This window comes from Pholcus phalangioides, unplaced genomic scaffold (genome assembly GCF_987345545.1).
Source record: "Pholcus phalangioides strain wild (caught in Gottingen) unplaced genomic scaffold, Ppha-v1.0 ptg000004l_1, whole genome shotgun sequence".
Taxonomy (NCBI): Eukaryota; Metazoa; Arthropoda; class Arachnida; order Araneae; family Pholcidae; genus Pholcus; species Pholcus phalangioides.
In genome coordinates this window covers 37843086-38131443 of record NW_028301597.1, presented here as the reverse complement: position 1 = coordinate 38131443, position 288358 = coordinate 37843086, and positions in this window count along the sequence as shown.

The window sequence follows — 288358 nt, the reverse complement described above, 5'->3', positions numbered from 1 at the left end:
GAATAACTGTGTCGATTCTTATTTAACTGTCTCTCGTACCCTTACGGTGTTACTTAATTTAATCGCATTCTTACGCGTTGCGTTCAATCCATCGGAGTAGTCTCGAAACCCGACAAGATCAGTGACATGGCCTTTACGAACTTTAATCGGATATTAAAACAACCGTACATGCAACCCGTGCGCATTTCTCTGCGGAATTTCTAACGAATCGCTAAATGTCAGAGAATGAGTGTTCTGAATGTATGCGTGGTCTTAACGTGTTTATGTTGTCAGAATTATGCATGTTCCTTGTTCTGCTGGAGCTGCCATATATATCTTCATATATCCCGTGCAACCATGATGCGTCAGTATGTTTAACTGCGCGGTGGTTTGTTTCTTATGTATTAATAAGTTCACATTAATTCCGTAATGGTGTGTTTTCTTCCATACAATGGTGTTGAGTGCTTCCTTATGAAAATATATCCGGTTTATGGTACACTACAAATGGCAAGTGCCTGAATTTTCATGTTATGTAATTGTTGAAGGTCCAACAACATAGCTTCTGCATGGGTCGAAGTAAGGACACTTAGCCCGGTATTACGCTATAAAAGTTTGATAACATTTCTTTCATGAAACTTAAAAAATGTAACCAATAGGCTAATTGAATATTTTCAGGTTTTCAAAAGATTTTTTAAGAAACTTTTATAGTGTTGTCTGGACCATAGACTATGATCTAACATATTTATGTTCTCTCATGTACCAACGACAGCTTAAGTGATCTGTAAATGTGCCGCTATAAGTGCATGTTTATAAAATTACGTTTGGAGTAGCTGGCCATATCAGATAACCTCGAGGGCCACATTTGGCACGCGGGTCATGGGTTGAGCATATTATGTTCTTAAAGAGAAATTTTTATTTCTTAGCCTTCAAATAGCATTGGAATTAACATAAATTTATTATAATGAAATATAAAGTTATTTTCTTCCGGTATTTTAATATTTTTAAATATTTTTCCAATAGCATTGGACCACCCACAGACAATAGCATCCAGTAATAGCGAACATCTCTTATGTTCGTTATGAGGTAGGGAGACAGAGATGACGAAATTTTGCTGATAGGGGGATCCAAATGGCTAAAAATCTTCTGACGTAATACTTAAATGGCCCCATTCGAGCCAATGTAATCAATAGCCCTATCGGGTGTTTTTTCCGAGTTTTCTTCTTTCAAGTGATCTTTCATCAAACTTTTGTAGGGTAATCCTAGCTCAATTAGCTACGTACAGGTATTTCTCTCTTTACACGATTTTGCTGTAGATTTATGATTAGTTTTTGAAAAGTTGATTTTTCAAATTTCAACTTGCGTTGTCTGACATGGAATTTTGTGTTAATCCTGAAAATGGGCTTGTAGTTTGAGGATATTACGTAGTTGATATGCCAGAATACTTTGTATTTCATGATTCAGATGAGAAAACTGTGGGACAAACGCCCAAATTCAATTCACCAGATCTCACTAATCAACATCTTTTGGTAGCATTGTCTATGCCATCAGAGTTTTAACATAAGAAAAAGACTAATGAAGTACTCTAATAAATGCAGTATTTGCGAGGGATATTCAAAATTTTCTGGACGTTTCCTTGGTACTGAAGTTTTCATAAAGGGAACAAAGAGAGTGCTGCTTGTCACCTGAATCTCGACTATTTGATTTATAAAAAAGGCATCAGCCAGTTATCACACCGGGAAAGAAAACATTCACACCCACTAGAATCAATCGAAAGTACTGAAGACAGAAGTAAAAACTATCAATTAAATTTAAGTTCCTTATCCCCATCTTACCCATGTTAAATGAATTTCACGTTGATCGATTATTTGACGAAATGAATTAATCCTGTGAAGTTAGGGCTATATCATGCAATAGGGCCGAATGCTCTCCGCAGAGAGATATTTTCTTCAAATGGTGAACCAGCTGGTATTCACCACTATGGAAAACCTGTTGTAGAAGGAATATGGCGGTTGAAGACGAACACTTCCTTCTACAATTCAAAGATATAATTAACATTTATTATACAATTAAATTTACAGAACCTACAAGAACGAGTGGACCGCGTGACTGTCTCATTTCAGCGGCACAACCCAAGTCCAGCCTCACCATCGCTCAGGTGCGCTCTCGCAGAAAACCAACTTAAGTCGATCACAGCTGTGTCACCAATGAAATTCGAACCTGCATCCTCACGATCAAAGTCCAGCATACAATATCCACACGACCGCACAGTGTCGGATACCAAGACGACTACTACTACATAGTGGTAGCAAGAATACACTGTGTAGATTATGAATACAATACAATAGAATTAGAATATTTAGACTGAATAAATATAAGACAGGGTTCTGTCAGTCTTTCAAATATTGCTAGCCCAATTCAAACTTTACATGAACATACCAGCTTTACAGGACAGGTGATCGGGACGAAAATGGTAGCGGGGCCAGTGGTGTCTTTACAATGTTGGGGCTCCCCTTCAGTCACGATATTATATGTTTAGTGGGTGCAGGGAAGGGTTGGTTTTAAAAAAAATCCATGCATTATTACAGAATATAAAAGAATGCTGAAAAATAGTTATACAAAAAATATGAACCCACTATTGAATGAAAAAAAATTTAAATGTAAAAAAATTGAGTATTTTTGAAACTTAGGAGCTCATGAAATTCTAGATTGTTAAAGGAGAAAAATTTAAAATTAATGAAAAAGAGAACCTATACTAATGAAAGAATTCCAGAATTGATGAAAATTCAGCACGTATGTAAATTCGCAATTAATCACCGAAATAGTTTGATGCAAGTGCAAAATTAATGCAATGAAATTCTCTGTAATTGATGAAATCACAAAATCAATGAAAGTAAATTCTCCGTAATTGATGAAAATGCAAAATTAAGTGTTTTTAGAAATCTCGGTGTGCTAAAATTTCCAATTATTGAAATGTAGATCCTGCTCTGTAAGGTCATTTGCAAAAAAAAATTATATTTTAAATGTAATATTTATCACGATATCAAATACATAAAATCACTATACGTTTGGCAAAGTTATCGCTGTATTGGAAATTTTTCAGTGTCTCAAATTTTGCTATATCAGAGTGCGGAGGCAGAGCAAAAATTCACCATCCATCTCCTACGCTGCACAGTTTGTGAACCATGCTTTCAATCATTGGCGATAAATACTAAAAAAACTTCCAAGTCGAATTTTCCATAAATATTGCCTTTCACAATATGGAATGTTCTAGAAATGACTTTTCGCAGCATGATAATGACTGATTGGATGTTCTAGCACATAGGGTCTACATACATGTTAGTTTTTTTTTTTTTCTTGTTTTTTATGTATACTACCCTTGAGAAATTTTGAAGGCATCAGGAGTAACAGCTACTCATTTAAAAACATTTTGTAATTGAAAGTACGTTTCAATTCTTCTAAAATCAAAGATTGTCTGCTGTGCTAACAATTTGGGAGCCTGTATAAACCGCCGCGTGCTTAACTTTTGACAGTTAGTGTATTTACTATTCAAGTTGTGAAAATTAGCATAGTATAGGTGTCAATCACTTTCAATGCGAAATAAAAAAACTTTAATAGGTATTTTCAATTAACTAATCTGAATTATAAATGTCCATTGTAGCAGAAAACATGTCCATTCCTGAGTTTTAGGCGTTAACTGACAGGGCAATTTAAACGTTGAATGGGAGGAAGTAATAAAAATTTTATACTTTGACACCGGCACCACTTGGCGTGACAGTTTCCTACTGCTTCTTACACGATACTTGGTACCAAATACGTGACAGAAAGAGAGAGCAAGAACACTCACTTTGCGCGGGGTATTTATTTGGCGCAGCTGATGCTTTGACACCGCCATTACTTCCAATCAATTCCACCTTTGAGCAGAATTCCGATTCTCACGAAACACTGACGGAAAATTGGTCCCAGGATAAAAGTGAATCTTTTGGTTGATAAGTGTCAAAAATGTATGGGATGTGGAATATTGTGTTCGATGAGTAAAAAAAAAATGCCCAAGGAAAATGATTAATGTGTATAGCAAAATGCTTTGAGCCGTAATTAATTCATTTTTTTGTCCTGTAGCACAAATTACTTTAAGGAGTGTCCGCAAAAATGAAATTGCTTCTAAAATTAAAATAAAATCGACAAAAAATGACCAGCAAGAAATAGAAAAATCGAGATCTGGTAGTCTAAGTAAACTTTTGGTTGATATGCTTATAAAAATTTAAATTAATCGAAAAATAATCCATATATTGGTAGCTTAATTATTCCAAAAATAAAAGAAAAAATTTCTCAGATATTTATGATCAAAAATGGTTTTTTGATACCTCTCCGTATTATAACAACGAAGTCTGAAAATTATAATGGAGAAAGTCGTAAAGTCGTGTGAGAAAATTCAAGAATTTATATCTAGGGGGAATATTTCTTAAACTAAAATCTAGATGGGGGAAAAAAATTCAATGCAATATAATGAAGTAACAATATTTTTTTACTGATCAAATTTTTTTATTGAAAGTCATACGAACATATCAATTTTTTAAAACGGAAATTTGTCTAAAACGGAATGTTATTTCAGTCTCTTGACTTTCCGTTTCATATAGGTTTCACTGTATAATGGAAGTATGCGTCTCAAACCCCTGATTAGTGGCCACCCGACTTTAATAGACGAATTTTTTTGTCCCGTCGGTGAACGCAGAAGAGAGGTTTTACTGCATAAATAAGAACAATGCCGAGAGGCAAATGTGAGCCGATCACTCCGTTAAAATGTCTTGGCACAGAGAGCAATAAGCCAACAGCGGTACAAATACTCCATTCAACTCACAATTTGCAATATCAATAAGTTCGTCCGCCCCGCCTTTACATACAGGCATACGGCAAGGTGGGTTTGGCGCAGCGATCACAATCACAGCGCTAAAAGCAAACAACTCTCTCTACAATGTACTGAGCTTAAAAGAAGTCTCACAACAACAAAAACATAAAAATGCTTCAAAGTAAACGTAAAAGTAATTGTGTCACAAACAAAAACATTAAGACTTAAAATTATCGTTGAAATAAATAAAAAGCTAAACATATAAAAGCAAAATGAAGGATATATATAAAAATATGCAAATTAAAACACAAAAACATCAGAATTTAGAAATTGAAAAATATAAAACCTTCTAAACATACAAAACTTTAACAACAACAATTTGCAATACAAACTTCAGCACTAAAAATTCACAAGTCCCGTTTAAATGTGCAATAAAATATCCCGGGAAGTTACCCGTAACAGTGATTTTCGCTACAACCCGTTTACATCTCGTTGTGGGGCCGGTATCCCCCCCCCCACCCATCTTCTTTCCGGAAGTCGTCACTGGTTACGTGGGTTGAACGGAAGTGGTTGGTTCAAGATGACTGACGAAGGAGCTTACGGTAGTTTTTCCGGCACAAAGGATTATGGGAGAGGAGGTCGGAGTCACCCACCATTATTTCATGCAGGTAATCTTCACATGTAAACGAGGTATCGCCTTTAATCAAATATTTAAGGGTGTAAAACTATCCTAACTGCTTTGCTCTTGTTCTATCCCTTATATTATTTTAACTTTAATTCGAAATCAACCGTCGAATGTTTATTGCTTTCGGGGCCAAATATTCATGGAATACCCTTAATATACTAAAAATATTCTAATTTATGGATCTGTATTATGGCGTTCTGTATGAGGTGCTGGAAAATATTTATGCAGCGAGATATTTGAGTATACGGATAGCAAAATGCATAAAAGCAGTATAAATAATGCTCTTCTTCGAAAATTTGATTATGTATATTTAACCACTCTTACTACAGCACGTGCTATTTTTTTTTATAAATTGGAAGTTTTCTCTTAGACTTTATTTTGGAGAAGTGTATTTACGTATTTATTTTGGAGAAGTGTTTCTCAGCCTATTGTCCACGTCAGAGTTCGTCCGTGCTCTGAATTGATAGTTTAATTCTCATGAAGTGGAAAACTATTCGATCGTGAAACTCTGATATCAATAATATCCTCTTAGGTTTCTAATGAAACAGTTGACTCTCTATTTTAGGTGACCATATTTCGGAATGAAATTGAGAAGAATTGTAGAAAATTCATATTTTTGATGAAAACATAATTTTAGAATTGGTGAAAACATAATTTTAGAATTGGTGAAAACATAATTTTAGAATTGATGAAAACATAATTTTAGAATTGGTGAAAACATAATTTTAGAATTGGTGAAAACATAATTTTAGAATTGATGAAAACATAATTTTAGAATTGATGAAAACATAATTGGGGAATCTAAGAAAATTTTCGTACTTTTTTTTAAATGAAAACAATAATAATTTTAAAATTGATGGAAATTCGAGTTTAATAACAAAATAGTTTAACAATTGGCGGAAATTCATGTTTAATGTGAAAACATTATTTCAAACTATTCTCAATAAAATAGCCTAACGTGGTTGAAACTATTGAAATCATGGGCTGATGCAAATCACATTAAAATAAATGTATTTATAACAGAAGAAAAAAACCTCGTAACCGAGTAATCACTATTTTTTTCGAATAAATACGGAAACTTGGGATGTTTAATACGGTGAAAAATAAAAAATATTGCCGTTTCTATATCCAAAAACGTTGCCATTAGCTGGCAAAATTACCGATTTATTGTGATTATTGCTGGAAAATCATCAATTGGAGATACATGAGTGATTACTGGAAATCACAGTGGATTGTAGTTCCCTTAAAAAAACTTGAACTAAAATTCTAGGGAGAGGGAGAGACAGAGAATTTTAAATATTTAAATTTAGAGTCATAATATATTGTCAAAACATAAGTGATGAAAATTTTCCTGTATTTACAATTTTAGTAGAGATAATAGATAAATGAAATGAGCCTCGTTTAAAAATCCAGACAGCTCTATAAAAAACAAGGTTCGGTTCTGCCAAAAATACGGAAACATCCCATAAAAATACGGGATATATAGTCACGCTACTCCTAGCGGTTCGTCGAAATGTTTCAGACATCTCACTGGCCCATGGATAGAGAAAGATTAAGAAACGCTATACTGCATACATGCTCAACCCATGGCTCAAGGGCCAAATGTGGCTCGCATTCTCAAACCAAAGTTTGTAAAAAATGAACTATATAAGCGACACAATTCCAGATCATTTTAGTGACGTGCGGCATATTTGCAGATCACTTAAGTGGTCCGTGGCAGCATCCCAGAACACTTACGTGGCCCGCGGCTAATTTATAGGTAATTTAAATGAGCTGTGGAGCTGCTTCAAATCACTTTAGTGTTTCGTTGATCATTTACAGATGATTTAAGTCAGTGGTTCTCAACGTTTGCAAGCCCGCGGCCCGATAAATCTCTTTTGCGTAAGAGAAAAACCTGATCATACACACAACTAACGAGAAATTAATGGGAAAAATAAAACTGCGAATCACTCACGTCCTGGTGTGGATGGTGTTGGGACCCGGTACTGGGTCAAGGCCCAGCGGTTGAGAAACATTGGTTTAAGCGACGTGCGGATGAGTGATGCCCGGCGCAGTTCCAGAGCACTTTCACGGCCCGCAGCACGATTTCAAATATACTAATTGCCACACGATCCTGTATTTACAGATAACTTAAATGACCTTTGATGCTTATTTAAAAGATTTGAGTTTATCGTTGCACATTTGCAGATCACTTAAGCATGGCCTCCGAACGGGTAGAGTTGACAGGACCTACAGAAAACACCACCTATAGAAGAAGGCTTCCGCACGAAGCATCAAACATCACTGAAGAAAGCCATTTCACCTAATGCCATAGGATGTAGTAGGCTGACGCATGCGCCATCTTTACCCCTTTTCGAACGTAGTATATCCAATAGCAACAGGTGAGATGTTCTTGTTCAGTGACGTCACGAGCTTCATGCGAAAGCCTTCGTGGAGATGTTGCTCCTGCCCATTATCCCAAGAGGATTCTCATCTTTTTTTTTTTGAGAAAACAATTGACTATTTGACCCGTGAAACATCAGATGGGCAAAAAATATCCCAGCCTAGAGACTCTGCTGCAGGATGTAGGGGGAACATGCACTTAAGTGGCCCATGACACATTCCTTGATCACTTAAGAGATTCGCGGCATATTTTCAGATTACTTGAGTGACCCGCGGTGCATTTACATACCTATTAAATGATCTGTGACGCTGCTTCACGTCACTTAAGTGTTTCGCGTCACATTTACAGATTACTTAAGTGAAACACGACAACGTTCCAAAACGTTGTGTGACCCACGGCACATACGCACATCACTTGAGTGAACCGCGACACAGTTGCAGAGCACTTGAGTGACAAGCGGCATATTTACAGATTACTCAAGTTGTCCACGGCACAGTTCAAGATCACTGAAGCTTCCCGCGGCACGTTTTCACATGAAACATCAATGAAACGTCCCACACACTCACCTAAAGATTGAAACACCCTTGCAATGCTGTATGATAGAATGTTTTTCAGGAACTGCACCAGTAAAATCGCGACACATACCAACACGACCTACAGAACAAGGCCTCCGCACGAAGCCTGTGACGTTACAGAAGAAGGTAATTTCTCCTATTGAAATTGGATGTACTGCAAAAAAAAGGGGAAGACAACGCATGCGTCGGCCTGCTACATCCAATAGCAATAGGTGAAATTACCTTCTTTAGCTTCGTGCGGAGGCCTTGTTCTGTAGGTGGTGTTGCACGTACCTGCTCTGTTTTTACCTTCAAAAAGAAAAAAAAACTGCGAAATAGAAAAGATCAAAAGATTTTTGTTTTCTTTTAAATCCAATCTGATTTATGCTTGAAGATTGCACCGTTATGTTCCAGAATTCAACAGATTTACAGAGAAATGGGGGGAAAAATTCGCTTTAATCTAAAACTCTTGGAATTGAATCTTTGATGCGAGAGTGTCATTTGATTTGATAGGAACGTCAGATACGACGAGCACCTTCATCCCCATGTCTAGATGGCGTCATTAACTTAATGAGCTCTGTTAACTCTGAAATGTCGCTGCGATAGATGTTATTTGGAAAGAACAGAAGACTCTCTCCATGTCCGTCTCGTTTCGTGGCAAAGCATATAAAGCAGCAGCAGTGAGTCCTCGTTTGGCGTCTTCTCATTATCCGAATAGCCGAGAAATCGACTCTGAATACAGAGGGATAGGATTCCTCCCACTTAAGCCCATGAAATGGGCTACTCGGATCGGCATAGATGGAATGCCTCGAAAATAGATCACCATATAATGGACAATACCAATTATATGAGGGCTAAACGAATGTTACATCATTTGTTGTCATTTTCGTTGATTATTCTTTCCGGTTTTCGAAATCATGATCATATTTATGCCTGAATAAAAGTTGTGGAATAAACTTGTCTTATGCAATCTTTATATTTTTATCATGTTTTTTTAGGCCACCCACAAGCTAGGCATTATCTAGAGCGTCTTCCTGCATCGGAGTTCTGTTTGGCTCTGATGGTCGACTTACATATAACTCTAAAATTTCAATTTCTATGTAATAAATAACCTGAAGAACAATTACTTTTTTATTAGTGAATGAAGTTTAGCGTTTCATGTGAAGGGTGCCCCATAAATTTGTAAATAATTTAAATGTTCATAAAAATTGAAGAAATTGTTATACTCGAATGGGGTTGTGAAGAAGTAATTCTCAGGAAAGGGGAATGTTTCGGTACATAAAAAAAAATTGGTTGAATTATTCGCCGTTAGCGGATACTGCATGAAAGCAAATCACTGGAAATATGCAAATCAAAATCCTATAAAATGCAGCGTGTACATTTAACAGTTCATTTCTCTGAATTTTCCTGTTACTGGCGCTTACATGAGATTCTCATTTCGATTGACATTAGTGGACAAAGCAATGTTAGTGTATTTGTTTCACGTCAGCTACGAATCACCTGCCAAAGTTTTATAGAAGTTTTGGACACAGAAGAGATTCAAGAAAGGTCCAGGTCTAGAGAGAGAGAGAGAGAGAGAATTCTGTCATTTTCTTTCCAATAATGCCATTTATTGACAAAAAATCAAACTATTTTTTTTCCTGTACCAAACAAGAAATTCCCCCCCCCTTTTTTTAAATTTCAGATTGATGTTTAACATACGTCATGAAATTACAATGTATAGCATACTATTAGTCGACAAGAGGCCGGGGCCTGTACAATCGACCGTAGACAATTGTTTATTTACAAAACGAATAATAAAATAGAATAGGTGCTAAATATATTAAAAATAAAATGTATTTATTATACATCAATCAGTATAAATAATAATTATAAATATATACACATTCGTAATTATATACAATTAGAAATACATTAAATATATTCAAATGCAATTCTCATATAATACATTCAAATAAATTTCATATCTAATGTTGAGTTAGAAAGAATTACGGCACACACTGGCAGACAGTAATAAGAATTTCAAGAATAACTTTTTAGCAAACCACATTCAAATATAACGCTTCTTTCAATTTTTATGGATATTTAAACTGATTTACGATTTTCCCTGTATATTAAACGGCTATATATATCCAGGAAGAAAAATGTCTTTATTCTGTTATTTTTCTTGCTAATCGTTGGTGCCGTGGGACTTCTATTTCTGTCTTAACCGTCGGCAGGACTGCGAATTACTTATTCCATTGATTTATTTTCCGCCGATATACTATTTCTGCCGGTCCGCAAAAATTTAATATCTCATTAGTTTATTTCGGTCCACAAATCATTTCACATACTTTTCGCCAGTTCGCAAATTTTTCCCTCTCTCTCTCTCTTCTACTATTTATTTTCCCCCCCACATTCATTAATTTTTAACCACTCAACAAAGTACGGCTATACTCTATTTTTTGCTGATCCGTAAATTATTTCTTTGATTTCTGGTGTTAGTTTGGTAGAATATCAGAAGATAACCTGTGCATAATTAATTTTCTTAACTAACATACTAGCGAAAACAAATATATATTTTTATGGAATCTTGATTATTTCTTTTAGTGAATGGATTTCTTATCAGCAAGTGGAATCAAATACTTCCGAACAAATGCTTCATCAAACATATTCCTTAATTAATGTACACTTCAATGCTCAGTTTCTTTTCCCCTCAGTTCTCACTTGTTAGTTGTTGCAGAAAATTATTTTTCTTTTTTAGGCATAAACACATAAAAAAAAAGAATCCTACTTAAAATTTCTCAAATTTTTCATGCGAAACTAAAATGAGTATGTGTAAATAATGTGTATGATCAGAGAGGTAGAAAAGTATATATATTATTTAAACGTTTCTTTCTTTTTCTTTTCAATTTATTAAGGAAAAGTAACTATTTTCTCATTTCATCTGCCTAATTTGCCTTTATTTTTCCCCCCTTAAGAGGATTGGTGCACGTAAATTTTCCACACACAAAACATATTTTCAAAATTTTCATTTTTCAAGTACCATGAAATTTTGTTCGTCTAACTGTGTTACAGTTTTAGTTAGATCTGTAATAGAACTATTTGTTAAATTTATTTTTTAATATAAACTACTGGCAGGCATTATATATACTAACGTTTTCCGCTAAAGTTTTTTGTTGGATAAGTGACATTTTTCTCAAGCACCACTCATATAATTGTCTTGAAACTTTGTGGGCCTCTCAATACTATGGTGTTACACGCTTTAACACGATGATTTTTTATTAAAATTATTTAAACGATTTTTATTGCACAAAATATGGGTAAATAAATCTCTATGATTTCTGAAAAAGGTTGTATGTTGTTGAAGTTAAAATTCGAAAAAAAAAATGAAATGATCAACGATTCATATCCTAAATGCTCGTATAATTGTATAAAAATATTCATAGTTATTTGAGATAAAAAACTTTAGTGCCTAAAGTGAATAAAATTTCTTTAAATGTTTTTAAAAGAAGGAAATTTTTCCCATCGGAAAGCATGGGAAGCCCAGATCGGTCAGTTGTGGAACATGCCATCTTGGGATTTCATATGGTATCTGAAAATGATGGCCATCATGTGGAATATGTTTTGTTGTAGTAACAATTGTATAAGTGTTTAACAATTGTTAAAATTGTAAACGTTTGCCTAAATGTGTCATTTCTTAATAAAACACCCTCTGGTGGTGACATGCGCAACTAATTTTTTTTTATCCCCATCACTTCATGAAGTCTTTCGCAAAATTTCACAATTTTCTGATGACTGGTTTCGACTGTAGTCTACTTTAAAATAGGGTCTTTTAATTATGGACGCCCTTTATATTTACTTTTTTTGAGTGACCCAGAACAATTTCGCCGGATTTTGTTTTCAAATTTTTGTACATATTTAAATAAGTACAATCAGATGCAATTTTTTCAAAACATTTTGAAGACGTCACTTTTCCTTGTAAGTCACTGTTAACGATAAGAACTGAAAATGATTTCAAAAAGATAAATGCAACACGTGGGCTTGAAAATATTCTAGTTGTCATTGAACGATTTCGAAAGAGCCAAAGCTCCAAGGAAAACTATTGATGGAGGGAAAAACCCGTAAATTTGGCTGCAGCCTCGCATACTTACAGAATCGCAGCCGGGTTCGACTGTATATTGGTTCCTTAGCATAATATCTCTGAAATGTTTTGTTATTAATCATCATATTTAACAACGATGCAAAATTTTAAATACGCCTCTGAAATGGGCTACGAGGTGATGTGATCCGGTCTCTAGAAGATCATCGCTATAAATATCTAGCTATACTTTCTGATATTTACCAAGGCGTATTTGCGGGGGGGGGGGGGGGGGGTGGAATTGATGGATCCTAATAACACTATTTTATAGAGTGTTAGCTATCCATTAGAGTATTCGAGAATGAAGTCTTGTCCCATCTTCCTAATTACACAAACAACCCATTCGCTGCCTGAAAACGAGTGTCATAACCATGTTGTACTTGGACGATATCCATCAGAAGAAGCACCACGAGTTAAAAGCACTAGGCCCATGGGCGGTATTCGCATGTTTATTATCTCATTTGGCTAGCGCTTATGTGAAGGAGTAAATGAGACCAGCGTTTCTCTCTCTCTCTCTCTCTCAACCAGCCAGATGAGCCATTAGTTAGACGACACAAACAACATTAATATCATCAGCATTGGAGAAAGCACATCATCCATTTCTCTGCTTATGAATGTTTAATAACAACGTGAATTGGCCATTCGTTGGAGTATATTTTGATTAACAGTCTATAGATTCGACTATATCAAGATATAATAAGTGTTATTAATAATTTTTTAAATAACTTTGTAACAATACATAAATTTTAAAAAAATAACAAGTTTTTTTATTCTATAAACATTAAAAAAATGAATTTAACCTCTCAAAAACTACAAAATTTATTCAAAATGTACTTTGAGCCTTTTCTGAATTTTTGCAGTTATTTTTGATCATAATTAAATTAATCCTATATACTGAAGATACCACTATTTACTGTTCTACATTTGGAGTATTATTATTATTCAACAATAGTAAGCGGGTTGTTCCATAAAAGACTCCCTAACTTTGAAATGTCATAAACTGGAAATAGTGATGGATGAAAAGATGGAACAAGTGATACGTTTGATAGGCAAGACTGGAATTTTGAATTTACCGGTTTTCAAATTTAGTTGCATTCTCTACATATAGACGGCGCCACATCTATTTTTACATGACTTCTTTCTGTGGGGCTGTCTGCAGGTCAATGTTTCTCTCGCAAGAGTTCGAAAATGCTATATCAAAGCATCCTTTAAGTTAAGGGATCCGACTACGTTCGAGAGCACCTTCTATAAAAATGATACTGGAATGAACTTTTTTATAACATTTTTTCATAAGAAGTGTCCCAAAATGATGAAAACAGTAATAAATTTTGGACTATCAAACATCATTTTCTATAAAAAGTCATTTTTGTGTCAGATTTTAAGCAGTGTTCATGTGCTATTCGAAACACGATTGAAAAAAGTTCTACGAGTGGGATAATTTTGTTGTTTTTACGGTACATTCAACTAGTAACGGTGCAGGCTGTGAACAAAATTTGAATGATTGTATAATATGCTCATTTACACTCGAGTCTGTTAATGTGCGTGTGAATTTTTCTGAAATTTCATTCTACACGTTGTCTATAAAACACTGCAATTAGACAAATATATGCGATAGACCTCAAATTTTAGTTCATAACCTTACCTCAAGAAAGTTGATCAATGGCTAACCAAATACTCATTTCAGCCTTTTGACAGCATGTCAAAGCTACTATTCCTTTCATACTGTAGGAATAGTAACGTGGAAGTATGTCTGGTTTTTCAGGTTCAGGTTCATAACCTTAACAATTATATAACAGAATATCATATTAAAATCCTGTAATTAATAAATTTTTAGAAATCATGTTTCAAACTCAAAATGAAATGTCAAAAATAACATTCTTCATAAAACACGTGTAAAGGTTTTAGTCATGGATTACTTGTATGTTCGAACGCATTACTAATGTGGACGTAACTTCTGTTCTAAGCTCCATGAAAAAATAAAAACAGGTTTGTTTTGTAATTACAGGCAATGGGGCTTTCATAAAATATTAAAAAAATAAATATCGATATTTTCTTCCAAAATGACGTTTTCAACGGAGTCGGATACTTTAATTGTATCTCTTGCACAATTTTTTTGTTTTAAAATATGACTGTGATAGCTACGGTACTATGTACTATGTACTAGCTGGAAGTATTAGAAATATACCAAAAACATTTCAATTCCAGACATGTATTTTTATGAAAATATTGAACCATCATGTCTCTATCAAGGATACAAAAAAAAACCAGCTCCGTGTATACCATTCTGTGCATTACATTTTTCACGATATTGAATATGTAAGTTCAAAAGAGAATTTTTATTGAAAAAATATCGCAGAGACGATACATCTTTTGTGCAAAAGAAGTATTGAAATAGGGAATTGCATTCTGTTTATCAAAAATAGCTATTTTTTCAGAATGCATTCAATCACCATTCATCATGTCCAATGTCGTATTTTACTCCCTCTTTCTCGTATGTAGTCGAAAGCAAAATACATACTATTGGCTAACATGGTGGATGGAACAACAGAAATAAATAAATAGAATGAAAGGTACTTTTCGATTCAGTTCCTGCCAAACTGATAATTCAAACTGACGTTTTTCAGGAGCAACAAGATGGAAAAAATCCTCCTCCATTTCTTTGAAGTCCCTGCAATTTTTACAGCTTTTCCGAGATTCTAACTTACTTCTTGCTGGAAGTATTTATGAGGCTTTTCTGCCTCTAAGAAAGCCTTTTTTTCCTTTCTCGCCTCCATTAACTAAGGCCCGCTACATAGCGCAGCAAGTTTGAAAAATAAATTCCTTCCAGAGACGTTCTTTGAAATTTATAGGGACAAGCGTCTTTCAATTCATTCATGAAAGAATTTTCATCGGATTTTAATCTTGAAACGCTGTACCTATGCTTAACTTTAGTTGCAGTATGTTCAGATTGTTTAATAATATACAAACAAGGGATCTTTGATGCATGGCTCACGTGTCATATGTTGCTCTCGAAGATTTTTGTCAATGGCTCGTCGACGAGAAGGTTTATAAGTTCCACAGTTCGTAGAAATGCTGAGGGAGGAGGAATTCAATGAAAAAATGCATTCTAGAATTGTTAAAAAAGGTAATTTCAAAATCATACCTTAGCCATTTGCGATCCAGAGGTTTTTCCAGACTTTGTTGTACAGTTCGTACTTTGTTGCACCCCCTCCCGCATTTAGGAAGGGTCTGGATTTTAACTCTTGCCTTTTTGGATAGCTTATAAATTTCACTATGAAACCGAATACACACAAAGATCATCCTGTAATCATGGGGAACCATTATAACAATGAAATATAATGTTTCTCTTGATGTCGAGTCCACTTCAACAAAGGGCAACAAAACATTTAAAAAAACATTTCAGAACTTTTTTGAGAGAAATAATTTCATAATTATTCAAATCATTTTTTTCCCCTGAATTAATGGAGATTCAGAAAATATGATAAACATGGTGATCCAAGAATTATAGTCAAAAATTTCAGTGATATATTTCAAAAAGTGTTATAGAAAGTGCCTCGTAAGCAGCAGAGACATTTTAAGTTTTTTTCCCACTATTTTATAACTTTATAAGTCTTCTGTGCATCCCCAATTTATCCCCGATACAGCACATCGGTATTGATGTTCGTAAAAGTGGTAGTGGTTTGGTTCTTGAGCTCATTCAAACTGGCTGGCTGAGAAGGCACGTATACAGCATCTTTAATAAATTCCCAAAGGAAAAAGTCACAAACAGTAAAAGATCAGTAGACCTTAGAGGCTCGCCTGATGGATCGGCGCGACTGTGCTCCATATTTTCTTTGATATACTCGTTGCACTGAAACAAGCGATGAAGATGTCGCATATTCCATAACACTTTTAAACTATTGAATGTGTAAGAATAAAAATCTATTATTTGCTTCTTCGTACCCTGTTTTCTATTAAACATTACAATTTGTATGTTTCAAGTTATAAATATATTTTTTAATACATATATATTTTCGAATCACCCTGTAAAATGATCAGATTACTATTCATTCAATGAAAAACTAATTTCAAAACTCCGATGGTAATTCATGTGTTCAATGGGAAAATAATTTCAGAATTGACAGAGAAATATATATTTAATGGAAAGAGAATTGGAAGAGGGCCCATGCCATCTGATCTGGTATCTTACACTTGTCATAAACAAACAACACGAAAATCGTATTGTGTATAATATAAAATATCCATCGGAGCGAGTCATCTCGCTTAACGCCTTATTGGTGAGCAAATGGGTTTGATAACTTGCGGACTAGAAGCCAGCATCAGTTTTATTGGGTTGAGTTCACTCGCTCCGATGGTTTTAATGAAAATATGCAAAATAGAAGTATTGTGTGAGGGAATATATACAATTAGGGATCACCCGTGCCATCTCACTTAGCACCTTATTCGGTGAGCAACATGAATACGACAACAGGAGAACGCACGTGTGTTGTGGACATGAAGTACATTCAGAACTTGAATAGAGGAAAGAGAAATATAAACATATACACACTCATTTATATGCATATATAAAACTGCCAGGTCGAGTCGTCTCGCTGTGCACAGATGCATTGATCTATGCAATTGCTATCTATCTATCTTGTTAATGTTATTACTTAATGACTATTATCTTATTAATATCCATCGATCTATCTTGTTAATGTTATTACTTAATGACTATTATCTTATTAATATCCATCGATCTATCTTGTTAATGTAATGGTAATGTGTTAGTAGTGATAGTCATGTGGATATGGTTTTTGTTGCTGTTTTTGTCTATTTCTATTTTTTCCTTTATTTTTGCAAAAGTTAAAAACATTATTTCGCAAATCTGGTGGACAGAATTTTTGTTTTTCGCTGGTGTATATATTTGACAAGGTTTGTAATGCTTGCTGTTGTGTTTTTGTTTTTGATTATTTGAGTGAACCATTGTTTTCTATTGTTTTCGGAATATTTGTACATTTGTAGATGTTTTGTAAATTTTCACACTGTAGCAAGTGGATTATATTGCCCGCAATGTCTGAACGATTAAGCATCCCTGGTGTAAGGTGAAATAGAGGAAGCACTAAACATTAGCAATGCTCTTCATTAAAATCATCCAGAAATTTTCTCCAATCCTTAACCTAAATTTCTTTAAAGCACTCCCTAAATATTCACAAAAATTCTTCTTTGGTTAACAACTTCTCCAGCACGCATCAGTTTTTCTTAGTATCTGATCTCAACACTTGATTGCCCATCTCTGCTTTTGATCACCGATACACTCCGTCTAACAATCGTAATCGTTTCACTTTCACTACTATCTCTTCCTTTGCTACCATCATCACTGATTCCGATCACGTGTTTTTTTAGTGAGTTACCTACGCTATGGGCTATATCCATTGACGAAGGGTCTAGATTAGCCTCAAAACAGCTGTCTGGTAGTCCATTTCTTGTATTTTGACCTAATTCTGTTGGTCTTCATCTTTCAATATCATACTTTGGTTCATTTACTATTTGAAAAAAAAATCATATGGAGAGAGGTATAGAAATATTGATTGATTATATATTTTATAATTCCACACTGGATGCCGTTAAATACATATTAAGTTCAACCTTATAGCTATCCTTAATATCCAGGAAATATTGTATGAATTTTCTGATACATTAATAAATGTCGTTATTTTGCCGCTTCTCTCAAGTTCTGTACTTTTCTTGAAACTTCGCTCCACCAACACAATCGGATTAAACTTTTCAGCGAAAGATTCCCCAAAAGTTTATGATTGATGGTCTCCCTCCCGTGACACTATGAGAGATTTCTTTGACGGCGTGAACTATTTTATACGATTCTCTGGAGAGCTGACCGACCGATGGTCAGAAGTTCCTAAAAATAGCAACGAAACATGTTTCGGTATCCATCATCCGCTAAAAGCTTTCGTTTCCTTCGTGTCCCCGAAGTTTGTTCTACAGTAAATTCTCCAAATTCGGGGCGTAATTTTGATTAGGGAAAAAAAAAATTTTTTTTTTTTGCTGTGAATCTTCTTGTTTTTAATTTTTAATTTGCAGTGAGATTAAAAATAGAATAAAAATTCAATGGTAATTATCAATTATCACGCATGAGCTTGTTATTAATGGTCAAGTAGGACTTGATTCCAGTTGACTCTACATTCTCGTTCTTGTAATGTCCTTATCCCAATGCTTTCATCATTTGGCTAGGTGACCATACATCACGCATTTTTCACATTTCTTGTCAGTCTTGTCACTTTTTGTCGTGCATTTCTAATAATGCGGACTTGAGAGAGTGCGTTATTTTTTATTGAAGTCGTAGATATATTTAGAAAACTTTCATAAATATATAAACTGTAAACACTCTTATATTTATCACGTTACACTCCTCTCCTTTTTTCCCGAGAAATGCATTTTAATACATTTTAGATTTGCTCTGGTGAAGACGTTTTCAAATTTTTTTCACCCTCGGTGCCCTTTTACCTAATCAACGCTTATCTGTGCTTCCGCGAAGCAAGTCTAACAAAGAATCGCTTCGAAGAACCTTTATCCGGGGCGTCGTGGTGCACAGTTTGAGAACCCTTGCTCTAGAGGGTTTAAACGAATTTTACCTGCAAAATCGAAGTGCAATTATTCAGCGACGTAACTATTTTCAGCAGTTTTAGCGTTTCTTCAAGCGGATTACTCAACTGGAAAATAAAAATGCCCCACAATATCTAGTTTTTCGGACATACTTAGTCCCGTTTTTCGGTATAGTCTCCAAAACTAAAGACGAACTAAGTCTCGCAAAAGCCAAAATATATATTTCTTGCACACCGTGAAGAGAAATATTCCCTTTTTGACCACCGCAGAGCAATGTTCAGAAAACTAAGTCGCTCGTCACCGATATTTCCTAAATCGGTGATAGACTAGTTGCATCCGGAATAATTTTACCAATCAACTCGTACGTGAAACGTGGGTAATTCGAACCAAAATGAGCGGAAACGCTCTTGTCAACGGTGAACGTCATGCTGCCTTCCTTTTCACATGCTGCAGTGATATTTAAGTTTATCTGAAACAGCTCCCTATCGCTTGGAATCCTGACTACAGCCATTAGTCCCACGTCATCTTCAAATTTGCCAACAATGTTCATCAACACCCTCATCGATATTATCGGTAAAAAATGAAAGGAGCATTTCACTAACACTTCCTTTTGAGAGTACTCACTCCACTTGCGACACCTGGCCAACCAAAATAGTCCCTGTTCACCATATTCGACTGTCACCTATTTCGTACTATCAGTATGTCGAACAATTTCCACATGAAAAAACTCAAAAATGTTCCTCATATTTCACGTGATAGGAACTTACCATACCTCGAAAACTTATGGATGTAAATATATGGGAATTTTGGAGTGATAAATATACATAAGTGGTACTAAACATTCTCCAACTGAAAATACTTTTGATGAGAGTGATGCACTACTCCAGGGAATTTTTTTTTACATTATACTGAAGGTCAAAACCTAGAAAAAGAGGATAAGGACACGCAAATTCTGATTTTGGGAAAAGAAATGTGCATATTTTCCTTGTTGGCGCAACAGCCGAGACTGTTTTGATCAGTCGTGCACTGTGAAATCAAAGGGGCCGTTCAAGTATTACGTCAGCAGATTTTTAGCCATTTTTAACCCCCCCCCCCTTTTCCTCCTTGTCAGCAAATGTCAGCAAAACTCGGACACGCCCGTTGTCAGAAAATTTTCGTCAGCACTTCCCCCACCTCCTAAAGCATATTGGGTTCAGATACGTAGGGGGATGGGTGACGGCACGAGCCCCACTATTCTCTCCCCCCCCCCATGATAATTTTTTTTTACGCAAAAAATATTTAAAAACAAATTAACATTTCGGGAGAATATACCTTTACATGTTATTATAACCAATTTCTGTTAACTTGAATGCTATCTGAAGGCTAAGAACACACAAAAAATTATCTTTAAGAAATTCGTTGCGACCCGTTGCCCTCTAAGCCCCAAATGCTAAACTTATGGCCCATGGGCCAAATGTGACCCTCGGGGTCATCGACGTGGTCCGTCATCTCAAAACCTAATTTTGTGAAAATGGACTATACGGCACATTTGCAGTAACCCGTCCAGAATATTTAAGTGGCCCGGGACACATTTTCAGATCACTTCAGTGACCTAAGGAACAATCGCTGAACACTTAAGCAGTCTGTGGTACGTTAAGAAATCAATGTGGAATGTGGCATAGTTTTGAAGCATTTAAGCGGCCTACGGTGCAGTTCCATATCACTCAAGTTACCCGAGGGACATTCCCAGATTATTTAAGTGATTAACGGCTTAGTTACAGATCATTTGAGTGACGCTTGACACAGTTCCAGAGCATCTTACGCGGCAAACTACACATTTCTAGAACATTTGAGCGGCCCGGAGACATTTCCAGTTCACTTGAAGGATCAGCGGGATATTTAGAGATCACTAAAGTGATCACTAAGTGATAAGTTCTATAGACAACTTATCAATAGGAAGAATGTTAGTTCAGGTGCCCACGAACTAGCGAAAGGTTCTTCTCGTTTTTTGGTACACCCAGTAAGATGTGATTAAAATCATCTCATATTTTTATAAAACGTGGTTGATGACGTAAACATTATTCAACCCCCCACCCCTTTGCCATCAAAAGTCGGCACACCTGAAACCCCCTCCCCCCTCCCAATCGATGCTGACGTAATACTTGAATGACACCTAAATTGTTTTCTGAATGTGTGAATATGGCTAAAGATAAAATATTGATTGGACATTGAAATGGAAAAATACTTATTGTCAGAGAAACTGCGATGCCTAGAAATAAAATTCTGTGAAGAATCAAAAGATTGAAGACTGCAGATGAAAGTTTCATAAATAGGTCTGATAATTATATAGACTGAATGATTACACAAGACGGCTTTTTTCTCTTACCCTCGTCAGAAATATACGATTATTTACGGATGGATTTTTACGTGAAAAAAGAATGTCTCTGTACAATTCAGAATAAATACAACTTACCTTGGATAGTTCAAACTGTGCATAATGTGATTAAAACAATTTAAAAGTCTGGAATGCAAAACCGAAGTACACAACCTAACGTTAAAAAACAGCACAGACGAAAGCGATGTGAATTGGTCAAAAAGCATGCATCTTTCGGTATCAAGTGGGATGAAGATGTTTGCCTTGATGAGAAGCAATTTAAATGGAATCGAGGTTTTTAAAATATAACTGAGACACATGCAATGACAGAGACACGGTTTGAATATTTAGGCATACAAGAGAGCTTCAGCACAGAATTTCTATTTTCTGAGGCATTCCTCATAACTTTTAGACAGTTTGTGTTCACACAGGACAATGCTCCAGCGCGTTTCAAAGTCTGAAATATGTTGGTTTGAAACCAGTTCAAATTAAGCCTCTCAAATGGGCCGGCTAGTAGTTCTTTTCTTTATCCTGTAAAGCACTCTGCGTTGAATTTTGACTCATGAAGGGTACAGAAATGGTGCACGCAGTACGCAAGCGAAAACAAAACCCTATTGTACTAACCAAACAAGCTTGGAAGGCGATTACACAGTTAGTTATTTATGGCTTATCTCAATCAATAACATCCTGAATGGTAAATATTATAATGAAAAAATTAGTTTTTCTTCATTAAAACTAAATTTTTGCACATAATTTTCAATTGCCTATATACTTTTTTTCAGATTTTGATCTTTACTATAATTTAAACGTAATTCATTTATTATAGTTCATAATTTATAAATTATAAATTATAATTTCATATTATAATTTAAACGTAATTCAATTCCACGTAAACATTGTTTTTGTCTGGAGCTGTGCAGCACTCAATCAAATGTTTACTTCTCTACTTTCAATTATCATTCTAAAATTTTCATATATTTACATCCACAGGTTTTCGAGACATGACGATTTTTCGGTTGCTCTCACAAACGTTTCTCCGCCACCTTATACAATTACTTGTCCCACGCATATTTTCTCACGGACGTTGATTCAAGTGACCAAGCCGAATACACAATGTACGTAAACAAGAAACCCATTGATTCGACTACATATTCCCCTTGACTTACACGAACTTGCATCAAATTATATCATGCCGAATGCAACTCCATTATTAATTACGAACATATACAAAGCAGTAAATTATGATTATCGATATCGCAGTTCGGTCATGGATATTCAGCATTAGTATGTATCAATTTCGCCCAATTAGCAACCGTTGAAAGCTATAAGCACCGATTCATTTCGCAAACGGTTTGTATAATTTCACGTAAAATACCACGATGCTCCCTACCTACATCAGAGTATATTGTGTGTGATACGAATCATGCTTTATTGCTTAGCATTAATTTAAAACGAAAGTTTAGAAATAGTGTTTCCTAATAGATCTATCTCTTTCCTTTTTCAAGCTGATGTTTTATTTATACCAGAGATAACGATCTAAAGTCTAGGAATATCCACGTATTGATTGATTCGCTAAATTGCATTAAGATTTTTTAAGAATTCAATTCGGGTGCACTATAATGATGTTTTCGTCGTGAATTTTATTCATTTGTTATTCATATTACGGAGAGCTTGATTTTACCCTCGTCTTGAGAAATTTGCATAATGTTGCAAAATTTATGTAGATTCTCTTAGTCATTTCCAGTTCCCTTCCAGGAATGGAATTCGTGAGGAAAGCTTTCGGTCGGATAGTGTGTTTTTGTAGATGGTGTGTTTCCTACCATAGAGGACGAATGAATGATGATGTTGTGAAGCCGCATGATTCTTTGAAGAGACAGAGAGAGAGAGAGAGCATGTAATTTTCTAAGACGAGCGACTTTCTACTTGGTTCTCTTCCCGAATATGATGTAGATGTTTTCCCTCTGAATAAATCCTTCGCCATTCACGCTCACAAAACAAAAAGACAAATATTTGCTGGAACTTAACATGGAAGTTACTTCGGGCGAAGTGCTTTATATGTTGGAAGTTCTCAAGGAAACGCATTCATTTTAATGTCTTGTACATACTTTCCATATGTATTATTAATCCCTCTCTCTTTCGGCAAAAGAATGGCATCGAAACGTGATTTCAATAAGAATCCTTCTGAAAGAAACCAAACAGGCACGTTAATATGCTTTGAAAAATGAAGAATTTCGGAGGTTCGGCAAATTATTTCAAATACGATATTTGTTTTTTCATTACTTAAAGATTTCGGCTTTAATATTTCATGAAATAATCATATTTCATAAAAACGTTCCAACAAATATAGTTAGAATTGATACCTCTTATCGTGTAGGATAACCATAAAAATGCCTTTGAAATCCTTTTGAAATTTCAACAAATCACAAAATATACACAGAATAACATGTGTATGACTAAAAATTGTAATTACAATTATATAATATACAAATGCAAACATATGATACACAAATTCACGCAGCATAAGCAATACTGTGCGAGTTTGAGAGACGGAAATGTTCTTAAATAAGGTATTAAAGAATTTCGTTATAAAATATTTTTTGTTTTGACTACAGTTTTTATGTACAGGGTGTCCCGTAAATAGTTTAAAACAATTGAATGAATTATTATATTCGAATGAAATCGGCGAAGAAGTTATTTTCATGAAGGGGGATTTGTTTTTGGCGCAGAAATAAAAACTAGTTCAAGTTATCATCGAAAGAAAATCACTGGAAAGTTACGAATCCTATAAAATGCAGGGTGTACGATTACCAGCTCATTTCTGAATGTCCCTGTTACTTGCGCTTCCATAACGTTTTCATTTTGATGTTAACATTGGTGGGTAAAACAGTATTGGTGAAGTTCTTTAGCCTCAGCCGCGAAACCATGGCTTACCTTACTTATCGATCACGGCCAGGTTCTGTCGCTTGCGCAATTTAGGCACATTGCGCCAGAGGGCGTGGAAGTGTTGGAAAAATTTTATGCATTAAAACCCCGTGCTGAAGCTTTACGAACGTTTCGGACACAAAATATATTAAAGATCTCCAGGTCTAATCATACTGCCAGGCTTCTGTGCAGCGTCCTCTGTCGACAGAAATATTTTAAATAATTTTTTTTCTTTTTCTGTACCAAAAAATATCTATAGATGGCTATTTTTACAAGATATACATATTGCAAAAATAGTCACATTCAAATACACCAATTACTTGAACTTTTATAAATATTTTAATTATTCACAGGGCATTCTGTTATATAATTTAAAATTTATTATATCATTAATTTTATCTCTGATCATTTAAATGTAACTAAAACTATTGAACTAAAATAATATTTCGTTCGATTTGGGTATTTTGATAAATATTCCTCTATCTATTAGATCAGGAGTTCTCAAATTGTGCACCGCGACTCCCTGGTGCGCCTCCAAGCTTTACAAAGGTTTTCCGAAAATATTCTTTGTCAAAGACTTCTGGGGAGCTCTCAGATAAGCGTTGAAGAGGAGAAAGGGGCGCCGTTGGTGGAAAAAGTTTCAGAACCCCCTATATATTATTAGATGCTCTATTTTCGTTATTTGTCAGTCATTCACTATTTTTAATAATGAATTTATAAATGCAATGCATGATGCAATGTAGTTCTGTCTCAATATTATACGTGGCATAAAATATTTTCCACTACACATGTTTCCACATTTGATAATGGTCTTAATTTATTGTAAAGATTGTCTAGATTGCGTGTATTTTCGAAATACGTTCCACCCCAGACACATACAGTGCCATTTTGGTTCACGAGCATTATCGTGAACGTGCTCGTTATCCGAATCACTCGTATATCGAAACAAACTTCCATAATGCGAATGATATAAATTGCATGAATCGTTCCGGAATCATTCATCCACATAAACGGCTGCTAAAAATGTCATTTTAACTAACAATTATTCGCTGGTATCTACTGGCTCACCGCGACCCTTTTCTTTTTGTGTAACTTTCAAAAGGATATCATCCAATGACACATGCTTTTGCCTTCTTTTGAGGATTTCGCGGAAATGAGAAATTCCAATGTCGTTGCTCGCTCTGCTACAGCTTAATTTTGGTTGATTTCTACAGAGTTTTAGACGGCTTGTCACATTTTACATATGTTTCTAATTTCATTTGAAAATACATTCAAGAGAAATGAAGAACTCTTTCTCATTTCTCTCTTCCTTAGACCAGCGGTTCTCAACCGGTGCTCCGAGGAGCCTTTGGGGCTCCGTGTGCACTTCCCAGGGGCTCCGCGGTGACTTAAGGAAAATAAAATAACTAAGTAAATTTGACAGATAAATGAAAAAAAGTGCCCTACGGGGTTCCGCCGTACAAATTATATACAAAAAGGGCTCGTCGAGTCAAATAAGGCTCCGATATAAAAATTATGTACTGAAAAGGGCTCCGCGAGTCAAAAAAGGTTGAGAACTGCTGCCTTAGACGATATCCAGTCCACAAGATGTTGCTGTGGAGATCCATCAGTTCGTCTGCGGTCAACTCCTAGCTGTTATCCCCTCCACTAATTCTTGAATGTCTTCCTCATTTAAATTCAATGTATGATGCAATGTAGATGATGATACCATGATCCCATGATTTTTCCCAAGGACACAGTCACTGACAACTGGCCATTGTACACGAGACAAACCCCGAAAATCACATTAAGTAATGCAATCAGCCCAGTTTTTTTCAAGCAGAATTGAAGGTTCTCTTGATGACATCCACTCCAGGATTTCTCGATGATTTCAAGACAATGCACGATGTGGAAATGGTTTTCCCAGAACTCTAGGAAAGTTTGCTTTGTCGTGCTGACTGAAGACTGCGCGGAAGATGATTATCCTACAGTACTAGTGTTGGCAAAAACGAAGAACCATCGGTTCAGTTCTGATTACGTATAACTGAGTAAACAAATCTCAAATTTTTGGTCGTAATGCGAATCTTCGTTCATAAATCGAGATAAAATTCGTTCAAAATGTTTGCTCGTTACGTGAATCACTCGTAAGTTGAAGTTCCACTGTATTCCATGGTAGGGTTTATGTTTGAATAAACCCATGCATAGGACGCATGCTAGTAGTGCGGAAGCTAGGTAGAGAGATTTGTTTCTTCATTTTGCCACTTTATTAACTCAGAAACTTAAAATATTTATACATCAGAACTTGGTTAATTCGAATTTTGGATAAATTCCAACTTTCACAAACTCCCATTGAGTTTCCTATCTATTTGATGTTAAAATTTCTTGTTTTATTCGAATTCTTTGGATAATGTAAAGTTGGAGGGAAAAAAATCATGATTTTTGCATGAGCAAATTTAGTCAGGATTTAGGCTTTGAACATGGTGAAGAAATTGTATTGTGTTTAATTTTTTAGTCATTTTTTATACCAATCCAGGATAGATAAATTGGATATAATTCGAGTTTTTTTTCCCCTATGACTTTGGACTTAACCAAGGAGTTAACCAAGTTCGACTGTATTCTAGGAAATAGAAAAGTGTCAAGATGATAAAATTAATAAAATTTCAATATTCCGAAACTAAAAGTTTGGGTGTAATTGCATTTCAAAGAAGCTCTGCGGTCAAAATAACACCCCATCCCCCGTTCTAAAAATAGAAACATAACTTTTTCTTGATGTTTCTCACTCAAATTTCTTCACGACCTTCAAAAGTATCCATTGAAGGAAATAATACGGAAGTTCGTTCGCGAAAATGTGAAATAGTTATTTCGGAGCATGTGAAATACCATCCTTCATCATAGGTTCAAACATACGTAGGGAAAATAAGAGACGGAAAAGATTTCTAATTCACTAGGAACGGAACTTGTTAAGAGCTTATCCTACGCGTTTCGGCTCTTTTCCACATGACTTTGATAAGCAAAAAAAAAAAAAAGTGGAGGCTTTCACTTTAGCGAAAAGACGGGAATGAGTTATGGCTTAGCTTGTCTTTTAATATTTCCTGTCGACGAAGAAAAAAAAAATGTCTTGGAGGTTTATGTATTGAACCTGGGTATACAAACAGGAAAGAAAATCGCGTTATAAGGCAAGCAAACACACGGGAAAAAAATGGAATATGCCTTCAACTTCTCATTACAGAATTCCAACAAGGTTATCGCGCCTCGAATGTCTTACACGTTGTAAAGATGGTGAGTCTGAGAAGTCGAACGGTTGCCAGGTGAGGTCTCGTGATCTTTTTTACTTCCAATTTTCGCCATATATCATCTTAGATTAGGTCTTTTTTCCCCTCCGGAGAAATTTCTCTTCTATTCATAACGTAAAAATTCATTTCTTGAGTTTTTCATTTCCTATATACACACAATGAGGAAACACGTATTAAATTTTGATTTTTCTCTAGATTTTTCGGAGTCCGTTTTTGTTGTATATTTTCTGTGTTGTTGAAACTTTTTGTAGTTTTCTGTAGTCACAGAATTTGCATGAATAAGAATCACGTTAGCCAAGTTACTTGTATTTATAAGCATACCGTAAGCACCGAATGGTTCCACGATGAAATTTTATTATTTGAATTAAGTTTCAGAATATTTCGAAATCGTTTCTAAAAGTTTAGTAAGCATAAGCTCTGATTGTACTAAATATTTATCAGCGCAATCATCTATTTTTTTTTCAAAAATAATGAAAAACATTAAATAAATTAAAGAATTAAAACACACTTACGAACTTGAGAGTTCATCAGGCAACATAAAATTTATTTCTAAAAACTTGAGTTTCTTAAGCTTCAAAAGTCTAAAATGGTTTCTTAAAGATGTAAGCGCTACAATTTTCTGAAATTGTCTCAAGAAACGTAAGTGCCATAAGATTTTGAAACAGTTTCTAAAAAAATATAACAGAAACCAGGGTCTAAATTGTGTAGAAAAACGTAACAAATACAATAGTTTTCAAAAATAATAATAATAATTATCTCTTCAAGTTTCTTTTGTTTGCAAAAAAACTTGAATATTTCAATTACCTGTGATCTTCTTAATCATCTTTAACTGTTTTGAAAAACGTTAGTTCTTCAATCGTGTTTCATTTTTTTCAAAAACTTTAGTTCCTTAATCTTATTTAATTGCTTCAGAAAACTTAGGTATTTCGATTACCTATGAGCTTCTCGGTCTACTTTAATTGTTTCCAAGAACTTGAGCTTTTCGATCTCCGAATACTTGAGCGCTCTCCTGGATCTTCTTTGTTTCCAAAAAGTTTAAGCTTCGCGATCTTCTTTAATTGTTTTCAAAAACTTGAGTTCCTCAAAGTTTTTAATTATTTTAAAACTCGAGCTACTCATGCCTTCGAATTGTATCTAAAAATTTGGCTGCTCGAGATTCCTAAATTGTTTTCAAAAACTTGATGTTCTCAAGCTTCCAAAATTGTCTCAGATATCACAACAAAGCTTTTAAATAGGTTTCTAAAAATGTAAGCTGAACAAGTTTCTAATATCATCATCGAGATTGTGAGCATCACTAAAATCTAAATAATTTCCTGAATTATAAGTAGAACAAGCATCTAAAATTATTTTAAAGAATGTAAAAACCACAAGAGCAACCAAAATAACGCAGATTTAGTTTCTTCAATTTTTTCGAGAAACGTTAGCATAACAAGCTTCTAAAACTCTTTCGTAAAATGAAACACCTTCACGTTAATTTCGAATTACTGTGAAATCTCGCCGCAACTATACACGATATAACGATAAACTCCTCTAAAACGATATATTTTTAAAAATTTTGTTTGGAATTCCCTATAGTCTAATGTTGAACTCCCCTTGATATAACGATATCCTCTACTACAATAAACCCCCTCTATAGCGATATTCTTTGGGAGATTTTTTGAAACCGCTAAAACGATATTTTTTTGTTTTGCTCAAAAGTATTTCGAATTTAATTTTAATTTCGTCATTTGTTTTAACATACATATTTAGCACTAAATCATCAATAAAAGCTGAAGGAAGTTATTGGAATCACTACTTTCTGTGTAAGACACAAAAGTGCAACGTAGTAAACATCTTTAAAGGAACAATACATTTAATGATTTTTTTAATAAACTAATCAATTACAATTTTTACGGCGAATAAATACATAAAAGTCTATTTTCTGTGGTATTAACAATTCCCGTGTAGAAAAGATGACAACAACATAAATTTGATCTGATGTAAGGATAACGTTGTCTTTTAATAAAACGTTAATCCCTCTATACGATATTTTTTTCTTGGACCTCAGAATGTCGTTATATCGAGGTTTCACCATATATGGTGAATTGATTACCATTTTAATTATCACAACTTCTTTTATAAAGAATTTATCGCACAACTGAGTATATAATCGTCTTCATGTAGAATTGATTTTTACGATATAATGCACTTTATACAGGGTGTCCTGTAAGTGGGGCTTTTATCTCATCAACCGGTCCGTCGTATAGGTACGATTACAATTTTGAAAATTATCAAAAAACGTTTAAAGCTTATGCTGTATCAGTTTTAAGAGTGAAAATACAGTGTGTCACAAAAAAAAATCTAAATTTTTATACGGTTTTATTGTTCTCTAACTTCCATTAGAAAGTTGTTGCTCGCTGTCTCCCGAAGCCCACAGAAGACATTACATGTCTCCAAGTGCAATATTGCCTGAGATATTTGAGTTCAAAATCGGAGAAAAGCTATGAAAGATTAGCATAAACTAACGGACACAACGCACATTTTCCTCATTTATGCTGTCCTTTCCTAACTTGTTTCGATTTTTGAATCTGAATATCTCAGCGAATATTGCACTTGGAAACATGTAGCTTTTTCTGCTGTCCTAGTGAGAGACAAGAGAAACAACTTTCTAATTGAGGCGTTCCATTCCAAAACTCACTCAGCGATATTTTTTTAGAATTTGTATTATTAACACTACTTGTCTCTAACGAAATAGCCACACAATTTTTCTAGGTTTAATCCTTTCCAAAAAGCGTCCTCTTTCCTATTTTAACTTAATATTAATAATTAGGAGGACACATACATGGGAACTACAATAAAAAAACATTTTATTAAGTTCCTAAAGTTTAAATGTAAAATTGACCGAAACACGATGAATAAGTTTAGGAATGGAAAGCCTCAATATTGAAAGCCTCAACAGGGCAGGGAGACCGTATGAAAATCTAGATTTTATTTTATTTTGTTACACACTGTATTTACACTCTCAAAAATGTTACAGGGGGAATTTTGAACGAATTTTGAGCATTTTTTGAGCTGAAACTACATCTATGACGGACGGTTGATGAGATGCAGGCTGCATTAGCACTTACGCGGCCCCCTATATAGCTTCAATGTTCTATAGAACTTGTCAACTTTAAATTGTGTAAATTTTATATGAAATAAAACACAATAAATTTATTCATAAGCAAACTTACATATAGAATAAAAACCTCGAGCGATTTCAGTAAACCGATGAATAAGAAACAGTTTGAACTAATATTTAAATCCTTACAAAGAACAGTATTATACGGTTTCGTTATCCCAAAGCACTCAAGGGAGTTACTCGAGTTTTTATTCCGTATTCAATTTATTTCATGCCTTTTCAAGTAAGAAAACTATGTTTTTTGGTTTTTTTTTTTTTTGCTCAAAGTTGTTTCGATTGGTGCTCAGTGAAGTTTTGATTTTCCAAACGTGTATTTGTCTGTATTTATTGGATTCCTTGAAATTGAATAGTTCTGAAAAAAATGTCTGAAATGTTTGTAATAAGTCTTATACGAGGGAACTATTACTCTAAAGCTCCCTTCCCTACATTACTTCTTATTTAGTTAACTTATTCCTTTGTTCCCCTTGGAAAGTTACATTTCATACATTACATTAGTTCAAGAAAACCGAAAGATTTCATTTTACGGTCTTCTATATTTTCTCCTTTTAATTCAATATAAATTTAAGCTATTTAATTGTTAATATGATCAAATTATTAACATTATTTTATTTACAATGATAATAATATTTTTACAATTATCTTAAGGGGTCTCATATCTTTTAACATGATGAAACAATAATTGAAATATCATTAAAAATACTATTTAACCATCGATTCATTCCAACGTTTTTTTACACATGTTCTTGAATATATGTGCTATCCTATGGTGGTATAAAGTTATACATATCTTAGTTACTTAATTTTTTGTAAATTTTCAAAAAAATTCTTTAAAAACAGCTTGTGCGCATGATAAAATACCATGACATCAATGTAATTAAATAAAAATTGATTAAAAGTAAAGGAAACTGTTCAATTCATGAAGTTAAGCAAATGGTTGAGATTTCATTGACTCAATCTTATTTGAAATTAAATTTTAAAATTTAAATTTTAAATTCCAAAAGAAATTTAGTACGATAAACTGACCCAGAGCTGCCCTTAGAAGAATGAGATAGCTAAGACCGCAATATACTAAATGATTTGAGAAGAACCCGTAATTGTTGTTATAGAAATGAAAAATATTATGTTATGGACGTTTTCTGGTAATAAAATAAAACAAGTCGGGGTTCTTCGATCTTGTTAAAATATTTATGAATATTTTAAATTAAAAGTAATTACTGAAGATTATTCGATCCGCAGAGGGGCCCGCTTTCATTTGAGCACCCCGTGGTTGTAATAGATTTCACCTTTATTTCATTTTTGCCTCTGCTAATTCGTTGAAGTGCGTTCGTTATTCCAAAAAATACGAACTTTCCAAAATAATAACTCAATTTTTATTCAGCCATTATTTATTCATTCACATCCAAATAAGGTTTTTATTGCAGTGTGAAAAAAAAAGTAGCCTACAGGCGAAACCAGTGATCGGAAAATTGTGAAATTTTGTGGATTACTTCATGAAGTGATGATAATTTGTTTCAGGGGGGAAATTAGTTGCACATGTTTCCACCAGAGGACGTTTCACTTTGAATACCGGTAGTAAACATGTAAATTTATGTGATGTCACGCAGCAGCTGTTATAAAACCTCGAAATATTCGCGGAGATATTGTTTCTCAATGTGTTTGCTGCTCACAATAACGACAAGTTTACGAGATCGCGCTTTATTGGTCCAATTGTTTTACCAAAACAGCAATCCGGCAGTAACAGCTCTACGGAAATATCGGACTTGGAAGAGTATTCGAAAAGGTCCAATGAAAATGTTAAAAACCTTCGGGGTATGATAACGAAACTTTACTCCTTCTACGAGGAATTACGTTCTACAGGTCCAGTGACATGTTCGATCACAGGAAAGCGATATGCATTGCTGTTACAGAACGAAATTGTTTCGGCTCTGAAAGCGCATCATTGCCTTGCAGACACAATCTTTATGCAAGACGGAGCTCCTGCACACATTGCAGTGTGTGTTAAGAATGTTCTTAAAACACATTTTACAGAAGAATGTGTCGTCAACCAGCACTTCCCTAACCTATGGCCTCCCCGATCCCCGGGTCTTAATGCATGCGATTTTCGTCTTTGGGGGCATTTGAAACGTTTGGTAAGTCGTGACAATCCCAGAACTTTATCTGGCCTTAAAGGCAACATTTGACGCCACGTTCTGAACATTTCTCCGCACGCACTTCGGTCAGATGTGAAACATGCCATCTTGCGATTGCACATGGTATCTGAAAATGATGGCCATCATGTGGAATATGTTTTGTTGCAGTAACAATTGTAAAAGTGCTTAATATTTGTTAAAATTGTAAACCTTTGCCTAAGTCTGTCATTTCTTAATAAAACACACTCTGGTGGTGACGTGTGCAACTTATTTTTTTCATCCCTGAAACAAATTCCCATCACTTCCTCCTTCACAAAATTTCACGATTTTCTAATGACTGGTTTAGCCTGTAGGCTACTTTAAAATAGGGTCCTTTAATTATGGACGCCCTGTATATAATTTCCCGTATTATTCGACTTCCGAGTACAGTATATTTGGATATTTTCCGTATTAAACAAGTCTTTCACTTTTTACTTATTACTCTGACGGGATTTAGTCACACAGTATTATGCTTTTATTAAAGGAAATACCACATACGATTCTTTTCCAAAACAATGCAATTCTGTTTATCTTTAATTAAGCCGATTAATTTGTCAAAAAGTGTCATTCGAATGGAAAAAGGGTAGCACGAAGAATAACACCGGCTGAATTCCCAGAATGCTCTAAATTACGTCGCGTATTTGGCAACATAGAATACACATATCATTTGTGAATTTTTTTCTGTTCTACCATTTTCTCGGAACTTTCTGTTCTACCATTGGTTTACTGAATCGAATAGATTCTTTTATTCAGTATGTTTTTCTTATCGTTATAAAACAAACTGGAGTTTCTCCAAATGCTTTTTCGTGTGGTTTTTTTGCTGTCAATAAATTGTACCGAAAAATTTCAGGCATTACTGAATTCTTTTTTCCTTCTCGATTATTTGTTTCTCAGTGGAATCGATCTTTATTTTGTTTCTCTTATGTATAGTAACTGAGTATGAGTATTAATTTTGTTCCGTAATACAACGAATATTGGATCCATGCAGAGTTATATACAGGGTGCATAGCAAACAGGGCATTTTACTGGCGAACCGAAATTAAAAAAAATTAACTTTTTTATACGGTTCCAGTATGCCCCAAAACCCAGTTACAAAGTTGTTATCCTGTCTTTCATGATTCCGACAAAAAAATTCCATAGTTCTAAGTACAACATTAACTGAGATATTCGAATTCGAAAAATGAAGGAAAGTCGGGGGGAAACAGCTCTAAATGCGGAAAAACCGTTTTAACCCCGATTTAACACTGTTTTTTCCCAAAATTTCCTCCGTTTTTCGAATTCGAACATCTCAGTGAATATTGCACTAAGGCCGGCATTACACTGTAAAGAATTGGTAAAAGTCCTTTCATAAAACTTGAAAAATATAACCAATAGGCTGATCGGTTGCATTTGCTCGAATATAACCGATCAGTTCATTGGTTGTATTTTTAAAGTTTTATGAAAGGACTTTTACCAAACTTTTACAGTGTAATGCCGGCTTTAGAAACGTGGAATGTTTTTGTTGGCATCGGGGGGCACACGGGAACATAAAAAAAGTACAAAAAAGTCTTGTATATATATATATATATATAAGGTATCCCATCAAGACCACCCAAACTCTGCACAACCAGGTTCTTCGCTTGGAATACATAAAAAATGTATAAAGAACTGTACATGTACGACCCACAGTTTTCGAGAAAAAGGTGAAAGAAAAGTATGACGTCACGTATCCGGTGCAAGAAAAAAAATCATTATTGGAAACATAAACATCGGTATTGCATATGTTTGTATAGGAAACTGTTCCAAATGTCCACCGCGCATATCAAGGCGCGATCAGTGGAATGGCCGACTCTGCACGCGTTTTTCTTACACATATTTGTGTTCTGTATTTTTTTAATCTACATAATATTATGCCTCTATGCACATTGGTGAAGTTTCTATATATTTGTTTTGTTTTTCTGTGTACATTAATTTTTTTTTTTTTTTCTATGTAACTTTCTTTCAACCTGAGCACAACCAACGCCATCTATACCAGAAGACCTCAGCGCGAAGCTCATGACGTCACTGAAGAAGGTCATCTCCTATAGCCATTGGATATAGCAGGCCGACGCACACACATCTTTTTTTGTAGTATATCCGATGATGTGAGGTAAGATGACCTCCTTCAGTTGTATTCATGAGTTTCGCGCGGAAGCCTTCTGCTATAGATGGTGTTGGCGCAGCTCAGGTCTATCGCCATGGGCGATTCGCTAGCTAGTGAGTTGTGCCAGAAGTGTAGGTGTGTGTACCTAACAGTCTGAGTGCGCATCTAGTGTTGCGTCCCATTTTGCAGTGCTGCCATCTATATTTCATAAGTGACGTGTAATGATTGAAAATTCGTAGCGTTTTTAGGCCTGTTGCTCTCTGTGGCAAGACTTTTTAACGGGGATATCGGCTCGCATTCGCGCCTCGAAGTTTGGAATCACGGAAAATCAACTTCAGCCGACCACCACTGTGGTGCCAGTAGGGTTCGAACCCGAGACCTCACGATGCGAGTCCGGCACTATGGCCACTCGACCAGTACATTGGCGTTATATTTACCGTAAACCGGACCGGGGTAACTTTAGGAAAACAATTATATCTGAGGATGAAGAGTAACTCTGATATGCATACGAAGGTATTTAATTAACAGCTGGCTGATGCGAAATGAATTTTTGGGAAGAAAGAAAATTCAACGAGTCTTGTGGGGGAATCGAACCCACGTTCTCCCACTTGCCGAGTTGCATAATTACAATCCCTACTTTCTTAGTAACACAGGAATCATTAACACACCTCTGATTGGTTACTGCGAGCAAAAAAGCTAACAAGACGTCACGGGAAGCGAAGTTTTGGGCGAAACTAAATTTCGAAGTTCATTAACGAAAAATGAAATCATATTTTATTGAATCAGTAAATGATAGCTTGGCCCAGCTTCGCGTGCCGTTATTATTATCTTCTCGATGCCCGTGACCCGCATTTGATTAAATCATAAACAAAAACGGAAACATTTTTTAGTAAATCAGTAAATGATAGCAAATATGGAAAAAAAACTGGATGGGTTTCAGACCGAATCGAACACACAATTTTTGGTACGGAGTCTCGTACTATAACCATTACTTCGACGGTAGATGTCGGTTTCAAGCACAATTAAATGTATCTATTGTTAAACGTCGCCAGTAAAAATTTCACAATGAGTGACAATTGTTCATCACTCATTTCGGCCAATAACGACGCGCTAAATTTCTACAATGTAGCTAGAAATGTAGAGATTGTTTATAAGCTGCCGATTGTGTGAGCGCTCTAGACCACTAGACTGCAAAGGCAACAGCCAAGAGTTAAAAACCTTCTTAACAATTATATGTTGCTATTTTTTTTTTCTAATTTCAAATAATCGGGCATGGTAAGGAAGTTTGGGGCTGTAGCTATATTTTCCGCAGAGAAATCATAATAACTCTCACAGTGGAGATATCATATTAAAAAATTTGCAATTCTTGTCCTAAAATTTCTTCGGTTTACGGTATTTATGTTGTGTTCCAATGCATTGTATTGCGTTATTATATGCGTATTAAATGCGCAATATCAGAGAGAACGGTAGCTCATTCAGCTTTTTTATGGTTAAACTCGTGTTCAACACACCTGCTTACATTATAAAATACTATTTTTGTTTCGGACGCAGAAACTTCGTCAGAAAATTTGTCGTTAAGTGTAATTAGTTAATATGAAGACAATGAACATTGTCTTGGAATGTTTCAATAACACGTTTCAGAAAATGATGTATCTACTATCCAGTTGTTCGGCACACATTATAAGCAATGGTACCTTGTGGTATCGATAGGTACATCCGTTTTGTGGAATATAAATAGCTGTGGCACATGCGTGTGAATGACTAACGAGGTTTCGCCGGAACTCCGTGATTCCTAATTAGAAGACTGCATGATCACAACGTGTAATCCCGGTAGCGACATCATCCTCATAATCCCATCGTCACCTTTCCCCTGAACCGTCTGTTGAACATCGGAATCTTCATCGAATGCAACTCGTGAGAATCCTACAATTATGAACTTATAACTTCCAGCAACATGCAGTCGGATATCCTTGGAGTAACCGAATCGTCACGGAACAGCACTAAGCCACACAGTTGGTTTTACACATTTTCTTAGGTGTAAAGATTTATATCCACTTCAAAATTTCTCCGCTCGCGGTAAAGAGAACGTCCTTGTATTAAATTATACTTTGATATAATATTATAAGATCATCTTCACTCTTCTTATTTTGTACAGGGTGTCCTGTAAGTGCTAGAACTGCCTTTATCTAATCAACCGTCTGTCGAAGAGGTATGATTCCAATTAAAAAAATGTTCAAAAGACGTTCAAAAATTACCCTGTAACAGTTTTTTTTTTACCCTGTAACAGCCATTCCCTCAGCTTACTAATTTTTTTTCCAATCCGCATGGATATGATACAGAGACAATCAGCTGAGCTTACACTCAGCGATGACCCTCGTTTCACCATTGAACGTTTGAAGATAATTAAACATAATTTGAAATTCTAATTATTTCCGATGAAGCAGTCGGTATGAATAGCATATTATTCTACGAATGATTGAATATACAAGCGAAAATTTTTCATAACTACACTTGACGAGTTAATTAATATGACACTGTCTGTAAGAGGAATTTTAAAGATGATTCACTTATATCCGGCACTTTTTGTGATGTACGAAACATCTCTCAAGTGATCTTTCTCTCTCCTCTAAAGGGATCATAAGAGGATTAAAATTTAACATGAAAAAATCACGTCGACCCCAAATTTGAAGTTCATGAAATTTGGTCAGAAGTTTTTTGGTCTCGAAAAAGCCCTGAAATGGCAATCGCAAAAGTAAATGAATACCTAAATCAAAGTTTCAACAACAATAGTTACACTATATCAGTTCTTATTGATTTGTAAAGAGCCTTTGATAATGTAGATTTAACTCTGCTATTGAATAAATTAGAGAAAATTAGAATTCGTGGTGAGTTTTTGCAATGGTTCGAGATGTATTGCTATGGACGAACACAGACAGTTAGTACAATGAACAAAAATAGCAATTATCTTGAAATAAAAAAATTAATACCTCGGGGAACAGTACTGGGGTTCACTCTTTTTCTAATCTACATTAATGATTGATGCCGTTTAAAATTGCATGGCAAGATAGTGTCTGCCGATGATAATGTTTTGTATGTCGAAGATAAAAATATTTCCCATTTGATTACCAAAGTTGAAGATTTTAAACAGATTAACATTTAGATAACAAAAAGCAAATTTCTTCCAAACATTGAAAAAACAAAATGCAGGTGTCTAAAAAACTAGAGATAAAACCTGAAACCCCAATATCAATAAAATTACACACTTGTGAATATTCTCCCGACAGCTGTTCTTACAATTACATAGAAAGACTAAGAGAATATTGAAGAGAGTAAGAGAATATACCTATTATACAAGACGATTTGAAATGGAATAGTCACACAAACAATGTTTGTAGTAAAATTAGAAAACATCCTAAGTCCGGAACTCTTTAAGACAGTCTTCCATGCATGGTTCCAATCAAGAGTAACTTACGCAATGACTGTATGGGGAGGTGCTTACTACGACAGTATCAAAAATTTAAATAGCAATCGCATAAAACGCTATATTTTAAAGTTTAATAATTCAAACCTGCCTAATTCAGATGCTTTAATACTTGAACTGAGGCAAGTCTACGTGTATAAATAAATAATTTTCATGGTAAAGGATCATAATTTTTTTTTCTTAAAAATAACAACGACAGAACTTCAATTAGGTACAGTTTCTTCTATTTAACACCAAAAACACATAAATACCTTATACAAAAAAAAACATGAATTACAAATTCGGAAAAAAAATTGTCTGAAGTAATACTTCGTAAACATGTCAAGGAAGAAATTTTTACATTTGCAAATTCTATCTCAAATTTCGAAACATTCACTGAAAGTATAAAATGAGTGCTTAAGACAAGCTTTGAATGAAACTAAAAAATAATAATAAATAAAAAGGAAAAAAGAAAATCTGAAATTTATTCAGTGTTACACATAATATAATTATTGTTGCTTTCTGATCATAGAAAAAATTTATTGAGCTCTGGGGACGCACCGTTTGGGTGATTAAGAACTGCAGAGTGTACGGTTTCTTTTGTTCTGTTCTATTGTCTTATTTTGTATATTATTTGTGTTTGTGTGTGTTATTTTGCAATTAAAACAAAACTTTATTTCATGACTAAGAAAGTTATGGCCCCCCTATTTCGAAATACGAATCATAAGGGGCCATAACGAGGCTCAAAATTAATAGAGAAATAACTCCGAGTCGAAACCACTGAAGATATATATATATATATATATAATTATAATCATGAAATTTGGACAGAAGTTTTACTCCATGACGTATAAAGACTAACTAAGAAGGTTATTTTTTCAAAATTCGATCCCTAAAGGGGTCATAAGGTAGTTCAAATGTAACATATAGCAAAATCACGCTGAGCTGAAACTGCTGAAATTCATGAAATTTTGTCAGAAGTTGTATTTCATGACGTAGAAACTAACTAAGAAGGGATTTTTCCTTCGAAATTCGACCTCCCCCCCCCCTCCTTAAGAGGGTTCAAAGATTGAATCATGAAATTTTTTCTGCAATCTTATTTCATGGCGTAAAGACCAACTAAGAAAAGGTTTTCAAAATTTGACGACTAAGGTGATGATAAGGAGGTTTCAATAAGGGGTGGGGGCTCATAGAGAAATCACGCCGAGCCGTAACCACTGAAACTGTAAATATGAAATTTGGGTAGCATTTTTATAATGTAATATAGAGACTCACTGTGATAAGGGATTTTTCAAAGTTCAACACCCTTGTCTGAGTTTTAACTCACATAGCATGAGCTAACAACTCTGATAATTGTTATTTTCACTCCAAAATGTAGAAGAGAGATGGCAGCAGCAACAAGAACACGAAGCAGGAACAACTCTGACAACATAAATACGTTTGGCTCACGTATACGCGCATAACACGTTGCGGCCTGTGTCAACTCGTTAGAAATTGCCTAGAGTAATGTTCATGAGGTGAAATGTCTAGTCTGCAAAAAAATATCGGAAAAAATTATTCGTCAAAAAATTTTGAATATCCTGCTGCCATCTGTCAAATAAAGGCTAAACTATCTGTTGTAGTTTTTTAAGTAAAATTTTACTTATATCACTTTACTTATATCAGACCTTGCAGACATACACAAACGTGATGATTGCTTTCCTCACTGTAGATATTTTCTTTTTAACCTCACAGAGTTTAGCCATTACATAAAAGATTATGTATGTTTTTGGTAAGAAATATTGTGAATATGAACTTGGGGAAACTTTCATCAGACGGTAGCACTCAAAAGTTGAACTTCATGTATTTTTAAGATGGCTTCCAGGAGAAAGTGTCTCCGAGAAAAGTGCGACGTACAGTGAAGCCTCGACATAACGAGCGATAGAAAAAAAATATCGTTGTAGAGAAGAGGTTATCGTTATATCGAGGGGAATCAGTACCATCAGTCACCACTAAATGTATGCAATTCTTGGCATCTCTTCTAGATTTCCATTGTTAGTCAACACACATTAAATTAATTTTTTCTTCCTTTTCTTGTATTTATTATCATTAAAATTCAGTTGGTTGTTTTTACACGGTAAAGTGGTTTACCGTACAACACTATTATGTACAACACAGAAACTTGTTTCACGGTATCTTTACCTTCACTTTCGGATGGTACATAGCGTAAAATATCCATGTTTTTAAACATCCTCGAAACAGAAAAAACTGGTAAAATATTTTGAAAACATATTGAAGGTGATTTTCAGTGAAATATATGAAATATCGTTATAGCAGTTTTTCGAAAAAACTCTCAAGAAAATATCATTATAGAGGGATTTATCACAGTAAAGGATGTAATTGTATCGAAAGGAGTTTAACATTAGATTATATGCAACTATAAAAAATTTGAAGAAATATCGTAGTTGAAAGATTTATCGTTATATCGAGCATAGGTCTCAGTTTATTACATAAAATTTCGAAATAAAATTCCTGAAAAAAATTGTACAGGAATAAAAATATACTGTGCATCAGCTTGGCTGAAAAAAAATTAAATTTTTTTCACTCATAAAGTTTCAAAATCTGTCAAAAAAATTTAAAAATTCAAAAAAATTAATATTTGCTAATATACTGGTGTTTTTAATGTATTTTTGGGGTATAAAAATTTAAAAAAAAATCTTAAAAATTACTAAAAATGAATGCTCAAGTCTGAAAGGGTCGGAAAAAAAAATAACTTGTCATTAATTCCAGTACAGCTTGTGTTTTGCGGTGAATAAACGCCTGTTTAATTATATCTCAAATTTAAAGTGAAAATTCATTTTCTAAACATGACGGTTCTTGTCACCAGAAAATTTTGTTCCGAAGTTAACAAGTAAAAATAAAAAATAACACACGCGTCACACACAAGTAAAGAGAAAAAAAATCATAAATTTTAAGCCTTACATTGAAAGAAAACATAGTAATGAGTACACTTCTCACAAACACTTGCTCACGAACAATAATAAACTTTCAAGCAAAGTAGTTGAAATTATCTTCCGTTTTTTTACCGTGAAGAAAATAAAGTCAAGGGGACGAAAGCGAAAAAAAAAAAAAGTATATATATATATATATATATATATATAAACTAAACTTGCTTCTGTATCTTTTTGCTCAAAAAATAGAGAGAAAAAATACTATAGTTATTTCTAGAAATTTCTGTTCCCGAGATAAGTCAAGAGAAAACTAAAGAAATTGCGAGAGTGTTTTTCTCCGGGATTTCTTTCCATTGTTCCTCTCGACACACAAGAAGAAGAAGAAATTCATTTCAAAAAGGTCTTTATTTGACTTGGAAAACAGTTTCCATGGATGCTATAATGTATCTGTTGGGAAGGAATTCCTAAAACCTTCATTAAAAGCTGGATTGTGTACGAGCTGTTGATTCAATGAGATTCTGTGAACGGCAGCGGCCGGTTTCCACACGTCGTTATAACAGAAATGACTTCCATAAATAGTAAGCTTGTTGCTTACTTTCTTCGAAGCCTTCATTTTGGGAGAAACATTCAGTCTTATACTTCTGCCGTAAGAAATAGCTTTATTGTAAAGACTAGCGTTTAGCAGATTTATTGCGTTTGAAATATTACAATAATATACCACAATACAGGGGCGTCTTAGAATTTTACCGCTGAAACGAGAGGGATGTTTAAGGCAAATAATTTTCGTTGTGGAAACCAGGGGGTCGTAAATGACTTTCATGCTCGAAGCACAGTGGCGTGGAGTTCGGCCTACTGGCGCCAAAAAAATCACCAACGGTTACGTGAAAACATGGAACTTTTTTGTTTAGGTCAGGAGAGACAAGGTAACGACTTTCTAATTGGGTTTTTAGGATGGGGTAACTGATAAGTCCAGATGCGTTCCGCTTCACGCCTTTTACAGATTTCAAAGAGTTCATTTATAAATTAAATTTTTGTATACAATGAATTTGATGTAAATATCTAAGCATGTGGCCGTCCTCAAACACTTACAAGTTCCTCTTAGTGCCTCAGAACGTCCTTTGTGCTACACTAAGTCAACCGTTGTGATCTTCGACATAGTTCTATCAATGTTTCACGGTCTTGTCTTTGTTTGGACAGGGTGATGCAATAAAATGTTGTTTTTTTTTGTAATTTTAATAACTGTAATAACCATGCAATCCCTTATAAAATGAATGCCGCACGTGCGTGCGTGTGTGTGTGATTGCCACACACATCTTTCTTATTTTCATCTCTGTGATGAAGAGGAAAAAACTATTCTAAGATGAAATAGGTTGTACGATACATAAGAGTAGAAATAAAACAGGTAGGCGAGGGTGAAAAGAGAAATACGATATTATAAGAGGGATCCCGTGACTTCAGTGCTGAAGTGCCAAAAGTCGTGTGGGAACTCCTTTTTACCCGGCGAAGTGCAGCAGTATTGAGAGGTATCCCATAACTTTTGTCACTTCAGTGTGTATCTGATTTCTTCACGTTATTTTAATTCTTTTTCCTAATCGGAATTATGCCTGTAGTATCAACGGACGTTTCGCCATTTAAAAGCGGCACAGTGTCCTGGAAGTGCTAATGCGGCCCTTAGGTCAGCTACCGTTCTTCATAGAGTTGTGATCTAAATTTAAAAAATTCTCAAATGTATAAAAAAATTACCCTGCGCCAGATTTGAGAGTGAAAATAGTGTGTCACAAAATAACTGACTGTCCCACTGTCTTCCAACTTACAAATAAAGAATTATTGCTTTGTCTCTCCTGAAGATGAAAACAAAAATCAGAATTTTAAAGTGCAAAATCCGCTGATATATTCGAATTCAAAAACGGAGAAAAATTGAGAAAGGACAGCATAAATGAAGAAAACGAAAGAACGTTGTCGGTTAGTTTTTTTACTGTTTTTTCATAACTTTCCTCCAATTTTTGAATTCGAATATCTTAGCGAATATTGCAGTTAGAAACATGGAATTTTTTTATCTGTTGGCCTCAGCAGATGGAGGGTTGAAACTTTCTAATTCAAAGTTAAAGGACAGGGTGGCCGTATAAAAATTCAGATTTTTTGTACTTTGTTACACACTGTATTTTCACTCTCAAAACTGGTATAGGGTTATTTTTCAACGCCTTTTCAGAATTTTTAAAATTAGGCAGCATTAGCATTTACAGGACACCCTGTATATGCAATATAGTCATAATAAGATGTTTATTAGCAGATTAAATGCAAGTAACTTAAAGTTATTATCTCTACGAGTTCTTAGAATTGAATAAATTCTTCTTCTATTCACAAAAATATTCAAAATTCCTCTGTGATTGTGAAAAGTATATTTATATTTTTCTCATTACTGTGTCGAGTTTCAAAAACTTCATTTCATTGGCTTGAGTGGAATATACGATATTTTCCATAGAAATACTAGATGAACATCGGGAATAAAATCTCTATAGGTTTAATTAATATTTTTTATTTAATTCTAATTATAAGAATAGTTGAAATGATTGAAATTTATTGATCGAAAACCTATTTTTAGTATTCTTCAAGCTGCTTTTCTTATAATGAGCGTCTGCTTTTATATTGATTCCTCAGTCGAATGGGTGAGTGAGGAGTTTTAAACCGGCTCATTAAGTTAATGACGGTGTCTGGGATAACGATTCCGAATATATAAGTTTTGTTTCGCTCAAGAAGAATGAGATAATGATCTCCTGTCTCTCATACTTGTGGAATAGAGGAATTAATGAATGAGATACGCACACCGCGTATTTTCCTGCGTATAGTCCGTGGATCATACGTTAAAAACATTGGAATTTCCCAGTGCTCAATACAGCTCAAATGAAACTGTGCGTGCGTGTGCGAGAGAGAGAGAGAGATAGAGCATACTCTCGTTTCTAATTGGGTTGCTGTATTTTTGAAATATATGACATCCATATTTGTTATGGGCATCTTTTTCTCAGCCACCTCGTTGAGCATTCTGCCTGTTGTAGCGTTGTATTTGTATTTGTATACTTCAGGTCAAAAAAGTATCCAAATAACGTGCAGACCTCAGATAAGTCATTCATGTTGCAAGGGGTCGTATAGTTATTAAAATAAGAATTAACTTTCTTAAACGGACACCCTGTACTCAGAAAACCTTATTAGAAAGTTGTTGCCCTGTCTCTCTCGCAAAACAAGGAAAATCGCTCGTTTGAGTTATTTGCATTCGAAAATCGCTGGTAACAAGGAAAATAACAGCATAATGAGCTCGTCCGTTAGTTTATGAAATTTTTTGTTCTTTCTTTCTTCTTTTCCTCTTTTCTTCAGCGGTTTTGAATTAAAATATCATAGCGACTATTGCATTTAGAAACCTTAATTGTTTTGTTAACCTCGGGAGAGACAGGGAAACAACTTTCAAAGTGCTTTTCTTTTAGTGTAACAATTTTTTATTTTATTTTAATAACTAAACAACCCTGTGCGTCCGTGCGTGCGTGTGTGTGTGTGTGTTGGAATAGAAATGAACATTCTCAAAATTATAATTTGTAAAAATTATCATTTAAAGATTTATAAATAGTGCATATGTGTATGTGTCGGCAGAAAGATTTACATCTTTTCTACAAAAACGTGACAAACATCGCATTCAAATTTCCCAGATTTAATTATTAACGACTGAAATTTTCACATGCGGATTATTCGCCGCGGGAGGGAATGGAGTTACGATAGATATGGTCTTTCTTGCAAATATAGTTCCAGAACATATCCAAAAGCATTTTTTTATCCCTTAAGGGAATCGTTGTATTTGGAATTTAACATTTCATAGCATTAATGTGTATTGTGCATTGATATGTAGGTCGTGTACTAATTGTCTAGTATATGCCGTGATTTATTATATTAGAATTATATTAGAATTTTTTGTGAGACTGTGTGTGTAGAGGCCTTTTTAATCTTTACAGCGTCGCGGCAGGACTGCAGACAAGCTAAACTGGCCTTGGTGAACTCAACCGAATATTGTCAAAAAACTTATATAGGAAACAGATTCGACAGATTATACAGATAATTACTGGTCATGCTTACCCTATCGAAACATCTGTACAGCTGTGGCTAACGTAGATTCGTCTGTGTGTGGAGAAGAAGACGAAACTATACTTCACAATGTAGGACATTGCCCTTCATTCTCTATCCCGAGAAGGATCTCTTTTGGTGATCTTCAGCTGATGCTAAGTGAGGTAGTAAACGCAGCCAACATTTACAACTTGGTAAATTTTCTTCAATTATACTAAACATTTGAACTCATGGGGAGTATCAGTTCTCTGCTGTGATTCAAGTGATTCCCCCAGTCTTAATGCGGATTTTCAAAACCGCTTAAGAGGTTTTCTCACATTTTTCTGCATTAAGTTTGCAAAGTCATCTAAAGAAAACGAATTTCAACCGTTATTGCCCTAAAACCCATTACAAAAGTCTCATGGATTGCAATGAATGGTAATAAGCCTAAAATGAAAATAACCCATCATAATGTTAAGAAATCCGAGTATGTATGAGACATTTCGTGAATTTTAACTTCCAAGCTCACCTGCAAAAATCCTGATAAAATTCAAAACTAATGTATGCCCTACTTATATATGTATTCCTAAGTTGACCATCCGAGGGTGTCAAAAAGAAAAATCGTTCGCACTTGGCGATGATGTGAACAATTTGTTATACGTCGTGTGGTGGTTTCCTCGAAATTTTTTGCATGGAGGTTGAGTAAATCCATCATGTGGAGATTGTGACGGTATCGCGCAACAGGCAGTGCGTATTATGTCATCAGTAAGATATACATGATGAATATGAAATGAGTTGGACAATATTCAGAACTTTCTGCCGGGGTTGTGAGCGGTTCTATCGGATCGATAGCGAAATTTTTTTCACGTATTATTCAAAGTATGAGTCTAAATAACGTTTTAGTGAAAAACAAATTAGTTGAAAAATCGTTCTATTGGGAGCGTATTTAGCTAGTTCACGAAGTGTTCAAAAAGTTCCCGTCATAAAGAATAGTTTGACTAAGCAACTTTTCCATCCAATTCTATATACAGTACATGTTACGGTAAATGTGATAAATCCGGTTATTGTACATAATAAAGCGGTTATCATTCATAGTTCCTAAACGTCATTAGTAAATATGATACATCTCTCTACATTAATCAATTTACCGGTGATTATGCATAATACCCAAGCGTGGCGTCGTTGGTAAACATGATAAATCGTACTGTATGATATACTATAGACTATGATAAATCACACATGTATTGTATCATTATATCAGGATATGATTGGGAAATTTATCATTGTATTGTTGTCCGATTAATTTCATCACACAGACTAGACACATTTGAATTTTTTTTGTCATATTTATCAAATTCGTCTATTATGCTATGATATTATGCATAATCACGGATAAAAGAAATAAATTTCAAGTATTTATCAAACTTATCAAACACACTTGGATATTATGCATAACCGCATAACCGCTGGTAAAAGTTCCTAATTTAGAAGAATTCATCATATTTACTAACGACGCTTGGAAACTATGCATAATAACCACTAAAACTGATAATTTTTAGTACTTATCAAATTTATCAACGACGTTTGGGGGGTATTATCATATTCTCAGGAAAAAATGATAAACATATCAAAATTACTAGGTGATTAGTAGGTACGCATTACAACCGGTAATTATGTGTAATAACCGATTCATCACATTATGTATATACGAAATACCTCCACGTTACAGCTTCCCAGCACTCAAAGATGCGATAACATGCATAACACAGTATCGGACCGATTACCAATGTGTCGTATTATACATATTTCCATGGAGATTCATGTTATACACATTATAAATACGAAAACACAAAAAAATTCGCATGATGTGATGGGATAAAAAGAACTATAGGGAATATATTTTTTCCATGAATATATTTATATATATCAGCATGTAAATCCAACAGGATTTCTGGAAGAACGAGAAAAACAGGATTAGGGGAATTCTTGCATCAAAATTGTGAAAAGTGTGAATTAATCCGTATTAGGGAAATAAATGAACAGGGAAATTGAGTTCACGGAAATTTCGCTCCTGGAATTTCGTGTTTCGTCCCCGAACATATCGCCTGTTCTGACCGTATGAGAATGCCAAGTGATTGTGGTCACTAACTTGATGACTCATATGGTCACTCACTTGCTCTCTCATGCGGTATGGTATGGGTTAAATAACTTGATCGCTAAAATAGTCACTCACTTGATCATTCATTTTTCATGCGGTCATTCACTCACCCACTCACTTGGCTACTCCTACAGTCGCCCATACACTCACTTGGTTACTCATATGGTTACTCACTCACCCATACAGTCAATCACACTCATTTAACTGCCCGGTCACTCACCGACTCACTTGGCTACTCGCACAATCGGTTACTCACTTGATCACTTATATATGGTCGTTCACTCACGTATAAAGCTACTAAGCCATTCATGCAAATCGTCCGTATTCCTCTGTGGTACTTCTAACGAATAGGTATATGTTGGAATGTGTGTATGAGTGTTGTGAACGTAACGTGAAGTTTGTGTCTGTGCAATGCCGCCATCTAGCATCAGTTTTTCTAACTGCGAGAGAAGTGTAACGATTGCATAATTGTATCGTTTTAGGCCTGTTGCTCTTTGTGGCGAGACTTTCTAATAGAGGGATCGGCTCGTAATGCTGCCTCGATGTTGGGAACTACAGAAAACCAACTTCAGCCGACCGCCACTGTGCCAACGGTGGATTCGAACTTGGTTCCTCGCCATGCGATTCCGTCACTATGACCACTCGACCACCACAGCGGCAGTCTCACCCATACAGTCATTCCCTATCATATACTTCCCCAGTCACTCACTTGGTCACTCATGTAGTCATTCACTCACTCATACAGTCAATATCTTACTCACTTGGTCACTCATACGGTCACTAACCCACTTTTATAGTCACTCATACAGTCACTCATCCAGTTATATGGTCACTCACTCACCCACTTATATAGTCACTCATACAGTGACTCGTGAACTTGTCACACATATGGTCACTCATACAGTCACTCACCCACTTATATGGTCACTCATACAGTGACTCGTGAACTTGTCACACATATGGTCACTCATACAGTCACTCACCCACTTATATGGTCACTCACTCACCCACTTATATAGTCGCTCATACAGTGACTCGTGAACTTGTCACACATATGGTCACTCATGCAGTCACCCACCCACTTATATGGTCACACACTCAAGCACTTGGTCACTCATGCGGTCGGGGTCGGCGAAATTTCCCGATCCCAGAAAACACGACCTTTCCTTTGGCTGAGGAACGAAGCGAAATTTCTGCATGCTTAGCAGTAAAACCGAGTATCAGGAATAATAAAAAGTAATTTAAAAACAGCTTTAATGAATTTTCAAACGTTTATCATTCATTAAAAATTATTCGAAAATAATCCTCCTACGTATCCATAAAGTTATATTCAAATTTTTATATTTATAATTATCTCTTCATATACGTACGTAGTATATCGAGAATATTCCAGGCACTAAGCAATTATTTGGTATTTTCCTCCATGTCTCGCAACTTCTTCCTCCTTTTTCTCTTCCACATTGTACATATACGTAGTAATATATAACACTAAATAATTCTCAAAAACTGTACCAAACAAGAACAAATATCGTTAAAAAGCTAACATTTCCGAGCGCAAACATTTCCCTAAATGTTTACATACTTGGGAGACGCGGAAATAAAATTTTATAGTGGAAATAAAAGAGCCAGAGCCTAGTGTGTAAATGATGGAAATTCCGAAGTAACCAAAATATTACTTCGGTTTAATCGGGAAGGAAAATATTTGAAATTCGAATATTTTGCGTGTGTATACTCGTTCTGTATACTTACGTAAAAGTACAGTGTGTTTACCTATGTGTTATTTTGTATATATATATATATATATAAATGAATACATGTTGTATCAGGTTTTTCATGAATAATAAGTGTTGTTTCGCCTATCTTGAATATAAACTTCAAGCGGGTTTAGATTCCAACGAGAGCTTGTTCAGTTTACCGAGTTTTACACGATCCGTTGCTTCTTGATAAAACTTCCAACATTCTGAATAGTATTCATTTTGTTCGTCATCGATTGAAGAATCATCCTCAGCTAAGAATAAGAGTTTAGGGTTTCACCGTTAGGAAAAATTCAACGAACAACACATCATTGAGAAAATATTCACCGACAATTCACAGCAAGGAAAAGTTAACGTTAGACAAAATCAACGAACAACAAATTATGGACAGAAAACTCACCGATAAAAATTCACCACTGGGAAAATTCTTTCTCCGACAACAATCCACTGCAAGGAAAATTCAACAAACAAATCGTCGACAGAAAATTCACTGAAAAGTTAATTTAATGAACAACAAATCATCGGCAGAAAACTCACGGTTGGAAAAATTCACTGACAACAATTCATCGCAAGGAAAATTCACCGCATGGATAATTCAACGAACAACAAATCATCGACAGAAAAATCATCGCTGGGAAAATTCACCGACAGCAGTTCAACACAAGTGAATGAGATATTCATTGAGCAACCGATTGATTAGTAAGTGAGCGACTAATGACCGATTGAATGAGGCAGTGGGTGATGGAATGGTTAGTGACTGAATGAATCCCAGAGTGTTAGGTGAGTGAATGAGTTGAGTGAGTGGTTAGAGAGTAGGAGTGATATAAGTGGATGAATGATAGATTGAGTGATCTAATCCCACATTTGGGATGTCGACCGAGTTGATTTGATAACGCTCATCTGACTCCACTCTAATTAAAAGACGACTTGTCACAATCACCAAATTAATTTATTTACAAAAAATGCACACACACGAAAAAACATCAACATGTCATTTACACTCACTCGCAACCACTGAATATTTTTTCTTCTTTTTGTCGCTTGGCGCGCGTAACCTGCGTAGTCACTTTTTACGCCAAGCGTTGGCGAAACTCCGCCACACAACTCCCCCGCCAGTCTCACACTTCATTTGTGAGACGAAACCGAACTTTACGACCATATCGGGAGATGTAAGTTTTGTTCTTATCACTGAAACTGTCACTGGAACGTGATGAGTCATCCTGAACGGCTTTATCCAACAGCAAAAATGCCGGCTTTAATCTGTCGATGTTGACCACCTTTTCTTCGTCGTTTACTTCCACCACGAAGTCCTTGGTCAATCTGCGCACAACACGGAATGGACCTTCGTACGGGCACTGGAGAGACTTCTTGAAGGGACCACGGCGGATGAAGACATGAGTGCAGGTGGTGAGCTCCTTCGGGACGTAGATCTTTGGAAGTCCATGCCGCACAGGATTCGTTGGTTTCAGACAGCTGATGATCCTTTGCAATCGGGCAATGTAGTCGGGAGGGTTAGACAATGGCTGATCGTCGTACAGCTGACCAGGAAGACGAAGTGAGGAACCATAAGTCAGCTGGGCTGTCGAGGCATCAAGGTCACTCCTATATGCTGACCTTAACCCAAGAAGAACCAATGGGAGAGCTTCATACCAGTCTGAGTCGAGGCCTTCCAGGACCTGTTTTATCATATGACACATCAATGCTTGCTTGAGTGGCCTATGGAACCTTTCCACCATTGCATTGCACTGTGGCGTATATGCAGCGGTCCTTGCAATTTGGATGCCAAGCATTCGGGAAAGAACCTGAAAAAGACCAGATTCAAATTGTCCACCCCTGTCGCATGTTACCCTCTGAGGTGTACCAAATCGTGCAATCCACCCATGTACCAACGCTCTGGCGACACTTTCAGCCGTCATGTCGGATAGTGGCACTACCTCGGGCCATCTCGTGAATCTATCTACCATCGTTAGACAGTAACGGAAACCATGACACGGAGGAAGTGGTCCTATCAAGTCTATATGAACATGTGAAAAACGTTCATCGGGGACTAAAAATTTTGTCAAAGGCGACTTTGTATGCTTATGCACCTTGGTTTTCTGACATAGCACACATGCTCTACACCAAACAGTTATGTCCTTGTTTTGATTAGGCCAAAAATAACGGCTATTGATTAATTGTTTAGTGGCCTTGATGCCAGCATGAGATAAGCCATGCACCTGTTCGAACACTTTTTTTCTTAAGGTTTGAGGGACATAAAATCTATTTTCCCCAGTAGAACTATCACAATAGAGGTGAATATCAGATGCAGGCATCCCCAGTTTCGTTAATTCTACACTACAATCAATATTACCATCCAGGATATTTTTCATTTCCTCATCTTCAGATTGCATTTTGCTCCATAACTGCATGTCTGCTAACGAGGAAAATTGGATTTCACAAATGCGGGATAAACTATCCGCTACAATATTACTTTTACCTGGTAAATACTGAATATCTGTGGTAAACTGCGAAATGAAGTCAAGCTGCCTAAGCCTACGAGGTGAGCATTTATCCTGTTTTTGCTGAAATGCAAATATGAGGGGTTTATGGTCCACAAATAAAGTAAAGGGCCTAGCCTCTAACAAATACCTAAAATACTGAATTGCTGAATATGCAGCAAGCAATTCCCTATCATAAGCTGAATAATTGCATTGTGCAGGTGACAGCTTTTTTGAAAAATATCCAAGAGGTTTTGGGCCATCAGGTGTTACTTCATGTAATACAGCACCCATCGCAAAACCACTACAATCAGTGACCAAAGCCATTTTAGCATTTGCTGAAGGATGGTACAATAAAGTTGCCTCAGCCATGGCATTTTTTGCTTTTTCGAAAGCTGTGTCCAAGTCCGAATTCCATTCGATTTTCCGCTTGTCATTCTTTTTTGCCCCAACCACTAACTTATTTAAGGGTGCAAGAATGACCGCACTGTCTGGAATGAAACGGTGATAGAAATTTATCATCCCCAAAAATCGTCTCAGTTGGCTAATATCACTAGGTTTGGGAAAATTCAAGATTGCATCAACTTTTTCTTTAGTAGGACAACAACCATTTTGATTGATTGTGTGACCTAAAAATTCAATTTTCTCTTTGCCAAATTCACATTTAGATTCGTTAATGACAATGCCATATTCCAAAAAACGTTTAAAAATTTCTTCCAAATGCTGCCTATGCTGCTCCGGATTCTCACTAGCAACCAAAATATCGTCAATGTATGAAAAAACATAGTCCAAACCACGCATAACCTCATTGATAAATCTTTGGAAAGTTTGTGCTGCTGAACAGAGGCCAAAATTTAGAAATGGAAATTCAAATAACCCAAATGGTGTTATGATGGCAGTCTTGGGTATATCAGGTGGATTAACTGGAATTTGGTGGTAGGCGCGAACCAAATCAATTTTAGAAAATATGCACTTCCCATTGAGCATATGCGAGAAATCGTGAATGTGTGGTACAGGGTACTTATCTGGTACAGTAATGCGGTTCAGAGCTCTGTAGTCACCCGTGGGTCGCCAGTCAGACGAACCCTTGGGAACCATGTGTAAAGGGCTGGCCCAATTACTTTTCGAAGGCCTGCAAATACCCTTATCTAGCATATAATCGAATTCTCGCTTGGCTATATTCAACTGCGCAGGATTTAATCTGCGTGCTTTGGCTGAAACAGGAGGGCCTACGGTAGGTATAAAATGTAACGTGTTATGCTTTACAGTATTTTGAGGTGCAGTATTTAACTGCGTGATCTCTTTATACTTGAGCAAAAGATCGGCATACCCAGATTTGTCCGAAACTGTTTTTACTGCCTGAATGTCACATAAACCAGCACGACCATGAGACACAAGATTTGTTAAGGGGTCAATTAAGTTTCGTTTTTTAATGTCAACAAGCAAACCAAAATGCTGTAAAAAATCAGCTCCTATAATGGGTTTGCTGACATCAGCAACGATAAATGGCCACTGCAATGTACGGCGTAATCCTAAATCTAAAGTGAGCAATTTGACACCATATGTTTTTATACATGTCCCATTCGCAGCATAGAGATTAAATGTGCTAACAGCAGTTTCTTTACTCATAAAAGATCTGGGATAACATGAAACATCGCTACCTGTATCTACCAAATATTCAGACTTATTTAAGCGATCTTTCACATACAGCCTGCGACTTAAAACCAAATTCCCAGAAGCCGCAGCTACTTCTGATGGCTTGACTCGTTTTTTGACCCATAGGAACAGGGCGAAACGCACTTAGTTGCCTTTTCTCCAAATCGAAAATGGTACCAACAAAGCCAATTTTCTTTTTTTACCGCGTTACGATTTCTAGAATTAGAGCGATACCGACCTCGATTATTGTTTGTTCGACGGTGACTCAAATTCTCTACTTGTTTTGTTAATTCATTTACCTGATGTTTGAGATCAACTAGTGTTGCGCTTTCATCACTTTTACCAGCAATCAAATGAGAGGCATTTACGGAAGCAACAGAGACAGCAGTGCATTCGCAAATTTTATCTGCCATCTGTGCCAATTTGTCCAAATTTTCGGAACTAATGGCCAGGACGGTTTGCACTGTGATCGGCAATCTACGCAACCATAAATTTTTCAAAAAATTATCATCAACGTGACCTTCGCTGAGATCTCTCATTTGCCTTAACAACATTGAGGGTGAGCGATCCCCTAACTCAACATCCTCAAGTAATGTTTGAATTTTTTTCGTGTGAGAAATTTCAAATTCTGAAAGCAAACGGGCTTTTAGCTGAGAATAAGGCCGATCTGACGGGGGGTCGCAAACTACGTCAGTAACATGTGACAGTGTTTCAGGGTCTAACGAAGCAACTAATGTGTCAAATTTTGTCTGCTCAACAGTAATACCAGACACCCTGAAACTGGACTCTAATTGAACAAAAAATAGTTTCACATTGTTTGGCCAAAAATTTGGTACTTTGACAGACACACGACCACATTGTGATTCAACTTTCTCATCTCCTGAATTTCCAGGTTTCGGATCCGGCATCATGAGCGTGTAAACTTCAATACCAATGCGAACGGAATTGCACTTTTAACACCCCAGAGGACACGAGAAAGTGAACATACGAATCCGGCCTACCTTTATTCAGCCACGTGCCAATTAATGTTCTTGCGTCATTCCACACCGGGTCACCACATTTGGGATGTCGACCGAGTTGATTTGATAACGCTCATCTGACTCCACTCTAATTAAAAGACGACTTGTCACAATCACCAAATTAATTTATTTACAAAAAATGCACACACACGAAAAAACATCAACATGTCATTTACACTCACTCGCAACCACTGAATATTTTTTCTTCTTTTTGTCGCTTGGCGCGCGTAACCTGCGTAGTCACTTTTTACGCCAAGCGTTGGCGAAACTCCGCCACATAAGTGGATGAATGATAGATTGAGTGATCTAAGTGGATGAATGATAGATTGAGTGATCTAAGTGGATGAATGATAGATTGAGTGATCTAAGTGGATGAATGATAGATTGAGTGATCTAAGTGGATGAATGATAGATTGAGTGATCTAAGTGGATGAATGATAGATTGAGTGATCTAAGTGGATGAATGATAGATTGAGTGATCTAAGTGGATGAATGATAGATTGAGTGATCTAAGTGGATGAATGATAGATTGAGTGATCTAAGTGGATGAATGATAGATTGAGTGATCTAAGTGGATGAATGATAGATTGAGTGATCTAAGTGGATGAATGATGTGTAAGTGAATGCCGGAGTGAGCAACCTAGGAATAAGCGAGTGACAAAGTGAGCAACCTAGTAAGATGATCATAGAATGAACAATCTAGTAAGTGGAATAACAGTGAGTAACTTAGTAAACTTGATCGACGGAGCTGAAAATTTGAGGGCGAGATCGCTCTATTTAGTATAACTTATTGGATATAAAATTAAAGGAGACGGCTTGTCACAAGAGTTAACTACTCTCGCTCACTCAATCACTATATGACTCATTGTGTCAATCACTCACTAAGTCGTGAGGATCACTCACTCGGATTCTATCACTCTCTCAGGATCACTAATTCACTCACTAGGTAGATCAGTCTATTCTTAGCTTATTCACTAGGTCACTCATTGACTCACACACTCAATTGCTCACTCACTTGCTTGCTCAATCATTCGTATCGAACTGTTGTCAGTGGATTTTCCCAGCAGTGAATTTTCTGTCGATGAATTTCTGCAATTGTTATTTTTTCTGAAGGTGAATTGTTGTCGGTTAATTTTTGGTGGTGAACTCGGAAGCTGTATAAAAAGTTAATTTCTTTATTTTTTTGTATATGACCCCTCAAACAAATAGTAAACTGCTCGTCATCTGAAAGCTTTTTCTAACTGAAAGTATGTTTCTAAAGTCAACGGTTACAGAGATATGTTGTACAGGGTGTCCTCTAAGTGCTAATGCTTTTTCCCTTCAACCATCCGTCACAGAATGGTGTAGATTCAATTTAAAAAGTGCTCAAAAGACGTTCAAAGATTACCCTGCACCAGTTTTGCGAGTGAAAATACAGTGTGTCACAAAATAAAAAAAATCTGAATTTTTAAACGATCCCCCGTCCTCTAACTTCCGTCTAGAAAGTTTTTGCTCTGTATCTCCTGAGCACAACGGAAAAAGTCCCATGTTTCTAAGTTCAATAGTCACTAAGATATTTGAATTAAAAAATTGAAGAAAAATTATGAAAGAACAGAAAAAACTAACGGATAACCTCTCCTTCCCATCATTTATGCTATCTTTTCCAAACTTCCCTCCGATTTTTAAATTAAAATATCTCAGGGAATATTATACTTGGGAATTCGAATTTTTTTGGTAAGCCTCAGGAGAGAAAGGGCAATAACTTTATACTTGGAAGCTAGGATATAGAGAGGGCCACATAAAAATTTAGGTTTCTTACACACTGTATTTTCACTCTAAAAATTGGTGCAGGGTAATTTTTAAACGCTTTTTTTTTAAATTGAAACTATTCCTCTTGTTTCTCAAAGTGGGCAATATCGACCCCTGGTGGGTGATGGAATTGTGAAAGCTATGGGTATAACATAGGATCCTAGGGGTTCGATTGAGCTGGGGGCGATAAGAGGGGGGAAATTTTAAAGAAGGGGGCGATGGAACAAAAAGTTTGGTAAAACTATGGTTTGAGATGAGGCCGCATTAGCACTTGAAGCAGGCATCTTCAACCCATTGCTCGCGAGCACCACGGTGCCCCTTGAAGCACTCAGAGTGTTCAATGCTCGTGTCCGATTTCATGCTCGCAAGCACTTGATCAACGTTCCAAATAAACACCTTCTGCGAATTCCATTCAAGAATGCCAAACTTGCCGTGAAGGGTGCTCCCCCTTTTAATGATGGGTATAGATGGACGCTCGTGACTGGAGAAAGAGGTTGAAGACCTCTTACAGGATACCTTATATAAATCTTCAACCGTATGAATATTAAATTATTCACCAATTGCGTAGAATGAAACAGAAAAATTATACGAGTCTCTTCATTAATTAAAGAAATATACTAGAATAATTTATTAAAAAGATATTTCTCCGAAGATTAGGAAGAAACAGTTTCAGCGTAGCAAATGGTTTGCTTCTAGCATTTTGTTGTTGTTGTTACTATTTTTAGTTTCACTAATTGAGTAAGACTTGAGCCGGCACAAACTCCTATGAAGCAGTAATAAGTGAATTAGGAGCCACATTAACGTTAGATGCCTGACTGTGTTTTAGAAGCGAAGGCAAACAAAAAAAAAAATGTTCTCTTCTCCTTCAACTCGTTAAGCCTTCAAATTTCATAAACGGAAGTGAAGTGGATAATTATTCATCGTTCGCTCCTGCAGATTCAGTACACGCTGATCATAACCGGCAAAAATTAGATATTCTAAAGATAATGTTTTACGTACTACGTGGAATAACAATTCGTGTCAGAAATATTCGCGTTCCATTATCTTTGGATTATTCTTTATAGACGAATGGCTCCTATGAAATGCAGTGAGTTCCCCACGAATACACGAAGAAAGGTGAGGACTGGCTATTGTACAACCATTTAACACAGACAGACAGAATTTAATTTTTCTCCTCGCTGCCCAGTCCGAAGGGGCTGCCTGGCGACTTACAGACTGCTCTTGCTAGCTATGAAGGGGGTTATAGACAAGTTTGTGTAGATGTTAAGTGCTTGTAACCACATTTAACCACAATGTTACTCTATGCAATAAAGTTGATTGATAATGGCATATCCACCAATGCAAACATCACAATGAAAACCTCATATAAATGCCGGGAACAGGAAGCATTTAAAAATGAGTTTTTAATCGTCCACCCCGCATTTTTCATAGGAATTTTTTGAATATTTTCATTTCATCATTTGAAAATCATATAGTATCATTTGAATATTTTGATGATTCGTTTTTCTGCAGCGTCTTCTGTCAACGAAATTTGAACTAAATTTTTTGCTTAACCAAAAAAAAAATCTATCGTTTGAAATTTATATATACAGTATATACAGGATGGGCAAAAAGTCCGTAAAAACTTTAAAAATTCATAAAACCGGAAAAATAACCGAAATAGCAAACGGTTTGCAGGGTTAGCATTGCTAGGTCACGGAAATTGTTTTAAGACAGGAGAAAATAACTCAAGAAACAGCCGATAGGTGACGCTGACGTACACAAGTCGAAGAAAAGTTGCGCAAATAACGAACAGAAAGACTCCAAATCGTTTATCACAGCAGTATGTGTTCCACATGACTACTACCACAGGGGATAACACATTGCAGGCGAGTCACATATCCAGCAACGGCGGAGTGCAGTAGGCCCACATACACGGTTTGCAATGGTGAACTATTTGTGGATTAAGAGCGCTTCTTATAATCATCTCATTTGCATATTTCCACCTAAGCCGCTCATACCAACGTCACCTATTAGCTCCTTTTTTGAGTAATTTATTTTTTTCCTGTGAAAAAAATTCCTGTGACCTAACGATGTTAACCCTGCAAACCGTTTTTTATTTCGGTTATTTTTCCGGATTATACTCATTTTTAAAGTTTCTATGGACTTTTTTGCCCATCCTGTATTTCTCATGGCTGCTTGCTGATAAGTAAGATTTCCCCCCCCCCCCGTACCATCTTTGACATAAAATACTCCATTAAGTGGAGTGCCTATGACGAAGGAAATTAGAACGCAGAGTACTCGTTACTTCGAATAACGGTGCGTAAGTTCCCTAAGCATTTCTAAAAAAAATAAAGATTAACAGACAAACCTTCCAATCATTTCACGGAATAATGCTTTTTTTACCACTAGTACATCTTCTGCGTATTTCTGTAAGAAGGGGCAAGAATGAATGCAACACATTCTCACTCACCATTTCGGGAACGAAACGATAATAAAATTTGAGCAAATACAAATCCACCACAAACGAAATGGCCAACGAGGAGTTTGAAGAAAGATATCTATTAAAAATACGCACGTCATTTATACCAAAATTCACCAGCGCAAAATAACAGCAATTATCGCGAGAAATTAATTACTATGATAAAATATAAAACAATGCCGACGAAAAAAAAATATGTTTGTCTTATATCTGATTATATAGATAGCTTCTCAATTCATCCCAATATGAACATCATATTTCATTTTAATCGAATTCACAAATAGTAGAATTCACAACTCCGAGGGTAAGCTATTCCATTCATTCACAACTCTATAAGAAAAATGCTGCCTACGACACCACCTGGAATTGTTCCTTTCCAAATGATATTGATAGCGCTCGATTGAAGGTGTATAAATAACTCATGTTCCATCCTATCCATCCCGTTGAAAATTTTAAACACTTAACCAAGTCAATGTCTCTCTGTAGGTATGGTCTCCAAAACCTTACGGCGAACTCCAATCCAGTGCAAACTAAGCCCCAGAAAAGTGGAAGGATAACTTTAGGAGAACGCGAAGAGAACCTTTTAAGAATGGAACCGAGCATTCTATTCGATTTTTTCACCACTGCTGAACAATATTCAGAAAAACTAAGCCGTTCGTCAATCAGAATCCCCAAATCGTTGCGTAATAATAAACCAAATATAACCATTCAACCATGAACTTCGAATGGATGATTATACCATTCAACTCGTAAATGAAACATTGGTTGTTCAATGAGCAACAATGCTTTGGACTATACTAAAGGTCGTATTCCATTCATTACCCATGCTACAATCATATTCAAATCTGTCTGAAGCCTCCCCACTTAAGCTTCACGTCATGTGTGAATTTGCTCACAATCTCATCGAAACCCTGATCTAGCTTATCGATGAAAAGTGAGTAAAAAATTGGACCAGGGACACTTTCTTAAGGGAAACCACTTTCGACAGTGATCGGACTACTACTGTCCGATCAGAAAACGCCCCGTTCACCATAACCCGCGATGACGTATTTCGCAACCACGATTCTATCCAACTCAAGCAGTTGCCCCTAATCCCAATCACATGTAAACGCTTCAAGAGTTATCCTTACTAAATCATACACGCACCTCGTCCACATTCTTCTGCGGAACTTCTAACGAATTGGCACATGTTGAAATGTGCGTGTACATGTAGTGAACCTCAAGTGAAGTTTGTTTTTGTTTAATGCTTGTTATGTGTAGTTTAGCCATCTGCCATCAGTTACTAAATTATACTACTATTACTTAACCGTGCATATACCTCGTACACATTCCTCTTCGCAATTTCTAACGAATCGGTACATGTCGCAGCGTGTTGTGCGAGTGTATGTACATGCATGGTCCTAGCGTATTTATGTTGTTAGAGTTGTGCTTGTTTCGTGTTCTTCCTCGTGCTTTTACCCGTGTTCCAGATTTTGAAGTAAAGATGGTAAATGTGCTTGAACTTTCATGTTATAAGTAATGAACATGAAAGTTATAATTTCATGTCATAACTTGGAAGTAACATTTCATGTTGTAACTTGAACCGATGAACTACTAATGCATGGTCGATCCCGTTGAAAATTTTGAGCACTTCGTTTCATATCGCCCATCCCCCTCGTTGCCCACTTGCGTTCTTCCAATGTAAACATATTCAGGAAATGAAGTATCTCTTCATAGCTCAAACCTCGCGTGCCAACGAGAGCACGCGTAGCTCTTCTCTGCACACGTTGCTGAAAATAAACCGAAATAAATGCATGTGCCATCTCTTAATGCAATCTTTTGTTTTCATCCCCGATTGAGACGCACACCAGAGAAAAGTCGAGATACCTTTGAATTCCCCGAAGAAACGTACAGAAAAAAGTAGATGTCGGATATACATATCCAAATTCAACAGGGAATAAATCTGTATATAAGCTCAAGATCCAAGAATACATCTCAATAAATGTTTTTTCTCCCTTGGATGTTTCCGAATGAAGATGAACATGAGTTTCCATGTTACAATTTCTAAATGTTTTCGTCGGGTATTTGTTAAGCCTCGCTGGAAATTAATCAGAACTACGATGCGTTTTCTTTTTCTTTTTTACTTCAAAAATAAGGCTTTGCTTATCATCTCGAATGCATTTCTCTCTTGATCTTGGCTCCTGCAGATTTTCCTATTTCAAACTTTACTCTTTTTTTAATGCTCAGTTGGTAAAGAATGAAAAAAAAAAACGAGAGAATTCTATTGTGAGGTCTCAGGTGTTTTCCAAGTCAAATAAGAAAGAGGCAGCAGAGGCAGGCCATTGTGAATAGCTCTTTTGTGTGATCCTCGTACGTCTTGAAGATGATTGCGAGCGGGCGTAGGTTTTGTATTATGATATCCAATGTTTATTTTGTCCCCAGTCGCGGCTGATGAATCTAAACACATAGCCGCTCACCATTTTCTTGTGAAACATTGTTCTCGAACAATATATATACTAGGTTCATCAAGAAATCTCAACTGAAAATTTCATTTCATTGTGTAGTGTTCGTAATAATTTTCTTTCCATTAAAATAGGTAGGATATTATTTCTTTGAACTATATTTTTAAAAAAAAATTCCTTGCTTTAAGTAATTTTTAACATTTTCAAACGCAAAATTTTCTTTAAGTTTTATTCAAATAAGTTTTAAATGGTATTCAAATAAGTTTTAAATGTCCTTAAAAGACAAGACTATTTTTGTACGTCTTTAGAGACTAGAGTATTTTTTTTTTCTTTTGGTTTAAGTAGTAACTTTTGCCTTTGGCTGTAATTGGCAACAATACTTGCTTTTGAAAATTATTGAGAAAAATAACTTGCTTTTGACAAACTAGTATTGGCAACTTTACGTGCCCTTCACCATACTTTTTGGCTTTAAACTTGCCTTTGACAATTCTTTTTGGCTGTAATTGACAACTTTACTCTCCTTAAGTACATTTGTTTTGGCTATATCTGACAATTTTACTTGCCTTTGACAGTGTTACTGGTGATGTTTTGCGATGCATCATATGGATCTCGATTTCCTGTATTTTTATGGAAGAAATTTGATCAGCCCATGTATAGCTACATCACATCGTTACTTTGCTACCGAAACAGCTTTCACACATTGGATGGAACCCATTGCGAGTCTTATTTGCACGCGGGCCGGAGGTTGGGCAACACTGCTTTACGCCATAACTAGAGAATTTTCACCGGAGACCCACTTTTTTTTATGTCCATTGGTTGAATGATTACTAATTTTTTAAAATAATTAATAAAATTACTATTTTCTTTTTTAAATTTGTCATGAACTTTCCACCCAACCTGTATATCCAGATTGAAATCTATAAAACGTGATAGCATCATAATATCATTCAACGACATCTCTGAAAGATCTGACGCGACAAATTGAGCGGAGACACAAAGGAGATACTTATCAATGTAAGACCAATTTAATTCATTCCTCGCAGGGAAAATACGAATTTCAATGCGTTATATTTCATTCGCATTAAACTTTGGAAATTGAGACGAGGAGTAGTCAGTCCATCACTGGCTCCGAAAACGCTTGTTTAAATTCACTCTCTCTCTCCCTCAATCATGGATTAATTTCAAAGTGCAATTATCCTACAAAAGCAGTTGCGCGTTAATCGAAATCTGTTCTTCGGAACGGAGAATGGAATTCGTAAACATTTTCGACATTCTGTTGAAAGCGTGAGTAGAGTTTCGGAAAGAGTTATTTGAAGCCCATGTGAGATTACCTCCATTTCAATCTCTCCCTCTCTGTCTCTCCATCGAGAAGTACGCCTGTTCTCGATACAGAAGTGAAACTGTTGCAAATGTATATATAGAATCTTTCCGCTGCTTCAAACGGCACAGTTTCGTGATTAGTTCCTTCAGTTTCCGCACACACACACACACCACACACAATTTTCTGCTACCCACATTATTTTTTGAATGGGTCTTCGATTCCAATTCAAACGCATAATTACGAGCATATGAAGGACTTTCGACGACGTTACGAATATATTGATTCGGGGCAGTTAGTCATTGATTGACGCTATTAATATCTTTGAACTGTTCCTAATAAATTAATTGCGAAGTTTGTGGTGACAATAGCTCAGGCCAATGCAGCATTAGCCTGATGCAACTTTGCCTTCATAAATTTCAAGCTTCAAGCAATCTCTGGAATTCCTCACTTATGCGTACTCCTAGAAAAGCGTAGAAGTAGTAAGTACTCCATGAAATGAGTAGGAGGTTTGCTTACTCATAGAAATGTCGATGAGGAATGAATTCATGCGTAGAACTTGAAATTTCTTGGAAGCTTGCGTTCCACACTTTTAGAATAGTGTATGTACTTCTAGAAATGAGTAGTAGGAAATATGTCACATCAAAGGCACCTTACATAGTACTCCTTGAAATTTCTGGGCGTTTTGTGTACCCTTTTCAATTTCTAGGAGCTTTGTTTATAAAACCTTGAAATTTCTTGACGCCACGTGTACCGCTTGAAATTACTAGAAAGCGTGCGCACCCCTTGAAGGACATTTATTTTCCGTACTTTTAAAATAGCGCCTGTACTCTTCCAAATGAGTAGGAGGACATAAAATGCATGTAGGATTCCTTACATCATACCCCTCAAAATTTCTAGGAGTTTTGTGTATCCCCCCTCTTGAAACTTCTAGGATTTCTAGAATTATCTTCTTTTGAGACTTTTTTAATTTCTTGGGGGCTTGCGTGTCCCTAGAAACGAAAAGGACGCTTGTTTATCGGCATTATTGGATGCGTGCTCAATTCCACTTCAGACACATCTAAATCTATAATTTAGAATATGGAGGATTTTCGCCAACGTTACGAGTATATTGATTCAAGGTAGTCATTCATTACACTTATATACAAATACAAATACAACGCCACAACAGACAAAATGCCCAATGAGGTGGCAAATGTCCAACGAGGTGGCTATTAGCGTCTTCGAACTCTTCGTAATGAATGAATTTTGAAGCTTGTGCTGACGATAGCCCAGATTAATACAGCATTTGCCTGATGCAGTGCTGCCTACCATACCTTCCAAGCTTCAAGCAATTTCTGGAAATTTTTTGGAAATTTCCATGTAGTTCTTCAGTAGTTCATCTGTTCATAGGCTTGTTCCTAAAAATGCGTAAAAAGTGTACGCATTCCTGAAATTGGTAAGATACTTTCGTGTCCTTAGAAATAAGTGGGAGGATTGCATATAACAGACTCTAAACACACTTATGAGCATTGCATATCTTCGAAAATATGTGTGTTAGGCTTGTCTATCTCTGAAAATGTGTATGAGGATTCATGCAGGAACTCATGCAGGCCATCGCAGGAGTTCCCCCACTGAGTCTTCAGACGGAGTATGTCGCCAAAGCAGCCATGGTGACAAGACTCAAGAGGAACATTAGTCTGGGGGAGGCCCAATACCAGTGGAGTGAGCTAGAGCAGAGAAGGATAGGCTGGGATGTGCACCCCGCCACCGACATACAGGAGAGCCAGATCATCACCCTGGAAGAAACGGGCCCTATCTCATACGAAGGAACCACCATATTCACAGACGGTTCTAAAACCCAGGATGGAACGGGTGCTGCCTTTGTGAGATACGAGGATGACGTAGTAACCCAGAAGTGGAAGCAGAGGATATTGACAGGGTGCACGATTTTCCAGGCGGAGCTCTTCGCTCTAAGAGAAGCGGTAAGCAGCTTGGAAAACACAACGACCCAGTCCAAAGTATACACAGACAGCCGATCCAGCCTGGAAGCCATAAGAGACCCCCTCACGAGACACGAGGACGCCAGGACCGTCCGCAGGGCTCTATTAAAAAATCCAAACATCCAATTGAACTGGGTTCGTGGCCATGTCGGAGAAAAAGGGAACGAGGAGGCGGACCGATTGGCCAAGGCAGCAACCTTGAGCCGTACGGTCCTCCTGGAAAAGAAGATTCCAGCAGCGACTGCAAAAAGTATAATAAAGATTCACATCCTTGGAGAGTGGCAGAAATTCTGGGACCACCCCGCCACACATGGGAAGTTAATCCATAGGGTCCTGCCCAAAATACAGTGGAGAGAGAGATCTTGGAGCAGAGAGAAGACGATATTCTTCTCGGGCCACGGGCCGTTCCCCACCCACTTCCTCCGCTTCGGGATCTCAAACAATGACAAGTGCCTGTGTGGAGGAGTCGGAAGCCCATTGCATTACGCAACAGAGTGCGAAAAGACCTCAGATTTCCACCTGGTTAAGCCGCTCCCTCAGTTGGAGCATGAATGGTTCAAAAGGATGGAGAGAGATGGAAAAGCAATGGAAACCATCAAGGACCTGGTTAAATTCCTAGAGGCCAACCAGGAACATCTCCACACCAAGAGGGATGAGACCATCCAGACTCCACATGAAACGCAACAACTGAGGAGGAGCGAAAGACTGAGAGCAAGGGCAGAAGCCGAAGACAGCGTCGATAGGGTACTCTCCCAGGAAATAGAAGAATTAGAAGACGAAGAATACGACAAAGAGGGAGAGCAATCGGAGAGAGAAGAAGCGGTCGAAATATGGGAAGACTCTGACTCTGACTTCAAATAGAATGATCCAGTGAAAGAGTAATCAAGAAACAAAATCCCAATGATCAGTGTTTAAACTGTGAAGCACCCAACCAAAAGCTGAGGAGCTTTTGAATAATCGAACAACCCCCTCCCCTCATGCTGAAGGACCTGGCACCTGGTTGGACCAATGTGACACGAAGGGCTCACACTAGCCAACAAGCCAACGAGGGAAGACATGGGTCCAGGACCTGGCGCTTGGCCACAGAGAGGAACAGGGGGCTCGGGCTCAATAAAGCTGGAAAGGACATCAGAACAGCTCATCGGAATAAATTGTATAATAGAAATATTTAAATCTGTATATACTTTTTTTTTTTTTAATAATGTGTTTTTATATTCAATGTTCATGTATTTTATATTTTATATGCATAATAAAGCACCCGACATCGCCCAGCCCCTCATCCGGGCACTGGCTAAAATTGACAATGGTCGATAGAGCCTGGGCGGTGCACGGAATGAAATGAAATGATGCACCCCGCCCACCTTTTAACGAATCGGTACATGCGGGAATGTGCGTGTACGTGTAGTGAAACCTGACGTGAAGCTTTTTTTTGTTTCTCTGTAACGCTTGTTATGTGTAGTGCTGCTATCTGCCACCAGTTTTTTTCTAACTATGAGTGAAGTGTTATGATTGAATGATTTATCGTTGTAGGACTGTTGCTCTCTGTGGCGAGACTTTTTAACGGGGAGATCGGCTCGCATTTGCGCCTTGAAGTTGGGAACCACAGAAAACCAACTTCAGCCGACCACCACTGTGGGGTTCGAACCCGGATCCTCGCATCGCGAGTCCGTCACTATAACCACTCGACCACCACAGTGGTAAGGGAGGCCCGAGCCAAACTAGTCCTGACATGCATGGGAAAATCGTGGTCCAACGGATGCCCCCCCCCAATCCAAAGTTTTTAGTGTTCCTAATTTCAGGTCATCTTGGGCCCAAATCTTCTTAACGTATAACACGTAACAGGAATTCTACACATTTTTCGTTTAAAAAATATTCATAGTCAAGCAAAAAAATTGTGACTATTCGCACAATATCAAATGTTTGCTGCCATATAGTCTAGCATATGCCTGCCATATAGGTCAATAACGAATTGAATGGAATACTGGTGGTTTCTCCCAGAGCCAAAAATTTCAAGGAATAGGTAACCTCGCACATATAAATAAACACGGAAACGGCAGTAGATGTCACTTGAGAATAATTTTATTCACTTTGTTATAAAACGCAGCTTCAGTCCGATCCTAAGGATTTTGAACAAAATCTTACCTCGGTATTCCAAGATCTACAGCAGAGGGATCAATCTCGATGCATTTGACTTCTAAAACTAGATAAAAAGAGTACTCTCCTATTGAAAATGTCTTCTTCTCATGGACATCTTCGCCACTTGATTTCTCTCCCGTCTGATGGAATTTGAAACGTTCCTCTTTTTCAGGATAAAAGGATTATGAAGTGTCTTTACAAAAGAACATCGAACACTCTTTAACATTTCAATCGCATTACATTCGCGTTTTCTTGAAAATTTTCTAAGATAATTTAGTGCATCAAAAAGCAAAATAATAATAATTTTCATGTGCGATAAATGAAGAGCAATCAATATGATTAAACAGCGTTGTTACGAGGCGCGAGGTAAATTTGATGATTATGTATTGATTATTAAGAAGTCACTAACGAATGAGGCAAATATGTAAAGACGTATATTTTCCTTATTCTTTGGTGACTTCTTAATATTTTTGGACAAAGTTGATCTACTCTTCCATATATTATTATGATGGAAGGAAAAAGTATAAAATTGTGTGCAACTGATATTAGTGATATCCTTGAGGGTTCAAACACAAATTAGACCTCATACTTGGGTAGGGGTGACCACGTTTCATCGAAAAAAATGCAGAAAACTGAGATTCTAATTAAACTACAAATAAAAATGTCACAACAAGAAAAAAACAATGACGTGGTTGGAAAAATGCCCATAAAAATAACATGGTTGCGAAAATATCTAAAATACGGAAACCTAAAAGAGAGTTACCACTTATAATTATGAAAAATATTCATTCATCAAAAGAATCATTCCAACACCAGTATCATAACTTTTGGATAATATTGATGATACTAATAATGTCAGTTGTGGTAGAATTTATGACACATGGAGGTAAGTTATTCCATTCATTGACAACCTTATTAGGGAAATGCTACCTGCGAATTCACCCGGAATTGTCTCTTTCCTAATGGCATTGATGTCCCTTTGTTGAAGCGCTCGATTGATGATGAGTAAATAACTCATGTTCCATCCTATCCATCACGTTGAAAATTTTAAACACTCGAATCATATCCTCTCGACACATGCGTTCTTCCAATGTGTAAACATATTCAAAACTCAATCTTATCTCCCTTCATCGCTCCAGACCAGTGTGCCGCAAAAACACCTGTAGCTCTTCTCTGCACCACTTCAACCAGTTCTATATCCCTCTGTAGGCATGTGATCTTCAAAAACTTACAATATATGACAATCCAGGATGAACTGAACCCCTGAAAAGTGGAGAGATATTTTTGACAATATATATCACACAAGATATATATACATACGCATAATCTGATCATGAGTATCCAGACTCCCTGAAATTTATGGTATCTGATAGGTGAAATTGTTCGTTTAATCTATTATGGGCTTGGTCCTTTGATTCTTGTGCCTTGTAGTTCGATCGTAGCGTCAGCCTTGTTCGTCCCATACTGTGGCAACAGTTCGGCTGCCCATTTCAGTTTCAACAACATTAAGCACTAGCCCGCACTGCTCTTGCAGTATGCAGCCGGTTTCTTGAATGGACCGTTTCTTTTTTACTGGACTTGAAATGGGTGTATAGGAAACGGACTAGTTTGCTCAGAGACTTGAAATATCGAGGTGTCCAAATATCGTATTACCAAACCTTACATTGGTACAAGTGGGGGATAGTATAATAGTCGGAATGCACACACGGGATATGAATGGGTGTAAGTGAAACATCGAAAAAAATGTTTACGTACTGGTTACCATTCCGAGTCTTCTGTAGCTTTATCAGGTTTCCATATCATGCCAGCTACACACGTCCCACACCATGACAGAGCCTCTACCAGCTTGAACAGTCTTCTGTTGACATGAGGGGTCCGTCGTTTTATGGGGTTATCCTCTCCATATTCGTACACGTCCATCAGTCAGATACACCTGAAAACACGACTCCTCAGACCAGGCAACGTATCTCCAGTCATCAGCAGTCCGAAGTCGGTGCTGGCGATTGCTTTGTGCCTTGCATGGCTTTGCCCACTCGAGTACCACCAAAGGTACTCGAGTGGGCCTACCCCATATCAAGAAAGGACCGTTCTACAGTTCGCATGTTGACAAATGTTGATGCCCCAACATTGAAATGGTTTGAGGCAGTGTTGCACGTCTTTCTCGTGAAATAATTTTTGCCAACCATAGGTGGTCCCGTTACTTCTGGATCTTTCCCCCGCCCGCACCTTTGTCGGAGATTTAATGTTTTTCCGGATTCTCCATATTCACGGTACGTTATGCAATTGTTGTGAACAAAAATCTCTGTCTTTATATAAATTTCATCTCTACCTCAGGAATTTCGGGATCCATCTCACGAACGCTGACTACTAAGTCACACTCAAAGTCACTCTTAAATCGTGAAAACCTGCCATTGTAGTAGCTTCCCTAGCTACTTATGTCTTATATAGACGCTGCTGACCGAATCTAGAGTTACGTTGATTAGTTACATTTCTCTTTTATTAAACGCTCGTCCGTACCAGTTTTTCTGGCACTTCAGTGCAAAAAGGTGTTATCATCAAAGACTTCATTCAAGAAGTATCACTCACATAAAATACTTATTATTTTCTCGACGTTTCAAAATCATTAGTACAATTTGACCATCCCTCATACCGATAAAAATAATATGAAGATGACTAACAAATACGTTCTTGTCCTAAATCTGTAAAATTCCATGTATCTCGACATTGCATGCATCATCATAGTTTTATATACAAAGTTTAACAGAAAAGCCCTTGCTGTAACAAAAAAAACCTACTATCTTTCCTAAAAATCCTTTTTCCCCCAGAATTCCTTTAAAAAAAATCTTTAGGAATTTGTGTTATCCAATTTCACACCTAAAATATAATCCATACGCTGGAAGATGGAGGGGAAAAAAAGTGAAGTTGAATCGCTTGAGGACGTGGAAGTTTTAAGAGAAAGAGCTTCTGGTAAGAGTCAAATCCTCTTGGCATGTACCACCTGTCTTTACGGACTCCAATAGTGCGGGTTCTGACATTTACTTAGGTATAGGGTACGTCAAGAACAAAAATTCCTTTGAGAAGAAAATCCTGAACATTTTCTTTTTCTTTACTGCCCTTAAGGAATTCCAATAGGAGGAAAAAAATATATAAAAGCGGAGCGATTTTCGATTTCCGCCGCGTTGGCTATTCAAAATGCCTGGGCACGATTCACAACAATTTAACCATACTTTGGAAGGGAGCATTTTCGGATATTCATATCGATTTTGTGATCAATACCGCTATTGAACAGTTACATCCTTTCTCAAACTATGATGGGATCATTCTAATTTGTGAAATCGACCGATAATTCAATGTTTAAACTTGACATTCGTTTCTTTATTGTACGAAGACAGTTAGGACTGTTTGAGAATAGCTTTTTAACTCTTACAGCGGAAATAGCGAGATATATCTCGCCTAACTTGATGTCCTGGACACGGGCGTGTTTCCAGTGGTGTAGATGGTAGCGCACTTGGGTAGCATACTCGGTATGCAAGAATACTTAGGTTAGAGTCCATACGGAGATTAGATGACTTTTCTTCACGAGTTTCCCTCGGCATAATATAAAGAAAATATCAGTTTTTCCTTGATGCCCATCATTTTGGCGATTTTGAGATATCCCGTGCCATTAAAAGCCTCTCATTTCGGAAATGTCCGCCCTCAGTTTTTTAGCTCTGTTCAAAAAATATTCTTTGCCTAATAAAATGTTTTCAATCTTCTCTCAACCTGTAAGACAAATTGTCAATGAATGATTGAACATGAGATTTCTGCTACCAGACTTACCCTGTTTACGAGATCTCTTCCAGCCCAGCTTATTGGCAGATTCCGGAAAATATATAAGCTGTGAGTGGGTGGAGTCAGCTTTTGCTCAAAGTTTCATAATAGAAGTTTAGACTGCGTTTTACCCCCTTAGGAGTAGTATAGAAGTATATTTTCGGAGTAGTATAGAAATAATCGCGCAGTATATAAACAATACCGCCCGAATGCTGCAGTGGTATGATATTCGTCTCTCACCGTTGTGGCTGCGGATCAGATCCAAGGGTTCGACCCCACGGAAGGGCACACAGATAAAAAATTCTTACCCTACCGAACCTATGGCAAACGCCAATGGATGGTGAATTCATTTCCTATCCAACTCGATCGGTAATAGATTGTTTTATGGTGATATGACCGGAGTTGATGTGCGGTAAAGTAGTAGTATAAATAACAAAAAAAGATGGAAGAGAGTAGTTCTCAAACCTCTGTCACTTGCGGCTCCCTTTGTCCAATCATGATTCATCTGCGGAAAAATCCTACTAAAGTTTAGTAGATATTATGCGCATTCATGTAAAAGAACCACTTCAAAGCAATAACAGACACACACACAATATTTCCAGCTCGTTTTTACGCCCCTAGGAACCACGACGCACGTTTTGAAATACACTGCGACAGAGTATTTGTCTTCCACCTGTTTTTAATAATTATTCTCGGTTTAGTGGGCGGGAGGGCGCAATACCATCCCACAAAATCGGAAGAAAAATATATTCTCGAAACTATGTGCGATAATTTCTAGAAAGAGTTTAGTGATTCACTCTGTGGCAGTTATAATACGGATCAGGGGAATTTAAAAAACCCCTTAAATGGGTTAGAACACGTGCTCTCGTAATTTCGCACATGCGCAGTATCTACTGACTTACTTTCACACAGAGACAGCATTTCGAATCCTTCGGTAGTCAGGCCCGTAGCCAGAAATTTCGTTTGAGGGGACCACTTTCATTTCGAGGAGGAGACCAAAGTGATAGAACAATAGATCTGGCCATCTTTTCCCCTTTTTTCAGTCATTTTCTCACATTTCACATTGTCTGGGGGGGGGGTGACCAGCTCATAAGTCCTCCCCCCCCCCCCGCTACGGCCTTGGGTAGTAGCATGGAAATATGTGAGAATATCGAGTAGCTACTAATATGTAAAATGATGTCCGTTGTTGTTTTTCATATGACCCTGATCTCAAGAAATGTGACTGCAGACGTTAGTCACGTGATCAATGGAAAGTAGGGTTTCACCGAAAGGATTATAAATGGGTGAGAATGTTCGAAGTCGTTAGTGTTCAACACACGCAAAACAGCGCCGCCATTGATTTATAGATGACCGACACAGTGGCGTGGTTTATTACACACGTTTTTTCCCGGTTTCGTTCACAAATCTCACCCATTTACGAACTTTGTCATGGCTCATGGCATCTTGACCTCACACTCCACTGATCCAAACATGAATTATTGCTGTTGTCACATTATTTCCAATCAAAAATCGGGTAATGGATATTATTTTACAAACAATGTGCTGTTTGGTACATATTGCTCATGTACAAAATTATCAGCGCACATTTTACAAAAGTTTATGTAAAACGATTTTTACAAAGATTTTTAACAATTGGCTGATGCGAAGATATACAGGGTGTTTCAAAATGAATCACCCGATTTGAAATGCGTGTATTACGAAAAATATTGAACGCATAGACATTGCTTTGTTGCTTGAACATAGAGACGTTGCTTTTAAAACAATAATAAGATTTATTTAGCTAAGGAAGATAGAGAAATTACCAGACGTACCGATCACATCGCCTACAATTTTATACAATAAAACCTGTCAACAATGGCCACTGACGGGACCAAAATTATAAGCCGTTCTGTAATTCACACACATTACGAATATTTTTAAATTAACTAAATACTTTAATAACTTTTAAATTTAGTTAAAATTTTTCTTTTTTTTCTGTTTTCAAATTTTAAAAATTATTTAAAAATATAAATATTTATTTTTTTATTTTTAAATATTTATTTTTTTATTTTTAAATATTTATTTTTCTATTTTTAAATATTTATTTTTTTATTTTTAAATATTTATTTTTTTATTTTTAAATATTTAATCATTTAATTTTTTTAAACTTAAAAAAATAGTTTTATTAAACAACGTTATCCACGTACGGCGTTCATTCACCGCCGGATTAAGACGTTTGAAGTTCCCAAGCACTGAAAAAGAAATGAAATTTTATATTTCAGAGTGACTAATCTAATGATGGGGAATTTCACTCTAAAAGGTTTATGAAAAGGTCACTCTAAAGGTTCTCAGTTCTATTGATTATTTCACTTTGGAATTACATGTGATGATTTTTTATTTACTTTTCTTTGTTTTTTTTAAATATATATATATATATACATGTATTTTATTCTGATTTATATATTGAATTTTATTGTGTAAACATGTTTATTTTATTGTTGTTTTGTGTTCGGGGATTTTTTATTTTTTTTTATTTATTTTTTTTTTTTATTGGCGTCATCTTTTATGCATTTTTCTCTTTGTATATATTCGTGTGTATGAATGTGTACTGATGTTCCCTGCCGTCTCTTTCCAATTTTATTGATTGTTTGAATAGTGCACCTGTGGAGTTAGAGCCTACTGGCCTTGCACAGGTTTGTATATAATAAATAAATAAATAAATAAAAGTAATTTTGAACTTGAAAAACGCAACCAATAAATGTATCCTATTTAGCCTATTGGTTGCATTTGTAAAAGAATTATTATAAAATTTTTATAGTGTAATCCGGGCTTAAGGCCGGGATTACACTATAAAATTTTATGAAAGATCTTTTATAAAAGTTGAAAAATTCAACCAATTGGCGCATCGGTTACATTCAAGCAAATGCAACCAGTGAACTTGGTTGAATTTTTCACGTTTTATCAAAGAGCATTTACAAAACTTTTATAGTGTAATCCCGGCTTAAGACAGAATTGTGATGGGAATATTTTTAAACACAGACATTTTGAAAGTCTCCACCCCTCCCCTTTTTTCTACTTGCAAAGTCTGATATCTTCTGAATTTTTTTTTTTTGGAACATCATTGGATGTTTTTTGGAATTTTTCTTTCATATTTTCTATATATATATACACACACACACATACATACCCATATATTCTATGGGGCTCTAGATTAAACCACCTAAGAATGGCTCTAGGCTGCTTATGGGCACTGTGAATCAGGGATGAAGGGGAAAAATAAATACAAAAATTGCGAAAAAATAGTTTTTATGCACGAATTTCAACCGCATCCTTTCGTGCTCGTGTGAAAGGGCATGCGGACCCGCATCCGTTCCGTGTGAAAGGGGCCTAACTGAATCGTCATCTCCCGTACGGCCGATCCATCGTTAAGGAAAGCGATTGTTCAAAAATTCTCGAGAACGTCCAAGCTCCAGCGTGGTGGTGCCCCGTCCTGCAGGGAAATGAAGTGATCCGAATCGGTTTCTAACTTACAGAAAAGCTAATATTGACAAACACTGAAGTGGCGGCGGAAGAAAGAGCGTTAGCGCTACCTATCGTTCAACTGCCTGAAACTTCCCTTTTTCTACCCATACATTACGATCAAAGCAGATTAAAAGCTGAATAGTTATGGTTTTTTTTAATCACATGGCTCTTTTCGAAACACCCCATATTTAAGAAAGAGAGAAAATTCTACTAACCCTTGCTGGGATCGATGAGCGTACATTGACGATCCCTTTCAGTGCACATGTGGTCCAAGGAAAGATTGAAGTATTCGTTGCCTATGTAGTCTAGTGAGCTCTCCCGGCAAGATAGAGGAAGTGGGTTCGATTTCCCGCAAGTGGGCAGTAGAATTTTCTTTCTTTCCTAAATATATCTTCGCATCAGCCATCTTTTAAAAACTCCATATGGATAGCGGAGAGTGACGTCATCCTCGGAAACGATTTTTACTCAAGCAAGTCTAAGACTCAAAAAACTGAATTGCTCTCGTAAATTTATACTTTCAGATTGAATTCCCTTCCCATAATAAATCAACTCTAATTACAGTCCACGCCACTTATTGTGATCACATTGGGACACAGGGTTTTTGATAACAATAAAAAAATTATAACTATATCAGAAAAAGTCCCGTTTGAGAGTACCGTCACCATACATACCATTAAGTCGAACGGGACGTATGGTAAAACACATTCGTAAAACCGAACAACTCTGCCTTTCTTTTTCACATAGTGGGTTGCCAAATGCTGAATCTCGCCATCTGCTCCATTTTTTTTGTTTCTTATTTTATTTCTAAAACGGGACTTCTTTTTCAGTGTCAGTCAATATTCTGCATTTTTGTTATTCAGCCATTGTGAGGCGATGGGAGGGAGCAGTCTAACTTGCATCACGAATTACGATGTATTTTTTTAAATTTACAAAACACTTTAGAGATTCTTTGAGAATCTATTTGGAGAAATAAATTTAATCTGGTCAACTGAAACAAACCGATCAAGAACTGAATCGAAGGGCTTCTTTCCTCGTACATTTGTCTTCACTATAGGAAGGTCATTGTAAAAGCAGCTCCACACGTTCATGGATCACAGCGAATACTACGAACTGATTATGACATTTAGTACGGAAATGTTTGTCAGCAAAGAAGGAAGAAGGAACTCCTTCTAGAGCTTCCTACAAGAATGAGCATTCGCTATATTAACTGATTTGCCAGCGGGAAGAGAAACATGTTTTTGAACTTCAATTCAAAGTTTCAAGATTTAATCAGTTTTTCAAACTTTCAAGATTTAATCAGTTTTTCAAACTTTCAATATGCACAAAATTCCAACAAATAGCTGATCTTATTTTAAAAAGATGTTCATTTCCCGAAATCCCATAATAGCGGAAATGGTCAAAATGCAGAACATGGTCCACCTTCATTTCTTGTCAATTATGGCGCACAATGGTATGATTGTTACGGTAACCCTACCATACAGAGACTTTTCAGATTTACGTCATTTCATCAAAATTTATCAATGATGACATCAAGAACTATAATTTAATTTAAATATGCATTACTGAAATAGTTTTTTGGTAAATAATTCTCAATGAATGATTAATAAAATAAAAATGATTGTAAAAATAAAATTTATTTCATAATTTCATCAATAAAAAATAGTAAATCAGTATAACATAAAATAAGAATATAATATAATGACTTCCGAAATTAATGGAAACAAACCCCCAGGGTATCCCAGCACACTCTTTATACAAATACAAATTCAAGGCCACAACAGGCAAAATGCCCAACGAGGTGACTGAGAAAAAGATGCCCATTACAAATTTGGATGTCATATATTACTAAAATATAGCAACCCAATTAAAAATGCAATCAAAAAAATTATAAACAATATATACATACATGACAAAATATTATACAATGCCCATAATGTATGTATGGTTTCTATCATTCTAAGTATATATGGATAGCTTCTTGAGTTACCCCACAACATGTTTATCATATTTCTTTTTTAAACGTGTCAATTGTGTGAGAATTTACCACCCCCGGGGTAAATTTACTACCCCCAAAATGCAGCAACCCAATATAAAAGCATATATCACGAAAGAAAAAATGATAAGTATTCTATATATATATAAAATTGATTTTCTGTGTGTGTGTGTGTATGTTCTCTATACAAATCTACAATTTTAGATCGATCGTTGCCAAATTTTGCATATATACCAAATGGGACCCGACTTAAACGATAGGCTACTTTAAATTTTTGTCAGAGCAGGGTAAGTGCCCCAAATGGGCAAAAAACTGTAGGGCAACAATGGATTTCGGGCCTCAACAATCACTTTCCGAACGTTTACTTTGGTTACCGTGGTTCCCTAGCAATGCGTTTCAGACGTGTATATGCCTTTACAACGGTTTGTCACTTCTCTAATCCTGTTACTATATGTATAATAGTTTATGCCTTTATAATGGTTTGCCACATTTTCAATATACTCTCAGTAATGAGGCTTTTTGAATAGACGTCATAATCATCATCAGCATCTGTTTGAGAGTCAGGAAAAGGGTGATCCTCATAGAAATCAGTGCTAAAATTGTCGATTTTACTGTAGAAATGTGGAAATTAGTGGGATTTTCCGCCCCATCAATAATTTTAAAAATTGTATTGAATTCTCGATTTTTGAAATATTCAGTTCGCTTAGAGATATACGAAGCCCAGGAGATTAAATACGAAGTAATTAGCCAAACCTATACTTTTGAGTTGGATATTCGAGCAATATCATTGATTTCATTTATATCTTCTCAAGTATGAAAATGAATGTCTCCATATTGTCTCTCTTGATATTTATTTGCATAAATTCATGTGGGTTAGGATATTTTAAAATTAGTTATGAGCCCGTGAAAAGTGCATCGAAAAAATTCCACAGCTTTAACTAAGGATTTTTGGAAACTGGAACAGACAGATGAATAACTTGAAGTTCAGGGGGGGAGGATCGAAATACCTAGCGCCCCTTAAAAAAAGAAAAATATATATTCATTTCTACGTTTCTGTGTAAATCTATATTTGTTTATTTCGCGCAGGTCGCCATATTGGTTAACTTGGACACGGTTTGTATGTCCCTCAAGAAAAAGAGAGGGAGATATCACGTGATCCAAAAAAGCCTCATTGAAGAAAACCCGGACAGCGCCGGGTATTATGGCTAGTACTATATAATACACTGCCCGTAAAAATATTGTGGTTGTCTCGTCCAAATGTGGGTAGCTTCTCGATTTATCTCACTATGTATATCGCACTTCTTTTTCTGTCAATTCTGTTAGAATCCACGACCTCTGGAGGTAAGCTATTCCACTAGAAACTGGTTTATCAACGGTAAGACATTAACAACCCTATTGGAGAAAAATTCCCTTCGACACCATAGCCTATAATTGTCCCTTACCAATTGATACTGGTGTCCCCTTGTAAAAGCAGTCTCTGGATAATAACGAATTTATTATCAGTTTCTGTATACAGTTCTTATACAGTTCAATTGATTGAACTGAATTTATTTATGAAATTTTATATAGGGGGAAAAAACTTTATAAGAAAAAAAGCGTGAACAATTACGTTCCAAGGTAATAACAGTCTATTATAACAAACTACTTGCACTAAACCAAACGTCACAAAGATTGACGTTTGGTGATTTATATTATACTAACTTAAAAAAAAATTAAAATCGGAACTTTCAAAATCTCCCCTATTTAGAGTAGCACTTGCGAGTTGATACGAGCCTCCGGTTTGGCATCAATCAATATTGCTATGCTATGGATGACGAACGCGGTACCTGAACGGGCTAGAGATCAATTGGAGAGAAGATTATCACAGCTGACACACGCACACGCGATCACTAAGATGATATGCTCGCTTGAAAGCGGATGACGGCGTTCGTAGGAATCTCCATTTCCTGCATCACTGAAATCGACGTGATCCCCACGTATAAGAGGACGATAACGCTATGCAATATTCAACGCTCTCGGCGTTTAGTGTAGGTAGAGTAGCACTGCATCGTTAACGCCTCATTAAAACGAATATGATGCCATCGAAGTTTCTAAAGTTTGTAGATTAGGTGATACCCCGAGAAGTGATGAGGAAAACCAGAATGAAACATATTTTTACCGCAAGCTATATATATATAGTTTAACTACCGTAATTATCTCGGAGATGTCAGAATGTTTTAGTAGTTGCAGCCATGTAAGTGCATCTAGAACGAGAGAGATGCGGTGCTGTATATATAATATACGCTTTCATATAAGCGATGAGACATGTTGAAAATAATGTATTTTTCAATGTATTTAAATAATACATTTTATAGTGTTTTTTGGAATATAATGGGCCCGATTTTGATTAAAACGCAGAACACGGTCCACGTTAGCGTCGCCAAAAAAAATTCGCCAACGAAATTCACCATTGTGCTATATTGCTACCATTGCACCATTGTGCAAAATGCTATTTTCGGATATTCACAATTTTTTAAGGCTTCATTGATCATTATGATGAATCATTAAATGGAAATTAATCATTATCAACTCAAAAAGAACATACTGAGAATAGATGCTTAACATTTCAATCATGTGATAAATTTAAATAATTTTTGTGTCTTACTGTTATCATGAAATAGGGATTTGTAGAGAAGGCTAAAATTTTTCGAGGTATAATTGATAATAATAATATTAAAAAAAATTAGAAAAAGAATAAAAGTGGGGGGGGGGGAAATCGAAATTTGTAAAACCATATCAAGATTTATAGCAGAGGTCTTCAACATTTTTCTAGTTGCGAGCACTGCATGTACTCATAATCAGAAGAACAGCACCCTTACGACAAGTTTGGTATATGAATGCATAAAGAATTAGGATGATTTTAATTCTTAAACGCAATTTTTATAAGATATTTAATTCGAAACTTTTTCAAGTGCTCGCGAGCACGAAATCGGACACGAACATAGAGCACCGTGGTGCTCGCGAGCAACGGGTTGAAGATGCCTGATTTATAGTATTCCTAGGTACACGATCTCTTTTGCTTCAAGAAACAAAATGTTTCACCATTTGCAAAAAATAAATAAACTTACTATTTTTAATTCACGCACACACACACAAACAATATGTTTCCTTTTTCAATTTAATTAGTTCTAATTAATATAACTTGGAAAAATATTTTAATAAAATATTTAATAATTACGACTGTTAAATCCTCATGTGTCATACAAAACAAAAATCCAGATTAAAATATTTTTCTTCAATTTATTTCTTTTGATGTGAGAAAATAAAAGAAATTCAGATCAAAAAGCAAGAATGTTTTTCAAAATTTATTTTAAATTAAAACATAAAATTAACTTTTTTAATGGATTTTTTAAATAAATAGAAAGATACTCTTTAGACCTTTAAATTCTGGAAAAAAAATTAGTTGCTTAGAAAAATATGAGTGAAAATTACTTGGAAAAAAAAAACTTAATTGAAGCGTGGCGAGAAAAAGGCAAAGCCCAAGTATTTTGGTCTTAATTTGCTCTCAGAAAAAATGTATAAATTAATGATAAAAATCATTAAACATCGAGAAATTTTTTTCTCTGAATTATATTGATCAAAACTAATGATATCATTAATTATAACAGAGAAAGCATATCGAAGGTATTAAGAGAAAAAAATGAACGAAAAAATGTTATTTCTCTTTTTATCAAGGAGGAAAACAATTCTCATCTTATTCCCGAATCGGAGAAAGCACGTAATAAAGTGAATATAGTTAGTTAGTTATTTATGGCGCGTCGTTTGTATGAGAATATACTGCTTCGAGTAGAAGTTTTGATTACAACCAAGGAAAAAATGGTTTCCCACGAGAGAAAAATCACTAATATTACTCTTGATGTTTAATTAAGTAACCAATAAAGAATGTTACTCTTCCTCTCTCGAGTTGGTTATAGTCAAAATGGGTGGCTGATGGTAAAAGCAAATTTGACGAAGTAATTATCCAATTAGGTGTAAGTTCCCTTTATGTTCATTATTATAATTGTGATTTAGTGAATGAAAAACGAATTCATTGACTAAATTGGCGTTTTTATATACAAACACAAACATAATGTTATAGATTTATTGAGAGAAGCGTAATCGAATGATTTCGTGTTTTTGATATTCGAAAGATTGAAAGAAATGCTAGTGACTTCTAATCAAAGAAAACCATCAAAGCTTTACTAATAAATCATTTTTAGATCCTTTGAAGTGACTTATATGCATGGTATGAAAAACTGCATGAACACTCATCGATATTGTATTTTTTTCAATTACAGTCAGCCCTGCTTAATCCTTAGGCTACGGTAATAGTCAAGGCAATGCTTCTCTTACAGCGGCAGCGTAAAAAAAAATTCCGGTTGTTTTTTGTGAAAGATAGATACACTCACAAACTCATACGTTGCAAATATTATGCAGTCGAAAAAGGTATGATATAAGCAGAGAAACTGGGTTCGAACCCACAATCACTGACACAATAGCAGGCAGGCACTCCACCACTACTCAGCAACCTACACCCACCCCAGATAGTACAAGCAAACCTATTTGTAAACCAGAGAGAGATAATAAAAAAACTAGAATATGTATGCATACGCCATCTCTGCGTCATTTTAAGAACTTTATGTTAAAAAGAATAAGAAAAAATTCAGATCATCACAGGAGATGATTGAGCAGGCTACAACGCTCACCATTTGTGTATGATGGGAGTATTCTGACGGTTAAACGGATATCAACGATTCCACCACATTATATCCGATTAACAGGGCCTTTAATTATGAAGGGGGGGGGGTAATTTAATTGCCATTTCGCACCGTTAGTATAGTTTGTAAAATGTCTTGTATATTTCGCAATATCCTGAAAATCGAATTGTTCTTTTGCTGCCGTCTGTGCATTAATCCTTTCGAAGCAGAACAGTTTTCAGTTTTCAAAATCTTCTGCGATTTCCTCGGTTTTTTTTGTCCAATCATGGCAACCGTTGATTAATTAATTTTTGATTCTTTCTACATGCAACCATTACAATACAGCTTGGTCGACGACGTTGAAATCGGATTAATATTTTCTCTGGCGTTCTCTGATGAAGCTTCCGATATTTCGCCAATCTTCTTCAATTTGATCATAATTTATGTTATTGCTTGACATTGGAGCTTGAGGAAATTCCATACTTTTCGGCAATTTAAATTTCAGTTGTTTTTTTTCTCTTGTATCCGAAACTTTAATAATCGAATATCAAATCTGTTTATATAAACATAAATCATAAAATGATCGTGATCATTTTCCTTTTGTGATCATTTTTTTCTAATTTCAAGACATTGCACGAAGCCATAGCATTTGTGCAGATTTTATGAGATACCTACTTTTATCGAAAATGTTAGCGTTCTCTATTACGGCTCAATAAAGAACAAAAATAAAATTGAATAATAATTTTCAACCGGTAACATATTTGCTATAGTTTACAAATGTTTTACCTATTAAAATGATCATGTACATAGTAATTAATATAGATTTACAGTATTTGTGTTGATGCATCTTCACGATTAATCATTATCGCTTGTAAATGCAGACATATAGCATTAATCGCAATTCATCTTCAGCAGCATCTACTCCTCATATGGTAACTTTATCATTATTAACTCATGCAGCATCATTTTGACATCAATGTATGTTTTCTATTAGTTCCTGTGGAAGTGGCTGGTAACTCCCGAGGTAGAGAAGTACTTCCCCACAGTCACATTTTTTTTTTAATTTTTCACCATCTTAGAAATGTTGTGAGATGATTCAAATTGTAACAATCCATATTCCCTTGCACCGACCATGGCTTTAATGCACTACTGCATTTAATTGGTGGAACGATTATGGAAGTGGGGGGGGGGGGGGGTTGCATGAGCTGTTATAGTTTCATCTACGGCACCCGATATATGCTAAGGGAGATTCAAAGAAAGGTTGTTGAAATTATTCTATCAATTGGTAGGGTGGTAGTACGTCAACAATTCTGTGGGGAACTTTAACAGTGTCTCTGTGGGAGAAATTTCTGTTCCAGAGGTTTTTATCTGTTCAAGCGGGGCATCCACTGATTAGCGGACCCGACTGTACTTGTTCTATGCCACATGATCTTGAAAGTTTTTGAAAAAGGGGTTATTCAAGTTTTACGTCAGCATCGACAGCGGGGGGGGGGGGAGAGTTAATAGGTTTGCTGACTTTTACTGACGGGGGGGGGGTGGATGATGCTTACGTCATCAACTACCCTTTACAATAACATTCTTAATGACATCTTATTTGGTGTGCCAAAAACGAAAGAAAACTTTTTCTAGTTTGAGGGCACCTGAACTAACATTCTCCCTATTGATAAGTTCCCCCACAGAGACACTTTAGTGATCTCTAAACGTTTCGCGAATCTAAGTGATCTGGAAATGTGTCCGGGCAGCTTAAGTGCTCTGAAACAGTCCACGCATCATTCAAGTGATCCGTAATTATGCTGCGAATCACTAAAATAATCTAAAAACGTCCCGCGAGTAAATTTAGTGATGTAGAACCGCACTTGCGGCCTTTTAAGTGCTGTAACTGTGCCACATCCCAACCAAAGGATCTCTGAATGTGTTACGGATCGCTTAAGTGTTCTGAAACTGTGTCGTAAGTGATCTGTGAATGTGCCACGAGCCTACTTGAGTAGTCTGAAAATGTCCCACAGGCAGCTAAAATGCTTTGAAATTGTGAAATTTTTCTTCTCCATACTAGAGAAGAGCTATCGGTGATACCATAATGGAAAAGAGATATCGGTGATTCCATAATGAAAATAAGATATCACTATCGGTGATTCCATATTGAACAGGAGATATCGGTGATTCAATAATGGAGAAGAGATATCGGTGATTCCATAATGGAGAAGAGATATCGTGATTCCATAATCGAGAAGAGATATCGTGATTCCATAATCGAGAAGAGATATTGGTGATTCCATATTGAACAGGAGATATCGGTGATTCCATAATGAAGCAGAGATATCGGTGATTCCATAATGAAGCAGAGATATCGATGATTTCATAATGGAAAAGATATATCGGTGATTACATAATGGAGAAGACATATCGATAATTCCATAATGGAGAAGACATATCGATGATTCCATAATGGAGAAGAGATATCGGTGATTCCACAATCGAGAAGAGATATCGGTGATTCCATATTGAACAGGAGATATTGATGATTCCATAATGGAGGACAGATAACTGTGATTCCATAATAGAGAAGAGATATCGGTGATTCCATAGTGGAGAGAACATATCGATGATTCCATAATGGAGAAGAGATATCGGTGATTCCACAATGGAGAAGAGATATCGTGATTCCATAATCGAGAAGAAATATCGGTGATTCCATATTGAACAGGAGATATCGGTGATTCCATAATCGAGAAGAGATATCGTGATTCCATAATCGAGAAGAGATATTGGTGATTCCATATTGAACAGGAGATATCGGTGATTCCATAATGAAGCAGAGATATCGATGATTTCATAATGGAAAAGAGATATCGGTGATTACATAATGGAGAAGACATATCGATAATTCCATAATGGAGAAGACATATCGATGATTCCATAATGGAGAAGAGATATCGGTGATTCCATAATCGAGAAGAGATATCGGTGATTCTATATTGAACAGGAGATATTGATGATTCCATAATGGAGGACAGATAACTGTGATTCCATAATAGAGAAGAGATATCGGTGATTCCATAGTGGAGAGAACATATCGATGATTCCATAATGGAGAAGAGATATCGGTGATTCCACAATGGAGAAGAGATATCGTGATTCCATAATCGAGAAGAAATATCGGTGATTCCATATTGAACAGGAGATATCGGTGATTCCATAATGGAGAAGTTCGAGACGACATACCGATGATTCCAGAATGGAGAAGAGATATCGGTGATTCCATAATGGAGAAGAGAAATCGGTGATTCCACAATGGAGAAGACATATCTATGATTCCATAATGGAGAAGAGATATCGGTGATCCCACAATGAAGGAGAGATAATTAAGATTCCATAATCGAGAAGAGGTATCGCTGATTCCATAATGGAGAAGAGGTATCGGTGATTCCATAATCGAGAAGAGATATCCGTGATTCCATATTGAACAAGAAAGATCGGTGATTCCATAACGGAGGAGACATGTCGCTGATTCCATAATGGAGAGGAGATATCGATGATTCCATAATAGAGAAGAGATATCGATTATTCCATGATGGAGAAGAGATATCGGTGATTCCATAATGCAAAAGAGATATCGGTGATTCCATAATGGAACAGACATATGGATGATTCCATAATGGAGAAGAGATATCGGTGATTCCATAATGCAAAAGAGATATCGGTGATTCCATAATGGAACAGACATATGGATGATTCCATAATGGAGAAGACATATCGATGATTCCATAATGGAGAAGAGATATCGGTGATTCCATAATGAACAAGAGATATCGGTGATTCCATAATAAAGGAGAGATATCGATGATTCCATAATGGAGGAGAGACAAATGTGATTCCATAATGGAGAAGAGATATCAGTGATGCCGTTATGAAGACGAGATATTGATGATTCCATAATGAAGGAGAGATAACTGTTATTCCATAACGAAAAGAGATATCGGTGATTCCATAATAAAGCAGAGATATCGATGATTCCATATTAGAGAAGAGATATCGATGATTCCATAATGGAGAAGAGATATCGGTGATTCCATAATGGAGAAGAGATATCGGTGATTCCATAATGGAGAAGAGATATCGGTGATTCCATAATGGAGAAGACATATCGATGATTCCATAATGGAGAAGACATATCGATAATTTTATAATGGAGAAGAGATATCGGTGATTCCATAATCGAGAAGAGCTCTCGGTGATTCCATATTGAACAGGAGATATCGGTGGTTCCATAATGAACAAGAGATATCGGTGATTCCATAATGAACAAGAGATATCGGTGATTCCATAATGGAGGAGAGACAAATGTGATTCCATAATGGAGAAGAGATATCGGTGATTCCATTATGAAGACGAGATATTGATGATTCCATAATGGAGGACAGATAACTGTGATTCCATAATGGAGAAGAGATATCGGTGATTCCATAATGAAGCAGAGATAACGCGTGATTCCATAATGAAGCAGAGATATCGATGATTCAATAACACAGAAGAGGTATCGGTGATTCCATAATGGAGAAGAGATATCGGTGATTCCAAAATGGAGAAGAGATATCCGAGATTCCATAACGGAGAAGACATATCGATGGTTCCATAATGGCGAAGACATACCGATGATTCCAGAATGGAGAAGAGATATTGGTGATTCCGTAATGACGCAGAGACATCGGTGATTCCATAATGAAGCAGAGATATCGATGATTCCGTAATAGAGAAGAGATATCGATGATTCCATAATGGAGAAGAGATATCGGTGATTCCATAATGGAGAAGAGATATCGGTGATTCCATAATGGAGAAGACATATCGGTGATTCCATAATGGAGAAGACATATCGATGATTCCATAATGGAGAAGACATACCGATAATTTTATAATGGAGAAGAGATATCGGTGATTCCATAATCGAGAAGAGCTCTCGGTGATTCCATATTGAACAGGAGATATCGGTGGTTCCATAATGAACAAGAGATATCGGTGATTCCATAATGAACAAGAGATATCGGTGATTCCATAATGGAGGAGAGACAAATGTGATTCCATAATGGAGAAGAGATATCGGTGATTCCATTATGAAGACGAGATATTGATGATTCCATAATGGAGGACAGATAACTGTGATTCCATAATGGAGAAGAGATATCGGTGATTCCATAATGGAGAAGAGATATCGGTGACTCCATAATGAAGCAGAGATAACGCGTGATTCCATAATGAAGCAGAGATATCGATGATTCCATAATGAAGCAGAGATATCGATGATTCCGTAATAGAGAAGACATACCGATGATTCCAGAATGGAGAAGAGATATTGGTGATTCCGTAACGAAGAAGAGATACCGGTGATTCCATAATGACGCAGAGACATCGGTGATTCCATAATGAAGCAGAGATATCGATGATTCCGTAATAGAGAAGAGATATCGGTGATTCCATAATGGAGAAGAGATATCGGTGATTCCATAATGGAGAAGAGATATCGGTGATTCCATAATGGAGAAGAGATATCGGTGATTCCGTAACGAAGAAGAGATACCGGTGATTCCATAATGACGCAGAGACATCGTTGATTCCATAATGAAGCAGAGATATCGATGATTCCGTAATAGAGAAGAGATATCGGTGATTCCATAATGGAGAAGAGATATCGGTGATTCCATAATGGAGAAGAGATATCGGTGATTCCATAATGGAGAAGAGATATCGGTGATTCCACAATGGAGAAGAGATATCGTGATTCCATAATCGAGAAGAAATATCGGTGATTCCATATTGAACAGGAGATATCGGTGATTCCATAATGGAGAAGTTCGAGACGACATACCGATGATTCCAGAATGGAGAAGAGATATCGGTGATTCCATAATGGAGAAGAGAAATCGGTGATTCCACAACGGAGAAGACATATCTATGATTCCATAATGGAGAAGAGATATCGGTGACCCCATAATGAAGGAGAGATAATTAAGATTCCATAATCGAGAAGAGGTATCGCTGATTACATAATGGAGAAGAGGTATCGGTGATTCCATAATCGAGAAGAGATATCCGTGATTCCATATTGAACAAGAGAGATCGGTGATTCCATAACGGAGGAGAAATGTCGCTGATTCCATAATGGAGAGGAGATATCGATGATTCCATAATGCAAAAGAGATATCGGTGATTCCATAATGGAACAGACATATGGATGATTCCATAATGGAGAAGACATATCGATGATTCCATAATGGAGAAGAGATATCGGTGATTCCATAATGGAGAAGAGATACCGGTGATTTCATAACGGAAAGCCATATCGATGATTGCATAATGGAGAAGAGATATCGGTGATTCCATAATGAACAAGAGATATCGGTGATTCCATAATAAAGGAGAGATATCGATGATTCCATAATGGAGGAGAGACAAATGTGATTCCATAATGGAGAAGAGATATCAGTGATTCCGTTATGAAGACGAGATATTGATGATTCCATAATGAAGGAGAGATAACTGTTATTCCATAACGAAAAGAGATATCGGTGATTCCATAATAAAGCAGAGATATCGATGATTCCATATTAGAGAAGAGATATCGATGATTCCATAATGGAGAAGAGATATCGGTGATTCCATAATGGAGAAGAGATATCGGTGATTCCATAATGGTGAAGAGATATCGGTGATTCCATAATGGAGAAGAGATATCGGTGATTCCATAATGGAGAAGACATATCGATGATTCCATAATGGAGAAGACATATCGATGATTCCATAATGGAGAAGAGATATCGGTGATTCCATGATCGATAAGAGATATTTGCGATTTCATATTGAACAGGAGATATCGGTGATTCCATATTGGAGAAGAGATATCGGTTATTCCATTATGAAGACGAAATATTGATGATTCCATAATGCAGGACAGACAACTGTGATTCCATAATAGAGAAGAGATATCAGTGATTCCATAATGGAGAAGAGATATCAGTGATTCCATAGTGGAGAGGACATATCGATGATTATATAATGGAGGAGAGATATCGGTGATTCCATAATGGAGAAGAGATATCGTGATTCCATAATCGAGAAGAAATATCGGTGATTCCATATTGAACAGGAGATATCGGTGATTCCATGATGGAGAACACATATCGGTGATTCCATGATGGAGAACACATATCGGTGATTCCAGAATGGAGAAAAGATATCGATGATTCCATAATCGAGAAGAGATATCGGTGATTCCATATTGAACAGGAGATATCGGTCATTCCATAATGGAAAAGAGGTATCGGCGATTCCACAACGGAGAAGACATATCGCTGATTCCATAATGGAGAAGAGATATGGATGATTCCATAATAGAGAAGAGAAATCGATTATTCCATGCTGGAGAAGAGATATCGGTGATTCCATAATCGAGAAGAGATATCGGTGATTCCATATTGAACAGGAGATATCGGTGATTCCATAATGGAGAAGAGATACCGGTGATTCCATAACGGAAATCCATATCGATGATTGCATAATGGAGAAGAGATATCGGTGATTCCATAATGAACAAGAGATATCGGTGATTCCATAATAAAGGAGAGATATCGATGATTCCATAATGGAGGAGAGACAAATGTGATTCCATAATGGAGAAGAGATATCAGTGATTCCGTTATGAAGACGAGATATTGATGATTCCATAATGAAGGAGAGATAACTGTTATTCCATAACGAAAAGAGATATCGGTGATTCCATAATAAAGCAGAGATATCGATGATTCCATATTAGAGAAGAGATATCGATGATTCCATAATGGAGAAGAGATATCGGTGATTCCATAATGGAGAAGAGATATCGGTGATTCCATAATGGTGAAGAGATATCGGTGATTCCATAATGGAGAAGAGATATCGGTGATTCCATAATGGAGAAGACATATCGATGATTCCATAATGGAGAAGACATATCGATGATTCCATAATGGAGAAGAGATATCGGTGATTCCATGATCGATAAGAGATATTTGCGATTTCATATTGAACAGGAGATATCGGTGATTCCATATTGGAGAAGAGATATCGGTTATTCCATTATGAAGACGAAATATTGATGATTCCATAATGCAGGACAGACAACTGTGATTCCATAATAGAGAAGAGATATCAGTGATTCCATAATGGAGAAGAGATATCAGTGATTCCATAGTGGAGAGGACATATCGATGATTATATAATGGAGGAGAGATATCGGTGATTCCATAATGGAGAAGAGATATCGTGATTCCATAATCGAGAAGAAATATCGGTGATTCCATATTGAACAGGAGATATCGGTGATTCCATGATGGAGAACACATATCGGTGATTCCATGATGGAGAACACATATCGGTGATTCCAGAATGGAGAAAAGATATCGATGATTCCATAATCGAGAAGAGATATCGGTGATTCCATATTGAACAGGAGATATCGGTCATTCCATAATGGAAAAGAGGTATCGGCGATTCCACAACGGAGAAGACATATCGCTGATTCCATAATGGAGAAGAGATATGGATGATTCCATAATAGAGAAGAGAAATCGATTATTCCATGCTGGAGAAGAGATATCGGTGATTCCATAATCGAGAAGAGATATCGGTGATTCCATATTGAACAGGAGATATCGGTGATTCCATAATGGAGAAGAGATACCGGTGATTCCATAACGGAAATCCATATCGATGATTGCATAATGGAGAAGACATATCGGTGATTCCTTAATGGAGAAGAGATATCGGTGATTCCATAATGGAGAAGACATATCGATGATTCCATAACGGAGGATAGACAAATGTGACTCCATAATGGAGAAGAGATATCGGTGATTCCTTTATGAAGACGAGATATTGATGATTCCATAATAGACAAGAGATACCGATGATTCGATAATGGAGAAGAGATATCAATGATTCCATAATGGAGAAGAGATATCGGTGATTCCATAGTGGAGAAGACATATCGATGATTCCATAACGAAGAAGAGATATCGGTGATTCCATAATAAAGTAGAGATATCGGTTGATTCCTTAATGGAGAAGAGATATCGGTGATTCCATAATCGATAAGAGATATCGGTGATTCCATAATCGATAAGAGATATGTGCGATTCCATATTGAACAGGAGATATCGGTGATTCGATTATGAAGACGAGATATTGATGATTCCATAATGGAGGACAGACAACTGTGATTCCATAATAGAGAAAAGAGATCGGTGATTCCATAATAGAAAAGAGATACCGGTGATTCCTTAGTGGAGAGGACATATCGATGATTCCATAATGGAGGAGAGATAGCGGTGATTCCATAATGAAGAAGAGATATCGTGATTCCATAATCGAGAAGAAATTTCGAAGATTCCATATTGAACAGGAGATATCGGTGATTCCATAATGGAGAAGAGATATCGGTGATTCCATAAAGGAGAAGAGATATTGGTGATTCCATAATAGAGAAGAGATATCGGTGATTCCGTAATGGAGAAGAGGTATCGGTGATTCCATAATCGAGAAGAGATACCGGTGATTCCATAATGGAGAAGAAATTTCGGTGATTATATAATGGAGAGGAGTTATCGGCGATTCCATAATGAAGTAGAGATATCGGTGATTCCATATTGAACAGGAGATATCGGCGATTCCACAACGGAGAAGACATATCGCTGATTCTATAATGGAGAAGAGATATCGATGATTCCATAATGGAGAAGAGATATCGATGATTCCATAATAGAGAACAAAAATCGATTATTCCACGATGGAGAAGAGATATCGGTGGTTCCATAATGGAGAAGAGATATCGGTGATTCCATGATGGAGCAGACATATCCATAATTCCATAATGGAGAAGAGATATCGATGATTCCATAATGGAGAAGAGATATCGGTGATTCCATAATCGAGAAGAGATATCGGTGATTCCATATTGAACAGGAGATATCGGTGATTCCATAATAGAGATATCTGTGATTCCATATTGAACAGGAGATCGGTGATTTCATAATGGAGAAGAGATACAGGTGATTCCATAACGGAAATCCATATCGATGATTGCATATTGAACAGGAGATATCGGTGATTCTATAATAGGGAAGAGATATCGCTGATTACATTGTGAAAACGAGATATTGATGATTCCATAATGGAGGACAGATAACGGTGATTCCATAATAGAGAAGAGATATCGGTGATTCCATAGTGGAGAGGACATATCGGTGATTCCATAATGGAGGAGAGATAAGTGTGAGAAGACATATCTTTGATTCCATAATGGAGAAGACATACGGATGATTCCATAATGGAGAAGAGATATCGGAGATTCCATAATGGAGAAGACATATCGATGATTCCATAATACAGAAGAGATATCGAAGATTCCATAATGGAGAAGAGATATCGGTGATTCCATAATCTAGAAGAGATATCGGTGATTCCATAATCGAGAAGAGATGTCGGTGATTCCATATTGAACAGGAGATGTCGGTGATTCCATATTGAACAGGAGATATCGATGATTCCATAATGGAGAAGAGATATCGGTGATTCCATATTGAACAAGAGATATCGGTGATTGCATAATGGGGAAGAGATATCGGTAATTCCATTATGGGGAAGAGATATCGGTAATTCTATTATGGGGAAGAGATATCAGTAATTCCATTATGAAAACGAGATATTGATGATTCCATAATGGAGGACAGATAACTGTGATTCCATAATAGAGAAGAGATAAAGGTGATTCCATAGCGGAGAGGACATACCGATGATTCCATAATGGAGATGTGATATCGGTGATTCCATAATGGAGAAGAGATATCGTGATTCCATAATCGAGAAGAAATATCGGTGATTCCATATTGAACATGAGATATCGGTGATTCCATAATGGAGAAGAGATATCGGTGATTCCATAATCGTGACGACATACCGATGGTTCCAGAATGGAGAAGAGATATCGGTGATTCCATAATGGAGAGGAGATATCGGTGATTCCATAACGGAGAAGACATATCGATGATTCTATAATGGAGAAGAGATATCGGTGATTCCATAATCGAGACGACATACCGATGGTTCCAGAATGGAGAACAGATATCGGTGATCCCATAATGGAGAGGAGATATCGGTGATTCCATAACGGAGAAGACATATCGATGATTCCATAATGGAGAAGACGTATCGGGGATTCCATAATGGCGAAGAGGTATATGTGATTCCATAATGAACAAGAGATATCGGTGATTCCATAATGAAAAAGAGATATCGATGATTCCATAATGGAGGAGAGATAACTGTGATTCCATAATGGAGAAGAGATATTGGTGATTCCATAATAGAGAAGAGATATCGGTGATTCCGTAATGGAGAAGAGGTATCGGCGATTCCATAATGAAGAAGACATATCGATGATTCCATAATGAAGGAGAGATATCGGTGATTCCATAATGATGAAGAGGTATCGGTGATTCCATAATCGAGAAGAGATACCGGTGATTCCATAATGGAGAAGAAATTTCGGTCATTATATAATGGAGAGGAGTTATCGGCGATTCCATAATGAAGTAGAGATATCGGTGATTCCATATTGAACAGGAGATATCGGCGATTCCACAACGGAGAAGACATATCGCTGATTCCATAATGGAGAAGAGATATCGATGATTCCATAATAGAGAACAAAAATCGATTATTCCACGATGGAGAAGAGATATCGGTGGTTCCATAATGGAGAAGAGATATCGGTGATTCCATGATGGAGCAGACATATCCATAATTCCATAATGGAGAAGAGATATCGATGATTCCATAATGGAGAAGAGATATCGGTGATTCCATAATCGAGAAGAGATATCGGTGATTCCATATTGAACAGGAGATATCGGTGATTCCATAATAGAGATATCTGTGATTCCATATTGAACAGGAGATCGGTGATTTCATAATGGAGAAGAGATACAGGTGATTCCATAACGGAAATCCATATCGATGATTGCATATTGAACAGGAGATATCGGTGATTCTATAATAGGGAAGAGAGATCGCTGATTACATTGTGAAAATGAGATATTGATGATTCCATAATGGAGGACAGATAACGGTGATTCCATAATCGAGAAGAGATATCGGTGATTCCATAGTGGAGAGGACATATCGGTGATTCCATAATGGAGGAGAGATAAGTGTGAGAAGACATATCTTTGATTCCATAATGGAGAAGACATATGAATGATTCCATAATGGAGAAGAGATATCGGTGATTCCATAATGGAGAAGAGATATCGTGATTCCATAATCGAGAAGAAATATCGGTGATTCCATAATGGAGAAAAGATATCGGTGATTCCATAACGGAGAAGACAAATCGATGATTCCATAATGGAGAAGTGATATCGGTGATTCCATAATGAAGGAGAGATAATCAAGATTCCTTAATGGAGAAGAGGTATCGGTGATTCCCTAATCGAGAAGAGACACCGGTTATTCCATAATGGAGAAGAAATTTCGGTGAGTATATAATGGAGAGGAGTTATCGGTGATTCCATGATGAAGAAGAGATATCGGTGATTCCATAATGGAAGAGAGATAAGTGTGATTCTATAATGGAGAAGAGATATTGGTGATTCCATAACGAAGAAGAGATATCGGTGATTCCATAATGGAGAAGACATATCGATGATTCCATAATGGAGAAGACATATCGATGATTCCATAATGGAGAAGAGATATCGGTGATTCAATAATGGAGAAGAGATATCGGTGATTCCATAATGGAGAAGACATATCCATCATTCCATAATGGAGAAGACATATCGGACATATCGATGATTACATAATGGAGAAGAGATATCGGTGATTCCATAATGGAGAAGAGATGTCGGTGATTCCATAATGAAGAAGACATACCGATGATTCCAGAATGAAGAAGAGATATCGGTGATTTCATAACGAAAAAGAGATATCGGTGATTCCATAATGAAGCAGAAATAATGCGTGATTCCATAATGAAGCAGAGATATTGATGATTCCATAATGAAGGACAGATATCGTGATTCCATAATAGAGAAGAGATATCGGTGATTCCATAATGGAGAAGAGATATCGGAGATTCCATAACGGAGAAGACATATATATGATTCCATAATGAAGCAGAGATATTCCAGATATTCCATAGATACCGTTATTCCATAAAGAACAGGAGATATCGCTGATTCCATAATGGAGGAGAGACAATTGTGATTCCACTAGGGAGAAGAGATATCTGTTATTCCATAATGAAGAAGAGATATCTGTTATTCCACAATCAAGAAGACATATCGATGATTCCATAATGAAGGAGAGATATCGGTGATTCCATAATGATGAGGAGGTATGGATGATTCCATAATGGAGAAGAGATACCGGTGATTCCATAATGGAGAAGAAATTTCGGTGATTATATAATGGAGAAGAGTTAACGGCTATTCCATAATGAAGAAGAGATATCGGTTATTCCATAATGAACAAGAGATATCGGTGATTCCATAATAAACAAGAGATATCGGTGATTCCATAATAAAGGAGAGATATCGATGATTCCATAATGGAGGAGAGATAACTGTGATTCCATAATGGAGAAGAGATATTGGTGATTCCATAATGAAGAAGAGATATCGGCGATTCCATAATAGAAAAGAGATATCGGTGATTCCATAATGGAGAAGAGGTATCGGTGATTCCATAATGGAGAAGACATATCGGTGATTCCTTAATGGAGAAGAGATATCGGTGATTCCATAATGGAGAAGACATATCGATGATTCCATAACGGAGGATAGACGAATGTGACTCCATAATGGAGAAGAGATATCGGTGATTCCTTTATGAAGACGAGATATTGATGATTCCATAATAGACAAGAGATACCGATGATTCGATAATGGAGAAGAGATATCAATGATTCCATAATGGAGAAGAGATATCGGTGATTCCATAGTGGAGAAGACATATCGATGATTCCATAACGAAGAAGAGATATCGGTGATTCCATAATAAAGTAGAGATATCGGTGATTCCATAATCGATAAGAGATATCGGTGATTCCATAATCGATAAGAGATATGTGCGATTCCATATTGAACAGGAGATATCGGTGATTCGATTATGAAGACGAGATATTGATGATTCCATAATGGAGGACAGACAACTGTGATTCCATAATAGAGAAAAGAGATCGGTGATTCCATAATAGAGAAGAGATATCGGTGATTCCTTAGTGGAGAGGACATATCGATGATTCCATAATGGAGGAGAGATAGCGGTGATTCCATAATGAAGAAGAGATATCGTGATTCCATAATCGAGAAGAAATTTCGAAGTTTTCATATTGAACAGGAGATATCGGTGATTCCATAATGGAGAAGAGATATCGGTGATTCCATAATGGAGAAGAGATATTGGTGATTCCATAATAGAGAAGAGATATCGGTGATTCCGTAATGGAGAAGAGGTATCGGCGATTCCATAATGAAGAAGACATATCGATGATTCCATAATGAAGGAGAGATATCGGTGATTCCATAATGATGAAGAGGTATCGGTGATTCCATAATCGAGAAGAGATACCGGTGATTCCATAATGGAGAGGAGTTATCGGCGATTCCATAATGAAGTAGAGATATCGGTGATTCCATATTGAACAGGAGATATCGGCGATTCCACAACGGAGAAGACATATCGCTGATTCCATAATGGAGAAGAGATATCGATGATTCCATAATGGAGAAGAGATATCGATGATTCCATAATAGAGAACAAAAATCGATTATTCCACGATGGAGAAGAGATATCGGTGGTTCCATAATGGAGAAGAGATATCGGTGATTCCATGATGGAGCAGACATATCCATAATTCCATAATGGAGAAGAGATATCGATGATTCCATAATGGAGAAGAGATATCGGTGATTCCATAATCGAGAAGAGATATCGGTGATTCCATATTGAACAGGAGATATCGGTGATTCCATAATAGAGATATCTGTGATTCCATATTGAACAGGAGATCGGTGATTTCATAATGGAGAAGAGATACAGGTGATTCCATAACGGAAATCCATATCGATGATTGCATATTGAACAGGAGATATCGGTTATTCTATAATAGGGAAGAGAGATCGCTGATTACATTGTGAAAACGAGATATTGATGATTCCATAATGGAGGACAGATAACGGTGATTCCATAATAGAGAAGAGATATCGGTGATTCCATAGTGGAGAGGACATATCGGTGATTCCATAATGGAGGAGAGATAAGTGTGAGAAGACATATGGATGATTCCATAATGGAGAAGAGATATCGGTGATTCCATAATGGAGAAGAGATATCGTGATTCCATAATCGAGAAGAAATATCGGTGATTCCATAATGGAGAAAAGATATCGGTGATTCCATAACGGAGAAGACAAATCGATGATTCCATAATGGAGAAGTGATATCGGTGATTCCATAATGAAGGAGAGATAATCAAGATTCCTTAATGGAGAAGAGGTATCGGTGATTCCCTAATCGAGAAGAGACACCGGTTATTCCATAATGGAGAAGAAATTTCGGTGAGTATATAATGGAGAGGAGTTATCGGTGATTCCATGATGAAGGAGAGATATCGGTGATTCCATAATGGAAGAGAGATAAGTGTGATTCTATAATGGAGAAGAGATATTGGTGATTCCATAACGAAGAAGAGATATCGGTGATTCCATAATGGAGAAGACATATCCGTCATTCCATAATGGAGAAGACATATCGGACATATCGATGATTACATAATGGAGAAGAGATATCGGTGATTCCATAATGAAGAAGACATACCGATGATTCCAGAATGAAGAAGAGATATCGGTGATTTCATAACGAAAAAGAGATATCGGTGATTCCATAATGAAGCAGAAATAATGCGTGATTCCATAATGAAGCAGAGATATTGATGATTCCATAATGAAGGACAGATATCGTGATTCCATAATAGAGAAGAGATATCGGTGATTCCATAATGGAGAAGAGATATCGGAGATTCCATAACGGAGAAGACATATATATGATTCCATAATGAAGCAGAGATATTCCAGATATTCCATAGATACCGTTATTCCATAAAGAACAGGAGATATCGCTGATTCCATAATGGAGGAGAGACAATTGTGATTCCACTAGGGAGAAGAGATATCTGTTATTCCATAATGAAGAAGAGATATCTGTGATTCCACAATCAAGAAGACATATCGATGATTCACCGACCGAGAGATATCGGTGATTTCATAATAAACAAGAGATATTGGTGATTCCATAATGAAGAAGAGATATAGGCGATTCCATAATAGAGAAGAGATATCGGTGATTCCATAATCGAGAAGAGATCTCGGTAATTCCATAATCGAGAAGAGATATCGGTGATTTCATAACGGAGAAGACATATCGATGATTCTATAACGAAGAAGAGATATCGGTGATTCCATAATGAAGCAGAGATAATTAAGATTCCATAATGGAGAAGAGGTATCGGTGATTCCATAATCGAGAAGAGATTTCGGCGATTCCATAATCGAGAAGAAATTTCGGTGATTATATAATGCAGAGGAGTTATCGGTGATTCCATAATGAAGAAGTGGTATCGGTGATTCCATAATGAACAAGAGATATCGGTGATTTCATAACGAAGAAGAGATATCGGTGATTCCATAATCCAGAAGAAATATCAGTGATTCCATACTTAACAGGAGATATCGGTGATTCCATAATAGAGAAGAGATATCGGTGATTCCATAATGGAGAAGAGATACCGGTGATTCCATAATGGAGGAGAGACAAATTTGTTTTCATAATGGAGAAGAGATATCGGTGATTCCTTTATGAAGACGAGATATTGATGATTCCATAATGGAGGACAGATAACTGTGATTCCATAATAGAGAAGAGATATCGTGATTCCATAATCGAGAAGAGATATCGGAGATTCCATAACGGAGAAGTCATATCGATGACTCCATAATGGAGAAGACATACCGATGATTCCAGAATTGAAAAGAGATATCGGTGATTCCATAACGAAGAAGAGATATCGGTGATTCCATAATGGAGAAGACATATCGATGATTCCATAATGGAGAAGACATATCGATGATCCATAATGGAGAAGAGATATCGGTGATTCCATTATGAAGACGAGATATTGATGATTCCATAATGGAGGACAGATAACTGTGATTCCATAATAGAGAAGAGATATCGTGATTCCATAATCGAGAAGAGATATCGGAGATTCCATAACGGAGAAGTCATATCGATGACTCCATAATGGAGAAGACATACCGATGATTCCAGAATGGAAAAGAGATATCGGTGATTCCATAACGAAGAAGAGATATCGGTGATTCCATAATGGAGAAGACATATCGATGATTCCATAATGGAGAAGACATATCGATGATCCATAATGGAGAAGAGATATCGGTGATTCCATTATGAATACGAGATATTGATGATTCCATAATGGAGGACAGATAACTGTGATTCCATAATAGAGAAGAAATTTCGGTGATTATATAATGGAGAGGAGTTATCGGTGATTCCATAATGAAGAAGAGATATTGACGATTCCATAATGAACAAGAGATATCGGTGATTCCATAATCGAAGAGAGATATCGACGATTCCATAATGGAGAAGAGATATCGGTGATTCCATAATGGAGAAGACATATCGATGATTCCATAATGCAGAAGACATATCGATGACTCCATAATGCAGGAGAGATATCGCTGATTCTATAATGGAGAAGAGATATCGGTGATTCCATATTGAACGGGAGATTCCGGTGATTCCATAATGGAGAAGAGATATCTTTGATTCCATAATAGAGAGGAGTTATCGGTGATTCCATAATCAAGAAGAGATATCGGTGATTCCATAATGAACAAGAGATATCGGTGATTCCATAATGAAGGAGAGATAGCGATGATTCCATAACGGAGGAGAGATAACTGTGATTCCATAATGGAGAAGAGAAATTGGTGATTCCATAATGAAGAAGACATATCGTTGATTCCATAATGGAGAATAGATATCGCTGATTACATAATCGAGAAGAGATGTCGGTGATTCCATAATAGAGAAGTGATATCGATGATTCCATAATGAAGATGAGATATCGGTGATTCCATAATGAACAAGAGATATCGGTGATTCCATAATGAACAAGACATATCGGTGATTCCATTATGAAGGAGAGATATCGATGATTCCATAATGGAGAAGAGATATTGATGATTCCATAATAAAGAAGAGATATCGGTGATTCAATAACAGAGAAGAGATATCGATGATTCCATAATGGAGAAGCGATATCGGTGATTCCATAATAAACAAGAGATATCGGTGATTCCATAATGAACAAGAGATATCGGTGATTCCATAATGAACAAGAGATATCGGTGATTCCATAATGGAGAAGATATATCGATGATTCCATAATGGAGAAGACATATCGATGACTCCATAATGGAGAAGAGATATCGGTGATTCCATAGTGGAGAAGACATATCGATGATTCCATAACCCAGAAAAAATATCGGTGATTCCATACTTAACAGGAGATATCGGTGATTCCATAATGGAGGAGAGACAAATGTGATTCCATAATGGAGAAGAGATATCGGTGATTCCATTATGAAGACGAGATATTGATGATTCCGTAATGGAGCACAGATAACTGTGATTCCATAATGGAGAAAAGGTATCGGTAATTCCATAATGAACAAGAGATATCGGTGATTTCATAACGAAGAAGAGATATCGGTGATTTCATAATGATGAAGAGATATCGGTGATTCCATAATGGAGAAGAGATATCGGTGATTCCATAATGGAGAAGACATATCGATGATTCCATAACGGAGAAGAGATATCGCTGATTCCATAATCGAGAAGAGATATCGGTGATTCCGTATTGAACAGGAGATATCGGTGATTCCATAATGGAGAAGAGATATCGATGATTCCAAGATAGAGAAGAGATATCGATGATTCCTTAATGGAGAAGAGATATCGGTGATTCCATATTAGAGAAGAGATGACGGTGATTCCATAATGGAGAAGACATATCCATCACGCCAAAATGGAGAAGACATATTGATGATTCTATAATGGAGAAGACATATCGATGATTCCATAATGGAGAAGAGATATCGGTGATTTCATAATAAACAAGAGATATCGGTGATTCCATAATGGAGGAGAGATTTCGATGATTCCATAATGTAGGAGAGATAACTGTGATTCCATAATGGAGAAGAGATATTGGTGATTCCATAATGAAGAAGAGATATAGGCGATTCCATAATAGAGAAGAGATATCGGTGATTCCATAATCGAGAAGAGATCTCGGTAATTCCATAATCGAGAAGAGATATCGGTGATTTCATAACGGAGAAGACATATCGATGATTCTATAACGAAGAAGAGATATCGGTGATTCCATAATGAAGCAGAGATAATTAAGATTCCATAATGGAGAAGAGGTATCGGTGATTCCATAATCGAGAAGAGATTTCGGCGATTCCATAATCGAGAAGAAATTTCGGTGATTATATAATGCAGAGGAGTTATCGGTGATTCCATAATGAAGAAGTGGTATCGGTGATTCCATAATGAACAAGAGATATCGGTGATTTCATAACGAAGAAGAGATATCGGTGATTCCATAATCCAGAAGAAATATCAGTGATTCCATACTTAACAGGAGATATCGGTGATTCCATAATAGAGAAGAGATATCGGTGATTCCATAATGGAGAAGAGATACCGGTGATTCCATAATGGAGGAGAGACAAATTTGTTTTCATAATGGAGAAGAGATATCGGTGATTCCTTTATGAAGACGAGATATCGGTGATTCCATAATGGAGAAGGCATATCGATGATTCCATAATGGAGAAGACATATCGATGATCCATAATGGAGAAGAGATATCGGTGATTCCATTATGAAGACGAGATATTGATGATTCCATAATGGAGGACAGATAACTGTGATTCCATAATAGAGAAGAAATATCGTGATTCCATAATCGAGAAGAGATATCGGAGATTCCATAACGGAGAAGTCATATCGATGACTCCATAATGGAGAAGACACACCGATGATTCCAGAATGGAAAAGAGATATCGGTGATTCCATAACGAAGAAGAGATATCGGTGATTCCATAATGGAGAAGACATATCGATGATTCCATAATGGAGAAGACATATCGATGATCCATAATGGAGAAGAGATATCGGTGATTCCATTATGAAGACGAGATATTGATGATTCCATAATGGAGGACAGATAACTGTGATTCCATAATAGAGAAGAAATTTCGGTGATTATATAATGGAGAGGAGTTATCGGTGATTCCATAATGAAGAAGAGATATTGACGATTCCATAATGAACAAGAGATATCGGTGATTCCATAATCGAAGAGAGATATCGACGATTCCATAATGGAGAAGAGATATCGGTGATTCCATAATGGAGAAGACATATCGATGATTCCATAATGCAGAAGACATATCGATGACTCCATAATGCAGGAGAGATATCGCTGATTCTATAATGGAAAAGAGATATCGGTGATTCCATATTGAACGGGAGATTCCGGTGATTCCATAATGGAGAAGAGATATCTTTGATTCCTTAATAGAGAGGAGTTATCGGTGATTCCATAATCAAGAAGAGATATCGGTGATTCCATAATGAACAAGAGATATCGGTGATTCCATAATGAAGGAGAGATATCGATGATTCCATAACGGAGGAGAGATAACTGTGATTCCATAATGGAGAAGAGAAATTGGTGATTCCATAATGAAGAAGACATATCGTTGATTCCATAATGGAGAATAGATATCGCTGATTACATAATCGAGAAGAGATGTCGGTGATTCCATAATAGAGAAGTGATATCGATGATTCCATAATGAAGATGAGATATCGGTGATTCCATAATGAACAAGAGATATCGGTGATTCCATAATGAACAAGACATATCGGTGATTCCATTATGAAGGAGAGATATCGATGATTCCATAATGGAGAAGAGATATTGATGATTCCATAATAAAGAAGAGATATCGGTGATTCAATAACAGAGAAGAGATATCGATGATTCCATAATGGAGAAGCGATATCGGTGATTCCATAATAAACAAGAGATATCGGTGATTCCATAATAAACAAGAGATATCGGTGATTCCATAATGAACAAGAGATATCGGTGATTCCATAATGAACAAGAGATATCGGTTATTCCATTATCAAGGAGAGATATCGATGATTCCATATTGGAGGAGAGATAACTGTGATTCCATAATAGAGAAGAGATATTGGTGATTCCGTAACGAAGAAGAGATACCGGTGATTCCATAATGACGCAGAGACATCGGTGATTCCATAATGAAGCAGAGATATCGATGATTCCGTAATAGAGAAGAAATATCGTGATTCCATAATCAAGAAGAGATATCGGAGATTCCATAACGGAGAAGTCATATCGATGATTCCATAATGGAGAAGACATACCGATGATTCCAGAATGGAGAAGAGAATTCGGTGATTCCATAACGAAGAAGAGATATCGGTGATTCCATAATGGAGAAGACATATCGATGATTCCATAATGGAGAAGACATATCGATGATCCATAATGGAGAAGAGATATCGGTGATTCCATTATGAAGACGAGATATTGATGATTCCATAATGGAGGACAGATAACTGTGATTCCATAATAGAGAAGAAATTTCGGTGATTATATAATGGAGAGGAGTTATCGGTGATTCCATAATGAAGAAGAGATATTGACGATTCCATAATGAACAAGAGATATCGGTGATTTCATAATCGAAGAGAGATATCGACGATTCCATAATGGAGAAGAGATATCGGTGATTCCATAATGGAGAAGACATATCGATGATTCCATAATGCAGAAGACATATCGATGACTCCATAATGCAGGAGAGATATCGCTGATTCTATAATGGAGAAGAGATATCGGTGATTCCATATTGAACGGGAGATATCGGTGATTCCATAATGGAGAAGATATATCTTTGATTCCATAATAGAGAGGAGTTTTCGGTGATTCCATAATAGAGAGGAGTTATCGGTGATTCCATAATCAAGAAGAGATATCGGTGATTCCATAATGAACAAGAGATATCGGTGATTCCATAATGAAGGAGAGATATCGATGATTCCATAACGGAGGAGAGATAACTGTGATTCCATAATGGAGAAGAGAAATTGGTGATTCCATAATGAAGAAGACATATCGTTGATTCCATAACTCTTTACCTACCAGAGGGGTGCAAATCTATGGACCCTAGAATTTCGGAGAGCTTCTTCGAGACAAATTTCTTTCCCCCCATATTTATTTCGTCTATTCTTCTGCTGAACATTGGAGGACCTTTCGCAACAATGACTGGATTACTCGTAGAAAGCAATGTATTTCACCGCTCTCTTCTCCGTCCAAACAAAGCGAACGGGTATGAAAAGAAGATTCGTCTTTCTTCACACAGTAAATTTCCCGTGATGCAAAGTTTTGGCTACTTATGCTATTTGACATAACCAACTTCGCCAATTGTCCTCATCAATGGCATTTTGTGACAGCAGAAATCGGATTAAACTTATTAATCGATAAAGATTTAAGAGGCTGAGTGACAAAATATTTTACGACCTACTGTTTTAAACAGAATATGTATCAAGACAAGATGACGAAAACTAGAGAAATGTAAAGCTTAAAAATAATCCCTAAACTAATCACATTACAGAATTGTGTGGACCATTGGCGTACGCAAGGGGAGGGGGGGGGGAGTTGAGCCAAGATTATAGTGCAGGATATTTTGCAGGAAAAAAAGTAAAAACCCCTCCCCAGAAGGCAAAAAAATCTGAAAACCCCCCTCGAGAAAATTCTGCGTACGCCTATGTTGTGGACATTATCTATTCAAGAAGATTGCTCATAACTAGTAGCATGTCTGTTAGTAGAAGACAGAGTTTAGACTATATAAACATCCCACAAACTTTTAATCCTTATTTATCACACAATGGAACCCAATACCAGACGCATTGGTGGTCAAAAAAAGGTGCCCTGGGAAATACACGAGAATAAAGGTAGATTTTCTCTAATACAACACCTTTGCATTTCCCAGCAAAGTACTTATAGAGATCTCTGAATTACACGCCACTTGGGGTCAGCTAGCTTTTCAGTCCAAGGAGCCTCAAAGCTGTCTTTCACAATAACTCAAAACTTATTCACGAGACAAAAAGTTTTTCTTTTTTTTGCTAGTAAACTACACTGTATTATGCTTTTCTTAGTTTTACTAAAGAGCCACGTGTACGTACCCACAGAGCCGTAGTTCTCCACTCCCAATCTATGAATCGATAAAAAAAATCCTCTTTTTTGAAAAGAATTTTAAATACCGTGTTTTCAGATAAGTAAGGACCTCCCAAACTCCAATCGCAGTAGGAAATCATTCAAATCATTTGAAGCCCCGAATCTTTTCACCACAAGTCTTTCTGTTTTCAAGAAGTCTTTCTTTTGCAGTGCCCTGCCCGTGGGCGAATATTTTCCTTAATCCAGCCGTTGTTTTGATACAAACAAAACGAGAGCTAAAAATGAAAAGAGATGTCCAAACACGAAAAAGCAGCAGGATAACAAACAGCACAACAAACCGATGGTGAGAGCCACAACCCAAATTCTGCTATTGTTACAAGCATATATGTATTGAGTATAGGCCAGGCCAATTTTTCTTGGAACTCGCCTGTATAACAGCCCTTACTTATCTTCTCATACATGTATTGTCCACTTTGCGATAGTGAATTCTTCAAGCATCTCAACCTTCTGTCAAGTGGATTAGAAGCTGAAAATGTTGGAGACAAGGAGTGGTGCTTATCAAAATCTATTCTAGTTTTGTTATCACCAATTTTAAGCCGGCAAGGCAGTGTTTCTCAAAGTATGCGTTGTGGCTCCTAGGGGGTGTTCCCACTTTTTTGTGAGGGGCGTCACGACGAGCTGGAAATACTGATGTGTATGTGTGTGCCTATTTATGCTTTGAAGTGGTTGTTTTATGGATGTACAATATCTATATTAAATTATTTTGCGAGCCACAGATGAACTATGAACAGGGCAAGGGAGGCACGAGCATGACCAACACCCACTAGAAAACACAATAAACCCACTAGAAAATATTAATTTAAAAAAAAACTTCCACTTTCTGTTGATTTTTTTTTCTCTGTAGGTGTGTGATATGAAACTTAATTGAGAAAAATTTCATTTCAGTTATAAATTTATTTTCCTAAACCCATTTTCAAGGAGGAAAAGGATAATTTTTTTCTGTGGCTCATATTTTCAATGGTTCTGTGAACCTAGACAAGTACAGTGAATTTTTTGTATTTTTGTCTGAACTTGGGGGGGGGAGGGGGTGCGAGTAAAATAAAAAAATATAAATATATATAATCTAAATTCCTCTAGTAAAACGTTAAGGCAGAAGTATTTCATAACACCAATTTTACTCGCGGAATAATAAATGAGTACGGTACATATATCAAGTCGATTCCACAGTGCGTAGCGCAAGCAGTCGCCTAAGTTTAGTGACGTCACGAGCTCGTGTTGCGGCCTTGAAAATTCTCTAGTAGATGTTGGCATGACCCGCACAAGGGTAGAGCTGACAGGGCTCCAGCCCCGGGGTCCGGGATGATTCTTAATTCCCCCCTCCCGCATAAGAAGTCCCGTGATGCAGGAGATCCGAGCCAATCTGATTCAATATGTGGGGGGGGGGGGGGGCATGGCCACGAGTGACGAAAGGTTGAGAACCACTGCAGTTGGATGTGGAAGATGGAATTCGCACTAAATCCAAAACAAATAAAAAATAAAAATTTCCCTTTCAGTTTTACCGATATTTAATTACTTTTTTGACGGAAACATCTTATTTTCTTGATGAGCGTATGTTTTGCTAGAAAAACACAAACAGCTAGAAAAAATAGGGAAAGATCGAACTTCGGTAATCTTAGTTCTAGAAATCATTTGAAATTGTACGTAAGTAAATTAACAATAACGACAGTGATATGCAAATACAATAATATTTAGTTGTCTTTTCCGACATTGATTCCTTCAAAATTTAATGGGTCCGATGTACAGTGCATCTGAACTTTTTGAGTGTTTCATAAAAAATGTCAAAAATAAAATTTTCGTAAGTTTTTAATTAGAAAAAGAAATTAAGATATTCTGATGTACTTAAATTAATGTTCTTTTTTTTCTATTGTATTACGGAAAAAATTCTTCGACTACTAATTAAACCTATAGCTAGCTGGCGCATCTTTTACTGGTTTCAAAGAAAACGAAATAAACTTTCAATGAAAATCAGAATGTTGGCGAAATTTCAAAAGATAGTAACCACGCGTCTTTCTCAAAGCTCATCCGAGGTATTGTCATTGTCAATAGTCATTCTTTCATAGGTAACTAGCTTTAAAATAATCCTCTTTCTCCGACAAGAACACCACTCAGCAGCCGTCAACAATCCGTCACTGCGTCCCGCCCACGGAATAAAAGAATGTGAAATGCCTATCCCCCCTACCTCGGCCGGCTGGGCCGGATCTGGTAGTCTGCATGACGGGCCGGATCGGCCGGATATAGTAGGGAAAGAGTGAGGTGATTCCATAATGGAGAAGATATATCTTTGATTCCATAATAGAGAGGAGTTATCGGTGATTCCATAATCAAGAAGAGATATCGGTGATTCCATAATGAACAAGAGATATCGGTGATTCCATAATGAAGGAGAGATATCGATGATTCCATAACGGAGGAGAGATAACTGTGATTCCATAATGGAGAAGAGAAATTGGTGATTCCATAATGAAGAAGACATATCGTTGATTCCATAATGGAGAATAGATATCGCTGATTACATAATCGAGAAGAGATATCGGTGATTCCATAAAAGAGAAGTGATATCGATGATTCCATAATGAAGATGAGATATCGGTGATTCCATAATGAACAAGAGATATCGGTGATTCCATAATGAACAAGAGATATCGGTGATTCCATTATGAAGGAGAGATATCGATGATTCCATAATGGAGAAGAGATATTGATGATTCCATAATGAAGAAGAGATATCGGTGATTCAATAACAGAGAAGAGATATCGATGATTCCATAATGGAGAAGCGATATCGGTGATTCCATAATAAACCAGAGATATCGGTGATTCCATAATGAACAAGAGATATCGGTGATTCCATAATAAACAAGAGATATCGGTTATTCCATTATCAAGGAGAGATATCGATGATTCCATATTGGAGGAGAGATAACTGTGATTCCATAATAGAGAAGAGATATTGGTGATTCCGTAACGAAGAAGAGATACCGGTGATTCCATAATGACGCAGAGACATCGGTGATTCCATAATGAAGCAGAGATATCGATGATTCCGTAATAGAGAAGAGATATCGATGATTCCATAATGGAGAAGAGATATCGGTGATTCCATAATGGAGAAGATATATCGATGATTCCATAATGGAGAAGACATATCGATGACTCCATAATGGAGAAGAGATATCGGTGATTCCATAGTGGAGAAGACATATCGATGATTCCATAATGGAGAAGAGATATCGTGATTCCATAATCCAGAAGAAATATCGGTGATTCCATACTTAACAGGAGATATCGGTGATTCCATAATGGAGGAGAGACAAATGTGATTCCATAATGGAGAAGAGATATCGGTGATTCCATTATGAAGACGAGATATTGATGATTCCATAATGGAGGACAGATAACTGTGATTCCATAATGGAGAAAAGGTATCGGTAATTCCATAATGAACAAGAGATATCGGTGATTTCATAACGAAGAAGAGATATCGGTGATTCCATAATGATGAAGAGATATCGGTGATTCCATAATGGAGAAGAGATATCGGTGATTCCATAATGGAGAAGACATATCGATGATTCCATAACGGAGAAGAGATATCGCTGATTCCATAATCGAGAAGAGATATCGGTGATTCCGTATTGAACAGGAGATATCGGTGATTCCATAATGGAGAAGAGATATCGATGATTCCATAATAGAGAAGAGATATCGATGATTCCTTAATGGAGAAGAGATATCGGTGATTCCATATTAGAGAAGAGATGACGGTGATTCCATAATGGAGAAGACATATCCATCATGCCAAAATGGAGAAGACATATCGATGATTCCATAATGGAGAATAGATATCGGTGATTCCATAACGGAGGAGACATATTGATGATTCTATAATGGAGAAGACATATCGATGATTCCATAATGGAGAAGAGATATCGGTGATTTCATAATAAACAAGAGATATCGGTGATTCCATAATGGAGGAGAGATTTCGATGATTCCATAATGTAGGAGAGATAACTGTGATTCCATAATGTAGGAGAGATAACTGTGATTCCATAATGTAGGAGAGATAACTGTGATTCCATAATGGAGAAGAGATATTGGTGATTCCATAATGAAGAAGAGATATAGGCGATTCCATAATAGAGAAGAGATATCGGTGATTCCATAATCGAGAAGAGATATCGGTAATTCCATAATCGAGAAGAGATATCGGTGATTTCATAACGGAGAAGACATATCGATGATTCTATAACGAAGAAGAGATATCCGTGATTCCATAATGAAGCAGAGATAATTAAGATTCCATAATGGAGAAGAGGTATCGGTGATTCCATAATCGAGAAGAGATTTCGGCGATTCCATAATCGAGAAGAAATTTCGGTGATTATATAATGCAGAGGAGTTATCGGTGATTCCATAATGAAGAAGTGGTATCGGTGATTCCATAATGAACAAGAGATATCGATGATTTCATAACGAAGAAGAGATATCGGTGATTCCATAATGATGAAGAGATATCGGTGATCCCATAATGTAGAAGAGATATCGGTGATTCCCTAATCGAGAAGAGATACCGGTTATTCCATAATGGAGAAGAGATATCGTGATTCCATAATCCAGAAGAAATATCAGTGATTCCATACTTAACAGGAGATATCGGTGATTCCATAATAGAGAAGAGATATCGGTGATTCCATAATGGAGAAGAGATACCGGTGATTCCATAATGGAGGAGAGAAAAATTTGTTTTCATAATGGAGAAGAGATATCGGTGATTCCTTTATGAAGACGAGATATCGGTGATTCCATAATGGAGAAGACATATCGATGATTCCATAATGGAGAAGACATATCGATGATCCATAATGGAGAAGAGATATCGGTGATTCCATTATGAAGACGAGATATTGATGATTCCATAATGGAGGACAGATAACTGTGATTCCATAATAGAGAAGAAATATCGTGATTCCATAATCGAGAAGAGATATCGGAGATTCCATAACGGAGAAGTCATATCGATGATTCCATAATGGAGAAGACATACCGATGATTCCAGAATGGAGAAGAGATATCGGTGATTCCATAACGAAGAAGAGATATCGGTGATTCCATCATGGAGAAGACATATCGATGATTCCATAATGGAGAAGACATATCGATGATCCATAATGGAGAAGAGATATCGGTGATTCCATTATGAAGACGAGATATTGATGATTCCATAATGGAGGACAGATAACTGTGATTCCATAATAGAGAAGAACTTTCGGTGATTATATAATGGAGAGGAGTTATCGGTGATTCCATAATGAAGAAGAGATATTGACGATTCCATAATGAACAAGAGATATCGGTGATTCCATAATCGAAGAGAGATATCGACGATTCCATAATGGAGAAGAGATATCGGTGATTCCATAATGGAGAAGACATATCGATGATTCCATAATGCAGAAGACATATCGATGACTCCATAATGCAGGAGAGATATCGCTGATTCTATAATGGAGAAGAGATATCGGTGATTCCATATTGAACGGGAGATATCGGTGATTCCATAATGGAGAAGAGATATCTTTGATTCCATATTAGAGCGGAGTTATCGGTGATTCCATAATCAAGAAGAGATATCGACGATTCCATAATGGAGAAGAGATATCGGTGATTCTATAATGGAGAAGACATATCGATGATTCCATAATGCAGAAGACATATCGATGATTCCATAATGCAGGAGAGATATCGCTGATTCTATAATGGAGAAGAGATATCGGTGATTCCATATTGAACGGGAGATTCCGGTGATTCCATAATGGAGAAGAGATATCTTTGATTCCATAATAGAGAGGAGTTATCGGTGATTCCATAATCAAGAAGAGATATCGGTGATTCCATAATGAACAAGAGATATCGGTGATTCCATAATGAAGGAGAGATATCGATGATTCCATAACGGAGGAGAGATAACTGTGATTCCATAATGGAGAAGAGAAATTGGTGATTCCATAATGAAGAAGACATATCGTTGATTCCATAATGGAGAATAGATATCGCTGATTACATAATCGAGAAGAGATATCGGTGATTCCATAATAGAGAAGTGATATCGATGATTCCATAATGAAGATGAGATTTCGGTGATTCCATAATGAACAAGAGATATCGGTGATTCCATAATGAACAAGAGATATCGGTGATTCCAATATGAAGGAGAGATATCGATGATTCCATAATGGAGAAGAGATATTGATGATTCCATAATGAAGAAGAGATATCGGTGATTCAATAACAGAGAAGAGATGTCGATGATTCCATAATGGAGAAGCGATATCGGTGATTCCATAATAAACAAGAGATATCGGTGATTCCATAACGAACAAGAGATATCGGTGATTCCATAATGAACAAGAGATATCGGTTATTCCATTATCAAGGAGAGATATCGATGATTCCATATTGGAGGAGAGATAACTGTGATTCCATAATAGAGAAGAGATATTGGTGATTCCATAATGAAGTAGAGATATCGGTGATTCCATAACAGAGAAGAGATATCGATGATTCCATGATGGAGTAGAGATATCTGTGATTCCATAATGGAGAAGAGATATCTGTTATTCCATAATGAAGAAGACATATCGATGATTCCATAATGAAGGAGAGATATCAGTGATTCCATAATGATGAAGAGGTATCGGTGATTCCATAATGGAGAAGAGATACCGGTGATTCCATAATGCAGAAGAAATTTCGTTGATTATATAATGGAGAGGAGTTATCGGTGATTCCATAATGAAGAAGAGATATCGGTGATTCCATAATGAATAAGAGGTATCGGTGATTCCATAATGAACAAGAGAAATCGGTGATTCCATAATGAAGGAGAGATATCGGTGATTCCATAATGAAGGAGAGATATCGATGATTCCATAATGAAGGAGAGATAACTGTGATTCCTTAATGAATATGAGATATCTGTGATTCCATAATGAAGGAGAGATATCGATGATTCCATAATGGAGGAGAGATAACTATGATTCCATAATGGAGAAGAGATATCGGTGATTCCATGGTGGAGGAGAGATATCGGTGATTCCATAATGGAGAAGAGATATCGGTGATTCCATAAAGGAGAAGAGATATCGGTGATTCCATAATAGAGAAGACATATCGATGATTCCATAATGGAGAAGAGATATCGCTGATTCCATAACCGAGAAGAGATATCGGTGATTCCATATTCGACAGGAGATATCGGTGATTCCATGATGGACAAGAGATATCGGTGATTCCATAATGAAGGAGAGATATCGATGATTCCTTAATGGAGGAGAGATAACTGTGATTCCATAATAGAGAAGAGATATCGGTGATTCCATAATCGAGAAGAGCTATCGGTGATTCCATATTGAACAGGAGATATCGGTAATTCCATAATTGAGAAGAGATATCGCTGATTCCATAATGTAGAAGAGATATCGGTGATTCCATAATGAACAAGAGATATCGGTGATTCCATAATGAAGGAGAGATATCGATGATTCCATAATGGAGGAGAGATATTGGTGATTCCAAAATGGAGAAGACATATCGATGATTCCATACTGGAGAAGAGATATCGCTAATTCCATAATCGAGAAGAGATGTCAGTGATTCCATAATGGAGAAGAGATATCGGTGATTCCATAATGGAGAAGAGATATCGCTGATTCCATATTCGAGAAGAGATATCGGTGATTCTATAATGAACAAGAGATATCGGTGATTCCATAATGAAGGAGAGATATCGATGATTCCATAATGAAGGAGAGATATCGATGATTCTATAATGGAGGAGAGATATCGGTGATTCAATAACAGAGAAGAGATATCGATGATTCCATAATGAACAAGAGATATCGGTGATTCCATAATGAACAAGAGATATCGGTGATTCCATTATGAAGGAGAGATATCGATGATTCCATAATGGAGAAGAGATATTGATGATTCCATAATGAAGAAGAGATATCGGTGATTCAATAACAGAGAAGAGATATCGATGATTCCATAATGGAGAAGCGATATCGGTGATTCCATAATAAACAAGAGATATCGGTGATTCTATAACGAACAAGAGATATCGGTGATTCCATAATGAACAAGAGATATCGGTGATTCCATAATGAAGGAGAGATATCGATGATTCCATAATGGAGGAGAGATAACTGTGATTCCATAATAGAGAAGAGATATCGGTGATTCCATAATCGAGAAGAGCTATCGGTGATTCCATATTGAGCAGGAGATATCGGTAATTCCATAATTGAGAAGAGATATCGGTGATTCCATAATGTAGAAGAGATATCGGTGATTCCATAATGAAGGAGAGATATCGATGATTCCATAATGGAGGAGAGATATTGGTGATTCCATAATGAAGAAGAGATATCGGTGATTCCATAATAGAGAAGAGATATCGGTGATTCCAAAATGGAGAAGACATATCGATGATTCCATAATGGAGAAGACATATCGATGATTCCATACTGGAGAAGAGATATCGCTAATTCCATAATCAAGAAGAGATGTCAGTGATTCCATAATGGAGAAGAGATATCGGTGATTCCATAATGGAGAAGAGATATCGCTGATTCCATATTCGAGAAGAGATATCGATGATTCCATGATGAAGAAGAGATATCGGTGATTCCAAAATGGAGAAGACATATCGATGATTCCATACGGGAGAAGAGATATCGCTAATTCCATAATCGAGAAGAGATGTCAGTGATTCCATAATGAAGGAGAGATATCGATGATTCTATAATGGAGGAGAGATAACTGTGTTTCCATGATGGAGAAGAGATATCGGTGATTCCATAATGGAGAAGAGATATCGGTGATTCCATAAAGGAGAAGACATATCGGTGATTCCATAATGGGTAAGAGATATCGGTGATTCCATATTGGAGAAGAGATATCGGTGATTCCAAAATGGAGAAGACATATCGATGATTCCATAATGGAGAAGAGATATCGGTGATTCCATAATCGAGAAGAGATATCGATGATTCCATAACGAAGAAGAGATATCGGTGATTCCATAATAGAGAAGAGATATCGATGATTCCATGATCGAGAAGAGATATCGGTGATTCCATAATGGGGAAGAGATATCGGTGATTCCATAATGGAGAAGAGATATCGGTGATCCCAAAATGGAGAAGACATATCGATGATTCCATAATGGAGAAGAGATATCGGTGATTCCATAATCGAGAAGAGATATCAATGATTCCATGATGGAGAAGAGATATCGGTGATTCCATAATAGAGAAGAGATATCGATGATTCCATGATGGAGAAGAGATATCGATGATTCCATTATGGAGAAGAGATATCGGTTATTCCATAACGAAGAAGAGATATCGGTGATTCCATAATGAACATGAGATATCGGTGATTCCATAATGGAGAAGAGATATTGGTGATTCCATAATGGAGAAGAGATATTGGTGATTCCATAATGAAGAAGGAATATCGGTGATTCCATAATAGAGAAGACATATCGATGATTCCATAATGGACAAGAGATATCGCTGATTCCATAATCGAGAAGAGATATGGGTGATTCCATATTGAACAGGAGATATCGGTGATTCCATAACAGAGAAGAGATATCGATGATTCCATGAAGGAGAAGAGATATCGGTGATTCCATAATGGAGAAGAGATATCGATGATTCCATAATGGAGAAGAGATATCGTGATTCCTTAATGAACAAGAGATATCGGTGATTCCATTTTCAAGGAGAGATATCGATGATTCCATAATGGAGGAGATATAACTTTGATTCCATAAAAGAGAAGAGATATTGGTGATTCCATAATGAAGTAGAGATATCGGTGATTCCATAACAGAGAAGAGATATCGATGATTCCATAATGGAGAAGAGATATCGGTGATTCCATAATCGAGAAGACATATAGATGATTCCATAATGGAGAAGAGATATCGCTGATTCCATAATCGAGAAGAGATATCAGTGATTCCATATTGGACAGGAGATATCGGTGATTCCATGATGGACAAGAGATATCGGTGATTCCATAATGGAGAAGAGCTATCGGTGATTCCATAATGGAGAAGTGATATCGGTGATTTCATAATGGAGAAGACATATCGATGATTCCATAATGGAGAAGAGATATCGCTGATTCTATAATGGAGAAGAGATATCGGTGATTCCATATTGAACGGGAGATTCCGGTGATTCCATAATGGAGAAGAGATATCTTTGATTCCATAATAGAGAGGAGTTATCGGTGATTCCATAATCAAGAAGAGATATCGGTGATTCCATAATGAACAAGAGATATCGGTGATTCCATAATGAAGGAGAGATATCGATGATTCCATAACGGAGGAGAGATAACTATGATTCCATAATGGAGAAGAGAAATTGGTGATTCCATAATGAAGAAGACATATCGTTGATTCCATAATCGAGAAGTGATATCGATGATTCCATAATGAAGATGAGATATCGGTGATTCCATAATGAACAAGAGATATCGGTGATTCCATAATGAACAAGAGATATCGGTGATTCCATAATGAAGAAGAGATATCGATGATTCCATAATGGAGAAGAGATATTGATGATTCCATAATGAAGAAGAGATATCGGTGATTCAATAACAGAGAAGAGATATCGATGATTCCATGATGGAGTAGAGATATCTGTGATTCCATAATGGAGAAGAGATATCTGTTATTCCATAATGAAGAAGACATATCGATGATTCCATAATGAAGGAGAGATATCAGTGATTCCATAATGATGAAGAGGTGTCGGTGATTCCAAAATGGAGAAGAGATACCGGTGATTCCATAATGCAGAAGAAATTTCGGTGATTATATAATGGAGAGGAGTTATCGGTGATTCCATAATGAAGAAGAGATATCGGTGATTCCATAATGAATAAGAGGTATCGGTGATTCCATAATGAACAAGAGAAATCGGTGATTCCATAATGAAGGAGAGATATCGGTGATTCCATAATGAAGAAGAGATATCGATGATTCCATAATGAAGGAGAGATAACTGTGATTCCATAATGGAGAAGAGATATCGGTGATTCCATAAAGGAGAAGAGATATCGGTGATTCCATGATGGAGGAGAGATATCGGTGATTCCATAATGGAGAAGAGATATCGGTGATTCCATAAAGGAGAAGAGATATCGGTCATTCCATAATGGAGAAGACATATCGATGATTCCATAATGGAGAAGAGATATCGCTGATTCCATAACCGAGAAGAGATATCGGTGATTCCATATTAGACAGGAGATATCGGTGATTCCATGATGGACAAGAGATATCGGTGATTCCATAATGAAGGAGAGATATCGATGATTCCATAATGGAGGAGAGATAACTGTGATTCCATAATAGAGAAGAGATATCGGTGATTCCATAATCGAGAAGAGCTATCGGTGATTCCATATTGAACAGGAGATATCGGTAATTCCATAATTGAGAAGAGATATCGGTGATTCCATAATGTAGAAGAGATATCGGTGATTCCATAATGAACAAGAGATATCGGTGATTCCATAATGAACAAGAGATATCGATGATTCCATAATGGAGGAGAGATATTGGTGATTCCATAATGAAGAAGAGATATCGGTGATTCCATAATAGAGAAGAGATATCGGCGATTCAACGATGGAGAATTGATATCGATGATTCCAAAATGGAGAAGACATATCGATGATTCCATAATGGAGAAGACATATCGATGATTCCATACTGGAGAAGAGATATCGCTAATTCCATAATCGAGAAGAGATGTCAGTGATTCCATAATGGAGAAGAGATATCGGTGATTCCATAATGGAGAAGAGATATCGCTGATTCCATATTCGAGAAGAGATATCGGTGATTCTATAATGAACAAGAGATATCGGTGATTCCATAATGAAGGAGAGATATCGATGATTCCATAATGAAGGAGAGATATCGATGATTCTATAATGGAGGAGAGATAACTGTGTTTCCATGATGGAGAAGAGATATCGATGATTCCATAATGAAGACGAGATATCGGTGATTCCATAATGAACAAGAGATATCGGTGATTCCATAATGAACAAGAGATATCGGTGATTCCATTATGAAGGAGAGATATCGATGATTCCATAATGGAGAAGAGATATTGATGATTCCATAATGAAGAAGAGGTATCGGTGATTCAATAACAGAGAAGAGATATCGATGATTCCATAATGGAGAAGCGATATCGGTGATTCCATAATAAACAAGAGATATCGGTGATTCCATAATGAACAAGAGATATCGGTGATTCCATAATGAACAAGAGATATCGGTTATTCCATTATCAAGGAGAGATATCGATGATTCCATATTGGAGGAGAGATAACTGTGATTCCATAATAGAGAAGAGATATTGGTGATTCCATAATGAAGTAGAGATATCGGTGATTCCATAACAGAGAAGAGATATCGATGATTCCATGATGGAGTAGAGATATCTGTGATTCCATAATGGAGAAGAGATATCTGTTATTCCATAATGAAGAAGACATATCGATGATTCCATAATGAAGGAGAGATATCAGTGATTCCATAATGATGAAGAGGTATCGGTGATTCCAAAATGGAGAAGAGATACCGGTGATTCCATAATGCAGAAGAAATTTCGGTGATTATAGAATGGAGAGGAGTTATCGGTGATTCCATAATGAAGAAGAGATATCGGTGATTCCATAATGAATAAGAGGTATCGGTGATTCCATAATGAACAAGAGAAATCGGTGATTCCATAATGAAGGAGAGATATCGGTGATTCCATAATGAAGGAGAGATATCGATGATTCCATAATGAAGGAGAGATAACTATGATTCCATAATGGAGAAGAGATATCGGTGATTCCATGATGGAGGAGAGATATCGGTGATTCCGTAATGGAGAAGAGATATCGGTGATTCCATAAAGGAGAAGAGATATCGGTGATTCCATAATGGAGAAGACATATCGATGATTCCATAATGGAGAAGAGATATCGCTGATTCCATAACCGAGAAGAGATATCGGTGATTCCATATTCGACAGGAGATATCGGTGATTCCATGATGGACAAGAGATATCGGTGATTCCATAATGAAGGAGAGATATCGATGATTCCATAATGGAGGAGAGATAACTGTGATTCCATAATAGAGAAGAGATATCGGTGATTCCATAATCGAGAAGAGCTATCGGTGATTCCATATTGAACAAGAGATATCGGTAATTCCATAATTGAGAAGAGATATCGGTGATTCCATAATGTAGAAGAGATATCGGTGATTCCATAATGAACAAGAGATATCGGTGATTCCATAATGAAGGAGAGATATCGATGATTCCATAATGGAGGAGAGATATTGGTGATTCCATAATGAAGAAGAGATATCGGTGATTCCATAATAGAGAAGAGATATCGGTGATTCCAAAATGGAGAAGACATATCGATGATTCCATAATGGAGAAGACATATCGATGATTCCATACTGGAGAAGAGATATCGCTAATTCCATAATCGAGAAGAGATGTCAGTGATTCCATAATGGAGAAGAGATATCGGTGATTCCATAATGGAGAAGAGATATCGCTGATTCCATATTCGAGAAGAGATATCGGTGATTCTATAATGAACAAGAGATATCGGTCATTCTATAATGAACAAGAGATATCGGTGATTCCTTAATGAAGGAGAGATATCGATGATTCCATAATGAAGGAGAGATATCGATGATTCTATAATGGAGGAGAGATAACTGTGTTTCCATGATGGAGAAGAGATATCGGTGATTCCATAATGGAGAAGAGATATCGGTGATTCCATAAAGGAGAAGACATATCGGTGATTCCATAATGGAGAAGACATATCGGTGATTCCATAATGGGTAAGAGATATCGGTGATTCCATATTGGAGAAGAGATATCGGTTATTCCAAAATGGAGAAGACATATCGATGATTCCATAATGGAGAAGAGATATCAGTGATTCCATAATCGAGAGGAGATATCGATGATTCCATGATGAAGAAGAGATATCGGTGATTCCATAACGAAGAAGAGATATCGGTGATTCCATAATAGAGAAGAGATATCGATGATTCCATGATCGAGAAGAGATATCGGTGATTCCATAATGGGGAAGAGATATCGGTGATTCCATAATGGAGAAGAGATATCTGTGATCCCAAAATGGAGAAGACATATCGATGATTCCATAATGGAGAAGAGATATCGGTGATTCCATAATCGAGAAGAGATATCGATGATTCCATGATGGAGAAGAGATATCGGTGATTCCATAATAGAGAAGAGATATCGATGATTCCATGATGGAGAAGAGATATCGATGATTCCATTATGGAGAAGAGATATCGGTTATTCCATAACGAAGAAGAGATATCGGTGATTCCATAATGAACATGAGATATCGGTGATTCCATAATGGAGAAGAGATATTGGTGATTCCATAATGGAGAAGAGATATTGGTGATTCCATAATGAAGAAGGAATATCGGTGATTCCATAATAGAGAAGACATATCGATGATTCCATAATGGAGAAGAGATATCGCTGATTCCATAATCGAGAAGAGATATGGGTGATTCCATATTGAACAGGAGATAGCGGTGATTCCATAACAGAGAAGAGATATCGATGATTCCATGAAGGAGAAGAGATATCGGTGATTCCATAATGGAGAAGAGATATCGGTGATTCCATAATGAACAAGAGATATCGTGATTCCATAATGAACAAGAGATATCGGTGATTCCATAATGAACAAGAGATATCGTGATTCCATAATGAACAAGAGATATCGGTGATTCCATTTTCAAGGAGAGATATCGATGATTCCATAATGGAGGAGATATAACTTTGATTCCATAAAAGAGAAGAGATATTGGTGATTCCATAATGAAGTAGAGATATCGGTGATTCCATAACAGAGAAGAGATATCGATGATTCCATAATGGAGAAGAGATATCGGTGATTCCATAATCGAGAAGACATATAGATGATTCCATAATGGAGAAGAGATATCGCTGATTCCATAATCGAGAAGAGATATCAGTGATTCCATATTGGACAGGAGATATCGGTGATTCCATATTGGACAGGAGATATCGGTGATTCCATGATGGACAAGAGATATCGGTGATTCCATAATGGAGAAGAGCTATCGGTGATTCCATAATGGAGAAGTGATATCGGTGATTTCATAATGGAGAAGACATATCGATGATTCCATAATGGAGAAGAGATATCGCTGATTCCATAATCGAGAAGAGATATCGGTGATTCCATAATAGAGAAGAGATATCGATGATTCCATAATGAAGTAGAGATATCGGTGATTCCATAACAGAGAGGAGATATCGATGATTCCATGATGGAGGAGAGATATCGGTGATTCCATAATGGAGAAGAGATGTCGGTGATTCCATAAAGGAGAAGACATATCGATGATTCCATAATGGAGGAGAGATAACTGTGATTCCATAATGGAGGAGAGATAACTGTGATTCCATAATGGAGAAGAGATATTGGTGATTCCATAATCGAGAAGAGATATCGGTGATTCCATAATAGAGAAGAGATATCGATGATTCCATAATGAAGTAGAGATATCGGTGATTCCATAACAGAGAGGAGATATCGATGATTCCATGATGCAGAAGAGATATCGATGATTCCATAATGAAGATGAGATATCGGTGATTCCATAATGAACAAGAGATATCGGTGATTCCATAATGAACAAGAGATATTGGTGATTCCATTATGAAGGAGAGATATCGATGATTCCATAATGGAGAAGAGATATTGATGATTCCATAATGAAGAAGAGATATCGGTGATTCAATAACAGAGAAGAGATATCGATGATTCCATAATGGAGAAGCGATATCGGTGATTCCATAATAAACAAGAGATATCGGTGATTCCATAATGAACAAGAGATATCGGTTATTCCATTATCAAGGAGAGATATCGATGATTCCATATTGGAGGAGAGATAACTGTGATTCCGTAATAGAGAAGAGATATTGGTGATTCCATAATGAAGTAGAGATATCGGTGATTCCATAACAGAGAAGAGATATCGATGATTCCATGATGGAGTAGAGATATCTGTGATTCCATAATGTAGAAGAGATATCTGTTATTCCATAATGAAGAAGACATATCGATGAATCCATAATGAAGGAGAGATATCAGTGATTCCATAATGATGAAGAGGTATCGGTGATTCCAAAATGGAGAAGAGATACCGGTGATTCCATAATGCAGAAGAAATTTCGGTGATTATATAATGGAGAGGAGTTATCGGTGATTCCATAATGAAGAAGAGATATCGGTGATTCCATAATGAATAAGAGGTATCGGTGATTCCATAATGAACAAGAGATATCGGTGATTCCATAATGAAGGAGAGATATCGATGATTCCATAATGGAGGAGAGATAACTGTGATTCCATAATAGAGAAGAGATATCGGTGATTCCATAATCGAGAAGAGCTATCGGTGATTCCATATTGAGCAGGAGATATCGGTAATTCCATAATTGAGAAGAGATATCGGTGATTCCATAATGTAGAAGAGATATCGGTGATTCCATAATGAACAAGAGATATCGGTGATTCCATAATGAAGGAGAGATATCGATGATTCAATAATGGAGGAGAGATATTGGTGATTCCATAATGAAGAAGAGATATCGGTGATTCCATAATAGAGAAGAGATATCGGTGATTCCAAAATGGAGAAGACATATCGATGATTCCATAATGGAGAAGACATATCGATGATTCCATACTGGAGAAGAGATATCGCTAATTCCATAATCGAGAAGAGATGTCAGTGATTCCATAATGGGGAAGAGATATCGGTGATTCCATAATGGAGAAGAGATATCGCTGATTCCATATTCGAGAAGAGATATCGATGATTCCATGATGAAGAAGAGATATCGGTGATTCCAAAATGGAGAAGACATATCGATGATTCCATAATGGAGAAGACATATCGATGATTCCATACGGGAGAAGAGATATCGCTAATTCCATAATCGAGAAGAGATGTCAGTGATTCCATAATGAAGGAGAGATATCGATGATTCTATAATGGAGGAGAGATAACTGTGTTTCCATGATGGAGAAGAGATATCGGTGATTCCATAATGGAGAAGAGATATCGGTGATTCCATAAAGGAGAAGACATATCGGTGATTCCATAATGGGTAAGAGATATCGGTGATTCCATATTGGAGAAGAGATATCGGTGATTCCAAAATGGAGAAGACATATCGATGATTCCATAATGGAGAAGAGATATCGGTGATTCCATAATCGAGAAGAGATATCGATGATTCCATAACGAAGAAGAGATATCGGTGATTCCATAATAGAGAAGAGATATCGATGATTCCATGATCGAGAAGAGATATCGGTGATTCCATAATGGGGAAGAGATATCGGTGATTCCATAATGGAGAAGAGATATCGGTGATCCCAAAATGGAGAAGACATATCGATGATTCCATAATGGAGAAGAGATATCGGTGATTCCATAAGCGAGAAGAGATATCAATGATTCCATGATGGAGAAGAGATATCGGTGATTCCATAATAGAGAAGAGATATCGATGATTCCATGATGGAGAAGAGATATCGATGATTCCGTTATGGAGAAGAGATATCGGTTATTCCATAACGAAGAAGAGATATCGGTGATTCCATAATGAACATGAGATATCGATGATTCCATAATGGAGAAGAGATATCGCTGATTCCATAATCGAGAAGAGATATGGGTGATTCCATATTGAACAGGAATATCGGGGATTCCATAATAGAGAAGAGATATCGATGATTCCATGAAGGAGAAGAGATATCGGTGATTCCATAATGGAGAAGAGATATCGATGATTCCATAATGGAGAAGAGATATCGTGATTCCTTAATGAACAAGAGATATCGGTGATTCCATTTTCAAGGAGAGATATCGATGATTCCATAATGGAGGAGATATAACTTTGATTCCATAAAAGAGAAGAGATATTGGTGATTCCATAATGAAGTAGAGATATCGGTGATTCCATAACAGAGAAGAGATATCGATGATTCCATAATGGAGAAGAGATATCGGTGATTCCATAATCGAGAAGACATATAGATGATTCCATAATGGAGAAGAGATATCGCTGATTCCATAATCGAGAAGAGATATCAGTGATTCCATATTGGACAGGAGATATCGGTGATTCCATGATGGACAAGAGATATCGGTGATTCCATAATGGAGAAGAGCTATCGGTGATTCCATAATGGAGAAGTGATATCGGTGATTTCATAATGGAGAAGACATATCGATGATTCCATAATGGAGAAGAGATATCGCTGATTCTATAATGGAGAAGAGATATCGGTGATTCCATATTGAACGGGAGATTCCGGTGATTCCATAATGGAGAAGAGATATCTTTGATTCCATAATAGAGAGGAGTTATCGGTGATTCCATAATCAAGAAGAGATATCGGTGATTCCATAATGAACAAGAGATATCGGTGATTCCATAATGAAGGAGAGATATCGATGATTCCATAACGGAGGAGAGATAACTGTGATTCCATAATGGAGAAGAGAAATTGGTGATTCCATAATGAACAAGAGATATCGGTGATTCCATAATGAACAAGAGATATCGGTTATTCCATTATCAAGGAGAGATATCGATGATTCCATATTGGAGGAGAGATAACTGTGATTCCATAATAGAGAAGAGATATTGGTGATTCCATAATGAAGTAGAGATATCGGTGATTCCATAACAGAGAAGAGATATCGATGATTCCATGATGGAGTAGAGTTATCTGTGATTCCATAATGGAGAAGTGATATCTGTTATTCCATAATGAAGAAGGCATATCGATGATTCCATAATGAAGGAGAGATATCAGTGATTCCATAATGATGAAGAGGTATCGGTGATTCCAAAATGGAGAAGAGATACCGGTGATTCCATAATGCAGAAGAAATTTCGGTGATTATAGAATGGAGAGGAGTTATCGGTGATTCCATAATGAAGAAGAGATATCGGTGATTCCATAATGAATAAGAGGTATCGGTGATTCCATAATGAACAAGAGAAATCGGTGATTCCATAATGAAGGAGAGATATCGGTGATTCCATAATGAAGGAGAGATATCGATGATTCCATAATGAAGGAGAGATAACTATGATTCCATAATGGAGAAGAGATATCGGTGATTCCATGATGGAGGAGAGATATCGGTGATTCCGTAATGGAGAAGAGATATCGGTGATTCCATAAAGGAGAAGAGATATCGGTGATTCCATAATGGAGAAGACATATCGATGATTCCATAATGGAGAAGAGATATCGCTGATTCCATAACCGAGAAGAGATATCGGTGATTCCATATTCGACAGGAGATATCGGTGATTCCATGATGGACAACAGATATCGGTGATTCCATAATGAAGGAGAGATATCGATGATTCCATAATGGAGGAGAGATAACTGTGATTCCATAATAGAGAAGAGATATCGGTGATTCCATAATCGAGAAGAGCTATCGGTGATTCCATATTGAACAAGAGATATCGGTAATTCCATAATTGAGAAGAGATATCGGTGATTCCATAATGTAGAAGAGATATCGGTGATTCCATAATGAACAAGAGATATCGGTGATTCCATAATGAAGGAGAGATATCGATGATTCCATAATGGAGGAGAGATATTGGTGATTCCATAATGAAGAAGAGATATCGGTGATTCCATAATAGAGAAGAGATATCGGTGATTCCAAAATGGAGAAGACATATCGATGATTCCATAATGGAGAAGACATATCGATGATTCCATACTGGAGAAGAGATATCGCTAATTCCATAATCGAGAAGAGATGTCAGTGATTCCATAATGGAGAAGAGATATCGGTGATTCCATAATGGAGAAGAGATATCGCTGATTCCATATTCGAGAAGAGATATCGGTGATTCTATAATGAACAAGAGATATCGGTGATTCTATAATGAACAAGAGATATCGGTGATTCCTTAATGAAGGAGAGATATCGATGATTCCATAATGAAGGAGAGATATCGATGATTCTATAATGGAGGAGAGATAACTGTGTTTCCATGATGGAGAAGAGATATCGGTGATTCCATAAAGGAGAAGACATATCGGTGATTCCATAATGGAGAAGACATATCGGTGATTCCATAATGGGTAAGAGATATCGGTGATTCCATATTGGAGAAGAGATATCGGTTATTCCAAAATGGAGAAGACATATCGATGATTCCATAATGGAGAAGAGATATCAGTGATTCCATAATCGAGAAGAGATATCGATGATTCCATGATGAAGAAGAGATATCGGTGATTCCATAACGAAGAAGAGATATCGGTGATTCCATAATAGAGAAGAGATATCGATGATTCCGTGATCGAGAAGAGATATCGGTGATTCCATAATGGGGAAGAGATATCGGTGATTCCATAATGGAGAAGAGATATCGGTGATCCCAAAATGGAGAAGACATATCGATGATTCCATAATGGAGAAGAGATATCGGTGATTCCATAATCGAGAAGAGATATCGATGATTCCATGATGGAGAAGAGATATCGGTGATTCCATAATAGAGAAGAGATATCGATGATTCCATGATGGAGAAGAGATATCGATGATTCCATTATGGAGAAGAGATATCGGTTATTCCATAACGAAGAAGAGATATCGGTGATTCCATAATGAACATGAGATATCGGTGATTCCATAATGGAGAAGAGATATTGGTGATTCCATAATGGAGAAGAGATATTGGTGATTCCATAATGAAGAAGGAATATCGGTGATTCCATAATAGAGAAGACATATCGATGATTCCATAATGGAGAAGAGATATCGCTGATTCCATAATCGAGAAGAGATATGGGTGATTCCATATTGAACAGGAGATAGCGGTGATTCCATAACAGAGAAGAGATATCGATGATTCCATGAAGGAGAAGAGATATCGGTGATTCCATAATGGAGAAGAGATATCGGTGATTCCATAATGAACAAGAGATAACGTGATTCCATAATGAACAAGAGATATCGGTGATTCCATTTTCAAGGAGAGATATCGATGATTCCATAATGGAGGAGATATAACTTTGATTCCATAAAAGAGAAGAGATATTGGTGATTCCATAATGAAGTAGAGATATCGGTGATTCCATAACAGAGAAGAGATATCGATGATTCCATAATGGAGAAGAGATATCGGTGATTCCATAATCGAGAAGACATATAGATGATTCCATAATGGAGAAGAGATATCGCTGATTCCATAATCGAGAAGAGATATCAGTGATTCCATATTGGACAGGAGATATCGGTGATTCCATGATGGACAAGAGATATCGGTGATTTCATAATGGAGAAGAGCTATCGGTGATTCCGTAATGGAGAAGTGATATCGGTGATTTCATAATGGAGAAGACATATCGATGATTCCATAATGGAGAAGAGATATCGCTGATTCCATAATCGAGAAGAGATATCGGTGATTCCATAATAGAGAAGAGATATCGATGATTCCATAATGAAGTAGAGATATCGGTGATTCCATAACAGAGAGGAGATATCGATGATTCCATGATGGAGGAGAGATATCGGTGATTCCATAATGAAGAAGAGATGTCGGTGATTCCATAAAGGAGAAGACATATCGATGATTCCATAATGGAGGAGAGATAACTGTGATTCCATAATGGAGGAGAGATAACTGTGATTCCATAATGGAGAAGAGATATTGGTGATTCCATAATCGAGAAGAGATATCGGTGATTCCATAATAGAGAAGAGATATCGATGATTCCATAATGAAGTAGAGATATCGGTGATTCCATAACAGAGAGGAGATATCGATGATTCCATGATGCAGAAGAGATATCGATGATTCCATAATGAAGATGAGATATCGGTGATTCCATAATGAACAAGAGATATCGGTGATTCCATAATGAACAAGAGATATCGGTGATTCCATTATGAAGGAGAGATATCGATGATTCCATAATGGAGAAGAGATATTGATGATTCCATAATGAAGAAGAGATATCGGTGATTCAATAACAGAGAAGAGATATCGATGATTCCATAATGGAGAAGCGATATCGGTGATTCCATAATAAACAAGAGATATCGGTGATTCCATAATGAACAAGAGATATCGGTGATTCCATAATGAACAAGAGATATCGGTTATTCCATTATCAAGGAGAGATATCGATGATTCCATATTGGAGGAGAGATAACTGTGATTCCATAATAGAGAAGAGATATTGGTGATTCCATAATGAAGTAGAGATATCGGTGATTCCATAACAGAGAAGAGATATCGATGATTCCATGATGGAGTAGAGATATCTGTGATTCCATAATGTAGAAGAGATATCTGTTATTCCATAATGAAGAAGACATATCGATGAATCCATAATGAAGGAGAGATATCAGTGATTCCATAATGATGAAGAGGTATCGGTGATTCCAAAATGGAGAAGAGATACCGGTGATTCCATAATGCAGAAGAAATTTCGGTGATTATATAATGGAGAGGAGTTATCGGTGATTCCATAATGAAGAAGAGATATCGGTGATTCCATAATGAATAAGAGGTATCGGTGATTCCATAATGAACAAGAGATATCGGTGATTCCATAATGAAGGAGAGATATCGATGATCCCATAATGGAGGAGAGATAACTGTGATTCCATAATAGAGAAGAGATATCGGTGATTCCATAATCGAGAAGAGCTATCGGTGATTCCATATTGAGCAGGAGATATCGGTAATTCCATAATTGAGAAGAGATATCGGTGATTCCATAATGTAGAAGAGATATCGGTGATTCCATAATGAACAAGAGATATCGGTGATTCCATAATGAAGGAGAGATATCGATGATTCCATAATGGAGGAGAGATATTGGTGATTCCATAATGAAGAAGAGATATCGGTGATTCCATAATAGAGAAGAGATATCGGTGATTCCAAAATGGAGAAGACATATCGATGATTCCATAATGGAGAAGACATATCGATGATTCCATACTGGAGAAGAGATATCGCTAATTCCATAATCGAGAAGAGATGTCAGTGATTCCATAATGGAGAAGAGATATCGGTGATTCCATAATGGAGAAGAGATATCGCTGATTCCATATTCGAGAAGAGATATCGATGATTCCATGATGAAGAAGAGATATCGGTGATTCCAAAATGGAGAAGACATATCGATGATTCCATAATGGAGAAGACATATCGATGATTCCATACGGGAGAAGAGATATCGCTAATTCCATAATCGAGAAGAGATGTCAGTGATTCCATAATGAAGGAGAGATATCGATGATTCTATAATGGAGGAGAGATAACTGTGTTTCCATGATGGAGAAGAGATATCGGTGATTCCATAATGGAGAAGAGATATCGGTGATTCCATAAAGGAGAAGACATATCGGTGATTCCATAATGGGTAAGAGATATCGGTGATTCCATATTGGAGAAGAGATATCGGTGATTCCAAAATGGAGAAGACATATCGATGATTCCATAATGGAGAAGAGACATCGGTGATTCCATAATCGAGAAGAGATATCGATGATTCCATAACGAAGAAGAGATATCGGTGATTCCATAATAGAGAAGAGATATCGATGATTCCATGATCGAGAAGAGATATCGGTGATTCCATAATGGGGAAGAGATATCGGTGATTCCATAATGGAGAAGAGATATCGGTGATCCCAAAATGGAGAAGACATATCGATGATTCCATAATGGAGAAGAGATATCGGTGATTCCATAATCGAGAAGAGATATCAATGATTCCATGATGGAGAAGAGATATCGGTGATTCCATAATAGAGAAGAGATATCGATGATTCCATGATGGAGAAGAGATATCGATGATTCCATTATGGAGAAGAGATATCGGTTATTCCATAACGAAGAAGAGATATCGGTGATTCCATAATGAACATGAGATATCGGTGATTCCATAATGGAGAAGAGATATTGGTGATTCCATAATGAAGAAGGAATATCGGTGATTCCATAATAGAGAAGACAAATCGGTGATTCCATAATGGAGAAGAGATATCGCTGATTCCATAATCGAGAAGAGATATGGGTGATTCCATATTGAACAGGAGATATCGGTGATTCCATAACAGAGAAGAGATATCGATGATTCCATGAAGGAGAAGAGATATCGGTGATTCCATAATGGAGAAGAGATATCGATGATTCCATAATGGAGAAGAGATATCGTGATTCCTTAATGAACAAGAGATATCGGTGATTCCATTTTCAAGGAGAGATATCGATGATTCCATAATGGAGGAGATATAACTTTGATTCCATAAAAGAGAAGAGATATTGGTGATTCCATAATGAAGTAGAGATATCGGTGATTCCATAACAGAGAAGAGATATCGATGATTCCATAATGGAGAAGAGATATCGGTGATTCCATAATCGAGAAGACATATAGATGATTCCATAATGGAGAAGAGATATCGCTGATTCCATAATCGAGAAGAGATATCAGTGATTCCATATTGGACAGGAGATATCGGTGATTCCATGATGGACAAGAGATATCGGTGATTCCATAATGGAGAAGAGCTATCGGTGATTCCATAATGGAGAAGTGATATCGGTGATTTCATAATGGAGAAGACATAGCGATGATTCCATAATGGAGAAGAGATATCGCTGATTCTATAATGGAGAAGAGATATCGGTGATTCCATATTGAACGGGAGATTCCGGTGATTCCATAATGGAGAAGAGATATCTTTGATTCCATAATAGAGAGGAGTTATCGGTGATTCCATAATCAAGAAGAGATATCGGTGATTCCATAATGAACAAGAGATATCGGTGATTCCATAATGAAGGAGAGATATCGATGATTCCATAACGGAGGAGAGATAACTGTGATTCCATAATGGAGAAGAGAAATTGGTGATTCCATAATGAAGAAGACATATCGTTGATTCCATAATGGAGAATAGATATTGCTGATTACATAATCGAGAAGAGATATCGGTGATTCCATAATAGAGAAGTGATATCGATGATTCCATAATGAAGATGAGATATCGGTGATTCCATAATGAACAAGAGATATCGGTGATTCCATAATGAACAAGAGATATCGGTGATTCCATAATGAAGAAGAGATATCGATGATTCCATAATGGAGAAGAGATATTGATGATTCCATAATGAAGAAGAGATATCGGTGATTCAATAACAGAGAAGAGATATCGATGATTCCATAATGGAGAAGCGATATCGGTGATTCCATAATAAACAAGAGATATCGGTGATTCCATAATGAACAAGAGATATCGGTGATTCCATAATGAACAAGAGATATCGGTTATTCCATTATCAAGGAGAGATATCGATGATTCCATATTGGAGGAGAGATAACTGTGATTCCATAATAGAGAAGAGATATTGGTGATTCCATAATGAAGTAGAGATATCGGTGATTCCATAACAGAGAAGAGATATCGATGATTCCATGATGGAGTAGAGATATCTGTGATTCCATAATGGAGAAGAGATATCTGTTATTCCATAATGAAGAAGACATATCGATGATTCCATAATGAAGGAGAGATATCAGTGATTCCATAATGATGAAGAGGTGTCGGTGATTCCAAAATGGAGAAGAGATACCGGTGATTCCATAATGCAGAAGAAATTTCGGTGATTATATAATGGAGAGGAGTTATCGGTGATTCCATAATGAAGAAGAGATATCGGTGATTCCATAATGAATAAGAGGTATCGGTGATTCCATAATGAACAAGAGAAATCGGTGATTCCATAATGAAGGAGAGATATCGGTGATTCCATAATGAAGGAGAGATATCGATGATTCCATAATAAAGGAGAGATAACTGTGATTCCTTAATGAATAAGAGATATCGGTGATTCCATGATGGAGGAGAGATATCGGTGATTCCATAATGGAGAAGAGATATCGGTGATTCCATAAAGGAGAAGAGATATCGGTGATTCCATAATGGAGAAGACATATCGATGATTCCATAATGGAGAAGAGATATCGCTGATTCCATAACCGAGAAGAGATATCGGTGATTCCATATTAGACAGGAGATATCGGTGATTCCATGATGGACAAGAGATATCGGTGATTCCATAATGAAGGAGAGATATCGATGATTCCATAATGGAGGAGAGATAACTGTGATTCCATAATAGAGAAGAGATATCGGTGATTCCATAATCGAGAAGAGCTATCGGTGATTCCATATTGAACAGGAGATATCGGTAATTCCATAATTGAGAAGAGATATCGGTGATTCTATAATGTAGAAGAGATATCGGTGATTCCATAATGAACAAGAGATATCGGTGATTCCATAATGAAGGAGAGATATCGATGATTCCATAATGGAGGAGAGATATTGGTGATTCCATAATGAAGAAGAGATATCGGTGATTCCATAATAGAGAAGAGATATCGGCGATTCAACGATGGAGAATTGATATCGATGATTCCAAAATGGAGAAGACATATCGATGATTCCATAATGGAGAAGACATATCGATGATTCCATACTGGAGAAGAGATATCGCTAATTCCATAATCGAGAAGAGATGTCAGTGATTCCATAATGGAGAAGAGATATCGGTGATTCCATAATGGAGAAGAGATATCGCTGATTCCATATTCGAGAAGAGATATCGGTGATTCTATAATGAACAAGAGATATCGGTGATTCCATAATGAAGGAGAGATATCGATGATTCCATAATGAAGGAGAGATATCGATGATTCTATAATGGAGGAGAGATAACTGTGTTTCCATGATGGAGAAGAGATATCGATGATTCCATAATGAAGACGAGATATCGGTGATTCCATAATGAACAAGAGATATCGGTGATTCCATAATGAACAAGAGATATCGGTGATTCCATTATGAAGGAGAGATATCGATGATTCCATAATGGAGAAGAGATATTGATGATTCCATAATGAAGAAGAGGTATCGGTGATTCAATAACAGAGAAGAGATATCGATGATTCCATAATGGAGAAGCGATATCGGTGATTCCATAATAAACAAGAGATATCGGTGATTCCATAATGAACAAGAGATATCGGTGATTCCATAATGAACAAGAGATATCGGTTATTCCATTATCAAGGAGAGATATCGATGATTCCATATTGGAGGAGAGATAACTGTGATTCCATAATAGAGAAGAGATATTGGTGATTCCATAATGAAGTAGAGATATCGGTGATTCCATAACAGAGAAGAGATATCGATGATTCCATGATGGAGTAGAGATATCTGTGATTCCATAATGGAGAAGAGATATCTGTTATTCCATAATGAAGAAGACATATCGATGATTCCATAATGAAGGAGAGATATCAGTGATTCCATAATGATGAAGAGGTATCGGTGATTCCAAAATGGAGAAGAGATACCGGTGATTCCATAATGCAGAAGAAATTTCGGTGATTATAGAATGGAGAGGAGTTATCGGTGATTCCATAATGAAGAAGAGATATCGGTGATTCCATAATGAATAAGAGGTATCGGTGATTCCATAATGAACAAGAGAAATCGGTGATTCCATAATGAAGGAGAGATATCGATGATTCCATAATGAATGAGAGATAACTATGATTCCATAATGGAGAAGAGATATCGGTGATTCCATGATGGAGGAGAGATATCGGTGATTCCATAATGGAGAAGAGATATCGGTGATTCCATAAAGGAGAAGAGATATCGGTGATTCCATAATGGAGAAGACATATCAATGATTCCATAATGGAGAAGAGATATCGCTGATTCCATAACCGAGAAGAGATATCGGTGATTCCATATTCGACAGGAGATATCGGTGATTCCATGATGGACAAGAGATATCGGTGATTTCATAATGAAGGAGAGATATCGATGATTTCATAATGGAGGAGAGATAACTGTGATTCCATAATAGAGAAGAGATATCGGTGATTCCATAATCGAGAAGAGATATCGTTGATTCCATAATCGAGAAGAGCTATCGGTGATTCCATATTGAACAGGAGATATCGGTAATTCCATAATTGAGAAGAGATATCGGTGATTCCATAATGTAGAAGAGATATCGGTGATTCCATAATGAACAAGAGATATCGGTGATTCCATAATGAAGGAGAGATATCGATGATTCCATAATGGAGGAGAGATATGGGTGATTCCATAATGAAGAAGAGATATCGGTGATTCCATAATAGAGAAGAGATATCGGTGATTCCAAAACGGAGAAGACATATCGATGATTCCATAATGGAGAAGACATATCGATGATTCCATACTGGAGAAGAGATATCGCTAATTCCATAATCGAGAAGAGATGTCAGTGATTCCATAATGGAGAAGAGATATCGGTGATTCTATATTGAACAAGAGATATCGGTGATTCCTTAATGAAGGAGAGATATCGATGATTCCTTAATGAAGGAGAGATATCGATGATTCTATAATGGAGGAGAGATAACTGTGTTTCCATGATGGAGAAGAGATATCGGTGATTCCATAATGGAGAAGAGATATCGGTGATTCCATAAAGGAGAAGACATATCGGTGATTCCATAATGGAGAAGACATATCGGTGATTCCATAATGGGTAAGAGATATCGGTGATTCCATATTGGAGAAGAGATATCGGTGATTCCAAAATGGAGAAGACATATCGATGATTCCATAATGGAGAAGAGATATCGGTGATTCCATAATCGAGAAAAGATATCGATGATTCCATGATGAAGAAGAGATATCGGTGATTCCATAACGAAGAAGAGATATCGGTGATTCCATAATAGAGAAGAGATATCGATGATTCCATGATCGAGAAGAGATATCGGTGATTCCATAATGGGGAAGAGATATCGGTGATTCCATAATGGAGAAGAGATATCGGTGATCCCAAAATGGAGAAGACATATCGATGATTCCATAATGGAGAAGAGATATCGGTGATTCCATAATCGAGAAGAGATATCGATGATTCCATGATGGAGAAGAGATATCGGTGATTCCATAATAGAGAAGAGATATCGATGATTCCATGATGGAGAAGAGATATCGCTGATTCCATAATCGAGAAGAGATATCGGTGATTCCATAATAGAGAAGAGATATCGATGATTCCATAATGAAGTAGAGATATCGGTGATTCCATAACAGAGAGGAGATATCGATGATTCCATGATGGAGGAGAGATATCGGTGATTCCATAATCGAGAAGAGATATCGATGATTCCATGATGGAGAAGAGATATCGGTGATTCCATAATAGAGAAGAGATATCGATGATTCCATGATGGAGAAGAGATATCGATGATTCCATTATGGAGAAGAGATATCGGTTATTCCATAACGAAGAAGAGATATCGGTGATTCCATAATGAACATGAGATATCGGTGATTCCATAATGGAGAAGAGATATTGGTGATTCCATAATGGAGAAGAGATATTGGTGATTCCATAATGAAGAAGGAATATCGGTGATTCCATAATAGAGAAGACATATCGATGATTCCATAATGGAGAAGAGATATCGCTGATTCCATAATCGAGAAGAGATATGGGTGATTCCATATTGAACAGGAGATAGCGGTGATTCCATAACAGAGAAGAGATATCGATGATTCCATGAAGGAGAAGAGATATCGGTGATTCCATAATGGAGAAGAGATATCGGTGATTCCATAATGAACAAGAGATAACGTGATTCCATAATGAACAAGAGATATCGGTGATTCCATTTTCAAGGAGAGATATCGATGATTCCATAATGGAGGAGATATAACTTTGATTCCATAAAAGAGAAGAGATATTGGTGATTCCATAATGAAGTAGAGATATCGGTGATTCCATAACAGAGAAGAGATATCGATGATTCCATAATGGAGAAGAGATATCGGTGATTCCATAATCGAGAAGACATATAGATGATTCCATAATGGAGAAGAGATATCGCTGATTCCATAATCGAGAAGAGATATCAGTGATTCCATATTGGACAGGAGATATCGGTGATTCCATGATGGACAAGAGATATCGGTGATTTCATAATGGAGAAGAGCTATCGGTGATTCCATAATGGAGAAGTGATATCGGTGATTTCATAATGGAGAAGACATATCGATGATTCCATAATGGAGAAGAGATATCGCTGATTCCATAATCGAGAAGAGATATCGGTGATTCCATAATAGAGAAGAGATATCGATGATTCCATAATGAAGTAGAGATATCGGTGATTCCATAACAGAGAGGAGATATCGATGATTCCATGATGGAGGAGAGATATCGGTGATTCCATAATGGAGAAGAGATGTCGGTGATTCCATAAAGGAGAAGACATATCGATGATTCCATAATGGAGGAGAGATAACTGTGATTCCATAATGGAGGAGAGATAACTGTGATTCCATAATGGAGAAGAGATATTGGTGATTCCATAATCGAGAAGAGATATCGGTGATTCCATAATAGAGAAGAGATATCGATGATTCCATAATGAAGTAGAGATATCGGTGATTCCATAACAGAGAGGAGATATCGATGATTCCATGATGCAGAAGAGATATCGATGATTCCATAATGAAGATGAGATATCGGTGATTCCATAATGAACAAGAGATATCGGTGATTCCATAATGAACAAGAGATATCGGTGATTCCATTATGAAGGAGAGATATCGATGATTCCATAATGGAGAAGAGATATTGATGATTCCATAATGAAGAAGAGATATCGGTGATTCAATAACAGAGAAGAGATATCGATGATTCCATAATGGAGAAGCGATATCGGTGATTCCATAATAAACAAGAGATATCGGTGATTCCATAATGAACAAGAGATATCGGTGATTCCATAATGAACAAGAGATATCGGTTATTCCATTATCAAGGAGAGATATCGATGATTCCATATTGGAGGAGAGATAACTGTGATTCCATAATAGAGAAGAGATATTGGTGATTCCATAATGAAGTAGAGATATCGGTGATTCCATAACAGAGAAGAGATATCGATGATTCCATGATGGAGTAGAGATATCTGTGATTCCATAATGTAGAAGAGATATCTGTTATTCCATAATGAAGAAGACATATCGATGAATCCATAATGAAGGAGAGATATCAGTGATTCCATAATGATGAAGAGGTATCGGTGATTCCAAAATGGAGAAGAGATACCGGTGATTCCATAATGCAGAAGAAATTTCGGTGATTATATAATGGAGAGGAGTTATCGGTGATTCCATAATGAAGAAGAGATATCGGTGATTCCATAATGAATAAGAGGTATCGGTGATTCCATAATGAACAAGAGATATCGGTGATTCCATAATGAAGGAGAGATATCGATGATCCCATAATGGAGGAGAGATAACTGTGATTCCATAATAGAGAAGAGATATCGGTGATTCCATAATCGAGAAGAGCTATCGGTGATTCCATATTGAGCAGGAGATATCGGTAATTCCATAATTGAGAAGAGATATCGGTGATTCCATAATGTAGAAGAGATATCGGTGATTCCATAATGAACAAGAGATATCGGTGATTCCATAATGAAGGAGAGATATCGATGATTCCATAATGGAGGAGAGATATTGGTGATTCCATAATGAAGAAGAGATATCGGTGATTCCATAATAGAGAAGAGATATCGGTGATTCCAAAATGGAGAAGACATATCGATGATTCCATAATGGAGAAGACATATCGATGATTCCATACTGGAGAAGAGATATCGCTAATTCCATAATCGAGAAGAGATGTCAGTGATTCCATAATGGAGAAGAGATATCGGTGATTCCATAATGGAGAAGAGATATCGCTGATTCCATATTCGAGAAGAGATATCGATGATTCCATGATGAAGAAGAGATATCGGTGATTCCAAAATGGAGAAGACATATCGATGATTCCATAATGGAGAAGACATATCGATGATTCCATACGGGAGAAGAGATATCGCTAATTCCATAACGAAGAAGAGATATCGGTGATTCCATAATAGAGAAGAGATATCGATGATTCCATGATCGAGAAGAGATATCGGTGATTCCATAATGGGGAAGAGATATCGGTGATTCCATAATGGAGAAGAGATATCGGTGATCCCAAAATGGAGAAGACATATCGATGATTCCATAATGGAGAAGAGATATCGGTGATTCCATAATCGAGAAGAGATATCAATGATTCCATGATGGAGAAGAGATATCGGTGATTCCATAATAGAGAAGAGATATCGATGATTCCATGATGGAGAAGAGATATCGATGATTCCATTATGGAGAAGAGATATCGGTTATTCCATAACGAAGAAGAGATATCGGTGATTCCATAATGAACATGAGATATCGGTGATTCCATAATGGAGAAGAGATATTGGTGATTCCATAATGAAGAAGGAATATCGGTGATTCCATAATAGAGAAGACAAATCGGTGATTCCATAATGGAGAAGAGATATCGCTGATTCCATAATCGAGAAGAGATATGGGTGATTCCATATTGAACAGGAGATATCGGTGATTCCATAACAGAGAAGAGATATCGATGATTCCATGAAGGAGAAGAGATATCGGTGATTCCATAATGGAGAAGAGATATCGATGATTCCATAATGGAGAAGAGATATCGTGATTCCTTAATGAACAAGAGATATCGGTGATTCCATTTTCAAGGAGAGATATCGATGATTCCATAATGGAGGAGATATAACTTTGATTCCATAAAAGAGAAGAGATATTGGTGATTCCATAATGAAGTAGAGATATCGGTGATTCCATAACAGAGAAGAGATATCGATGATTCCATAATGGAGAAGAGATATCGGTGATTCCATAATCGAGAAGACATATAGATGATTCCATAATGGAGAAGAGATATCGCTGATTCCATAATCGAGAAGAGATATCAGTGATTCCATATTGGACAGGAGATATCGGTGATTCCATGATGGACAAGAGATATCGGTGATTCCATAATGGAGAAGAGCTATCGGTGATTCCATAATGGAGAAGTGATATCGGTGATTTCATAATGGAGAAGACATAGCGATGATTCCATAATGGAGAAGAGATATCGCTGATTCTATAATGGAGAAGAGATATCGGTGATTCCATATTGAACGGGAGATTCCGGTGATTCCATAATGGAGAAGAGATATCTTTGATTCCATAATAGAGAGGAGTTATCGGTGATTCCATAATCAAGAAGAGATATCGGTGATTCCATAATGAACAAGAGATATCGGTGATTCCATAATGAAGGAGAGATATCGATGATTCCATAACGGAGGAGAGATAACTGTGATTCCATAATGGAGAAGAGAAATTGGTGATTCCATAATGAAGAAGACATATCGTTGATTCCATAATGGAGAATAGATATTGCTGATTACATAATCGAGAAGAGATATCGGTGATTCCATAATAGAGAAGTGATATCGATGATTCCATAATGAAGATGAGATATCGGTGATTCCATAATGAACAAGAGATATCGGTGATTCCATAATGAACAAGAGATATCGGTGATTCCATAATGAAGAAGAGATATCGATGATTCCATAATGGAGAAGAGATATTGATGATTCCATAATGAAGAAGAGATATCGGTGATTCAATAACAGAGAAGAGATATCGATGATTCCATAATGGAGAAGCGATATCGGTGATTCCATAATAAACAAGAGATATCGGTGATTCCATAATGAACAAGAGATATCGGTGATTCCATAATGAACAAGAGATATCGGTTATTCCATTATCAAGGAGAGATATCGATGATTCCATATTGGAGGAGAGATAACTGTGATTCCATAATAGAGAAGAGATATTGGTGATTCCATAATGAAGTAGAGATATCGGTGATTCCATAACAGAGAAGAGATATCGATGATTCCATGATGGAGTAGAGATATCTGTGATTCCATAATGGAGAAGAGATATCTGTTATTCCATAATGAAGAAGACATATCGATGATTCCATAATGAAGGAGAGATATCAGTGATTCCATAATGATGAAGAGGTGTCGGTGATTCCAAAATGGAGAAGAGATACCGGTGATTCCATAATGCAGAAGAAATTTCGGTGATTATATAATGGAGAGGAGTTATCGGTGATTCCATAATGAAGAAGAGATATCGGTGATTCCATAATGAATAAGAGGTATCGGTGATTCCATAATGAACAAGAGAAATCGGTGATTCCATAATGAAGGAGAGATATCGGTGATTCCATAATGAAGGAGAGATATCGATGATTCCATAATAAAGGAGAGATAACTGTGATTCCTTAATGAATAAGAGATATCGGTGATTCCATGATGGAGGAGAGATATCGGTGATTCCATAATGGAGAAGAGATATCGGTGATTCCATAAAGGAGAAGAGATATCGGTGATTCCATAATGGAGAAGACATATCGATGATTCCATAATGGAGAAGAGATATCGCTGATTCCATAACCGAGAAGAGATATCGGTGATTCCATATTAGACAGGAGATATCGGTGATTCCATGATGGACAAGAGATATCGGTGATTCCATAATGAAGGAGAGATATCGATGATTCCATAATGGAGGAGAGATAACTGTGATTCCATAATAGAGAAGAGATATCGGTGATTCCATAATCGAGAAGAGCTATCGGTGATTCCATATTGAACAGGAGATATCGGTAATTCCATAATTGAGAAGAGATATCGGTGATTCTATAATGTAGAAGAGATATCGGTGATTCCATAATGAACAAGAGATATCGGTGATTCCATAATGAAGGAGAGATATCGATGATTCCATAATGGAGGAGAGATATTGGTGATTCCATAATGAAGAAGAGATATCGGTGATTCCATAATAGAGAAGAGATATCGGCGATTCAACGATGGAGAATTGATATCGATGATTCCAAAATGGAGAAGACATATCGATGATTCCATAATGGAGAAGACATATCGATGATTCCATACTGGAGAAGAGATATCGCTAATTCCATAATCGAGAAGAGATGTCAGTGATTCCATAATGGAGAAGAGATATCGGTGATTCCATAATGGAGAAGAGATATCGCTGATTCCATATTCGAGAAGAGATATCGGTGATTCTATAATGAACAAGAGATATCGGTGATTCCATAATGAAGGAGAGATATCGATGATTCCATAATGAAGGAGAGATATCGATGATTCTATAATGGAGGAGAGATAACTGTGTTTCCATGATGGAGAAGAGATATCGATGATTCCATAATGAAGACGAGATATCGGTGATTCCATAATGAACAAGAGATATCGGTGATTCCATAATGAACAAGAGATATCGGTGATTCCATTATGAAGGAGAGATATCGATGATTCCATAATGGAGAAGAGATATTGATGATTCCATAATGAAGAAGAGGTATCGGTGATTCAATAACAGAGAAGAGATATCGATGATTCCATAATGGAGAAGCGATATCGGTGATTCCATAATAAACAAGAGATATCGGTGATTCCATAATGAACAAGAGATATCGGTGATTCCATAATGAACAAGAGATATCGGTTATTCCATTATCAAGGAGAGATATCGATGATTCCATATTGGAGGAGAGATAACTGTGATTCCATAATAGAGAAGAGATATTGGTGATTCCATAATGAAGTAGAGATATCGGTGATTCCATAACAGAGAAGAGATATCGATGATTCCATGATGGAGTAGAGATATCTGTGATTCCATAATGGAGAAGAGATATCTGTTATTCCATAATGAAGAAGACATATCGATGATTCCATAATGAAGGAGAGATATCAGTGATTCCATAATGATGAAGAGGTATCGGTGATTCCAAAATGGAGAAGAGATACCGGTGATTCCATAATGCAGAAGAAATTTCGGTGATTATAGAATGGAGAGGAGTTATCGGTGATTCCATAATGAAGAAGAGATATCGGTGATTCCATAATGAATAAGAGGTATCGGTGATTCCATAATGAACAAGAGAAATCGGTGATTCCATAATGAAGGAGAGATATCGGTGATTCCATAATGAAGGAGAGATATCGATGATTCCATAATGAAGGAGAGATAACTATGATTCCATAATGGAGAAGAGATATCGGTGATTCCATGATGGAGGAGAGATATCGGTGATTCCATAATGGAGAAGAGATATCGGTGATTCCATAAAGGAGAAGAGATATCGGTGATTCCATAATGGAGAAGACATATCAATGATTCCATAATGGAGAAGAGATATCGCTGATTCCATAACCGAGAAGAGATATCGGTGATTCCATATTCGACAGGAGATATCGGTGATTCCATGATGGACAAGAGATATCGGTGATTTCATAATGAAGGAGAGATATCGATGATTTCATAATGGAGGAGAGATAACTGTGATTCCATAATAGAGAAGAGATATCGGTGATTCCATAATCGAGAAGAGATATCGTTGATTCCATAATCGAGAAGAGCTATCGGTGATTCCATATTGAACAGGAGATATCGGTAATTCCATAATTGAGAAGAGATATCGGTGATTCCATAATGTAGAAGAGATATCGGTGATTCCATAATGAACAAGAGATATCGGTGATTCCATAATGAAGGAGAGATATCGATGATTCCATAATGGAGGAGAGATATGGGTGATTCCATAATGAAGAAGAGATATCGGTGATTCCATAATAGAGAAGAGATATCGGTGATTCCAAAACGGAGAAGACATATCGATGATTCCATAATGGAGAAGACATATCGATGATTCCATACTGGAGAAGAGATATCGCTAATTCCATAATCGAGAAGAGATGTCAGTGATTCCATAATGGAGAAGAGATATCGGTGATTCTATATTGAACAAGAGATATCGGTGATTCCTTAATGAAGGAGAGATATCGATGATTCCTTAATGAAGGAGAGATATCGATGATTCTATAATGGAGGAGAGATAACTGTGTTTCCATGATGGAGAAGAGATATCGGTGATTCCATAATGGAGAAGAGATATCGGTGATTCCATAAAGGAGAAGACATATCGGTGATTCCATAATGGAGAAGACATATCGGTGATTCCATAATGGGTAAGAGATATCGGTGATTCCATATTGGAGAAGAGATATCGGTGATTCCAAAATGGAGAAGACATATCGATGATTCCATAATGGAGAAGAGATATCGGTGATTCCATAATCGAGAAAAGATATCGATGATTCCATGATGAAGAAGAGATATCGGTGATTCCATAACGAAGAAGAGATATCGGTGATTCCATAATAGAGAAGAGATATCGATGATTCCATGATCGAGAAGAGATATCGGTGATTCCATAATGGGGAAGAGATATCGGTGATTCCATAATGGAGAAGAGATATCGGTGATCCCAAAATGGAGAAGACATATCGATGATTCCATAATGGAGAAGAGATATCGGTGATTCCATAATCGAGAAGAGATATCGATGATTCCATGATGGAGAAGAGATATCGGTGATTCCATAATAGAGAAGAGATATCGATGATTCCATGATGGAGAAGAGATATCGCTGATTCCATAATCGAGAAGAGATATCGGTGATTCCATAATAGAGAAGAGATATCGATGATTCCATAATGAAGTAGAGATATCGGTGATTCCATAACAGAGAGGAGATATCGATGATTCCATGATGGAGGAGAGATATCGGTGATTCCATAATGGAGAAGAGATGTCGGTGATTCCATAAAGGAGAAGAGATATCGGTGATTCCATAATGGAGAAGACATATCGATGATTCCATAATGGAGGAGAGATAACTGTGATTCCATAATGGAGAAGAGATATTGATGATTCCATAATGAAGAAGAGATATCGGTGATTCAATAACAGAGAAGAGATATCGATGATTCCATAATGGAGAAGCGATATCGGTGATTCCATAATAAACAAGAGATATCGGTGATTCCATAATGAACAAGAGATATCGGTGATTCCATAATGAACAAGAGATATCGGTGATTCCATAATGAACAAGAGATATCGGTGATTACATTATGAAGGAGAGATATCGATGATTCCATAATGGAGAAGAGATATTGATGATTCCATAATGAAGAAGAGATATCGGTGATTCAATAACAGAGAAGAGATATCGATGATTCCATAATGGAGAAGCGATATCGGTGATTCCATAATAAACAAGAGATATCGGTGATTCCATAATGAACAAGAGATATCGGTGATTCCATAATGAACAAGAGATATCGGTGATTCCATAATGAACAAGAGATATCGGTTATTCCATTATCAAGGAGAGATATCGATGATTCCATATTGGAGGAGAGATAACTGTGATTCCATAATAGAGAAGAGATATTGGTGATTCCATAATGAAGTAGAGATATCGGTGATTCCATAACAGAGAAGAGATATCGATGATTCCATGATGGAGTAGAGATATCTGTGATTCCATAATGTAGAAGAGATATCTGTTATTCCATAATGAAGAAGACATATCGATGATTCCATAATGAAGAAGAGATATCGGTGATTCCATAATGAATAAGAGGTATCGGTGATTCCATAATGAACAAGAGAAATCGGTGATTCCATAATGAAGGAGACATATCGGTGATTCCATAATGAAGGAGAGATATCGATGATTCCATAATGAAGGAGAGATAACTATGATTCCATAATGGAGAAGAGATATCGGTGATTCCATGATGGAGGAGAGATATCGGTGATTCCATAATGGAGAAGAGATATCGGTGATTCCATAAAGGAGAAGAGATATCGGTGATTCCATAATGGAGAAGACATATCGATGATTCCATAATGGAGAAGAGATATCGCTGATTCCATAACCGAGAAGAGATATCGGTGATTCCATATTCGACAGGAGATATCGGTGATTCCATGATGGACAAGAGATATCGGTGATTCCATAATGAAGGAGAGATATCGATGATTCCATAATGGAGGAGAGATAACTGTGATTCCATAATAGAGAAGAGATATCGGTGATTCCATAATCGAGAAGAGCTATCGGTGATATCATATTGAACAGGAGATATCGGTAATTCCATAATTGAGAAGAGATATCGGTGATTCCATAATGAACAAGAGATATCGGTGATTCCATAATGAAGGAGAGATATCGATGATTCCATAATGGAGGAGAGATATTGGTGATTCCATAATGAAGAAGAGATATCGGTGATTCCATAATAGAGAAGAGATATCGGTGATTCCAAGATGGAGAAGACATATCGATGATTCCATAATGGAGAAGATATATCGATGATTCCATACTGGAGAAGAGATATCGCTAATTCCATAATCGAGAAGAGATGTCAGTGATTCCATAATGGAGAAGAGATATCGGTGATTCCATAATGGAGAAGAGATATCGCTGATTCCATATTCGAGAAGAGATATCGGTGATTCTATAATGAACAAGAGATATCGGTGATTCCTAAATGAAGGAGAGATATCGATGATTCTATAATGGAGGAGAGATAACTGTGTTTCCATGATGGAGAAGAGATATCGGTGATTCCATAATGGAGAAGAGATATCGGTGATTCCATAAAGGAGAAGACATATCGGTGATTCCATAATGGAGAAGACATATCGGTGATTCCATAATGGGTAAGAGATATCGGTGATTCCATATTGGAGAAGAGATATCGGTGATTCCAAAATGGAGAAGACATATCGATGATTCCATAATGGAGAAGAGATATCGGTGATTCCATAATCGAGAAAAGATATCGATGGTTCCATGATGAAGAAGAGATATCGGTGATTCCATAACGAAGAAGAGATATCGGTGATTCCATAATAGAGAAGAGATATCGATGATTCCATGATCGAGAAGAGATATCGGTGATTCCATAATGGGGAAGAGATATCGGTGATCCCAAAATGGAGAAGACATATCGATGATTCCATAATGGAGAAGAGATATCGGTGATTCCATAATCGAGAAGAGATATCGATGATTCCATGATGGAGAAGAGATATCGGTGATTCCATAATAGAGAAGAGATATCGATGATTCCATGATGGAGAAGAGATATCGATGATTCCATTATGGAGAAGAGATATCGGTTATTCCATAAGGAAGAAGAGATATCGGTGATTCCATAATGAACATGAGATATCGGTGATTCCATAATGGAGAAGAGATATTGGTGATTCCATAATGGAGAAGAGATATTGGTGATTCCATAATGAAGAAGGAATATCGGTGATTCCATAATAGAGAAGACATATCGATGGTTCCATAATGGAGAAGAGATATCGATGATTCCATGAAGGAGAAGAGATATCGGTGATTCCATAATCGAGAAAAGATATCGATGATTCCATGATGAAGAAGAGATATCGGTGATTCCATAACGAAGAAGAGATATCGGTGATTCCATAATAGAGAAGAGATATCGATGATTCCATGATCGAGAAGAGATATCGGTGATTCCATAATGGGGAAGAGATATCGGTGATTCCATAATGGAGAAGAGATATCGGTGATCCCAAAATGGAGAAGACATATCGATGATTCCATAATGGAGAAGAGATATCGGTGATTCCATAATCGAGAAGAGATATCGATGATTCCATGATGGAGAAGAGATATCGGTGATTCCATAATAGAGAAGAGATATCGATGATTCCATGATGGAGAAGAGATATCGCTGATTCCATAATCGAGAAGAGATATCGGTGATTCCATAATAGAGAAGAGATATCGATGATTCCATAATGAAGTAGAGATATCGGTGATTCCATAACAGAGAGGAGATATCGATGATTCCATGATGGAGGAGAGATATCGGTGATTCCATAATGGAGAAGAGATGTCGGTGATTCCATAAAGGAGAAGAGATATCGGTGATTCCATAATGGAGAAGACATATCGATGATTCCATAATGGAGGAGAGATAACTGTGATTCCATAATGGAGAAGAGATATTGGTGATTCCATAATCGAGAAGAGATATCGGTGATTCCATAATAGAGAAGAGATATTGGTGATTCCATAATGAAGTAGAGATATCGGTGATTCCATAACAGAGAAGAGATATCGATGATTCCATGATGGAGTAGAGATATCTGTGATTCCATAATGTAGAAGAGATATCGGTGATTCCATAATGAATAAGAGGTATCGGTGATTCCATAATGAACAAGAGAAATCGGTGATTCCATAATGAAGGAGAGATATCGGTGATTCCATAATGAAGGAGAGATATCGATGATTCCATAATGAAGGAGAGATAACTATGATTCCATAATGGAGAAGAGATATCGGTGATTCCATGATGGAGGAGAGATATCGGTGATTCCATAATGGAGAAGAGATATCGGTGATTCCATAAAGGAGAAGAGATATCGGTGATTCCATAATGGAGAAGACATATCGATGATTCCATAATGGAGAAGAGATATCGCTGATTCCATAACCGAGAAGAGATATCGGTGATTCCATATTCGACAGGAGATATCGGTGATTCCATGATGGACAAGAGATATCGGTGATTCCATAATGAAGGAGAGATATCGATGATTCCATAATGGAGGAGAGATAACTGTGATATCATATTGAACAGGAGATATCGGTAATTCCATAATTGAGAAGAGATATCGGTGATTCCATAATGAACAAGAGATATCGGTGATTCCATAATGAAGGAGAGATATCGATGATTCCATAATGGAGGAGAGATATTGGTGATTCCATAATGAAGAAGAGATATCGGTGATTCCATAATAGAGAAGAGATATCGGTGATTCCAAGATGGAGAAGACATATCGATGATTCCATAATGGAGAAGACATATCGATGATTCCATACTGGAGAAGAGATATCGCTAATTCCATAATCGAGAAGAGATGTCAGTGATTCCATAATGGAGAAGAGATATCGGTGATTCCATAATGGAGAAGAGATATCGCTGATTCCATATTCGAGAAGAGATATCGGTGATTCTATAATGAACAAGAGATATCGGTGATTCCTTAATGAAGGAGAGATATCGATGATTCCTTAATGAAGGAGAGATATCGATGATTCTATAATGGAGGAGAGATAACTGTGTTTCCATGATGGAGAAGAGATATCGGTGATTCCATAATGGAGAAGAGATATCGGTGATTCCATAAAGGAGAAGACATATCAGTGATTCCATAATGGAGAAGACATATCGGTGATTCCATAATGGGTAAGAGATATCGGTGATTCCAAAATGGAGAAGACATATCGATGATTCCATAATGGAGAAGAGATATCGGTGATTCCATAATCGATAAGAGATATCGATGATTCCATGATGGAGAAGAGATATCGGTGATTCCATAATAGAGAAGAGATATCGATGATTCCATGATGGAGAAGAGATATCGATGATTCCATTATGGAGAAGAGATATCGGTTATTCCATAAGGAAGAAGAGATATCGGTGATTCCATAATGAACATGAGATATCGGTGATTCCATAATGGAGAAGAGATATTGGTGATTCCATAATGGAGAAGAGATATTGGTGATTCCATAATGAAGAAGGAATATCGGTGATTCCATAATAGAGAAGACATATCGATGGTTCCATAATGGAGAAGAGATATCGATGATTCCATGAAGGAGAAGAGATATCGGTGATTCCATAATCGAGAAAAGATATCGATGATTCCATGATGAAGAAGAGATATCGGTGATTCCATAACGAAGAAGAGATATCGGTGATTCCATAATAGAGAAGAGATATCGATGATTCCATGATCGAGAAGAGATATCGGTGATTCCATAATGGGGAAGAGATATCGGTGATTCCATAATGGAGAAGAGATATCGGTGATCCCAAAATGGAGAAGACATATCGATGATTCCATAATGGAGAAGAGATATCGGTGATTCCATAATCGAGAAGAGATATCGATGATTCCATGATGGAGAAGAGATATCGGTGATTCCATAATAGAGAAGAGATATCGATGATTCCATGATGGAGAAGAGATATCGCTGATTCCATAATCGAGAAGAGATATCGGTGATTCCATAATAGAGAAGAGATATCGATGATTCCATAATGAAGTAGAGATATCGGTGATTCCATAACAGAGAGGAGATATCGATGATTCCATGATGGAGGAGAGATATCGGTGATTCCATAATGGAGAAGAGATGTCGGTGATTCCATAAAGGAGAAGAGATATCGGTGATTCCATAATGGAGAAGACATATCGATGATTCCATAATGGAGGAGAGATAACTGTGATTCCATAATGGAGAAGAGATATTGGTGATTCCATAATCGAGAAGAGATATCGGTGATTCCATAATAGAGAAGAGATATTGGTGATTCCATAATGAAGTAGAGATATCGGTGATTCCATAACAGAGAAGAGATATCGATGATTCCATGATGGAGTAGAGATATCTGTGATTCCATAATGTAGAAGAGATATCGGTGATTCCATAATGAATAAGAGGTATCGGTGATTCCATAATGAACAAGAGAAATCGGTGATTCCATAATGAAGGAGAGATATCGGTGATTCCATAATGAAGGAGAGATATCGATGATTCCATAATGAAGGAGAGATAACTATGATTCCATAATGGAGAAGAGATATCGGTGATTCCATGATGGAGGAGAGATATCGGTGATTCCATAATGGAGAAGAGATATCGGTGATTCCATAAAGGAGAAGAGATATCGGTGATTCCATAATGGAGAAGACATATCGATGATTCCATAATGGAGAAGAGATATCGCTGATTCCATAACCGAGAAGAGATATCGGTGATTCCATATTCGACAGGAGATATCGGTGATTCCATGATGGACAAGAGATATCGGTGATTCCATAATGAAGGAGAGATATCGATGATTCCATAATGGAGGAGAGATAACTGTGATATCATATTGAACAGGAGATATCGGTAATTCCATAATTGAGAAGAGATATCGGTGATTCCATAATGAACAAGAGATATCGGTGATTCCATAATGAAGGAGAGATATCGATGATTCCATAATGGAGGAGAGATATTGGTGATTCCATAATGAAGAAGAGATATCGGTGATTCCATAATAGAGAAGAGATATCGGTGATTCCAAGATGGAGAAGACATATCGATGATTCCATAATGGAGAAGACATATCGATGATTCCATACTGGAGAAGAGATATCGCTAATTCCATAATCGAGAAGAGATGTCAGTGATTCCATAATGGAGAAGAGATATCGGTGATTCCATAATGGAGAAGAGATATCGCTGATTCCATATTCGAGAAGAGATATCGGTGATTCTATAATGAACAAGAGATATCGGTGATTCCTTAATGAAGGAGAGATATCGATGATTCCTTAATGAAGGAGAGATATCGATGATTCTATAATGGAGGAGAGATAACTGTGTTTCCATGATGGAGAAGAGATATCGGTGATTCCATAATGGAGAAGAGATATCGGTGATTCCATAAAGGAGAAGACATATCAGTGATTCCATAATGGAGAAGACATATCGGTGATTCCATAATGGGTAAGAGATATCGGTGATTCCAAAATGGAGAAGACATATCGATGATTCCATAATGGAGAAGAGATATCGGTGATTCCATAATCGATAAGAGATATCGATGATTCCATGATGAAGAAGAGATATCGGTGATTCCATAACGAAGAAGAGATATCGGTGATTCCATAATAGAGAAGAGATATCGATGATTCCATGATCGAGAAGAGATATCGGTGATTCCATAATGGGGAAGAGATATCGGTGATTCCATAATGGAGAAGAGATATCGGTGATCCCAAAATGGAGAAGACATATCGATGATTCCATAATGGAGAAGAGATATCGGTGATTCCATAATCAAGAAGAGATATCGATGATTCCATGATGGAGAAGAGATATCGGTGATTCCATATTAGAGAAGAGATATCGATGATTCCATGATGGAGAAGAGATATCGATGATTCCATTATGGAGAAGAGATATCGGTTATTCCATAAGGAAGAAGAGATATCGGTGATTCCATAATGAACATGAGATATCGGTGATTCCATAATGGAGAAGAGATATTGGTGATTCCATAATGGAGAAGAGATATTGGTGATTCCATAATGAAGAAGGAATATCGGTGATTCCATAATAGAGAAGACATATCGATGGTTCCATAATGGAGAAGAGATATCGATGATTCCATGAAGGAGAAGAGATATCGGTGATTCCATAATGGAGAAGAGATATCGGTGATTCCATAATGAACAAGAGATATCGTGATTCCATAATGAACAAGAGATATCGGTGATTCCATTTTCAAGGAGAGATATCGATGATTCCATAATGGAGGAGATATAACTTTGATTCCATAAAAGAGAAGAGATATTGGTGATTCCATAATGAAGTAGAGATATCGGTGATTCAATAACAGAGAAGAGATATCGATGATTCCATAATGGAGAAGAGATATCGGTGGTTCCATAATCGAGAAGACATATAGATGATTCCATAATGGAGAAGAGATATCGCTGATTCCATAATCGAGAAGAGGTATCAGTGATTCCATATTGGACAGGAGATATTGGTGATTCCATGATGGACAAGAGATATCGGTGATTCCATAATGGAGAAGAGCTATCGGTGATTCCATAATGGAGAAGTGATATCGGTGATTTCATAATGGAGAAGAGATATCGCTGATTCCATAATCGAGAAGAGATATCGGTGATTCCTTAATAGAGAAGAGATATCGATGATTCCATAATGAAGTAGAGATATCGGTGATTCCATAACAGAGAGGAGATATCGATGATTCCATGATGGAGGAGAGATATCGGTGATTCCATAATGGAGAAGAGATGTCGGTGATTCCATAAAGGAGAAGAGATATCGGTGATTCCATAATGGAGAAGACATATCGATGATTCCATAATGGAGGAGAGATAACTGTGATTCCATAATGGAGAAGAGATATTGGTGATTCCATAATCGAGAAGAGATATCGGTGATTCCATAATAGAGAAGAGATATCGATGATTCCATAATGAAGTAGAGATATCGGTGATTCCATAACAGAGAGGAGATATCGATGATTCCATGATGGAGGAGAGATATCGATGATTCCATAATGAAGGAGAGATATCGATGATTCCATGATGGAGAAAAGATATCGGTGATTCCATAATGGAGAAGACATATCGATGATTCCATAATGGAGGAGAGATAACTGTGATTCCATAATGGAGAAGAGATATTGGTGATTCCATGATGGAGAAGAGATATCGATGATTCCATGATGGAAAAGAGATATCGGTGATTCCATAATGGAGAAGAGATATCGGTGATTCTATAATGGAGAAGAGATATCGCTGATTCTTCCATAATCGAGAAGAGATATCGGTGATTCTATAATGAACAAGAGATATCGGTGATTCCATAATGAAGGAGAGATATCGATGATTCCATAATGAAGGAGAGATATCGATGATTCCATGATGGAGAAGAGATATCGGTTATTCCATAACGAAAAAGAGATATCGTTTATTCCATAATGAACAAGAGATATCGGTGATTCCATAATGGAGAAGAGATATTGGTGATTCCATAATGGAGAAGAGATATTGGTGATTCCATAATGAAGAAGGAATATCGGTGATTCCATAATAGAGAAGACATATCGATGATTCCATAATGGAGAAGAGATATCGCTGATTCCATAATCGAGAAGAGATATGGGTGATTCCATATTGAACAGGAGATATCGGTGATTCCATATTGAACAGGAGATATCGGTGATTCCATAACAGAGAAGAGATATCGATGATTCCATAATGAAGTAGAGATATCGGTGATTCCATAACAGAGAGGAGATATCGATGATTCCATGATGGAGGAGAGATATCGGTGATTCCATAATGGAGAAGAGATGTCGGTGATTCCATAAAGGAGAAGAGATATCGGTGATTCCATAATGGAGAAGACATATCGATGATTCCATAATGGAGGAGAGATAACTGTGATTCCATAATGGAGAAGAGATATTGGTGATTCCATAATGGAGAAGAGATATTGGTGATTCCATGATGGAGAAGAGATATCGATGATTCCATAATGGAGAAGAGATATCGGTGATTCTATAATGGAGAAGAGATATCGCTGATTCCATAATCGAGAAGAGATATCGGTGATTCTATAATGAACAAGAGATATCGGTGATTCCATAATGAAAGAGAGATATCGATGATTCCATAATGAAGGAGAGATATCGATGATTCCATGATGGAGAAGAGATATCGATGATTCCATGATGGAGAAGAGATATCGGTGATTCCATAATGGAGAAGACATATCGATGATTCCATAATGGAGGAGAGATAACTGTGATTCCATAATGGAGAAGAGATATTGGTGATTCCATAATGGAGAAGAGATATCGTGATTCCATAATCCAGAAGAAATATCGGTGATTCCATACTTAACAGGAGATATCGGTGATTCCATAATGGAGAAGAGACATCGGTGATTCCATAAAGGAGAAGAGACATCGGTGATTCCATAAAGGAGAAAAGGTATCGGTAATTCCATAATGAACAAGAGATATCGGTGATTTCATAACGAAGAAGAGATATCGGTGATTTCATAACGAAGAAGAGATATCGGTGATTCCATAATGATGAAGAGATATCGGTGATTCCATAATGGAGAAGAGATATCGGTGATTCCATAATGGAGAAGACATATCGATGATTCCATAACGGAGAAGAGATATCGCTGATTCCATAATCGAGAAGAGATATCGGTGATTCCGTATTGAACAGGAGATATCGGTGATTCCATAATGGAGAAGAGATATCGATGATTCCATAATGGAGAAGAGATATCGGTGATTCCATAATCGAGAAGACATATAGATGATTCCATAATGGAGAAGAGATATCGCTGATTCCATAATCGAGAAGAGATATCAGTGATTCCATATTGGACAGGAGATATCGGTGATTCCATAATGGACAAGAGATATCGGTGATTCCATAATGGAGAAGAGCTATCGTAGATTCCATAATGGAGAAGTGATATCGGTGATTTCATAATGGAGAAGACATATCGATGATTCCATAATGGAGAAGAGATATCGCTGATTCCATAATCGAGAAGAGATATCGGTGATTCCATAATGGAGAAGACATATCGATGATTCCATAATGGAGAAGACATATCGCTGATTCCATAATCGAGAAGAGATATCGGTGATTCCATAATGGAGAAGACATATCGGTGATTCCATAATGGAGAAGACATATCGGTGATTCCATAATGGAGAAGAGATATCGGTGATTCCATAATAGAGAAGAGATATCGATGATTCCCTGATGGAGAAGAGATATCGGTGATTCCACAATGGGTAAGAGATATCGGTGATTCCATATTGGAGAAGAGATATCGGTGATTCCAAAATGGAGAAGACATATCGATGATTCCATAATGCAGAAGAGATATCGGTGATTCCATAATCGAGAAGAGATATCGATGATTCCATAATGGAGAAGACATATCGGTGATTCCATAATGGAGAAGACATATCGGTGATTCCATAATGGAGAAGACATATCGGTGATTCCATAATGGAGAAGAGATATTGGAGATTCCATAATGAAGAAGGGATATCGGTGATTCCATAATAGAGAAGAGATATCGATGATTCCATGAAGGAGAAGAGATATCGGTGATTCCACAATGGGTAAGAGATATCGGTGATTCCAAAATGGAGAAGACATATCGATGATTCCATAATGGAGAAGAGATATCGGTGATTCCATAATCGAGAAGAGATATCGATGATTCCATGATGGAGAAGAGATATCGGTGATTTCATAACGAAGAAGAGATATCGGTGATTCCATAATAGAGAAGAGATATCGATGATTCCATGATGGAGAAGAGATATCGGTGATCCCCTAATGGAGAAGAGATATCGGTGATTCCATAATGGAGAAGACATATCGATGATTCCATAATGGAGAAGAGATGTCGGTGATTCCATAATCGAGAAGAGATATCGATGATTCCATGATGGAGAAGAGATATTGGTGATTCCATAACGAAGAAGAGATGTCGGTGATTCCATAATAGAGAAGAGATATCGATAATTCCATGATGGAGAAGAGATATCGGTGATTCCATAATGGGGAAGAGATATCGGTGATTCCATAATGGAGAAGAGATATCGGTGATTCCAAAATGGAGAAGACATATCGATGATTCCATAATAGAGAAGAGATATCGCTGATTCCATATTCGAGAAGAGATATCGATGATTCCATGATGGAGAAGAGATATCGGTGATTCCATAACGAAGAAGAGATATCGGTGATTCCATTATAGAGAAGAGATATCGATGATTCCATGATGGAGAAGAGATATCGGTGATTCCATAATGGAGAAGAGATATCGGTGATTACATAATGGAGAAGACATATCGATGATTCCATAATGGAGAAGAGATATCGGTGATTCCATAATCGAGAAGAGATATCGATGATTCTGTGATGGAGAAGAGATATCGGTGATTCCATAACGAAGAAGAGATATCGGTGATTCCATAATAGAGAAGAGATATTGGTGATTCCATAATGAAGAAGGAATATCGGTGATTCCATAATAGAGAAGAGATATCGATGATTCCACGATGGAGAAGAGATATCGGTGATTCCATAATGGAGAAGACATATCGATGATTCCATAATGGAGAAGACATATCGATGATTCCATAATGGAGAAGAGATATTGGTGATTCCATAATGGAGAAGACATATCGATGATTCCATAATGGAGAAGACATATCGGTGATTCCATAATGGAGAAGACATATCGGTGATTCCATAATGAAGAAGAGATATCGGTGATTCCATAATAGAGAAGAGATATCGATGATTCCATGATGGAGAAGAGATATCGGTGATTCCACAATGGGTAAGAGATATCGGTGATTCCATATTGGAGAAGAGATATCGGTGATTCCAAAATGGAGAAGACATATCGATGATCCCATAATGGAGAAGAGATATCGGTGATTCCATAATCGAGAAGAGATATCGATGATTCCATAATGGAGAAGTGATATCGGTGATTCCATAACGAAGAAGAGATATCGGTGATTCCATAATAGAGAAGAGATATCGATGATTCCATGATGGAGAAGAGATATCGGTGATTCCATAATGGAGAAGACATATCGATGATTCCATAATGGAGAAGAGATGTCGGTGATTCCATTATCCTGAAGAGATATCGATGATTCCATGATGGAGAAGAGATATTGGTGATTCCATAACGAAGAAGAGATATCGGTGATTCCATAATAGAGAAGACATATCGATGATTCCATGATGGAGAAGAGATATCGGTGATTCCATAATGGGGAAGAGATATCGGTGATTCCATAATGGAGAAGAGGTATCGGTGATTCCAAAATGGAGAAGACATATCGATGATTCCATAATGGAGAAGAGATATCGCTGATTCCATATTCGAGAAGAGATATCGATGATTCCATGATGGAGAAGAGATATCGGTGATTCCATAACGAAGAAGAGATATCGGTGATTCCATAATAGAGAAGAGATATCGATGATTCCATGATGGAGAAGAGATATCGGTGATTCCATAATAGAGAAGAGATATCGATGATTCCATGATGGAGAAGAGATATCGGTGATTCCATAATGGAGAAGACATATCGATGATTCCATAATGGAGAAGACATATCGATGATTCCATAATGGAGAAGAGATATCGCTGATTCCATAATCGAGAAGAGATATGGGTGATTCCATATTGAACAAGAGATATCGGTGATTCCATAACAGAGAAGAGATATCGATGATTCCATGATGAAGAAGAGATATCGGTGATTCCATAATGGAGAAGAGATATCGGTGATTCCATAATGAACAAGAGATATCGGTGATTCCATTTTCAAGGAGAGATATCGATGATTCCATAATGGAGGAGAGATAACTTTGATTCCATAATAGAGAAGAGATATTGGTGATTCCATAATGAAGTAGAGATATCGGTGATTCCATAACAGAGAAGAGATATCGATGATTCCATAATGGAGAAGAGATATCGGTGATTCCATAATGGAGAAGACATATCGATGATTCCATAATGGAGAAGAGATGTCGGTGATTCCATAATCGAGAAGAGATATCGATGATTCCATGATGGAGAAGAGATATTGGTGATTCCATAACGAAGAAGAGATGTCGGTGATTCCATAATAGAGAAGAGATATCGATAATTCCATGATGGAGAAGAGATATCGGTGATTCCATAATGGGGAAGAGATATCGGTGATTCCATAATGGAGAAGAGATATCGGTGATTCCAAAATGGAGAAGACATATCGATGATTCCATAATAGAGAAGAGATATCGCTGATTCCATATTCGAGAAGAGATATCGATGATTCCATGATGGAGAAGAGATATCGGTGATTCCATAACGAAGAAGAGATATCGGTGATTCCATTATAGAGAAGAGATATCGATGATTCCATGATGGAGAAGAGATATCGGTGATTCCATAATAGAGAAGAGATATTGGTGATTCCATAATGAAGAAGGAATATCGGTGATTCCATAATAGAGAAGAGATATCGATGATTCCACGATGGAGAAGAGATATCGGTGATTCCATAATGGAGAAGACATATCGATGATTCCATAATGGAGAAGACATATCGATGATTCCATAATGGAGAAGAGATATCGCTGATTCCATAATCGAGAAGAGATATTGGTGATTCCATAATGGAGAAGACATATCGATGATTCCATAATGGAGAAGACATATCGGTGATTCCATAATGGAGAAGACATATCGGTGATTCCATAATGAAGAAGAGATATCGGTGATTCCATAATAGAGAAGAGATATCGATGATTCCATGATGGAGAAGAGATATCGGTGATTCCACAATGGGTAAGAGATATCGGTGATTCCATATTGGAGAAGAGATATCGGTGATTCCAAAATGGAGAAGACATATCGATGATCCCATAATGGAGAAGAGATATCGGTGATTCCATAATCGAGAAGAGATATCGATGATTCCATAATGGAGAAGTGATATCGGTGATTCCATAACGAAGAAGAGATATCGGTGATTCCATAATAGAGAAGAGATATCGATGATTCCATGATGGAGAAGAGATATCGGTGATTCCATAATGGAGAAGACATATCGATGATTCCATAATGGAGAAGAGATGTCGGTGATTCCATTATCCTGAAGAGATATCGATGATTCCATGATGGAGAAGAGATATTGGTGATTCCATAACGAAGAAGAGATATCGGTGATTCCATAATAGAGAAGACATATCGATGATTCCATGATGGAGAAGAGATATCGGTGATTCCATAATGGGGAAGAGATATCGGTGATTCCATAATGGAGAAGAGGTATCGGTGATTCCAAAATGGAGAAGACATATCGATGATTCCATAATGGAGAAGAGATATCGCTGATTCCATATTCGAGAAGAGATATCGATGATTCCATGATGGAGAAGAGATATCGGTGATTCCATAACGAAGAAGAGATATCGGTGATTCCATAATAGAGAAGAGATATCGATGATTCCATGATGGAGAAGAGATATCGGTGATTCCATAATAGAGAAGAGATATCGATGATTCCATGATGGAGAAGAGATATCGGTGATTCCATAATGGAGAAGACATATCGATGATTCCATAATGGAGAAGACATATCGATGATTCCATAATGGAGAAGAGATATCGCTGATTCCATAATCGAGAAGAGATATGGGTGATTCCATATTGAACAAGAGATATCGGTGATTCCATAACAGAGAAGAGATATCGATGATTCCATGATGAAGAAGAGATATCGGTGATTCCATAATGGAGAAGAGATATCGGTGATTCCATAATGAACAAGAGATATCGGTGATTCCATTTTCAAGGAGAGATATCGATGATTCCATAATGGAGGAGAGATAACTTTGATTCCATAATAGAGAAGAGATATTGGTGATTCCATAATGAAGTAGAGATATCGGTGATTCCATAACAGAGAAGAGATATCGATGATTCCATAATGGAGAAGAGATATCGGTGATTCCATAATGGAGAAGACATATCGATGATTCCATAATGGAGAAGAGATATTGCTGATTCCATAATCGAGAAGAGATATCAGTGATTTCATATTGGACAGGAGATATCGGTGATTCCATGATGGACAAGAGATATCGGTGATTCCATAATGGAGAAGAGCTATCGGTGATTCCATAATGGAGAAGAGATATTGGTGATTCCATAATGGAGAAGAGATATTGGTGATTCCATAATGAAGAAGGAATATCGGTGATTCCATAATAGAGAAGACATATCGATGGTTCCATAATGGAGAAGAGATATCGATGATTCCATGAAGGAGAAGAGATATCGGTGATTCCATAATGGAGAAGAGATATCGGTGATTCCATAATGAACAAGAGATATCGTGATTCCATAATGAACAAGAGATATCGGTGATTCCATTTTCAAGGAGAGATATCGATGATTCCATAATGGAGGAGATATAACTTTGATTCCATAAAAGAGAAGAGATATTGGTGATTCCATAATGAAGTAGAGATATCGGTGATTCAATAACAGAAAAGAGATATCGATGATTCCATAATGGAGAAGAGATATCGGTGGTTCCATAATCGAGAAGACATATAGATGATTCCATAATGGAGAAGAGATATCGCTGATTCCATAATCGAGAAGAGGTATCAGTGATTCCATATTGGACAGGAGATATTGGTGATTCCATGATGGACAAGAGATATCGGTGATTCCATAATGGAGAAGTGATATCGGTGATTTCATAATGGAGAAGAGATATCGCTGATTCCATAATCGAGAAGAGATATCGGTGATTCCTTAATAGAGAAGAGATATCGATGATTCCATAATGAAGTAGAGATATCGGTGATTCCATAACAGAGAGGAGATATCGATGATTCCATGATGGAGGAGAGATATCGGTGATTCCATAATGGAGAAGAGATGTCGGTGATTCCATAAAGGAGAAGAGATATCGGTGATTCCATAATGGAGAAGACATATCGATGATTCCATAATGGAGGAGAGATAACTGTGATTCCATAATGGAGAAGAGATATTGGTGATTCCATAATCGAGAAGAGATATCGGTGATTCCATAATAGAGAAGAGATATCGATGATTCCATAATGAAGTAGAGATATCGGTGATTCCATAACAGAGAGGAGATATCGATGATTCCATGATGGAGGAGAGATATCGATGATTCCATAATGAAGGAGAGATATCGATGATTCCATGATGGAGAAAAGATATCGGTGATTCCATAATGGAGAAGACATATCGATGATTCCATAATGGAGGAGAGATAACTGTGATTCCATAATGGAGAAGAGATATTGGTGATTCCATGATGGAGAAGAGATATCGATGATTCCATGATGGAGAAGAGATATCGATGATTCCATGATGGAAAAGAGATATCGGTGATTCCATAATGGAGAAGAGATATCGGTGATTCTATAATGGAGAAGAGATATCGCTGATTCTTCCATAATCGAGAAGAGATATCGGTGATTCTATAATGAACAAGAGATATCGGTGATTCCATAATGAAGGAGAGATATCGATGATTCCATAATGAAGGAGAGATATCGATGATTCCATGATGGAGAAGAGATATCGGTTATTCCATAACGAAAAAGAGATATCGTTTATTCCATAATGAACAAGAGATATCGGTGATTCCATAATGGAGAAGAGATATTGGTGATTCCATAATGGAGAAGAGATATTGGTGATTCCATAATGAAGAAGGAATATCGGTGATTCCATAATAGAGAAGACATATCGATGATTCCATAATGGAGAAGAGATATCGCTGATTCCATAATCGAGAAGAGATATGGGTGATTCCATATTGAACAGGAGATATCGGTGATTCCATAACAGAGAAGAGATATCGATGATTCCATAATGAAGTAGAGATATCGGTGATTCCATAACAGAGAGGAGATATCGATGATTCCATGATGGAGGAGAGATATCGGTGATTCCATAATGGAGAAGAGATGTCGGTGATTCCATAAAGGAGAAGAGATATCGGTGATTCCATAATGGAGAAGACATATCGATGATTCCATAATGGAGGAGAGATAACTGTGATTCCATAATGGAGAAGAGATATTGGTGATTCCATAATGGAGAAGAGATATTGGTGATTCCATGATGGAGAAGAGATATCGATGATTCCATAATGGAGAAGAGATATCGGTGATTCTATAATGGAGAAGAGATATCGCTGATTCCATAATCGAGAAGAGATATCGGTGATTCTATAATGAACAAGAGATATCGGTGATTCCATAATGAAAGAGAGATATCGATGATTCCATAATGAAGGAGAGATATCGATGATTCCATGATGGAGAAGAGATATCGATGATTCCATGATGGAGAAGAGATATCGGTGATTCCATAATGGAGAAGACATATCGATGATTCCATAATGGAGGAGAGATAACTGTGATTCCATAATGGAGAAGAGATATTGGTGATTCCATAATGGAGAAGAGATATCGTGATTCCATAATCCAGAAGAAATATCGGTGATTCCATACTTAACAGGAGATATCGGTGATTCCATAATGGAGAAGAGACATCGGTGATTCCATAAAGGAGAAGAGACATCGGTGATTCCATAAAGGAGAAAAGGTATCGGTAATTCCATAATGAACAAGAGATATCGGTGATTTCATAACGAAGAAGAGATATCGGTGATTTCATAACGAAGAAGAGATATCGGTGATTCCATAATGATGAAGAGATATCGGTGATTCCATAATGGAGAAGAGATATCGGTGATTCCATAATGGAGAAGACATATCGATGATTCCATAACGGAGAAGAGATATCGCTGATTCCATGATCGAGAAGAGATATCGGTGATTCCGTATTGAACAGGAGATATCGGTGATTCCATAATGGAGAAGAGATATCGATGATTCCATAATGGAGAAGAGATATCGGTGATTCCATAATCGAGAAGACATATAGATGATTCCATAATGGAGAAGAGATATCGCTGATTCCATAATCGAGAAGAGATATCGGTGATTCCATACTTAACAGGAGATATCGGTGATTCCATATTGAACAAGAGATATCGGTGATTCCATAACAGAGAAGAGATATCGATGATTCCATGATGAAGAAGAGATATCGGTGATTCCATAATGGAGAAGAGATATCGGTGATTCCATAATGAACAAGAGATATCGGTGATTCCATTTTCAAGGAGAGATATCGATGATTCCATAATGGAGGATAGATAACTTTGATTCCATAATAGAGAAGAGATATTGGTGATTCCATAATGAAGTAGAGATATCGGTGATTCCATAACAGAGAAGAGATATCGATGATTCCATAATGGAGAAGAGATATCGGTGATTCCATAATGGAGAAGACATATCGATGATTCCATAATGGAGAAGAGATATTGCTGATTCCATAATCGAGAAGAGATATCAGTGATTTCATATTGGACAGGAGATATCGGTGATTCCATGATGGACAAGAGATATCGGTGATTCCATAATGGAGAAGAGCTATCGGTGATTCCATAATGGAGAAGAGATATTGGTGATTCCATAATGGAGAAGAGATATTGGTGATTCCATAATGAAGAAGGAATATCGGTGATTCCATAATAGAGAAGACATATCGATGGTTCCATAATGGAGAAGAGATATCGATGATTCCATGAAGGAGAAGAGATATCGGTGATTCCATAATGGAGAAGAGATATCGGTGATTCCATAATGAACAAGAGATATCGTGATTCCATAATGAACAAGAGATATCGGTGATTCCATTTTCAAGGAGAGATATCGATGATTCCATAATGGAGGAGATATAACTTTGATTCCATAAAAGAGAAGAGATATTGGTGATTCCATAATGAAGTAGAGATATCGGTGATTCAATAACAGAAAAGAGATATCGATGATTCCATAATGGAGAAGAGATATCGGTGGTTCCATAATCGAGAAGACATATAGATGATTCCATAATGGAGAAGAGATATCGCTGATTCCATAATCGAGAAGAGGTATCAGTGATTCCATATTGGACAGGAGATATTGGTGATTCCATGATGGACAAGAGATATCGGTGATTCCATAATGGAGAAGTGATATCGGTGATTTCATAATGGAGAAGAGATATCGCTGATTCCATAATCGAGAAGAGATATCGGTGATTCCTTAATAGAGAAGAGATATCGATGATTCCATAATGAAGTAGAGATATCGGTGATTCCATAACAGAGAGGAGATATCGATGATTCCATGATGGAGGAGAGATATCGGTGATTCCATAATGGAGAAGAGATGTCGGTGATTCCATAAAGGAGAAGAGATATCGGTGATTCCATAATGGAGAAGACATATCGATGATTCCATAATGGAGGAGAGATAACTGTGATTCCATAATGGAGAAGAGATATTGGTGATTCCATAATCGAGAAGAGATATCGGTGATTCCATAATAGAGAAGAGATATCGATGATTCCATAATGAAGTAGAGATATCGGTGATTCCATAACAGAGAGGAGATATCGATGATTCCATGATGGAGGAGAGATATCGATGATTCCATAATGAAGGAGAGATATCGATGATTCCATGATGGAGAAAAGATATCGGTGATTCCATAATGGAGAAGACATATCGATGATTCCATAATGGAGGAGAGATAACTGTGATTCCATAATGGAGAAGAGATATTGGTGATTCCATGATGGAGAAGAGATATCGATGATTCCATGATGGAGAAGAGATATCGATGATTCCATGATGGAAAAGAGATATCGGTGATTCCATAATGGAGAAGAGATATCGGTGATTCTATAATGGAGAAGAGATATCGCTGATTCTATAATGAACAAGAGATATCGGTGATTCCATAATGAAGGAGAGATATCGATGATTCCATAATGAAGGAGAGATATCGATGATTCCATGATGGAGAAGAGATATCGGTTATTCCATAACGAAAAAGAGATATCGTTTATTCCATAATGAACAAGAGATATCGGTGATTCCATAATGGAGAAGAGATATTGGTGATTCCATAATGGAGAAGAGATATTGGTGATTCCATAATGAAGAAGGAATATCGGTGATTCCATAATAGAGAAGACATATCGATGATTCCATAATGGAGAAGAGATATCGCTGATTCCATAATCGAGAAGAGATATGGGTGATTCCATATTGAACAGGAGATATCGGTGATTCCATAACAGAGAAGAGATATCGATGATTCCATAATGAAGTAGAGATATCGGTGATTCCATAACAGAGAGGAGATATCGATGATTCCATGATGGAGGAGAGATATCGGTGATTCCATAATGGAGAAGAGATGTCGGTGATTCCATAAAGGAGAAGAGATATCGGTGATTCCATAATGGAGAAGACATATCGATGATTCCATAATGGAGGAGAGATAACTGTGATTCCATAATGGAGAAGAGATATTGGTGATTCCATAATGGAGAAGAGATATTGGTGATTCCATGATGGAGAAGAGATATCGATGATTCCATAATGGAGAAGAGATATCGGTGATTCTATAATGGAGAAGAGATATCGCTGATTCCATAATCGAGAAGAGATATCGGTGATTCTATAATGAACAAGAGATATCGGTGATTCCATAATGAAAGAGAGATATCGATGATTCCATAATGAAGGAGAGATATCGATGATTCCATGATGGAGAAGAGATATCGATGATTCCATGATGGAGAAGAGATATCGGTGATTCCATAATGGAGAAGACATATCGATGATTCCATAATGGAGGAGAGATAACTGTGATTCCATAATGGAGAAGAGATATTGGTGATTCCATAATGGAGAAGAGATATCGTGATTCCATAATCCAGAAGAAATATCGGTGATTCCATACTTAACAGGAGATATCGGTGATTCCATAATGGAGAAGAGACATCGGTGATTCCATAAAGGAGAAGAGACATCGGTGATTCCATAAAGGAGAAAAGGTATCGGTAATTCCATAATGAACAAGAAATATCGGTGATTTCATAACGAAGAAGAGATATCGGTGATTTCATAACGAAGAAGAGATATCGGTGATTCCATAATGATGAAGAGATATCGGTGATTCCATAATGGAGAAGAGATATCGGTGATTCCATAATGGAGAAGACATATCGATGATTCCATAACGGAGAAGAGATATCGCTGATTCCATAATCGAGAAGAGATATCGGTGATTCCGTATTGAACAGGAGATATCGGTGATTCCATAATGGAGAAGAGATATCGATGATTCCATAATGGAGAAGAGATATCGGTGATTCCATAATCGAGAAGACATATAGATGATTCCATAATGGAGAAGAGATATCGCTGATTCCATAATCGAGAAGAGATATCAGTGATTCCATATTGGACAGGAGATATCGGTGATTCCATAATGGACAAGAGATATCGGTGATTCCATAATGGAGAAGAGCTATCGTAGATTCCATAATGGAGAAGTGATATCGGTGATTTCATAATGGAGAAGACATATCGATGATTCCATAATGGAGAAGAGATATCGCTGATTCCATAATCGAGAAGAGATATCGGTGATTCCATAATGGAGAAGACATATCGATGATTCCATAATGGAGAAGACATATCGCTGATTCCATAATCGAGAAGAGATATCGGTGATTCCATAATGGAGAAGACATATCGGTGATTCCATAATGGAGAAGACATATCGGTGATTCCATAATGGAGAAGAGATATCGGTGATTCCATAATAGAGAAGAGATATCGATGATTCCCTGATGGAGAAGAGATATCGGTGATTCCACAATGGGTAAGAGATATCGGTGATTCCATATTGCAGAAGAGATATCGGTGATTCCAAAATGGAGAAGACATATCGATGATTCCATAATGCAGAAGAGATATCGGTGATTCCATAATCGAGAAGAGATATCGATGATTCCATAATGGAGAAGACATATCGGTGATTCCATAATGGAGAAGACATATCGGTGATTCCATAATGGAGAAGAGATATTGGAGATTCCATAATGAAGAAGGGATATCGGTGATTCCATAATAGAGAAGAGATATCGATGATTCCATGAAGGAGAAGAGATATCGGTGATTCCACAATGGGTAAGAGATATCGGTGATTCCAAAATGGAGTAGACATATCGATGATTCCATAATGGAGAAGAGATATCGGTGATTCCATAATCGAGAAGAGATATCGATGATTCCATGATGGAGAAGAGATATCGGTGATTCCATAACGAAGAAGAGATATCGGTGATTCCATAATAGAGAAGAGATATCGATGATTCCATGATGGAGAAGAGATATCGGTGATCCCCTAATGGAGAAGAGATATCGGTGATTCCATAATGGAGAAGACATATCGATGATTCCATAATGGAGAAGAGATGTCGGTGATTCCATAATCGAGAAGAGATATCGATGATTCCATGATGGAGAAGAGATATTGGTGATTCCATAACGAAGAAGAGATGTCGGTGATTCCATAATAGAGAAGAGATATCGATAATTCCATGATGGAGAAGAGATATCGGTGATTCCATAATGGGGAAGAGATATCGGTGATTCCATAATGGAGAAGAGATATCGGTGATTCCAAAATGGAGAAGACATATCGATGATTCCATAATAGAGAAGAGATATCGCTGATTCCATATTCGAGAAGAGATATCGATGATTCCATGATGGAGAAGAGATATCGGTGATTCCATAACGAAGAAGAGATATCGGTGATTCCATTATAGAGAAGAGATATCGATGATTCCATGATGGAGAAGAGATATCGGTGATTCCATAATGGAGAAGAGATATCGGTGATTACATAATGGAGAAGACATATCGATGATTCCATAATGGAGAAGAGATATCGGTGATTCCATAATCGAGAAGAGATATCGATGATTCTGTGATGGAGAAGAGATATCGGTGATTCCATAACGAAGAAGAGATATCGGTGATTCCATAATAGAGAAGAGATATTGGTGATTCCATAATGAAGAAGGAATATCGGTGATTCCATAATAGAGAAGAGATATCGATGATTCCACGATGGAGAAGAGATATCGGTGATTCCATAATGGAGAAGACATATCGATGATTCCATAATGGAGAAGACATATCGATGATTACATAATGGAGAAGAGATATCGCTGATTCCATAATCGAGAAGAGATATTGGTGATTCCATAATGGAGAAGACATATCGATGATTCCATAATGGAGAAGACATATCGGTGATTCCATAATGGAGAAGACATATCGGTGATTCCATAATGAAGAAGAGATATCGGTGATTCCATAATAGAGAAGAGATATCGATGATTCCATGATGGAGAAGAGATATCGGTGATTCCACAATGGGTAAGAGATATCGGTGATTCCATATTGGAGAAGAGATATCGGTGATTCCAAAATGGAGAAGACATATCGATGATCCCATAATGGAGAAGAGATATCGGTGATTCCATAATCGAGAAGAGATATCGATGATTCCATAATGGAGAAGTGATATCGGTGATTCCATAACGAAGAAGAGATATCGGTGATTCCATAATAGAGAAGAGATATCGATGATTCCATGATGGAGAAGAGATATCGGTGATTCCATAATGGAGAAGACATATCGATGATTCCATAATGGAGAAGAGATGTCGGTGATTCCATTATCCTGAAGAGATATCGATGATTCCATGATGGAGAAGAGATATTGGTGATTCCATAACGAAGAAGAGATATCGGTGATTCCATAATAGAGAAGACATATCGATGATTCCATGATGGAGAAGAGATATCGGTGATTCCATAATGGGGAAGAGATATCGGTGATTCCATAATGGAGAAGAGGTATCGGTGATTCCAAAATGGAGAAGACATATCGATGATTCCATAATGGAGAAGAGATATCGCTGATTCCATATTCGAGAAGAGATATCGATGATTCCATGATGGAGAAGAGATATCGGTGATTCCATAACGAAGAAGAGATATCGGTGATTCCATAATAGAGAAGAGATATCGATGATTCCATGATGGAGAAGAGATATCGGTGATTCCATAATAGAGAAGAGATATCGATGATTCCATGATGGAGAAGAGATATCGGTGATTCCATAATGGAGAAGACATATCGATGATTCCATAATGGAGAAGACATATCGATGATTCCATAATGGAGAAGAGATATCGCTGATTCCATAATCGAGAAGAGATATGGGTGATTCCATATTGAACAAGAGATATCGGTGATTCCATAACAGAGAAGAGATATCGATGATTCCATGATGAAGAAGAGATATCGGTGATTCCATAATGGAGAAGAGATATCGGTGATTCCATAATGAACAAGAGATATCGGTGATTCCATTTTCAAGGAGAGATATCGATGATTCCATAATGGAGGAGAGATAACTTTGATTCCATAATAGAGAAGAGATATTGGTGATTCCATAATGAAGTAGAGATATCGGTGATTCCATAACAGAGAAGAGATATCGATGATTCCATAATGGAGAAGAGATATCGGTGATTCCATAATGGAGAAGACATATCGATGATTCCATAATGGAGAAGAGATGTCGGTGATTCCATAATCGAGAAGAGATATCGATGATTCCATGATGGAGAAGAGATATTGGTGATTCCATAACGAAGAAGAGATGTCGGTGATTCCATAATAGAGAAGAGATATCGATAATTCCATGATGGAGAAGAGATATCGGTGATTCCATAATGGGGAAGAGATATCGGTGATTCCATAATGGAGAAGAGATATCGGTGATTCCAAAATGGAGAAGACATATCGATGATTCCATAATAGAGAAGAGATATCGCTGATTCCATATTCGAGAAGAGATATCGATGATTCCATGATGGAGAAGAGATATCGGTGATTCCATAACGAAGAAGAGATATCGGTGATTCCATTATAGAGAAGAGATATCGATGATTCCATGATGGAGAAGAGATATCGGTGATTCCATAATAGAGAAGAGATATTGGTGATTCCATAATGAAGAAGGAATATCGGTGATTCCATAATAGAGAAGAGATATCGATGATTCCACGATGGAGAAGAGATATCGGTGATTCCATAATGGAGAAGACATATCGATGATTCCATAATGGAGAAGACATATCGATGATTCCATAATGGAGAAGAGATATCGCTGATTCCATAATCGAGAAGAGATATTGGTGATTCCATAATGGAGAAGACATATCGATGATTCCATAATGGAGAAGACATATCGGTGATTCCATAATGGAGAAGACATATCGGTGATTCCATAATGAAGAAGAGATATCGGTGATTCCATAATAGAGAAGAGATATCGATGATTCCATGATGGAGAAGAGATATCGGTGATTCCACAATGGGTAAGAGATATCGGTGATTCCATATTGGAGAAGAGATATCGGTGATTCCAAAATGGAGAAGACATATCGATGATCCCATAATGGAGAAGAGATATCGGTGATTCCATAATCGAGAAGAGATATCGATGATTCCATAATGGAGAAGTGATATCGGTGATTCCATAACGAAGAAGAGATATCGGTGATTCCATAATAGAGAAGAGATATCGATGATTCCATGATGGAGAAGAGATATCGGTGATTCCATAATGGAGAAGACATATCGATGATTCCATAATGGAGAAGAGATGTCGGTGATTCCATTATCCTGAAGAGATATCGATGATTCCATGATGGAGAAGAGATATTGGTGATTCCATAACGAAGAAGAGATATCGGTGATTCCATAATAGAGAAGACATATCGATGATTCCATGATGGAGAAGAGATATCGGTGATTCCATAATGGGGAAGAGATATCGGTGATTCCATAATGGAGAAGAGGTATCGGTGATTCCAAAATGGAGAAGACATATCGATGATTCCATAATGGAGAAGAGATATCGCTGATTCCATATTCGAGAAGAGATATCGATGATTCCATGATGGAGAAGAGATATCGGTGATTCCATAACGAAGAAGAGATATCGGTGATTCCATAATAGAGAAGAGATATCGATGATTCCATGATGGAGAAGAGATATCGGTGATTCCATAATAGAGAAGAGATATCGATGATTCCATGATGGAGAAGAGATATCGGTGATTCCATAATGGAGAAGACATATCGATGATTCCATAATGGAGAAGACATATCGATGATTCCATAATGGAGAAGAGATATCGCTGATTCCATAATCGAGAAGAGATATGGGTGATTCCATATTGAACAAGAGATATCGGTGATTCCATAACAGAGAAGAGATATCGATGATTCCATGATGAAGAAGAGATATCGGTGATTCCATAATGGAGAAGAGATATCGGTGATTCCATAATGAACAAGAGATATCGGTGATTCCATTTTCAAGGAGAGATATCGATGATTCCATAATGGAGGAGAGATAACTTTGATTCCATAATAGAGAAGAGATATTGGTGATTCCATAATGAAGTAGAGATATCGGTGATTCCATAACAGAGAAGAGATATCGATGATTCCATAATGGAGAAGAGATATCGGTGATTCCATAATGGAGAAGACATATCGATGATTCCATAATGGAGAAGAGATATTGCTGATTCCATAATCGAGAAGAGATATCAGTGATTCCATATTGGACAGGAGATATCGGTGATTCCATGATGGACAAGAGATATCGGTGATTCCATAATGGAGAAGAGCTATCGGTGATTCCATAATGGAGAAGACATATCGATGATTCCATAATGGAGAAGAGATAGCGCTGATTCCATCATCGAGAAGAGATATCGGTGATTCCATAATAGGGAAGAGATATCGATGATTCCATAACGAAGAAGAGATATCGGTGATTCCTTAATGAACAAGAGATATCTGTGATTCCATAATGAAGGAGAGATACCGATGATTCCATAATGGAGGAGAGATAACTATGATTCCATAATGGAGAAGAGATATCGATTATTCCATGATGGAGAAGAGATATCGGTGATTCCATGATGGAGAAGAGATATCGGTGATTCCATAATGGAGAAGAGATGTCGGTGATTCCATTATCCTGAAGAGATATCGATGATTCCATGATGGAGAAGAGATATTGGTGATTCCATAACGAAGAAGAGATATCGGTGATTCCATAATAGAGAAGACATATCGATGATTCCATGATGGAGAAGAGATATCGGTGATTCCATAATGGGGAAGAGATATCGGTGATTCCATAATGGAGAAGAGGTATCGGTGATTCCAAAATGGAGAAGACATATCGATGATTCCATGATGGAGAAGAGATATCGCTGATTCCATATTCGAGAAGAGATATCGATGATTCCATGATGGAGAAGAGATATCGGTGATTCCATAACGAAGAAGAGATATCGGTGATTCCATAATAGAGAAGAGATATCGATGATTCCATGATGGAGAAGAGATATCGGTGATTCCATAATAGAGAAGAGATATCGATGATTCCATGATGGAGAAGAGATATCGGTGATTCCATAATGGAGAAGACATATCGATGATTCCATAATGGAGAAGACATATCGATGATTCCATAATGGAGAAGAGATATCGCTGATTCCATAATCGAGAAGAGATATGGGTGATTCCATATTGAACAAGAGATATCGGTGATTCCATAACAGAGAAGAGATATCGATGATTCCATGATGAAGAAGAGATATCGGTGATTCCATAATGGAGAAGAGATATCGGTGATTCCATAATGAACAAGAGATATCGGTGATTCCATTTTCAAGGAGAGATATCGATGATTCCATAATGGAGGAGAGATAACTTTGATTCCATAATAGAGAAGAGATATTGGTGATTCCATAATGAAGTAGAGATATCGGTGATTCCATAACAGAGAAGAGATATCGATGATTCCATAATGGAGAAGAGATATCGGTGATTCCATAATGGAGAAGACATATCGATGATTCCATAATGGAGAAGAGATATTGCTGATTCCATAATCGAGAAGAGATATCAGTGATTCCATATTGGACAGGAGATATCGGTGATTCCATGATGGACAAGAGATATCGGTGATTCCATAATGGAGAAGAGCTATCGGTGATTCCATAATGGAGAAGACATATCGATGATTCCATAATGGAGAAGAGATAGCGCTGATTCCATCATCGAGAAGAGATATCGGTGATTCCATAATAGGGAAGAGATATCGATGATTCCATAACGAAGAAGAGATATCGGTGATTCCTTAATGAACAAGAGATATCTGTGATTCCATAATGAAGGAGAGATACCGATGATTCCATAATGGAGGAGAGATAACTATGATTCCATAATGGAGAAGAGATATCGATTATTCCATGATGGAGAAGAGATATCGGTGATTCCATGATGGAGAAGAGATATCGGTGATTCCATAATGGAGAAGAGCTATCGGTGATTCCATAATGGAGAAGACATATCGATGATTCCATAAAGGAGAAGAGATATCGCTGATTCCATCATCGAGAAGAGATATCGGTGATTCCATAATAGGCAAGAGATATCGATGATTCCATAACGAAGAAGAGATATCGGTGATTCCATAATGAACAAGAGATATCGGTGATTCCATAATGAAGGAGAGATATCGATGATTCCATAATGGAGCAGAGATAACTGTGATTCCATAATCGAGAAGACATATCGATGATTCGATAATGGAGAAGAGATATCGCTGATTCCAGAATCGAGAAGAGATATCGGTGATTCCATAATAGAGAAGAGATATCGATGATTCCATAATGAAGTAGAGATATCGGTGATTCCATAACAGAGAGGAGATATCGGTGATTCCATGATGGAGGAGAGATATCGGTGATTCCATGATGGAGAAGAGATATCGGTGGGGAAGAGATATCGGTGATTCCATGGAGAAGACATATCGATTATTCCATAATGGAGAAGAGATATCGCTGATTCCATAATCGAGAAGAGATATCGGTGATTCCATGGAGAAGACATATCGATGATTTTATAATGGAGAAGATATATCGCTGATTCCATAATCGAGAAGAGATATCGGTGATTCCATATTCGACAGGAGATATCGGTGATTCCATGATGGACAAGAGATATCGGTGATTCCATAATGAAGGAGAGATATCGATGATTCCATAATGGAGGAGAGATAACTATGATTCCATAATGGAGAAGAGATATTGGTGATTCCATAATGAAGAAGAGATATCGCTGATTCCATAACGAAGAAGAGATATCGATGATTCCATAATGAACAAGAGATATCGGTGATTCCATAATGAAGGAGAGATATCGGTGATTCCATAATGAAGGAGAGATATCGATGATTCCATAATGGAGCAGAGATAACTGTGATTCCATAATGGAGAAGAGATATCGATGATTCGATAATGGAGAAGAGATATCGCTGATTCCATAATCGAGAAGAGATATCGATGATTTCATGATGGAGAAGAGATATCGGTGATTCCATAATGCAGAAGAGATATTGGTGATTCCATAATAGAGAAGAGATATCGATGATTCCATAACGTAGAAAAGATATCGGTGATTCCATAATAAACAAGAGATATCGGTGATTCCATAATGGAGAAGAGATATCGATGATTCCATAATGGAGAAGACATATCGGTGATTCCACAATGGGCAAGAGATATCGGTGATTCCATATTGGAGAAGAGATATCGGTGATTCCAAAATGGCGAAGACATATCGATGATTCCATAATGGAGAAGAGATATCGGTGATTCCATAATCGAGAAGAGATATCGATGATTCCATGATGGAGAAGAGATATCGGTGATTCCATAACGAAGAAGAGATATCGGTGATTCCATAATAGAGAAGAGATATCGATGATTCCATAATAGAGAAGAGATATCGATGATTCCATGATGGAGAAGAGATATCGGTGATTCCATAATGGAGAAGAGATATCGGTGATTCCAAAATGGAGAAGACATATCGATGATTCCATAATGGAGAAGAGATATCGCTGATTCCATATTCGAGAAGAGATATCGATGATTCCATGATGGAGAAGAGATATCGGTGATTCCATAACGAAGAAGAGATATCGGTGATTCCATAATAGAGAAGAGATATTGGTGATTCCATAATGAAGAAGTAATATCGGTGATTCCATATTAGAGAAGAGATATCGATGATTCCATGATGGAGAAGAGATATCGGTGATTCCATAATGGAGAAGACATATCGATGATTCCATAATGGAGAAGACATATCGATGATTCCATGATGGAGATGAGATATCGCTGATTCCATAATCGAGAAGAGATATCGGTGATTCCATAATGGAGAAGACATATCGGTGATTCCATAATGGAGAAGACATATCGGTGATTCCATAATGGAGAAGAGATATCGGTGATTCCATAATAGAGAAGAGATATCGATGATTCCATGATGGAGAAGAGATATCGGTGATTCCACAATGGGTAAGAGATATCGGTGATTCCATATTGGAGAAGAGATATCGGTGATTCCAAAATGGAGAAGACATATCGATGATTCCATAATGCAGAAGAGATATCGATGATTCCATAATCGAGAAGAGATGTCGATGATTCCATGATGGAGAAGAGATATCGGTGATTCCATAATCGAGAAGAGATATCGATGATTCCATGATGGAGAAGAGATATCGGTGATTCCATAACGAAGAAGAGATATCGGTGATTCCATAATAGAGAAGAGATATCGATGATTCCATGATGGAGAAGAGATATCAGTGATTCCATAATGGAGAAGAGATATCGGTGATTCCATAATGGAGAAGACATATCGATGATTCCATAATGGAGAAGAGATATCGGTGATTCCAAAATGGCGAAGACATATCGATGATTCCATAATGGAGAAGAGATATCGATGATTCCATAATCGAGAAGAGATATCGATGATTCCATGATGGAGAAGAGATATCGATGATTCCATGATGGAGAAGAGATATCGGTGATTCCATAACGAAGAAGAGATATCGGTGATCCATAATAGAGAAGACATATCGATGATTCCATGATGGAGAAGAGATATCGGTGATGCCATAATGGGGAAGAGATGTCGGTGATTCCATAATGGAGAAGAGATATCGGTGATTTCAAAATGGAGAAGACATATCGATGATTCCATAATGGAGAAGAGATATCGCTGATTCCATATTCGAGAAGAGATATCGATGATTCCATGATGGAGAAGAGATATCGATGATTCCATGATGGAGAAGAGATATCGGTGATTCCATAACGAACAAGAGATATCGGTGATTCCATAATAGAGAAGAGAAATCGATGATTCCATGATGGAGAAGAGATATTGGTGATTCCATTACGAAGAAGAGATATCGGTGATTCCATAATCGAGAAGAGATATTGATGATTCCATGATGGAGAAGAGATATCGGTGATTCCATAATGGGGAAGAGATATCGGTGATTCCATAATGGAGAAGAGATATCGGTGATTCCATAATAGAGAAGAGATATTGGTGATTCCATAATGAAGAAGGAATATCGGTGATTCCATAATAGAGAAGAGATATCGATGATTCCCTGATGGAGAAGAGATATCGGTGATTCCATAATGGAGAAGACATATCGATGATTCCATAATGGAGAAGAGATAGCGCTGATTACATCATCGAGAACAGATATCGGTGATTCCATAATAGGGAAGAGATATCGATGATTCCATAACGAAGAAGAGATATCGATGATTCCTTAATGAACAAGAGATATCTGTGATTCCATAATGAAGGAGAGATACCGATGATTCCATAATGGAGGAGAGATAACTATGATTCCATAATGGAGAAGAGATATCGATTATTCCATGATGGAGAAGAGATATCGGTGATTCCATAATGGAGAAGAGCTATCGGTGATTCCATAATGGAGAAGACATATCGATGATTCCATCATCGAGAAGAGATATCGGTGATTCCATAATAGGCAAGAGATATCGATGATTCCATAACGAAGAAGAGATATCGGTGATTCCATAATGAACAAGAGATATCGGTGATTCCATAATGAAGGAGAGATATCGATGATTCCATAATGGAGCAGAGATAACTGTGATTCCATAATGGAGAAGACATATCGATGATTCGATAATGGAGAAGAGATATCGGTGATTCCATAATAGAGAAGAGATATCGATGATTCCATAATGAAGTAGAGATATCGGTGATTCCATGATGGAGGAGAGATATCGGTGATTCCATGATGGAGAAGAGATATCAGTGATTCCATAAAGGAGAAGAGATATCGGTGATTCCATGGAGAAGACATATCGATTATTCCATAATGGAGAAGAGATATCGCTGATTCCATAATCGAGAAGAGATATCGGTGATTCCATGGAGAAGACATATCGATGATTTTATAATGGAGAAGAGATATCGCTGATTCCATAATCGAGAAGAGATATCGGTGATTCCATATTCGACAGGAGATATCGGTGATTCCATAATGAAGGAGAGATATCGATGATTCCATAATGGAGGAGAGATAACTATGATTCCATAATGGAGAAGAGATATTGGTGATTCCGTAACGAAGAAGAGATATCGGTGATTCCATAATGAACAAGAGATATCGGTGATTCCATAATGAAGGAGAGATATCGATGATTCCATAATGGAGCAGAGATAACTGTGATTCCATAATGGTGAAGAGATATCGCTGATTCCATAATCGAGAAGAGATATCGATGATTTCATGATGAAGAAGAGATATCGGTGATTCCATAATGCAGAAGAGATATCGGTGGTTCCATAATGGAGAAGAGATATCGATGATTCCATAATGGAGAAGAGATATTGGTGATTCCATAATAGAGAAGAGATATCGATCATTCCATAACGAAGAAAAGATATCGGTGATTCCATAATAAACAAGAGATATCGGTGATTCCATAATGGAGAAGAGATATCGATGATTCCATAATGGAGAAGACATATCGGTGATTCCATAATGGAGAAGACATATCGTTGATTCCATAATGGAGAAGAGATATTGGTGATTCCATAATGAAGAAGAGATATCGGTGATTCCATAATAGAGAAGAGATATCGATGATTCCATGATGGAGAAGAGATATCGGTGATTCCATAATGGAGAAGAGATATCGGTGATTCCATAATGGAGAAGACATATCGATGATTCCATAATGGAGAAGAGATATCGGTGATTCCAAAATGGCGAAGACATATCGATGATTCCATAATGGAGAAGAGATATCGGTGATTCCATAATCGAGAAGAGATATCGATGATTCCATGATGGAGAAGAGATATCGGTGATTCCATAACGAAGAAGAGATATCGGTGATTCCATAATGGAGAAGACATATCGGTGATTCCATAATGGAGAAGAGATATCGCTGATTCCATAATCGAGAAGACATATCGGTGATTCCATAATGGAGAAGACATATCGATGATTCCATAATGGAGAAGACATATCGATGATTCCATAATGGAGAAGAGATATCGCTGATTCCATAATCGAGAAGAGATATGGGTGATTCCATATTGAACAAGAGATATCGGTGATTCCATAACAGAGAAGAGATATCGATGATTCCATGATGAAGAAGAGATATCGGTGATTCCATAATGGAGAAGAGATATCGGTGATTCCATAACGAAGAAGAGATATCGGTGATTCCATAATAGAGAAGAGATATTGGTGATTCCATAATGAAGAAGAGATATCGGTGATCCATAATAGAGAAGACATATCGATGATTCCATGATGGAGAAGAGATATCGGTGATGCCATAATGGGGAAGAGATGTCGGTGATTCCATAATGGAGAAGAGATATCGGTGATTCCAAAATGGAGAAGACATATCGATGATTCCATAATGGAGAAGAGATATCGATGATTCCATAATCGAGAAGAGATATCGATGATTCCATGATGGAGAAGAGATATCGGTGATTCCATGATGGAGAAGAGATATCGGTGATTCCATAACGAAGAAGAGATATCGGTGATCCATAATAGAGAAGACATATCGATGATTCCATGATGGAGAAGAGATATCGGTGATGCCATAATGGGGAAGAGATGTCGGTGATTCCATAATGGAGAAGAGATATCGGTGATTCCAAAATGGAGAAGACATATCGATGATTCCATAATGGAGAAGAGATATCGCTGATTCCATGATGGAGAAGAGATATCGATGATTCCATGATGGAGAAGAGATATCGATGATTCCATGATGGAGAAGAGATATCGATGATTCCATGATGGAGAAGAGATATCGGTGATTCCATAACGAACAAGAGATATCGGTGATTCCATAATAGAGAAGAGAAATCGATGATTCCATGATGGAGAAGAGATATCGGTGATTCCATAATGGAGAAGACATATCGATGATTCCATAATGGAGAAGAGATGTCGGTGATTCCATAATCGAGAAGAGATATCGATGATTCCATGATGGAGAAGAGATATTGGTGATTCCATTACGAAGAAGAGATATCGGTGATTCCATAATCGAGAAGAGATATCGATGATTCCATGATGGAGAAGAGATATCGGTGATTCCATAATGGGGAAGAGATATCGGTGATTCCATAATGGAGAAGAGATATCGGTGATTCCATAATAGAGAAGAGATATTGGTGATTCCATAATGAAGAAGGAATATCGGTGATTCCATAATAGAGAAGAGATATCGATGATTCCATGATGGAGAAGAGATATCGGTGATTCCATAATGGAGAAGACATATCGATGATTCCATAATGGAGAAGAGATAGCGCTGATTCCATCATCGAGAACAGATATCGGTGATTCCATAATAGGGAAGAGATATCGATGATTCCATAACGAAGAAGAGATATCGGTGATTCCTTAATGAACAAGAGATATCTGTGATTCCATAATGAAGGAGAGATACCGATGATTCCATAATGGAGGAGAGATAACTATGATTCCATAATGGAGAAGAGATATCGATTATTCCATGATGGAGAAGAGATATCGGTGATTCCATAATGGAGAAGAGATATCGGTGATTCCATAATGGAGAAGAGCTATCGGTGATTCCATAATGGAGAAGACATATCGATGATTCCATAATGGAGAAGAGATTTCGCTGATTCCATCATCGAGAAGAGATATCGGTGATTCCATAATAGGCAAGAGATATCGATGATTCCATAACGAAGAAGAGATATCGGTGATTCCATAATGAACAAGAGATATCGGTGATTCCATAATGAAGGAGAGATATCGATGATTCCATAATGGAGCAGAGATAACTGTGATTCCATAATGGAGAAGACATATCGATGATTCGATAATGGAGAAGAGATATCGGTGATTCCATAATAGAGAAGAGATATCGATGATTCCATAATGAAGTAGAGATATCGGTGATTCCATAACAGAGAGGAGATATCGGTGATTCCATGATGGAGGAGAGATATCGGTGATTCCATGATGGAGAAGAGATATCGGTGATTCCATAAAGGAGAAGAGATATCGGTGATTCCATGGAGAAGACATATCGATTATTCCATAATGGAGAAGAGATATCGCTGATTCCATAATCGAGAAGAGATATCGGTGATTCCATGGAGAAGACATATCGATGATTTTATAATGGAGAAGATATATCGCTGATTCCATAATCGAGAAGAGATATCGGTGATTCCATATTCGACAGGAGATATCGGTGATTCCATAATGAAGGAGAGATATCGATGATTCTATAATGGAGGAGAGATAACTATGATTCCATAATGGAGAAGAGATATTGGTGATTCCGTAACGAAGAAGAGATATCGGTGATTCCATAATGAACAAGAGATATCGGTGATTCCATAATGAAGGAGAGATATCGATGATTCCATAATGGAGCAGAGATAACTGTGATTCCATAATGGTGAAGAGATATCGCTGATTCCATAATCGAGAAGAGATATCGATGATTTCATGATGGAGAAGAGATATCGGTGATTCCATAATGCAGAAGAGATATCGGTGGTTCCATAATGGAGAAGAGATATCGATGATTCCATAACGAAGAAAAGATATCGGTGATTCCATAATAAACAAGAGATATCGGTGATTCCATAATGGAGAAGAGATATCGATGATTCCATAATGGAGAAGACATATCGGTGATTCCATAATGGAGAAGACATATCGTTGATTCCATAATGGAGAAGAGATATTGGTGATTCCATAATGAAGAAGAGATATCGGTGATTCCATAATAGAGAAGAGATATCGATGATTCCATGATGGAGAAGAGATATCGGTGATTCCATAATGGAGAAGAGATATCGGTGATTCCATAATGGAGAAGACATATCGATGATTCCATAATGGAGAAGAGATATCGGTGATTCCAAAATGGCGAAGACATATCGATGATTCCATAATGGAGAAGAGATATCGGTGATTCCATAATCGAGAAGAGATATCGATGATTCCATGATGGAGAAGAGATATCGGTGATTCCATAACGAAGAAGAGATATCGGTAATTCCATAATAGAGAAGAGATATTGGTGATTCCATAATGAAGAAGGAATATCGGTGATTCTATAATAGAGAAGAGATATCGATGATTCCATGATGGAGAAGAGATATCGGTGATTCCATAATGGAGAAGACATATCGGTGATTCCATAATGGAGAAGACATATCGGTGATTCCATAATGGAGAAGAGATATCGCTGATTCCATAATCGAGAAGAGATATCGGTGATTCCATAATGGAGAAGACATATCGGTGATTCCATAATGGAGAAGACATATCGATGATTCCATAATGGAGAAGACATATCGATGATTCCATAATGGAGAAGAGATATCGCTGATTCCATAATCGAGAAGAGATATGGGTGATTCCATATTGAACAAGAGATATCGGTGATTCCATAGCAGAGAAGAGATATCGATGATTCCATGATGAAGAAGAGATATCGGTGATTCCATAATGGAGAAGAGATATCGGTGATTCCATAACGAAGAAGAGATATCGGTGATTCCATAATAGAGAAGAGATATTGGTGATTCCATAATGAAGAAGTAATATCGGTGATTCCATAATAGAGAAGAGATATCGATGATTCCATGATGGAGAAGAGATATCGGTGATTCCATAATGGAGAAGACATATCGATCATTCCATAATGGAGAAGACATATCGATGATTCCATGATGGAGATGAGATATCGCTGATTCCATAATCGAGAAGAGATATCGGTGATTCCATAATGGAGAAGACATATCGGTGATTCCATAATGGAGAAGAGATATCGGTGATTCCATAATAGAGAAGAGATATCGATGATTCCATGATGGAGAAGAGATATCGGTGATTCCACAATGGGTAAGAGATATCGGTGATTCCATATTGGAGAAGAGATATCGGTGATTCCAAAATGGAGAAGACATATCGATGATTCCATAATGCAGAAGAGATATCGATGATTCCATAATCGAGAAGAGATATCGATGATTCCATGATGGAGAAGAGATATCGGTGATTCCATAATCGAGAAGAGATATCGATGATTCCATGATGGAGAAGAGATATCAGTGATTCCATAACGAAGAAGAGATATCGGTGATTCCATAATAGAGAAGAGATATCGATGATTCCATGATGGAGAAGAGATATCAGTGATTCCATAATGGAGAAGAGATATCGGTGATTCCATAATGGAGAAGACATATCGATGATTCCATAATGGAGAAGAGATATCGGTGATTCCAAAATGGCGAAGACATATCGATGATTCCATAATGGAGAAGAGATATCGATGATTCCATAATCGAGAAGAGATATCGATGATTCCATGATGGAGAAGAGATATCGATGATTCCATGATGGAGAAGAGATATCGGTGATTCCATAACGAAGAAGAGATATCGGTGATCCATAATAGAGAAGACATATCGATGATTCCATGATGGAGAAGAGATATCGGTGATGCCATAATGGGGAAGAGATGTCGGTGATTCCATAATGGAGAAGAGATATCGGTGATTCCAAAATGGAGAAGACATATCGATGATTCCATAATGGAGAAGAGATATCGCTGATTCCATATTCGAGAAGAGATATCGATGATTCCATGATGGAGAAGAGATATCGATGATTCCATGATGGAGAAGAGATATCGGTGATTCCATAACGAACAGGAGATATCGGTGATTCCATAATAGAGAAGAGAAATCGATGATTCCATGATGGAGAAGAGATATCGGTGATTCCATAATGGAGAAGACATATCGATGATTCCATAATGGAGAAGAGATGTCGGTGATTCCATAATCGAGAAGAGATATCGATGATTCCATGATGGAGAAGAGATATTGGTGATTCCATTACGAAGAAGAGATATCGGTGATTCCATAATGGGGAAGAGATATCGGTGATTCCATAATGGAGAAGAGATATCGGTGATTCCATAATAGAGAAGAGATATTGGTGATTCCATAATGAAGAAGGAATATCGGTGATTCCATAATAGAGAAAAGATATCGATGATTCCATGATGGAGAAGAGATATCGGTGATTCCATAATGGAGGAGACATATCGATGATTCCATAATGGAGAAGAGATAGCGCTGATTCCATCATCGAGAACAGATATCGGTGATTCTATAATAGGGAAGAGATATCGATGATTCCATAACGAAGAAGAGATATCGGTGATTCCTTAATGAACAAGAGATATCTGTGATTCCATAATGAAGGAGAGATACCGATGATTCCATAATGGAGGAGAGATAACTATGATTCCATAATGGAGAAGAGATATCGATTATTCCATGATGGAGAAGAGATATCGGTGATTCCATAATGGAGAAGAGATATCGGTGATTCCATAATGGAGAAGAGCTATCGGTGATTCCATAATGGAGAAGACATATCGATGATTCCATAATGGAGAAGAGATTTCGCTGATTCCATCATCGAGAAGAGATATCGGTGATTCCATGATAGGCAAGAGATATCGATGATTCCATAACGAAGAAGAGATATCGGTGATTCCACAATGAACAAGAGATATCGGTGATTCCATAATGAAGGAGAGATATCGATGATTCCATAATGGAGCAGAGATAACTGTGATTCCATAATGGAGAAGACATATCGATGATTCGATAATGGAGAAGAGATATCGGTGATTCCATAATAGAGAAGAGATATCGATGATTCCATAATGAAGTAGAGATATCGGTGATTCCATAACAGAGAGGAGATATCGGTGATTCCATGATGGAGGAGAGATATCGGTGATTCCATGATGGAGAAGAGATATCGGTGATTCCATAAAGGAGAAGAGATATCGGTGATTCCATGGAGAAGACATATCGATGATTTTATAATGGAGAAGATATATCGCTGATTCCATAATCGAGAAGAGATATCGGTGATTCCATATTCGACAGGAGATATCGGTGATTCCATAATGAAGGAGAGATATCGATGATTCCATAATGGAGGAGAGATAACTATGATTCCATAATGGAGAAGAGATATTGGTGATTCCGTAACGAAGAAGAGATATCGGTGATTCCATAATGAAGGAGAGATATCGATGATTCCATAATGGAGCAGAGATAACTGTGATTCCATAATGGTGAAGAGATGTCGCTGATTCCATAATCGAGAAGAGATATCGATGATTTCATGATGGAGAAGAGATATCGGTGATTCCATAATGCAGAAGAGATATCGGTGGTTCCATAATGGAGAAGAGATATCGATGATTCCATAATGGAGAAGAGATATTGGTGATTCCATAACAGAGAAGAGATATCGATCATTCCATAACGAAGAAAAGATATCGGTGATTCCATAATAAACAAGAGATATCGGTGATTCCATAATGGAGAAGAGATATCGATGATTCCATAATGGAGAAGACATATCGGTGATTCCATAATGGAGAAGACATATCGTTGATTCCATAATGGAGAAGAGATATTGGTGATTCCATAATGAAGAAGAGATATCGGTGATTCCATAATAGAGAAGAGATATCGATGATTCCATGATGCAGAAGAGATATCGGTGATTCCATAATGGAGAAGAGATATCGGTGATTCCATAATGGAGAAGACATATCGATGATTCCATAATGGAGAAGAGATATCGGTGATTCCAAAATGGCGAAGACATATCGATGATTCCATAATGGAGAAGAGATATCGGTGATTCCATAATCGAGAAGAGATATCGATGATTCCATGATGGAGAAGAGATATCGGTGATTCCATAACGAAGAAGAGATATCGGTGATTCCATAATAGAGAAGAGATATTGGTGATTCCATAATGAAGAAGGAATATCGGTGATTCCATAATAGAGAAGAGATATCGATGATTCCATAATGGAGAAGACATATCGGTGATTCCATAATGGAGAAGACATATCGTTGATTCCATAATGGAGAAGAGATATTGGTGATTCCATAATGAAGAAGAGATATCGGTGATTCCATAATAGAGAAGAGATATCGATGATTCCATGATGGAGAAGAGATATCGGTGATTCCATAATGGAGAAGAGATATCGGTGATTCCATAATGGAGAAGACATATCGATGATTCCATAATGGAGAAGAGATATCGGTGATTCCAAAATGGCGAAGACATATCGATGATTCCATAATGGAGAAGAGATATCGGTGATTCCATAATCGAGAAGAGATATCGATGATTCCATGATGGAGAAGAGATATCGGTGATTCCATAACGAAGAAGAGATATCGGTGATTCCATAATAGAGAAGAGATATCGGTGATTCCATAATAGAGAAGAGATATTGGTGATTCCATAATGAAGAAGGAATATCGGTGATTCCATAATAGAGAAGAGATATCGATGATTCCATGATGGAGAAGAGATATCGGTGATTCCATAATGGAGAAGACATATCGATGATTCCATAATGGAGAAGAGATATCGCTGATTCCATAATCGAGAAGAGATATCGGTGATTCCATAATGGAGAAGACATATCGGTGATTCCATAATGGAGAAGAGATATCGCTGATTCCATAATCGAGAAGACATATCGGTGATTCCATAATGGAGAAGACATATCGATGATTCCATAATGGAGAAGACATATCGATGATTCCATAATGGAGAAGAGATATCGCTGATTCCATAATCGAGAAGAGATATGGGTGATTCCATATTGAACAAGAGATATCGGTGATTCCATAACAGAGAAGAGATATCGATGATTCCATGATGAAGAAGAGATATCGGTGATTCCATAATGGAGAAGAGATATCGGTGATTCCATAACGAAGAAGAGATATCGGTGATTCCATAATAGAGAAGAGATATTGGTGATTCCATAATGAAGAAGAGATATCGGTGATCCATAATAGAGAAGACATATCGATGATTCCATGATGGAGAAGAGATATCGGTGATGCCATAATGGGGAAGAGATGTCGGTGATTCCATAATGGAGAAGAGATATCGGTGATTCCAAAATGGAGAAGACATATCGATGATTCCATAATGGAGAAGAGATATCGATGATTCCATAATCGAGAAGAGATATCGATGATTCCATGATGGAGAAGAGATATCGGTGATTCCATGATGGAGAAGAGATATCGGTGATTCCATAACGAAGAAGAGATATCGGTGATCCATAATAGAGAAGACATATCGATGATTCCATGATGGAGAAGAGATATCGGTGATGCCATAATGGGGAAGAGATGTCGGTGATTCCATAATGGAGAAGAGATATCGGTGATTCCAAAATGGAGGAGAGATAACTATGATTCCATAATGGAGAAGAGATATTGGTGATTCCGTAACGAAGAAGAGATATCGGTGATTCCATAATGAACAAGAGATATCGGTGATTCCATAATGAAGGAGAGATATCGATGATTCCATAATGGAGCAGAGATAACTGTGATTCCATAATGGTGAAGAGATATCGCTGATTCCATAATCGAGAAGAGATATGGATGATTTCATGATGGAGAAGAGATATCGGTGATTCCATAATGCAGAAGAGATATCGGTGGTTCCATAATGGAGAAGAGATATCGATGATTCCATAACGAAGAAAAGATATCGGTGATTCCATAATAAACAAGAGATATCGGTGATTCCATAATGGAGAAGAGATATCGATGATTCCATAATGGAGAAGACATATCGGTGATTCCATAATGGAGAAGACATATCGTTGATTCCATAATGGAGAAGAGATATTGGTGATTCCATAATGAAGAAGAGATATCGGTGATTCCATAATAGAGAAGAGATATCGATGATTCCATGATGGAGAAGAGATATCGGTGATTCCATAATGGAGAAGAGATATCGGTGATTCCATAATGGAGAAGACATATCGATGATTCCATAATGGAGAAGAGATATCGGTGATTCCAAAATGGCGAAGAGATATCGATGATTCCATGATGGAGAAGAGATATCGGTGATTCCATAATGGAGAAGAGATATCGGTGATTCCATAATGGAGAAGACATATCGATGATTCCATAATGGAGAAGAGATATCGGTGATTCCAAAATGGCGAAGACATATCGATGATTCCATAATGGAGAAGAGATATCGGTGATTCCATAATCGAGAAGAGATATCGATGATTCCATGATGGAGAAGAGATATCGGTGATTCCATAACGAAGAAGAGATATCGGTGATTCCATAATAGAGAAGAGATATTGGTGATTCCATAATGAAGAAGGAATATCGGTGATTCCATAATAGAGAAGAGATATCGATGATTCCATGATGGAGAAGAGATATCGGTGATTCCATAATGGAGAAGACATATCGATGATTCCATAATGGAGAAGAGATATCGCTGATTCCATAATCGAGAAGAGATATCGGTGATTCCATAATGGAGAAGACATATCGGTGATTCCATAATGGAGAAGAGATATCGCTGATTCCATAATCGAGAAGACATATCGGTGATTCCATAATGGAGAAGACATATCGATGATTCCATAATGGAGAAGACATATCGATGATTCCATAATGGAGAAGAGATATCGCTGATTCCATAATCGAGAAGAGATATGGGTGATTCCATATTGAACAAGAGATATCGGTGATTCCATAACAGAGAAGAGATATCGATGATTCCATGATGAAGAAGAGATATCGGTGATTCCATAATGGAGAAGAGATATCGGTGATTCCATAATAGAGAAGAGATATTGGTGATTCCATAATGAAGAAGAGATATCGGTGATCCATAATAGAGAAGACATATCGATGATTCCATGATGGAGAAGAGATATCGGTGATGCCATAATGGGGAAGAGATGTCGGTGATTCCATAATGGAGAAGAGATATCGGTGATTCCAAAATGGAGAAGACATATCGATGATTCCATAATGGAGAAGAGATATCGATGATTCCATAATGGAGAAGAGATATCGCTGATTCCATATTCGAGAAGAGATATCGATGATTCCATGATGGAGAAGAGATATCGATGATTCCATGATGGAGAAGAGATATCGATGATTCCATGATGGAGAAGAGATATCGGTGATTCCATAACGAACAAGAGATATCGGTGATTCCATAATAGAGAAGAGAAATCGATGATTCCATGATGGAGAAGAGATATCGGTGATTCCATAATGGAGAAGACATATCGATGATTCCATAATGGAGAAGAGATGTCGGTGATTCCATAATCGAGAAGAGATATCGATGATTCCATGATGGAGAAGAGATATTGGTGATTCCATTACGAAGAAGAGATATCGGTGATTCCATAATCGAGAAGAGATATCGATGATTCCATGATGGAGAAGAGATATCGGTGATTCCATAATGGGGAAGAGATATCGGTGATTCCATAATGGAGAAGAGATATCGGTGATTCCATAATAGAGAAGAGATATTGGTGATTCCATAATGAAGAAGGAATATCGGTGATTCCATAATAGAGAAGAGATATCGATGATTCCATGATGGAGAAGAGATATCGGTGATTCCATAATGGATAAGACATATCGATGATTCCATAATGGAGAAGAGATAGCGCTGATTCCATCATCGAGAACAGATATCGGTGATTCCATAATAGGGAAGAGATATCGATGATTCCATAACGAAGAAGAGATATCGGTGATTCCTTAATGAACAAGAGATATCTGTGATTCCATAATGAAGGAGAGATACCGATGATTCCATAATGGAGGAGAGATAACTATGATTCCATAATGGAGAAGAGATATCGATTATTCCATGATGGAGAAGAGATATCGGTGATTCCATAATGGAGAAGAGATATCGGTGATTCCATAATGGAGAAGAGCTATCGGTGATTCCATAATGGAGAAGACATATCGATGATTCCATAATGGAGAAGAGATTTCGCTGATTCCATCATCGAGAAGAGATATCGGTGATTCCATAATAGGCAAGAGATATCGATGATTCCATAACGAAGAAGAGATATCGGTGATTCCCTAATGAACAAGAGATATCGATGATTCCATAATGGAGCAGAGATAACTGTGATTCCATAATGGAGAAGACATATCGATGATTCGATAATGGAGAAGAGATATCGGTGATTCCATAATAGAGAAGAGATATCGATGATTCCATAATGAAGTAGAGATATCGGTGATTCCATAACAGAGAGGAGATATCGGTGATTCCATGATGGAGGAGAGATATCGGTGATTCCATGATGGAGAAGAGATATCGGTGATTCCATAAAGGAGAAGAGATATCGGTGATTCCATGGAGAAGACATATCGATTATTCCATAATGGAGAAGAGATATCGCTGATTCCATAATCGAGAAGAGATATCGGTGATTCCATGGAGAAGACATATCGATGATTTTATAATGGAGAAGATATATCGCTGATTCCATAATCGAGAAGAGATATCGGTGATTCCATATTCGACAGGAGATATCGGTGATTCCATAATGAAGGAGAGATATCGATGATTCCATAATGGAGGAGAGATAACTATGATTCCATAATGGAGAAGAGATATTGGTGATTCCGTAACGAAGAAGAGATATCGGTGATTCCATAATGAACAAGAGATATCGGTGATTCCATAATGAAGGAGAGATATCGATGATTCCATAATGGAGCAGAGATAACTGTGATTCCATAATGGTGAAGAGATATCGCTGATTCCATAATCGAGAAGAGATATCGATGATTTCATGATGGAGAAGAGATATCGGTGATTCCATAATGCAGAAGAGATATCGGTGGTTCCATAATGGAGAAGAGATATCGATGATTCCATAACGAAGAAAAGATATCGGTGATTCCATAATAAACAAGAGATATCGGTGATTCCATAATGGAGAAGAGATATCGATGATTCCATAATGGAGAAGACATATCGTTGATTCCATAATGGAGAAGAGATATTGGTGATTCCATAATGAAGAAGAGATATCGGTGATTCTATAATAGAGAAGAGATATCGATGATTCCATGATGGAGAAGAGATATCGGTGATTCCATAATGGAGAAGAGATATCGGTGATTCCATAATGGAGAAGACATATCGATGATTCCATAATGGAGAAGAGATATCGGTGATTCCAAAATGGCGAAGAGATATCGATGATTCCATGATGGAGAAGAGATATCGGTGATTCCATAATGGAGAAGAGATATCGGTGATTCCATAATGGAGAAGACATATCGATGATTCCATAATGGAGAAGAGATATCGGTGATTCCAAAATGGCGAAGACATATCGATGATTCCATAATGGAGAAGAGATATCGGTGATTCCATAATCGAGAAGAGATATCGATGATTCCATGATGGAGAAGAGATATCGGTGATTCCATAACGAAGAAGAGATATCGGTGATTCCATAATAGAGAAGAGATATTGGTGATTCCATAATGAAGAAGGAATATCGGTGATTCCATAATAGAGAAGAGATATCGATGATTCCATGATGGAGAAGAGATATCGGTGATTCCATAATGGAGAAGACATATCGATGATTCCATAATGGAGAAGAGATATCGCTGATTCCATAATCGAGAAGAGATATCGGTGATTCCATAATGGAGAAGACATATCGGTGATTCCATAATGGAGAAGAGATATCGCTGATTCCATAATCGAGAAGACATATCGGTGATTCCATAATGAAGAAGACATATCGATGATTCCATAATGGAGAAGACATATCGATGATTCCATAATGGAGAAGAGATATCGCTGATTCCATAATCGAGAAGAGATATGGGTGATTCCATATTGAACAAGAGATATCGGTGATTCCATAACAGAGAAGAGATATCGATGATTCCATGATGAAGAAGAGATATCGGTGATTCCATAATGGAGAAGAGATATCGGTGATTCCATAACGAAGAAGAGATATCGGTGATTCCATAATAGAGAAGAGATATTGGTGATTCCATAATGAAGAAGAGATATCGGTGATCCATAATAGAGAAGACATATCGATGATTCCATGATGGAGAAGAGATATCGGTGATGCCATAATGGGGAAGAGATGTCGGTGATTCCATAATGGAGAAGAGATATCGGTGATTCCAAAATGGAGAAGACATATCGATGATTCCATAATGGAGAAGAGATATCGATGATTCCATAATGGAGAAGAGATATCGCTGATTCCATATTCGAGAAGAGATATCGATGATTCCATGATGGAGAAGAGATATCGATGATTCCATGATGGAGAAGAGATATCGATGATTCCATGATGGAGAAGAGATATCGGTGATTCCATAACGAACAAGAGATATCGGTGATTCCATAATAGAGAAGAGAAATCGATGATTCCATGATGGAGAAGAGATATCGGTGATTCCATAATGGAGAAGACATATCGATGATTCCATAATGGAGAAGAGATGTCGGTGATTCCATAATCGAGAAGAGATATCGATGATTCCATGATGGAGAAGAGATATTGGTGATTCCATTACGAAGAAGAGATATCGGTGATTCCATAATCGAGAAGAGATATCGATGATTCCATGATGGAGAAGAGATATCGGTGATTCCATAATGGGGAAGAGATATCGGTGATTCCATAATGGAGAAGAGATATCGGTGATTCCATAATAGAGAAGAGATATTGGTGATTCCATAATGAAGAAGGAATATCGGTGATTCCATAATAGAGAAGAGATATCGATGATTCCATGGTGGAGAAGAGATATCGGTGATTCCATAATGGAGAAGACATATCGATGATTCCATAATGGAGAAGAGATAGCGCTGATTCCATCATCGAGAACAGATATCGGTGATTCCATAATAGGGAAGAGATATCGATGATTCCATAACGAAGAAGAGATATCGGTGATTCCTTAATGAACAAGAGATATCTGTGATTCCATAATGAAGGAGAGATACCGATGATTCCATAATGGAGGAGAGATAACTGTGATTCCATAATGGAGAAGACATATCGATGATTCGATAATGGAGAAGAGATATCGGTGATTCCATAATAGAGAAGAGATATCGATGATTCCATAATGAAGTAGAGATATCGGTGATTCCATAACAGAGAGGAGATATCGGTGATTCCATGATGGAGGAGAGATATCGGTGATTCCATGATGGAGAAGAGATATCGGTGATTCCATAAAGGAGAAGAGATATCGGTGATTCCATGGAGAAGACATATCGATTATTCCATAATGGAGAAGAGATATCGCTGATTCCATAATCGAGAAGAGATATCGGTGATTCCATGGAGAAGACATATCGATGATTTTATAATGGAGAAGATATATCGCTGATTCCATAATCGAGAAGAGATATCGGTGATTCCATATTCGACAGGAGATATCGGTGATTCCATAATGAAGGAGAGATATCGATGATTCCATAATGGAGGAGAGATAACTATGATTCCATAATGGAGAAGAGATATTGGTGATTCCGTAACGAAGAAGAGATATCGGTGATTCCATAATGAACAAGAGATATCGGTGATTCCATAATGAAGGAGAGATATCGATGATTCCATAATGGAGCAGAGATAACTGTGATTCCATAATGGTGAAGAGATATCGCTGATTCCATAATCGAGAAGAGATATCGATGATTTCATGATGGAGAAGAGATATCGGTGATTCCATAACGAAGAAGAGATATCGGTGATTCCATAATGAACAAGAGATATCGGTGATTCCATAATAAACAAGAGATATCGGTGATTCCATAATGGAGAAGAGATATCGATGATTCCATAATGGAGAAGACATATCGGTGATTCCATAATGGAGAAGACATATCGTTGATTCCATAATGGAGAAGAGATATTGGTGATTCCATAATGAAGAAGAGATATCGGTGATTCCATAATAGAGAAGAGATATCGATGATTCCATGATGGAGAAGAGATATCGGTGATTCCATAATGGAGAAGAGATATCGGTGATTCCATAATGGAGAAGACATATCGATGATTCCATAATGGAGAAGAGATATCGGTGATTCCAAAATGGCGAAGACATATCGATGATTCCATAATGGAGAAGAGATATCGGTGATTCCATAATCGAGAAGAGATATCGATGATTCCATGATGGAGAAGAGATATCGGTGATTCCATAACGAAGAAGAGATATCGGTAATTCCATAATAGAGAAGAGATATTGGTGATTCCATAATGAAGAAGGAATATCGGTGATTCCATAATAGAGAAGAGATATCGATGATTCCATGATGGAGAAGAGATATCGGTGATTCCATAATGGAGAAGACATATCGATGATTCCATAATGGAGAAGAGATATCGCTGATTCCATAATCGAGAAGAGATATCGGTGATTCCATAATGGAGAAGACATATCGGTGATTCCATAATGGAGAAGAGATATCGCTGATTCCATAATCGAGAAGAGATATCGGTGATTCCATAATGGAGAAGACATATCGATGATTCCATAATGGAGAAGACATATCGATGATTCCATAATGGAGAAGAGATATCGCTGATTCCATAATCGAGAAGAGATATGGGTGATTCCATATTGAACAAGAGATATCGGTGATTCCATAACAGAGAAGAGATATCGATGATTCCATGATGAAGAAGAGATATCGGTGATTCCATAATGGAGAAGAGATATCGGTGATTCCATAACGAAGAAGAGATATCGGTGATTCCATAATAGAGAAGAGATATTGGTGATTCCATAATGAAGAAGTAATATCGGTGATTCCATAATAGAGAAGAGATATCGATGATTCCATGATGGAGAAGAGATATCGGTGATTCCATAATGGAGAAGACATATCGATCATTCCATAATGGAGAAGACATATCGATGATTCCATGATGGAGATGAGATATCGCTGATTCCATAATCGAGAAGAGATATCGGTGATTCGATAATGGAGAAGACATATCGGTGATTCCATAATGGAGAAGAGATATCGGTGATTCCATAATAGAGAAGAGATATCGATGATTCCATGATGGAGAAGAGATATCGGTGATTCCACAATGGGTAAGAGATATCGGTGATTCCATATTGGAGAAGAGATATCGGTGATTCCAAAATGGAGAAGACATATCGATGATTCCATAATGCAGAAGAGATATCGATGATTCCATAATCGAGAAGAGATATCGATGATTCCATGATGGAGAAGAGATATCGGTGATTCCATAATCGAGAAGAGATATCGATGATTCCATGATGGAGAAGAGATATCGGTGATTCCATAACGAAGAAGAGATATCGGTGATTCCATAATAGAGAAGAGATATCGATGATTCCATGATGGAGAAGAGATATCAGTGATTCCATAATGGAGAAGAGATATCGGTGATTCCATAATGGAGAAGACATATCGATGATTCCATAATGGAGAAGAGATATCGGTGATTCCAAAATGGCGAAGACATATCGATGATTCCATAATGGAGAAGAGATATCGATGATTCCATAATCGAGAAGAGATATCGATGATTCCATGATGGAGAAGAGATATCGATGATTCCATGATGGAGAAGAGATATCGGTGATTCCATAACGAAGAAGAGATATCGGTGATCCATAATAGAGAAGACATATCGATGATTCCATGATGGAGAAGAGATATCGGTGATGCCATAATGGGGAAGAGATGTCGGTGATTCCATAATGGAGAAGAGATATCGGTGATTCCAAAATGGAGAAGACATATCGATGATTCCATAATGGAGAAGAGATATCGCTGATTCCATATTCGAGAAGAGATATCGATGATTCCATGATGGAGAAGAGATATCGATGATTCCATGATGGAGAAGAGATATCGGTGATTCCATAACGAACAAGAGATATCGGTGATTCCATAATAGAGAAGAGAAATCGATGATTCCATGATGGAGAAGAGATATCGGTGATTCCATAATGGAGAAGACATATCGATGATTCCATAATGGAGAAGAGATGTCGGTGATTCCATAATCGAGAAGAGATATCGATGATTCCATGATGGAGAAGAGATATTGGTGATTCCATTACGAAGAAGAGATATCGGTGATTCCATAATCGAGAAGAGATATCGATGATTCCATGATGGAGAAGAGATATCGGTGATACCATAATGGAGAAGAGATATCGGTGATTCCATAATAGAGAAGAGATATTGGTGATTCCATAATGAAGAAGGAATATCGGTGATTCCATAATAGAGAAAAGATATCGATGATTCCATGATGGAGAAGAGATATCGGTGATTCCATAATGGAGAAGACATATCGATGATTCCATAATGGAGAAGAGATAGCGCTGATTCCATCATCGAGAACAGATATCGGTGATTCTATAATAGGGAAGAGATATCGATGATTCCATAACGAAGAAGAGATATCGGTGATTCCTTAATGAACAAGAGATATCTGTGATTCCATAATGAAGGAGAGATACCGATGATTCCATAATGGAGGAGAGATAACTATGATTCCATAATGGAGAAGAGATATCGATTATTCCATGATGGAGAAGAGATATCGGTGATTCCATAATGGAGAAGAGATATCGGTGATTCCATAATGGAGAAGAGCTATCGGTGATTTCATAATGGAGAAGACATATCGATGATTCCATAATGGAGAAGAGATTTCGCTGATTCCATCATCGAGAAGAGATATCGGTGATTCCATAATAGGCAAGAGATATCGATGATTCCATAACGAAGAAGAGATATCGGTGATTCCATAATGAACAAGAGATATCGGTGATTCCATAATGAAGGAGAGATATCGATGATTCCATAATGGAGCAGAGATAACTGTGATTCCATAATGGAGAAGACATATCGATGATTCGATAATGGAGAAGAGATATCGGTGATTCCATAATAGAGAAGAGATATCGATGATTCCATAATGAAGTAGAGATATCGGTGATTCCATAACAGAGAGGAGATATCGGTGATTCCATGATGGAGGAGAGATATCGGTGATTCCATGATGGAGAAGAGATATCGGTGATTCCATAAAGGAGAAGAGATATCGGTGATTCCATGGAGAAGACATATCGATTATTCCATAATGGAGAAGAGATATCGCTGATTCCATAATCGAGAAGAGATATCGGTGATTCCATGGAGAAGACATATCGATGATTTTATAATGGAGAAGATATATCGCTGATTCCAAAATCGAGAAGAGATATCGGTGATTCCATATTCGACAGGAGATATCGGTGATTCCATAATGAAGGAGAGATATCGATGATTCCATAATGGAGGAGAGATAACTATGATTCCATAATGGAGAAGAGATATTGGTGATTCCGTAACGAAGAAGAGATATCGGTGATTCCATAATGAACAAGAGATATCGGTGATTCCATAATGAAGGAGAGATATCGATGATTCCATAATGGAGCAGAGATAACTGTGATTCCATAATGGTGAAGAGATGTCGCTGATTCCATAATCGAGAAGAGATATCGATGATTTCATGATGGAGAAGAGATATCGGTGATTCCATAATGCAGAAGAGATATCGGTGGTTCCATAATGGAGAAGAGATATCGATGATTCCATAATGGAGAAGAGATATTGGTGATTCCATAACAGAGAACAGATATCGATCATTCCATAACGAAGAAAAGATATCGGTGATTCCATAATAAACAAGAGATATCGGTGATTCCATAATGGAGAAGAGATATCGATGATTCCATAATGGAGAAGACATATCGGTGATTCCATAATGGAGAAGACATATCGTTGATTCCATAATGGAGAAGAGATATTGGTGATTCCATAATGAAGAAGAGATATCGGTGATTCCATAATAGAGAAGAGATATCGATGATTCCATGATGGAGAAGAGATATCGGTGATTCCATAATGGAGAAGAGATATCGGTGATTCCATAATAAACAAGAGATATCGGTGATTCCATAATGGAGAAGAGATATCGATGATTCCATAATGGAGAAGACATATCGGTGATTCCATAATGCAGAAGAGATATCGGTGATTCCAAAATGGCGAAGACATATCGATGATTCCATAATGGAGAAGAGATATCGGTGATTCCATAATCGAGAAGAGATATCGATGATTCCATGATGGAGAAGAGATATCGGTGATTCCATAACGAAGAAGAGATATCGGTGATTCCATAATAGAGAAGAGATATTGGTGATTCCATAATGAAGAAGGAATATCGGTGATTCCATAATAGAGAAGACATATCGATGATTCCATAATGGAGAAGAGATATCGCTGATTCCATAATCGAGAAGAGATATCGGTGATTCCATAATGGAGAAGACATATCGGTGATTCCATAATGGAGAAGAGATATCGCTGATTCCATAATCGAGAAGAGATATCGGTGATTCCATAATGGAGAAGACATATCGGTGATTCCATAATGGAGAAGACATATCGATGATTCCATAATGGAGAAGACATATCGATGATTCCATAATTGAGAAGAGATATCGCTGATTCCATAATCGAGAAGAGATATGGGTGTTTCCATATTGAACAAGAGATATCGGTGATTCCATAACAGAGAAGAGATATCGATGATTCCATGATGAAGAAGAGATATCGGTGATTCCATAATGGAGAAGAGATATCGGTGATTCCATAATGAACAAGAGATATCGGTGATTCCATTTTCAAGGAGAGATATCGATGATTCCATAATGGAGGAGAGATAACTTTGATTCCATAATAGAGAAGAGATATTGGTGATTCCATAATGAAGTAGAGATATCGGTGATTCCATAACAGAGAAGAGATATCGATGATTCCATAATGGAGAAGAGATATCGGTGATTCCATAATGGAGAAGACATATCGATGATTCCATAATGGAGAAGAGATAGTGCTGATTCCATAATCGAGAAGAGATATCAGTGATTCCATATTGGACAGGAGATATCGGTGATTCCATGATGGACAAGAGATATCGGTGATTCCATAATGGAGAAGAGCTATCGGTGATTCCATAATGGAGAAAACATATCGATGATTCCATGATGGAGATGAGATATCGCTGATTCCATAATCGAGAAGAGATATCGGTGATTCCATAATGGAGAAGACATATCGGTGATTCCATAATGGAGAAGAGATATCGGTGATTCCATAATAGAGAAGAGATATCGATGATTCCATGATGGAGAAGAGATATCGGTGATTCCACAATGGGTAAGAGATATCGGTGATTCCATATTGGAGAAGAGATATCGGTGATTCCAAAATGGAGAAGACATATCGATGATTCCATAATGCAGAAGAGATATCGATGATTCCATAATCGAGAAGAGATATCGATGATTCCATGATGGAGAAGAGATATCGGTGATTCCATAATCGAGAAGAGATATCGATGATTCCATGATGGAGAAGAGATATCGGTGATTCCATAACGAAGAAGAGATATCGGTGATTCCATAATAGAGAAGAGATATCGATGATTCCATGATGGAGAAGAGATATCAGTGATTCCATAATGGAGAAGAGATATCGGTGATTCCATAATGGAGAAGACATATCGATGATTCCATAATGGAGAAGAGATATCGGTGATTCCAAAATGGCGAAGACATATCGATGATTCCATAATGGAGAAGAGATATCGATGATTCCATGATGGAGAAGAGATATCGATGATTCCATGATGGAGAAGAGATATCGGTGATTCCATAACGAAGAAGAGATATCGGTGATCCATAATAGAGAAGACATATCGATGATTCCATGATGGAGAAGAGATATCGGTGATGCCATAATGGGGAAGAGATGTCGGTGATTCCATAATGGAGAAGAGATATCGGTGATTCCAAAATGGAGAAGACATATCGATGATTCCATAATGGAGAAGAGATATCGCTGATTCCATATTCGAGAAGAGATATCGATGATTCCATGATGGAGAAGAGATATCGATGATTCCATGATGGAGAAGAGATATCGGTGATTCCATAACGAACAAGAGATATCGGTGATTCCATAATAGAGAAGAGAAATCGATGATTCCATGATGGAGAAGAGATATCGGTGATTCCATAATGGAGAAGACATATCGATGATTCCATAATGGAGAAGAGATGTCGGTGATTCCATAATCGAGAAGAGATATCGATGATTCCATGATGGAGAAGAGATATTGGTGATTCCATTACGAAGAAGAGATATCGGTGATTCCATAATCGAGAAGAGATATCGATGATTCCATAATGGGGAAGAGATATCGGTGATTCCATAATGGAGAAGAGATATCGGTGATTCCATAATAGAGAAGAGATATTGGTGATTCCATAATGAAGAAGGAATATCGGTGATTCCATAATAGAGAAAAGATATCGATGATTCCATGATGGAGAAGAGATATCGGTGATTCCATAATGGAGAAGACATATCGATGATTCCATAATGGAGAAGAGATAGCGCTGATTCCATCATCGAGAACAGATATCGGTGATTCTATAATAGGGAAGAGATATCGATGATTCCATAACGAAGAAGAGATATCGGTGATTCCTTAATGAACAAGAGATATCTGTGATTCCATAATGGAGGAGAGATAACTATGATTCCATAATGGAGAAGAGATATCGATTATTCCATGATGGAGAAGAGATATCGGTGATTCCATAATGGAGAAGAGCTATCGGTGATTCCATAATGGAGAAGACATATCGATGATTCCATAATGGAGAAGAGATTTCGCTGATTCCATCATCGAGAAGAGATATCGGTGATTCCATAATAGGCAAGAGATATCGATGATTCCATAACGAAGAAGAGATATCGGTGATTCCATAATGAACAAGAGATATCGGTGATTCCATAATGAAGGAGAGATAACTGTGATTCCATAATGGAGAAGACATATCGATGATTCGATAATGGAGAAGAGATATCGGTGATTCCATAATAGAGAAGAGATATCGATGATTCCATAATGAAGTAGAGATATCGGTGATTCCATAACAGAGAGGAGATATCGGTGATTCCATGATGGAGGAGAGATATCGGTGATTCCATGATGGAGAAGAGATATCGGTGATTCCATAAAGGAGAAGAGATATCGGTGATTCCATGGAGAAGACATATCGATTATTCCATAATGGAGAAGAGATATCGCTGATTCCATAATCGAGAAGAGATATCGGTGATTCCATGGAGAAGACATATCGATGATTTTATAATGGAGAAGATATATCGCTGATTCCATAATCGAGAAGAGATATCGGTGATTCCATATTCGACAGGAGATATCGGTGATTCCATAATGAAGGAGAGATATCGATGATTCCATAATGAAGGAGAGATATCGATGATTCCATAATGGAGGAGAGATAACTATGATTCCATAATGGAGAAGAGATATTGGTGATTCCGTAACGAAGAAGAGATATCGGTGATTCCATAATGAACAAGAGATATCGGTGATTCCATAATGAAGGAGAGATATCGATGATTCCATAATGGAGCAGAGATAACTGTGATTCCATAATGGTGAAGAGATGTCGCTGATTCCATAATCGAGAAGAGATATCGATGATTTCATGATGGAGAAGAGATATCGGTGATTCCATAATGCAGAAGAGATATCGGTGGTTCCATAATGGAGAAGAGATATCGATGATTCCATAATGGAGAAGAGATATTGGTGATTCCATAACAGAGAAGAGATATCGATCATTCCATAACGAAGAAAAGATATCGGTGATTCCATAATAAACAAGAGATATCGGTGATTCCATAATGGAGAAGAGATATCGATGATTCCATAATGGAGAAGACATATCGGTGATTCCATAATGGAGAAGACATATCGTTGATTCCATAATGGAGAAGAGATATTGGTGATTCCATAATGAAGAAGAGATATCGGTGATTCCATAATAGAGAAGAGATATCGATGATTCCATGATGGAGAAGAGATATCGGTGATTCCATAATGGAGAAGAGATATCGGTGATTCCATAATGGAGAAGACATATCGATGATTCCATAATGGAGAAGAGATATCGGTGATTCCAAAATGGCGAAGACATATCGATGATTCCATAATGGAGAAGAGATATCGGTGATTCCATAATCGAGAAGAGATATCGATGATTCCATGATGGAGAAGAGATATCGGTGATTCCATAACGAAGAAGAGATATCGGTGATTCCATAATAGAGAAGAGATATTGGTGATTCCATAATGAAGTAGAGATATCGGTGATTCCATAACAGAGAAGAGATATCGATGATTCCATAATGGAGAAGAGATATCGGTGATTCCATAATGGAGAAGACATATCGATGATTCCATAATGGAGAAGAGATATTGCTGATTCCATAATCGAGAAGAGATATCAGTGATTCCATATTGGACAGGAGATATCGGTGATTCCATGATGGACAAGAGATATCGGTGATTCCATAATGGAGAAGAGCTATCGGTGATTCCATAATGGAGAAGACATATCGATGATTCCATAATGGAGAAGAGATAGCGCTGATTCCATCATCGAGAAGAGATATCGGTGATTCCATAATAGGGAAGAGATATCGATGATTCCATAACGAAGAAGAGATATCGGTGATTCCTTAATGAACAAGAGATATCTGTGATTCCATAATGAAGGAGAGATACCGATGATTCCATAATGGAGGAGAGATAACTATGATTCCATAATGGAGAAGAGATATCGATTATTCCATGATGGAGAAGAGATATCGTTGATTCCATGATGGAGAAGAGATATCGGTGATTCCATAATGGAGAAGAGCTATCGGTGATTCCATAATGGAGAAGACATATCGATGATTCCATAATGGAGAAGAGATATCGCTGATTCCATCATCGAGAAGAGATATCGGTGATTCCATAATAGGCAAGAGATATCGATGATTCCATAACGAAGAAGAGATATCGGTGATTCCATAATGAACAAGAGATATCGGTGATTCCATAATGAACAAGAGATATCGGTGATTCCATAATGAAGGAGAGATATCGATGATTCCATAATGGAGCAGAGATAACTGTGATTCCATAATCGAGAAGACATATCGATGATTCGATAATGGAGAAGAGATATCGCTGATTCCATAATCGAGAAGAGATATCGGTGATTCCATAATAGAGAAGAGATATCGATGATTCCATAATGAAGTAGAGATATCGGTGATTCCATAACAGAGAGGAGATATCGGTGATTCCATGATGGAGGAGAGATATCGGTGATTCCATGATGGAGAAGAGATATCGGTGGAGAAGAGATATCGGTGATTCCATGGAGAAGACATATCGATTATTCCATAATGGAGAAGAGATATCGCTGATTCCATAATCGAGAAGAGATATCGGTGATTCCATGGAGAAGACATATCGATGATTTTATAATGGAGAAGATATATCGCTGATTCCATAATCGGGAAGAGATATCGGTGATTCCATATTCGACAGGAGATATCGGTGATTCCATGATGGACAAGAGATATCGCTGATTCCATAACGAAGAAGAGATATCGATGATTCCATAATGAACAAGAGATATCGGTGATTCCATAATGAAGGAGAGATATCGATTATTCCATAATGGAAAAGAGATAACTGTGATTCCATAATGGAGAAGAGATATTGATGATTCCATAATGAAGAAGGAATATCGGTGATTCCATAATGGAGAAGAGATATCGGTGATTCCATAATGGAGAAGAGATATCGCTGATTCCATAACGAAGAAGAGATATCGATGATTCCGTAACGAAGAAGAGATATCGGTGATTCCATAATGAACAAGAGATATCGGTGATTCCATAATGAAGGAGAGATATCGATGATTCCATAATGGAGCAGAGATAACTGTGATTCCATAATGGAGAAGAGATATCGATGATTCGATAATGGAGAAGAGATATCGCTGATTCCATAATCGAGAAGAGATATCGATGATTTCATGATGGAGAAGAGATATCGGTGATTCCATAATGCAGAAGAGATATTGGTGATTCCATAATAGAGAAGAGATATCGATGATTCCATAACGTAGAAAAGATATCGGTGATTCCATAATAAACAAGAGATATCGGTGATTCCATAATGCAGAAGAGATATCGATGATTCCATAATGGAGAAGACATATCGGTGATTCCATAATGGAGAAGACATATCGGTGATTCCATAATGGAGAAGAGATATTGGTGATTCCATAATGAAGAAGAGATATCGGTGATTCCATAATAGAGAAGAGATATCGATGATTCCATAATGGAGAAGAGATATCGGTGATTCCAAAATGGCGAAGACATATCGATGATTCCATAATGGAGAAGAGATATCGGTCATTCCACAATGGGTAAGAGATATCGGTGATTCCATATTGGAGAAGAGATATCGGTGATTCCAAAATGGCGAAGACATATCGATGATTCCATAATGGAGAAGAGATATCGGTGATTCCATAATCGAGAAGAGATATCGATGATTCCATGATGGAGAAGAGATATCGGTGATTCCATAACGAAGAAGAGATATCGGTGATTCCATAATAGAGAAGACATATCGATGATTCCATGATGGAGAAGAGATATCGGTGATGCCATAATGGGGAAGAGATATCGGTGATTCCATAATGGAGAAGAGATATCGGTGATTCCAAAATGGAGAAGACATATCGATGATTCCATAATGGAGAAGAGATATCGCTGATTCCATATTCGAGAAGAGATATCGATGATTCCATGATGGAGAAGAGATATCGGTGATTCCATAACGAAGAAGAGATATCGGTGATTCCATAATAGAGAAGAGATATTGGTGATTCCATAATGAAGAAGTAATATCGGTGATTCCATAATAGAGAAGAGATATCGATGATTCCATGATGGAGAAGAGATATCGGTGATTCCATAATGGAGAAGACATATCGATGATTCCATGATGGAGAAGAGATATCGCTGATTCCATAATCGAGAAGAGATATCGGTGATTCCATAATGGAGAAGACATATCGGTGATTCCATAATGGAGAAGACATATCGGTGATTCCATAATGGAGAAGAGATATCGGTGATTCCATAATAGAGAAGAGATATCGATGATTCCATGATGGAGAAGAGATATCGGTGATTCCACAATGGGTAAGAGATATCGGTGATTCCATATTGGAGAAGAGATATCGGTGATTCCAAAATGGAGAAGACATATCGATGATTCCATAATGCAGAAGAGATATCGATGATTCCATAATCGAGAAGAGATATCGATGATTCCATGATGGAGAAGAGATATCGGTGATTCCATAATCGAGAAGAGATATCGATGATTCCATGATGGAGAAGAGATATCGGTGATTCCATAACGAAGAAAAGATATCGGTGATTCCATAATAGAGAAGAGATATCGATGATTCCATGATGGAGAAGAGATATCAGTGATTCCATAATGGAGAAGAGATATCGGTGATTCCATAATGGAGAAGACATATCGATGATTCCATAATGGAGAAGAGATATCGGTGATTCCAAAATGGCGAAGACATATCGATGATTCCATAATGGAGAAGAGATATCGGTGATTCCATAATCGAGAAGAGATATCGATGATTCCATGATGGAGAAGAGATATCGATGATTCCATGATGGAGAAGAGATATCGGTGATTCCATAACGAAGAAGAGATATCGGTGATCCATAATAGAGAAGACATATCGATGATTCCATGATGGAGAAGAGATATCGGTGATGCCATAATGGGGAAGAGATATCGGTGATTCCATAATGGAGAAGAGATATCGGTGATTCCAAAATGGAGAAGAGATATCGCTGATTCCATATTCGAGAAGAGATATCGATGATTCCATGATGGAGAAGAGATATCGATGATTCCATGATGGAGAAGAGATATCGGTGATTCCATAACAAAGAAGAGATATCGGTGATTCCATAATAGAGAAGAGAAATCGATGATTCCATGATGGAGAAGAGATATCGGTGATTCCATAATGGAGAAGAGATATCGGTGATTCCATAATGGAGAAGACATATCGATGATTCCATAATGGAGAAGAGATGTCGGTGATTCCATAATCGAGAAGAGATATCGATGATTCCATGATGGAGAAGAGATATTGGTGATTCCATTACGAAGAAGAGATATCGGTGATTCCATAATCGAGAAGAGATATCGATGATTCCGTGATGGAGAAGAGATATCGGTGATTCCATAATGGGGAAGAGATATCGGTGATTCCATAATGGAGAAGAGATATCGGTGATTCCATAATAGAGAAGAGATATTGGTGATTCCATAATGAAGAAGGAATATCGGTGATTCCATAATAGAGAAGAGATATCGATGATTCCATGATGGAGAAGAGATATCGGTGATTCCATAATGGAGAAGAGATAGCGCTGATTCCATCATCGAGAACAGATATCGGTGATTCCATAATAGGGAAGAGATATCGATGATTCCATAACGAAGAAGAGGTATCGGTGATTCCTTAATGAACAAGAGATATCTGTGATTCCATAATGAAGGAGAGATACCGATGATTCCATAATGGAGGAGAGATAACTATGATTCCATAATGGAGAAGAGATATCGATTATTCCATGATGGAGAAGAGATATCGGTTATTCCATAATGGAGAAGAGATATCGGTGATTCCATAATGGAGAAGAGCTATCGGTGATTCCATAATGGAGAAGACATATCGATGATTCCATAATGGAGAAGAGATTTCGCTGATTCCATCATCGAGAAGAGATATCGGTGATTCCATAATAGGCAAGAGATATCGATGATTCCATAACGAAGAAGAGATATCGGTGATTCCATAATGAACAAGAGATATCGGTGATTCCATAATGAAGGAGAGATATCGATGATTCCATAATGGAGCAGAGATAACTGTGATTCCATAATGGAGAAGACATATCGATGATTCGATAATGGAAAAGAGATATCGCTGATTCCATAATCGAGAAGAGATATCGGTGATTCCATAATAGAGAAGAGATATCGATGATTCCATAATGAAGTAGAGATATCGGTGATTCCATAACAGAGAGGAGATATCGGTGATTCCATAAAGGAGAAGAGATATCGGTGATTCCATGGAGAAGACATATCGATTATTCCATAATGGAGAAGAGATATCGATGATTCCATAATCGAGAAGAGATATCGATGATTCCATGATGGAGAAGAGATATCGGTGATTCCATAATCGAGAAGAGATATCGATGATTCCATGATGGAGAAGAGATATCGGTGATTCCATAACGAAGAAAAGATATCGGTGATTCCATAATAGAGAAGAGATATCGATGATTCCATGATGGAGAAGAGATATCAGTGATTCCATAATGGAGAAGAGATATCGGTGATTCCATAATGGAGAAGACATATCGATGATTCCATAATGGAGAAGAGATATCGGTGATTCCAAAATGGCGAAGACATATCGATGATTCCATAATGGAGAAGAGATATCGGTGATTCCATAATCGAGAAGAGATATCGATGATTCCATGATGGAGAAGAGATATCGATGATTCCATGATGGAGAAGAGATATCGGTGATTCCATAACGAAGAAGAGATATCGGTGATCCATAATAGAGAAGACATATCGATGATTCCATGATGGAGAAGAGATATCGGTGATGCCATAATGGGGAAGAGATATCGGTGATTCCATAATGGAGAAGAGATATCGGTGATTCCAAAATGGAGAAGACATATCGATGATTCCATAATGGAGAAGAGATATCGCTGATTCCATATTCGAGAAGAGATATCGATGATTCCATGATGGAGAAGAGATATCGATGATTCCATGATGGAGAAGAGATATCGATGATTCCATGATGGAGAAGAGATATCGGTGATTCCATAACAAAGAAGAGATATCGGTGATTCCATAATAGAGAAGAGAAATCGATGATTCCATGATGGAGAAGAGATATCGGTGATTCCATAATGGAGAAGAGATATCGGTGATTCCATAATGGAGAAGACATATCGATGATTCCATAATGGAGAAGAGATGTCGGTGATTCCATAATCGAGAAGAGATATCGATGATTCCATGATGGAGAAGAGATATTGGTGATTCCATTACGAAGAAGAGATATCGGTGATTCCATAATCGAGAAGAGATATCGATGATTCCGTGATGGAGAAGAGATATCGGTGATTCCATAATGGGGAAGAGATATCGGTGATTCCATAATGGAGAAGAGATATCGGTGATTCCATAATAGAGAAGAGATATTGGTGATTCCATAATGAAGAAGGAATATCGGTGATTCCATAATAGAGAAGAGATATCGATGATTCCATGATGGAGAAGAGATATCGGTGATTCCATAATGGAGAAGACATATCGATGATTCCATAATGGAGAAGAGATAGCGCTGATTCCATCATCGAGAACAGATATCGGTGATTCCATAATAGGGAAGAGATATCGATGATTCCATAACGAAGAAGAGGTATCGGTGATTCCTTAATGAACAAGAGATATCTGTGATTCCATAATGAAGGAGAGATACCGATGATTCCATAATGGAGGAGAGATAACTATGATTCCATAATGGAGAAGAGATATCGATTATTCCATGATGGAGAAGAGATATCGGTTATTCCATAATGGAGAAGAGATATCGGTGATTCCATAATGGAGAAGAGCTATCGGTGATTCCATAATGGAGAAGACATATCGATGATTCCATAATGGAGAAGAGATTTCGCTGATTCCATCATCGAGAAGAGATATCGGTGATTCCATAATAGGCAAGAGATATCGATGATTCCATAACGAAGAAGAGATATCGGTGATTCCATAATGAACAAGAGATATCGGTGATTCCATAATGAAGGAGAGATATCGATGATTCCATAATGGAGCAGAGATAACTGTGATTCCATAATAGAGAAGACATATCGATGATTCGATAATGGAAAAGAGATATCGCTGATTCCATAATCGAGAAGAGATATCGGTGATTCCATAATAGAGAAGAGATATCGATGATTCCATAATGAAGTAGAGATATCGGTGATTCCATAACAGAGAGGAGATATCGGTGATTCCATAAAGGAGAAGAGATATCGGTGATTCCATGGAGAAGACATATCGATTATTCCATAATGGAGAAGAGATATCGCTGATTCCATAATCGAGAAGAGATATCGGTGATTCCATGGAGAAGACATATCGATGATTTTATAATGGAAAAGATATATCGCTGATTCCATAATCGAGAAGAGATATCGGTGATTCCATATTCGACAGGAGATATCGGTGATTCCATAATGAAGGAGAGATATCGATGATTCCATAATGGAGGAGAGATAACTATGATTCCATAATGGAGAAGAGATATTGGTGATTCCGTAACGAAGAAGAGATATCGGTGATTCCATAATGAACAAGAGATATCGGTGATTCCATAATGAAGGAGAGATATCGATGATTCCATAATGGAGCAGAGATAACTGTGATTCCATAATGGTGAAGAGATATCGCTGATTCCATAATCGAGAAGAGATATCGATGATTTCATGATGGAGAAGAGATATCGGTGATTCCATAATGCAGAAGAGATATCGGTGGTTCCATAATGGAGAAGAGATATCGATGATTCCATAATGGAGAAGAGATATTGGTGATTCCATAATAGAGAAGAGATATCGATCATTCCATAACGAAGAAAAGATATCGGTGATTCCATAATAAACAAGAGATATCGGTGATTGCATAATGGAGAAGAGATATCGATGATTCCATAATGGAGAAGACATATCGGTGATTCCATAATGGAGAAGACATATCGTTGATTCCATAATGGAGAAGAGATATTGGTGATTCCATAATGAAGAAGAGATATCGGTGATTCCATAATAGAGAAGAGATATCGATGATTCCATGATGGAGAAGAGATATCGGTGATTCCATATTGGAGAAGAGATATCGGTGATTCCATAATGGAGAAGACATATCGATGATTCCATAATGGAGAAGAGATATCGGTGATTCCAAAATGGCGAAGACATATCGATGATTCCATAATGGAGAAGAGATATCGGTGATTCCATAATCGAGAAGAGATATCGATGATTCCATGATGGAGAAGAGATATCGGTGATTCCATAACGAAGAAGAGATATCGGTGATTCCATAATAGAGAAGAGATATTGGTGATTCCATAATGAAGAAGGAATATCGGTGATTCCATAATAGAGAAGAGATATCGATGATTCCATGATGGAGAAGAGATATCGGTGATTCCATAATGGAGAAGACATATCGATGATTCCATAATGGAGAAGAGATATCGCTGATTCCATAATCGAGAAGAGATATCGGTGATTCCATAATGGAGAAGACATATCGGTGATTCCATAATGGAGAAGACATATCGGTGATTCCATAATGGAGAAGAGATATCGGTGATTCCATAATAGAGAAGAGATATCGATGATTCCATGATGGAGAAGAGATATCGGTGATTCCACAATGGGTAAGAGATATCGGTGATTCCATATTGGAGAAGAGATATCGGTGATTCCAAAATGGAGAAGACATATCGATGATTCCATAATGCAGAAGAGATATCGATGATTCCATAATCGAGAAGAGATATCGATGATTCCATGATGGAGAAGAGATATCGGTGATTCCATAATCGAGAAGAGATATCGATGATTCCATGATGGAGAAGAGATATCGGTGATTCCATAACGAAGAAGAGATATCGGTGATTCCATAATAGAGAAGAGATATCGGTGATTCCATAATGGAGAAGACATATCGATGATTCCATAATGGAGAAGAGATATCGGTGATTCCAAAATGGCGAAGACATATCGATGATTCCATAATGGAGAAGAGATATCGGTGATTCCATAATCGAGAAGAGATATCGATGATTCCATGATGGAGAAGAGATATCGGTGATTCCATAATGGAGAAGAGATATCGGTGATTCCATAATGGAGAAGACATATCGATGATTCCATAATGGAGATGAGATTTCGGTGATTCCATAATCGAGAAGAGATATCGATGATTCCATAATCGAGAAGAGATATCGATGATTCCATGATGGAGAAGAGATATTGGTGATTCCATAACGAAGAAGAGATGTCGGTGATTCCTTAATAGAGAAGAGATATCGATGATTCCATGATGGAGAAGAGATATCGGTGATTCCATAACGAAGAAGAGATATCGGTGATTCCATTATAGAGAAGAGATATCGATGATTCCATGATGGAGAAGAGATATCGGTGATTCCATAATGGAGAAGAGATATCGGTGATTACATAATGGAGAAGACATATCGATGATTCCATAATGGAGAAGAGATATCGGTGATTCCATAATCGAGAAGAGATATCGATGATTCTATGATGGAGAAGAGATATCGGTGATTCCATAACGAAGAAGAGATATCGGTGACTCCATAATAGAGAAGAGATATTGGTGATTCCGTAATGAAGAAGGAATATCGGTGATTCCATAATAGAGAAGAGATATCGATGATTCCACGATGGAGAAGAGATATCAGTGATTCCATAATGGAGAAGACATATCGATGATTCCATAATGGAGAAGACATATCGATGATTCCATAATGGAGAAGAGATATCGCTGATTCCATAATCGAGAAGAGATATCGGTGATTCCATAATGGAGAAGACATATCGATGATTCCATAATGGAGAAGACATATCGGTGATTCCATAATGGAGAAGACATATCGGTGATTCCATAATGGAGAAGAGATATTGGTGATTCCATAATGAAGAAGAGATATTGGTGATTCCATAATAGAGAAGACATATCGATGATCCCATAATGGAGAAGAGATATCGGTGATTCCGTAATCGAGAAGAGATATCGATGATTCCATGATGGAGAAGTGATATCGGTGATTCCATAACGAGGAAGAGATATCGGTGATTCCATAATAGAGAAGAGATATCGATGATTCCATGATGGAGAAGAGATATCGGTGATTCCATAATGGAGAAGACATATCGATGATTCCATAATGGAGAAGAGATGTCGGTGATTCCATAATCCTGAAGAGATATCGATGATTCCATGATGGAGAAGAGATATTGGTGATTCCATAACGAAGAAGAGATATCGGTGATTCCATAATAGAGAAGACATATCGATGATTCCATGATGGAGAAGACATATCGATGATTCCATAATGGAGAAGAGATATCGCTGATTCCATATTCGAGAAGAGATATCGATGATTCCATGATGGAGAAGAGATATCGGTGATTCCATAACGAAGAAGAGATATCGGTGATTCCATAATAGAGAAGAGATATCGATGATTCCATGATGGAGAAGAGATATCGGTGATTCCATAATAGAAAAGAGATATCGATGATTCCATGATGGAGAAGAGATATCGGTGATTCCATAATGGAGAAGACATATCGATGATTCCATAATGGAGAAGACATATCGATGATTCCATAATGGAGAAGAGATATCGCTGATTCCATAATCGAGAAGAGATATGGGTGATTCCATATTGAACAAGAGATATCGGTGATTCCATTTTCAAGGAGAGATATCGATGATTCCATAATGGAGGAGAGATAACTTTGATTCCATAATAGAGAAGAGATATTGGTGATTCCATAATGAAGTAGAGATATCGGTGATTCCATAACAGAGAAGAGATATCGGTGATTCCATAATGGAGAAGACATATCGATGATTCCATAATGGAGAAGAGATATTGCTAATTCCATAATCGAGAAGAGATATCAGTGATTCCATATTGGACAGGAGATATCGGTGATTCCATGATGGACAAGAGATATCGGTGATTCCATAATGGAGAAGAGCTATCAGTGATTCCATAATGGAGAAGACATATCGATGATTCCATAATGGAGAAGAGATAGCGCTGATTCCATCATCGAGAAGAGATATCGGTGATTCCATAATAGGGAAGAGATATCGATGATTCCATAACGAAGAAGAGATATCGGTGATTCCTTAATGAACAAGAGATATCTGTGATTCCATAATGAAGGAGAGATACCGATGATTCCATAATGGAGGAGAGATAACTATGATTCCATAATGGAGAAGAGATATCGATTATTCCATGATGGAGAAGAGATATCGGTGATTCCATGATGGAGAAGAGATATCGGTGATTCCATAATGGAGAAGAGATATCGGTGATTCCATGATGGAGAAGAGCTATCGGTGATTCCATAATGGAGAAGACATATCGATGATTCCATAATGGAGAAGAGATATCGCTGATTCCATCATCGAGAAGAGATATCGGTGATTCCATGATGGAGAAGAGATATCGGTGATTCCATAATCGAGAAGAGATATCGATGATTCCATGATGGAGAAGAGATATCGGTGATTCCATAACGAAGAAGAGATATCGGTGATTCCATAATAGAGAAGAGATATCGGTGATTCCATAATGGAGAAGACATATCGATGATTCCATAATGGAGAAGAGATATCGGTGATTCCAAAATGGCGAAGACATATCGATGATTCCATAATGGAGAAGAGATATCGGTGATTCCATAATCGAGAAGAGATATCGATGATTCCATGATGGAGAAGAGATATCGGTGATTCCATAATGGAGAAGAGATATCGGTGATTCCATAATGGAGAAGACATATCGATGATTCCATAATGGAGATGAGATTTCGGTGATTCCATAATCGAGAAGAGATATCGATGATTCCATAATCGAGAAGAGATATCGATGATTCCATGATGGAGAAGAGATATTGGTGATTCCATAACGAAGAAGAGATGTCGGTGATTCCTTAATAGAGAAGAGATATCGATGATTCCATGATGGAGAAGAGATATCGGTGATTCCATAATGGGGAAGAGATATCGGTGATTCCATAATGGAGAAGAGATATCGGTGATTCCAAAATGGAGAAGACATATCGATGATTCCATAATAGAGAAGAGATATCGCTGATTCCATATTCGAGAAGAGATATCGATGATTCCATGATGGAGAAGAGATATCGGTGATTCCATAACGAAGAAGAGATATCGGTGATTCCATTATAGAGAAGAGATATCGATGATTCCATGATGGAGAAGAGATATCGGTGATTCCATAATGGAGAAGAGATATCGGTGATTACATAATGGAGAAGACATATCGATGATTCCATAATGGAGAAGAGATATCGGTGATTCCATAATCGAGAAGAGATATCGATGATTCTATGATGGAGAAGAGATATCGGTGATTCCATAACGAAGAAGAGATATCGGTGACTCCATAATAGAGAAGAGATATTGGTGATTCCGTAATGAAGAAGGAATATCGGTGATTCCATAATAGAGAAGAGATATCGATGATTCCACGATGGAGAAGAGATATCGGTGATTCCATAATGGAGAAGACATATCGATGATTCCATAATGGAGAAGACATATCGATGATTCCATAATGGAGAAGAGATATCGCTGATTCCATAATCGAGAAGAGATATCGGTGATTCCATAATGGAGAAGACATATCGATGATTCCATAATGGAGAAGACATATCGGTGATTCCATAATGGAGAAGACATATCGGTGATTCCATAATGGAGAAGAGATATTGGTGATTCCATAATGAAGAAGAGATATTGGTGATTCCATAATAGAGAAGACATATCGATGATCCCATAATGGAGAAGAGATATCGGTGATTCCGTAATCGAGAAGAGATATCGATGATTCCATGATGGAGAAGTGATATCGGTGATTCCATAACGAGGAAGAGATATCGGTGATTCCATAATAGAGAAGAGATATCGATGATTCCATGATGGAGAAGAGATATCGGTGATTCCATAATGGAGAAGACATATCGATGATTCCATAATGGAGAAGAGATGTCGGTGATTCCATAATCCTGAAGAGATATCGATGATTCCATGATGGAGAAGAGATATTGGTGATTCCATAACGAAGAAGAGATATCGGTGATTCCATAATAGAGAAGACATATCGATGATTCCATGATGGAGAAGACATATCGATGATTCCATAATGGAGAAGAGATATCGCTGATTCCATATTCGAGAAGAGATATCGATGATTCCATGATGGAGAAGAGATATCGGTGATTCCATAACGAAGAAGAGATATCGGTGATTCCATAATAGAGAAGAGATATCGATGATTCCATGATGGAGAAGAGATATCGGTGATTCCATAATAGAAAAGAGATATCGATGATTCCATGATGGAGAAGAGATATCGGTGATTCCATAATGGAGAAGACATATCGATGATTCCATAATGGAGAAGACATATCGATGATTCCATAATGGAGAAGAGATATCGCTGATTCCATAATCGAGAAGAGATATGGGTGATTCCATATTGAACAAGAGATATCGGTGATTCCATTTTCAAGGAGAGATATCGATGATTCCATAATGGAGGAGAGATAACTTTGATTCCATAATAGAGAAGAGATATTGGTGATTCCATAATGAAGTAGAGATATCGGTGATTCCATAACAGAGAAGAGATATCGGTGATTCCATAATGGAGAAGACATATCGATGATTCCATAATGGAGAAGAGATATTGCTAATTCCATAATCGAGAAGAGATATCAGTGATTCCATATTGGACAGGAGATATCGGTGATTCCATGATGGACAAGAGATATCGGTGATTCCATAATGGAGAAGAGCTATCAGTGATTCCATAATGGAGAAGACATATCGATGATTCCATAATGGAGAAGAGATAGCGCTGATTCCATCATCGAGAAGAGATATCGGTGATTCCATAATAGGGAAGAGATATCGATGATTCCATAACGAAGAAGAGATATCGGTGATTCCTTAATGAACAAGAGATATCTGTGATTCCATAATGAAGGAGAGATACCGATGATTCCATAATGGAGGAGAGATAACTATGATTCCATAATGGAGAAGAGATATCGATTATTCCATGATGGAGAAGAGATATCGGTGATTCCATGATGGAGAAGAGATATCGGTGATTCCATAATGGAGAAGAGATATCGGTGATTCCATGATGGAGAAGAGCTATCGGTGATTCCATAATGGAGAAGACATATCGATGATTCCATAATGGAGAAGAGATATCGCTGATTCCATCATCGAGAAGAGATATCGGTGATTCCATAATAGGCAAGAGATATCGATGATTCCATAATGAACAAGAGATATCGGTGATTCCATAATGAAGGAGAGATATCGATGATTCCATAATGGAGCAGAGATAACTGTGATTCCATAATGGAGAAGACATATCGATGATTCGATAATGGAGAAGAGATATCGCTGATTCCATAATCGAGAAGAGATATCGGTGATTCCATAATAGAGAAGAGATATCGATGATTCCATAATGAAGTAGAGATATCGGTGATTCCATAACAGAGAGGAGATATCGGTGATTCCATGATGGAGGAGAGATATCGGTGATTCCATGATGGAGAAGAGATATCGGTGATTCCATAAAGGAGAAGAGATATCGGTGATTCCATGGAGAAGACATATCGATTATTCCATAATGGAGAAGAGATATCGCTGATTCCATAATCGAGAAGAGATATCGGTGATTCCATGGAGAAGACATATGGATGATTTTATAATGGAGAAGATATATCGCTGATTCCATAATCGAGAAGAGATATCGGTGATTCCATATTCGACAGGAGATATCGGTGATTCCATGATGGACAAGAGATATCGGTGATTCCATAATGAAGAAGAGATATCGCTGATTCCATAACGAAGAAGAGATATCGATGATTCCATAATGAACAAGAGATATCGGTGATTCCATAATGAAGGAGAGATATGGATTATTCCATAATGGAAAAGAGATAACTGTGATTCCATAATGGAGAAGAGATATTGGTGATTCCATAATGAAGAAGGAATATCGGTGATTCCATAATGGAGAAGAGATATCGCTGATTCCATAACGAAGAAGAGATATCGATGATTCCGTAACGAAGAAGAGATATCGGTGATTCCATAATGAACAAGAGATGTCGGTGATTCCATAATGAAGGAGAGATATCGATGATTCCATAATGGAGCAGAGATAACTGTGATTCCATAATGGAGAAGAGATATCGATGATTCGATAATGGAGAAGAGATATCGCTGATTCCATAATCGAGAAGAGATATCGATGATTTCATGATGGAGAAGAGATATCGGTGATTCCATAATGCAGAAGAGATATTGATGATTCCATAATAGAGAAGAGATATCGATGATTCCATAACGAAGAAAAGATATCGGTGATTCCATAATAAACAAGAGATATCGGTGATTCCATAATGGAGAAGAGATATCGATGATTCCATAATGGAGAAGACATATCGGTGATTCCATAATGGAGAAGACATATCGGTGATTCCATAATGGAGAAGAGATATTGGTGATTCCATAATGAAGAAGAGATATCGGTGATTCCATAATAGAGAAGAGATATCGATGATTCCATGATGGAGAAGAGATATCGGTCATTCCACAATGGGTAAGAGATATCGGTGATTCCATATTGGAGAAGAGATATCGGTGATTCCAAAATGGCGAAGACATATCGATGATTCCATAATGGAGAAGAGATATCGGTGATTCCATAATCGAGAAGAGATATCGATGATTCCATGATGGAGAAGAGATATCGGTGATTCCATAACGAAGAAGAGATATCGGTGATTCCATAATAGAGAAGAGATATCGATGATTCCATGATGGAGAAGAGATATCTGTGATTCCATAATGGAGAAGAGATATCGGTGATTCCATAATGGAGAAGACATATCGATGATTCCATAATGGAGAAGAGATATCGGTGATTCCAAAATGGCGAAGACATATCGATGATTCCATAATGGAGAAGAGATATCGGTGATTCCATAACAGAGAAGAGATATCGATGATTCCATGATGGAGAAGAGATATCGGTGATTCCATAATGGAGAAGAGATATCGGTGATTCCATAATGAACAAGAGATATCGGTGATTCCATTTTCAAGGAGAGATATCGATGATTCCATAATGGAGGAGAGATAACTTTGATTCCATAATAGAGAAGAGATATTGGTGATTCCATAATGAAGTAGAGATATCGGTGATTCCATAACAGAGAAGAGATATCGATGATTCCATAATGGAGAAGAGATATCGGTGATTCCATAATGGAGAAGACATATCGATGATTCCATAATGGAGAAGAGATATTGCTGATTCCATAATCGAGAAGAGATATCAGTGATTCCATATTGGACAGGAGATATCGGTGATTCCATGATGGACAAGAGATATCGGTTATTCCATAATGAAGGAGAGATATCGATGATTCCATAATGGAGGAGAGATAACTATGATTCCATAATGGAGAAGAGATATTGGTGATTCCATAATGAACAAGAGATATCGCTGATTCCATAACGAAGAAGAGATATCGATGATTCCATAATGAACAAGAGATATCGGTGATTCCATAATGAAGGAGAGATATGGATTATTCCATAATGGAAAAGAGATAACTGTGATTCCATAATGGAGAAGAGATATTGGTGATTCCATAATGAAGAAGGAATATCGGTGATTCCATAATGGAGAAGAGATATCGCTGATTCCATAACGAAGAAGAGATATCGATGATTCCGTAACGAAGAAGAGATATCGGTGATTCCATAATGAACAAGAGATATCGGTGATTCCATAATGAAGGAGAGATATCGATGATTCCATAATGGAGCAGAGATAACTGTGATTCCATAATGGAGAAGAGATATCGATGATTCGATAATGGAAAAGAGATATCGCTGATTCCATAATCGAGAAGAGATATCGATGATTTCATGATGGAGAAGAGATATCGGTGATTCCATAATGCAGAAGAGATATTGGTGATTCCATAATAGAGAAGAGATATCGATGATTCCATAACGAAGAAAAGATATCGGTGATTCCATAATAAACAAGAGATATCGGTGATTCCATAATGGAGAAGAGATATCGATGATTCCATAATGGAGAAGACATATCGGTGATTCCATAATGGAGAAGACATATCGGTGATTCCATAATGGAGAAGAGATATTGGTGATTCCATAATGAAGAAGAGATATCGGTGATTCCATAATAGAGAAGAGATATCGATGATTCCATGATGGAGAAGAGATATCGGTCATTCCACAATGGGTAAGAGATATCGGTGATTCCAAAATGGCGAAGACATATCGATGATTCCATAATGGAGAAGAGATATCGGTGATTCCATAATCGAGAAGAGATATCGATGATTCCATGATGGAGAAGAGATATCGGTGATTCCATAACGAAGAAGAGATATCGGTGATTCCATAATAGAGAAGAGATATCGATGATTCCATGATGGAGAAGAGATATCGGTGATTCCATAATGGAGAAGAGATATCGGTAATTCCATAATGGAGAAGACATATCGATGATTCCATAATGGAGAAGAGATATCGGTGATTCCAAAATGGCGAAGACATATCGATGATTCCATAATGGAGAAGAGATATCGGTGATTCCATAACAGAGAAGAGATATCGATGATTCCATGATGGAGAAGAGATATCGGTGATTCCATAATGGAGAAGAGATATCGGTGATTCCATAATGAACAAGAGATATCGGTGATTCCATTTTCAAGGAGAGATATCGATGATTCCATAATGGAGGAGAGATAACTTTGATTCCATAATAGAGAAGAGATATTGGTGATTCCATAATGAAGTAGAGATATCGGTGATTCCATAACAGAGAAGAGATATCGATGATTCCATAATGGAGAAGAGATATCGGTGATTCCATAATGGAGAAGACATATCGATGATTCCATAATGGAGAAGAGATATTGCTGATTCCATAATCGAGAAGAGATATCAGTGATTCCATATTGGACAGGAGATATCGGTGATTCCATGATGGACAAGAGATATCGGTGATTCCATAATGGAGAAGAGCTATCGGTGATTCCATAATGGAGAAGACATATCGATGATTCCATAATGGAGAAGAGATAGCGCTGATTCCATCATCGAGAAGAGATATCGGTGATTCCATAATAGGGAAGAGATATCGATGATTCCATAACGAAGAAGAGATATCGGTGATTCCTTAATGAACAAGAGATATCTGTGATTCCATAATGAAGGAGAGATACCGATGATTCCATAATGGAGGAGAGATAACTATGATTCCATAATGGAGAAGAGATATCGATTATTTCATGATGGAGAAGAGATATCGGTGATTCCATGATGGAGAAGAGATATCGGTGATTCCATAATGGAGAAGAGATATCGGTGATTCCATGATGGAGAAGAGATATCGGTGATTCCATGGAGAAGACATATCGATTATTCCATAATGGAGAAGAGATATCGCTGATTCCATAATCGAGAAGAGATATCGGTGATTCCATGGAGAAGACATATCGATGATTTTATAATGGAGAAGATATATCGCTGATTCCATAATCGAGAAGAGATATCGGTGATTCCATAATGAAGGAGAGATATCGATGATTCCATAATGGAGGAGAGATAACTATGATTCCATAATGGAGAAGAGATATTGGTGATTCCATAATGAAGAAGAGATATCGCTGATTCCATAACGAAGAAGAGATATCGATGATTCCATAATGAACAAGAGATATCGGTGATTCCATAATGAAGGAGAGATATCGATTATTCCATAATGGAAAAGAGATAACTGTGATTCCATAATGGAGAAGAGATATTGGTGATTCCATAATGAAGAAGGAATATCGGTGATTCCATAATGGAGAAGAGATATCGCTGATTCCATAACGAAGAAGAGATATCGATGATTCCGTAACGCAGAAGAGATATCGGTGATTCCATAATGAACAAGAGATATCGGTGATTCCATAATGAAGGAGAGATATCGATGATTCCATAATGGAGCAGAGATTACTGTGATTCCATAATGGAGAAGAGATATCGATGATTCGATAATGGAGAAGAGATATCGCTGATTCCATAATCGAGAAGAGATATCGATGATTTCATGATGGAGAAGAGATATCGGTGATTCCATAATGCAGAAGAGATATTGGTGATTCCATAATAGAGAAGAGATATCGATGATTCCATAACGAAGAAAAGATATCGGTGATTCCATAATAAACAAGAGATATCGGTGATTCCATAATGGAGAAGAGATATCGATGATTCCATAATGGAGAAGACATATCGGTGATTCCATATTGGAGAAGAGATATCGGTCATTCCACAATGGGTAAGAGATATCGGTGATTCCATATTGGAGAAGAGATATCGGTGATTCCAAAATGGCGAAGACATATCGATGATTCCATAATGGAGAAGAGATATCGGTGATTCCATAATCGAGAAGAGATATCGATGATTCCATGATGGAGAAGAGATATCGGTGATTCCATAATGGAGAAGACATATCGATGATTCCATAATGGAGAAGAGATAGCGCTGATTCCATCATCGAGAACAGATATCGGTGATTCCATAATAGGGAAGAGATATCGATGATTCCATAACGAAGAAGAGGTATCGGTGATTCCTTAATGAACAAGAGATATCTGTGATTCCATAATGAAGGAGAGATACCGATGATTCCATAATGGAGGAGAGATAACTATGATTCCATAATGGAGAAGAGATATCGATTATTCCATGATGGAGAACAGATATCGGTTATTCCATAATGGAGAAGAGATATCGGTGATTCCATAATGGAGAAGAGCTATCGGTGATTCCATAATGGAGAAGACATATCGATGATTCCATAATGGAGAAGAGATTTCGCTGATTCCATCATCGAGAAGAGATATCGGTGATTCCATAATAGGCAAGAGATATCGATGATTCCATAACGAAGAAGAGATATCGGTGATTCCATAATGAACAAGAGATATAGGTGATTCCATAATGAAGGAGAGATATCGATGATTCCATAATGGAGCAGAGATAACTGTGATTCCATAATGGAGAAGACATATCGATGATTCGATAATGGAAAAGAGATATCGCTGATTCCATAATCGAGAAGAGATATCGGTGATTCCATAATAGAGAAGAGATATCGATGATTCCATAATGAAGTAGAGATATCGGTGATTCCATAACAGAGAGGAGATATCGGTGATTCCATAAAGGAGAAGAGATATCGGTGATTCCATGGAGAAGACATATCGATTATTCCATAATGGAGAAGAGATATCGCTGATTCCATAATCGAGAAGAGATATCGGTGATTCCATGGAGAAGACATATCGATGATTTTATAATGGAAAAGATATATCGCTGATTCCATAATCGAGAAGAGATATCGGTGATTCCATATTCGACAGGAGATATCGGTGATTCCATAATGAAGGAGAGATATCGATGATTCCATAATGGAGGAGAGATAACTATGATTCCATAATGGAGAAGAGATATTGGTGATTCCGTAACGAAGAAGAGATATCGGTGATTCCATAATGAACAAGAGATATCGGTGATTCCATAATGAAGGAGAGATATCGATGATTCCATAATGGAGCAGAGATAACTGTGATTCCATAATGGTGAAGAGATATCGCTGATTCCATAATCGAGAAGAGATATCGATGATTTCATGATGGAGAAGAGATATCGGTGATTCCATAATGCAGAAGAGATATCGGTGGTTCCATAATGGAGAAGAGATATCGATGATTCCATAATGGAGAAGAGATATTGGTGATTCCATAATAGAGAAGAGATATCGATCATTCCATAACGAAGAAAAGATATCGGTGATTCCATAATAAACAAGAGATATCGGTGATTGCATAATGGAGAAGAGATATCGATGATTCCATAATGGAGAAGACATATCGGTGATTCCATAATGGAGAAGACATATCGTTGATTCCATAATGGAGAAGAGATATTGGTGATTCCATAATGAAGAAGAGATATCGGTGATTCCATAATAGAGAAGAGATATCGATGATTCCATGATGGAGAAGAGATATCGGTGATTCCATATTGGAGAAGAGATATCGGTGATTCCATAATGAAGAAGACATATCGATGATTCCATAATGGAGAAGAGATATCGGTGATTCCAAAATGGCGAAGACATATCGATGATTCCATAATGGAGAAGAGATATCGGTGATTCCATAATCGAGAAGAGATATCGATGATTCCATGATGGAGAAGAGATATCGGTGATTCCATAACGAAGAAGAGATATCGGTGATTCCATAATAGAGAAGAGATATTGGTGATTCCATAATGAAGAAGGAATATCGGTGATTCCATAATAGAGAAGAGATATCGATGATTCCATGATGGAGAAGAGATATCGGTGATTCCATAATGGAGAAGACATATCGATGATTCCATAATGGAGAAGAGATATCGCTGATTCCATAATCGAGAAGAGATATCGGTGATTCCATAATGGAGAAGACATATCGGTGATTCCATAATGGAGAAGACATATCGGTGATTCCATAATGGAGAAGAGATATCGGTGATTCCATAATAGAGAAGAGATATCGATGATTCCATGATGGAGAAGAGATATCGGTGATTCCACAATGGGTAAGAGATATCGGTGATTCCATATTGGAGAAGAGATATCGGTGATTCCAAAATGGAGAAGACATATCGATGATTCCATAATGCAGAAGAGATATCGATGATTCCATAATCGAGAAGAGATATCGATGATTCCATGATGGAGAAGAGATATCGGTGATTCCATAATCGAGAAGAGATATCGATGATTCCATGATGGAGAAGAGATATCGGTGATTCCATAACGAAGAAGAGATATCGGTGATTCCATAATAGAGAAGAGATATCGGTGATTCCATAATGGAGAAGACATATCGATGATTCCATAATGGAGAAGAGATATCGGTGATTCCAAAATGGCGAAGACATATCGATGATTCCATAATGGAGAAGAGATATCGGTGATTCCATAATCGAGAAGAGATATCGATGATTCCATGATGGAGAAGAGATATCGGTGATTCCATAATGGAGAAGAGATATCGGTGATTCCATAATGGAGAAGACATATCGATGATTCCATAATGGAGATGAGATTTCGGTGATTCCATAATCGAGAAGAGATATCGATGATTCCATAATCGAGAAGAGATATCGATGATTCCATGATGGAGAAGAGATATTGGTGATTCCATAACGAAGAAGAGATGTCGGTGATTCCTTAATAGAGAAGAGATATCGATGATTCCATGATGGAGAAGAGATATCGGTGATTCCATAATGGGGAAGAGATATCGGTGATTCCATAATGGAGAAGAGATATCGGTGATTCCAAAATCGAGAAGAGATATCGATGATTCCATGATGGAGAAGAGATATCGGTGATTCCATAATCGAGAAGAGATATCGATGATTCCATGATGGAGAAGAGATATCGGTGATTCCATAACGAAGAAGAGATATCGGTGATTCCATAATAGAGAAGAGATATCGGTGATTCCATAATGGAGAAGACATATCGATGATTCCATAATGGAGAAGAGATATCGGTGATTCCAAAATGGCGAAGACATATCGATGATTCCATAATGGAGAAGAGATATCGGTGATTCCATAATCGAGAAGAGATATCGATGATTCCATGATGGAGAAGAGATATCGGTGATTCCATAATGGAGAAGAGATATCGGTGATTCCATAATGGAGAAGACATATCGATGATTCCATAATGGAGATGAGATTTCGGTGATTCCATAATCGAGAAGAGATATCGATGATTCCATAATCGAGAAGAGATATCGATGATTCCATGATGGAGAAGAGATATTGGTGATTCCATAACGAAGAAGAGATGTCGGTGATTCCTTAATAGAGAAGAGATATCGATGATTCCATGATGGAGAAGAGATATCGGTGATTCCATAATGGGGAAGAGATATCGGTGATTCCATAATGGAGAAGAGATATCGGTGATTCCAAAATGGAGAAGACATATCGATGATTCCATAATAGAGAAGAGATATCGCTGATTCCATATTCGAGAAGAGATATCGATGATTCCATGATGGAGAAGAGATATCGGTGATTCCATAACGAAGAAGAGATATCGGTGATTCCATTATAGAGAAGAGATATCGATGATTCCATGATGGAGAAGAGATATCGGTGATTCCATAATGGAGAAGAGATATCGGTGATTACATAATGGAGAAGACATATCGATGATTCCATAATGGAGAAGAGATATCGGTGATTCCATAATCGAGAAGAGATATCGATGATTCTATGATGGAGAAGAGATATCGGTGATTCCATAACGAAGAAGAGATATCGGTGACTCCATAATAGAGAAGAGATATTGGTGATTCCGTAATGAAGAAGGAATATCGGTGATTCCATAATAGAGAAGAGATATCGATGATTCCACGATGGAGAAGAGATATCGGTGATTCCATAATGGAGAAGACATATCGATGATTCCATAATGGAGAAGACATATCGATGATTCCATAATGGAGAAGAGATATCGCTGATTCCATAATCGAGAAGAGATATCGGTGATTCCATAATCGAGAAGACATATCGATGATTCCATAATGGAGAAGACATATCGGTGATTCCATAATGGAGAAGACATATCGGTGATTCCATAATGGAGAAGAGATATTGGTGATTCCATAATGAAGAAGAGATATTGGTGATTCCTTAATAGAGAAGACATATCGATGATCCCATAATGGAGAAGAGATATCGGTGATTCCGTAATCGAGAAGAGATATCGATGATTCCATGATGGAGAAGTGATATCGGTGATTCCATAACGAGGAAGAGATATCGGTGATTCCATAATAGAGAAGAGATATCGATGATTCCATGATGGAGAAGAGATATCGGTGATTCCATAATGGAGAAGACATATCGATGATTCCATAATGGAGAAGAGATGTCGGTGATTCCATAATCCTGAAGAGATATCGATGATTCCATGATGGAGAAGAGATATTGGTGATTCCATAACGAAGAAGAGATATCGGTGATTCCATAATAGAGAAGACATATCGGTGATTCCATAATAGAGAAGACATATCGATGATTCCATGATGGAGAAGACATATCGATGATTCCATAATGGAGAAGAGATATCGCTGATTCCATATTCGAGAAGAGATATCGATGATTCCATGATGGAGAAGAGATATCGGTGATTCCATAACGAAGAAGAGATATCGGTGATTCCATAATAGAGAAGAGATATCGATGATTCCATGATGGAGAAGAGATATCGGTGATTCCATAATAGAAAAGAGATATCGATGATTCCATGATGGAGAAGAGATATCGGTGATTCCATAATGGAGAAGACATATCGATGATTCCATAATGGAGAAGACATATCGATGATTCCATAATGGAGAAGAGATATCGCTGATTCCATAATCGAGAAGAGATATGGGTGATTCCATATTGAACAAGAGATATCGGTGATTCCATTATCAAGGAGAGATATCGATGATTCCATAATGGAGGAGAGATAACTTTGATTCCATAATAGAGAAGAGATATTGGTGATTCCATAATGAAGTAGAGATATCGGTGATTCCATAACAGAGAAGAGATATCGGTGATTCCATAATGGAGAAGACATATCGATGATTCCATAATGGAGAAGAGATATTGCTAATTCCATAATCGAGAAGAGATATCAGTGATTCCATATTGGACAGGAGATATCGGTGATTCCATGATGGACAAGAGATATCGGTGATTCCATAATGGAGAAGAGCTATCAGTGATTCCATAATGGAGAAGACATATCGATGATTCCATAATGGAGAAGAGATAGCGCTGATTCCATCATCGAGAAGAGATATCGGTGATTCCATAATAGGGAAGAGATATCGATGATTCCATAACGAAGAAGAGATATCGGTGATTCCTTAATGAACAAGAGATATCTGTGATTCCATAATGAAGGAGAGATACCGATGATTCCATAATGGAGGAGAGATAACTATGATTCCATAATGGAGAAGAGATATCGATTATTCCATGATGGAGAAGAGATATCGGTGATTCCATGATGGAGAAGAGATATCGGTGATTCCATAATGGAGAAGAGATATCGGTGATTCCATGATGGAGAAGAGCTATCGGTGATTCCATAATGGAGAAGACATATCGATGATTCCATAATGGAGAAGAGATATCGCTGATTCCATCATCGAGAAGAGATATCGGTGATTCCATAATAGGCAAGAGATATCGATGATTCCATAATGAACAAGAGATATCGGTGATTCCATAATGAAGGAGAGATATCGATGATTCCATAATGGAGCAGAGATAACTGTGATTCCATAATGGAGAAGACATATCGATGATTCGATAATGGAGAAGAGATATCGCTGATTCCATAATCGAGAAGAGATATCGGTGATTCCATAATAGAGAAGAGATATCGATGATTCCATAATGAAGTAGAGATATCGGTGATTCCATAACAGAGAGGAGATATCGGTGATTCCATGATGGAGGAGAGATATCGGTGATTCCATGATGGAGAAGAGATATCGGTGATTCCATAAAGGAGAAGAGATATCGGTGATTCCATGGAGAAGACATATCGATTATTCCATAATGGAGAAGAGATATCGCTGATTCCATAATCGAGAAGAGATATCGGTGATTCCATGGAGAAGACATATGGATGATTTTATAATGGAGAAGATATATCGCTGATTCCATAATCGAGAAGAGATATCGGTGATTCCATATTCGACAGGAGATATCGGTGATTCCATGATGGACAAGAGATATCGGTGATTCCATAATGAAGAAGAGATATCGCTGATTCCATAACGAAGAAGAGATATCGATGATTCCATAATGAAGAAGAGATATCGGTGATTCCATAATGAAGGAGAGATATGGATTATTCCATAATGGCAAAGAGATAACTGTGATTCCATAATGGAGAAGAGAAATTGGTGATTCCATAATGAAGAAGGAATATCGGTGATTCCATAATGGAGAAGAGATATCGCTGATTCCATAACGAAGAAGAGATATCGATGATTCCGTAACGAAGAAGAGATATCGGTGATTCCATAATGAACAAGAGATGTCGGTGATTCCATAATGAAGGAGAGATATCGATGATTCCATAATGGAGCAGAGATAACTGTGATTCCATAATGGAGAAGAGATATCGATGATTCGATAATGGAGAAGAGATATCGCTGATTCCATAATCGAGAAGAGATATCGATGATTTCATGATGGAGAAGAGATATCGGTGATTCCATAATGCAGAAGAGATATTGATGATTCCATAATAGAGAAGAGATATCGATGATTCCATAACGAAGAAAAGATATCGGTGATTCCATAATAAACAAGAGATATCGGTGATTCCATAATGGAGAAGAGATATCGATGATTCCATAATGGAGAAGACATATCGGTGATTCCATAATGGAGAAGACATATCGGTGATTCCATAATGGAGAAGAGATATTGGTGATTCCATAATGAAGAAGAGATATCGGTGATTCCATAATAGAGAAGAGATATCGATGATTCCATGATGGAGAAGAGATATCGGTCATTCCACAATGGGTAAGAGATATCGGTGATTCCATATTGGAGAAGAGATATCGGTGATTCCAAAATGGCGAAGACATATCGATGATTCCATAATGGAGAAGAGATATCGGTGATTCCATAATCGAGAAGAGATATCGATGATTCCATGATGGAGAAGAGATATCGGTGATTCCATAACGAAGAAGAGATATCGGTGATTCCATAATAGAGAAGAGATATCGATGATTCCATGATGGAGAAGAGATATCGGTGATTCCATAATGGAGAAGAGATATCGGTGATTCCATAATGGAGAAGACATATCGATGATTCCATAATGGAGAAGAGATATCGGTGATTCCAAAATGGCGAAGACATATCGATGATTCCATAATGGAGAAGAGATATCGGTGATTCCATAACAGAGAAGAGATATCGATGATTCCATGATGGAGAAGAGATATCGGTGATTCCATAATGGAGAAGAGATATCGGTGATTCCATAATGAACAAGAGATATCGGTGATTCCATTTTCAAGGAGAGATATCGATGATTCCATAATGGAGGAGAGATAACTTTGATTCCATAATAGAGAAGAGATATTGGTGATTCCATAATGAAGTAGAGATATCGGTGATTCCATAACAGAGAAGAGATATCGATGATTCCATAATGGAGAAGAGATATCGGTGATTCCATAATGGAGAAGACATATCGATGATTCCATAATGGAGAAGAGATATTGCTGATTCCATAATCGAGAAGAGATATCAGTGATTCCATATTGGACAGGAGATATCGGTGATTCCATGATGGACAAGAGATATCGGTTATTCCATAATGAAGGAGAGATATCGATGATTCCATAATGGAGGAGAGATAACTATGATTCCATAATGGAGAAGAGATATTGGTGATTCCATAATGAACAAGAGATATCGCTGATTCCATAACGAAGAAGAGATATCGATGATTCCATAATGAACAAGAGATATCGGTGATTCCATAATGAAGGAGAGATATGGATTATTCCATAATGGAAAAGAGATAACTGTGATTCCATAATGGAGAAGAGATATTGGTGATTCCATAATGAAGAAGGAATATCGGTGATTCCATAATGGAGAAGAGATATCGCTGATTCCATAACGAAGAAGAGATATCGATGATTCCGTAACGAAGAAGAGATATCGGTGATTCCATAATGAACAAGAGATATCGGTGATTCCATAATGAAGGAGAGATATCGATGATTCCATAATGGAGCAGAGATAACTGTGATTCCATAATGGAGAAGAGATATCGATGATTCGATAATGGAGAAGAGATATCGCTGATTCCATAATCGAGAAGAGATATCGATGATTTCATGATGGAGAAGAGATATCGGTGATTCCATAATGCAGAAGAGATATTGGTGATTCCATAATAGAGAAGAGATATCGATGATTCCATAACGAAGAAAAGATATCGGTGATTCCATAATAAACAAGAGATATCGGTGATTCCATAATGGAGAAGAGATATCGATGATTCCATAATGGAGAAGACATATCGGTGATTCCATAATGGAGAAGACATATCGGTGATTCCATAATGGAGAAGAGATATTGGTGATTCCATAATGAAGAAGAGATATCGGTGATTCCATAATAGAGAAGAGATATCGATGATTCCATGATGGAGAAGAGATATTGGTGATTCCATAATGAAGAAGAGATATCGGTGATTCCATAATAGAGAAGAGATATCGATGATTCCATGATGGAGAAGAGATATCGGTCATTCCACAATGGGTAAGAGATATCGGTGATTCCAAAATGGCGAAGACATATCGATGATTCCATAATGGAGAAGAGATATCGGTGATTCCATAATAGAGAAGAGATATCGATGATTCCATGATGGAGAAGAGATATCGGTGATTCCATAATGGAGAAGAGATATCGGTAATTCCATAATGGAGAAGACATATCGATGATTCCATAATGGAGAAGAGATATCGGTGATTCCAAAATGGCGAAGACATATCGATGATTCCATAATGGAGAAGAGATATCGGTGATTCCATAACAGAGAAGAGATATCGATGATTCCATGATGGAGAAGAGATATCGGTGATTCCATAATGGAGAAGAGATATCGGTGATTCCATAATGAACAAGAGATATCGGTGATTCCATTTTCAAGGAGAGATATCGATGATTCCATAATGGAGGAGAGATAACTTTGATTCCATAATAGAGAAGAGATATTGGTGATTCCATAATGAAGTAGAGATATCGGTGATTCCATAACAGAGAAGAGATATCGATGATTCCATAATGGAGAAGAGATATCGGTGATTCCATAATGGAGAAGACATATCGATGATTCCATAATGGAGAAGAGATATTGCTGATTCCATAATCGAGAAGAGATATCAGTGATTCCATATTGGACAGGAGATATCGGTGATTCCATGATGGACAAGAGATATCGGTGATTCCATAATGGAGAAGAGCTATCGGTGATTCCATAATGGAGAAGACATATCGATGATTCCATAATGGAGAAGAGATAGCGCTGATTCCATCATCGAGAAGAGATATCGGTGATTCCATAATAGGGAAGAGATATCGATGATTCCATAACGAAGAAGAGATATCGGTGATTCCTTAATGAACAAGAGATATCTGTGATTCCATAATGAAGGAGAGATACCGATGATTCCATAATGGAGGAGAGATAACTATGATTCCATAATGGAGAAGAGATATCGATTATTTCATGATGGAGAAGAGATATCGGTGATTCCATAATGGAGAAGAGATATCGGTGATTCCATGATGGAGAAGAGATATCGGTGATTCCATGGAGAAGACATATCGATTATTCCATAATGGAGAAGAGATATCGCTGATTCCATAATCGAGAAGAGATATCGGTGATTCCATGGAGAAGACATATCGATGATTTTATAATGGAGAAGATATATCGCTGATTCCATAATCGAGAAGAGATATCGGTGATTCCATATTCGACAGGAGATATCGGTGATTCCATGATGGACAAGAGATATCGGTGATTCCATAATGAAGGAGAGATATCGATGATTCCATAATGGAGGAGAGATAACTATGATTCCATAATGGAGAAGAGATATTGGTGATTCCATAATGAAGAAGAGATATCGCTGATTCCATAACGAAGAAGAGATATCGATGATTCCATAATGAACAAGAGATATCGGTGATTCCATAATGAAGGAGAGATATCGATTATTCCATAATGGAAAAGAGATAACTGTGATTCCATAATGGAGAAGAGATATTGGTGATTCCATAATGAAGAAGGAATATCGGTGATTCCATAATGGAGAAGAGATATCGCTGATTCCATAACGAAGAAGAGATATCGATGATTCCGTAACGCAGAAGAGATATCGGTGATTCCATAATGAACAAGAGATATCGGTGATTCCATAATGAAGGAGAGATATCGATGATTCCATAATGGAGCAGAGATTACTGTGATTCCATAATGGAGAAGAGATATCGATGATTCGATAATGGAGAAGAGATATCGCTGATTCCATAATCGAGAAGAGATATCGATGATTTCATGATGGAGAAGAGATATCGGTGATTCCATAATGCAGAAGAGATATTGGTGATTCCATAATAGAGAAGAGATATCGATGATTCCATAACGAAGAAAAGATATCGGTGATTCCATAATAAACAAGAGATATCGGTGATTCCATAATGGAGAAGAGATATCGATGATTCCATAATGGAGAAGACATATCGGTGATTCCATATTGGAGAAGACATATCGGTGATTCCATAATGGAGAAGAGATATTGGTGATTCCATAATGAAGAAGAGATATCGGTGATTCCATAATAGAGAAGAGATATCGATGATTCCATGATGGAGAAGAGATATCGGTCATTCCACAATGGGTAAGAGATATCGGTGATTCCATATTGGAGAAGAGATATCGGTGATTCCAAAATGGCGAAGACATATCGATGATTCCATAATGGAGAAGAGATATCGGTGATTCCATAATCGAGAAGAGATATCGCTGATTCCATGATGGAGAAGAGATATCGGTGATTCCATAACGAAGAAGAGATATCGGTGATTCCATAATAGAGAAGAGATATCGATGATTCCATGATGGATAAGAGATATCGGTGATTCCATAATGGAGAAGAGATATCGGTGATTCCATAATGGAGAAGACATATCGATGATTCCATAATGGAGAAGAGATATCGGTGATTCCAAAATGGCGAAGACATATCGATGATTCCATAATGGAGAAGAGATATCGGTGATTCCATAATCGAGAAGAGATATCGATGATTCCATGATGGAGAAGAGATATCGGTGATTCCATAACGAAGAAGAGATATCGGTGATTCCATAATAGAGAAGAGATATCGATGATTCCATGATGGAGAAGAGATATCGGTGATTCCATAATGGAGAAGAGATATCGGTGATTCCATAATGAAGAAGACATATCGATGATTCCATAATGGAGAAGAGATGTCGGTGTTTCCATAATCGAGAAGAGATATCGATGATTCCATGATGGAGAAGAGATATTGGTGATTCCATGACGAAGAAGAGATATCGGTGATTCCATAATAGAGAAGAGATATCGATGATTCCATGATGGAGAAGAGATATCGGTGATTCCATAACGAAGAAGAGATATCGGTGATTCCATAATAGAGAAGAGATATTGGTGATTCCATAATGAAGAAGGAATATCGGTGATTCCATAATAGAGAAGAGATATCGATGATTCCATGATGGAGAAGAGATATCGGTGATTCCATAATGGAGAAGACATATCGATGATTCCATAATGGAGAAGACATATCGATGATTCCATGATGGAGAAGAGATATCGCTGATTCCATAATCGAGAAGAGATATCGGTGATTCCATAATGGAGAAAACATATCGGTGATTCCATAATGGAGAAGACATATCGGTGATTCCATAATGGAGAAGAGATATCGGTGATTCCATAATAGAGAAGAGATATCGATGATTCCATGATGGAGAAGAGATATCGGTGATTCCATATTGGAGAAGAGATATCGGTGATTCCAAAATGGAGAAGACATATCGATGATTCCATAATGCAGAAGAGATATCGATGATTCCATAATCGAGAAGAGATATCGATGATTCCATGATGGAGAAGAGATATCGGTGATTCCATAATCGAGAAGAGATATCGATGATTCCATGATGGAGAAGAGATATCGGTGATTCCATAACGAAGAAGAGATATCGGTGATTCCATAACGAAGAAGAGATATCGGTGATTCCATAATAGAGAAGAGATATCGGTGATTCCATAATAGAGAAGAGATATCGATGATTCCATGATGGAGAAGAGATATCGGTGATTCCATAATGGAGAAGAGATATCGGTGATTCCAAAATGGCGAAGACATATCGGTGATTCCATAATGGAGAAGACATATCGGTGATTCCATAATGGAGAAGAGATATTGGTGATTCCATAATGAAGAAGAGATATCGGTGATTCCATAATAGAGAAGAGATATCGATGATTCCATGATGGAGAAGAGATATCGGTGATTCCATAATAGAGAAGAGATATCGATGATTCCATGATGGAGAAGAGATATCGGTGATTCCACAATGGGTAAGAGATATCGGTGATTCCATATTGGAGAAGAGATATCGGTGATTCCAAAATGGAGAAGACATATCGATGATTCCATAATGCAGAAGAGATATCGATGATTCCATAATCGAGAAGAGATATCGATGATTCCATGATGGAGAAGAGATATCGGTGATTCCATAATCGAGAAGAGATATCGATGATTCCATGATGGAGAAGAGATATCGGTGATTCCATAACGAAGAAGAGATATCGGTGATTCCATAACGAAGAAGAGATATCGGTGATTCCATAATAGAGAAGAGATATCGATGATTCCATGATGGAGAAGAGATATCGGTGATTCCATAATGGAGAAGAGATATCGGTGATTCCAAAATGGCGAAGACATATCGGTGATTCCATAATGGAGAAGACATATCGGTGATTCCATAATGGAGAAGAGATATTGGTGATTCCATAATGAAGAAGAGATATCGGTGATTCCATAATAGAGAAGAGATATCGATGATTCCATGATGGAGAAGAGATATCGGTCATTCCACAATGGGTAAGAGATATCGGTGATTCCATATTGGAGAAGAGATATCGGTGATTCCAAAATGGCGAAGACATATCGATGATTCCATAATGGAGAAGAGATATCGGTGATTCCATAATCGAGAAGAGATATCGATGATTCCATGATGGAGAAGAGATATCGGTGATTCCATAACGAAGAAGAGATATCGGTGATTCCATAATAGAGAAGAGATATCGATGATTCCATGATGGAGAAGAGATATCGGTGATTCCATAATGGAGAAGAGATATCGGTAATTCCATAATGGAGAAGACATATCGATGATTCCATAATGGAGAAGAGATATCGGTGATTCCAAAATGGCGAAGACATATCGATGATTCCATAATGGAGAAGAGATATCGGTGATTCCATAACAGAGAAGAGATATCGATGATTCCATGATGGAGAAGAGATATCGGTGATTCCATAATGGAGAAGAGATATCGGTGATTCCATAATGAACAAGAGATATCGGTGATTCCATGATGGAGAAGAGATATCGGTGATTCCATAATGGAGAAGAGATATCGGTGATTCCATAATGGAGAAGACATATCGATGATTCCATAATGGAGAAGAGATGTCGGTGTTTCCATAATCGAGAAGAGATATCGATGATTCCATGATGGAGAAGAGATATTGGTGATTCCATGACGAAGAAGAGATATCGGTGATTCCATAATAGAGAAGAGATATCGATGATTCCATGATGGAGAAGAGATATCGGTGATGCCATAATGGAGAAGAGATATCGGTGATTCCATAATGGAGAAGAGATATCGGTGATTCCAAAATGGAGAAGACATATCGATGATTCCATAATGGAGAAGAGATATCGCTGATTCCATATTCGAGAAGAGATATCGATGATTCCATGATGGAGAAGAGATATCGCTGATTCCATAATCGAGAAGAGATATCGGTGATTCCATAATGGAGAAGAGATATCGATGATTCCATAACGAAGAAAAGATATCGGTGATTCCATAATAAACAAGAGATATCGGTGATTCCATAATGGAGAAGAGATATCGATGATTCCATAATGGAGAAGACATATCGGTGATTCCATATTGGAGAAGACATATCGGTGATTCCATAATGGAGAAGAGATATTGGTGATTCCATAATGAAGAAGAGATATCGGTGATTCCATAATAGAGAAGAGATATCGATGATTCCATGATGGAGAAGAGATATCGGTCATTCCACAATGGGTAAGAGATATCGGTGATTCCATATTGGAGAAGAGATATCGGTGATTCCAAAATGGCGAAGACATATCGATGATTCCATAATGGAGAAGAGATATCGGTGATTCCATAATCGAGAAGAGATATCGATGATTCCATGATGGAGAAGAGATATCGGTGATTCCATAACGAAGAAGAGATATCGGTGATTCCATAATAGAGAAGAGATATCGATGATTCCATGATGGATAAGAGATATCGGTGATTCCATAATGGAGAAGAGATATCGGTGATTCCATAATGGAGAAGACATATCGATGATTCCATAATGGAGAAGAGATATCGGTGATTCCAAAATGGCGAAGACATATCGATGATTCCATAATGGAGAAGAGATATCGGTGATTCCATAATCGAGAAGAGATATCGATGATTCCATGATGGAGAAGAGATATGGGTGATTCCATAACGAAGAAGAGATATCGGTGATTCCATAATAGAGAAGAGATATCGATGATTCCATGATGGAGAAGAGATATCGGTGATTCCATAATGGAGAAGAGATATCGGTGATTCCATAATGGAGAAGACATATCGATGATTCCATAATGGAGAAGAGATGTCGGTGTTTCCATAATCGAGAAGAGATATCGATGATTCCATGATGGAGAAGAGATATTGGTGATTCCATGACGAAGAAGAGATATCGGTGATTCCATAATAGAGAAGAGATATCGATGATTCCATGATGGAGAAGAGATATCGGTGATTCCATAACGAAGAAGAGATATCGGTGATTCCATAATAGAGAAGAGATATTGGTGATTCCATAATGAAGAAGGAATATCGGTGATTCCATAATCGAGAAGAGATATCGGTGATTCCATAATGGAGAAAACATATCGGTGATTCCATAATGGAGAAGACATATCGGTGATTCCATAATGGAGAAGAGATATCGGTGATTCCATAATAGAGAAGAGATATCGATGATTCCATGATGGAGAAGAGATATCGGTGATTCCACAATGGGTAAGAGATATCGGTGATTCCATATTGGAGAAGAGATATCGGTGATTCCAAAATGGAGAAGACATATCGATGATTCCATAATGCAGAAGAGATATCGATGATTCCATAATCGAGAAGAGATATCGATGATTCCATGATGGAGAAGAGATATCGGTGATTCCATAATCGAGAAGAGATATCGATGATTCCATGATGGAGAAGAGATATCGGTGATTCCATAACGAAGAAGAGATATCGGTGATTCCATAACGAAGAAGAGATATCGGTGATTCCATAATAGAGAAGAGATATCGATGATTCCATGATGGAGAAGAGATATCGATGATTCCATGATGGAGAAGAGATATCGCTGATTCCATAATCGAGAAGAGATATCGGTGATTCCATAATGGAGAAGAGATATCGATGATTCCATAACGAAGAAAAGATATCGGTGATTCCATAATAAACAAGAGATATCGGTGATTCCATAATGGAGAAGAGATATCGATGATTCCATAATGGAGAAGACATATCGGTGATTCCATAATGGAGAAGAGATATTGGTGATTCCATAATGAAGAAGAGATATCGGTGATTCCATAATAGAGAAGAGATATCGATGATTCCATGATGGAGAAGAGATATCGGTCATTCCACAATGGGTAAGAGATATCGGTGATTCCATATTGGAGAAGAGATATCGGTGATTCCAAAATGGCGAAGACATATCGATGATTCCATAATGGAGAAGAGATATCGGTGATTCCATAATCGAGAAGAGATATCGATGATTCCATGATGGAGAAGAGATATCGGTGATTCCATAACGAAGAAGAGATATCGGTGATTCCATAATAGAGAAGAGATATCGATGATTCCATGATGGATAAGAGATATCGGTGATTCCATAATGGAGAAGAGATATCGGTGATTCCATAATGGAGAAGACATATCGATGATTCCATAATGGAGAAGAGATATCGGTGATTCCAAAATGGCGAAGACATATCGATGATTCCATAATGGAGAAGAGATATCGGTGATTCCATAATCGAGAAGAGATATCGATGATTCCATGATGGAGAAGAGATATGGGTGATTCCATAACGAAGAAGAGATATCGGTGATTCCATAATAGAGAAGAGATATCGATGATTCCATGATGGAGAAGAGATATCGGTGATTCCATAATGGAGAAGAGATATCGGTGATTCCATAATGGAGAAGACATATCGATGATTCCATAATGGAGAAGAGATGTCGGTGTTTCCATAATCGAGAAGAGATATCGATGATTCCATGATGGAGAAGAGATATTGGTGATTCCATGACGAAGAAGAGATATCGGTGATTCCATAATAGAGAAGAGATATCGATGATTCCATGATGGAGAAGAGATATCGGTGATTCCATAACGAAGAAGAGATATCGGTGATTCCATAATAGAGAAGAGATATTGGTGATTCCATAATGAAGAAGGAATATCGGTGATTCCATAATCGAGAAGAGATATCGGTGATTCCATAATGGAGAAAACATATCGGTGATTCCATAATGGAGAAGACATATCGGTGATTCCATAATGGAGAAGAGATATCGGTGATTCCATAATAGAGAAGAGATATCGATGATTCCATGATGGAGAAGAGATATCGGTGATTCCACAATGGGTAAGAGATATCGGTGATTCCATATTGGAGAAGAGATATCGGTGATTCCAAAATGGAGAAGACATATCGATGATTCCATAATGCAGAAGAGATATCGATGATTCCATAATCGAGAAGAGATATCGATGATTCCATGATGGAGAAGAGATATCGGTGATTCCATAATCGAGAAGAGATATCGATGATTCCATGATGGAGAAGAGATATCGGTGATTCCATAACGAAGAAGAGATATCGGTGATTCCATAACGAAGAAGAGATATCGGTGATTCCATAATAGAGAAGAGATATCGATGATTCCATGATGGAGAAGAGATATCGGTGATTCCATAATGGAGAAGAGATATCGGTGATTCCAAAATGGCGAAGACATATCGGTGATTCCATAATGGAGAAGACATATCGGTGATTCCATAATGGAGAAGAGATATTGGTGATTCCATAATGAAGAAGAGATATCGGTGATTCCATAATAGAGAAGAGATATCGGTGATTCCAAAATGGCGAAGACATATCGGTGATTCCATAATGGAGAAGACATATCGGTGATTCCATAATGGAGAAGAGATATTGGTGATTCCATAATGAAGAAGAGATATCGGTGATTCCATAATAGAGAAGAGATATCGATGATTCCATGATGGAGAAGAGATATCGGTCATTCCACAATGGGTAAGAGATATCGGTGATTCCATATTGGAGAAGAGATATCGGTGATTCCAAAATGGCGAAGACATATCGATGATTCCATAATGGAGAAGAGATATCGGTGATTCCAAAATGGCGAAGACATATCGATGATTCCATAATGGAGAAGAGATATCGGTGATTCCATAATCGAGAAGAGATATCGATGATTCCATGATGGAGAAGAGATATCGGTGATTCCATAACGAAGAAGAGATATCGGTGATTCCATAATAGAGAAGAGATATCGATGATTCCATGATGGAGAAGAGATATCGGTGATTCCATAATGGAGAAGAGATATCGGTAATTCCATAATGGAGAAGACATATCGATGATTCCATAATGGAGAAGAGATATCGGTGATTCCAAAATGGCGAAGACATATCGATGATTCCATAATGGAGAAGAGATATCGGTGATTCCATAACAGAGAAGAGATATCGATGATTCCATGATGGAGAAGAGATATCGGTGATTCCATAATGCAGAAGAGATATCGGTGATTCCATAATGAACAAGAGATATCGGTGATTCCATGATGGAGAAGAGATATCGGTGATTCCATAATGGAGAAGAGATATCGGTGATTCCATAATGGAGAAGACATATCGATGATTCCATAATGGAGAAGAGATGTCGGTGTTTCCATAATCGAGAAGAGATATCGATGATTCCATGATGGAGAAGAGATATTGGTGATTCCATGACGAAGAAGAGATATCGGTGATTCCATAATAGAGAAGAGATATCGATGATTCCATGATGGAGAAGAGATATCGGTGATGCCATAATGGGGAAGAGATATCGGTGATTCCATAATGGAGAAGAGATATCGGTGATTCCAAAATGGAGAAGACATATCGATGATTCCATAATGGAGAAGAGATATCGCTGATTCCATATTCGAGAAGAGATATCGATGATTCCATGATGGAGAAGAGATATCGGTGATTCCATAACGAAGAAGAGATATCGGTGATTCCATAATAGAGAAGAGATATTGGTGATTCCATAATGAAGAAGGAATATCGGTGATTCCATAATAGAGAAGAGATATCGATGATTCCATGATGGAGAAGAGATATCGGTGATTCCATAATGGAGAAGACATATCGATGATTCCATAATGGAGAAGACATATCGATGATTCCATGATGGAGAAGAGATATCGCTGATTCCATAATCGAGAAGAGATATCGGTGATTCCATAATGGAGAAGAGATATCGATGATTCCATAACGAAGAAAAGATATCGGTGATTCCATAATAAACAAGAGATATCGGTGATTCCATAATGGAGAAGAGATATCGATGATTCCATAATGGAGAAGACATATCGGTGATTCCATATTGGAGAAGACATATCGGTGATTCCATAATGGAGAAGAGATATTGGTGATTCCATAATGAAGAAGAGATATCGGTGATTCCATAATAGAGAAGAGATATCGATGATTCCATGATGGAGAAGAGATATCGGTCATTCCACAATGGGTAAGAGATATCGGTGATTCCATATTGGAGAAGAGATATCGGTGATTCCAAAATGGCGAAGACATATCGATGATTCCATAATGGAGAAGAGATATCGGTGATTCCATAATCGAGAAGAGATATCGATGATTCCATGATGGAGAAGAGATATCGGTGATTCCATAACGAAGAAGAGATATCGGTGATTCCATAATAGAGAAGAGATATCGATGATTCCATGATGGATAAGAGATATCGGTGATTCCATAATGGAGAAGAGATATCGGTGATTCCATAATGGAGAAGACATATCGATGATTCCATAATGGAGAAGAGATATCGGTGATTCCAAAATGGCGAAGACATATCGATGATTCCATAATGGAGAAGAGATATCGGTGATTCCATAATCGAGAAGAGATATCGATGATTCCATGATGGAGAAGAGATATGGGTGATTCCATAACGAAGAAGAGATATCGGTGATTCCATAATAGAGAAGAGATATCGATGATTCCATGATGGAGAAGAGATATCGGTGATTCCATAATGGAGAAGAGATATCGGTGATTCCATAATGGAGAAGACATATCGATGATTCCATAATGGAGAAGAGATGTCGGTGTTTCCATAATCGAGAAGAGATATCGATGATTCCATAATGGAGAAGAGATATCGGTGATTCCATAATGGAGAAGACATATCGATGATTCCATAATGGAGAAGAGATATCGGTGATTCCATAATGGAGAAGACATATCGGTGATTCCATATTGGAGAAGACATATCGGTGATTCCATAATGGAGAAGAGATATTGGTGATTCCATAATGAAGAAGAGATATCGGTGATTCCATAATAGAGAAGAGATATCGATGATTCCATGATGGAGAAGAGATATCGGTCATTCCACAATGGGTAAGAGATATCGGTGATTCCATATTGGAGAAGAGATATCGGTGATTCCAAAATGGCGAAGACATATCGATGATTCCATAATGGAGAAGAGATATCGGTGATTCCATAATCGAGAAGAGATATCGATGATTCCATGATGGAGAAGAGATATCGGTGATTCCATAACGAAGAAGAGATATCGGTGATTCCATAATAGAGAAGAGATATCGATGATTCCATGATGGATAAGAGATATCGGTGATTCCATAATGGAGAAGAGATATCGGTGATTCCATAATGGAGAAGACATATCGATGATTCCATAATGGAGAAGAGATATCGGTGATTCCAAAATGGCGAAGACATATCGATGATTCCATAATGGAGAAGAGATATCGGTGATTCCATAATCGAGAAGAGATATCGATGATTCCATGATGGAGAAGAGATATGGGTGATTCCATAACGAAGAAGAGATATCGGTGATTCCATAATAGAGAAGAGATATCGATGATTCCATGATGGAGAAGAGATATCGGTGATTCCATAATGGAGAAGAGATATCGGTGATTCCATAATGGAGAAGACATATCGATGATTCCATAATGGAGAAGAGATGTCGGTGTTTCCATAATCGAGAAGAGATATCGATGATTCCATGATGGAGAAGAGATATTGGTGATTCCATGACGAAGAAGAGTTATCGGTGATTCCATAATAGAGAAGAGATATCGATGATTCCATGATGGAGAGATATCGGTGATTCCATAACGAAGAAGAGATATCGGTGATTCCATAATAGAGAAGAGATATTGGTGATTCCATAATGAAGAAGGAATATCGGTGATTCCATAATCGAGAAGAGATATCGGTGATTCCATAATGGAGAAAACATATCGGTGATTCCATAATGGAGAAGACATATCGGTGATTCCATAATGGAGAAGAGATATCGGTGATTCCATAATAGAGAAGAGATATCGGTGATTCCATGATGGAGAAGAGATATCGGTGATTCCATAATGGAGAAGAGATATCGGTGATTCCATAATGGAGAAGACATATCGATGATCCCATAACGAAGAAGAGATATCGATGATTCCGTAACGAAGAAGAGATATCGGTGATTCCATAATGACCAAGAGATATCGGTGATTCCATAATGAAAAAGAGATATCGATGATTCCATAATGGAGCAGAGATAACTGTGATTCCATAATGGAGAAGAGATATCGATGATTCGATAATGGAGAAGAGATATCGCTGATTCCATAATCGAGAAGAGATATCGATGATTTCATGATGGAGAAGAGATTTCGAAGATTCCATAATGCAGAAGAGATATCGGTGGTTCCATAATGGAGAAGACATATCGATGATTCCATAATGGAGAAGAGATATCGGTGATTCCATAACGAAGAAAAGATATCAGTGATTCTATAATAAACAAGAGATATCGATGATTCCATAATGGAGGAGAGATAACGGTGATTCCATAATGGAGAAGAGATAATGGTGATTCCATGATGGAGAAGACATATCGATGATTCCATAATCGAGAAGAGATATCAGTGATTCCATATTCGACAGGAGATATCGGTGATTCCATCATGGACAAGAGATATCGGTGATTCCATAATTGAGAAGAGCTATCGGTGATTCCATAATGGAGAAGACATATCGATGATTCCATAATGGAGAAGAGATATCGCTGATTCCATCATCGAGAAGAGATATCGGTGATTCCATAATAGGGAAGAGATATCGATGATTCCATAATAGGGAAGAGATATCGATGATTCCATAACGAAGAAGAGATATCGGTGATTCCATAATGAACAAGAGATATCTGTGATTCCATAATGAACAAGAGATATCTGTGATTCCATAATGAAGGAGAGATACCGATGATTCCATAATGGAGGAGAGATAGCTATGATTCCATAATGGAGAAGAGATATCGGTGATTCCATAATGGAGAAGAGATATCAGTGATTCCATATTCGACAGGAGATATCGGTGATTCCATGATGGACAAGAGATATCGGTGATTCCATAATCGAGAAGAGATATCGATGATTCCATGATGGAGAAGAGATATCGGTGATTCCATAACGAAGAAGAGATATCGGTGATTCCATAATAGAGAAGAGATATTGGTGATTCCATAATGAAGAAGGAATATCGGTGATTCCATAATAGAGAAGAGATATCGATGATTCCATGATGGAGAAGAGATATCGGTGATTCCATAATGGAGAAGACATATCGATGATTCCATAATGGAGAAGACATATCGATGATTCCATAATGGAGAAGAGATATCGCTGATTCCATAATCGAGAAGAGATATGGGAGATTCCATATTGAACAGGAGATATCGGTGATTCCATAACAGAGAAGAGATATCGATGATTCCATGATGGAGAAGAGATATCGGTGATTCCATAATGGAGAAGAGATATCGGTGATTCCATAATGAACAAGAGATATCGGTGATTCCATTTTCAAGGAGAGATATCGATGATTCCATAATGGAGGAGAGATATTGGTGATTCCATAATGAAGTAGAGATATCGGTGATTCCATAACAGAGAAGAGATATCGATGATTCCATAATGGAGAAGAGATATCGGTGATTCCATAATGGAGAAGAGCTATCGGTGATTCCATAATGGAGACGACATATCGATGATTCCATAATGGAGAAGAGATATCGCTGATTCCATCATCGAGAAGAGATATTGGTGATTCCATAATAGGGAAGAGATATCGATGATTCCATAACGAAGAAGAGATATCGGTGATTCCATAATGAACAAGAGATATCTGTGATTCCATAATGAAGGAGAGATACCGATGATTCCATAATGGAGGAGAGATAACTATGATTCCATAATGGAGAAGAGATATCGATGATTCCATGATGGAGAAGAGATATCGGTGATTCCATGATGGAGAAGAGATATCGGTGATTCCATAATGGAGAAGAGATATCGGTGATTCCATGATGGAGAAGAGATATCGCTGATTCCATAATCGAGAAGAGATATCGGTGATTCCATATTCGACAGGAGATATCGGTGATTCCATGATGGACAAGAGATATCGGTGTTTCCATAACGAAGGAGAGATATCGATGATTCCATAATGGAGGAGAGATAACTATGATTCCATAATGGAGAAGAGATATTGGTGATTCCATAATGAAGAAGAGATATCGCTGATTCCATAACGAAGAAGAGATATCGATGATTCCATAACGAAGAAGAGATATCGGTGATTCCATAATGAACAAGAGATATCGGTGATTCCATAATGAACAAGAGATATCGGTGATTCCATAATGAAGGAGAGATATCGATTATTCCATAATGGAGGAGAGATAACTGTGATTCCATAATGGAGAAGAGATATTGGTGATTCCATAATGGAGAAGAGATATTGGTGATTCCATAATGAAGAAGGAATATCGGTGATTCCATAATAGAGAAGAGATATCGATGATTCCATGATGGAGAAGAGATATCGGTGATTCCATGATGGAGAAGAGATATCGGTGATTCCATAACGAAGAAGAGATATCGGTGATTCCATAATAGAGAAGAGATATTGGTGATTCCATAATGAAGAAGGAATATCGGTGATTCCATAATAGAGAAGAGATATCGATGATTCCATGATGGAGAAGAGATATCGGTGATTCCATAATGGAGAAGACATATCGATGATTCCATAACAGAGAAGAGATATCGATGATTCCATGATGGAGAAGAGATATCGGTGATTCCATAATGGAGAAGAGATATCGGTGATTCCATAATGAACAAGAGATATCGGTGATTCCATTTTCAAGGAGAGATATCGATGATTCCATAATGGAGGAGAGATATTGGTGATTCCATAATGAAGTAGAGATACCGGTGATTCCATAACAGAGAAGAGATATCGATGATTCCATAATGGAGAAGAGATATCGGTGATTCCATAATGGAGAAGACATATCGATGATTCCATAATGGAGAAGAGATATTGCTGATTCCATAATCGAGAAGAGATATCAGTGATTCCATATTGGACAGGAGATATCGGTGATTCCATGATGGACAAGAGATATCAATGTTTCCATAATGGAGAAGAGCTATCGGTGATTCCATAATGGAGAAGACATATCGATGATTCCATAATGGAGAAGAGATATCGCTGATTCCATCATCGAGAAGAGATATCGGTGATTCCATAATAGGGAAGAGATATCGATGATTCCATAACGAAGAAGAGATATCGGTGATTCCATAATGGAGGAGAGATAACTATGATTCCATAATGGAGAAGAGATATCGATGATTCCATGATGGAGAAGAGATATCGGTGATTCCATGATGGAGAAGAGATATCGGTGATTCCATAATGGAGAAGAGATATCGGTGATTCCATGATGGAGAAGAGATATCGCTCATTCCATAATCGAGAAGAGATATCGCTCATTCCATAATCGAGAAGAGATAGCGGTGATTCCATGGAGAAGACATATCGATGATTTTATAATGGAGAAGAGATATCGCTGATTCCATAATCGAGAAGACATATCGGTGATTCCATATTCGACAGGAGATATCGGTGATTCCATGATGGACAAGAGATATCGGTGTTTCCATAATGAAGGAGAGATATCGATGATTCCATAATGGAGGAGAGATAACTATGATTCCATAATGAAGAAGAGATATCGCTGATTCCATAACGAAGAAGAGATATCGATGATTCCATAATGGAGGAGAGATAACTATGATTCCATAATGAAGAAGAGATATCGCTGATTCCATAACGAAGAAGAGATATCGATGATTCCATAACGAAGAAGAGATATCGGTGATTCCATAATGAACAAGAGATATCGGTGATTCCATAATGAAGGAGAGATATCGATTATTCCATAATGGAGGAGAGATAACTGTGATTCCATAATGGAGAAGAGATATTGGTGATTCCATAATGGAGAAGAGATATTGGTGATTCCATAATGAAGAAGGAATATCGGTGATTCCATAATAGAGAAGAGATATCGATGATTCCATGATTGAGAAGAGATATCGGTGATTCTATGATGGAGAAGAGATATCGGTGATTCCATAATGGAGAAGAGATATCGGTGATTCCATAATGGAGAAGACATGTCGATGATTCCATAACGAAGAAGAGATATCGATGATTCCGTAACGAAGAAGAGATATCGGTGATTCCATAATGACCAAGAGATATCGGTGATTCCATAATGAAAAAGAGATATCGATGATTCCATAATGGAGCAGAGATAACTGTGATTCCATAATGGAGAAGAGATATCGATGATTCGATAATGGAGAAGAGATATCGCTGATTCCATAATCGAGAAGAGATATCGATGATTTCATGATGGAGAAGAGATATCGGTGATTCCATAATGCAGAAGAGATATCGGTGGTTCCATAATGGAGAAGACATATCGATGATTCCATAATGGAGAAGAGATATCGGTGATTCCATAACGAAGAAAAGATATCAGTGATTCTATAATAAACAAGAGATATCGATGATTCTATAATAAACAAGAGATATCGATGATTCCATAATGGAGGAGAGATAACGGTGATTCCATAATGGAGAAGAGATAATGGTGATTCCATGATGGAGAAGACATATCGATGATTCCATAATCGAGAAGAGATATCAGTGATTCCATATTCGACAGGAGATATCGGTGATTCCATCATGGACAAGAGATATCGGTGATTCCATAATTGAGAAGAGCTATCGGTGATTCCATAATGGAGAAGACATATCGATGATTCCATAATGGAGAAGAGATATCGCTGATTCCATCATCGAGAAGAGATATCGGTGATTCCATAATAGGGAAGAGATATCGATGATTCCATAACGAAGAAGAGATATCGGTGATTCCATAATGAACAAGAGATATCTGTGATTCCATAATGAACAAGAGATATCTGTGATTCCATAATGAAGGAGAGATACCGATGATTCCATAATGGAGGAGAGATAGCTATGATTCCATAATGGAGAAGAGATATCGGTGATTCCATAATGGAGAAGAGATATCAGTGATTCCATATTCGACAGGAGATATCGGTGATTCCATGATGGACAAGAGATATCGGTGATTCCATAATCGAGAAGAGATATCGATGATTCCATGATGGAGAAGAGATATCGGTGATTCCATAACGAAGAAGAGATATCGGTGATTCGATAATAGAGAAGAGATATTGGTGATTCCATAATGAAGAAGGAATATCGGTGATTCCATAATAGAGAAGAGATATCGATGATTCCATGATGGAGAAGAGATATCGGTGATTCCATAATGGAGAAGACATATCGATGATTCCATAATGGAGAAGACATATCGATGATTCCATAATGGATAAGAGATATCGCTGATTCCATAATCGAGAAGAGATATGGGTGATTCCATATTGAACAGGAGATATCGGTGATTCCATAACAGAGAAGAGATATCGATGATTCCATGATGGAGAAGAGATATCGGTGATTCCATAATGGAGAAGAGATATCGGTGATTCCATAATGAACAAGAGATATCGGTGATTCCATTTTCAAGGAGAGATATCGATGATTCCATAATGGAGGAGAGATATTGGTGATTCCATAATGAAGTAGAGATATCGGTGATTCCATAATCGAGAACAGATATGGGTGATTCCATATTCGACAGGAGATATCGGTGATTCCATCATGGACAAGAGATATCGGTGATTCCATAATTGAGAAGAGCTATCGGTGATTCCATAATGGAGAAGACATATCGATGATTCCATAATCGAGAAGAGATATCGCTGATTCCATCATCGAGAAGAGATATCGGTGATTCCATAATAGGGAAGAGATATCGATGATTCCATAACGAAGAAGAGATATCGGTGATTCCATAATGAACAAGAGATATCTGTGATTCCATAATGAACAAGAGATATCTGTGATTCCATAATGAAGGAGAGATACCGATGATTCCATAATGGAGGAGAGATAGCTATGATTCCATAATGGAGAAGAGATATCGGTGATTCCATAATGGAGAAGAGATATCAGTGATTCCATATTCGACAGGAGATATCGGTGATTCCATGATGGACAAGAGATATCGGTGATTCCATAATCGAGAAGAGATATCGATGATTCCATGATGGAGAAGAGATATCGGTGATTCCATAACGAAGAAGAGATATCGGTGATTCGATAATAGAGAAGAGATATTGGTGATTCCATAATGAAGAAGGAATATCGGTGATTCCATAATAGAGAAGAGATGTCGATGATTCCATGATGGAGAAGAGATATCGGTGATTCCATAATGGAGAAGACATATCGATGATTCCATAATGGAGAAGACATATCGATGATTCCATAATGGAGAAGAGATATCGCTGATTCCATAATCGAGAAGAGATATGGGTGATTCCATATTGAACAAGAGATATCGGTGATTCCATAACAGAGAAGAGATATCGATGATTCCATGATGGAGAAGAGATATCGGTAATTCCATAATGGAGAAGAGATATCGGTGATTCCATAATGAACAAGAGATATCGGTGATTCCATTTTCAAGGAGAGATATCGATGATTCCATAATGAAGTAGAGATATCGGTGATTCCATAACAGAGAAGAGATATCGATGGTTCCATAATGGAGAAGAGATATCGGTGATTCCATAATGGAGAAGACATATCGATGATTCCATAATGGAGAAGAGATATTGCTGATTCCATAATCGAGAAGAGATATCAGTGATTCCATATTGGACAGGAGATATCGGTGATTCCATGATGGAAGAGAGATATCGGTGATTCCATAATGGAGAAGAGCTATCGGTGATTCCATAATGGAGAAGACATATCGATGATTCCATAATGGAGAAGTGATAGCGCTGAATCCATCATCGAGAAGAGATATCGGTGATTCCATAATAGGGAAGAGATATCGATGATTCCATAACGAAGAAGAGATATCGGTGATTCCTTAATGAACAAGAGATATCTGTGATTCCATAATGGAGGAGAGATATTGGTGATTCCATAATGAAGAAGAGATATCGGGGATTCCATACTGGAGAAGAGATATCGCTAATTCCATAATCGAGAAGAGATGTCAGTGATTCCATAATGGAGAAGCGATATCGGTGATTCCATAATGGAGAAGAGATATCGCTGATTCTATATTCGAGAAGAGATTTCGGTGATTCTATAATGAACAAGAGATATCGGTGATTCCATAATGAAGGAGAGATATCGATGATTCCATAATGAAGGAGAGATGTCGATGATTCCATAATGGAGGAGAGATAACTGTGTTTCCATGATGGAGAAGAGATATCGGTGATTCCATAATGGAGAAGAGATATCGGTGATTCCATAAAGGAGAAGACATATCGGTGATTCCATAATGGAGAAGACATATCGGTGATTCCATATTGGAGAAGAGATATCGGTGATTCCAAAATGGAGAAGACATATCGATGATTCCATAAAGGAGAAGAGATATCGGTGATTCCATAATCGAGAAGAGATATCGATGATTCCATGATGGAGAAGAGATATCGGTGATTCCATAACGAAGAAGAGATATCGGTGATTCCATAATTGGGAAGAGATATCGGTGATTCCGAAATGGAGAAGACATATCGATGGTTCCATAATGGAGAAGAGATATCGGTGATTCCATAATCGAGAAGAGATATCGATGATTCCATGATGGAGAAGAGATATCGGTGATTCCATAATAGAGAAGAGATATCGATGATTCCATGATGGAGAAGAGATATCGATGATTCCATAACGAAGAAGAGATATCGGTGATTCCATAATGAACAAGAGATATCGGTGATTCCATACTGGAGAAGAGATATTGGTGATTCCATAATGAAGAATGAATATCGTTGATTCCATAATGAAGAATGAATATCGTTGATTCCATAATAGAGAAGACATATCGATGATTCCATAATCGAGAAGAGATATGGGTGATTCCATATTGAACAGGAGATATCGATGATTCCATAACAGAGAAGAGACATCGGTGATTCCATAATGAACAAGAGATATCGGTGATTCCATAATGAACAAGAGATATCAGTGATTCCATAATGAGAAAGAGATATTGGTGATTCCATAATCAAGTAGAGATATCGGTGATTCCATAACAGAGAAGAGATATCGATGATTCCATAATGGAGAAGAGATATCGGTGATTCCATAATGAAGAAGACATATCGATGATTCCATAATGGAGAAGAGATATCGCTGATTCCATAATCGAGAAGAGATATCAATGATTCCATATTGGACAGGAGATATCGGTGATTCCATAATCGAGAAGAGATATCGGTGATTCCTTAATAGCGAAGAGATATCGATGATTCCATAATGAAGTAGAGATATCGGTGATTCCATAACAGAGAGGAGATATCGATGATTTCATAATGGAGAAGACATATCGATGATTCCATAATGGAGAAGAGATATTGGTGATTCCATAATGGAGAAGAGATATCGATGATTCCATGATGGAGAAGAGATATCGGTGATTCCATAATGGAGAAGAGATATCGCTGATTCCATAATCGAGAAGAGATATCGGTGATTCCATAATGAAGGAGAGATGTCGATGATTCCATAATGAAGGAGAGATATCGATGATTCCTTAATGGAGGAGAGATAACTGTGTTTCCATGATGGAGAAGAGACATCGGTGATTCCATATTGGAGAAGAGACATCGGTGACTCCAAAATGGAGAAGAGATATCGATGATTCCATAATGGAGAAGACATATCGGTGATTCCATAATGAAGAAGACATATCGGTGATTCCATAATGGAGAAGAGATATTGGTGATTCCATAATGAAGAAGAGATATCGGTGATTCCATAATAGAGAAGATATATCGATGATTCCATGATGGAGAAGAGATATCGGTGATTCAACAATGGGTAAGAGATATCGGTGATTCCATATTGGAGAAGAGATATCGGTGATTCCAAAATGGAGAAGACATATCGATGATTCCATAATGGAGAAGAGATATCGGTGATTCCATAATCGAGAAGAGATATTGATGATTCCATGATGGAGAAGAGATATCGATGATTCCATAATAGAGAAGAGATATCGATGATTTCATGATGGAGAAGAGATATCGGTGATTCCATAATGGGGAAGAGATATCGGTGATTCCATAATGAAGAAGAGATATCGGTGATTCCATAATAGAGAAGATATATCGATGATTCCATGATGGAGAAGAGATATCGGTGATTCAACAATGGGTAAGAGATATCGGTGATTCCATATTGGAGAAGAGATATCGGTGATTCCAAAATGGAGAAGACATATCGATGATTCCATAATGGAGAAGAGATATCGGTGATTCCATAATCGAGAAGAGATATCGATGATTCCATGATGGGGAAGAGATATCGATGATTCCATAATAGAGAAGAGATATCGATGATTTCATGATGGAGAAGAGATATCGGTGATTCCATAATGGGGAAGAGATATCGGTGATTCCATAATGGAGAAGAGATATCGGTGATTCCAAAATGGAGAAGACATATCGATGATTCCATAATGGAGAAGAGATATCGCTGATTCCATATTCGAGAAGAGATATCGATGATTCCATGATGCAAAAGAGATATCGGTGATTAAATAACGAAGAAGAGATATCGGTGATTCCATAATAGAGAAGAGATATCGATGATTCCATGATGGAGAAGAGATATCGGTGATTCCATAATGGAGAAGAGATATCGGTGATTCCAAAATGGAGAAGACATATCGATGATTCCATAATGGAGAAGAGATATCGCTGATTCCATATTCGAGAAGAGATATCGATGATTCCATGATGGAGAAGAGATATCGGTGATTCCATAATGGAGAAGAGATATCGGTGATTCCAAAATGGAGAAGACATATCGATGATTCCATAATGGAGAAGAGATATCGCTGATTCCATATTCGAGAATAGATATCGATGATTCCATGATGCAGAAGAGATATCGGTGATTAAATAACGAAGAAGAGATATCGATAATTCCATGATGGAGAAGAGATAACGGTGATTCCATAATGGAGAAGACATATCGATGATTCGATAATGGAGAAGAGATATCGCTGATTCCATAATCGAGAAGAGATATCGATGATTTCATGATGGAGAAGAGATATCGGTGATTCCATAATGCAGAAGAGATATCGGTGGTTCCATGATGGAGAGATGGAGAAGACATATCGATGATTCCATAATGGAGAAGAGATATCGGTGATTCCATAATAGAGAAGAGATATCGATGATTCCATAACGAAGAAAAGATATCGGTGATTCCATAATAAACAAGAGATATCGGTGATTCCATAATGAGGGAGAGATATCGATGATTCCATAATGGAGGAGAGATAACGGTGATTCCATAATGGAGAAGAGATATTGGTGATTCCATGATGGAGAAGAGATATCGATGATTCCATGATGGAGAAGAGATATCGGTGATTCCATAATGGAGAAGAGATATGAGTGATTCCATATTCGACAGGAGATATCGGTGATTCCATGATGGACAAGAGATATCGGTGATTCCATAATCGAGGAGAGATATCGATGATTCCATGATGGAGAAGAGATATCGGTGATTCCATAACGAAGAAGAGATATCGGTGATTCCATAATAGAGAAGAGATATTGGTGATTCCATAATGAAGAAGGAATATCGGTGATTCCATAATAGAGACGAGATATCGATGATTCCATGATGGAGAAGAGATATCGGTGATTCAACAATGGGTAAGAGATATCGGTGATTCCATATTGGAGAAGAGATATCGGTGATTCCAAAATGGAGAAGACATATCGATGATTCCATAATGGAGAAGAGATATCGGTGATTCCATAATCGAGAAGAGATATCGATGATTCCATGATGGGGAAGAGATATCGATGATTCCATAATAGAGAAGAGATATCGATGATTTCATGATGGAGAAGAGATATCGGTGATTCCATAATGGGCAAGAGATATCGGTGATTCCATAATGGAGAAGAGATATCGGTGATTCCAAAATGGAGAAGACATATCGATGATTCCATAATGGAGAAGAGATATCGCTGATTCCATATTCGAGAAGAGATATCGATGATTCCATGATGCAGAATAGATATCGGTGATTAAATAACGAAGAAGAGATATCGGTGATTCCATAATAGAGAAGAGATATCGATGATTCCATGATGGAGAAGAGATATCGGTGATTCCATAATGGAGAAGAGATATCGGTGATTCCAAAATGGAGAAGACATATCGATGATTCCATAATGGAGAAGAGATATCGCTGATTCCATATTCGAGAAGAGATATCGATGATTCCATGATGCAGAAGAGATATCGGTGATTAAATAACGAAGAAGAGATATCGATAATTCCATGATGGAGAAGAGATATCGGTGATTCCATAATGGAGAAGACATATCGATGATTCGATAATGGAGAAGAGATATCGCTGATTCCATAATCGAGAAGAGATATCGATGATTTCATGATGGAGAAGAGATATCGGTGATTCCATAATGCAGAAGAGATATCGGTGGTTCCATGATGGAGAAGACATATCGATGATTCCATAATGGAGAAGAGATATCGGTGATTCCATAATAGAGAAGAGATATCGATGATTCCATAACGAAGAAAAGATATCGGTGATTCCATTATAAACAAGAGATATCGGTGATTCCATAATGAGGGAGAGATATCGATGATTCCATAATGGAGGAGAGATAACGGTGATTCCATAATGGAGAAGAGATATTGGTGATTCCATGATGGAGAAGAGATATCGATGATTCCATGATGGAGAAGAGATATCGGTGATTCCATAATGGAGAAGAGATATGAGTGATTCCATATTCGACAGGAGATATCGGTGATTCCATAATGGACAAGAGATATCGGTGATTCCATAATCGAGGAGAGATATCGATGATTCCATGATGGAGAAGAGATATCGGTGATTCCATAACGAAGAAGAGATATCGGTGATTCCATAATAGAGAAGAGATATTGGTGATTCCATAATAGAGAAGAGATATCGATGATTCCATGATGGAGAAGAGATATCGGTGATTCCATAATGGAGAAGACATATCGATGATTCCATAATGGAGAAGACATATCGATGATTCCATAATGGAGAAGAGATATCGCTGATTCCATAATCGAGAAGAGATATGGGTGATTCCATATTGAACAGGAGATATCGGTGATTCCATAACAGAGAAGAGATATCGATGATTCCATGATGGAGAAGAGATATCGGTGATTCCATAATGGAGAAGAGATATCGGTGATTCCATAATGAACAAGAGATATCGGTGATTCCATTTTCAAGGAGAGATATCGATGATTCCATAATGGAGGAGAGATATTGGTGATTCCATAATGAAGTAGAGATATCGGTGATTCCATAACAGAGAAGAGATATCGATGATTCCATAATGGAGAAGAGATATCGGTGATTCCATAATGGAGAAGACATATCGATGATTCCATAATGGAGAAGAGATATTGCTGATTCCATAATCGAGAAGAGATATCAGTGATTCCATATTGGACAGGAGATATCGGTGATTCCATGATGGACAAGAGATATCAATGTTTCCATAATGGAGAAGAGCTATCGGTGATTCCATAATGGGGAAGACATATCGATGATTCCATAATGGAGAAGAGATATCGCTGATTCCATCATCGAGAAGAGATATCGGTGATTCCATAATAGGGAAGAGATATCGATGATTCCATAACGAAGAAGAGATATCGGTGATTCCATAATGGAGGAGAGATAACTATGATTCCATAATGGAGAAGAGATATCGATGATTCCATGATGGAGAAGAGATATCGGTGATTCCATGATGGAGAAGAGATATCGGTGATTCCATAATGGAGAAGAGATATCGGTGATTCCATGATGGAGAAGAGATATCGCTCATTCCATAATCGAGAAGAGATAGCGGTGATTCCATGGAGAAGAGATAGCGGTGATTCCATGGAGAAGACATATCGATGATTTTATAATGGAGAAGAGATATCGCTGATTCCATAATCGAGAAGAGATATCGGTGATTCCATATTCGACAGGAGATATCGGTGATTCCATGATGGACAAGAGATATCGGTGTTTCCATAATGAAGGAGAGATATCGATGATTCCATAATGGAGGAGAGATAACTATGATTCCATAATGGAGAAGAGATATTGGTGATTCCATAATGAAGAAGAGATATCGCTGATTCCATAACGAAGAAGAGATATCGATGATTCCATAACGAAGAAGAGATATCGGTGATTCCATAATGAACAAGAGATATCGGTGATTCCATAATGAAGGAGAGATATCGATTATTCCATAATGGAGGAGAGATAACTGTGATTCCATAATGGAGAAGAGATATTGGTGATTCCATAATGGAGAAGAGATATTGGTGATTCCATAATGAAGAAGGAATATCGGTGATTCCATAATAGAGAAGAGATATCGATGATTCCATGATGGAGAAGAGATATCGGTGATCCTATGATGGAGAAGAGATATCGGTGATTCCATAATGGAGAAGAGATATCGGTGATTCCATAATGGAGAAGACATATCGATGATTCCATAACGAAGAAGAGATATCGATGATTCCGTAACGAAGAAGAGATATCGGTGATTCCATAATGACCAAGAGATATCGATGATTCCATAATGGAGCAGAGATAACTGTGATTCAATAATGGAGAAGAGATATCGATGATTCGATAATGGAGAAGAGATATCGCTGATTCCATAATCGAGAAGAGATATCGATGATTTCATGATGGAGAAGAGATATCGGTGATTCCATAATGCAGAAGAGATATCGGTGGTTCCATAATGGAGAAGACATATCGATGATTCCATAATGGAGAAGAGATATCGGTGATTCCATAACGAAGAAAAGATATCAGTGATTCTATAATAAACAAGAGATATCGATGATTCCATAATGGAGGAGAGATAACGGTGATTCCATAATGGAGAAGAGATAATGGTGATTCCATGATGGAGAAGACATATCGATGATTCCATAATCGAGAAGAGATATCAGTGATTCCATATTCGACAGGAGATATCGGTGATTCCATCATGGACAAGAGATATCGGTGATTCCATAATTGAGAAGAGCTATCGGTGATTCCATAATGGAGAAGACATATCGATGATTCCATAATGGAGAAGAGATATCCCTGATTCCATCATCGAGAAGAGATATCGGTGATTCCATAATAGGGAAGAGATATCGATGATTCCATAACGAAGAAGAGATATCGGTGATTCCATAATGAACAAGAGATATCTGTGATTCCATAATGAACAAGAGATATCTGTGATTCCATAATGAAGGAGAGATACCGATGATTCCATAATGGAGGAGAGATAGCTATGATTCCATAATGGAGAAGAGATATCGGTGATTCCATAATGGAGAAGAGATATCAGTGATTCCATATTCGACAGGAGATATCGGTGATTCCATGATGGACAAGAGATATCGGTGATTCCATAATCGAGAAGAGATATCGATGATTCCATGATGGAGAAGAGATATCGGTGATTCCATAACGAAGAAGAGATATCGGTGATTCGATAATAGAGAAGAGATATTGGTGATTCCATAATGAAGAAGGAATATCAGTGATTCCATAATAGAGAAGAGATATCGATGATTCCATGATGGAGAAGAGATATCGGTGATTCCATAATGGAGAAGACATATCGATGATTCCATAATGGAGAAGACATATCGATGATTCCATAATGGAGAAGAGATATCGCTGATTCCATAATCGAGAAGAGATATGGGTGATTCCATATTGAACAGGAGATATCGGTGATTCCATAACAGAGAAGAGATATCGATGATTCCATGATGGAGAAGAGATATCGGTGATTCCATAATGGAGAAGAGATATCGGTGATTCCATAATGAACAAGAGATATCGGTGATTCCATAATGGAGAAGAGATATCGGTGATTCCATAATGAACAAGAGATATCGGTGATTCCATAATGAAGTAGAGATATCGGTGATTCCATAACAGAGAAGAGATATCGATGATTCCATAATAGAGAAGAGATATCGGTGATTCCATAATGGAGAAGACATATCGATGATTCCATAATGGAGAAGAGATATTGCTGATTCCATAATCGAGAAGAGATATCAGTGATTCCATATTGGACAGGAGATATCGGTGATTCCATGATGGACAAGAGATATCAATACTTCCATAATGGAGAAGAGCTATCGGTGATTCCATAATGGAGAAGACATATCGATGATTCCATAATGGAGAAGAGATATCGCTGATTCCATCATCGAGAAGAGATATCGGTGATTCCATAATAGGGAAGAGATATCGATGATTCCATAACGAAGAAGAGATATCGGTGATTCCATAATGAACAAGAGATATCTGTGATTCCATAATGAAGGAGAGATACCGATGATTCCATAATGGAGGAGAGATAACTATGATTCCATAATGGAGAAGAGATATCGATGATTCCATGATGGAGAAGAGATATCGGTGATTCCATGATGGAGAAGAGATATCGGTGATTCCATAATGGAGAAGAGATATCGGTGATTCCATGATGGAGAAGAGATATCGCTGATTCCATAATCGAGAAGAGATAGCGGTGATTCCATAATGAAGGAGAGATGTCGATGATTCCATAATGAAGGAGAGATATCGATGATTCCATAATGGAGGAGAGATAACTGTGTTTCCATGATGGAGAAGAGACATCGGTGATTCCATATTGGAGAAGAGATATCGGTGACTCCAAAATGGAGAAGAGATATCGATGATTCCATAATGGAGAAGAGATATCGGTGATTCCATAATGGAGAAGACATATCGATGATTCCATAATGGAGAAGAGATATTGCTGATTCCATAATCGAGAAGAGATATCAGTGATTCCATATTGGACAGGAGATATCGGTGATTCCATGATGGACAAGAGATATCAATGTTTCCATAATGGAGAAGAGCTATCGGTGATTCCATAATGGAGAAGACATATCGATGATTCCATAATGGAGAAGAGATATCGCTGATTCCATCATCGAGAAGAGATATCGGTGATTCCATAATAGGGAAGAGATATCGATGATTCCATAACGAAGAAGAGATATCGGTGATTCCATAATGGAGGAGAGATAACTATGATTCCATAATGGAGAAGAGATATCGATGATTCCATGATGGAGAAGAGATATCGGTGATTCCATGATGGAGAAGAGATATCGGTGATTCCATAATGGAGAAGAGATATCGGTGATTCCATGATGGAGAAGAGATATCGCTCATTCCATAATCGAGAAGAGATAGCGGTGATTCCATGGAGAAGAGATAGCGGTGATTCCATGGAGAAGACATATCGATGATTTTATAATGGAGAAGAGATATCGCTGATTCCATAATCGAGAAGAGATATCGGTGATTCCATATTCGACAGGAGATATCGGTGATTCCATGATGGACAAGAGATATCGGTGTTTCCATAATGAAGGAGAGATATCGATGATTCCATAATGGAGGAGAGATAACTATGATTCCATAATGGAGAAGAGATATTGGTGATTCCATAATGAAGAAGAGATATCGCTGATTCCATAACGAAGAAGAGATATCGATGATTCCATAACGAAGAAGAGATATCGGTGATTCCATAATGAACAAGAGATATCGGTGATTCCATAATGAAGGAGAGATATCGATTATTCCATAATGGAGGAGAGATAACTGTGATTCCATAATGGAGAAGAGATATTGGTGATTCCATAATGGAGAAGAGATATTGGTGATTCCATAATGAAGAAGGAATATCGGTGATTCCATAATAGAGAAGAGATATCGATGATTCCATGATGGAGAAGAGATATCGGTGATCCTATGATGGAGAAGAGATATCGGTGATTCCATAATGGAGAAGAGATATCGGTGATTCCATAATGGAGAAGACATATCGATGATTCCATAACGAAGAAGAGATATCGATGATTCCGTAACGAAGAAGAGATATCGGTGATTCCATAATGACCAAGAGATATCGATGATTCCATAATGGAGCAGAGATAACTGTGATTCAATAATGGAGAAGAGATATCGATGATTCGATAATGGAGAAGAGATATCGCTGATTCCATAATCGAGAAGAGATATCGATGATTTCATGATGGAGAAGAGATATCGGTGATTCCATAATGCAGAAGAGATATCGGTGGTTCCATAATGGAGAAGACATATCGATGATTCCATAATGGAGAAGAGATATCGGTGATTCCATAACGAAGAAAAGATATCAGTGATTCTATAATAAACAAGAGATATCGATGATTCCATAATGGAGGAGAGATAACGGTGATTCCATAATGGAGAAGAGATAATGGTGATTCCATGATGGAGAAGACATATCGATGATTCCATAATCGAGAAGAGATATCAGTGATTCCATATTCGACAGGAGATATCGGTGATTCCATCATGGACAAGAGATATCGGTGATTCCATAATTGAGAAGAGCTATCGGTGATTCCATAATGGAGAAGACATATCGATGATTCCATAATGGAGAAGAGATATCCCTGATTCCATCATCGAGAAGAGATATCGGTGATTCCATAATAGGGAAGAGATATCGATGATTCCATAACGAAGAAGAGATATCGGTGATTCCATAATGAACAAGAGATATCTGTGATTCCATAATGAACAAGAGATATCTGTGATTCCATAATGAAGGAGAGATACCGATGATTCCATAATGGAGGAGAGATAGCTATGATTCCATAATGGAGAAGAGATATCGGTGATTCCATAATGGAGAAGAGATATCAGTGATTCCATATTCGACAGGAGATATCGGTGATTCCATGATGGACAAGAGATATCGGTGATTCCATAATCGAGAAGAGATATCGATGATTCCATGATGGAGAAGAGATATCGGTGATTCCATAACGAAGAAGAGATATCGGTGATTCGATAATAGAGAAGAGATATTGGTGATTCCATAATGAAGAAGGAATATCAGTGATTCCATAATAGAGAAGAGATATCGATGATTCCATGATGGAGAAGAGATATCGGTGATTCCATAATGGAGAAGACATATCGATGATTCCATAATGGAGAAGACATATCGATGATTCCATAATGGAGAAGAGATATCGCTGATTCCATAATCGAGAAGAGATATGGGTGATTCCATATTGAACAGGAGATATCGGTGATTCCATAACAGAGAAGAGATATCGATGATTCCATGATGGAGAAGAGATATCGGTGATTCCATAATGGAGAAGAGATATCGGTGATTCCATAATGAACAAGAGATATCGGTGATTCCATAATGGAGAAGAGATATCGGTGATTCCATAATGAACAAGAGATATCGGTGATTCCATAATGAAGTAGAGATATCGGTGATTCCATAACAGAGAAGAGATATCGATGATTCCATAATAGAGAAGAGATATCGGTGATTCCATAATGGAGAAGACATATCGATGATTCCATAATGGAGAAGAGATATTGCTGATTCCATAATCGAGAAGAGATATCAGTGATTCCATATTGGACAGGAGATATCGGTGATTCCATGATGGACAAGAGATATCAATACTTCCATAATGGAGAAGAGCTATCGGTGATTCCATAATGGAGAAGACATATCGATGATTCCATAATGGAGAAGAGATATCGCTGATTCCATCATCGAGAAGAGATATCGGTGATTCCATAATAGGGAAGAGATATCGATGATTCCATAACGAAGAAGAGATATCGGTGATTCCATAATGAACAAGAGATATCTGTGATTCCATAATGAAGGAGAGATACCGATGATTCCATAATGGAGGAGAGATAACTATGATTCCATAATGGAGAAGAGATATCGATGATTCCATGATGGAGAAGAGATATCGGTGATTCCATGATGGAGAAGAGATATCGGTGATTCCATAATGGAGAAGAGATATCGGTGATTCCATGATGGAGAAGAGATATCGCTGATTCCATAATCGAGAAGAGATAGCGGTGATTCCATAATGAAGGAGAGATGTCGATGATTCCATAATGAAGGAGAGATATCGATGATTCCATAATGGAGGAGAGATAACTGTGTTTCCATGATGGAGAAGAGACATCGGTGATTCCATATTGGAGAAGAGATATCGGTGACTCCAAAATGGAGAAGAGATATCGATGATTCCATAATGGAGAAGAGATATCGGTGATTCCATAATGGAGAAGACATATCGATGATTCCATAATGGAGAAGAGATATTGCTGATTCCATAATCGAGAAGAGATATCAGTGATTCCATATTGGACAGGAGATATCGGTGATTCCATGATGGACAAGAGATATCAATGTTTCCATAATGGAGAAGAGCTATCGGTGATTCCATAATGGAGAAGACATATCGATGATTCCATAATGGAGAAGAGATATCGCTGATTCCATCATCGAGAAGAGATATCGGTGATTCCATAATAGGGAAGAGATATCGATGATTCCATAACGAAGAAGAGATATCGGTGATTCCATAATGGAGGAGAGATAACTATGATTCCATGATGGAGAAGAGATATCGGTGATTCCATGATGGAGAAGAGATATCGGTGATTCCATAATGGAGAAGAGATATCGGTGATTCCATGATGGAGAAGAGATATCGCTCATTCCATAATCGAGAAGAGATATCGCTCATTCCATAATCGAGAAGAGATATCGCTCATTCCATAATCGAGAAGAGATAGCGGTGATTCCATGGAGAAGACATATCGATGATTTTATAATGGAGAAGAGATATCGCTGATTCCATAATCGAGAAGACATATCGGTGATTCCATATTCGACAGGAGATATCGGTGATTCCATGATGGACAAGAGATATCGGTGTTTCCATAATGAAGGAGAGATATCGATGATTCCATAATGGAGGAGAGATAACTATGATTCCATAATGAAGAAGAGATATCGCTGATTCCATAACGAAGAAGAGATATCGATGATTCCATAATGGAGGAGAGATAACTATGATTCCATAATGAAGAAGAGATATCGCTGATTCCATAACGAAGAAGAGATATCGATGATTCCATAACGAAGAAGAGATATCGGTGATTCCATAATGAACAAGAGATATCGGTGATTCCATAATGAAGGAGAGATATCGATTATTCCATAATGGAGGAGAGATAACTGTGATTCCATAATGGAGAAGAGATATTGGTGATTCCATAATGGAGAAGAGATATTGGTGATTCCATAATGAAGAAGGAATATCGGTGATTCCATAATAGAGAAGAGATATCGATGATTCCATGATTGAGAAGAGATATCGGTGATTCTATGATGGAGAAGAGATATCGGTGATTCCATAATGGAGAAGACATGTCGATGATTCCATAACGAAGAAGAGATATCGATGATTCCGTAACGAAGAAGAGATATCGGTGATTCCATAATGACCAAGAGATATCGGTGATTCCATAATGAAAAAGAGATATCGATGATTCCATAATGGAGCAGAGATAACTGTGATTCCATAATGGAGAAGAGATATCGATGATTCGATAATGGAGAAGAGATATCGCTGATTCCATAATCGAGAAGAGATATCGATGATTTCATGATGGAGAAGAGATATCGGTGATTCCATAATGCAGAAGAGATATCGGTGGTTCCATAATGGAGAAGACATATCGATGATTCCATAATGGAGAAGAGATATCGGTGATTCCATAACGAAGAAAAGATATCAGTGATTCTATAATAAACAAGAGATATCGATGATTCCATAATGGAGGAGAGATAACGGTGATTCCATAATGGAGAAGAGATAATGGTGATTCCATGATGGAGAAGACATATCGATGATTCCATAATCGAGAAGAGATATCAGTGATTCCATATTCGACAGGAGATATCGGTGATTCCATCATGGACAAGAGATATCGGTGATTCCATAATTGAGAAGAGCTATCGGTGATTCCATAATGGAGAAGACATATCGATGATTCCATAATGGAGAAGAGATATCGCTGATTCCATCATCGAGAAGAGATATCGGTGATTCCATAATAGGGAAGAGATATCGATGATTCCATAACGAAGAAGAGATATCGGTGATTCCATAATGAACAAGAGATATCTGTGATTCCATAATGAACAAGAGATATCTGTGATTCCATAATGAAGGAGAGATACCGATGATTCCATAATGGAGGAGAGATAGCTATGATTCCATAATGGAGAAGAGATATCGGTGATTCCATAATGGAGAAGAGATATCAGTGATTCCATATTCGACAGGAGATATCGGTGATTCCATGATGGACAAGAGATATCGGTGATTCCATAATCGAGAAGAGATATCGATGATTCCATGATGGAGAAGAGATATCGGTGATTCCATAACGAAGAAGAGATATCGGTGATTCGATAATAGAGAAGAGATATTGGTGATTCCATAATGAAGAAGGAATATCGGTGATTCCATAATAGAGAAGAGATATCGATGATTCCATGATGGAGAAGAGATATCGGTGATTCCATAATGGAGAAGACATATCGATGATTCCATAATGGAGAAGACATATCGATGATTCCATAATGGAGAAGAGATATCGCTGATTCCATAATCGAGAAGAGATATGGGTGATTCCATATTGAACAGGAGATATCGGTGATTCCATAACAGAGAAGAGATATCGATGATTCCATGATGGAGAAGAGATATCGGTGATTCCATAATGGAGAAGAGATATCGGTGATTCCATAATGAACAAGAGATATCGGTGATTCCATTTTCAAGGAGAGATATCGATGATTCCATAATGGAGGAGAGATATTGGTGATTCCATAATGAAGTAGAGATATCGGTGATTCCATAATCGAGAACAGATATGGGTGATTCCATATTCGACAGGAGATATCGGTGATTCCATCATGGACAAGAGATATCGGTGATTCCATAATTGAGAAGAGCTATCGGTGATTCCATAATGGAGAAGACATATCGATGATTCCATAATGGAGAAGAGATATCGCTGATTCCATCATCGAGAAGAGATATCGGTGATTCCATAATAGGGAAGAGATATCGATGATTCCATAACGAAGAAGAGATATCGGTGATTCCATAATGAACAAGAGATATCTGTGATTCCATAATGAACAAGAGATATCTGTGATTCCATAATGAAGGAGAGATACCGATGATTCCATAATGGAGGAGAGATAGCTATGATTCCATAATGGAGAAGAGATATCGGTGATTCCATAATGGAGAAGAGATATCAGTGATTCCATATTCGACAGGAGATATCGGTGATTCCATGATGGACAAGAGATATCGGTGATTCCATAATCGAGAAGAGATATCGATGATTCCATGATGGAGAAGAGATATCGGTGATTCCATAACGAAGAAGAGATATCGGTGATTCGATAATAGAGAAGAGATATTGGTGATTCCATAATGAAGAAGGAATATCGGTGATTCCATAATAGAGAAGAGATATCGATGATTCCATGATGGAGAGGAGATATCGGTGATTCCATAATGGAGAAGACATATCGATGATTCCATAATGGAGAAGACATATCGATGATTCCATAATGGAGAAGAGATATCGCTGATTCCATAATCGAGAAGAGATATGGGTGATTCCATATTGAACAAGAGATATCGGTGATTCCATAACAGAGAAGAGATATCGATGATTCCATGATGGAGAAGAGATATCGGTAATTCCATAATGGAGAAGAGATATCGGTGATTCCATAATGAACAAGAGATATCGGTGATTCCATTTTCAAGGAGAGATATCGATGATTCCATAATGAAGTAGAGATATCGGTGATTCCATAACAGAGAAGAGATATCGATGGTTCCATAATGGAGAAGAGATATCGGTGATTCCATAATGGAGAAGACATATCGATGATTCCATAATGGAGAAGAGATATTGCTGATTCCATAATCGAGAAGAGATATCAGTGATTCCATATTGGACAGGAGATATCGGTGATTCCATGATGGAAGAGAGATATCGGTGATTCCATAATGGAGAAGAGCTATCGGTGATTCCATAATGGAGAAGACATATCGATGATTCCATAATGGAGAAGTGATAGCGCTGAATCCATCATCGAGAAGGGATATCGGTGATTCCATAATAGGGAAGAGATATCGATGATTCCATAACGAAGAAGAGATATCGGTGATTCCTTAATGAACAAGAGATATCTGTGATTCCATAATGGAGGAGAGATATTGGTGATTCCATAATGAAGAAGAGATATCGGTGATTCCATACTGGAGAAGAGATATCGCTAATTCCATAATCGAGAAGAGATGTCAGTGATTCCATAATGGAGAAGCGATATCGGTGATTCCATAATGGAGAAGAGATATCGCTGATTCTATATTCGAGAAGAGATTTCGGTGATTCTATAATGAACAAGAGATATCGGTGATTCCATAATGAAGGAGAGATATCGATGATTCCATAATGAAGGAGAGATGTCGATGATTCCATAATGGAGGAGAGATAACTGTGTTTCCATGATGGAGAAGAGATATCGGTGATTCCATAATGGAGAAGAGATATCGGTGATTCCATAAAGGAGAAGACATATCGGTGATTCCATAATGGAGAAGACATATCGGTGATTCCATATTGGAGAAGAGATATCGGTGATTCCAAAATGGAGAAGACATATCGATGATTCCATAAAGGAGAAGAGATATCGGTGATTCCATAATCGAGAAGAGATATCGATGATTCCATGATGGAGAAGAGATATCGGTGATTCCATAACGAAGAAGAGATATCGGTGATTCCATAATGGGGAAGAGATATCGGTGATTCCGAAATGGAGAAGACATATCGATGGTTCCATAATGGAGAAGAGATATCGGTGATTCCATAATCGAGAAGAGATATCGATGATTCCATGATGGAGAAGAGATATCGGTGATTCCATAATAGAGAAGAGATATCGATGATTCCATGATGGAGAAGAGATATCGATGATTCCATAACGAAGAAGAGATATCGGTGATTCCATAATGAACAAGAGATATCGGTGATTCCATACTGGAGAAGAGATATTGGTGATTCCATAATGAAGAATGAATATCGTTGATTCCATAATGAAGAATGAATATCGTTGATTCCATAATAGAGAAGACATATCGATGATTCCATAATCGAGAAGAGATATGGGTGATTCCATATTGAACAGGAGATATCGATGATTCCATAACAGAGAAGAGACATCGGTGATTCCATAATGAACAAGAGATATCGGTGATTCCATAATGAACAAGAGATATCAGTGATTCCATAATGAAAAAGAGATATTGGTGATTCCATAATCAAGTAGAGATATCGATGATTCCATAATGGAGAAGAGATATCGGTGATTCCATAATGAAGAAGACATATCGATGATTCCATAATGGAGAAGAGATATCGCTGATTCCATAATCGAGAAGAGATATCAATGATTCCATATTGGACAGGAGATATCGGTGATTCCATGATGGACAAGAGATATCGGTGATTCCATAATGGAGAAGAGCTATCGGTGATTCGATAATGGAGAAGTGATATCGGTGATTTCATAATGGAGAAGACATATCGATGATTCCATAATGGAGAAGAGATATCGCTGATTCCATAATCGAGAAGAGATATCGGTGATTCCTTAATAGCGAAGAGATATCGATGATTCCATAATGAAGTAGAGATATCGGTGATTCCATAACAGAGAGGAGATATCGATGATTTCATAATGGAGAAGACATATCGATGATTCCATAATGGAGAAGAGATATTGGTGATTCCATAATGGAGAAGAGATATCGATGATTCCATGATGGAGAATAGATATCGGTGATTCCATAATGGAGAAGAGATATCGCTGATTCCATAATCGAGAAGAGATATCGGTGATTCCATAATGAAGGAGAGATGTCGATGATTCCATAATGAAGGAGAGATATCGATGATTCCTTAATGGAGGAGAGATAACTGTGTTTCCATGATGGAGAAGAGACATCGGTGATTCCATATTGGAGAAGAGACATCGGTGACTCCAAAATGGAGAAGAGATATCGATGATTCCATAATGGAGAAGACATATCGGTGATTCCATAATGAAGAAGACATATCGGTGATTCCATAATGGAGAAGAGATATTGGTGATTCCATAATGAAGAAGAGATATCGGTGATTCCATAATAGAGAAGATATATCGATGATTCCATGATGGAGAAGAGATATCGGTGATTCAACAATGGGTAAGAGATATCGGTGATTCCATATTGGAGAAGAGATATCGGTGATTCCAAAATGGAGAAGACATATCGATGATTCCATAATGGAGAAGAGATATCGGTGATTCCATAATCGAGAAGAGATATTGATGATTCCATGATGGAGAAGAGATATCGATGATTCCATAATAGAGAAGAGATATCGATGATTTCATGATGGAGAAGAGATATCGGTGATTCCATAATGGGGAAGAGATATCGGTGATTCCATAATGAAGAAGAGATATCGGTGATTCCATAATAGAGAAGATATATCGATGATTCCATGATGGAGAAGAGATATCGGTGATTCAACAATGGGTAAGAGATATCGGTGATTCCATATTGGAGAAGAGATATCGGTGATTCCAAAATGGAGAAGACATATCGATGATTCCATAATGGAGAAGAGATATCGGTGATTCCATAATCGAGAAGAGATATCGATGATTCCATGATGGGGAAGAGATATCGATGATTCCATAATAGAGAAGAGATATCGATGATTTCATGATGGAGAAGAGATATCGGTGATTCCATAATGGGGAAGAGATATCGGTGATTCCATAATGGAGAAGAGATATCGGTGATTCCAAAATGGAGAAGACATATCGATGATTCCATAATGGAGAAGAGATATCGCTGATTCCATATTCGAGAAGAGATATCGATGATTCCATGATGCAGAAGAGATATCGGTGATTAAATAACGAAGAAGAGATATCGGTGATTCCATAATAGAGAAGAGATATCGATGATTCCATGATGGAGAAGAGATATCGGTGATTACATAATGGAGAAGAGATATCGGTGATTCCAAAATGGAGAAGACATATCGATGATTCCATAATGGAGAAGAGATATCGCTGATTCCATATTCGAGAAGAGATATCGATGATTCCATGATGGAGAAGAGATATCGGTGATTCCATAATGGAGAAGAGATATCGGTGATTCCAAAATGGAGAAGACATATCGATGATTCCATAATGGAGAAGAGATATCGCTGATTCCATATTCGAGAATAGATATCGATGATTCCATGATGCAGAAGAGATATCGGTGATTAAATAACGAAGAAGAGATATCGATAATTCCATGATGGAGAAGAGATAACGGTGATTCCATAATGGAGAAGACATATCGATGATTCGATAATGGAGAAGAGATATCGCTGATTCCATAATCGAGAAGAGATATCGATGATTTCATGATGGAGAAGAGATATCGGTGATTCCATAATGCAGAAGAGATATCGGTGGTTCCATGATGGAGAGATGGAGAAGACATATCGATGATTCCATAATGGAGAAGAGATATCGGTGATTCCATAATAGAGAAGAGATATCGATGATTCCATAACGAAGAAAAGATATCGGTGATTCCATAATAAACAAGAGATATCGGTGATTCCATAATGAGGGAGAGATATCGATGATTCCATAATGGAGGAGAGATAACGGTGATTCCATAATGGAGAAGAGATATTGGTGATTCCATGATGGAGAAGAGATATCGATGATTCCATGATGGAGAAGAGATATCGGTGATTCCATAATGGAGAAGAGATATGAGTGATTCCATATTCGACAGGAGATATCGGTGATTCCATGATGGACAAGAGATATCGGTGATTCCATAATCGAGGAGAGATATCGATGATTCCATGATGGAGAAGAGATATCGGTGATTCCATAACGAAGAAGAGATATCGGTGATTCCATAATAGAGAAGAGATATTGGTGATTCCATAATGAAGAAGGAATATCGGTGATTCCATAATAGGGACGAGATATCGATGATTCCATAATGGAGAAGAGATATCGGTGATTCAACAATGGGTAAGAGATATCGGTGATTCCATATTGGAGAAGAGATATCGGTGATTCCAAAATGGAGAAGACATATCGATGATTCCATAATGGAGAAGAGATATCGGTGATTCCATAATCGAGAAGAGATATCGATGATTCCATGATGGGGAAGAGATATCGATGATTCCATAATAGAGAAGAGATATCGATGATTTCATGATGGAGAAGAGATATCGGTGATTCCATAATGGGCAAGAGATATCGGTGATTCCATAATGGAGAAGAGATATCGGTGATTCCAAAATGGAGAAGACATATCGATGATTCCATAATGGAGAAGAGATATCGCTGATTCCATATTCGAGAAGAGATATCGATGATTCCATGATGCAGAATAGATATCGGTGATTAAATAACGAAGAAGAGATATCGGTGATTCCATAATAGAGAAGAGATATCGATGATTCCATGATGGAGAAGAGATATCGGTGATTCCATAATGGAGAAGAGATATCGGTGATTCCAAAATGGAGAAGACATATCGATGATTCCATAATGGAGAAGAGATATCGCTGATTCCATATTCGAGAAGAGATATCGATGATTCCATGATGCAGAAGAGATATCGGTGATTAAATAACGAAGAAGAGATATCGATAATTCCATGATGGAGAAGAGATATCGGTGATTCCATAATGGAGAAGACATATCGATGATTCGATAATGGAGAAGAGATATCGCTGATTCCATAATCGAGAAGAGATATCGATGATTTCATGATGGAGAAGAGATATCGGTGATTCCATAATGCAGAAGAGATATCGGTGGTTCCATGATGGAGAAGACATATCGATGATTCCATAATGGAGAAGAGATATCGGTGATTCCATAATAGAGAAGAGATATCGATGATTCCATAACGAAGAAAAGATATCGGTGATTCCATAATAAACAAGAGATATCGGTGATTCCATAATGAGGGAGAGATATCGATGATTCCATAATGGAGGAGAGATAACGGTGATTCCATAATGGAGAAGAGATATTGGTGATTCCATGATGGAGAAGAGATATCGATGATTCCATGATGGAGAAGAGATATCGGTGATTCCATAATGGAGAAGAGATATGAGTGATTCCATATTCGACAGGAGATATCGGTGATTCCATAATGGACAAGAGATATCGGTGATTCCATAATCGAGGAGAGATATCGATGATTCCATGATGGAGAAGAGATATCGATGATTCCATAACAGAGAAGAGACATCGGTGATTCCATAATGAACAAGAGATATCGGTGATTCCATAATGAACAAGAGATATCAGTGATTCCATAATGAAAAAGAGATATTGGTGATTCCATAATCAAGTAGAGATATCGATGATTCCATAATGGAGAAGAGATATCGGTGATTCCATAATGAAGAAGACATATCGATGATTCCATAATGGAGAAGAGATATCGCTGATTCCATAATCGAGAAGAGATATCAATGATTCCATATTGGACAGGAGATATCGGTGATTCCATGATGGACAAGAGATATCGGTGATTCCATAATGGAGAAGAGCTATCGGTGATTCGATAATGGAGAAGTGATATCGGTGATTTCATAATGGAGAAGACATATCGATGATTCCATAATGGAGAAGAGATATCGCTGATTCCATAATCGAGAAGAGATATCGGTGATTCCTTAATAGCGAAGAGATATCGATGATTCCATAATGAAGTAGAGATATCGGTGATTCCATAACAGAGAGGAGATATCGATGATTTCATAATGGAGAAGACATATCGATGATTCCATAATGGAGAAGAGATATTGGTGATTCCATAATGGAGAAGAGATATCGATGATTCCATGATGGAGAATAGATATCGGTGATTCCATAATGGAGAAGAGATATCGCTGATTCCATAATCGAGAAGAGATATCGGTGATTCCATAATGAAGGAGAGATGTCGATGATTCCATAATGAAGGAGAGATATCGATGATTCCTTAATGGAGGAGAGATAACTGTGTTTCCATGATGGAGAAGAGACATCGGTGATTCCATATTGGAGAAGAGACATCGGTGACTCCAAAATGGAGAAGAGATATCGATGATTCCATAATGGAGAAGACATATCGGTGATTCCATAATGAAGAAGACATATCGGTGATTCCATAATGGAGAAGAGATATTGGTGATTCCATAATGAAGAAGAGATATCGGTGATTCCATAATAGAGAAGATATATCGATGATTCCATGATGGAGAAGAGATATCGGTGATTCAACAATGGGTAAGAGATATCGGTGATTCCATATTGGAGAAGAGATATCGGTGATTCCAAAATGGAGAAGACATATCGATGATTCCATAATGGAGAAGAGATATCGGTGATTCCATAATCGAGAAGAGATATTGATGATTCCATGATGGAGAAGAGATATCGATGATTCCATAATAGAGAAGAGATATCGATGATTTCATGATGGAGAAGAGATATCGGTGATTCCATAATGGGGAAGAGATATCGGTGATTCCATAATGAAGAAGAGATATCGGTGATTCCATAATAGAGAAGATATATCGATGATTCCATGATGGAGAAGAGATATCGGTGATTCAACAATGGGTAAGAGATATCGGTGATTCCATATTGGAGAAGAGATATCGGTGATTCCAAAATGGAGAAGACATATCGATGATTCCATAATGGAGAAGAGATATCGGTGATTCCATAATCGAGAAGAGATATCGATGATTCCATGATGGGGAAGAGATATCGATGATTCCATAATAGAGAAGAGATATCGATGATTTCATGATGGAGAAGAGATATCGGTGATTCCATAATGGGGAAGAGATATCGGTGATTCCATAATGGAGAAGAGATATCGGTGATTCCAAAATGGAGAAGACATATCGATGATTCCATAATGGAGAAGAGATATCGCTGATTCCATATTCGAGAAGAGATATCGATGATTCCATGATGCAGAAGAGATATCGGTGATTAAATAACGAAGAAGAGATATCGGTGATTCCATAATAGAGAAGAGATATCGATGATTCCATGATGGAGAAGAGATATCGGTGATTACATAATGGAGAAGAGATATCGGTGATTCCAAAATGGAGAAGACATATCGATGATTCCATAATGGAGAAGAGATATCGCTGATTCCATATTCGAGAAGAGATATCGATGATTCCATGATGGAGAAGAGATATCGGTGATTCCATAATGGAGAAGAGATATCGGTGATTCCAAAATGGAGAAGACATATCGATGATTCCATAATGGAGAAGAGATATCGCTGATTCCATATTCGAGAATAGATATCGATGATTCCATGATGCAGAAGAGATATCGGTGATTAAATAACGAAGAAGAGATATCGATAATTCCATGATGGAGAAGAGATAACGGTGATTCCATAATGGAGAAGACATATCGATGATTCGATAATGGAGAAGAGATATCGCTGATTCCATAATCGAGAAGAGATATCGATGATTTCATGATGGAGAAGAGATATCGGTGATTCCATAATGCAGAAGAGATATCGGTGGTTCCATGATGGAGAGATGGAGAAGACATATCGATGATTCCATAATGGAGAAGAGATATCGGTGATTCCATAATAGAGAAGAGATATCGATGATTCCATAACGAAGAAAAGATATCGGTGATTCCATAATAAACAAGAGATATCGGTGATTCCATAATGAGGGAGAGATATCGATGATTCCATAATGGAGGAGAGATAACGGTGATTCCATAATGGAGAAGAGATATTGGTGATTCCATGATGGAGAAGAGATATCGATGATTCCATGATGGAGAAGAGATATCGGTGATTCCATAACGGAGAAGAGATATGAGTGATTCCATATTCGACAGGAGATATCGGTGATTCCATGATGGACAAGAGATATCGGTGATTCCATAATCGAGGAGAGATATCGATGATTCCATGATGGAGAAGAGATATCGGTGATTCCATAACGAAGAAGAGATATCGGTGATTCCATAATAGAGAAGAGATATTGGTGATTCCATAATGAAGAAGGAATATCGGTGATTCCATAATAGGGACGAGATATCGATGATTCCATAATGGAGAAGAGATATCGGTGATTCAACAATGGGTAAGAGATATCGGTGATTCCATATTGGAGAAGAGATATCGGTGATTCCAAAATGGAGAAGACATATCGATGATTCCATAATGGAGAAGAGATATCGGTGATTCCATAATCGAGAAGAGATATCGATGATTCCATGATGGGGAAGAGATATCGATGATTCCATAATAGAGAAGAGATATCGATGATTTCATGATGGAGAAGAGATATCGGTGATTCCATAATGGGCAAGAGATATCGGTGATTCCATAATGGAGAAGAGATATCGGTGATTCCAAAATGGAGAAGACATATCGATGATTCCATAATGGAGAAGAGATATCGCTGATTCCATATTCGAGAAGAGATATCGATGATTCCATGATGCAGAATAGATATCGGTGATTAAATAACGAAGAAGAGATATCGGTGATTCCATAATAGAGAAGAGATATCGATGATTCCATGATGGAGAAGAGATATCGGTGATTCCATAATGGAGAAGAGATATCGGTGATTCCAAAATGGAGAAGACATATCGATGATTCCATAATGGAGAAGAGATATCGCTGATTCCATATTCGAGAAGAGATATCGATGATTCCATGATGCAGAAGAGATATCGGTGATTAAATAACGAAGAAGAGATATCGATAATTCCATGATGGAGAAGAGATATCGGTGATTCCATAATGGAGAAGACATATCGATGATTCGATAATGGAGAAGAGATATCGCTGATTCCATAATCGAGAAGAGATATCGATGATTTCATGATGGAGAAGAGATATCGGTGATTCCATAATGCAGAAGAGATATCGGTGGTTCCATGATGGAGAAGACATATCGATGATTCCATAATGGAGAAGAGATATCGGTGATTCCATAATAGAGAAGAGATATCGATGATTCCATAACGAAGAAAAGATATCGGTGATTCCATAATAAACAAGAGATATCGGTGATTCCATAATGAGGGAGAGATATCGATGATTCCATAATGGAGGAGAGATAACGGTGATTCCATAATGGAGAAGAGATATTGGTGATTCCATGATGGAGAAGAGATATCGATGATTCCATGATGGAGAAGAGATATCGGTGATTCCATAATGGAGAAGAGATATGAGTGATTCCATATTCGACAGGAGATATCGGTGATTCCATAATGGACAAGAGATATCGGTGATTCCATAATCGAGGAGAGATATCGATGATTCCATGATGGAGAAGAGATATCGGTGATTCCATAACGAAGAAGAGATATCGGTGATTCCATAATAGAGAAGAGATATTGGTGATTCCATAATGAAGAAGGAATATCGGTGATTCCATAATAGAGAAGAGATATCGATGATTCCATGATGGAGAAGAGATATCGGTGATTCCTTAATGGAGAAGACATATCGATGATTCCATAATGGAGAAGACATATCGATGATTCCATAATGGAGAAGAGATATCGCTGATTCCATAATCGAGAAGAGATATGGGTGATTCCATATTGAACAGGAGATATCGGTGATTCCATAACAGAGAAGAGATATCGATGATTCCATGATGGAGAAGAGATATCGGTGATTCCATAATGGAGAAGAGATATCGGTGATTCCATAATGAACAAGAGATATCGGTGATTCCATTTTCAAGGAGAGATATCGATGATTCCATAATGGAGGAGAGATATTGGTGATTCCATAATGAAGTAGAGATATCGGTGATTCCATAACAGAGAAGAGATATCGATGATTCCATAATGGAGAAGAGATATCGGTGATTCCATAATGGAGAAGACATATCGATGATTCCATAATGGAGAAGAGATATTGCTGATTCCATAATCGAGAAGAGATATCAGTGATTCCATATTGGACAGGAGATATCGGTGATTCCATGATGGACAAGAGATATCAATGTTTCCATAATGGAGAAGAGCTATCGGTGATTCCATAATGGGGAAGACATATCGATGATTCCATAATGGAGAAGAGATATCGCTGATTCCATCATCGAGAAGAGATATCGGTGATTCCATAATAGGGAAGAGATATCGATGATTCCATAACGAAGAAGAGATATCGGTGATTCCATAATGGAGGAGAGATAACTATGATTCCATAATGGAGAAGAGATATCGATGATTCCATGATGGAGAAGAGATATCGGTGATTCCATGATGGAGAAGAGATATCGGTGATTCCATAATGGAGAAGAGATATCGGTGATTCCATGATGGAGAAGAGATATCGCTCATTCCATAATCGAGAAGAGATAGCGGTGATTCCATAATCGAGAAGAGATATCGGTGATTCCATATTCGACAGGAGATATCGGTGATTCCATGATGGACAAGAGATATCGGTGTTTCCATAATGAAGGAGAGATATCGATGATTCCATAATGGAGGAGAGATAACTATGATTCCATAATGGAGAAGAGATATTGGTGATTCCATAATGAAGAAGAGATATCGCTGATTCCATAACGAAGAAGAGATATCGATGATTCCATAACGAAGAAGAGATATCGGTGATTCCATAATGAACAAGAGATATCGGTGATTCCATAATGAAGGAGAGATATCGATTATTCCATAATGGAGGAGAGATAACTGTGATTCCATAATGGAGAAGAGATATTGGTGATTCCATAATGGAGAAGAGATATTGGTGATTCCATAATGAAGAAGGAATATCGGTGATTCCATAATAGAGAAGAGATATCGATGATTCCATGATGGAGAAGAGATATCGGTGATCCTATGATGGAGAAGAGATATCGGTGATTCCATAATGGAGAAGAGATATCGGTGATTCCATAATGGAGAAGACATATCGATGATTCCATAACGAAGAAGAGATATCGATGATTCCGTAACGAAGAAGAGATATCGGTGATTCCATAATGACCAAGAGATATCGATGATTCCATAATGGAGCAGAGATAACTGTGATTCAATAATGGAGAAGAGATATCGATGATTCGATAATGGAGAAGAGATATCGCTGATTCCATAATCGAGAAGAGATATCGATGATTTCATGATGGAGAAGAGATATCGGTGATTCCATAATGCAGAAGAGATATCGGTGGTTCCATAATGGAGAAGACATATCGATGATTCCATAATGGAGAAGAGATATCGGTGATTCCATAACGAAGAAAATATATCAGTGATTCTATAATAAACAAGAGATATCGATGATTCCATAATGGAGGAGAGATAACGGTGATTCCATAATGGAGAAGAGATAATGGTGATTCCATGATGGAGAAGACATATCGATGATTCCATAATCGAGAAGAGATATCAGTGATTCCATATTCGACAGGAGATATCGGTGATTCCATCATGGACAAGAGATATCGGTGATTCCATAATTGAGAAGAGCTATCGGTGATTCCATAATGGAGAAGACATATCGATGATTCCATAATGGAGAAGAGATATCGCTGATTCCATCATCGAGAAGAGATATCGGTGATTCCATAATAGGGAAGAGATATCGATGATTCCATAACGAAGAAGAGATATCGGTGATTCCATAATGAACAAGAGATATCTGTGATTCCATAATGAAGGAGAGATACCGATGATTCCATAATGGAGGAGAGATAGCTATGATTCCATAATGGAGAAGAGATATCGGTGATTCCATAATGGAGAAGAGATATCAGTGATTCCATATTCGACAGGAGATATCGGTGATTCCATGATGGACAAGAGATATCGGTGATTCCATAATCGAGAAGAGATATCGATGATTCCATGATGGAGAAGAGATATCGGTGATTCCATAACGAAGAAGAGATATCGGTGATTCGATAATAGAGAAGAGATATTGGTGATTCCATAATGAAGAAGGAATATCAGTGATTCCATAATAGAGAAGAGATATCGATGATTCCATGATGGAGAAGAGATATCGGTGATTCCATAATGGAGAAGACATATCGATGATTCCATAATGGAGAAGACATATCGATGATTCCATAATGGAGAAGAGATATCGCTGATTCCATAATCGAGAAGAGATATGGGTGATTCCATATTGAACAGGAGATATCGGTGATTCCATAACAGAGAAGAGATATCGATGATTCCATGATGGAGAAGAGATATCGGTGATTCCATAATGGAGAAGAGATATCGGTGATTCCATAATGAACAAGAGATATCGGTGATTCCATAATGGAGAAGAGATATCGGTGATTCCATAATGAACAAGAGATATCGGTGATTCCATAATGAAGTAGAGATATCGGTGATTCCATAACAGAGAAGAGATATCGATGATTCCATAATAGAGAAGAGATATCGGTGATTCCATAATGGAGAAGACATATCGATGATTCCATAATGGAGAAGAGATATTGCTGATTCCATAATCGAGAAGAGATATCAGTGATTCCATATTGGACAGGAGATATCGGTGATTCCATGATGGACAAGAGATATCAATACTTCCATAATGGAGAAGAGCTATCGGTGATTCCATAATGGAGAAGACATATCGATGATTCCATAATGGAGAAGAGATATCGCTGATTCCATCATCGAGAAGAGATATCGGTGATTCCATAATAGGGAAGAGATATCGATGATTCCATAACGAAGAAGAGATATCGGTGATTCCATAATGAACAAGAGATATCTGTGATTCCATAATGAAGGAGAGATACCGATGATTCCATAATGGAGGAGAGATAACTATGATTCCATAATGGAGAAGAGATATCGATGATTCCATGATGGAGAAGAGATATCGGTGATTCCATGATGGAGAAGAGATATCGGTGATTCCATAATGGAGAAGAGATATCGGTGATTCCATGATGGAGAAGAGATATCGCTGATTCCATAATCGAGAAGAGATAGCGGTGATTCCATAATGAAGGAGAGATGTCGATGATTCCATAATGAAGGAGAGATATCGATGATTCCATAATGGAGGAGAGATAACTGTGTTTCCATGATGGAGAAGAGACATCGGTGATTCCATATTGGAGAAGAGATATCGGTGACTCCAAAATGGAGAAGAGATATCGATGATTCCATAATGGAGAAGACATATCGGTGATTCCATAATAAAGAAGACATATCGGTGATTCCATAATGGAGAAGAGATATTGGTGATTCCATAATGAAGAAGAGATATCGGTGATTCCATAATAGAGAAGATATATCGATGATTCCATGATGGAGAAGAGATATCGGTGATTCAACAATGGGTAAGAGATATCGGTGATTCCATATTGGAGAAGAGATATCGGTGATTCCAAAATGGAGAAGACATATCGATGATTCCATAATGGAGAAGAGATATCGGTGATTCCATAATCGAGAAGAGATATCGATGATTCCATGATGGAGAAGAGATATCGATGATTCCATAATAGAGAAGAGATATCGATGATTTCATGATGGAGAAGAGATACCGGTGATTCCATAATGGGGAAGAGATATCGGTGATTCCATAATGAAGAAGAGATATCGGTGATTCCATAATAGAGAAGATATATCGATGATTCCATGATGGAGAAGAGATATCGGTGATTCCATAATCGAGAAGAGATATCGATGATTCCATGATGGGGAAGAGATATCGATGATTCCATAATAGAGAAGAGATATCGATGATTTCATGATGGAGAAGAGATATCGGTGATTCCATAATGGGGAAGAGATATCGGTGATTCCATAATGGAGAAGAGATATCGGTGATTCAACAATGGGTAAGAGATATCGGTGATTCCATATTGGAGAAGAGATATCGGTGATTCCAAAATGGAGAAGACATATCGATGATTCCATAATGGAGAAGAGATATCGGTGATTCCATGATGGGGAAGAGATATCGATGATTCCATAATAGAGAAGAGATATCGATGATTTCATGATGGAGAAGAGATATCGGTGATTCCATAATGGGGAAGAGATATCGGTGATTCCATAATGGAGAAGAGATATCGGTGATTCCAAAATGGAGAAGACATATCGATGATTCCATAATGGAGAAGAGATATCGCTGATTCCATATTCGAGAAGAGATATCGATGATTCCATGATGCAGAAGAGATATCGGTGATTAAATAACGAAGAAGAGATATCGGTGATTCCATAATAGAGAAGAGATATCGATGATTCCATGATGGAGAAGAGATATCGGTGATTCCATAATGGAGAACAGATATCGGTGATTCCAAAATGGAGAAGACATATCGATGATTCCATAATGGAGAAGAGATATCGCTGATTCCATATTCGAGAAGAGATATCGATGATTCCATGATGCAGAAGAGATATCGGTGATTAAATAACGAAGAAGAGATATCGATAATTCCATGATGGAGAAGAGATATCGGTGATTCCATAATGGAGAAGACATATCGATGATTCGATAATGGAGAAGAGATATCGCTGATTCCATAATCGAGAAGAGATATCGATGATTTCATGATGGAGAAGAGATATCGGTTATTCCATAATGCAGAAGAGATATCGGTGGTTCCATGATGGAGAAGACATATCGATGATTCCATAATGGAGAAGAGATATCGGTGATTCCATAATAGAGAAGAGATATCGGTGATTCCATAATGAGGGAGAGATATCGATGATTCCATAATGGAGGAGAGATAACGGTGATTCCATAATGGAGAAGAGATATTGGTGATTCCGTGATGGAGAAGAGATATCGATGATTCCATGATGGAGAAGAGATATCGGTGATTCCATAATGGAGAAGAGATATCGGTGATTCCATAATCGAGAAGAGATATCGATGATTCCATGATGGAGAAGAGATATCGGTGATTCCATAACGAAGAAGAGATATCGGTGATTCCATAATAGAGAAGAGATATTGGTGATTCCATAATGAAGAAGGAATATCGGTGATTCCATAATAGAGAAGAGATATCGATGATTCCATGATGGAGAAGAGATATCGGTGATTCCATAATCGAGAAGAGATATCGATGATTCCATGATGGAGAAGAGATATCGGTGATTCCATAACGAAGAAGAGATATCGGTGATTCCATAATAGAGAAGAGATATTGGTGATTCCATAATGAAGAAGGAATATCGGTGATTCCATAATAGAGAAGAAATATCGATGATTCCATGATGGAGAAGAGATATCGGTGATTCCATAATGGAGAAGACATATCGATGATTCCATAATGGAGAAGACATATCGATGATTCCATAATGGAGAAGAGATATCGCTGATTCCATAATCGAGAAGAGATATGGGTGATTCCATATTGAACAGGAGATATCGGTGATTCAATAACAGAGAAGAGATATCGATGATTCCATGATGGAGAAGAGATATCGGTGATTCCATAATGGAGAAGACATATCGATGATTCCATAATGGAGAAGAGATATCGGTGATTCCATAATGGAGAAGACATATCTATGATTACATAATGGAGAAGAGATATTGCTGATTCCTTAATCGAGAAGTGATATCAGTGATTCCATATTGGACAGGAGATATCGGTGATTCCATGATGGACAAGAGATATCAATGTTTCCATAATGGAGAAGAGCTATCGGTGATTCCATAATGGAGAAGACATATCGATGATTCCATAATGGAGAAGAGATATCGCTGATTCCATCATCGAGAAGAGATATCGGTGATTCCATAATAGGGAAGAGATATCGATGATTCCATAACGAAGAAGAGATATCGGTGATTCCATAATGAACAAGAGATATCTGTGATTCCATAATGAAGGAGAGATACCGATGATTCCATAATGGAGGAGAGATAACTATGATTCCATAATGGAGAAGAGATATCGATGATTCCATGATGGAGAAGAGATATCGGTGATTCCATGATGGAGAAGAGATATCGGTGATTCCATAATGGAGAAGAGATATCGGTGATTCCATGATGGAGAAGAGATATCGCTGATTCCATAATCGAGAAGAGATAGCGATGATTCCATGGAGAAGACATATCGATGATTTTATAATGGAGAAGAGATATCGCTGATTCCATAATCGAGAAGAGATATCGGTGATTCCATATTCGACAGGAGATATCGGTGATTCCATGATGGACAAGAGATATCGGTGATTCCATAATGGGGAAGAGATATCGGTGATTCCATAATGGAGAAGAGATATCGGTGATTCCAAAATGGAGAAGACATATCGATGATTCCATAATGGAGAAGAGATATCGCTGATTCCATATTCGAGAAGAGATATCGATGATTCCATGATGCAGAAGAGATATCGGTGATTAAATAACGAAGAAGAGATATCGGTGATTCCATAATAGAGAAGAGATATCGATGATTCCATGATGGAGAAGAGATATTGGTGATTCCATAATGAAGAAGGAATATCGGTGATTCCATAATAGAGAAGAGATATCGATGATTCCATGATGGAGAAGAGATATCGGTGATTCCATAATCGAGAAGAGATATCGATGATTCCATGATGGAGAAGAGATATCGGTGATTCCATAACGAAGAAGAGATATCGGTGATTCCATAATAGAGAAGAGATATTGGTGATTCCATAATGAAGAAGGAATATCGGTGATTCCATAATAGAGAAGAAATATCGATGATTCCATGATGGAGAAGAGATATCGGTGATTCCATAATGGAGAAGACATATCGATGATTCCATAATGGAGAAGACATATCGATGATTCCATAATGGAGAAGAGATATCGCTGATTCCATAATCGAGAAGAGATATGGGTGATTCCATATTGAACAGGAGATATCGGTGATTCAATAACAGAGAAGAGATATCGATGATTCCATGATGGAGAAGAGATATCGGTGATTCCATAATGGAGAAGAGATATCGGTGATTCCATAATGGAGAAGACATATCGATGATTCCATAATGGAGAAGAGATATTGCTGATTCCTTAATCGAGAAGAGATATCAGTGATTCCATATTGGACAGGAGATATCGGTGATTCCATGATGGACAAGAGATATCAATGTTTCCATAATGGAGAAGAGCTATCGGTGATTCCATAATGGAGAAGACATATCGATGATTCCATAATGGAGAAGAGATATCGCTGATTCCATCATCGAGAAGAGATATCGGTGATTCCATAATAGGGAAGAGATATCGATGATTCCATAACGAAGAAGAGATATCGGTGATTCCATAATGAACAAGAGATATCTGTGATTCCATAATGAAGGAGAGATACCGATGATTCCATAATGGAGGAGAGATAACTATGATTCCATAATGGAGAAGAGATATCGATGATTCCATGATGGAGAAGAGATATCGGTGATTCCATGATGGAGAAGAGATATCGGTGATTCCATAATGGAGAAGAGATATCGGTGATTCCATGATGGAGAAGAGATATCGCTGATTCCATAATCGAGAAGAGATAGCGGTGATTCCATGGAGAAGACATATCGATGATTTTATAATGGAGAAGAGATATCGCTGATTCCATAATCGAGAAGAGATATCGGTGATTCCATATTCGACAGGAGATATCGGTGATTCCATGATGGACAAGAGATATCGGTGATTCCATAATGGGGAAGAGATATCGGTGATTCCATAATGGAGAAGAGATATCGGTGATTCCAAAATGGAGAAGACATATCGATGATTCCATAATGGAGAAGAGATATCGCTGATTCCATATTCGAGAAGAGATATCGATGATTCCATGATGCAGAAGAGATATCGGTGATTAAATAACGAAGAAGAGATATCGGTGATTCCATAATAGAGAAGAGATATCGATGATTCCATGATGGAGAAGAGATATCGGTGATTCCATAATGGAGAACAGATATCGGTGATTCCAAAATGGAGAAGACATATCGATGATTCCATAATGGAGAAGAGATATCGCTGATTCCATATTCGAGAAGAGATATCGATGATTCCATGATGCAGAAGAGATATCGGTGATTAAATAACGAAGAAGAGATATCGATAATTCCATGATGGAGAAGAGATATCAATGTTTCCATAATGGAGAAGAGCTATCGGTGATTCCATAATGGAGAAGACATATCGATGATTCCATAATGGAGAAGAGATATCGATGATTTCATGATGGAGAAGAGATATCGGTTATTCCATAATGGAGGAGAGATATTGGTGATTCCATAATGAAGTAGAGATATCGGTGATTCCATGATGGACAAGAGATATCAATGTTTCCATAATGCAGAAGAGCTATCGGTGATTCCATAATGGAGAAGACATATCGATGATTCCATAATGGAGAAGAGATATCGCTGATTCCATCATCGAGAAGAGATATCGGTGATTCCATAATAGGGAAGAGATATCGATGATTCCATAACGAAGAAGAGATATCGGTGATTCCATAATGAACAAGAGATATCTGTGATTCCATAATGAAGGAGAGATACCGATGATTCCATAATGGAGGAGAGATAACTATGATTCCATAATGGAGAAGAGATATCGATGATTCCATGATGGAGAAGAGATATCGGTGATTCCATGATGGAGAAGAGATATCGGTGATTCCATAATGGAGAAGAGATATCGGTGATTCCATGATGGAGAAGAGATATCGCTGATTCCATAATCGAGAAGAGATAGCGGTGATTCCATGGAGAAGACATATCGATGATTTTATAATGGAGAAGAGATATCGCTGATTCCATAATCGAGAAGAGATATCGGTGATTCCATATTCGACAGGAGATATCGGTGATTCCATGATGGACAAGAGATATCGGTGTTTCCATAATGAAGGAGAGATATCGATGATTCCATAATGGAGGAGAGATAACTATGATTCCATAATGGAGAAGAGATATTGGTGATTCCATAATGAAGAAGAGATATCGCTGATTCCATAACGAAGAAGAGATATCGATGATTCCATAACGAAGAAGAGATATCGGTGATTCCATAATGAACAAGAGATATCGGTGATTCCATAATGAACAAGAGATATCGGTGATTCCATAATGAAGGAGAGATATCGATTATTCCATAATGGAGGAGAGATAACTGTGATTCCATAATGGAGAAGAGATATTGGTGATTCCATAATGAAGAAGGAATATCGGTGATTCCATAATTGAAAAGAGATATCGATGATTCCATGATGGAGAAGAGATATCGGTGATTCCATGATGGAGAAGAGATATCGGTGATTCCATGATGGAGAAGAGATATCGGTGATTCCATAATGGAGAAGAGATATCGGTGATTCCATAATGGAGAAGAGATATCGGTGATTCCATAATGGAGAAGAGATATCGGTGATTCCATAATGGAGAAGACATATCGATGATTCCATAACGAAGAAGAGATATCGATGATTCCGTAACGAAGAAGAGATATCGGTGATTCCATAATGACCAAGAGATATCGGTGATTCCATAATGAAAAAGAGATATCGATGATTCGATAATGGAGAAGAGATATCGCTGATTCCATAATCGAGAAGAGATATCGATGATTTCATGATGGAGAAGAGATATCGGTGATTCCATAATGCAGAAGAGATATCGGTGGTTCCATAATGGAGAAGACATATCGATGATTCCATAATGGAGAAGAAATATCGGTGATTCCATAACGAAGAAAAGATATCAGTGATTCTATAATAAACAAGAGATATCGATGATTCCATAATGGAGGAGAGATAACGGTGATTCCATAATGGAGAAGAGATAATGGTGATTCCATGATGGAGAAGACATATCGATGATTCCATAATCGAGAAGAGATATCAGTGATTCCATATTCGACAGGAGATATCGGTGATTCCATCATGGACAAGAGATATCGGTGATTCCATAATTGAGAAGAGCTATCGGTGATTCCATAATGGAGAAGACATATCGATGATTCCATAATGGAGAAGAGATATCGCTGATTCCATCATCGAGAAGAGATATCGGTGATTCCATAATAGGGAAGAGATATCGATGATTCCATAACGAAGAAGAGATATCGGTGATTCCATAATGAACAAGAGATATCTGTGATTCCATAATGAACAAGAGATATCTGTGATTCCATAATGAAGGAGAGATACCGATGATTCCATAATGGAGGAGAGATAGCTATGATTCCATAATGGAGAAGAGATATCGGTGATTCCATAATGGAGAAGAGATATCAGTGATTCCATATTCGACAGGAGATATCGGTGATTCCATGATGGACAAGACATATCGATGATTCCATAATGCAGAAGAGATATCGCTGATTCCATCATCGAGAAGAGATATCGGTGATTCCATAATAGGGAAGAGATATCGATGATTCCATAACGAAGAAGAGATATCGGTGATTCCATAATGAACAAGAGATATCTGCGATTCCATAATGAAGGAGAGATACCGATGATTCCATAATGGAGGAGAGATATCGATGATTCCATGATGGAGAAGAGATATCGGTGATTCCATGATGGAGAAGAGATATCGGTGATTCCATAATGGAGAAGAGATATCGTTGATTCCATGATGGAGAAGAGATATCGCTGATTCCATAATCGAGAAGAGATAGCGGTGATTCCATGGAGAAGACATATCGATGATTTTATAATGGAGAAGAGATATCGTTAATTACATAATCGAGAAGAGATATCGGTGATTCCATATTCGACAGGAGATATCGGTGATTCCATGATGGACAAGAGATATCGGTGTTTCCATAATGAAGGAGAGATATCGATGATTCCATAATGGAGGAGAGATAACTATGATTCCATAATGGAGAAGAGATATTGGTGATTCCATAATGAAGAAGAGATATCGCTGATTCCATAACGAAGAAGAGATATCGATGATTCCATAACGAAGAAGAGATATCGGTGATTCCATAATGAACAAGAGATATCGGTGATTCCATAATGAAGGAGAGATATCGATTATTCCGTAATGGAGGAGAGATAACCGTGATTCCATAATGGAGAAGAGATATTGGTGATACCATAATGGAGAAGAGATATTGGTGATTCCATAATGAAGAAGGAATATCGGTGATTCCATAATAGAGAAGAGATATCGGTGATTCCATAATGAAAAAGAGATATCGATGATTCCATAATGGAGCAGAGATAACTGTGATTCCATAATGGAGAAGAGATATCGATGATTCGATAATGGAGAAGAGATATCGCTGATTCCATAATCGAGAAGAGATATCGATGATTTCATGATGGAGAAGAGATATCGGTGATTCCATAATGCAGAAGAGATATCGGTGGTTCCATAATGGAGAAGACATATCGATGATTCCATAATGGAGAAGAGATATCGGTGATTCCATAACGAAGAAAAGATATCAGTGATTCTATAATAAACAAGAGATATCGATGATTCCATAATGGAGGAGAGATAACGGTGATTCCATAATGGAGAAGAGATAATGGTGATTCCATGATGGAGAAGACATATCGATGATTTTATAATGGAGAAGAGATATCGCTGATTCCATAATCGAGAAGAGATATCGGTGATTCCATATTCGACAGGAGATATCGGTGATTCCATGATGGACAAGAGATATCGGTGATTCCATAATGGGGAAGAGATATCGGTGATTCCATAATGGAGAAGAGATATCGGTGATTCCAAAATGGAGAAGACATATCGATGATTCCATAATGGAGAAGAGATATCGCTGATTCCATATTCGAGAAGAGATATCGATGATTCCATGATGCAGAAGAGATATCGGTGATTAAATAACGAAGAAGAGATATCGGTGATTCCATAATAGAGAAGAGATATCGATGATTCCATGATGGAGAAGAGATATTGGTGATTCCATAATGAAGAAGGAATATCGGTGATTCCATAATAGAGAAGAGATATCGATGATTCCATGATGGAGAAGAGATATCGGTGATTCCATAATCGAGAAGAGATATCGATGATTCCATGATGGAGAAGAGATATCGGTGATTCCATAACGAAGAAGAGATATCGGTGATTCCATAATAGAGAAGAGATATTGGTGATTCCATAATGAAGAAGGAATATCGGTGATTCCATAATAGAGAAGAAATATCGATGATTCCATGATGGAGAAGAGATATCGGTGATTCCATAATGGAGAAGACATATCGATGATTCCATAATGGAGAAGACATATCGATGATTCCATAATGGAGAAGAGATATCGCTGATTCCATAATCGAGAAGAGATATGGGTGATTCCATATTGAACAGGAGATATCGGTGATTCAATAACAGAGAAGAGATATCGATGATTCCATGATGGAGAAGAGATATCGGTGATTCCATAATGGAGAAGAGATATCGGTGATTCCATAATGGAGAAGACATATCGATGATTCCATAATGGAGAAGAGATATTGCTGATTCCTTAATCGAGAAGAGATATCAGTGATTCCATATTGGACAGGAGATATCGGTGATTCCATGATGGACAAGAGATATCAATGTTTCCATAATGGAGAAGAGCTATCGGTGATTCCATAATGGAGAAGACATATCGATGATTCCATAATGGAGAAGAGATATCGCTGATTCCATCATCGAGAAGAGATATCGGTGATTCCATAATAGGGAAGAGATATCAATGATTCCATAACGAAGAAGAGATATCGGTGATTCCATAATGAACAAGAGATATCTGTGATTCCATAATGAAGGAGAGATACCGATGATTCCATAATGGAGGAGAGATAACTATGATTCCATAATGGAGAAGAGATATCGATGATTCCCTGATGGAGAAGAGATATCGGTGATTCCATGATGGAGAAGAGATATCGGTGATTCCATAATGGAGAAGAGATATCGGTGATTCCATGATGGAGAAGAGATATCGCTGATTCCATAATCGAGAAGAGATAGCGGTGATTCCATGGAGAAGACATATCGATGATTTTATAATGGAGAAGAGATATCGCTGATTCCATAATCGAGAAGAGATATCGGTGATTCCATATTCGACAGGAGATATCGGTGATTCCATGATGGACAAGAGATATCGGTGATTCCATAATGGGGAAGAGATATCGGTGATTCCATAATGGAGAAGAGATATCGGTGATTCCAAAATGGAGAAGACATATCGATGATTCCATAATGGAGAAGAGATATCGCTGATTCCATATTCGAGAAGAGATATCGATGATTCCATGATGCAGAAGAGATATCGGTGATTAAATAACGAAGAAGAGATATCGGTGATTCCATAATAGAGAAGAGATATCGATGATTCCATGATGGAGAAGAGATATCGGTGATTCCATAATGGAGAACAGATATCGGTGATTCCAAAATGGAGAAGACATATCGATGATTCCATAATGGAGAAGAGATATCGCTGATTCCATATTCGAGAAGAGATATCGATGATTCCATGATGCAGAAGAGATATCGGTGATTAAATAACGAAGAAGAGATATCGATAATTCCATGATGGAGAAGAGATATCAATGTTTCCATAATGGAGAAGAGCTATCGGTGATTCCATAATGGAGAAGACATATCGATGATTCCATAATGGAGAAGAGATATCGATGATTTCATGATGGAGAAGAGATATCGGTTATTCCATAATGGAGGAGAGATATTGGTGATTCCATAATGAAGTAGAGATATCGGTGATTCCATGATGGACAAGAGATATCAATGTTTCCATAATGGAGAAGAGCTATCGGTGATTCCATAGTGGAGAAGACATATCGATGATTCCATAATGGAGAAGAGATATCGCTGATTCCATCATCGAGAAGAGATATCATTGATTCCATAATAGGGAAGAGATATCGATGATTCCATAACGAAGAAGAGATATCGGTGATTCCATAATGAACAAGAGATATCTGTGATTCCATAATGAAGGAGAGATACCGATGATTCCATAATGGAGGAGAGATAACTATGATTCCATAATGGAGAAGAGATATCGATGATTCCATGATGGAGAAGAGATATCGGTGATTCCATGATGGAGAAGAGATATCGGTGATTCCATAATGGAGAAGAGATATCGGTGATTCCATGATGGAGAAGAGATATCGCTGATTCCATAATCGAGAAGAGATAGCGGTGATTCCATGGAGAAGACATATCGATGATTTTATAATGGAGAAGAGATATCGCTGATTCCATAATCGAGAAGAGATATCGGTGATTCCATATTCGACAGGAGATATCGGTGATTCCATGATGGACAAGAGATATCGGTGTTTCCATAATGAAGGAGAGATATCGATGATTCCATAATGGAGGAGAGATAACTATGATTCCATAATGGAGAAGAGATATTGGTGATTCCATAATGAAGAAGAGATATCGCTGATTCCATAACGAAGAAGAGATATCGATGATTCCATAACGAAGAAGAGATATCGGTGATTCCATAATGAACAAGAGATATCGGTGATTCCATAATGAACAAGAGATATCGGTGATTCCATAATGAAGGAGAGATATCGATTATTCCATAATGGAGGAGAGATAACTGTGATTCCATAATGGAGAAGAGATATTGGTGATTCCATAATGAAGAAGGAATATCGGTGATTCCATAATTGAAAAGAGATATCGATGATTCCATGATGGAGAAGAGATATCGGTGATTCCATGATGGAGAAGAGATATCGGTGATTCCATGATGGAGAAGAGATATCGGTGATTCCATAATGGAGAAGAGATATCGGTGATTCCATAATGGAGAAGAGATATCGGTGATTCCATAATGGAGAAGAG